This window comes from Lotus japonicus, chromosome 4 (assembly GCF_012489685.1).
Source record: "Lotus japonicus ecotype B-129 chromosome 4, LjGifu_v1.2".
NCBI lineage: Eukaryota > Viridiplantae > Streptophyta > Magnoliopsida > Fabales > Fabaceae > Lotus > Lotus japonicus.
Window position 1 is genome coordinate 17,490,587 of NC_080044.1, and position 288,358 is coordinate 17,778,944.

The 288,358-nt window shown below is 36.7% G+C and overlaps 20 protein-coding genes, 2 long non-coding RNA genes, 1 other non-coding gene and 2 pseudogenes across 80 annotated transcripts; 16 read left to right on the top strand and 9 right to left on the bottom strand.

The window, feature by feature from the left end:
• Positions 1-747: 747 nt before the first annotated feature.
• Positions 748-14,017, bottom strand: LOC130710149 (uncharacterized). 7 transcript variants are annotated; one of them, XR_009010309.1, is made up of 9 exons: positions 13,523-13,961; positions 13,201-13,304; positions 12,843-12,897; positions 11,555-11,673; positions 11,413-11,487; positions 9,895-11,238; positions 9,368-9,477; positions 1,943-1,974; positions 748-1,066 (listed from the first exon to the last, which is right to left on the bottom strand). XR_009010309.1 is itself a non-coding variant. In XM_057559310.1 (7 exons), exon 7 carries the CDS (start codon positions 8,844-8,846, stop codon positions 6,834-6,836), a length of 2,013 nt encoding a protein of 670 aa, XP_057415293.1. In that variant the 5' UTR covers positions 8,847-9,472; positions 9,895-11,238; positions 11,413-11,487; positions 11,555-11,673; positions 12,843-12,897; positions 13,201-13,304; positions 13,523-14,010; the 3' UTR covers positions 2,612-6,833. The 7 variants fall into 7 exon arrangements, 4 of the variants coding, with proteins under 4 accessions (XP_057415293.1, XP_057415291.1, XP_057415294.1 ...); XR_009010310.1 differs by lacking the exon at positions 748-1,066 and having other exon boundaries at positions 1,105-1,974; positions 9,368-9,472; positions 13,523-13,960; XR_009010308.1 differs by lacking the exon at positions 748-1,066 and having other exon boundaries at positions 1,105-1,974; positions 13,523-13,960.
• Positions 14,018-15,481: 1,464 nt separating this feature from the next.
• Positions 15,482-27,367, top strand: LOC130714780 (3beta,22alpha-dihydroxysteroid 3-dehydrogenase-like). Of its 2 annotated transcripts, XM_057564727.1 has the most exons (9): positions 15,482-15,761; positions 16,605-16,929; positions 19,425-19,574; positions 24,994-25,245; positions 25,859-25,945; positions 26,071-26,149; positions 26,425-26,531; positions 26,766-26,884; positions 26,974-27,367. In XM_057564727.1, exons 1-9 carry the CDS (start codon positions 15,541-15,543, stop codon positions 27,086-27,088), a joined length of 1,455 nt encoding a protein of 484 aa, XP_057420710.1. In that variant the 5' UTR covers positions 15,482-15,540; the 3' UTR covers positions 27,089-27,367. The 2 variants fall into 2 exon arrangements, with proteins under 2 accessions (XP_057420710.1, XP_057420711.1); XM_057564728.1 differs by lacking the exon at positions 19,425-19,574.
• Positions 27,368-47,442: 20,075 nt separating this feature from the next.
• Positions 47,443-53,627, top strand: LOC130714747 (uncharacterized). 4 transcript variants are annotated; one of them, XM_057564691.1, is made up of 5 exons: positions 47,443-47,590; positions 50,638-50,704; positions 50,872-50,947; positions 52,549-52,844; positions 53,384-53,627. In XM_057564691.1, the coding sequence occupies exons 2-5, from the start codon at positions 50,645-50,647 to the stop codon at positions 53,468-53,470; spliced, it is 519 nt and encodes a 172-aa protein (XP_057420674.1). In that variant the 5' UTR covers positions 47,443-47,590; positions 50,638-50,644; the 3' UTR covers positions 53,471-53,627. The 4 variants fall into 4 exon arrangements, with proteins under 4 accessions (XP_057420674.1, XP_057420675.1, XP_057420677.1 ...); XM_057564692.1 differs by lacking the exon at positions 47,443-47,590 and adding an exon at positions 47,656-49,111; XM_057564694.1 differs by lacking the exon at positions 47,443-47,590 and adding an exon at positions 47,656-49,088.
• Positions 53,628-54,740: 1,113 nt separating this feature from the next.
• Positions 54,741-58,019, bottom strand: LOC130709917 (cyclin-dependent kinase inhibitor 4-like). Of its 2 annotated transcripts, none has more exons than XM_057559046.1 (3): positions 57,456-58,019; positions 55,237-55,431; positions 54,741-55,098 (listed from the first exon to the last, which is right to left on the bottom strand). In XM_057559046.1, the coding sequence occupies exons 1-3, from the start codon at positions 57,740-57,742 to the stop codon at positions 55,029-55,031; spliced, it is 552 nt and encodes a 183-aa protein (XP_057415029.1). In that variant the 5' UTR covers positions 57,743-58,019; the 3' UTR covers positions 54,741-55,028. The 2 variants fall into 2 exon arrangements, with proteins under 2 accessions (XP_057415029.1, XP_057415030.1); XM_057559047.1 differs by having other exon boundaries at positions 55,237-55,428; positions 57,456-58,001.
• A 1,219-nt stretch (positions 58,020-59,238) lies between these two features.
• LOC130712391 (uncharacterized) lies at positions 59,239-60,222 on the top strand. Its single transcript, XM_057562227.1, has one exon. The coding sequence runs from the start codon at positions 59,239-59,241 to the stop codon at positions 60,220-60,222; it is 984 nt and encodes a 327-aa protein (XP_057418210.1).
• Positions 60,223-65,007: 4,785 nt separating this feature from the next.
• LOC130712088 (phosphatidylinositol/phosphatidylcholine transfer protein SFH12-like) lies at positions 65,008-83,357 on the top strand (annotated as a pseudogene).
• A 2,713-nt stretch (positions 83,358-86,070) lies between these two features.
• On the top strand, positions 86,071-86,142 carry TRNAH-GUG (transfer RNA histidin (anticodon GUG)). The gene has a single exon. It is a non-coding gene; the product is annotated as a tRNA-His (tRNA).
• A 121-nt stretch (positions 86,143-86,263) lies between these two features.
• LOC130714863 (uncharacterized) lies at positions 86,264-90,439 on the top strand. Its single transcript, XM_057564833.1, has 5 exons — positions 86,264-86,706; positions 86,794-86,875; positions 87,865-88,665; positions 89,458-89,715; positions 90,118-90,439. Exons 1-5 carry the CDS (start codon positions 86,343-86,345, stop codon positions 90,275-90,277), a joined length of 1,665 nt encoding a protein of 554 aa, XP_057420816.1. The 5' UTR covers positions 86,264-86,342; the 3' UTR covers positions 90,278-90,439.
• A 1,434-nt stretch (positions 90,440-91,873) lies between these two features.
• Positions 91,874-101,195, top strand: LOC130713883 (uncharacterized). The gene is made up of 17 exons (XM_057563701.1): positions 91,874-92,210; positions 92,305-92,396; positions 92,565-92,606; positions 92,696-92,752; positions 93,632-93,706; positions 94,256-94,321; positions 94,639-94,681; positions 94,963-95,008; positions 96,869-96,962; positions 97,977-98,029; positions 98,111-98,195; positions 98,294-98,396; positions 98,473-98,565; positions 98,738-98,804; positions 99,344-99,410; positions 99,521-99,574; positions 100,786-101,195. Exons 1-17 carry the CDS (start codon positions 92,174-92,176, stop codon positions 100,927-100,929), a joined length of 1,218 nt encoding a protein of 405 aa, XP_057419684.1. The 5' UTR covers positions 91,874-92,173; the 3' UTR covers positions 100,930-101,195.
• Positions 101,196-105,225: 4,030 nt separating this feature from the next.
• LOC130715425 (peroxidase 72-like) lies at positions 105,226-107,433 on the top strand. 2 transcript variants are annotated; one of them, XM_057565522.1, is made up of 4 exons: positions 105,226-105,546; positions 105,702-105,893; positions 106,111-106,293; positions 106,917-107,065. In XM_057565522.1, exons 1-4 carry the CDS (start codon positions 105,322-105,324, stop codon positions 106,929-106,931), a joined length of 615 nt encoding a protein of 204 aa, XP_057421505.1. In that variant the 5' UTR covers positions 105,226-105,321; the 3' UTR covers positions 106,932-107,065. The 2 variants fall into 2 exon arrangements, with proteins under 2 accessions (XP_057421505.1, XP_057421504.1); XM_057565521.1 differs by having other exon boundaries at positions 105,227-105,546; positions 106,111-106,276; positions 106,917-107,433.
• A 1,555-nt stretch (positions 107,434-108,988) lies between these two features.
• LOC130715270 (uncharacterized) lies at positions 108,989-111,009 on the top strand. Its single transcript, XM_057565350.1, has 2 exons — positions 108,989-109,730; positions 110,691-111,009. The coding sequence occupies exon 1, from the start codon at positions 109,127-109,129 to the stop codon at positions 109,718-109,720; it is 594 nt and encodes a 197-aa protein (XP_057421333.1). The 5' UTR covers positions 108,989-109,126; the 3' UTR covers positions 109,721-109,730; positions 110,691-111,009.
• A 2,505-nt stretch (positions 111,010-113,514) lies between these two features.
• On the bottom strand, positions 113,515-117,546 carry LOC130709984 (uncharacterized). The gene is made up of 5 exons (XR_009010249.1): positions 117,169-117,546; positions 116,997-117,074; positions 114,662-114,743; positions 113,725-114,564; positions 113,515-113,647 (listed from the first exon to the last, which is right to left on the bottom strand). It is a non-coding gene; the product is annotated as an uncharacterized LOC130709984 (long non-coding RNA).
• An 873-nt stretch (positions 117,547-118,419) lies between these two features.
• LOC130709983 (probable LRR receptor-like serine/threonine-protein kinase At1g63430) lies at positions 118,420-124,589 on the bottom strand. Of its 18 annotated transcripts, none has more exons than XM_057559125.1 (12): positions 124,137-124,585; positions 123,950-124,043; positions 123,397-123,537; positions 123,173-123,319; positions 122,636-122,746; positions 121,348-121,464; positions 121,207-121,271; positions 120,634-120,885; positions 120,343-120,548; positions 119,994-120,245; positions 119,731-119,915; positions 118,420-118,867 (listed from the first exon to the last, which is right to left on the bottom strand). In XM_057559125.1, the coding sequence occupies exons 5-10, from the start codon at positions 122,668-122,670 to the stop codon at positions 120,081-120,083; spliced, it is 840 nt and encodes a 279-aa protein (XP_057415108.1). In that variant the 5' UTR covers positions 122,671-122,746; positions 123,173-123,319; positions 123,397-123,537; positions 123,950-124,043; positions 124,137-124,585; the 3' UTR covers positions 118,420-118,867; positions 119,731-119,915; positions 119,994-120,080. The 18 variants fall into 18 exon arrangements, with proteins under 18 accessions (XP_057415108.1, XP_057415105.1, XP_057415121.1 ...); XM_057559138.1 differs by having other exon boundaries at positions 118,458-118,660; XM_057559131.1 differs by having other exon boundaries at positions 118,458-118,867; positions 118,960-119,915.
• Positions 124,590-127,420: 2,831 nt separating this feature from the next.
• Positions 127,421-128,192, top strand: LOC130715647 (non-specific lipid transfer protein GPI-anchored 15-like). Its single transcript, XM_057565765.1, has 2 exons — positions 127,421-127,794; positions 127,977-128,192. Exons 1-2 carry the CDS (start codon positions 127,470-127,472, stop codon positions 128,021-128,023), a joined length of 372 nt encoding a protein of 123 aa, XP_057421748.1. The 5' UTR covers positions 127,421-127,469; the 3' UTR covers positions 128,024-128,192.
• Positions 128,193-133,130: 4,938 nt separating this feature from the next.
• Positions 133,131-141,489, top strand: LOC130714898 (folate transporter 1, chloroplastic). Of its 5 annotated transcripts, none has more exons than XM_057564872.1 (10): positions 133,131-133,408; positions 134,010-134,086; positions 134,617-134,710; positions 135,156-135,249; positions 136,434-136,507; positions 137,727-137,840; positions 138,752-138,823; positions 138,986-139,006; positions 139,116-139,183; positions 141,065-141,487. In XM_057564872.1, exons 1-10 carry the CDS (start codon positions 133,205-133,207, stop codon positions 141,192-141,194), a joined length of 948 nt encoding a protein of 315 aa, XP_057420855.1. In that variant the 5' UTR covers positions 133,131-133,204; the 3' UTR covers positions 141,195-141,487. The 5 variants fall into 5 exon arrangements, with proteins under 5 accessions (XP_057420855.1, XP_057420857.1, XP_057420856.1 ...); XM_057564874.1 differs by having other exon boundaries at positions 137,730-137,840; XM_057564873.1 differs by lacking the exon at positions 136,434-136,507 and adding an exon at positions 135,957-136,030 and having other exon boundaries at positions 141,065-141,486.
• A 1,550-nt stretch (positions 141,490-143,039) lies between these two features.
• Positions 143,040-148,521, top strand: LOC130715964 (uncharacterized). The gene is made up of 7 exons (XM_057566130.1): positions 143,040-143,836; positions 144,282-144,356; positions 145,334-145,476; positions 145,553-146,730; positions 146,821-147,131; positions 147,214-147,635; positions 148,144-148,521. Exons 4-6 carry the CDS (start codon positions 145,814-145,816, stop codon positions 147,630-147,632), a joined length of 1,647 nt encoding a protein of 548 aa, XP_057422113.1. The 5' UTR covers positions 143,040-143,836; positions 144,282-144,356; positions 145,334-145,476; positions 145,553-145,813; the 3' UTR covers positions 147,633-147,635; positions 148,144-148,521.
• A 5,925-nt stretch (positions 148,522-154,446) lies between these two features.
• On the bottom strand, positions 154,447-166,783 carry LOC130715414 (uncharacterized). 25 transcript variants are annotated; one of them, XR_009011658.1, is made up of 9 exons: positions 166,654-166,783; positions 165,260-165,320; positions 164,932-164,987; positions 161,707-161,910; positions 157,900-157,974; positions 157,392-157,442; positions 157,105-157,162; positions 156,624-156,740; positions 154,447-155,013 (listed from the first exon to the last, which is right to left on the bottom strand). XR_009011658.1 is itself a non-coding variant. In XM_057565511.1 (5 exons), exons 1-5 carry the CDS (start codon positions 165,590-165,592, stop codon positions 157,422-157,424), a joined length of 360 nt encoding a protein of 119 aa, XP_057421494.1. In that variant the 5' UTR covers positions 165,593-165,712; the 3' UTR covers positions 157,206-157,421. The 25 variants fall into 25 exon arrangements, 2 of the variants coding, with proteins under 2 accessions (XP_057421494.1, XP_057421493.1); XR_009011660.1 differs by having other exon boundaries at positions 164,932-165,003; XR_009011654.1 differs by having other exon boundaries at positions 164,932-165,161.
• LOC130715411 (uncharacterized) lies at positions 161,347-167,872 on the top strand. Its single transcript, XM_057565509.1, has 4 exons — positions 161,347-162,711; positions 162,973-163,549; positions 163,647-164,689; positions 166,547-167,872. The coding sequence occupies exons 1-4, from the start codon at positions 161,355-161,357 to the stop codon at positions 167,851-167,853; spliced, it is 4,284 nt and encodes a 1,427-aa protein (XP_057421492.1). The 5' UTR covers positions 161,347-161,354; the 3' UTR covers positions 167,854-167,872.
• A 3,585-nt stretch (positions 167,873-171,457) lies between these two features.
• On the top strand, positions 171,458-171,967 carry LOC130712392 (uncharacterized). Its single transcript, XM_057562228.1, has one exon. The coding sequence runs from the start codon at positions 171,458-171,460 to the stop codon at positions 171,965-171,967; it is 510 nt and encodes a 169-aa protein (XP_057418211.1).
• Positions 171,968-215,279: 43,312 nt separating this feature from the next.
• On the bottom strand, positions 215,280-216,334 carry LOC130714910 (uncharacterized). Its single transcript, XR_009011480.1, has 3 exons — positions 216,080-216,334; positions 215,895-215,988; positions 215,280-215,570 (listed from the first exon to the last, which is right to left on the bottom strand). It is a non-coding gene; the product is annotated as an uncharacterized LOC130714910 (long non-coding RNA).
• Positions 216,335-216,841: 507 nt separating this feature from the next.
• LOC130715051 (uncharacterized) lies at positions 216,842-220,181 on the bottom strand. The gene is made up of 4 exons (XM_057565044.1): positions 219,677-220,181; positions 218,915-219,097; positions 218,443-218,681; positions 216,842-217,292 (listed from the first exon to the last, which is right to left on the bottom strand). Exons 1-4 carry the CDS (start codon positions 219,965-219,967, stop codon positions 217,043-217,045), a joined length of 963 nt encoding a protein of 320 aa, XP_057421027.1. The 5' UTR covers positions 219,968-220,181; the 3' UTR covers positions 216,842-217,042.
• Positions 220,182-220,915: 734 nt separating this feature from the next.
• Positions 220,916-223,030, top strand: LOC130712393 (protein FAR1-RELATED SEQUENCE 5-like). The gene has a single exon (XM_057562229.1). It carries the CDS (start codon positions 220,916-220,918, stop codon positions 223,028-223,030), a length of 2,115 nt encoding a protein of 704 aa, XP_057418212.1.
• Positions 223,031-252,523: 29,493 nt separating this feature from the next.
• On the top strand, positions 252,524-253,925 carry LOC130712394 (probable GABA transporter 2; annotated as a pseudogene).
• Positions 253,926-260,706: 6,781 nt separating this feature from the next.
• LOC130710956 (probable methyltransferase PMT27) lies at positions 260,707-265,282 on the bottom strand. Its single transcript, XM_057560360.1, has 8 exons — positions 264,195-265,282; positions 263,357-263,506; positions 262,808-263,078; positions 262,461-262,571; positions 262,198-262,372; positions 261,649-261,897; positions 261,227-261,421; positions 260,707-261,138 (listed from the first exon to the last, which is right to left on the bottom strand). Exons 1-8 carry the CDS (start codon positions 265,179-265,181, stop codon positions 260,934-260,936), a joined length of 2,343 nt encoding a protein of 780 aa, XP_057416343.1. The 5' UTR covers positions 265,182-265,282; the 3' UTR covers positions 260,707-260,933.
• A 5,959-nt stretch (positions 265,283-271,241) lies between these two features.
• Positions 271,242-274,200, bottom strand: LOC130716277 (protein SHI RELATED SEQUENCE 1-like). Its single transcript, XM_057566488.1, has 3 exons — positions 273,955-274,200; positions 272,751-273,850; positions 271,242-272,041 (listed from the first exon to the last, which is right to left on the bottom strand). Exons 2-3 carry the CDS (start codon positions 273,322-273,324, stop codon positions 271,647-271,649), a joined length of 969 nt encoding a protein of 322 aa, XP_057422471.1. The 5' UTR covers positions 273,325-273,850; positions 273,955-274,200; the 3' UTR covers positions 271,242-271,646.
• Between the last annotated feature and the right edge of the window lie 14,158 nt (positions 274,201-288,358).

Here is a 288,358-nt window from a genome sequence, read left to right on the forward strand (position 1 = left end):
GTGGAAGGTTGGAAGTCATGATGGTTTTTGGGGAGTGGGTCGCGTGTGATGGGGAGTTACTGCGCATGATGGGACAGTTATGAGGAGTGAGGTGACGGTTGCGGAGAAAGGGGAAAACTGATGTAACTGACGTGTCACATAGGGCAGTTAGAGATTTGAAAGGTTTTCAAAATATGGGAAAGCGCGAAAGGCCCCGCCACCATGAGGACTAAATGCCATCGCCTGACAAATGGTGTCGCCAATGGAGTTTGATCGCCCGCCAAGGGCATCGCCAGCTAACACTTGGACGATCAATACGAGACTAACACCTGTCACCGTGCCCGCCGGTACAAAGCGACCGTTCCCACCGCCAGTGGACTTGTGGACTTGACGGGTTGGTTTGCTCGCCAAGACCAGTGGACTGGGTGACTAAAGATGCTTGTTTCCTTTTGCTTACGCCATGTTGGCGACGTAGTTTTCTTCTTTCTTCTCAGGCCATGTTGGCAGCTTAGATTCCAGTGCACCACGGGATGCATATAAAAACATTTAAAAGACACACTTAGCTCTCATACTTCGAGCTCGGTGTCTTGTGGACTAGTGGACTGGGCGAGCCCCTAGAGGGGCGATGCCCAGGGTTAGCCCGCCCAAGGGCGGGTACCTGGCCTTAAATTGGGCCTCAATCGCGGAGGCCCAATTGGCCCAATGGGTAGTACCCAAGCCCTATAAATAGGAGGTAGATGTCAATTGTAAGGGACTTTGGGGGCTCATTTGATGAAATAACACATGAAATTCAGCATTCTCTCTCTCTCATTCTCATTCCCTCTTTAGTACATTCCACAACTCTCTAGGTACTATCCCTTCTTTCAATGTTCATTCCTAGAACAGTTCTTCCTTTGCAGGCTTCCAGATAACAAAACACCTTAGTAATGCAAAGCAAAAGCCATAATAATAATATCTAGCAGTAAAATACAATTTGAGTAAAAAAACAAAGTATGTTGATGAAGCTCCTCTTGTTCATAGTTGTTCTTACTTCTTACTTATGTAAGCCACTTTGTCCATAGTTCAGTAAATCTTGTTTGCTTGGTTCCTGAAACATTGAGTTCAAAATCATCATGAGAAAAAGCACACAATAACCTGGAAAGGGAACCAGAGAGTCAGAGAAAAAGAAAGAGAAGAACAAACCAAAAAGTCTCAGTTGGCATATTGGGTCCCGATAGTACAAGTCTAAAATGCAAGTTCTGTTACTATTTCCCAATTCCTTATCACTATGGTTTATATGCTCCCTTTGATAAAATGTTTTGTAGTCCATAACATGTTAGTTTCACACCTACCTCTCAATAATAACCTTATGCAGATTATCAATTGAATTTTTTTTCTAGTGCCTAGAGATACTAACCTCTCATATCTCAATGAATTGCTAAATGAGAAGCGAACTTTCAATAGACTAATGCCAATTAGGTATAAAATGAGAATAAGAAGATATATAGAGAATGATTGGAAAAAGGAAATGGGGGAGATACTGGTACCTAATGAGTCAAGGTCCAAATCTATTCTTGCAACAACAAAACTTTGCTAAGAGAGCTATATGATCTGAGGACCATTCAAGAGAATGAAGCGCTGTAAAAAATATGTAGTAAAGAGCGTCCATAAAATCTCTACTGACATTTGTAAATAGAGGTTCATTTGTTGTGTTGTCAAGTCTTTGACTTATGATGCTCAAATAATTTAGAGAATAATGGATAATGTTAGTGATCAAATGATCAATAACAGTTATAGAAACAAATTACTGTTGTACACTCGGGTAGCTATTCTACATATTTTTCAACATACAATACATATACATAGACCATGCTTCCACGAAATTGAAGTCAAGTAGGTTAGGGAGCCAAAACATCAAGTCTAGATTCACCAATCATCAAGTTTAAATTAAAACACTTAATATTACGGCGGAGATGCATCATACCGAGGCACTTGTGGACCTTTGAAGCCCCATACCTGAAGGGAAGAATAAACAAACAATATGAGAAATGGGAAACAAAAGCTCTAATAATTAAATTCAATTATGCTCTTAAAAATCGTGATATAAGTTTGTGCAATTCCTCCCCACCCACCTTAAGGTACTTAAGGGTTCAGACTCATGATCTTTAAAAACCACAGTTGGACTGTACTATGTGCCTAATGAAAGAGGTAGACAAAAACATCATCTAAAAAGCAGTTTAGAGTTCGTAAAACCAATGAATTTTACATAAAGCATGATTCAAGTTCAAGTAATCTGACTGATAGTTCATGTGGTAAAGGTATGAAACATGAATTGCAATGGTAAAATTAAAACCCTATATTTATTAAATCCTCATCTCAAACCCCTCTCACACATAAGAAAAGCTAGCAGTGATCATTGCTCTTGTACTTGCAACATAGCTACTCTACCTTCATTATGCATAAGAGATAGTGCATCCTTATTTGAAAGGAAATATAAATGATTCCAAAATGTGGAGGGCACATTTTGACAGACATAATTAGGCATTAGCACAAGCTTTGTTCAATAATTCAACCAATGTTAGACCATCCAGAATAAGAATTGAATCAACAGTGTTAATAAAATGTCAATTTATAATATAATTTGGTTAATGGATGATACTTCCAAGTTTTTTTTTTGATAAGCCAATGAAATTATATTGAAAGAAGTACAAGGGGTACTTCAACCCAATACAATATAGAGAGGGAAAGGAAAGAGACAAAAAACAAAGACGCTAAATGTAAAAGCTGATACAAAACGATCACCAGAAAAACACCTACTAACAAAGTACCCCACCTCAAGTCCACCCCTTCCTAAGGGACGAGTATAGAAATTGTGCCTCGTTAAAACCTTACCAGGAAAAACCCCCTTGGGAAAACCCGGTTAAGGAAAAAGAGTACAGAATTTCTATACACCTGCAAAATCCCATGGAATACTTTACATTACAAAATTGCAGCTAATAAGTGGCTGCTCTCATTACAGATTACACCCATGGAATAACATCAAAATGGCTCCAGCTTCTTCTGCAAATGTCACCAGCCACGATCCCAAGTGAAAAAGCTAATTCCTCACATCCTTTGCCACTAAATTCCACACTCCCTAATACGTATTGCAAACCTACATGTATCCAATTAATGTCCTTTGATACCAGCAACCAACCAATATCCCCTACATCCAGTGCAGAACAATTATAAAGATAACAGGCATGAGGTTGGGTTCAATTTCCACTCATACCATGAATAGGAGAAATCTGCAACTCTTGCACTCAGCCATTGCCAAGCCCGCGACTGAGCCATTTCGAAAACCTGCTCCCATTCAAATATACCTCCTTGAAAGATCACTTTATTCCTGTACAGCCACACAGACCATATAATTGCCAGCCAGATCACTACCTCACCCTCGTGTTGAGCTTTGCTTCTCCCAATTGATGGGAATTGGATGATATGCAGCCGAGACGAAGGAACCAACGCTGTGGAGATGCCTAGCCAGCCAAAACAAGCATACCAAATTTGCACAGTTGCAGGGCATAAGAAGAACAAGTGAGAGCTTGTCTCAACCTCAAACTCACACAATGGGCACAAAGATGCCACGCCGCCGCCAATTACTCCACGCTTGCGCAAGTTGTCTCTCGTTTGCACCCTATCCCATAGCACTCGCCAGGCCAACGCTTTTGGATTAGAAGGAGCAGGCACAGACCAAAGCAATTGGAACGCTGGATCACCCTCAACATTAGCATGTTCCTGCAAAAAACAGTAAGATGAATTAACAGTGTAAGCTCCCTCGCCTTCATGCCTCCAAATCCACTTATCACCCACATTTTCCACAACCTGCATCTGCTGTACCACCCCCAACAAATCCTCTAGCCAAACCACCTCCCTACCACAAAGTCTCCTTCTCCATTTGAAGTTCCATGACCAAACGTCATTTTCCCAGCTTCCCATATCCTTGACAGTGTTATGTTTCTGATTAGAGAGGTTATAGAGCCGATGGAATTGCAGCTCTAAAGATCCATCCCCACACCAATGTTCAGACCAAAATTTTGTAGCATCCCCAGAGCGAAACTGTTTTTGTAAACTAGAATCGAACCAATTCCACCCTTCCAAACTACAGATTGAATTAATATCACGCCACCAAGAAGAAACACCAAACTTACCTTTACGTGCTCTGACCACCTTACACCATAGACTACTTTGTTCGTGTAAGAATCTCCATTTCCATTTGCCAAGGAGCGCCACATTGAACAGCCGCAAATTCTTCACACCCAATCCACCCTTCTCTTTAGGGGTACAAACCACTGACCATTTTATCCATGAAATTTTTGTCTCCAAGTCCGCTCCTCCCCATAGAAATTTCCGCATAATTTTATTGCAGACCTTGAGCACTCCTTCTGGCAGCTTAAAAAAGGATAGGAAAAATAATGGTAGCGCAGATAGAACGCTTTGGATAAGACATAAACGTCCCCCAAACGAGATGTGCTTTTGTTTCCAAGAAGAAAGCCTCTTCTTCATTTTATTAATTACAGGTTCCCACAAAGCCAGGCTTCTAGCCTTTCCTCCTACAGGGATGCCCAAATATGTGAATGGGAGACTCATAGTTTTACAGTAAAGCACAGCCGCAAACCTTCCAAGGCTATCATTATCAACTGATATCCCTGCTAATCTGCTTTTATGGAAATTTACCTTGAGGCCAGATGCTAACTCAAAGCATCGCAACACACACTTCATGGTTAACACATTCTGGGCTGAGGCCTCTCCCAGGAAAATTGTATCATCTGCAAATTGGAGGATTGACACCTCTACCAGAGTCCTCGCCAAAATTAAATCCCTTGAATTTACCCAATGTCACAGCTCTGTGGAACAATGCACTCAGGCCCTCTGCAACAATTAAAAAGAGGAACGGAGCAAGAGGGTCTCCCTGGCGCAACCCTCTCTTCATTCTGAACTCCTCACAAGGGCTCCCATTAATCAAAACTGATACTGAAGCTGATCTCAAGCAATTCATAATCCAGTCAATCCACTTCCGGCAAAAATTCAATCTAACCATCATGTATTCAAGGAACTCCCAACTCACAGAATCGTAGGCTTTTTCATAGTCTACTTTAAAAGCTATGGTTGGGATCTTAGCCTTTTTTGCTGCTTCTAGCACTTCGTTCAGCACAAGCACACTGTCAAGCATATTTCGTCCCGCAAGAAATGCAGACTGTCATGGATAACCTTGGGCAGCACCCTCTTCAACCTCAATGACAAGAGTTTAGAAACAACTTTATACATACACCCGATCAATGAGATTGGCCGAAAATCATTCAAACCCATCGGAGAATCTACCTTAGGGATTAATGCAATGAATGAAGCATTGCTACCTTTAGGCCATATCCCTCTACTCCATAAATCTTCGAACACTCTCTGGAAATCACTTTTGAGCAAGTGCCAAAATTCTTGAATAAACTTAAAATTATATCCATCCGGTCCCGGGCTTTTATCACTACCACATTCCCATACTGCGTCCTTGATCTCATCCTCCCCAAACCGACCGGTTAGTAAATCATTGTCAGCACGTGAGATGGTATCGAACTGAACCCCCTCCAACCTCAATCTGTCCCCTTGGCTTGCTGCAAATCGTCGCTCAAAATGAACCTTCGCCTCTTCTTTTACCTTTTTCGTATCTTCCTCCCACACATCATCTATTATCAACCCAACTATGGTATTTGCTTTTCTCCTCCAATTAATTAAAGAATGAAAATACCTGGAGTTTTGGTCCCCATCCTTCAACCATTGCGATCTTGATTTCTGGTAGAGAAGGGACTCCTGCAGTTTCAATACAGCCCAAAATTCACCAAACAGCGCCTTGCGAAGATTACACTCCTCCTCCGACAAACCGGATAACTCTTCTTTAGAATCAAGCTCCTTTATTTTCATCACTGCTAGCTCTCTTTTATTCCTTAAGTCGCCAAATTCCTCCTTATTCCACCTTTTCAGCTGTACTTTTAATGATTTCAGTTTTTCTTTCAGCTTGTATGCCCCCCATCCTTGAATATCCAGTCCTCCCCATGTGTTTTTCACGAATCCTCTGAAAGAAGGGTCATTAAACCAACAGTTTAATACCCGGAAGGGCTTTGGGCCCCAATCTTGGTGGATATTCCTAAGCAGTAGTGGGCAATGATCTGACACATCTCTATGAAGACTCAGCTGCTGACAATGAGGCCAACGGTTTACCCACTCAGGAGACAACAGAAACCTATCTATTCTGCTCTGGGCTAGTCCATTTGGTCTGTACCATGTGAATTTTCGCCCTGAAAGAGGTAGATCCAGGACCTCCATCTCTTCAATAAACCGGTTAAATTCTGCAATTTCTCTTCGTTGATAACCAGCATCTGCTGCTATGCCTCTCCGCTCCTCAAGGGACCTAACTGAGTTATAATCACCAGCTAGACACCACAGAGTAACCCTGCTCCTAGACTTCCACTCAATCAACTCACGCCATAAACTCCTCTTATCCTCCAACCTGCAAGGAGAGTATATGTTTACAATGGCGACATTGTCAGGTAAATCTCCCCACTGTCCCACCAGACCCAAAAAACCACTCCCTATTATACAGTCCTGCAAGTGAAACACACCCAATTTCCATAGACAGAGAAGTCCACCACTTGCATTCACAGCTGGTTTGGCTTTCCACTCAAGCTCGGAATCCCCCCACACTTGGCTACATATGCCTGCATTAATGGTCTCCAACTTTGTCTCCTGAATACAAAGCATATCAACCTGCTCCTTGACCATCAACTCCCTAACCACCCTCCTCTTGGCCCTGCTCCCCAATCCTCTTACATTATAAGAGATGATCTTCATGGCAAACCAGCTTGACCCCCATTTGAGACCGCCCCACCTTGCGCCCCGGCCATCTCTGCATCTCTATTTTCCATGTCAATAAGCTGCAAAATTACTTCAGAAGCGTCACCTGTAGCTGTTACCCCAAGCTCTTGACCCATTGCCCAAATTTTCTGTGCCTCTTTTTCTCTCCCCCTTAACCACTTAGCCTTATTATGCTCTCGAGCTTTAGATTTACTATGTGGCCCAGTTGGCGTGCTGTTCGACCTTACCTCAACCTCTGAATCACCTCGCTGCATAATTGAGGGACCGGATCTGACCTGCTTGGACGAAGAAGATGCCAACGAGCTACCAAGGTTTCTCGGCCTACGCAGAAGAGAGAAAGAGTTGCTTAGCGACAAAGGATTGCCACAAGCCATCTCCTTGGATTTTAATTGATGGCTCACATGGACTTGCACCTGACCCTCTTTTCTGTTTCCATCCTGTTGTTTCTGGCTAGGATTTCCGCTTTCCCCCACGTGACCACAACTTCCCAGAATATCCACAGAGGTGTCATGTGTCTTCACTCCAGATTGACCCAAATTTAGTATATTGTTTTCCACTGCTATTGGGCCATGGCCCAAACCACCTTGTGGGCTCATTATAGGGATATCTGGTTCCACTATTGCCTCATCCACACCATCTGCTACATTACTATCCTCCACACCCTCCTCACGTGCACCACCCCCATTGACCACATTATCATTAATTCCATCATCATTGGTAGTGGGGGCCACCGCCGCCACTTCAGATTCTACATCTGCGTCATTGCACGCTTCCCCCATAATTTGGCTCCCCATTTTATCCTCCTCCATAATTAGATTCACGGGGAAGTCCACCCCCATTACGCCATCATTAATGCCCCCCAGAACATTACTCGCTCCTTGGGAGTGGTTACCGACCCCCTGGGACGCCGTTTGGTTATCAGGGTTCACCGGCCATGTCCCTTCATCTTCCTCGCCGGAATCGTCACCACCTAAGTTGTTCAGATCATCGCTTAACGACCATCCAGATGTCACATCCTCTCCGTCCTCCACGCTTGCCATACAGGCACACTGATTTTGCCCCCCTTCTTCAATAATTCTTATTGTGTATGGGGTGCCATTAATCATAATCTTTCTAGCAAATGAAACAGATTCCAGAGAAGTAGTTCTGACTTGAACCCTAGCAAATTCAAGAACAGAAAAGGAACTTGTCCCTTCATCCACCTTCACAATATCACCTACTGGAAGAACAACGCTCCCTAAGCATTCTGGATTCCACATATTCAACGGTAGGCCTGTGCACCGCACCCAAACCACTCGGTTTACAGGAGCGATTGTTGGTGACCAGGGTCGAATGTTAGTCACCACTTCCTCCAACCAACCTTTCGTTTCATGTAGGATCTCCCCCAAGTTTACATCTTCTGAGCTAGAAAGCAGAACTAGGTCGTCCCCCATGTACTTCACCTGTACAGTAGTGTGGCCCTCAATCAGAAAGGCATCTTGAATCAGGGGAAGTGCTTCAAGATTTGATACTGTGCCCACCATGCTCCGCTGCATCCAAGCGTCACCTGGAGGAATTTCTGGGCCAGACCATATCTCAATACCTGCCATTTTCCGGTCGTGCTTCAGGTTTCCATCCTGCATCCCTGCACCTCTCCCTTTTCGGTTACCACCTTTCCTTCCTCCAGCCACCACTTGTGCATACGTCTGATGGCTCCGTCTGCCATACATGGGATCCTTGCTGCCACCTCCTTCATGTCTACCATAATTACGAGTTGGCTTACGAAGGATCACACCCTTGCTTGTTTCAACATCCTTGGAGTATTTCGCCAAGTTCACCTGAACTCTCTCAGCACCTATCACAATTTGTTGTAGTCTCTGTTCCAGTGCACTCTCATTCTGCACATCCAGAAATCTTACAAACCCAAATCTCACCCCCCTTTTATTTCGTTTTCCAGGTATAAACACCTCCCAAACCCTCCCATACCTATGGAAAACTCTCCACATAGCTTCCTCCCTCCATCCTTCCGGAAAGTTGGAAAAGAAGTAGGTTGTGATGTTTCCCTTGTTTCTCCCCCTAACCACAGTCCATCCCTCACCATCCTGTACTTTCTGACCCTTCCTCTCCCAGACTCCTTGCCTACCCTCTCTCACTCTCTCTCTACTCGCTCTCTCTCTCTCATTTGTTCAAACTTCGTGTTGGTACTCACGTAGTTACTACTTAAAAATGGAAACCTGCAAATTGCAACTTTAAGCACCACAACAAACTTCAAAGGCAGAAAAAATAAGAACCAAGAATGATAAAGCACGAACACAACATTCAGTACCAGCTTGCAAATCACAGCCATGTTTTAAACTGTGTTAAAACAACACAATCAACTAATCTTATTCAATTCTCACAATGACAAAATTTCAAAGGTTAAAATGCTATTTTGTCCAATTTTATGACTTAGAAGAGTAAGATCCAAACTTTTATCCAAAGTACTTGGAAGTAATTGGAGAATAAGAAGTAGTAGATTTCATTTCACCTCACATTCAGATTCAAGTTTATTAACTCCAAAGTTCAATGTGGCAATTTCTTCTGCAAATGAACTGCTGCGGAATGAACTCCCTTCCTTGAAAGCATCATGAAACTGATCTATCACATGTAATTAGCAAACATAAGGTTTAGATATTGTTAGTCCTTAGCAAAAGTCACCCATAAAGTTCTGTTCTACATAATAGAAAAAAACCAAGCCAACAACAATATAGATAAACTATGATTTACTTATGTAGGCCGGTGGTTTAGAAATTTTATACTTTACAGAATAACTTGGGAACATGTTGGTTTAAAAAGATATATTGGACTAAAACATTTGTGATGATTTTCAACTTTCAATATCTCATGTTCAATATATAAGAAAATTTTAGTGAGATATCAGTTATATCATTAAAAAATGTTCATATTTTGATAGATGTGTTACTAAATATGCAAGAAGATTATGGAGTGCTATGTTTCTTCTTCCAAAGGAAGAGAAGATATCCACACAAAATTGATGAAGAGATACAGACATACCTCTGGTTGTTATCTGGTTGCAGTTTCTCTTGTGATATGGACCTTTCTAAATGACCAGGTTCAAGTGTTGTGGTGAGGACTTCTCTTAGCTGGAGCCCTGACTTTTGTTTTACCCTTCCCACATAACAACCACCACAAACCAGGTTAAAACCCATGAAACTTTTGCTCCCTTTTACTGAAAAATGAAGATACATGCATTGACCAACTCTTCCTTATGATAGAATTTTACTAAAATTTGAAAAAAATACAGAGATGACAAAGATAAACCCAGAGGAATGTCTAATAGGCTTATAACATTAAGAAATAAAAAGTGGTCATCCAATACATAAGTAAGAGATAAAAATGTTTTCGTAGTTACTAAAATTGTAAGTAAGAATGAAAGGGAAAGAGAAATGAGAGAGAATGAGAATTGTGATTAGAAGAGAAGAGAGAGAAATATAAGGTGTAAATAGTATTGAGGTGTGAGATGTTTAGCCTACAATAAACTTCTCTTACTTTAATAAGGTTTTTCTTGGTTCCTAAGTGGACTACGCAGAGTCATATTCAAACTACTCATGTGAAGAATAGGAAAAAAAAAACATAGGTATATTGAATTATCCTAAAGGAATAAGAATTTTTTAAACTAAAAAGCAATACACCAAACACATACAATGTATTCTTTTTTGAGAAGAAAAGATCATGAATTGATAAAAAGAGATTCCAGGGAACAATCTCTCCCGAGTGAGATTAAAGCCTAGCACAAGAGAAAACAGAGAGGAAAACAGCAAAGAGTAAAAAATACAAACGAAAACAACACTAACAAAATAAGATCAACAAACAGCAGCAGCAAGAAAAAGGTAGTAGCAGAAACGGGACACGACAGCAACATCATCTACCCTTTTCATGAAGATCTGCGGCACCAGCAAACTAAACAAAGACAACAGCAATAGCAGAAAAACAAAGGACCATAGAAAAAACAAACAATCACATACAATGTTAAGTAGGTTTTTTTTTATCAAGGCAAGGGAGGTACAACTTTCATAGCAACAAAATGTAGAGCCACATAAAATTATAATAAAATCCACACATCAATATATTGCTAATCCAACTGGAGCCAACAGTACATATACATTTGTGCTTGTTTCAAAAAAGTGAAACTGTAATCTCAGTAACATCTGACACAACTTGATCATAATCTGACTTTAGTTTCTCTTGTTCCCCTTGTTCCATTTCACCATTTGCAGGCTTGGTCAGCACCAAAACACAGAAAGTATGCCTCTTTGTTGCTCCTGCGCTGGCAAGGTCCTCTTTAGATTGAAACCATTTTCCATTTCATGAACTGAAGTCACAGTAGTTGCAACATACCTGTAGTATAAAAAGGGTAATCAATATAGATTTGTCATAAATAATAAGTTAAGATTTAGTATTCAGAAGTAACAAAAATCCAACACTTCTAAGGCAAATGCCATTTTATATTGATTTTACGCAAGATTAAGCCACAAATTTATGCGTTTATTGGCTATACCAGTACTAATATACCTTCTAGTTGACTCCAATTCAAAATATGTTGCCATAAAATGTTCAGCAGTAGCCATGGTTTCAAGCTCATCAACACTGTAAAATTCCAACATTCCGTTTAAGACATTCAACCAGTGAAAAACAAATAAAAGGAGAAAATTACCTTAGCATCAATCAAGAGAAGTTGCAAATTTATAAGGTTTAGCCGTAGGTGCCATCTCCCACTTCCTAATAAACCTTGGTCTGATCTTCCATGCTTCTCTATCATGGTTCCAAGCTCATCTACAATAAAAGAATTCAAACAGATCAGTGAAATGAGATGAAATAGAGGGGGGGTTTCAAGTAGAAGGATTGGGATATGGGAATGGTGTGAATGAGAGTTCAGAACATGGAGTATTTATAGCCAAGATTTAAAAGTGTACTGACACAAAAAGATCTCAATGAGCTGACAGTATTCATCACATATACATGTGAAATCTCATTTAACAAAAATAAACAACAGGATATCAATTTCACCATCTAGTACGAAATACATTCAAAAAAGGACCAGAATTAATTACGTATTATGCTTAAGGCTGCCATCATAGTAGTCAATAGCGGCAAATAGCGGCGCTATAGCGGCGTAGCGGAGCGGAGCGGCTCCCTGCCGCTATTGAGATGAAATAGCGGCCAACTTCACAATAGCGGTCGTAGCGGCGCGAATAGCGGCCAAAATAGCGGCAGATCGCGGCCAATAGCGGGAAATAGCGGCGCTATATGAACGAAGGAGAAACTGACTTAAGCCCCTTCGTTTTAAATCGTTGGGGAACCTTTTTATGGGCATGTTAGGACTTCTCAGGGCCATTATAGGTCAAAATTGAAAGAATTAAGCTTCATTCTTCATTCAGATTTGCAAATTCGACTTCTTTACCTTGCTTTTGAGAAGTTATTAGTTGTGTGTAATTGTTCAAGACTTATGATTTTTATTTCTATTATGAATGTTATGAATTTTAGGCAATATTTGACATTGTTTGCTATTTATATGTATATAGTATTAAACTATTAATGATATAAAATTACATAAAAAAATTCAGAATAGCGGCCATCCCGCTATGCGCTATCACGCTATCCCACTTTTGGGGCCGGCCGCTACGCGCCGCTATCCGGGATTGACTACTATGGCTGCCATATTGATATTACCATGTAAGTAATTCATGATTAAATCATTTAGAAAAAGAAGTATGCAACCTTTCAATGACAATCACTACCTGAAGTTAGGTATCATGCTTTATGCATATGAAACATAAACTGAATAGATCAATGTGATGGGATGAGGAAAACAATTTCTTTATTAATCTAGTTAAATTCGTTCTTAAATATGATTAACTAAATAACTCAATAATGAATAGATCAATGAAAATATACACTTCTGAGTAGACTTGGATAGCATATCAAAGGTTACTAAAACTTACAGTTCCAGATTAGGTAAAGCTTCCATTATGGGCTCAACTTCATCGACCTCTTGTCCTGAAACGTATGCCAAAATCATGATTTGAGTCTGAAGAGAGACATATTATTGAAAAAGAAATACAATTTTAACACTAAGGGTAAGATATATTATGAAATGACATTCATTGTTCAAAAAGTAATGCAAACTATTTATGTCATCAACAACATGAAAACCTTATGCAAAGAGACTGGATTTCATAAATTCAAAGAAGAAGATTTCATGTAACCAGAAAAAATAACCAAATAAGATTTCAAATATGAAAGGAGAATGATAAACCTGAAATTTAGAATTAGGATTTCAAAACAGAGGGATTCACATACCTTGGCACATATGGTCATCTAGCTTCCATCAATCCTCTACATACAGACCTCCATCCCTCTTTCCCCATGTCTGAGTGCTCTCACCGTGGGTTAAAGTGTTTTCTCTGTAAGCATGGAAGAAGAGGAAAAGAATGAGATACATGAAGACAAATACAAAATTTGAAATGAAAGACCAATTGTGGGAATATGAGCAAGCAGATCACACAATGCCAGTATTTATAGACAAATGCAAATGAAAAATCTGGGAATAAAATAGATTAAATTCAAATTGAATTGAATTGGATGCCAGAAAGAAACTTGCTGGAACACTACCAATACCAACCTCTTGTACTAAACTGACATAAAAACTCAGTTCTTCCCCGACTGCTCCCAAACTTCATAATATCTACAGTGAGGGGAGCCTGCAAATATGACCATGACTGGCGACATCAAATTGAAACCCACAATCTTCCCCTTCTACCAAACCTCCTCCAACGCAGTCCATGACATCAGGGGCAGTACGAATTATGAAGAACAAAAGGGAAGAAATACTATGCTCCTTCATCCCATACTTCATCAACAGACGCGATTAGGTCATCGAAGAGGACAGAATGGACCGCTCCTACCAAACCTTCTCCAAAGCAATCCATGAGATCATCAGCCGTACGAAAATTGCAGAGGGAAACTGAAATAACACTGTTCTCCTTCAACCAAGACCTCATCACGCAGGAAATTAGGTTTTGAAAGGGGAAAGAGGGGCCAAGATTGGTGGGGTCAGCAAAATTTAATATACAAAAATTAGATGGCCAAGATTGAAAAAGAAAATTGGACTCACTTTAAATCAATGGTCAGGATTGCAACCTTTCTTATGAATAGTGATTCCAAGGGATTGTTTTAAGTAGTAGTAGATAAAGTACTGCATTAGATTTACCTCCCGATTGGGTAAATCTATTCTCCTACATAATGTGGACTAAGCCTTCCTATTGAACATGTTGGAAGTGTTATGTGGATTATCAATAAAGCGAGCTCACTTGAGTTAATATTATTATTTTGGTACATTGGAAAGATAATTGCATTTTGCAAGGATTGATTCTGGACTTTTCGCACCCAACTCGTATTTTTTTTTTTTTGATAAGCTAATGAATTGAATAAATAGGAGTAGAAGGGGTACTCCAATCCCAAATACAAAGAAAAAAGAAACCAATCATACATAGTACAGAAGCTATTACAGAAAGATTACTAGATAGGAAACTAATAGCCACACGAATAAGCTACTGCTAAGAGCCACCAAAACAACAAGAGAGCTCCAATTTAGTTTGCCAAACGATGACAGATAGGCCCAAATGCTCAAACCAGAATTCTTGTATTATGGCAAATCTCAAGCAACAAGCAAACAAAAACAGAAACTGCCCCATCACACAATTCAGATCGATTTCAGACAGATTAGGGGGTTTGAGCTCCATTCAAAAAGAGAGTAGCTGAAGTCTTTTACCTTTGCTTTGAGCCACCCCTAACTCTTAATTACCACTTGAGTCATCATTCGGTGAAGCTAATCCATCGCCGGCCACTATCAGTGCTAAGCAGTATGTGGTTGACCAATGAGTTTTTTCCATTCAAATAGTTGGGATCGAATTTCAACCACTTGTTAAAGAGACAAAGTGTTGAACACTTGAACTACTACGTCAATCCATTTATTTTATAAGCCAAAAATATATTCATAGCTAGCACAATGGGTGCTAGAACCCAACATAAATATAAGGCTTAATAGCTATTTTGGTCTCTCACTTATCACGATTTTACACTTTTTGTCCCCAATAAAAAATTAGCACTTTTGGTCCTCCACGTTGCTTATTTGTTTGCAAAAATGATTCATATTTGGACTAAAACGGCAAAAGTGTGTAAATGTGAGGGACTTATTTTGCTAATTTTTTCCTAGAGGGATCAAAAGTGCAACATTGTGATAAATGAGGGACCAAAAGAGCTATTAAGCAAATATAGAATACAGGTATCAAGGAACCACTTGGAATCAGTGTTAAACAACTAAACCAGAGGCAATTCATTGCAAAATACAAATTATTAAGGATCTAAGTAGCATATTCTGGGTTACATGAAAAGAACCGTGCCCACTTGAGATTAAATTGTTCTCTTAATTAACTGGCAATAATTTTAAGATTGTCTTCTAGTAAGATGAATCTTTCCGCAATTGTAATAGCAAACCCTCGATAGATTCTAATTCTAATAATTTTACAAAACAAATGCATGTGGACGGCCCTATATAGTACGGTGCTCTTATTATATAACGTGTTTGTAGTACTTGAATATTCCTTCATATCCATTGTTTTGAGAAAGAGCAACAGCAAGATGTTGAATCTCTCCAGAGAAGAGCTAGTGATCGTGGTCGCATTACTCTGTGTAGGAATAACATACCTGGCTTCAAAAGCTTGTAAAAGAGCTTCTTCAAACGAGAGAGAAGATATCCCTGGACGTCTGGGGTTACCTTTCATCGGGGAAACTTTTTCTTTTCTCTCTGCCTATAATAGCACGAGAGGAAGCTACGATTTTGTTACACCTAGGCGATTAAGGTAAGTGATTAAAGTTGTAAAAAGAAGTGGAAGGGAAAATAATTTGTGAAAATAATATTATTTATTTTTTGAAAATATACATATTTAAAGTCACATCATCGATATACACATTTTAGTTGTGGTTCTTGACCGCCATAAAAAAAAATCACACTTAAATGTGATGAGTTAAAAACAAAAGGAGCATTTAGCAGGTTCTAAACCTTCGCAAAACATTTTCCTTCAAAATTTTCGGACAAAATCTTCCTGCAAATATATATATGGTTAAAAAATTTGCCCTAAAGAGAAATTCGTAAGAAAATTCGCAAGTAATATTTGTAAGTAAATCTGCAGGAATTTATCGAAGCTAAAATTCACATGAAATCATATATGTCCCCCTTATAACACTCATCCTGTATGTCTGAATATCGAGACTGAAATGAAAGCGTTCATTCAATCTATTTATTTGATTCCGTTGAGTATTTTGCCTTGTATATTATACGAATTGAATGTACATTGAGAAAACGTTCCAAAAAATAAAATAAATAGAGTTGTACTTTCATAGTTAGTTACATTTTTAGTCATTCTAATTTCAGCTGCGGTTTTAGTCCAGTATTAATTTTTTGAGCACATTTAATCACTCAGTTTTTATAGGAATAAAGTGGAGTCATTTACAAAATAACCACTAATAGTGAAGAAAGCAAATAATCATAAGCTGAATATTCAGAGCTAAATATTTGTTTAGACCAATTAACATATATAAAGATTATTGTAGAGTTATTTTAAATTCTGTAATTATATATGCCTAAGTAAACTGGAACTATGAGCAAATATAAGTCGTATAACTTGCTTACTTGATGTAAATAGGTTTGGGAGGTGGTTCAAAACAAGGCTATTCGGCAAGATCCATATCTTTGTTCCTAATTCTGAAGGTGCAAGGATAATACTTGCTAATGATTTTGTTCTATTCAACAAGGGATATGTAAAATCATTGGCAGAAGCTGCAGGAAAGAATAGCTTATTTTGTGTACCCGTTGAGAGCCACAAAAGGATGAGGCGCCTTCTATCAGAGCCATTCTCAATGACTTCCCCATCTGCATTTATCACAAAATTTGACAAAAAAATGTGTGCAAGGCTGCAAAAACTTGAAGAGGGTGGCCAAAGTTTCAAGGTGTTGGACTTCTGTATGAAGGTAAAAATGAAGATTTACATCTTTTGTATATACGCAATGTACCAAGTAAGCATACATTACCTCTTTAAAAAAAAAAAGCATACATCCGTACCTCTTATCAATCTCATTTATAAGTTGCTTTTAATTAACAAACTCACATGAATTAAGAAATTTAGTTAAATCATGTTAACTTTTTTTGAATTACCCAATCGGAAAATTGAATTAAAGATCTTAGAGCATCTCCAATGGGAGTATGTAATGTCAAATACATACCCCCACCAATACATCTATTACCATTGGAGCATATTTTTAATTTCAACATGGTTAGTGAGGGTATGTGAGAGTAGATACTCAATTTAGTCATGAAAAGTGTGTTTGTATTTATTATTGCTTAATGTAAAAGGTTTAAATAAAACTTGCAATTAATAAATAAAAAAATTATATAAACTTTTAAGAGTAGTTGGGTTGGAGTAAAAATTAATAAAATGATGTAGATGATGTGACATTATTAAAAGTTGTAAAAAGTAAAATGTAAATACTTTAGTAAATATCATGCTTAAAGATGCTCTTAGAAAACAAATGCAAAAAATAAATTTTCTAACGGTTTTTGGTCTTAAATCTTTGGGCTATCCTCCCACAAACGAAATTAAATTGTGAATTTGACAGAATCCTTTTATAAAAAGTAAAATAAAAATTAGCAAGATTTAAAGTCAAGAGCTTGCTCTCCTATTTTAAAATTCTTAGCCTTCGCAGTAGCTTCATCAATATTATCTACCAAATAAAAGATTTGTTTGGAAATACCATCTAATTGACTAGAAAGAATCAATTTAAACTCTCTGTCGACCAATATATATTTCTCCGGCGAGCCAGTAAATACTTCTGCTACAATTAGAAAAAAATTTAATTTGAAATATTAAGTATAAATTAAAGGCACACTTTGAAGAATATACTTCATAGATATTTTACACTGACTTATATATAGTAACATGAAAAATTCTAAAATATTTGGTTGTGGAAATATCCCATGATTTTTTTTCGATAGAACTTAAGCATTGTATGAGATGAGAAAAAGCTTGAGACCAGCCCTCTCAAGTAGGCAATAAAAAAAAGACAAACAAAGATCAAGAGGAAACCTCCTAAAAAAGGGCACTAAGCGGGTTCACCCTATTACAACCAGTTTTGGCTAAGTAGTCTGCGATGGAGTTAGCCTCTCTATAGATTTGGACAACACCAACACACACCACCTCTTCCATGAGAAGATCAATCAGATTTAGAACGCTCACCAGCTTCCATGGCCTGTTATTTTTATCACCCAACCTACTGTGAGTGTGGAATCGCTCTCAATTGCCACATTGAAGAGTGAGTGTTGTTTGCAGAATTGGGTGTAAACCATGATAAATGTTATATAAGAATACGTAGTAAAATTGCTACACATAGTGTAAAAAAATTAAGGGTTAAATATGCTTATCGTCCTCTAAAATTGTGAATTATTGATTTTTATCCCCCTTTAATTTTTCATTGATTTTAATCTCCTTAAAATAGCGAACTATTGAATTTGGTCTCTCAATTTATTTTTGGGTTATTTTGTGGCGAGTTAAACTATCACTAACACATTTTATGGCAATTTAAAAACCATAATTAATACATAAAAACCGTCATAAAATTTAGTGGTGGTTTAAACCGCCACAAAAATGAATGAGGGACCAAGTTCAATAATTTGCTATTTTAGAGAGACCAAAATTTATGAAAAACTTAAAAGGAGAATAAAATTAAAAACTCACTATTTTAGGGGGAAAAACACATATTTATCCCAAAAATCAGGACCAGTCCAAGGCCAAAACCACCTAAGTAAGGGCTTTAGGCACCCCCAAAAAAATTTACTTAGTAAAAAAGACCCCCAATTTTTTTTTTTTTACTAAGTAAAAGATGACTCAAAAAATGATACTCCAGTTCACATACTTAAATATAGTATTAGAATTGATTCTTTTCCAAATGCTTTTATTGTTTATAGAATAATGTTAAAAATTCTTGTAATCGTTGCTTCGGTAGAAAGAAGTTTTTCAAAATTAAAATTAATAAAATCTTATCTTAGATCAACTATGTCTCAAAAAAGATTAAATGTATTAGCTTTATTATCAATTGAAAAAGACATGTTAAATCAAATTGATTATGACAATTTAATAAATAATTTTGCATCTCAAAAAGCTCGAAAAATATAAATTTTAAATAAAAAATTATTTTTACGTAAAAAGTTTTAATAAAGAAATTTTTTTAGGTAAAAAGGCATCACTTAAAAGTTCGCTATAAGCCTCACTTAGTACGTGTTGGGCCGGTCTTGCCAAAAATTAACAAGTATACTTTGATTTTCTTATGAAAGCGCTCCGATATAACAACATTTAGATAGTATTAATTAATTAAATATATAAACATTGTTCAACTCTACATCTAATATCAACTTCAAGTATAGCACAATGTACTTTGGCTCCTAACTCCCATGAAAATTTTGACATATAAAGATGTCATTTGATGGAATTTGTGAGATGCTGATGAGCATCACGGAGGATTCATTACTAGAAAAGATCTGGAAAGACAGCATTGCCGCTGGTGAAGCCATGATATCTATTCCTGCCATGATTCCGGGCTCCAGATACTATAAGGGCATGAAGGTTAGTGACATTTAGATAAATAAATTCTCTACAGTTCTTTTAAAATGATAAGTACACTACTAGAAAAACTACTTTTCACATTGGGTATTTTTGAGTTTTTACATCGATTTTCGTCCGATGTAAACAAGGGTGATGTGGTATGTATGTTACTTTTCACATCGGGTTTGTAACCGATGTGAAAAATGTACATTTTACATCGGTTTCTGTCTAAATACCGATGTGAAATGTATACCTTTCACATCGGTTTAGACAACCAACCGATGTGAAATGTATTTATACAAACAACCGATGTGAAATGTGTACCTCTCACATCGGTTTAGAAAAACAACCGATGTGAAATGTATACCTTTCACATCGGTTTAGACAACCAACCGATGTGAAATGTACATTTTTCACATCGGTTTAGACAAAAAAACCGATGTAAATGCTCAACTTTTTTTTCATCTTTTTTTACACGAATTTGACCTGAATATACATTTTTTTTTAATGAAAATTTATTAAAATAAAAAGAGATCTTGAGAACACACTCTCTCAAGTGAGTTAAACATGAAAGGTCTATATAACCAGCAAAAAAAAACAGAATAGCCTAAAAGAACTAGAACAATTCAGCAATTCTAGTTCTTTAAATGTAGTTAAACAACAACAGTTCAGAAAATTAGTACATAAAATAGTTAAACAGAATAGCTTAAAAGAACTAGTACATCAAATAGTCAACAACAACAGTTCAGCAAATTAATGCCCCAAGCAGGAAAGCCACCAGCACCATAAGCATAAATTAGGAGAGCACCGGAGACAAGAAACTTTGAACCCTATAAACAGATGCAATAAATACAGAGATGAGCAATCTATGAGATAATGTAGTTGAGAAATATTAGCTAATTTAGAAACCAAGTTGCCCAAACTTTAATTCAGACTGTTTAGGCACAAACTTTAAATACATACCAAATAAATTCTAAGGTTTAAGCAAGTCAAGAAAGCAAGTTCCCCAACTGTTTCGCAAATCATACAACTCTTGTTCTCTTAGTTCCGTTGGATCATTGAATACCTACAATTTGTACAATAGGTTAAAATACCAATTTTGTGACATTTTGATGAAGAACTCAAACAATGAGACAAATAGGGAGACAAACATTTGTAATACCTCCATCCAAGACTTAGTAATAAGCATTCAAATTAAATAAGCCAAAAACGAATCACGAATTCAGAGCCAATTTTAGAAAATAGTTTTAAAGTGAAAACAAACTTACAGCAAGATGGAAGAGTTTTGCAATGGCCGGAAGAGTTTGTCGGAGCTAGAGTGGCTGGAAGAGTTCGCTGAATTCGTGAAGAGGAAGGTGTAAATCTGAGACGTCTGATAAATAACAAAAACATGGAAAGTCAATAAATAAATGGACAGATTAGCATTTTTGAAATGAATGATGGAACATGAAAATGGTAACCAAGTAAACTCACCAATAGAAAAGTCAACTAGGCCAGCAGCAACCGCTAGAGCTGAACCACTTAAAGAACCTCCAGGAATGCAAGACGACAACAGAGGATTGGTTGGTGTCCCATAATGCTTGTTCTCACCAGAAATCATGTCATGCCACCCACAATAAGTGAAATTAAATCACTTCTGAATCAGCAATCTAATTGATTCTTATGTAGAAAGCATCATAATCATTTCTAAGAATCACTTTAAGAAGATGCTTGAATGAAGAGGCAAGGTTCATGAAAATGAGAAGAAAAGGTTAGCACAAGAGCCAACTAATATCTGGAAAACTAACACAGTGACACAATAACCCAACAAAGAAACAAAGATAGAACCTAGCAATTACACAACACACTCTAATTGCATAATCTACTGCCCACCGCTATCAGATAAGAAAATGACCCAACACTAGTCAGCAAGGCTTAAACAAACCTGTGTCATGTTTGTGGCAAAAACCATAGCAACATTGTGTGCTTTACATGTTATATAAAATAGCAAGTACCAATCAGTTTCTTGTATAGGGGCACAAGTACCAATCAGTTTCTTTTGTCAATTATCACTATCACATAAATATCATCTTATGCAGTTATGGTTTATCACTAACATCACTTCGCAGATGGATAGCAAAAGTTGGAACAACTTGGATTTCATATAAATAAGATCGCCATATTAAATAGCAGCTACCATTAGACATTTGCATCCAACAATGCAACATAGCTACATGGGTACCCTCACCATGGGATATATGGGCTATACAACTTACATCATAATTGAGATTGTCATATCAGGAATGTTACAGGCTAAGACAATCTAGAGACACGCAGCATTCACACCAAATTTTAGAGATAAGTGAATACTGAAAACCCCAATCAAGCTAAGAAACACCAAACTACTATTTTCCCGTTTTATTGGGAAGCCACTTAAAACCTCAAATTTTCTTAGATACACACACACATACATGCTGAATCAGGATGAAGGGAGCCTTACCTTGTGCTCATCTAACAATCCACATGCTGAATCAAGATGAAGGAAGAAATTCAGAGAAGCTTCCAAATCTCAATAGCTTCGCCTGCAAGATGAAATGAAGAGGAAAAATTGGATTCATTGCTTTTTCTTTTTCATTAGATCAAGTAAGAATTAACAAAAAAAAAAAAATTGAGGTATCAAACTTTGGGGTTTCTTGTGGTTGTGGGCTTAAGAAAATCTTCAGTTGTTTTGGGATGCTTACAATCTGCAAGTGAAGCCAGTGAATCTCAGAGCTTCTGCTTCTGCTTCAGCTTCTGCAAGGGATGCTTCAGCTTCTGCTTCAGAGCTTCTGCTTCCCCTGAATATGATTATGCACCAATGTGTCAAGTCTTCACTTGACAAAACCCTGCTCAAATAACAAATCAAAAACACTGACACATGTAAAAATTTGACAGTCATGCCAATGAGATTAAAACAGGATATACTTAAATTTTCCAAAGCAAAGAGGTCCGAAAGAAGAACCAGAAACCAAACACCCCAGTCCCCACCACAAACAAGCTAATAACTGATGGAATCAAAATATTTAATTAGTTCACCAATACAAAAAACGTCAAAAAGCTTGACCAAAATCATTTGGTTCACTCAATACACACACACACACACACACAATATGCTCAGTAACGCATAGTAGTTGACCTAAAAACCACTAAACCCACATGGCTATAATCAAAACCCATATCAAACAATATGCTCCAATCCATGAACCTTCAAAGAAACAAAGAACAAGGAAGCAACGCACCTTAACGCAAGGAATCAAAGTGGAGCACAGAGTTGCACGAGCGACGACGGAAGTGGAGCAAGGGAATTGGAGACCGAGAGAGAATGAGAGTGAGGTGAACGGTGAGCGACGGCGAGCAACGGCGAAACAGGAGCTGCACAACGCACGAGCGACGGCGAGAGCGTAGGCGACTTAGGTTTTCAACGGCGAAAGAGGAAGAAAGCTTTCAACGTTTTCTAATCCTTTGTATCCTGTGTAAAAACTAAAGAAAAGAGAGACTTTTCCCAACGGTTATATTATAACCGATGTGAAAACTAAAGAAAAAAGGGACTTTTCCCAACGGTTATATTATAACCGATGTGAAAAGTATTTCATTAAAATTTCAAAAATGCCACCGCATTTAGCTTTCACATCGCTTATTCTAAAAACGTTGTAAAAAATGTTTACTAATTACTTTTCACATCAGACATATTCCCAACCGATGTGAAAACTTTCATAAAAGTTCAATATAATTTCAATATTGCCACCGCGTTATCTTTTACATCAGTTAATTTATCCACCGATGTGAAAACGCTGATGTGAAAAGTCCTTTTTCTAGTAGTGGTAGTTACGTTGTATCTAAATTTAAAAAAAAAATATTTACGGACATACGCATTGTGCAATGTAGACATAAAAAGTAAGAAAGAAATAGAAGTAATTAATGTGATATATAACAGATTAGAGAAATAGAGAAAAAGATATGATATATTTCGTATTTGTAACTTGTAAGTATGAATATTATTAACTCAAATTTCCTCCTAAGATTAAAGTTAAATGATGTCAATTACATGCTTCTTCCAATTATGAGTTAAAAAGAAAACTTTTTTTACTATATATAGTTGTACTTAAGATGGAATGACAATTCGAATTCAAAAAAAAAAAAGATGGAATGACAATTCTAAGGCGGAATATGTTAAAACTTGATTACTCATAAACTATATTTCTAGTGATAATATTTAATTTAATATATATTATTTACAATATACTTCTTATTTGTTAAAATTAGCAAAAAAAATTAATTTAAAAAAAACCATTTAAATTAAGGGAATTGTTATTCAGACCCCCCCACAGCTATTCAGACCCTCATTAATGTATTAAAAGTCCTAAATACCCTTAATGAAAAAAATATAAAAAAATCCTCACTCTCTTCACATTCTTTCTCTCTCATCTCTCCTTACCTCTCTCCTCTTTCTTCCACCCAACACCACCCACCACCACCCACCACCACCCACCGCCACCACTGCCACCATCGCCGCCGCTGCCACCACCACCACAACCACAACCTCCATCTTCTGTCGTTTTTGAAAATATCCAACTTTAGGGAGTTGCTTCTGTCGTTTTTTTTTTCCTGCAAATAAACGCACTTTAGAAGTGCGTTACGCACGCACTTTAAAAGTGCGTAGTTAACGCACTGTTAACGTGCGAAGTAAACGCACTTTTAAAGTGCGTTTTGCTGCAAATTTGCACATAACTAATATTAGATGATTTTTAAAAATCGTGAGACTACTATAAGGTGTAGGAATTTGAAGATTCTAACTGCATATTTGAGCTTAGAATGATCCTATTACCTTAACTAATAAGTGACAGTCCAAAATTCCTTCCGAAAATTAAACAGGAAAAAAAAAAGAAATATCTGTGTTGCGCTCGCACTTTGAAAGTGTGTGATTATCGCACTTTGAAAGTGTGTGACTATCGCATTTTAAAAGTGTGTGACTATCGCACTTTCGAAGTGCTATAGTGACAGACTTTCAAAGTGCGAGCGAAAAAAATTTAAAAATGGCTTTTTTAGATTTTACAAATTTATCAGGGTCTGAATAGTTGTGGAGGGTCTTAATAACAATTCCCTTAAATTAATGGATCATGTTTTTCTTGGTAGATAAATCCGATATGGATTTGCCAAGCCTGTCCTTGAAAGATGGAAGTCTTTAAAATATTAAAATCACAATCAACATGATCCCTAATAGTTTAAATAAAAAAGACGACTAATTAGTTCTTGAAAGACTAAAATGAAATTTACATCTTTAAGAGATAATTTTACTTATTTTTTAACTAACCGTAAAAGAGTAATCGACTGTATGTATATCCTTAAGGGCGAAAATGACTATTTACTATTTTTTCCAATAATTTTATTATGTTTGTACTAAAGAAATTAGCTAATAATACAGGCTCGTAGAAGGCTTGTGGAAACCTTCACAGAGATCATTGCAAGACGGAGAAGGGGAGAAGAGTCTGCAGAGGACTTCTTGCAGTCCATGTTGCAGAGAGATTTATTCCCAGCCAGTGAAAAGCTTGATGATTCTGAGATTATTGATAATATGTTAACATTCATATTTTCCGGACAGAGCACCACAGCAACAGCAATGATGTGGAGTGTAAAGTTCTTACATGAAAACAAAGAAGTACAAGATATACTCAGGGTGAGATACTGCACACATTATAGCAAAGTTTTTTTTTTAAAGCAAAATATAATAATATATAGAAAGTGTTGATAAACAATCCCTCTCAACATGGGTACAGTAACCTAATCAGCAAAAAGTTGGCAAAAATTCAGTCTCTACGGCAATAACCTTCCAAACACCACAAACACACAACACAAGTGTGCTATAAACCCCCAAGAGACTACCCAAAAAAGCTTGATTACCATTTACCAATTTAAATTATTAGTATCATACTAATTGAACAGTAATAGAATCTTCAGAATTAATTATTCAATATTACTATAAAAGTATATTATAAGTATTACTGTGCATGTTTTGATTGACGTTGGAATTAATTCACAGCTAATTTTAGGGGTTGTTTAGCATCCACCACCTGTTAGATTCAGGTGATGACAGATGTAAGCACAGCTACTAAATTATTGTGAATTAATTATGAGAATCGGCTAGTCATTAACTAATTTGCAAACAACCTGCTATTTTATTGTTATTTTTTGGGAAATTTTATTTCACATGGTTGCAAATTCTATATTTACATGTTGCAAATAATGTATCGGTATAGTCATTAGTCAATGGTATTGATCTTGACTTACAGGAAGAACAATTGTCTTTAAGCAAAATGAAGCCAGAAGGAGCTCCACTTACAAAAGAAGACATCAACAACATGCCCTATGGTTGGAAGGTTAGAATTTAGAATTAAAGACATGTTAATATATAACTTATAAATTGATTACTTAATTGTCTCTAAACTTGGAAGTGCATGCATGCGACAAAATTTTTATATGTCAATCTCCTTGTTCTCCTCAGGTACTTAAGGAAACACTGAGAATGTCCAATATCGTGTTATGGTATCCTCGTGTAGCACTTCAAGACTGCACCATTGAAGGTAAATAACCCAACAAATACGGTTAAGGTAGTCTAAATCACTTAAAAGTAAATAAAGATAAAATCATCCTAATTTTAGATGGACCGACAATATTTTGACATGTGTCCTAAGACACTTGTCAAAATGTTATTGAACCACCTAAATTATGGTTATTTGACTCAATAAATCTTGGAGGATTTATAGAACCTAGTATTTTCATAATTGTTTTCATTAAATTTAGTCTTAACCATACGTCACAACACTTTTAATATGCATAGCCACGTTGTTAATAACAGGGCGTGAAATAAAGAAAGGTTGGCACGTTAACATCGATGCAACTTGTGTACATTTCGACCCTGACTTGTACAAGGATCCCTTGAAATTCAATCCGCAAAGATTTGATGTAATTAATTTTCTCTCTCTCTCTTTCATTCTCTCTTTTAATTTTGCTCATTGTTTTTAGTTCATAACAACTAATAGTTATAAGAGCAATTTTCTCGAGATTTTTTTAACAGACTTTTTTTTTATGTATATCATCCTGAAATTAAATCCTAAACTAAATACTTAATTAAAAGCAGCGTAGCTATCTATCAACTGTGATCTTTCTTTTATTTTCTTGATTCTCTTTTATCTGCAGGAAACTCAAAAGCCCTACAGTTTCATACCTTTTGGAGCAGGGCCGAGAACATGCCTTGGGATGTATATGGCAAAACTGAAAATGTTGATCTTTATACATAGACTCGTGGGGGGTTACACGTGAGTTTTATTTTGCCGTACATTCCAATATTTTCATCCTTCTTTTAACTTGTACAGATGGACAAAAATTAAAATATACTCGTATGTAGGTGGACACTTGATGATTTAGATAATAGCTTACAAGCGAAGGAACTCGTTCCTAAACTAAGGAGTGGTTGTCCAATAACGTTGAAGTCCTTAAGCAAAAGCAGGTCGGAGGCATAAATGGCAACAATATGCAAACAACAAGCTGGGTGGTAGAATAAAAGTTATTGCAAAATAAAATATTGTATTGTTATAAAAGATGAAAGGTTGTCGTAATATGCATTAAGGAGCCAATATTTTCTATGTAACCAGTAAGTATTTATCATTTATCATTAGATTTAAGTTTATTAAGCAGATGCCCGTCAAAAAAAAGTTTATGAAGCAGATGAAAAGCTTGGATGATATTTGCAATGTGTAAACTTGTCTTCAAATACAGTTGAGAGTCGTTTTATGTCTTCATCTTTTCTTTAGTGTGATGTTTTATTTGTTCGTAGGTCAGGCAATAGTACCGCTGATTTTCTTATACTCAGAGGGTGTCTTCTTTCACTTCTTATGTTTGGATTGAGGAATGTCTCTCGGGTTTATAAGACTTTGTTTATTCTGATGTATTGGCCTCAGTGCCAGTTTGATTTTCAATAAATTAGACACATTTCAAAAAAATACAGTTGAGAGTGTTGTTCTTGCTTTATTTATCAATAAAATCATTTGTTGTGCATAAAAAAATATGAATCCGCATTATACGCATATGATCGTTGATGTCAATACAAGAATGTGTTGATTTAGCATCTAAAATTAGCGTTGACCATGACACTGCTTTTATATTTGCCTCATTAGTGTTGGAAAAAACAACACATGAGGTAAATATGAAGAAAAAAAAATCTCCCTCTTCCTAATTATAAGACCTTTTAGAAATTTTTTGGTGTCCTGGCCCTTACTATAAGTCCCCCTTCTAATTCCAAGAAGAAGTTATTATCTTTTTCCATATTTACCCATTGCATTTATTAAGAGAGAGTGAAATTAAATTAAGGAGATAGTGAGATATAATTGATAGAATGATGAAAGAGATATAAGGGTAAATATGAAAGATTCTACTCTCTCTGTTTCAATATAAGTGTCTATTTAGAGAAGATGCACAAATAATAAGAAATGCAATTAATTTTGTTAAATTTTTAAAACATAATAGATATTTTCTCATTTAACCATTTAAAGTGTATTATTATCTCTCATCATTTATAAGGGTTTTATATAGAAAAACATCAATTAATGCTTCATTGGAATTCTAAGTGGACAGTTATTCTGAAACAAATATTTTCTCTATAAGTGGACAATTATTTTGAAACTGAGAGGTCCTAATAAAGCCGAAAAACAACGACAAACAACGACAAGTACAGTATAATCCTATCAGTCGCACGACACCTACCAGATAGCCACCTAGGTAGTGCATACCACAAGACCCAAAAACACCTGGAACACCGTAGTGATTAGACCCAATCCTAAAAACCCAGTAGAAAGCAGAAAGTAAAAAACACACTATGAAAAAAACAAGATCACATGTGCACGCAAAACAACAAACTCCAACACTGCCTCTAGGACAACACCAAGCTCAAGCTGCCTGCCTCGAGGAGAACCATAAACCAAACGCGACCCACCAGCCAAAAACCACGAGACATCCACCGCGGCGGCGCGCCAAGAAGACTCACCCAACCACTAATATGAGGAGAACCCTGACATGAATGTCAACAACTCGGTTGGGTGAGGGGTGGGTCACTGAAAGAACGTCAAAAGCCGCCATCACTTACTGAACACATAAACGCAATCACCAGCCACCAAAGGAGGCCCACGATCCACTCCCGTCAGCACACAGATCCCCCTCCGCAACCACCGTATCTGAAAGCAAGCCAAAGATTCATCTTGTCTTCCGCTGGGCACCTCTTAGTGAACAAATTAGGCGAAGCATCGATCAGGAGAACCACATATACTTTGTTCGACTCATTTTCCAGAGAGAATCGAGCAAGAGAGTCATCTTGAACATCTCTGAAGATAACAACAGGGTCTAAAAACCAGGAGACAAAAAACGAATGAAGATCTGTCCTTTCTACTTCATACACCTCGAACTTCTCTTGCACGATTCTTAAATCAAACAGAGAAGAACCCACCAGCCAAACCTAGACACAGATCTAAAGTTATATGGGCAAGGCAAAACGCAAAACTCGAAACGCGAATGACAAAGACGACCAAGGAGCGCGGGATGGCGTGGCCGACGATGGCCGCTACTACAGAAAGGAGAGGACAAAAGGCAACAGAGGAGGCCTTGATTGCAAACCCATATAAAAGATGCACTAGAAAAGAAGGGAAGCATAGGAAAGAGGAAAGATAAAGGGGTGAGATGAGGGGTTGCCGCTGCGCAAGGAGGCGGCGCGGCGGCCACCCAAACAAACCCTAATCAGCGAGAGAGAAGGCGAGAGTTAGAGAGGGAGAGTCTTTAAGAGAAAAAATTTAATCGAGGGTGCGAAGAATTTAACACGTATATAATTAGGAACAGAGGGAGTATTTTATAGTCATCTTATAATATACTAATTTGTGTCGGTAAAGTACAATTTAGAATTGGGCAAGACAAACACTAAATTCTCCGGCCACTGTAGCGTCCAACCGCTGACAAATAGTGGCGGCCTCAAGCCGACGCTAGGTTTATTCTTCACATCGATTATGTTCGACGCTAAGGTCTACACATGTAAAATCAAATTCGTGGGCAGGAAATCTTGTGGTGACCTAGCCAACACTAATAGTCATAAATTTCTCGATCTGCTCACACTTTCATTATAAGCCTCTATCTCTCTCTCTTCACATTAAGCAAAACATCATTTTCAACCTTCATTTGTCGTTATTCCTTGTCCACCACTCCCCGTTAGTAACCTTCATCTTCATCATCCCTCAAAATTTAAAAGTCGGCCTAGAATATTTCATCACCATCACTGAACTCATCTTTTCCCTCCCCCATCAAAATTAAAAAAACTTAAGTACCTATTAAACCAATGCTTTTGAGATAATTGGTTGTTTGACATGGTATTAGAGCCTCAATGACCAAGCGGTCTAGAGTTTGATCATTGCTGCCCCCAATTCTTCTTATAAAAAGTTGAATTTAAGCACATGGTAGGTGGGTCTGTGCATTGTCCACGCTTCAAGCCCAAAGGGCTCGTGCGTGAGAGGGCATGTTAGAAATAATAATATAAAATCATTCATTTGGTCTTACCCAACAGCTTAAGCTTTTGGGATAATTGGTTATTTGACATTAGACAACACAATTTTTTCAACACTAAATAAGTGTTCCTTATTTTATAATAGGGACCGGTTATTACGTAATAATTGTTGCATATTCCACACAATAGGTTAGATTTTGTCAAAGTGTTACAGTAGAGTACGAGAAACTTACCAAAGGGAGTAGGTAACACTAGAACATGAGACCGTCGAAAACTATTGTGTATAGTTTAGGAAACATTTTTCGTCTCTATGGCTACACTTCTGATTTTTTACGAAAAGCAAAAAATGTTGTTGTGTTAGTGTTGCTCAGTGGCAAGGAAGAAGGAAAGATCTCTAATGATGTACATAATAGTCATACTTGTTAGAAAGAATCACTTTTGGTTTGCATGTCGGGGTTTTGGGGATTGGTGTTGTGAGGGCTTTCTTATTTTCGGAAAGAGAGTTCGAGTTTAGGTCAGGAGAAGATGGGAGTAGTGATGGTGATGAAGATTTTTGGTTTTCTTATTATTTTGAGGGATGACGAAGATGAAGAAAAATGAGGGAGATGAAGATGAAGGTGGGAAAGAGGAAGGGGAAGGAGGGAGGTGACAATGTCCACATAGGATTTAATTTGCTACGTAAGATAATGAAACCCATGTGGAAATGATTATAGGGTGAAAAAATTTCACATAAACATTATGATATCAGGAAGAATATTTTAAAACACAAAGATTTGTCAAGGATGAAAAGTTATGAAAAAATTACACGAATCATTTTAGATGCAAGTGTATAACTGTATAAGTATGGGACTAAAAACATATTCAACCTCTCAGATAAATTTAGTTACTTAATGATAAGAGACAAGATAAAATATTAAAAGTTATCATATTTAAAAGACTCAACTTAGTAATAAATATATATCATTTTAACAAGTGCAATAAGAATCACCTAATAACATTTTAAGGCGGTTTTTGTGTAGTAAGTTTGAATCAGTTTAAGATTTGTAGAATATATTCAGAGAAACACTCAATTATTAACTTGGAGAGGCCAAGTTAAATACTAGTTAGTTTGAAGAGGCAGAGTCATATACCTGTAACTTTTAGAAGCAAGTGGAAATATTCTTTAGGAGTAAGGGGACCGGTCGCAGGGACAGACCCATGTAGAGCTCCAAGAGGGCGATCACCTAAGAGAAAAAATATCCTTACTAGAATAGTATTTAAATGTTGTTTTTGCCCCCTTTAAATTTTTCATACTACATCTTTTAACTAGTACTTGTTAATTTTAATTAATGAGTTAAATTTTTACCCTCCTGACCAACTTTTTTAATTCCACCCTTTACTGTAAGTTGCCCAATTTTTTGGGCGAACCAATATAAAAATCTTATGTGTTCATTTTCTTTATTTTAGTCTTAATATTTCCAATTATACTAACATAAAGGGGAAGGTGAAATATATTTGAAAACTCCTTTCTTTTTTGTTTGTTTTGGGGGGATCAAGTTCCTTGCCAACTATCGACCCCGATCTCTTTTCATTTCTTTTGGGTATTACGGGACTAGCCTTCGTCAATCACACTAAAGCAGAGCACCCAACTAGCTGTAGCCGTCTCAGTAGTCTCATTGGATGGGTAGTCTTTCAAGAAAGCTAGGGAACGGCACGAAAGCGGCCAGCATGCATTGAGTGCAAAAACACTCCCAACAGAAAAGACTAGCTCACCCTTGACTAGGGTCGCGGCCCACATATTATTTCCTAAATGTAGGCTCGTTGCTTAGGGGACTTTTCTGTGTGTTCTTGTATCAAGGATAGAGGGATCTAATCTCTTGTTTTTAGTCCCCATGCCATGCTTACCACCCTTGGGAAGGTGTCATGCTCCCTTGATATGGGCTCCAAAGATCCTTCTCTGGCGGGCATTCCTACCCTTTAGGCTAGGATTTCCTTTTCCTCTTCCCATTCTTACTTCTGTAGGTTTCCCGGTAATAGGGATATCTGCGAAAACTCTGACCCATATCTTACCATTTTTTCGGAAGCCCCCTCGGGCATGCTCTTTGTACAACCAAGCAAAGAGCGAGGGAGGGCCGGAATGGCGAAATCCCAAGAGCTAATCCAAAATCACCTACTCGATTGACAGGCATAGCTTTTGTAGCTGCTTTATCTGCTTGAAGTCGTGTAAACCATAAATGAATTAACAAATATGAAGCAAGACCTACTCCCTCCCATCCTAGGAATAATTGAAGAGAGTTATCTCCAGTCACCAACATTGGCATAAAAAAAGTAAGAATGGATAAATAACACATAAATCGAGGGCTATGCGGATCCTCAGACATATATGAAATGGAATAAAGATGGACCAAGCTACTTATGGATGTAACCACAATTAACATCACTACGGTCGGGCTATCGAACACGGAGTCAGAAGTGAATTACGAGTCGGACCAATTTGCGAATCAAGCGAGCTCCCCTTGCATGCAATGAAGCGAGAAGCACCTTGTATAGGTTGGGCAGAGCTTGAAGAAAAGAAGTGGAGAGAAGTAGGCATGGTGGCCAACCGACGGCAGTGAAATCGAGACAATCAATCGGAAGAGGGTTTAGTTAGGAGTCCGGGTTCCATCCTATAAGTTGAAGGAAGGGAGGAAAGGAAGTTATCTTTGCCCTTAGTCTTGGGTTCAGTGAATAGGGAAATTAGGTTAGTCTCGACTCTAGATTATCCTTGGAGGCGGAAGTAACCTTTCTCTTTCCCATTTCCACTCTATCGAGTATAAGTACAAGGATGATTCAATCGATTCCTAAGACCTTGAAGGGCGAAAGCCCAATCGAACATCAATCACTTCACGGACGCTATTGATTGAGTAGCCAACCCCAGCAAGAATCAAGGGGAGCGGAAAGAAGCTTCGGCTTGCGACTTTCAATCAGAAAGGGAAATTGGAGCAAGGCAAGGGAGAAAGAAGTTGTCCCCTCTTCTCTGGTAACCCGCCACCGCATTTCTAGAAAAAGAGGGAGCGGGGAAAGAAGAACAACACGAATATCTCTGGTAGTCAGTCTATTTCCATCAGCCGGCCGGTGGGAGCGAGAAGTTTGGGATATGTTTGGTGTTTCTTCCATCAATCATTCGGATCTACGCCGTATATCAACAGGAGGGGGCACATCAAGTCTGAAGTCGAATCAAGCAAATGTCCTCTGACATTAGCTGCTTTCCTGGGACTTGCACTTGTTTCTTTTAGATTTAGAGAAGGTTTTGCTCTATTTATGCTATTTCCATCCACTTGGCTATGATTGTTCTTCGCGAGTCTCTTTCCTTTCTTCATGGGAATCAAATGCATATGAAAAATATAAATAAGAGTTCAACCATTAGATTATGAGAAGAGTTGCAAGCCTCGTAGGAACTCGGTCTCTCTAATACATCAATATGGTAGATAGATCAGCCGCTAATCCGCTACTATGGACTTCTTTCCATTGGGCTTCTATTGAATGTAATTAGGCTCATCTCTCTGGTTCATCCTTGCCGGTTGGTTATAGTTCAGATTCAGTGACCATAGAGTCAGTCTTCGGTTTCATATCAGTGTCTACATAAAAGGGCAACCAGCTCACATCCTTACAACGAGTTGTTTAGTCGAATAGATATGGCCTCATTTGAAAAGGAGGTCATTCCCAACGATCCTACTTCTGTCAGAGTCCTTACCTCGGACGACCTATTTGAACCTGATCTGCAAATTTCTATCCGGTAGACTTGGTAAGGTAAAAGGGCCCCGACTTATTTTATTTCCAGAATTAGAGTTCGACCGCAGCTGCCCCTTTTTTGTTTGTTTTGGGGGGATCAAGTTCCTTGCCAACTATCGACCCCGTTTTCGCCCTATTCACCAAGGAATATTTTGCTTGCTTTTGGCGGATTGCTTACTACTAGGTTGGATGGGATGTCAACCTGTGGAGGCACCATTTGTTACTATTGGACAAATTCTTCCTTTAGTTTTCTTCTTGTTCTTCGCCATAACGCCCATTCCGGGACGAGTTGGAATCGGAATTCCGAATTCTTACACGACTCGGTCATCTAAAAAAAAATGGGTGGAAGAGAAGAAATTTTTTCGAGTTAGGGGTTTGGATTCAATTCCATCTTCTTTCTCGGTAATGAGTTTAAATTAGATGGTGAGGATGCAACTAATAAACTACGGACCGAGGGGACTTGACTTATTCAAACCAAACGATATCGGCTTAAAGCCAAGCCTATCACGCACAAGCAGTGTCGGCGTCGCTGCTTGATCGGCGGGGAGAAGCATCTCAAATTATGGGGCGCTCGACCGTCGCCATGCGAGTCAACGCGCCTATTTACTGTGCGCCTTTCTGTTCTCTAGGAACCGGCTTTCACATTTATAACTTTCGCTTCTGAGGTAGAAAAATATTCCATCTGGATTCGAAGGATGGAGGCGGATCGGTCGGGGGAGGGGAATTGCACATTTGGTTTGAAACTCTCTATATAAGAGTCTTAGGTTCTATAAAACCCTATAGTAAGATGCAAGCTTAGTTGAGTTCAGTTACACCAAGTAATTTCATATAGAGAAGTGAAGTAAATAAGAAAGCTCATTGGAATGAAACATGGCATCCATCTTCATCAACTTACAGTAAGCGCAGGGGAGAGAGTGGCTCTCGGGGAGCGGGCACTCATGGAACGTAGCGATCTCAAGATACCTCGAAAGTTGCGAATAGCTACTCCGGGCCGAACCATTCAAATGACGATAACTTAACGCTTTTATCCACTTCTAAAACTCTAAAGATTGCACTTTGGTACTATATCTCAATAATTTGTGCTTGCGTTCAAAAACTGCTTGTATTCACTTTTTGTAGGTTTTGGTTGATGGTCCTTCTTGATGGTTGTTGCTTGGGTCTGGTGGTGCTTAGGAGGTAGTGTCAGAGATGTTATATGTGCTCGGTTCATCTACTCTCTTTTTATTTTCCTTTATTTTTTTTAACTTTTTTATGTTTTTGGTTCTTTATGCATTGGGTCTAATTAAGCTCTATGACATTTGTTGGGGGTCTTTGCAGTTGAGTTTTTTAGTTTGCACGCTTGGGTTGACTCTCTGTTTGACAATGCGACTGATAAGATCTCGTTCGGCTGAACATGTCGTTGCTTTCGACTTTAATAAGGATGTCTCCTTGTGGTGTAAATGAAAGCAAACCTGCTAGTGTATAGATTGCTCAAAGTAATAAAAAGATCGAACCACAGAGATTGCGTAGTTTATGCTCTAAGTTAACTAAATTTGGAATGAAAGAAAGCAAAAATAAAATTAAAAGTAAAAGATGATTGGTTGTTGGTACGCTAGGGATCCAGATTTCGTTAACCTCTCCCTATGTATCTTCCAAATCAGTCATAATTATGAATCAAATTAATTATTAAGGTGCTAAGCCTAACTGTCCACTTATCATTTTCTTGCATAAATGTCTCTTCCAATTAATTAGTGATAGCTAATTCCTTAGTACCTAATCCTAATTAATTAGAGATGAAGTTCAATTCAGTTCAGGCAAACATAAGCAATTTTTACCCTTATTCCTAAGGTGCAAATATCCTTGCTCAATTCCTCCCCAAATCGCTAAATTCTACCAATTTTCCAATTGCATAGAAATTAGTATGACAAACTATTGCAATAGAAAGGTTCAATCAAACCAGAGAAGAAGTTCAAGAACTAAAATAGAAATCATAATCATAACTGAAAAATTACAGAGAAGTAGAAGAAAAATCTATTAAAATTATGTGATCTCTAATGTGCACTACTTTTTAAGTGGTGTAATTTTACACCACTTGCATTAACCTGCTATAATAGGTCAATACATCTTTTAAAAAAATTAGGCTTAAATAGACTTTTAGTCCCTGTAAAATACATCACTTTTGTTTTTCGTCCTTGAAAAATATTTTTTTTTTGTATAACATCCTCCTAAAATGACATTTTTTATTTTTAGTCCTTGCCTTCACATTTTTTAGGGATGCACATGGGTTGGGTTTGATGGATTTTTAGGCTAATCAGGACCCGAACCGATCAAAACTGTTTGGATTGGGTTGGGTTGGATTTTGTGAATTTTCACCTAGGAATCCGAACCAACCCAATCCGACAATCTTCGGGTTGGTTTGGATGGATTAACTGGATTGTTATATTAAAATAAAAATAAATCTAAAATATTGAAAAATATTAAAAAGCAAGTGCTTCAAGTCTCTAACATGCGATTACACGATAAGTGCAAAACTACTGTCTACACACATCTATACAACAACACATAACTAAACAAGTACTTCAAGGTTTTAAATATGACAAGTAATTACAAACAAATTAGTCTCCAAGTCTCCATAAATTACATACCCTACTAGTAGGTTAGGTAAAAATTAAAATTATTAAAAATATATATTAAACAATATATTATTATTACATGATTGGATTTCAGGTTGGGTTGGATGTATTATTACGAAATCCGATATCCGATCCAAAGATGATTAGATTGTAATAAAATTCATCCAATGGACTCGTTTGCCCAATCCAACCCGCATTTTTACCATTGGATCGGATTGGGTTGGATGGATTTATTGGGTTGACCCGGCCCATGTGCACCCCTAACATTTTTCATCCAATCTAAGTTGGAATAAATACAATTAATGTAAGAGTATAAATGAATAAACACAATAATCATTTAACACAATAACTTTTTTTTGTTACAACACAATAACTATTTAACTCATACCATTTCTAATTCGATTTAGATTGGATGAAAAATGTGATAGTAAGGACTAAAAACAAAATGTTCAATTTTGGGAGGATGTAAAAAAAAAGATTTTTCAGGGACGAAAAACAAAAATGATATATTTGTGGGGACTAAACGTTTGTTTAAGCCATTTAACATATAACAGATTTTTAATAATATTTTAAAAAAAAATTGTGTTGACCTATTATAACCGGCCAAAGTAAATGGTGTAAAAATTACACCAGTGTAAAAATGATGTGTATTAAGGAGAACCTTAAAATTAATGAAGAACCAAAGTATTTCTACTCCTTTTAACGTCGTTTTTCTCTCCTTCTACGGTTGCTTCTAGGGATGGCAATGGGTCTCGTACCCATAGGGTACCCGTAAAAAATACCCACGATGGGTAGGGTAAAAACCCGCTAGATGGGAATGAGGTTGGGTATGAGTAATTACCCGCAAAAGATAGTGGGTATGGGTGCGGGCATGGGTACTATAGTACCCAACCCGCCCCATACCCGCACACACATATTATTATTATTATTTAGTAATATATGAACAAATTAACTTAAGCTATAACTTTCAAACTTACTTATTTTAAAAAATTGGTGAGTATTTAAGGTATTCATAATCATTGCTAATTTACTCCCACTTATTTTTGAATTAGTAAGTTAATAACCTACAACTTTAGGACTACATTATAATCCAAAATTAAAAATTAAAGCTATATCTTTCTTGCTTATTCGTTCTAAAAAGAAATATTCTTAGTTGAATGATTTTATTTGTTAAGTATTTGCATAATCTTTTGTATTTATATTAGTATTTTTTATTTAAAAAAGTTAGTTGTATTTTTTGTTTTCTATTAAAAAAGATAGTGAAAAATATATTTTGGTTAGCTAAATTGCGGGTAATGGGTACGGGTACGGGTATATAGGTACCCAAAGGGTACGGGGACGGGCATTCAAGTTGCTACCCACGCGGGTATGGGGACGGGTACAGGTAATTTTTAAAAACGCGGGTATGGGGATGGGTACTATAGTACCCTACCCATTGTCATCCCTAGTTGCTTCTCTCCCCCTTTTCAAGCTTTTTAATCACGTGACTAAGTCACACATAAAAACCTATCTATTGCCATGTGTTGTCTTACAATTGGTGCGCACTTTATAACGCTAGAATCTAATATTCCGCGACACACAGTCTTACGGTAGACCGAACTTGAACGCGCCATGTGTCAGAGGGCAAACCCGCAGCCGTCCATCTCTGCATGCGCACTATATTTCCCGTTGACCATCGGGACTCGATCAGCTTCCTTTTTCCTGATTTTCTCTTTTCCTTTATTCCGAAAATCCTAAATAAAATAAAATAAAACTAATAAAAATATGAAAAATTATTAAAAACTACATAAAAATATTAAGATGCATGAGTAATCCTAAAATGACCAAAATATTCTAAATAATATATTAAAATGCATAAAAATAAACTAAAAAAATAGCTTAAACACCCGGGTCATCAGTAAACATTACGAGGTTGCTGGTTTGAATTGACGTTGCTTGTGGGGTTTTTGCTGCAATGTACGAACATCCGATTCTAGTTCCCGGAGGTTTGCCGAAACTAAATCCCTGATAGCTCAAGAAACTTAAAATAAACGGTCGATGAAGACTTTTTCTATTCGGAGCTTCAGACGAAGAATCCGCACGCATACACCTATTTCTTTCGAGTTTTCTAATCTTTCTTCAGAAATAAGTTTTCTCATCCGACATCAACTGCAAAAAGTAGTTTTTCGGGTAAAATAAATTTACACCGACTTTGGATCGTTTGCCTTAATTCCAAGAAACCTATTTTGAGTTCTGGAATTCTGTCGCCAGAACCTATCTTAGAATTCACAGAGGAAGGCACGGGAAAAATCGGAATCGCGAAATTTTCATTTTTCCGCATTTTCCATCAACTATAAATAGCTTGAAAAAAATCAAAAATTCTCCAACACCATCACCACCAAACCCGCGAGTAAGAGGAGAAGGAGAGGAGAAAATATTTTCGCCGTTTCTTTCCTGATCGCTGCACCGACAGTTGCTACTCGAAGACCTCGAGGTATAGATGTTATTCCTTACTTCTGATCGTCAATTCTGTCGTTTTTCTCTATGTCTTTTTGTGCTCAAAGTTTCGAGCTTTTTGTAAAACTGTCCAAATAACTCGATTTCTCTGTCTAAACTTATTCCTTGCATGCCCAAGAGCATGTTTAGCGGATTACGTTTCGCCGAATCTCGCCGAATTGCCGCCGAGTTTCAATTCTGCTCAAAAACTCATTTTCTGACCAAAGCTTCGCCCTTTAGACTTAAAACTCTCGACTGAGCTTAGCGCCAGTAGGATTAGTTTTCATAAACGTCGTTGGTGACGTCCCCATCTAATTTGTTTTTCGAAATTCCAATTTTGAAATTCCGAGCTAAAAACACTGACCAAAATACCCCTGCGTCAGTTTTCGATCCGATAATTTTTCCGAGCTTTAATTCGCCTTAGTTACGACTAATGAAAACCTAGGAACCAAGTTTGGTCGAAGAAAAAGCGCCGGACACATTTAGTGTGTGTGGCCGAGAACACCCTCAATGGGGGGAGGAAAATTTCTCTTTTTCGAAAACTCGTCTTATTGCGTTAGATTATCGTACTTCGGAGTTTATAATGCTTCGTGTAACCTTAGTAATTATTGTTTGCTGAGTTCCTGACTGATTGTGATTGAATTCTGTGATTTCGCTCTAAGGTTCGTTTGAGGAATTCCAAGGAGCGGAAGGAGGAGATTGTGAAGGAACGTTGCAGGATCGCACTGGAGGAGCTACAGGTGAGGGCTACTCACTGAATACTAGATAATGCTTTTGGTGTCGACGACTTCGACTTGATTTATTGTTTATGCACTTGATTGTGATTGACTGGGAAATGTTTTCTGAGGCTTCGGCTGACAATGATGATTATTTATCGCTGGATTTGTTTTTGATATTGATTCACATGCTATGTGCTAAATGGTTAATCTAGGATGTGTTGATATTGATTTACATGCTATGTGATAAATGGTTAATCTAGGATGTGATGATATATGTGTCATGACTGTTGGATTGTGTTACTTTGATTATGCAATTACACATATATCTGTTGTACGTCAGAGTGAGGATAACGGGCAGTTATGCCTCACTCATCATGAGATTTTGGGAAAGTTTGACGGGACGAACGGAGGTTCGGGCCCTTATTAATATTTTAGTGGATCGAGACCTTCTCTGGGAGTTACTTGGGATTATGGGATCTTTTAAACTCATAAGAGTAGAGACAAAATTAAATGGAAACCATTTTACAAGGAAAATTCATAATACACTAAACAACCTTCGAACCCTTTAAATAATGATAACAATCTCAGATGAAAGCTTAGGGTTTGGATATTAGCTTTGGAAAATGAGAAGTGTCGCCGAATCCAAGATTTAGGAAAACTAATAAGTTTCTGAGTATTGATAAGTGTCAAATCTACTTAATTTTCATATCATTCTTGGGCACTTATTTAGGTTAGAAATGTGAAATAGATATCAAATTTACCCTCAATTGTAAAGATATGGTTTACTAGAATTCCATGTATAATTTAAGTGTTAATTATCAAATTTTGGTGTAGGAATGAATTGGGAATGAAGATTTGCTCCAAAGAGGCTTGAACCATATGAAAGCATCAAAGAATTCTGCTTGGCTCAGAAGTTCGCTCAAGCCATCTTGCAACAGAAGTTCTGCTTGGCTTAGAAGTTCGCTCGAGCCATCTTGCAACAGAAGGTTTTGAGTGCTTGGCTCAGAAGTTTGCTCAAGCCATCTAGCAACAGAAGGTTTTAAGTGTTTGGCCCTGAAATTGGCTCAAGCGAACATTTGGTCGCTTGAGCGGTTGAAAGGCGGTTCCCAGTTCTTCCTTCACATTGAAGAAAGAGTTCGCTTGAGCGAACTTTGGACCGCTTGAGCGAACAAATCTGTTATAAAAAGAACATACCATCGTATTTTGCAGAGAGCGGAAAAATTAGGGAAAAAGACTACAGAACTCGTAGAACAAAGGTGAAGAAGATAGTTTGGACCTCTTTGATCATCCATCGACGTGGGAACGCTCGGCGGACATCACGGATCATCATCATCTTCTTGTTTCTCTTTGTAAGCCTTAAAGCATCCATGGAAATGGATTGCTAAACCCTTTTTGTTGGATTTGGATGTAGCCTTTAACTATGATGTGTTTCTCTTGATTTCTATATGAAAATATCGTTTCTATTACATGATTCAATGATTTTCTCTTATTCTTAATGTTATGTTTTAGTTGCGCACCTAGAACATATCGCTTGATTCGGCGTAAGAGCGGAAGCTACGACGTCTAGAGTCTGACATAGAGTTAATCATCTAGTAATCCTAATGTCTAGGAATGGAATTAGGCGTTGCTAGTCACTGAAACACCTAAGCTTAAAGATAACTTAACTTTGCTATGCATGTGAGGAATCGATGTTTAGGAAAGTAAGTTATAGATATCCACTCATGTGAGGAATCAATGAAGTAGGGTAGAATTGGTGTAGATGAATCATAAATAGGAATGAATTTCCATATAGAATCATAGGACACTAGTAGTTAAACGGTGAAGTCCAATTCCAACAGCTTTCTCATCTTGATATCCAATCGTTTTACTCTTGCTTTGTTTAATTTGAATGTGTTTTGGTCACCGAAACAATTATCAACCTTTTGAAAATCTATTGCTTGGGTAATTTTACTAGAGAACGGCATTTGTATTAGCAATTCCCTGCGGATACGACAAAAACCCTATGCTATACTACAATTGAATCTTGAAGGATTCAAAAGTGGTTCGGTGTAAAAAATCTTTCAACAAGTATTTTATACTCTTTGCTCGATGAGCAGTTTATTTATCTGACTATCTAAAGGATAAGTCAGGGAACTATAAGTTCCCAAGTACATTATTACTCTTCGTTTGCTGAGCAGTTTTGACCATCGAATTAGATGAGTCGGATGACTCGAGAAGTTATCATGAGTGATTGCACTCTTTTCATATTTAATTGTCTTTTGTCGCAGAATCGACATTTACCTTAAGGCATTCTTTGTAGGCTTAATAGCACTTTTGGTCCCCCACGTTTAAAAAATGTGCAATAATAATCCCCCACGTTTAAAAATAGCATAATAGTACCTCAACGTTTATCTCCGTTAGCAGTTTTGGTCCCCCGGCTCCTTTCCGTTAAAAACTTAACGTTTTTGTGTGACATGGCTTTTTTTTTCCTGATGTGGCACTCAGACTAGGAGAGAGAAAGGTTTTGGGGGGAAATCACAACACGTGAGAATCACGTGCTCATTATCTGACCTAATTCAAGCCCCAATCCCCAATTAGTAACCCTAGGTCCAAAATTGCCCTAAATCTACAATACCCATCTCGACGCCGGTGAGGGTGTGCGATTGTGGTGTTGAGGAGCTGCGATTGTGGTGCTGAGGACCTACGATTACGAGCGAGGACGACGGTGGTGAGGACCTGCGATTGCGAGCGAGGTCGACGGTGGTGAGGACCTGCGATTGCGATAGAGATGGCGAAGGATTCGAAGAAGAATGGTGTGTCAAAGAAGACAACTGCCTCTCCAAGTCAAAAGAAGACCCCTCCAAGGCAAAAGAAGAACACTCCGACAAAAGAGAAAGAGAGGGTGGTCCCAGAGAAGATGGTCCCAGAGAAAAGGCCTCCAAACTTGGACTATTGGAACCTTGGAGCCGATGTGCCCTCTCACTATGTTGCCAGGTGCCTTTTTTATTGCATATGATGTCTAAGTATTGTGAATCTTGGTTGAATTTTTATTGCCTATTGTATTCATGTCTCAGTGTTGTCGGTTGCATCTTTTATTGCCTATTTTAGTCATGTCTCAGTCCATTCAATGCATTGATGTGTGTTATTTAATTGATAAGTTTGTTTGGTATGTTATTTAATTGAATCCCTGTCTTGTTTGTGCTTGCATGTGGTCCATGAGATTCCCTTTAAAGTTTATTCTATTGTCTTTCTACAGGCCTACTGTTGCCCATGTGATAACCATGAAAGTGCATCATAGGGGTGAAATTACATTTGACCCAAATATGCCCTATGAAAGTGGGCTCTGCCAATCCTTTGAACATTTGGATGTGGATCACATTTCATCCATTGTGGTGGGTAATTTGGTAAAGTACTTGGGATATCCCAGCTTCAAATGCTTGTGGTATAGGCATGTGGCTAGTGATGGGTCTGTCTGCTTTAGTCCACTTTCCAATGATGAAGATGTTAGAGAATTCTTTGAAAATGTTAAAGGTGTAGCTGAAGTTGATATTTATGTTGAACACCTAATGGAAGATCCAAAGTTGTGAATCTGCAAAGGTAAAACTGCAGCTGATAGGACAATCCCAGTAGGAGGCAATGAGGTAATGAATTTACTTGTGCTTACCAATTAAATTTTGTCAAAGTTGTGAATTTACTTTAGTGGATTGTGTTTGATTTCAGGCAAATACTCAAGTTCTTCAACCTGAACAGAGAAGGACTACTAGAAATAGAGGTCAGAAGAGGAATGCTCAATCTGGACCAGGTGAAACTTCAGCTCAAGGTGCTGCAAATAACCAGCCTGCACCCTCTGCTCCAGCAAATTCACAGGCTCAACAAACTGATGCTCAATCTTCTCAGCCTGCACCCACTGCTCCAGCAAATTCTCAGGCTCAACAAACTGATGCTCAATCTTCTCAGCCTGCACCCACTGCTCCAGCAAATTCTCAGGCTCAACAAACTGGTGCTCCATCTTCTCAGCCTCAGTACATAGCTACTGCATATTCTCAGCCTGCACCTACTGCCACTACATCTCAGCCAAATGCACCAAGGAGGAGAGGAAGAAAGAGGAATGCAGAAGCAATTAGTGGCACTCAGTAGTGTTTTTAGATATGTTATTCTATTTTTATGAACCTATTGTCATGTGGATGGTGTTTTTAAGTCTGTGTTTTTTGAGGTCTTGTAATGAACCTAGTCTTGTTGTGTATGTATCTGGTATGGACCAAGTATGTTTTGGATGGTTATGTAGGTTTTTTGGATGGTGGATTTTGCTGATGTAACAACTATGGCTATTCCTTCTTATTTATGAGACTCTGTTGAAGTAACAACTATGTTCTTTCCTATTAGGAATACATGCATATTATGTCAATGCCTATTATGACTCCATTCTTATTGAATTCATGCATTTTATACATTCACTCATTCACAGGATCAATTCATGCATTTTATACATTCACACATTCAAGTGAATTCAATCCAAGCTGCCATGAAAAAAATTGCATCAAATTTAAGATACATATAACCTCAAACAGAATTGCATAAAATTCAACTCAATGGAAACACAATTGGCAAATTTCATTTCTTGCATCAAAGGATCCTAATGGAAGTACATAAGTGCATTCACTTTCTCAAAGGATTTTTTTCCCATCTTAATGGAAGTACATTCCTACTTCCTTACAAAATACATTCCTACTTCCTTACATTCCTACTACCCCAACTAGTATTCCTACTTCCTTACATAAGCTACCAACAACACAAGGATCACAATTATTGACATGAACAAAAAGGCAAGTAGGATCCTCTCTTTCTTCTTCAGGTCTTCATTCTTCTTGGTTAAGACAACAATCAACTTCTTCTCCCTAGCATTACAATTGTCATCAGCATCATGCCATTGGAAGAAGTTGCATACCTTCTTACGATGCACCTGTAATTTTAAGTTAGTTATACAGATCAGGGAAGAAGAAAATAGCCACTGATTCAACAACTCAATAATCTTACAAACCTCAAACAGCCCACAACCATAAAACCTCCTTCCACGATTCACCCCAGTCCATGTTGTCACCAATGGACTTTCAACCCCACATTCACACAGCACTACTCGTCGCCTCATCTCAGAACCAGTCGAAACATCGCGAGAGCCAGACAACCCATGAGAACCATCGTTTCTTCTGTGCGATTCAGGTACCCTGCGACTCGAATCAGCTTCTCAATCCCTCCAATTAGGTGTGGCTGAAGATCCTCCCATGGTTAGAGCTCGCGATATTGGGATTTGGGGGAGAAGAAGAGGAATTAGGGCTCGCGATTTTGGGTTTTGAGGGAGAAGAAGAGGAATTAGGGCTCGCGATTTTGGGTTTTGAGGGAGAAGAAGAGGAATTAGTTTTGGTGATTTTAGGATTTGAGGGAGAAGAAGAGGAATTAGGGTTAGTGATTTTCAGATTTAGGGAAGAAGATGATAAAAGAGAAGGTGATTCTCACGTGAGGGGCATGTGATTTCCCCCCAAAACCTTTCTCTCTCCTAGTCTGAGTGCCACATCAGGAAAAAAAAAGCCATGTCACACAAAAACGTTAAGTTTTTAACGGAAAGGAGCCGGGGGACCAAAACTGCTAACGGAGATAAACGTTGAGGTACTATTATGCTATTTTTAAACATGGGGGATTATTATTGCACATTTTTTAAACGTGGGGGACCAAAAGTGCTATTAAGCCTTCTTTGTAGAGACAATAAGTTAGCTAGAACACATGACGACGTGACGAGTGAGGTCAGAGACGTTGTTTGGCTAATCACGTTGCATTCATTCACACATTTTGAGGTTTATACACGGCGGGAAGTCGGACCTCGATGGATTCCAAAATGGTCCTAAGACCCGGAGTTCCATATAAGAACACTACGGTGATTCTTAGTAGCAGACAGAAATGGCAGGCCTGCGGGTATGCTGCTGATCTGACTACATTTTGTTTGGTGTAAGAGATGCCCGAGCAGAAATGGTCCCACTTTGACCGGCGATAGGACTGACTCGTTGGTGTCCATCCTTCCGGATTGCATCTTGTTCCTCGTCATCTCATTCATGCACCATGCATACTGACTTAGTTGCCGAATGTGATTGATACTTGTTAATCTTACGTGATATATGTTAATTGTAATTATCATTTATATTCAATTGGAAGATATACAATTTATAATGCTATCACAACTTCTAAGCCTAAGTAGCTATTCATTAAACCTTATCTACTGGGTGTATTACTTATGTAATTCTTTGAGTTGACCCTCGCGCCTTCTGTTTGTGTTTTGGTGGACTACGCCCATTGTCAGATGTCCATGGCGGATTGGTTTACGATGGTCCACCCTTCGGGGGGGGACTAGGTTTGAGATGCTTGATCAGGAGATCCCCGGCTCATGGGTGGTCGACCCCGCTGGCCACAGAGCGATTTACTCGGGGAGAATAATGGAAGATCGTGTCGACAGTCTGGGATACTTGACGGAGGGAGTTCTGAGGCATTACACTGTCAGCTTTAACCTGCCACCCGACGTGCACTGTGGACCCGGTGTAGGAGCACCGCCACCACCGTTGTCTTCTGACGACGAGGACCCTCGGAGGAGGAGCCAGTGGGAGGGACTTCATCGGACTCTAACTCACCTATTGTTGTTGTTGCTGATGACTTTGGATCGGGTCCCGGACCCGTGAGACCAGTTCAGGAGCATGTTGCGGTAGCGAGAGGGGGATGGTTGCAGACGTTGACCTAGTCGTCCTGGATTCTGATTCGGACGATGATCACGCTAGCATGTAGTTGTGAGTGCTGGGGTGTACTCCTTTGGACAGGATTAGGGTAGGAGTAGCGTTATAGCTCTGGTCGTCATGTTCGTATTTTGGGGCAGGGTAGGTCCCCGACCGTTAGCTTTTTGTGTGGTTTTCTTTATGGAAATCACAGAGAGTTGGTCGGACTAGGAGGTCTTGTTTAGGCCGTTTTGGACTGACCTACTTTCGTTTTGGAGGACTGTATTACGAACACTTGACCTTTCACTTTGGTTTATACATATTGCCCACGGGGCACTACTTTCGGTTACTTCCCGTCACTGGAGGATACTCGTGACGTGGTTCACTACTTACAGCGGGGGCTGTAAATATATTGTACATTAGTTATGTTTATCTTTCGCGGTAGAGTCTTTACTTCGACAAGTCTTTAATTTTACTATTTAAACAAATCAAAAAAAAATATTCACGTTTTTCCGCTTTATTTCCGCTTTATTTTCTTTTTGGTTACTAAAATGATGTCACCGAAATCGGGGTGTTACACTAGTGGTGGAGGCGTCGCTCTAAAGGCAACTCTTATCTTGATTTAATTTTAGCAGATTGTCACACTTTAGCTTTGACTTTTTTACAGTTGGATGTTTTATTTGTTCGTACGCAGACTTCTTGGCTACGAATGCTTCCTCCTTTATGATTTGGATAGAGAGGGGCCTCATGGTCTTGATGCTTTTGTTCGCTATGATGCTTTGCCTTCCATGCCGACTTAATAATTAATATATTTAAATGACTTTAAAAAAGAAAAAAACTTCAAAACAAAAGTAAATAATTATGTGGCAAATACATGACACAATTACGTATCCACATCATTTAATGAACGACACATCATTCACTTCCGTTAAAATTGGATGTCAACTTAACGGAGGGATCTAATTTTCACAAATTGATACATGAGGGACCAAAATCGCTCGCTTTAAATATAAGGGAGTCAAATCACACATCCATGATCGATCAGGGACTAAACGTGGAATTAAGCCAAAGAAAAGAACCCACATTCCTACCTCTTTCTCTGTTTATGTTTGGAGTGAAGCGCCGTTCACTGCCATGAGAAAAATTTCTTTTTGATTGAACAGCTTTGCAACCGTAGAGGAATTTTCTGCTTTGCCTCCAGGTACCTGCCGCGCTACCCATATTTTTGTCTTGTTATCTTTGTTTTATGCTGAGTGAGTGAGTGAGGAATTTACATGGTCTGCTTGTTCTTGGAGGTGAATGGAATGTAGGTAGGGATTTTTTCTCAAAAAAAATGTCTTATTCAGTTCAAAGTTCAAACCTTTGAAGGGGATTGGAGGCAAAAAGCTTATTCCTTTATCATATGATTTTGCTGGTGATACTCATTGATTTTACAGATTCCTGACTAAAAAGTGTTATTAGGGAGGGTGAAATTTATGTTTCTCTCTCTCTTTGCCCCTAATATGTTATGGGATTAGTTTGATATTTATGGCTTGTCAATGTCCTATTTCATTGCTGTGGCTTCCATACATTCATGCTTCCACTGCAATTTATAAATTGTTGGACCATTGTCCCTGTTTAGATGTATGGTGGTTACTCTTCCATTATAAATCCTTAATTACTCATAATAGGGAAATAGTTTTCCACATCCAACTTATGTTATACCAGGAAACTTGTAAAGTGACTTGCTTTTTCATGATGTGTGTGATATTGTTTTTCTTTTTGCTTCAATAGTGGAGTGCTACCCCTAACAAACTTATATAGTTATGTGGTTAAACCATACTCAAAACGGATATGCATTCACCATATGATCATGTCTGAAAACTTGAAAATTAGGACATCTAGATGCTGACTTAAATAGGGTACATGTTGGATGTGGCTTCATACACATTGTTGAGAAGTCTCACATTGACTAGAGATATGACCAAAATAGTCCTATGAATTCTAAGATAGTATCAGAGCCTATTTATTGGAGACTACCCATATATGGGTCAACCGCATATGTTCATTCCTGCAAATTTCACGCTCCAAATGTCCATATGTCCAGCACTCACCGTGAGGGGTGGGTTGAGAAGTCTCACATTAACTAGAGATATGGCCAAAATAGTCCTTATAAAGGGTTAAGATGGGTATACAATGTGGAGTCCTAGAGGGAGGTTATGAAGGAAGGTTATCAATATTCAAGGGTAAAATAGCATTTTCATGATTTAATTACATGATCAGTTTTTCTTTCCATTCCTTTCCACCCAATTTGGGAGGGAGCAAATTTAAAGGAAAACAATGGAGCATGATGGAACTTGAACCATTACTTACCATGGCTTCCATCATATTTTAAACAAAACAAACAATGGAACCCTATCTCCCTCCACTCCACTCCATCCCCCTCCCTCAATCCAAACAAAGCCTTAGTTGAGTATAATAATGTATTCAGTAAATAACTAAATACACCCTTAGTTTCACCAAGTGTAGACCCTTCACTCTTCAGCCGCGCCACCCCACCGCACAATCTTCAGTAACCAGACTCTAGAGTCCACGAACACTACCGTCGCCGTCTCAGACCACCGTACTTTCGCCGTGCTGAACTCTCGTCGGTTTCGCAACCACCGTCCTCTCTCCGTGCTGGAGCACTGTTGGCGTCGAAGGCTTGCTGCAAGCAAGAGGTCTATTTCTCTCTCATTCAAAGGTTATATTTGTTCCTCTCACATTTTCCTTCAAATTTCTTCTGTTTCTTCATCAGTGTCATGGTGTTTCTCCACTATTACCGTTCAGGAATCTTAATTTTGTTTGTACAGAAAATGGCAGAGAAATAATCCTTTTAGTTGAATTAGGTTTTCTTTTACAACTTTTATTAGTTTTATGTGTTCAATTGTAGATAGGTTTTGGGAAAAATTAATTGGCTTCTTCTCTTGTAGCAATTTAGTTCCTGCTTATATATTTTGATATAAGCTACACTAATTGAAGCAATGTTATTGTACTAACAAGGGGTGGTAGAAAATTTCTACTGGGCGAGGATTTTGGGTTGGTAAAAACAAGGGGTGGGGTGAAGGAATTGGGGGTGAAGGCTACCAGGTGTGATAGGAAGCAATTCATAATGGTATCCTTTTGGAAACCAGTAGTTTGATGAGGTGGATTGAAAGCTCAAATTAGAAGGAATTGTTGTTAATTTGGTGTCAAGATGAGGATTCAAAAATCAGTTGGTCTTACTGTGGGTCTTGTCAGCATTTTAAACTTTACAAGATAGTATTGTCATTGTGAATATTGTGCATCTGAGATGTATTCCTTTTTTTGGGCTGATTTGATTTGCTTCTAAACCGGCTTTCTGTAAATATTATGTATCTGACAAAAAAGGGGGTCTTTATGTTAAATAGGCTTTTAGATAGGCTAGTAGGCCAGGCCGTCTAAAAGACTAGGCCTTTGAATTTGGCCTACTACAGGCTTGGGCCGCAAAATTAGAATGCATGCCAGGCTTGGGCCGCGCAAAGCCTGTCCTAGCCTATTTCCACCCGTAGGTTTGCTTAATAACATGAACTTAGTTATCATGATTTGTTGTCAAAGCAGTTGTCTGACACCATTTCAAGGCAAGTTATAATCATTCATGTCTCTTGCTCAGGTTCAGTTACTTCGGATGATGCAAGAAGCTACCTTTCCCAAAGTCACTCCACCTTTTTTACTAGAATAGAAAAAGCAAGCAAGAGAAAAATAATAAAATAAAACTAGAACTTGTTAGGTTTGGCTCTTGGATATAAAGGAAGATTTTGATAATATCTGTGCATAATTTGTTTCTTTGAACTCTCTACCGAAGACAGTTCACCCACATTTGTATCAGTCATACTTCATACAAATGTTTTCACTTTTGATGAGGATGTGCATATGTGATTGTGTCTGCTGCCTCGAGAGCTCATTTTTGGACATATTCTTATTAAAAAGTGCCCATAATTATTGATGTTTACTATGATCATTAGTGAATGAACTTTTAGCTGAAAAGTCTGTTGTTTAAAGTGGTTATGGATCAGATAATTCCCCACTCTCGGTTGTTAATTTTTTCATATGATGATTTGTCGCCTCCTTTTTTATGGACATGGGCTTGTATTTGTATATGTCTATGCCAACCTTCACGGTGATCAATAATCTGGGTGGCACTTGTCTGTTAAATTGGGTTTCAATTGAATTTAAACTATCCTATGTTTTATGACTTTTGTTTTCTTGCAGTTCTGGAATGATTGATTTGAAAGAATTGTCCTTGGTCAGTGGGAAAGCTGCATGGATGGCTTACTTGGTAAGCATTTATATTGACTGCATTTATCAAATGTCTCTTATCAACCATAGAAAGATGCATAGTACTTGAAGTCTCGAACTTTGGTGCTGGGTACCCTATCTTTGTTTGCTTTGATTGTGTAGTTATCAATCTATTGAATATATAATGCTGTCTTCTTTATTATACAGGATGTCTATTGTTTGGATGCTGATGGTGCTCTTTTTGATGCTGCTTTACTTTCTGCAGCTGCTGCCTTATCTCATCGTAAGTGGTACATCTTTAGTCCTATTATGAATCATTCAGAAGATAGATCATTCTTGCCTAAAGCCACTGTAAAATAATACTTCCCAACTTTATGAATTGTTTCTTTAAATCACATAAAGAAATGTATGGCAATCTTAACAAATACATTCCAATTGGGAGATCTCAATAATAATATTAGGAGTGATACGGTGAGTTGGAGACCTTAAAATGGGCCCTGGTTGGACCCCCCCCCCCTCTCGTTTCATCCATGCTGTTAAACATCTGCACAAGTTGAATGTTTAGACTTTAGAGGGGGGGGGGTGGAGTATTGGTAGGTATAGTTAGTTAATTGAATAGTAGTTAGTTGGTTAAGGTGTGCTACCTATAAATAGGAAGAGGGGTGAGAGGGAGAACTGGCTGTTCATTTCATTGTAACCAGCTCCATCTAGTGGGAAATCGCTTTTGGTAGTTGTTTTTGTTTCAATTTCTTTGATTAGATTGGTGAGATAAAAGAAGGAAAAAATACCAAATCTTTGAGTTGTGTGATCAATGGTATGAATCACACTGATTCATGTATGTATTGCACAATTTAAAGTCATTTGTGATTCATCATGTTAGGACCCCATTGCAAGGTATGGGACTTGAGTCCCACATTGGAAGTATGGGATTCTAATGTGGGGTTTATAATTGGGCTCTCCAACTACAACAGCTAGCTTTTGTGGTGTGGTTCTCCCAAGGTTCTTATCACATCACATGATAAAACTGGCATGGACAATTTTCACAATTCACTGGCTTGCTGACTCATATTAAACTGTGCGATTTGAATCATGAACTGTTCTTGCAATTGCTTGAATTTGCAAAAGGTAACCCTTTCTTTCAATTTTCTCACATTCTGCATTTGATAGCCTTTTAAATCCTATATTCCCAGCATCAGAATAGAATTGGGTTTGGTCTGTAGTTCTGTGAAAGCATTTAGACCACTGCCTTATTCCACTCCTCCACTGATTGGGCCTTGTTCACTAATTAAATTTCAAAGTCAGCCCACACTATGTAATTTCACTTCTGCCTTAATATCTCATTGAGCCCATTCATAAATATTCCCTTCAATATCTTCTTAATGTGATCCAATGGTCGTGTAAGCATTTTGAATTGTTCCCATTGTTCTACTGTTGTATTAGATTGTTACAAATCCAGCAAGAACTCCTGCTTTTGTGCTAGAGATGGCTGACACGGGTGGCAACAATCTTTGCCGTAAACTCTCCCACCCCCACACAATGTCACATTCAGAATATTATGCCATTGTTCAGTCTATGTAAATGTAACCAATCCTTCCTAGTGGGAAAAGACTATTTGTTCTATTATCTTTAGCAATGGTGTATAATGAGTTATCGAGACCACTAAAATTATTGAAAAAAGGCCTTTCTAAAGTTTTTGGATGACTTCAAACCGTTTTTGTTGAGAAGTCCTACATTAACTAAAGATATGAGGATCAATCTTGTAAGCTAGCTTTTCAGGTAAAGTTAAGCCTAACCCAAATTTTAAGAGTTTTATTCTGAAGTTTTGGTCCTTAAATCTTTCTTTCATAATACTGAGTCTAGTTTTATTTTGAATTTTGTTGACAGTGCAAATTCCTCATGTTGCTATAAACGATGACGGCAAAATAGTACTCGTGTCTGATGAAGATGGACAAAAGCAGGCACAAGAGCTGGTTAATAAGGAAAAGAGGAAGCTTACACTAAGAAACATTCCATTCTCATTAACATGCATACTTTACAAAAATTACATCTTGGCAGATCCTACTGCAGAAGAAGAATCCATTATGGAAACCCATATGACTATAGTTTTGAATACATCTGGTCAACTTATATCTCTTTACAAGCCTGGCGGGCCAGTTCTTGCCTATACTTCTGCTCTCCAGGTTAGTTTGCATATGGTATTACAGTTATAGCATTAACATTATTTGCCTCATTTTGGATTAGCATGCTAATGAAATAATGAGCACTTTTGCTCATAGAAACTTCATCAAATTTTGATTTAGCATTAGAAATTGGGTGTTTTTGGGATAGAGTTAGTCCTCTTGGTATCAGAACCTATCGTAGACTACGAAACATTGAAAATAGGGTATCAGGGTATGAGTTTTGTAATTTAAAATTGAAGATTCACATTCTTCTTGAAATGCTTAAATGAAAAAAAGTTCATCAAAATTCAAGATCTAAAAAATTGAATGATTGAAAATATCTCTTAAAATTAACAAATTTGTGACTCTCGAATATCCAACAGATTTATTAATTTTTTATAAAGTATTTTATTTTTCTTGGACAAATAAGAAATGAAAGTAAACCAAATATATAGTATCGTAATGAATCATTTACTAAATTGAATGATAGCGATGGTACCTTTATGTTGGATCGAATTATACAGATGGGAAGTTAACAACCATTGTTATTGTGGTTTCAGGACTGTGTTCCATTGACCAGGCAAAGAGTTAAAGAACTTAAGAGCTTCTTAGACAAAGAAAATTCTGCTGCTATGGAGGTTGAGTAGAATAATAAATTAATCCTCATTGTTTTGAGTTTCAACAATATCTTCATTGTTTTGGGTGATTAACTTAAAACATCTGTACATTCTGAATTATGGTGTTTGGTAACTAATCAACTTCAATTAAGATTTAAATTACACTATCCTCTATGGATTAGCTCAATTGGTAAGAGTGTTATGGGACATATGGGTTGGGGTGGGGAGGTCCATTGATCAATTCCTAGAGGGTGCAATTTATATTTCCGATATACAAAAAAATTACGTTTTCCTTTAAAAAAAAGATTTAAATTACACTATGCTTATTTCCATTTTTCATTGAAATTGCAACATTGAGCGTTTGTTACAAGGGTGAAGGAATAATATTTCTGAAAATGTGATGGCTGGAAATGTCATTTTTCGCATAAGACTTATAAATGTGTTTGGTGAATATTTAGCATTTCTGAAAATATATTTAAATTTTATTTAATTCAAAATGGGAAAAAAATGTGATGGAATTTGGAAGTAGTGGGAAGTTTACCTTCACTTTCTTATGAAAATGTAAGATATCCAAAGAATCAAAAAAGAATTATGAAAATTATTTCATTGAAAGAGATTTACAAGAGCATCAAATTTACAACCCCGTCATGAACACGGAAATATGCCAATAAATATTGACTCATTTAAAATGTGGTTACTCTAGTAAAAATTGATTAATAAATAAATAGTCGAGTTTGTAATACACATGATTGTTTTAAAATTTTAATCTCAGCCCTTTGTTTTTAATAAGATTGAGGGTCGAGACTTGGAGTAAGTTTTTTAATTGTCTCCTGGAGTTAATAGATCCTTCCTTTTCTTTTTTGTTTTAGTCATATTTTATAAAATATTTTCTAAGAAAACATTTTCTAAATATGAACCAAAGATATATTGAAGCTATATTTTCTGTTCTCTTTGAATATGAAAATAGACAAACCAAACAAGTGCTGAAGTCGTGTGTGTATTAATGAAATCTCATCATTTATGATAGAAAGAAAAAAACAAGAGATAAAGAAATGGGTAAAAATGGATGAAAGTGTAGTGAAGATATCAAAGTAGCTTTTCTTATATTTTACCTTCCTACATTGTTTTTCCATTTTCGGTAACGCCATATATTATAGCCATTTAAATTTAACAAATGCTATACAAGTATTTATTTACTTTTTGGTAATTTGATTTTGTACCCCTGTGCAGGTATTGTCTGGTTGCGTCATGTAACTTGAGCTTAAATTCCTTCCCAAGGTTAAAATTTCAATGCCAAATATAGAAGGATAACTAATCTCTACATTGACTATCCAAATCATGATTGATCTCTGCTGAATTATAGACATAAGGTACCGAAATTACAGAAAAAATTACCCATAAACTAGATATTATTATACTCACCCCCAATAAAAGAAAAGTAAACAGAAAGACAGTTAAACTACCAAGTTTTAGAAATCTGTTCTAAACAGATACTTTCCTTATAGCTTTTTGAACAAGAACATCAAACAATCTGAATGGTTAGTGAAAGCTGGTTGAAATCCATATGATATCATGACCAAAGCTTGTTCTAGTGAAGTACTGGGACCCATTCGTACCGTCCTGGCAGAGGTACTTCATACACAACGTCAAAATTGTACCTGAAAAATATATACAATATATACATAATAAGCATATATATTACATACTTATATGAATAAAAATTGGGGAAGAAATCCATATAAAATACAGCATAGGAGGAAAGCAAAAATAACTTGTGGGGATAAAACAACACATACTTGTCCATAAATTTTGTTTGTTGCTGCTTCTCTGCACAAGCGAAGAACTCCTCCATTTCGTAAGCCGTTGGAATATTTCTTTGAATGTGTGGATGAACTATGTGGTGCCTCCTTTGCCTTGTGGTTGAACCTGGGGTGTCAATGGCACTTGAATCCCTTATTAAACTACAAGGTGTGCTCTCCCTTGTGCTTCTGCTAAAGAAAGAAAAGATTGTAATGAAAACTAGCTTAGCAGAAGAGTTTAACAGGAAAAATAAAATTGCACATGATTGTGAAATTAAAATGATTGTTTTTTCCTTTGCACAAAATCTCTCTAGCATGGAAGTAGAGACAAATTGCAATCTAAAACCGTAACTGGCATTTAATGGGACAAGCTCTGACTCACTGGGCTGATGCAACTATAAAATACAAAGAGAGAGAAGACCAAATCTTTCTCATTCAGTGAAAGCCTGCCTAAACAGGGATCTGAAACACATGTGACCGCAACTAGGCCCCATGAATATGACAGATCGTTTCTAACAAGAGTCATGAGAGTTATTGCAAAGTCCAGATTATGAAGCTCAATGCTACAGGCACGTTCTTGCAGATCAAAGGACAATCAAGGTTATATGCATTTCCAGGAGTCATGACAGACATATTATTAGTTCTTCAAAAATTGTCACTATTTGATTTTAGTACTTGATTGAAAAATGCCTCACAATAAAATAGCCTTACTTTTGTCCCTAATTTTAATAAAATGGTGAACCAAACTATACAAAACAAGGTGATATCAATACTAAACAACATTTATGGAATCACAATTGTTTATTACAAGTTGTCCAGCCAGTTTGCACTAAAACTTCAAAAAAAAAATCATAGAAAATCATAGTCAGGGACTAAAACGAGACTATTTCAAAACATAAGGAACCAAAATAGAACTTTTTAAAAATCATGAACCAAAATCAAATATCCAGTGTTTTACATGGATTCAAAACATAGTTTACCTTTTTCTAATGACTCAGTTTTTTAGTTCATCAAAATCTGGAGTGAAAAACAAATGACAATGACAAATGGCCTAAAAATATAACTGCATGAATATTATTAGGTCACAATTACTCAACAATCAGAACAGCAGAGACAGTTCACAGTTGATGTACATTAATACACTCACTCACTCAGCTTCAAGTTAGAAAATTTTCTCTTTCTCAATCAGTTCAGAAAACTTACTTTCTATTTTGTGGGGTCCAAAATATATTTCACTTGAAAAAAGATTGAAAATTTATCAACTGTCAACATTACTGGTACAACCCATCATTAATGTAAGCAGATAGTTATAGCAAAAATAATTACCATAACAATTCATGTACTAGAGGCAGTGCAATTGACACAGATATCAAAACATCAGAAAAATACAACTTGCAGTAAATAACTATAATGATGGGCATACAACTTGCGGAAGCTATCACAAGTCACAGAAAGTTACAATTCTGAGCAATCCTTTGTACTAACACACCCTTACCTCAGAACCAGATTTGATAAAGTAAGAAATCAAACAATTACATAGAAGTTAGAATACATGAACAAACATCAAGGGAAAATAAGACCTTCCAAGGTTCAATAACAACAACATCAACAACAAAAACAGCCCACAAGTCCACAATAACAATAATAACTAAGGAGCAGAAGCAGCTATAGACTTGTGACTTTTGAAACCCTCTTCTTCAAGAAATTCTCATGATTATTTCACACACCATTAAACAATTTAAATAATATAAAAAATCAGATCAGAACAATAACATGAAAATGAAAATGCATAAACAGGTGAAATTCAGGGATTAAATAATATAAAAAAAGGCAAAAGACAGAAAGAGTAGTGACTTTTGAGATAACAATTCTGAAACCCCTTTTCTCTACTCTAACCTTCCATCCTCCTCTAGTAAAAAAGAAAAGCACATAAAAATCGCGAAAATTCTCAAAACTTTAGAAACACTTGCATGCACATTTATATAAGAAAAAGAAACACCAATTGACTCTACATATAAGTATCAAGCAATTCACAAACAGAAAGAGCTACACAATGAACACAAATAATGAACAGACAATTATTTTTTCAATGATTAATGCAGATCAAAGCAAAAGGGGAAAATTTTCAAAAACAATTATTGAAGAAATTGAATAAAAAGACAGAAAGCGCAGTGAAAATTTGAAGAAATAATTCGAGTTGAAAATTGAAATTATACCTATCTCTGTCTTCAACCTCGAAGAAATTTTCTCCAAAAGAATCTTCCGCACCGACATCAGCGTTCTCCTCTTGCACACAGAACCGAGACGACGGCGTTTTGGGCGAACTCTCTCGGAGCCTGGAATTGGCGGCTGCGGGCGGAACCCTGCGGAGGAGGCAGCGGCTCCGGAGCTGAAGGTAGGCGGAGGGATCCGACTGTTGCGGCGAGGAAGGCGGTGGTGGAGCCTCTGTGATCACGGCGGCGAGGTTGCCGGCGATTTTGGATTTCTTCATGGACTTTCCCATCGGGTATTCTTTCTGGTCAATTGAACAGAAGAAGAAGCAGTGTGTATGAATATGATTGATGAGAGTCGAAATCAAATGGAGGTGAGTGATGGTAAGCGCGGGAAAGAGAGAGAGTGAGAGGGAAAGGAGGGAAAGAGACCAATTTGTATTGTATTGTGGGGGCAAAAGTGGGGAGGAAGATTCTCAATTTTAGGGTTTTTCTTTCTTTTTTGTAGGAACTGAAATTTTATAAAAATATGAAAGCATGCTAAAACCTCATGTGAATCCAATTTTTTATTGATACATTATTTATTTATTAATTAGTAGATAAATTCATATAAAATTTATTCTATTATGCGACTCCATTCCACTTTTTTTTTTTGAAAGTCATTCCACATTAAACTTACTTATAATATGGAATAATTTGCTAGTATCTTCTAAATTAAATTTAGCTTAATTATTTGTGAAAACCCTACTAAAAATATTATGGGTTTTTTATAAAAATTATTCACTAAATAAAAAAATACATTTTTACCCTTATGATGTACCACACATCTAATCTAACTTTCAGAGAAGAAATATGAGAAGAAATATGTAAGTTGAAGTGAAATAAGTAAAATAATAAATATAACATTATTGTATTAATAATATTTTCTCGGGTGTGTGAAGTGAGTAAACTGTTGAGTAAGTGAGTGTGTGTTGAGACGTGGGTGGCATTAAAGTTTTTAACCTTAGGTGAACTTGAACATAATTTCAAAATTTAAGTTTTTTTTTAGCTAATTGGTTCGAAGTGTGGAAATCCTACACTTAGTCATCCTAGCTGACTAATTTAATAGCTGCTTATAGTCATTTAGATCGACAAAAATGATGATGGACCTAGTGATCGTTTGGGCTAACTCAAACATGTTTATAAAATTAAAGTATTAAATATTAAATATAGAGAATAAATTAACTCTTCTTTTAATTGGTTCTTTTCAATCATCAATGAGAGAAAAAGGAGAAATCAATGGATATAGGAATTATGAGAGTAAACTTCTGTATTTTTTTAAGATTGGAATGATAAATTGCTTTCTAGACCTCCACACCAATACTTATATATCATATAACTCTTACCACTTGAGCTATTATTTGGGGACAAACGTCTGTATTTAAGTACTTACATAAACCGTATGTGCTTTACAAAATATTGAATATTTATGAATGGAAAAAACTAGTTTATTGTTCCCAAAATAACATTGCTAACATTTTTTTTGCAAAAAAAAAACATTACTGACATTTTAATTATTTACCCTTTTTTCCCTTTCTTTCAATAGGAATACATTTTATTTTAACAATTTATTGATTTAAAGGTACCTTGGGATAGTTTAGAGAGAGAGAGAGAGAGAGAGTGAGAGACAGAGAGAGTGAGTGATTGAGAGTGTTCTTCACATCATGGTTTCACCGGCGAAGCCGCCGGATGGGGGCGTTGTTGGGGTGGATGGGAAGGAGGGTGGGTTGTGAAGCCATCCTTTAGAGACATGGTTCTAGGGAGGGTGAAGGAGAGACCGGTGCTGGTGCGGGATCGAGTTGACCTCATTGCTCACAAACTGGCCCGTGTGGAGTTTGAGGAAGGTAACAAACACTTGCCTAGGGTGTTTGTTGCGGATTCTGTGATCAAGAACCTGAGTAATCCATGGAGGGAGGCGCTGGTAATCAAAGTTCTTGGGAAAAACTTGGGGTACACCCTCATGCGGAAGAAGCTGCAGGGTCTGTGGAAACCCAAGGGTGGTTTTGAAACCATGGATATTGATCATGGTGTATTCATGGTCAAGTTTGATCAGACTGATGATAAGGAGAATGTGCTTAAAGGGGGGCCATGGATGGTCTTTGATAGATGCTTGGCTGTGTCCTTATGGAGTCCAGATCTGGTTACGTCAGAATCACTGGTTCTGAAGACCTTAGTCTGGATCCGGTTCCCAGGCCTTAATCCGGCGTACTACGACGAGAGCCTGCTGTTCGCGCTAGCAACGTCGGTGGGGAAGCCGCTCAAGGTGGATGCTCACACGACTCAGATGAATCGAGGTCGTTATGCACGAGTGTGCATGGAGATCGACCTTAGTCAGCCTGTGGCTAAGAGAATTTGGTTCCGCAATCAATGGATCCGTGTGGAATATGAAGGCATTCACATTATCTGTGATCATTGTGGCTGTTACGGCCACCTTAGCCGCAATTGCATCACTCAAAACCAGTCGGCAACATCGCAGCAGGGTGTGCATGCAGGGAAGGCAGCGTCACAGAAGGGTGTGCATGCAGGGAAGGCGGCGGTTAGTGCTGGCCATGCAAACCCTAGCTCAAAGGTAACACAAGGGGCCCACAAATCACAAGATAATGATGGTTGGACCCAGATCAAAGACCATAAATCACGAGCAAATTTGAATTCAAATTCAAATGCTCCTTCTCGGCAGAAACAGAAACCGCCTGCTACGTCCAAGGCGAAACTCAAGAGCTTAGCATCTACATAAAAAACAAACACGCCAACACCTTCGATCAGATCTCAACGGTAACACCTGTTAGTGCAAAGGCACAATGGTTCAGATGCAAAGAAAGGAAAAAGGTAAAGAAAAGAGAGAATACGAGAGAAAGAGATATTGGAGGAAAGTTAACTTTTGTATTAGATGCACACTAACTACAAAATACACATGTGGCCACTATTTATAGCCAACTGTCTACACCAGTAACACTAATCCACACTTTGGATTACTCTAATACACTTCTAACACCCCCCCCCCCCCTTAATCCAAAGACCTCTAATGAATATACAACAACTCCAAGCAAACAGAAAAAAGCAACAATGCTAAAAAAAACTGTCTGCAAGAACTTCATACACAGTAAACCTTCAAAAGACATTCAGGAACTACTAATACTAGCTACAAGCTAGTTACACCAATCAGCCTTCTTAACTCTCTGAACCTCTCAACCTTGAGAGCCTTGGTCATAATATCAGCGAGTTGCAATTCAGTACTGCAATGCTGAATCTTGATCTTTCCCTTAGTTACTTGGTCTCTAAGGAAATGAAACTTTATTTCAATATGTTTGCTGCGGCCATGGGAAACAGGATTTCTGGACAAATCTATTGCAGATTTGTTATCCACCAACAAATCAACTGCAGTAGAACTCACAATTTGTAGCTCCTGAAGTAGTGAAGACAGCCACAAAGCTTGGCAAGCAGCTGCACATGCAGCAATATACTCTGCCTCACAGGTAGAAAGTGCAACAACAGATTGCTTCTTAGAAGACCAGGAAATTGGAGCACCAGCAAATGTGAAGATATAGCCCATGGTGCTCTTTCTCTCCATCAAATCACCACACCAATCCGAGTCTGAATAGGCTATGAGGTGTAGCCAAACCTTCTCTTCTTGATGTGGAAAAAGGATGCCAAATCCTAGTGTTCCTTGCAAATATCTCAGTATCCTTTTTGCTGCAACCAAGTGTGAGTGCCTTGGATCACTCATGAATCTGCTCACCATACCAACACTATAGGAAATCTCAGGGCGAGTATGACAAATAAACCTCAAACTTCCCACCATTTGTCTATACTCAGTGGCATCAACTGGATCTTCATGCTCACACTTATCCAGTTTGAGATTGGGTTCTGCATGTGTGGTAGAAACATTGCAATTGTGCATCTTGAACTTCTTCAAAACCTCAAGGACATACTTCCTTTGGTGCATGAACATACGCTTAGCTGTTTGCAGAAACTCCAAGCCCAGAAAATAGGACAAAAGCCCCAAATCAGTCATCTCAAACTCCTTTTTCAGATCTTGTTTCAGTTTCTCAATTCCAGAAAGTGAACTCCCAGTGATTAAAAGATCATCTACATACAAACAAAGGAACAAGACCCCTTCAGAACTCAGAAACTTCACATAAATTCCATGCTCAACTGAGCATTTCTGAAAGCCATAGCTAGATAGGAATGAATCAATTCTTCTATTCCAAGCTCTTGGAGCTTGTTTCAAGCCATATAAGGCTTTCTTCAATCTCAGGACCTTATCCTCATTCCCTTTGCTGACAAAACCAGGGGGTTGGGAGACAAAAACCTCCTCATCAAGTGGTCCATTGAGGAATGCAGATTTAACATCTAACTGCCATAATTTCCAATTCTTCCAAGTAGCCAAAGCAACAAGTAATCTAACTGTTTCCAACCTGGCCACTGGTGCAAACACTTCTGAGTAGTCAAGTCCCTCTTTCTGCATAAAACCCTTAGCTACAAGCCTGGCTTTATGCTTTGCTACAGTGCCATCTGGTTTAAGCTTGGTTTTGAAAACCCACTTAACAGCTATAGGAACCTTTCTAGCTGGTAAGACTACCAATTCCCAGGTATCATTCTTCTCTATTGATCTGATCTCTTCAGTAATAGTTGTTCTCCACACCTCACTGGAAATTGCATCTTCAAATAACACCGGTTCAGCATCAGCTAAGAGTGGCATATGCTGTACCAAATCACCTTCTTCTGAAATAGTATCAGCAGAGAACAACTGGTAATCTCTGAGATGTGGGGGCAGATTCTTCAACCTGGAAGGTCTGTTGTTTAATGATGGTGGTGTTCTTGGTGGCGATCTAGTTGAGCTTCTGACAGGATTTTCCTGTAGATTCTGACGCACTGGCTCTTCTGCAGTAGGTTCTTCCCAGTCAAGCAACAATTTGGTCATAGGTGAATATGTAGGCTTGAGATCCTTCCAAGAGCTTGACTCATCAAAGTAGACATCTCTACTGAAAACCACAAGTTTGGACACTGGATTGTACAATTTGTAAGAGCCAGTTGAGTTGTACCCTATGAAGATCATTGCTTCACTTTTGTCATCAAGCTTCTTTCTTTTCTGATCAGGAATATGTCTATAGCAAAGTGACCCAAAAATTCTGAAATGCTTCACTGAAGGTTTCACTCCACACCATGCTTCTTCAGGGACTTTTGAATTCAAGCTTTTTGTAGGGCATCTATTTAAGACATGAGCAGCAGTGATAGCTGCTTCTCCCCATAAACTATGAGGAAGATCTTTGCCTTTCAACATGCTTCTGACCATGTTCAGAATAGTTCTATTCCTTCTTTATGCAATCCCATTGTGTTGGGGTGTGTATGGTGCAGTCACTTCATGCACTATACCCTGATCATTGCAGAAATTATCAAATTCTCCAGAGTTAAATTCACCTCCTCCACCTGTTCTGAGGATTTTGATACACTTCCCAGACTGCTTCTCAACTAGGCTCTTAAAGGATTTGAACACATCAAACACTTCACTCTTCACTTTTAGTAAGTAGAGCCATATTTTTCTGCTCACCTCATCAACAAAGGAAACAAAATATTTGTTTCCACCCAATGATGGAACATCAAATGGACCGCAGACATCAGAGTAAATCACATGTAACAAATTAGTAGCTCTAGAGAGTGAGTAAGAGCCAAAAGCAGTTCTAGGTTGCTTACTAATTAAGCAATTATCACATACTTTGCTGGGAACTTGAATTGTAGGTAAGCCAGAAACCATACCTTTAGATCTAAGTAAACTTAAATCTCTGAAATTTAAATGGCCTAACCTCATATGCCACAACCAAGAATCATCTGACAAAATTGAGGCAGAAAAGCACTGTGATTCAAAGGTTTTGAAATCCACCTGGAAGGTTCTGTTTGGTGCCATAGGGGCCTTTAAGATCAGCTTATCTGCTACATCAAATATCTGCAGAAACACCTTCTTCTTTACTGCATCTTGTTTCATGTTCATTGAGAACCCCTTTTCTATTAATTGACCAAGACTGATCAAATTGTTGTTCATACTTGGTACATATAGCACATCAGACATCATGACCTTCTTGCCATTTCTACTAATGACAAGAACATTTCCAGCACCTTCTGCTTGAAGAAAACGCCCATCTGCAAATTTCACCTTGCTTTTCCTTGTAGCATCAAAATTTACTAGCCAGTCTCGGTGGCCAGTCATGTGGTTTGAGCATCCTGAGTCTATGTACCACTTGTCATTACTGTTAGTCTCACTGTCTATTGTCATCATGAACAGTAATGGTTGTTCTTCAAAAGATTCTGCACCATCTTCTTTGGCAATATGTGCTTCTTCATGATGATTCCCTCTATGCTCATTCTGGCTTGGAGGTGCCTTGCATTCAGAGGAAAAATGACCAATTTTGTTGCAGTTGAAGCACTTGATGCGCTTCCTATCAATCTTCTTCTTGCCACCACGCCATCGATTGTTTCCCCCTTTTCTTGATGAACTCTCTCCTTGATCCTGATCATTCTTTCCTGAATCTTGATTCTGAGTATCTCTGGAATTTCCAGAATTCTTGTAATCCTTCCCCTTGCTGTGACCTTTGAATCCACCTCTGTTGTTGTACCCTCCCTTCCTTGAGGTTTGGGCTTGTAAAGCCTGATCTGTAGGCTTAACTGTGGATCTCTCCATGAGCCTCTGCTCATGTGCTTCGAGGGAACCTTGAAGGTCCTCCACTTTCAGGTCTTTGAGCTTCTTGGATTCTTCAATCGCAACAACGATGTGATTGAAATTGGGGGTCAGTGTGCGAAGGATCTTCTCCACAATAGTTTGATCATTGATTTTCTCTCCAATTGCCTTCATTGAATTCGTATGACTGATAACCCGATTGAAGAACTGGGCAACTTTTTCGTTTGACTCCATCTGCATCAACTCATACTGGCGTCGCATGGTTTGCAATCGGACCTTTTTCAATTGTGCTGCTCCTTCGTTGCATTTTTCCAGAATTTGCCATGCTTCTTGTGAGGTTTTCGATGCTGAAATCTTCTCAAAATGAGCCTCATCCACACATTGATGAAGAAGAACCATTGCCTTGCAATCTTTCTTTTTATTCTCCTTGTGTAAATCTCTCTGTTGCTCTGTAGCACCCTCAGTGAGTGCTGGGTAGCCATTCTCGACAATTTCAGCCACTTCTTGAAAGCCCATGATCGCTTTCATCTTTACACACCATCGATCCCAGTTCTTGCCATCAAGAAGAGGAAGATTGGCTAGAAAATTTCCACCGGGTTGACTCATCGGCGACAATCGGAGAAGACAGTGCGGAAGCGTCGATGGTAGCACAGATCACGCAGTTCGCTAGGCTCTGAATACCAGATGTTAGTGCAAAGGCACAATGGTTCAGATGCAAAGAAAGGAAAAAGGTAAAGAAAAGAGAGAATACGAGAGAAAGAGATATTGGAGGAAAGTTAACTTTTGTATTAGATGCACACTAACTACAAAATACACATGTGGCCACTATTTATAGCCAGCTGTCTACACCAGTAACACTAATCCACACTTTGGATTACTCTAATACACTTCTAACAACACCAACATTTAATTTTTGCATCCTAATTATCATCAATTTCATGTTTTGATTTTGAATTTGAAATTGTTGCAGGTAGAAATGGATCCAAACGAAGTGAAATCCAAATTGACCAATTTGGCCTTCGGAAATGTAATGGCCGCTGCAGCCCGTAATTATCAGAAGGTAATGTCTGTTTGTTCATTTTGTTAATTCTTCACGAACGCAATTTCGCAAAACACACCTCTCTGATGTGATGTGCATGGTTTTCATTTCAATTGGTGGTTCACGCTGTGAGATCCTTGATCAGCTTGCCAATTTTATACAAGGCTTGTTGTAATTTTTTATTACTTGCCGATTTTCGCCTTCAATTTAATTTGCAAACAAAGAAAAATGACACTGCCACTATAGTACAACTGACCGAAAATGCTAGTTCGTAACTGATTTCTGTAACTTACACTGCTAACTGATATAAATGAAACTAGTTAAGAAAAGTTGATTAAGGTGCTGGGATGTATTGTCCTTCTGCAAGTTGGAGAATGGATGTTAATGTGCATTCTAAGCCTGTAGAGAATGGCGGTAAAAGAGCTTTGATGAATAAGAGATCTTCAAGAGGTGAATGAGAAAGCTATGTACTGTCTAATCCGATGTGTTTTTTGTATGCTCGTGGAGGAAGGGTTGTGATGTGAGTGAGCTATGTGTATGGATGGAAGATTGATTGTCTCAGCAGAGAGAGGGAAGAGATAGGACTTGGGCGTGGAAATCGTTGAAGCTAAGAAGTAATCCACTAAGTACTCAGTTTTAGGATGACCCAGAAATTGTGGATTTCTAAGAGAGGAGCAAAAGTAAACACAATATCCAATTGTAGTCTCCTGGTGTCTCAACATCCAGCCCAATCCAAGTCTTTTAAGGCTTTGGGTTTGAAAGTAGAATCGGAGGAGAAAAATAGGCATCGGCAAGGAGAAGACTTGATGTATGTTGGGTCAGATAAGAACCGACTTAATTGTTGGACAGCTAAAGCAATAGCAGGACATGTTGTAGTAAGATATGATAAGGTTTGCACAACCATATATAAGCAATTGCTTGGCCACATCTCTAGCCAATGTAAGACTCTAACAATAAGCAAGAAGAATGCCACTGTCTTGGAACTGTTCATAGGGGTCTTGACGGGTCTGAAGCTCAATAAACCAGAGTCTAATGTAAAAACTAACAAGAGCTCTAAAGCGTATTTTCGTTGACTAAGAAAAATGACTTTGGAAGATCGTGATACTTCCAATCCTAAGAAGTACTTTAGCATACCCAAAACCTTGATTTGAACTTTGTTTTACTGAATCGACTTTTGGTAGGCCGTTGCCGACTTGCGGTGAGGGCAACACAAACAGGGGATTTTTTTAAGGCGATTTGGTGTAGCCTTTTGAATACTCATAATCAGGAGCTTTTTCTTTTCAAGTGATAGATTATCATGTGAGCTTTTGTGATTAACTATTTGTTATTTTGAATGATTTGATAGTCACATTATGTCACACACAGACACTACATAAAATGGGTTGTACTTATGGCCGTGTAATAATCTTTTTTATACTTGAATCTCGCTATACATGTGCATGTCTTTTCATTTGTTGCAGACAAAATAGAACTGGCAGTGCTACCATTTAAGTGAATTTTCCTTATTCAAACATTTTTTTACCTATGATATTGCTCAAGTTTTTTCTATGAACTCTTTTAATTTTCTCTTTCTTATTTTCTTATAAACTGTTCTAAATATAGCACTATGTCTAAGAACCAGAGAATGTGAGTATATGTTTCGGTAAAAAACATGTAACAGTACACAGTCTGAAAGTTTGGCCTGTGTATAAGACATTCATTTGTGAGACCACTGTATTTTTAACTAATTCTCTAAATCTATTACTGTTCACTCAAGCTGCTGACATTATGATATAATTTTCGCTGAAGAATATTGTCATGTATATTTCTTTTGCCTGGAGCTTTGTATTATTTGACACCTCCTGTGATCCATGCAGGAAATTCTTGCTCAAGAGAAAGCCCAACCATCAAGTTCTGTAAATGAAGTTGATCGACCTTGATGAGTTGATGGATGTATGCTTCATTATCTTCTAAAACTCATCATATATGTATATTTGTATATCCCCTCATTCTAATTCAAGTGGTCTATATATAATGGTTTGTCAGGACCCTGAGTTGGAAAAATTGCATGCAGATAGGATTGCAGCTCTTAAGGTAGAAATCGCCATATATACTGGGATGAATGTGTGTGTGTGTGTCTGTTATTTATAAAGTACCTCTCTATTCTTGACTGGACTTGTCTTTGTAGAAAGAAGCAGAGAAACGAGAGTCTTGGAAGAAGAAAGGTCATGGAGAATACAGGGAGATAACTGAAGGGGATTTCTTAAGTGAAGTCACTGGAAGTGCAAAAGCGATATGTCATTTCTACGTCTACCATAGGGAGTTCTATCGATGCAAGTATGTTTTTCACTTAAAGTTTATCCTTGACTCTAACATCTCTATCTGTGTCTATCTTACATGCACTGTTACGTGTGTTTCTTGTTGGTCTACCAATGAATATCTCCAGGATAATGGACAAGCATTTAAAGGACCTTTCATCAAAGCATATTGACACAAAGTTCATCAAACTTGATGCAGAGGTCAGCATGAACAGTTCTATAGAGATGCTTAGTTTTTGCTCAGAGTTGAGCCTATGTAATAGTAACATTGGACATATTATTTAAATGAACTGTTTTCCTTGGTAAAGAGATGGAGTAAAAAAAGTTCACTATTGAAAAGGAAATGCAGAATGCGCCATTCTTTGTTGCAAAACTGCAAGTCAAGACTTTACCCTGCGTCATCCTGTTCAGGTGAGGCCTAAATCTGTTATCCTTCAGGTCTTCAGTTAATTGAGTACTTTCGGTATTCAAGAGCATATTAATGTTTCTCTGTTAAGTCTCTGAAAAGATGACAATGAAGCTTAAATTCCTAAAAATAATCTTTATTCTCATTAAAGAATTCCCCCCTACAAAATAAGATAAAAGAAAAAGGAAAAAATGCTATCTTATCATACCGCACCCTGGATCTAATTGTTGCTTGGTTACAGAGGTTAGCCGGGATAAAATAAAATGCTATTGTCACTACTAAATGAGGATGTCGACTGAGGTGTTTCTTTTTTTCAGACAAGGAGTTGCATTTGATAGATTGGTAGGATTTCAAGATCTGGGAGGGAAAGATGATTTTACTGCAAAAAAGCTCGAGGCTCTGCTGATAAAGAAAGGTAATGCTTCTGCAGTTTTCTATGTCCTTTTCATTTCTTAGTTGCTGGAGACTTTCTTAACTGTCATTTGACGATAAGAAAGATCAGAATGATGAAGAGGTTGAATATGATGAAAGTGCACGTAGAACTGTTAGAACCTCTGTGGCTGCTGATTCCAATTCTGATTAAAATTAATCAGCTTGTGACAAAAAAAAAAGAATGTGCATTTCATCCTGTTCGTATCTTTTTGGATTTTTGGCTTGTATAATCAACTATTACATTTTCTATGAGCGGTTTGAATCTAGTGTAATCCTTTAAGTTGATATGACATAAAACGATACTTAGAGTGCATCAAAATTAAATTCAATGCTATTTAGTTTAGTAGTTATATCAAAATATGTGATCATAATCTACCAAAAAAAGATATATGTGATCATATATTTTCAATGTGAGACGTTATTTAGGCATATTTCTAGTCAATGTGGAACATTAACACCCCTCTTACACCTAGGGCTGAACATTTAAAGTGTGAAATTTGCAGGAATGAACTACGGGTGGCTCATTTATGGTTGGTTTCCAATTAATCGATTTAAGATAGACTCTAATATCATATTAAAATTCAGGTTAGGCCTAGCTTCCCTTGCTTTTGCAAATCTCCTTTAGCGTTTTTTTAGTCAAAATCTACTTCCTTTAGTTCAAAATATAGCAAGTCATCTTTTTATATTGATCAAATTATGCAATATAGTGCATGTTTAGAATTTAATGTGTGTTACAAATAATAGTAAGCAAATTAGACCCGTGTAAGGATGAGAGTACAAGTCAGAATCATGAAAAAAACATTTGTTAAAAGAAATATGTAATCGATTCCTGAACGGGTGACAATGTACATCAAAGACAATAAAAAAACAATTATGCGTGTTTCGAACTGGAATAGAATTTGTACCTGTCAAATCTCTCAGTCACAATGGTTTATATTTAACCACTGTAGACAATTATCTAAAATTGTTCTTGATTTTTTGTGCATGTTTGAAAGAAGGGAGTCATTACATATATACATATAGGCGTTTGTTTAAATGACTTTGCTGGTAAGTATTCAAGTAAATGTTTTCTTAAATTTATGGGTATTTGTGGATTGCATTGGTTATATATTTATAAAATACTGTCAAAAATACATTTATAAAATTTTCTTAATATATATTTATATTAAACATTGTACATTTTTTTCAAACTCATGCTATTATAAAAATTAATACAATTAATACCAGAACTTTATTGTGTTTTAACTCAATTTTTTTGAAGGTGTGTTTTAACTCAAATTAATAGAAGAATAATCTAACAAAAAACAAGTAATTATAAATAGTATGATATATTTATAAATAACGTGTTTGGTTTGAAATCGATTGGTTTGGTTCTACACATGAAATTCAAAACATGGATATATCAATTAAAACAGTATTATTTTTTTGTAATTGACTTATATTGTTAAAGCATAAAAAAATTGTTTGCTGTAATTTTACTAGAAGATGACATTATGTTAGATATATGTTAATTATCTATCATAATATATCAAAACTGAGATATAAGACATGACATTGCCACCTAATCTTAAACCACCTAATCTTAAACTTCAGAACATACGCCTATTTTTTTCTTTCTCAATAATATTTTTTTGTGTCACCTATACCTATCCATTATGATATGTAAAATATCAACTACATTGCATAATACTTCAAAAACATTCATAATAAATATTCCTTTTTTTTTTAAATATAAAGGATTATATATTAATAACCACAAAAAAACCTTAAGGACAAAACCCTTAAGGAGAGAGAACAACCCCAATAAAAACGAGGCAGCTTGACAGAAAATAAAAAAGCAATTCAGACCAAGCCAAGGGATACAAGCCAAAAAGAAGACCCTAAGACTATACAAGCATAACCCTATAGGAACAAAATAAATTAAGACATAAAGTGTTCCTCGTATACCTTTTCCAGACCTCGAATAGCATCAATGCCATTCCCCTCAAACTCTTGCCCCAAGACTTTACCAACAAGCCAGGTCTTTTTCGATCGTGTGAAGTAACGCCCTCCACTAGCTTGATCTGGAGCCTCCGACGCCAAGGGTGTAGAGGCGAGAAGATCCTCCTGAACCTCCTCAAGTACCGAAGGCAGAACAAAAGGTCTTTGGGTAGTTCTAATCAAAGTTAGTTCTACTTCTTAAAGGAGAAAAAGAATAGAAGCTAGAAATTTAGTTGATGATATTAATGTGAACGAAAGATGGAGATAGGAATAATAGTGAGAATGGAAAAGAGATGGCAGAAAAAGTGAATGTTAGTAAAACTTTGGATTGTATTTATTTGATGAATAGTCTAAACATTTATGGTTTGAAGGAACAATCAACAAATATGATTGGAACAACCTTAAAAGTTTCGCCCAAACCCATGCTTACATATCTATGATGTCTCTATGTTCTCCAATTAGAAAACAATTAACGGTCTACTTCTATGACTTTGTTATTGATTGGTGCCTCGTAGAAGCCTCACTGTCTCTGAAAACAACACCTTCTTTTCAGAATTATCCTCTCTTCTTATAACTCTCTCCTTTTCTCTTTCCCCCCGTCCCCTTTGCTTTCTCTAAGGTTTTTCTTTTTACCTTCCCAACTCTCTTCCTTTCTTTTCCTTAACTCTGCAATTTCATTTCCATTCCATTGCATCTTTGCACCTTTTTCACTGATTTTCTTTGGTTTTCTGTTCTGGTTCTTATTTTACATTCACAATATGTAGTTTTTAATTATAAAACATCATGTGAGATCTTTTATTTTTTTAATATTTTTTTAAATACAAAACAGGCTCAACAAAACTTGCAAGCATGGTTTTAAGGCCGCATCTACCGTGTGTCAGTTTCAAACTGACACACGGTGCTTCAGTTTCATTTTTTCAGTGATTAGACAAAAATATCCTTATTTTCTCAATTTTTTCCTCCTTACTCCTTCCACCATCATCATCCTAGATTTCCAGATCTTGTCTGAATCAGAGATGTGGGCATGTGGCATAGATGCACAATTCTTTTAAGTTATGCCTAAAAGATGCAAACTTTGTCCATGAAAATAACATTGACCTTCTTAAAGATGCAAACTTGGGGGAGAAAGAGGCGGCATAGGAGGAGGAAATGGGGGAGGAGGTAGGAGGGGAAGGGGTGGGGGATCTCCGCCGCCGGTGACGTGGGTTTGAGCATGTTGAGGGAGAGAGGGTGAAAAGTACAGTGTGGAGATGAACTACACAGATGCAAGGAGCAAACAACGTGCAGGTTTGGAACGACAGAGTATGTGTGAGTACTGGGGTGGGGTAAGGCTCCGGTAGACGGTGGAGGCCGGTGGCTGTGGCAGATCTGGAAGATTTTGAGGCGGATCTGATCCCGATGGGCGGTGGAGGCCGGAGGGTTTTGGTGTCTGGGGAGATTTGGTGGCAGATCACTCCATTCCCCTCCATCGTTTTTGGCAGCGTGGGGGTGAGGGTCACTGGATGTGGAAGGGAGAAGGAGTGGGCTGCGGAGGAGGGCGGTGGGGGAAGGAAAAGGGGGTGGGGAGGGAGAGGAGTAGGAAAGGTGGTGGGGGTGGGTTGGGGAAGAAGAAGGGTGTTTTTGTAAATTAAGATATAATTAACAAATGAATTGTTTTAATGATAATTAATCTGAACCGTTAAAATTTAAAAATATCAGATCCAACGGTGCATATGAAACTGAAGCAAACTGACACACGGTAGACGAAACCTGATTTTAAATTGATGATTGCATGAGCCGGGCTGAAATGTCCACAAGAGAATGCATCTTCTCATATTAAAATTTTGCATTCATAGTTTGTACTCTATCAACATTTATGGAAATTTTGACAACAATGATAATGTAATATTACTTTAAAGCCCTGTTATAAGTTACAGTGTTACACATTTATAATTCTTGTGTCATTGCATGGTTGAGGTATTTGATGGTTATATGGCGAGGTTGCATAATGTAGGGCATTTGGGAGTTATTTCCTATTCTGCTAGTTTGATGAGTGTATAACCCATTCTCCTGATTACCCAGCAGAAGCAATCAACAGACGACACACCATGTCTAGACCACTATCTCCCAAGACAGGTTAGTTTCATCTCTCTTTTTATCATTTGTTTGATTTATCTTTCCAACATTTTCAAACCACCTTTATTGGTCACATATGTAATTGAAGGAAATGTTTTCCGTGAATGTTATTGATGGGTAAACACCCTATTTATACAAATACACTGTTGACTATTAATAAAAACTAAATCCTAATTATAGGTATAATTACATAAGAATTAATACAAGAATATTATATTCTATCACACCCCCGCAGTCGAAGCGGGAGGTTCACCAACGCTGAGACTGGAACGAAAATCATCAAAGAGGACCCGAGGAAGGCCCTTCGTAAATATGTCCGCAATCTGATGGCGGGAAGGAACATGAAGGACGCGAGCCTGGCCACGCGCGACCTTTTCTCGAAAAAAGTGGATATCCATTTCAATATGTTTAGTACGCTGATGGTGTACTGGATTTCCAGATAGGTAGATGGCTCTAACATTGTCACAGTGGACCAATGTTTCCTGAGAGAGAGGAAAGTGAAGTTCGAGAAGTAAATTGCGGAGCCAACAGGACTCGGAGACAACATTACCAACACCCATGTATTCAACTTCAGCACTAGAGAGAGAGAGGGTGGGTTGCCGCTTGGAGGACCAAGAAATGAGGTTGTCGCCAAGGAAAACACAGTAACCAAAAGTAGAGCGTCTGGTGTCAGGACATCCTCCCCAGTCAGCATCAGTGTACGAAACAAGTTTCTTGATGGGAGAGGGATACAAATGTAGACCATAAGTCAAGGTGCCACGAACATAGCGTAAGACACGCTTGAGGGCAAGCATGTGCTCGGTGCGGGGAGCATGCATATGTAGGCAAACCTGCTGAACTGCATAAGAAGTGTCAGGACGAGTAAATGTGAGGTACTGGAGAGCACCAGCAAGACTCCGATACAAGGTGGCATCCTCACAAGGAGTCCCAGAAGAAGAACTGAGCTTCTGCTTCTTGTCAACCGGAGTAGCAGAAGGGTTGCACGAAGCCATGCCGGCTCGAGCAAGAATCTCACTAGCATAAGTGCTCTGACTGAGAAAGAGGCCACCTGCATGTCGATGGACAGCGATGCCCAAAAAGTAACAGAGAGGACCAAGATCCTTCATAGCAAATTCTGATGCAAGAAGTGCCATAAAGGAGTTGCGGAGATCATGTGACGAAGCAACCAGAATGATGTCATCAACATAGAGAAGTATGTATGCAAGATCAGTACCCCGCCGGAAGATGAAAAGAGAATGATCTGATGTGCTGTGCCGGAAGCCAATAGAGGAAACATAGTCAGCAAACCGCTGATACCAAGCACGAGGCGCCTGTTTCAGACCATAAAGAGACTTCTTCAGGCGGCAGACATAGTCCGGGCGCTGAGAGTCGCGGAAACCCAAAGGCTGATGCATGTAGACAGTCTCATGGAGATCACCATGCAAAAAAGCATTCTGGACATCCAACTGATGAATGAGCCAGGATCTAGAGAGAGCAATGCTGAGAACTGTCCGTATGGTAGCCGGTTTTACCACGGGGCTGAAAGTCTCGTCGCAATCCACACCTGCAATCTGAGACCTGCCATCACCTACAAGACGAGCCTTATAACGCTCAAACAAACAATTAGACTGCTTTTTATGGCGAAAAATCCACATACAACGAATAACATTAACATCACAAGAACGGGGAACCAACTCCCACGTATTATTGCTAATAAGAGCATTAAATTCAGACTGCATAGCGGACTTCCAATTAGGATCGAATAAGGCTTGTTTTGGGTTACGAGGCAAGGGTGAGATAGACGGGTCATCAATAGAGACCGAAAGACTAAAAGGCTTTTTAGGTTTGGAAATATCGTGCATGCTACGGGTGGTCATGGTCCGAATGGGAGGTGCAGGTGGGACCGGAGGCTAGGGTAAAGGTGCAGAAGAAGTAGGCGAGGAGGTGGGGGCCGGTGAGGGCGGCGTAGAGTCAGTGGCACTCGACGGTGGGATCGAAGGGTCAGGAGGGCGTGTGGATGTAGTTTGCCAATGATAGATCAGAGAAGGAGGTAGGTCATCGGTGAAACAATCATAAGAGGACGTAGAGGCCAAGGGCAAATCAGCAAAAGGAAATCTAGTTTCGTCAAAGATAACATGCCGCAAAATTATTAGTTTTCTGTTTGACAAATCATAACATTTATAACCTCTGTGATGCATCGGATACCCCAGGAAAACACATGGAGACGATCGTGGTTGTAGTTTGTTTATCGTAGCGGAAGGGAAAAGAGGAAAACATAGACAACCAAACACACGTAAGTGTGAGTATGAAGGGTCACAATGATACAACAGCTGAGTGGGAGAATCATTTCTAAGAGTCTTGCGGGGCAGAATGTTCAGAAGGTACGTTGTCATTTGAAGGGCATGATGCCAAAAGGAAGGAGGAACAGACGAATGAGCCAAGAGGGTGCGGATCATGTTGTTAATGGTGCGGATTTTTTGTTCTGCTTTGCCGTTTTGAGAAGAAGTGTGAGGGCAAGAGAAGCGAAAAAATAAGGCCATTAGCATCACAATACCGACGAAAGGAATCATTGTCATATTCACGCCCATTATCACATTGAAGACATTTGATATTTGCAGAAAATTGAGTTTTAATAAGTGTAGCAAGAGTAGTAAATATATCATAAACCTGAGATTTCTTGCTAATCGGAAACGTCCATAAAAAATCAGTGTGATCATCCAAAAATAAAACGTAATAACGATGACCAGCAGTGCTTAAAACAGGAGACGTCCATAAATCACTATGCAAAATATCAAATGGTCTCAAAGTAATAGTTTCAGAGGAACTGAAAGGCAATCGAACATGTTTGCCTAAAACACAAGAATCACAAACAGTACTAGAACGCGAAGGTTCACAATAAATAAGTTTATTATTCTTAAGATGATTTAAAGCTGAGGAAGCTGGATGACCAAGACAATTGTGCCAGACACCAAAAGCAAGACCAGTAAAATGAGAGGAACGGGTGACTGGGTAGAGGTCGCCTATGCTGTTACATCTCAGGAGAGGCATCACCGCCTGGAAGTAAGACACCGAGAATCCAAAAGGATCAAAAGAAACAAAAACATTATTGTCAGTAGTGAGTTGTCGCACAAAAATTAAGTTTTTAATAATTCGCGGAGTGTGCAAGACATGATTGAGTGCTAAAGGTTTGTGAGGGGTGGGAATAGAAGTGTGTCCCGAACCCTGAATTGGAATGCGCTGACCACTACCAACTATCAGTTTCTGATTTAAATGACTTAAATTAGAATAAGACGTGAGAGTACCTTGAGATGCCGCAGTATGGGACGAGGCGCCGGTGTCCATGTACCACGTGGTGTCTGGAGGAGTCAAGGACATAGTGTGCATGGCAGCAGCAATATCAGTGGGTGCTGGAGAAGCAGTAGCGGTGTAGGCTTGAGGACACTGACCTAGAACGCCGGGTTGCTGCGGAGGAGCCATGGGACGCGACCACTGAGATGTGGGGTAAGGACAAGGAGGCATTCCCCAAGGGAAGGGGCCCAACCAGGGGAGGAGGCCAACCCCAGGGATTCCAGGATGCCTGTGGTGGCGGGCGCCATGATGGAGGCACTGCAGCAGGGGAACCAGAGGAGCCAGATGATCCAGTATAGCGGGAGCCACCTTTCTTTTTAGGTTTACCAGAACTACCCTGATGGTTACGATTTTGCCCTGACCCAGAACGGTAGTTAGAGTGTCCCTGATTGCTGCGGTTGGTGGTGCGCTGCTGAGAAGAGTCATCAGAGTCCCGTGGATGAGAAGCAGCAGTGTGCAAAGCAGTCTGAAAGGCAGGGCCTGACATCTTGGCGAGACCGGATTCCTCTAGAATCAGCATGGAGCGGACCTTGAGGAAATGAGGCAAAGGCTCACTCTGACGGATCAGGGTGGCAACACCACGGAAAGGCTCAGTGAGACCAGAGACCAACTGAAGAACAAGACGATGGTCATTAACGGGGGCACCAACATTGCGCAACTGATCAGAGATATGTTTCAGACGCTGACAATAGGCCGAAACATTAGGAAAATCTTCCATGCGAGTGGAGATGAAATCCTGGTCAAGAGCGACTGTACGAGAGTTCCGGTTGTCCTCAAACATAGAAGCGATACAGTTCCAAGTAGCCATAGCAGTAGAACCTTTCTCCATGACAGTGGAGAGAAGGTCAAAGGAGATGGTGGAATAAATCCACTGTTTGACAGTTAGAGTCAAGAGTGGCCCACCGGGCATAGGAAGCATCAGTGCGCGCAGGAGGCTCCATGTCAGCTTGAGGAATGATGTGGTGGAGGACCTGAGTGGCGTGAGCATGAGTCTCAAACAATTCAGCCCACATAGCATAATGATCCTTGTCTATCTCGAGTTTGAAAGGAATGTTGTTTTTGATATTGGTGACAGCAAGACCCGGATGAAAATCCGGCTTGGCAGAGGAGGACGACGACTACGTGGGCGTAAGGATCATAGTGGTGTCGCTGGTTGGAGAGCCAGTGGTGGAGTCGGAGGTAGCCATAGAAACTGCAAAAACATAAGAATAAAATAAAAAGAATTAATTTTTTTTTTTTAAGTTTCTGGCTGGAGCGGTTGGACCGGGTTGGGTTGAGTCGGTCCGGTCTGGTCAAACCGGTTGCTGGCGAACCGGAAAGGAATTAAAAAAAATAAAAAAATAAAACAAAAGTGGCAGTTGGAGACACGGGTCGGGTCCTGGGCCGCGGGTTGCAATGGATGTTGCAAACCCTAGGGGCGGCGGCGGCGCTGGCCGTTCTGACCGATGGGTGGCGCGCGCGAGCCAGGCGCGGTCGGTGACGGGGCAGGCGCGGGGAGAGAGGCGGCTCGACAGGGTCGTTTGGGAACGAAACCTGTGGTGCTGCAGTTGTTCGTTGGGGACGAACGGAGGAGCGACGACGCTGTTGGGAGGAGCGCGGTGGCTTGCTAGGACCGGCGACGCGACATAGGAGGCGCGGGTGGACTAGCGGCGGCTGCACTATGAGAGATAGGCTACGGTGGCTTTTGAGTAAGGAGGGAGAAAAGGAAATAAAATAACAGTAAAGTAAATAATTAGGTCAGATAGGGAAGGATCTGAACCTACTCAATGATACCATGAAGGAAATGTTTTCCGTGAATGTTATTGATGGGTAAACACCCTATTTATACAAATACACTGTTGACTATTAATAAAAACTAAACCCTAATTATAGGTATAATTACATAAGAATTAATACAAGAATATTCTATTCTATCACTAATGAAGTACTTGTAGATGTGGTGCTCACCTCAGTACTAGCTTTTGGCTTGTGCAAATTCTAAAATCTTGTGATAAAAATAATAATAATTTTGGTCTGTTGCATGCAATGCATGCAGCTCTGGACAAGAGTGACAAAGCTGGTTCTCTAAAGAAGAAAGCAATGAGTCTAAGGAGTTCCCTCTCTAGGAAGAGCAGGCGAAGCAGCAGCAAGGTGATGTCCGTTGAGATTGAGGATGTGCGCGATGCTGAGGATTTGAAAGTCGTTGATGAGTTCCGTCAAGCTCTTATCTTGGACGAGCTACTCCCTGAGAAGCACGATGATTATCACCAGTTGCTTAGGTCAGTCACTTCGCTCCCTTGTCTATTCTACCTTGCAATTTTATGGATTCAAATCCCTTTATATATGATGACTCTTCACTGAAAGTTAGTTCCTTTTCTTTTTTAAACCCAACATAGCTTAAGGTTAGTGAGTGGATAAATTAAATTTAATTGAAACTATTCATCAATGCACAAGAAAATGGCCCAATTTTGAAATGCAAAATGTATAATCATAATTAATTTTTCCATTCAAAGTTTCATTCATGGTTCCATTCCCACTATTGGTTAATAAGTAAGAGCAGAACTTGAAACTTTTCCCACACTGTGGGTACTGATTTTTGGTCTACAGATTCCTCAAGGCCAGGAAATTTGACACTGAGAAATCAAAGCAAATGTGGTCTGACATGCTTCAGTGGAGGAAGGAATTTGGTGCTGACACCATCGTCGAGGTAAACAAATTTTTTGTGAGACTTATGTTATGAGATTTAGAACATGTTTGGAAGCAGAGTAAATGACAAAGCTTATCTAATGTTTTTTCTGGTCCATAAGCCTAATAAGTTCTCTTTGGTTTGGTCTTTATCCAAACAAACAGCCCCTTTACCTAGTTTTCCAATTTCACTAGTTTCAATTCTTTTTTTCTTCGCTTATTTTGTGCTTTGTTTGGTAGGATTTTGACTTCAAGGAAATCGATGAAGTTGTGAAATATTATCCCCACGGACATCATGGAGTAGATAAAGATGGGCGACCTGTGTACATTGAGAATATAGGCCAAGTGGATGCGACCAAGTTGATGCAAGTCACAACCATGGATCGCTATATCAAGTACCATGTCAAGGAGTTTGAGAGGACTTTTGATTTGAAGTTTGCAGCTTGTTCCATTGCTGCAAAGAAGCACATTGATCAAAGTACCACCATTCTGGATGTGCAAGGAGTGGTAAGCATAAGAAATGCATTGTTCATTTTATATGCCCAGCCAACATCCAAGCATTAGTTCAAACACCACATGACAAATTAAATGTGCAGTCCATATACAATTGACTCTGGACTCTGGAGTCAGAATCAATTCGGAGGAGGATTCTATGTGAGTAGCTTTTGTGTTTCACAATTGATTCTCAGGAAAGATAAGGCGATCCAAACATCTATTCAATATATTTTTAGCATATTTGGATCAGCTTCTCCTTCCTCATAAACAATTATGAAATCCAGAAACTACTCAAAGAATCAATAATTGGTTGTAGAATCAAATTGTAGAAGGGTTTTCAAAAGTGATTCTGGGAGAAGGTGCTCTGAATAGTTTAGTTCAAGTTTGTTTTCATGATTTACTCTGAACCTAAAACATGGTTACTTAAAAGATAACACTTGTAGCTTCTAACTATAAGTGGTTTTTAAGTATTTCACTTTGGAACCAAGCATGCTAGAAGTGATTCTAGAAGGTTTCAACATGAAACCAAAATGTCCAATGATAGATAGTCTTTTGGTGAAAGAAAAAAATGAACCTTCATATCAATAGAAATAGAAAAGAAATGAGGGAAGTTATATCATTTTCATGCTTTAGGGGCTTAAGAACTTCAACAAACATGCCAGGGAGCTCATCACACGCCTTTAGAAGATCGATGGTGACAATTATCCAGAAGTATGTTTTTCATCTTTTTTTGTTAAGATTTATTCAAAAAAAAAGAATTTATAGAAGTTTTCCTTGCAAATAAATATTGTGGATCACTGAGTTGTAATACGATAAAACTGGTTGCTTCACTGCAGACCTTGAATCGCATGTTCATCATCAATGCAGGTTCTGGATTTAGGATGTTGTGGAGCACCGTAAAATCCTTCCTTGATCCAAAGACCACATCCAAGATCCATGTGAGAAAATAGACCCTCGCTTAAATGTTTCTTGTTTAGTCAAAGAAAATTGGAGCTTTTATTTAATTGAACCTATAATCTATCAGGTTCTTGGTAACAAGTATCAAAGCAAATTGCTTGAAGTCATTGATGCAAGGTGAGTATGACAACTGATGTACTTCTTTTAATTCCAGTGTGTGTTTGGATATCAGTTGAGTTCAATGTGAACAAACTTTCATCCCAATTCGTAAGAAGAGTGCAATGTGAACGAACTTTCATCCCAATTCGTAAGAAGAGTTTTACCCCAGCGAATATCCAAATATAATCTCAACATTTTCTACTCCCCAGTTGTCACTCTCTAAATTGCAACACTGACTTGAGATTGTCACAAGCTTCATATAAATTGGTTTTGCTTTGCAGCCAATTGCCCGAGTTTTTAGGAGGTACTTGTACATGTGCTGATCAAGGAGGCTGCATGCGTTCTGATAAAGGCCCATGGAAGGATCCAGAGTTAGTGAGGGTAGGCTTGCAATCTTTTTTTTAACGATCTTCTGTTGTTGATATTTCTTCTTTTATGACTATTTGTGCTCCATGAATGGATTCCCAAGCTTTGTATTTTATATATGGACTTGCAGATGGTTCAGAATGGTGAGCACAAATGTTCAAGGAAGTGTGAGTCTCCTGTTGTGGAAGAAAAGAAAATCCCTGAGGTGAGATCGCCACTTCAAAGTTTCAGAGCCGCATTTCATTTGTAAATTCTACATACATTTATCTCTATAGTCAGTTGTTGATTTTTTTATCAGCCCCTTGTTACTTCTATTATGCCTTAACTTCCAAACTAATAAATACTCATGTTTAGGAGACAACCAAAATGGGAGCAAATTTCACCTCACAATTGTCTTCAGTCTTTGGAGAGGTATGTTAGAATCAATCATCCTTATTACCCATGCTTTATCTGGTTTAGCAATGGAAAATTGATGTCAGTGTTACTTCTTTATCACAACATATAGTTGGGGATCTCTAAATTCAGTTAGTGAGGTAAATTTATATAGAAGAACTACTGAGTATAAATTGTTAGTTGATATATCAGTAAGGATATTTTTTTGTCCTAAATGGTCAAAGAATTTACATGTACTAAAATTAGAATAAAATATTATTCCAACTTATCATATGTATATAAAAACCTCATTGTGAATAATATCATCGCACAAATTGGTTTTTGATCAAGCACAATGACGTCAAGTAATCCACATAGCTGACATCACTTAGTGTGATACGACATTTGTTATTGTTGTACCATGCGAATGCATCTTTCCTTAGATATTGTATGCAGTGCACTTTCAATTATTTTATTTGGAAGTTTCACATTCCCTTGTTTCATTACCTTTAAGTACTAAGATTTGAAAGAATAAAAAACAGGTCCCGGCTACAAAAGCTTGCAATTACGAGGATTTTGTGCCAGCAGCTGATGAAACATTTTGGAAAAAGATCGAAGAAAATGAGCAATTTCAAATGTCAAAAGGTACAAAGTGGACAAAAATGCATTTATGGTAAACTATTTGATAATAAATATATCTTGTATGGATATGAACTAAAGAACATTTATCGGACCTTATCTCTTAGAAAATTTACTGGATAAACTCCAATAAGTGCGATTTGGCGTGCAGCTGCTGTACAAACCTTCAACATGGCTGATTCGTGCAAGATTCACGAAAAGGTGAATTCCCAGATTTTCACCGGCGTGATGGCATTCGTGATGGGCAACGTGACCATGGTGAGGATGACAAGGAACATGCCAAAGAAGCTCACTGACGCGAACTTCTACTCCAACTCTGTTTACTCGGGTGGGCAAAATCCTTCTGACCAGACCAACCCTTCCATTTCCGCTCAAGAGTTCATGACTGTGATGAAGCGCATGGCTAAGTTGGAAGAGAAAATGGGCAACATGAACTACAAAACTTGCATGCCACCTGAGAAGGAGGAAATGCTCAATGCTGCCATAAGCCGTGCAGATGCTTTAGAGCAAGAACTTATGTCAACCAAGAAGGTAAACCAATATACATGTTTGGATAAACAACTGAATTGAACGCCGATGGCAATAAACGTTTATAACATAAGTGTTCACTCATAAGCTGATTAGAGAAACTTACTTAAATAAACTCATAGTAGCTTATAGGTAAAGTATAAGCATTGTTTGTTCATAAACTAATCTAAACAACTTATGAAAATTAGCTCAAAATGACTTATTAGTAGGTCATATAAGCTATATTCATAAGTTTATCCAAACATTTGCATAATCACATATGCTATAAGATAAGCTCAAATTCGATCTTCCAAACACTTCAAAAACCCTTCATGTTTTTACCCTACAACTTAAACTTTTGAGATACTTGATTCATGACATTCACCAAGTTATAGGCAAGCATGAAACAACAACTAAGCTATATAAGCATAATTCTAACTAAGGAACATTAATTTTGTACATTTTTTTCACTATCTTGTATTGATGCACTCATCTGCATAAAAATTCAGACCATAGAAATAATATTAAAACTTGCAGTTCCCATTTTAGTATTCATATTGTGCAAAACTTTAGTTCTTTCCCTTTCTTTACTGATGTTTTTGCCATTTGTTCTGTTAGGCTTTGGAGGATTCACTTGCCAAGCAAGAGGAGCTTTCGGCTTATATTGAGAAAAAGAAGAAGAAGAAGAAGTTGGTACGTACACTACGAGTGTGTTTGATTAATCTTTGAAAGTGAATTGAAAGTGGTTAGCACGGTTCGCATTTCCCAAATCACATTTTTCCAAAGCATCAAAAATTTTCCATGTAAACAAGGACTTTCACTTTTAACATAAATTTAATACAAACATAAGTACATACCCATTTATAACATATGCACTTCAATATTTGACATTGTTGCATTGTTGTTATTTGTTAAAGAATCATGATATTTCAATACCAATAACAAAAAAAAAATCATCTCTTATATCCAACCATTCTTTTTATCTTTTGTTTTAGTTATATTTCACCATATATCATATTTATCACTACTCTATTTTTTCTTTATTCTTTGCTTTTCTTATTTGTAGTGTCTACATTTTAATGGAACGTCTACCAACAAATTTTCTATTTACTCTCTATTTTTAACAAGTTTGCATTAAAGTTTTTTCTTGTTAATTTTTGTCTAATAATATTTTCTTTTTGTTATGCAGTTTGCTTGGGCATGAGCTCACAATATAACTGAGGATTTCAGCTTTCCAAATGCTACTTCCCAAATGCCCTCCTATTTGTCACACTGAATGTTCCAAATGTGAACTGCTACTAGATGTACCAGAAATATGATGGTATAGTACTCTAGGATGGGACTTGCTTTATCCATGTATATTGTATGCAAAAGTTAGTCATGTTCTGATGTACAAAATTTAACTCTAAATATAACTCTAATAGTATAAAATTTAGAGAGGCGTTTGGATATATGAAATTCGAACCCTCACAAAATTGTGTTGGGAATCCATTTTTTATATGCACAAAAGAGCTTTTTAGTTTAGAAGTAAATTTCAGATCAAGAAAAGTTTTGAAGTAAATTTAAATTTAAACAATTGGAAAAATTAACGAATTTCACCTAACATTATAGGTATGGCTTGTGGGAGGATGAAATATAAAATTGGAACTAGAAGTAAGCATGTCCAAAACCATATTAAACTTGTACATACTCAATGTTGTGCCTTGATGTAATTTTTTTTATCTTTATAGGGAAGTCATTAGTCACTCACAGAAGCTCTCACACTTGTAATTGTCTTCTGGTACATATCTCGTTTAACTTGAATATAAGCTAGGTGAACACCTTTTCCATATCTTCAACAACACTTCCCTTGTCTTGTATAACTTGAATATATATATAGGGAACAAAATATATCTCCACACATCTACAAATTGTTAAAATCTCAAAATCTCATAGAACTACCTAGTGAGCCATTTTCAATGATCAATTATGCCTTGATAAAAAAAAAAGTCGTGCATGAAGGCTTTTAATACAAAATGACATATAATAAATATATAAAAGATGAAGTTACAACATATGAGTTAAACAAAACAAACATATATGGGCTACATAGGTCCGCACAACTTTAACTAAGCATTATACTTTTTCCCAGTTAACACATTATTATTGGCTGAAATAAAAAGTGGTGAAATCGAGAAATTCAGTTAATAATGCAGAATATCCTAGTAATTGGACGAATCCAGTCAAATCACTATAATAGTGTTGATTGAAGAGTGAAATTCTGGCAACCGTAGGACAGATGTTTTACCATATGTCTAAGACATCTTGTACAACATTAAGCAAATCACAACAAACAATCAAGCAAGTTAAAAGACATAAAATCTAAAATCACACACAGAATTGTTAACCCAGTTCGGTGCAATATCACCTACGTCTGGAAGGTTTTCACCCGAGAAAGATAATTCACTATTATAGAGAAATTGTACACAAAAGGTCTCACCAGAATTGTCCCAGTTCAACTATATTTTCTACATATCTCTACCCATGGCTTATTACTTAGTCCTCCCCCTAAGTATGAGAGCTTCTCTCACTTTCTCACTCTCAATCACTGCCACAGTGATTGAACTCTAACAAGGGTACAAAGACAGATCTCAAGATCACACAACTAACACAACTCTTAGCTTACAACAACGACATATAGCTGCTAAGAGAACACTCAGTATGAACTCGAAAAACCCTAATACAAAAACACACGGTGAGCACCTAACAACTAGGTCTTGGGTCTTCATAAGTAGTAGTCTTCCAGGCCTTGTCTTCGTTGGGCTTGAAAGAGCACAAAGTCCACACACACGTAATCAGGAAGTTGTTTCAGAAACAAACAAGTAACAAATCTGCACAGAATCTCCAAACCGTGAATTAAGGTGCAGATACAAACTTCAACAAATAACCCCAAATCAAACCCTTGTAACCGGGTTTGACAACACTAAATATCTCCTTTGACGACGCACAGAAGCTTCCAACAATAACCTAACTTGATCACAAAGTAATCAACACAAAGCTTCACAAAAACTGCCAAGTAACAAAACGTCTCCCAGGGACAAATGTCATAGCACGATGTTACAACATCTTGTCCGACAACTTGGCACACACCAACATTAGCTAAAATGCAGACAACTATAACAAAGGAACAACAAAGGGGAACTGTGAACCTCCGGTGCAAAGGTGGTAGGAAGGAGTTGGAAGAAGAAAGAGGGTGTTGAGGTCACCCATCGTCGTCACGCCCAAGATGAGTCCTTGTAAAGACACTCCAATTCTTAAGTTAGAGGTTGAGGATTTTCAAGGATTTCTCTAAGTGGCGGGGTTAAGTGTGGGTATCTGTTTGATCTTTGGTTTGGTCTATTAAACCTAAGAGTCAACTAAGGAGGTCTTGATGATTGTAATGAGGGTCTGGTACAATGGTAAATCTCATCCATTGGGTTCTCTGTCTTTTTCAGAGATCTGAGGGTTGAGGCGGCTTCATGAGTGAGACCTAGAGTCTTTAACTTCACGCCCTACATATGTAGCTAGGTGAAAGGGCTCGTTATGGGGCGTGATGAGGTGACGTAAATGCCTTTGATACTTAGGCCCTTGAGTGGACAACAGTCGCAAGGAGAATGATCATATGAATTTTTTTTGCTGATTGTTGTGATCATAACGGTGCTGGATCAAAAGTAGGTCATGATCTACGAAGGCACAATCGTTGAAGGATCAATCGAATCGACCCCTAGAACAGTCAATGTTCTCACAATATTATTTGAGGCATGCATGAATTTCCTAACTCTATCACTCATGTTTAATGTCTACTACAATTAATGGAAAATAGAAAACAAGAGGATACATACATGAACAGAATTTTGCAGAGCAAATAATACTCCCTCCATTTGAAAAAGATAATAATTTACAGTTGTAGCACAAATAGTAAGATGACAATTATTGATGGTACAATGTTACTAAAATACCATTATTTAGTACCGTGTGCAAAAATTCTACATTTGATAGAGAATAATGTAGTTAATAGAGAAAAATTGTGGTTAGTTAATATGAAAGGTGATAAGTGAGAGAAAATCTATTAAATGATATTATAAGTGGAATTTATTTTAGAAATATGTGCATTAGCTTTCTATTTGAAGAAAACGAGGGAGTAGTTAAAAGTTAAATTTAGAATAAATTATATTTCAGCAACAACATAGCATCAAGATGTGGCTGTAGTTTAGTGGTAAGAATTCCACGTTGTGGCCGTGGAGACCTGGGCTCGAATCCCAGCAGCCACAATTTGAAATCTTTTTGACCTTCTTTTATTTTCAGTGTAATATGTTTTTGTTAGGGACCATTCTAGCACGAAGAGTATTTCTGGATGACCAAAAGTGCAATTAACCTTTTTTAACAACACCTCCTCTAATTCTGGGTTCACCCTTTCTCTCCCAGTTTCTGAATAGTAGCAGCAGCAACTAGCAAGAGACTGAGACTGAAAATGGGGAGTGAGATTGAGAGTCCAGAAATGGATGAATGGCGTTTCACATGGGAATCACAGTCCCAAACCCCAACGCTTCGCTTACTCCTTCTCTTCCCCAAAACCCTCCTTCCTCCTCCCTCTCTCCAAACCGTTCGCCTTCACTCCTCACACTCTTTCCTCCTCATCACCCTCTCCTCCGCCGTTGTCTCCCTTAGGGTTCCGATTCCGGCAAGAGTCTTACTCGACGCCGACGCTCCTCCTACCTTCCGCGCACTCTCCGACCACATCGAGGTCAAGCTCCTCCTCCTCCTCCCCCTCCACCACCCTATCCTCTCCGCCCTCTCTCCTCACCCTTCCTCCCGCCCTCTCCCAATGGATTCCGGTAGGTCTCAATCCTCGATTCCTCTCGATCCTCGTCACGAGAAACAAGGACTGTGTGCTTATTTTCTGCTTCTTTTTTTTCGTGCAGATGTTGAAAATTTGGCTTCTCATGGAGAAGTTGATTTTTACTGTAGAACTTGCGCTTTCAAGTTGACCAAACATCCACTCAGGTAACCAACCTCTCTGTCAATGTTTCTGTACATGAATGCAGTTAGTTTTCTCAAAACTGCGGATATTGAGTGATGAACTCAGATATTGAGAGAAGAAGGGAGAAGTTGAGAAAGAAAGTGATTCTCATATTTCTGAATTAATTAATGTTCAACTGATACAGTTTAGGCTTATTGCTCCGTTTGGAAGAACTTATTTGAGCTTATCTGATAGCATAAGTGCTTGTGTAAGTGTTTGGGAGAGCTTATGCAAACAGCTTATGACCTACCATAAGCTGTTTTGAGCTTATTTTCATAAGCTACTCAGGATAGCTCATGAAAAAGAGCTTATGCTGATATACAGCTTATTTTTAATTTATTTCAATACATTTTGTAAAAGCGCTTATGGTGGTGCTTAATTAAGCTGTTTTTCCAAACGGGGCCTTAGACAGTGAATTGCCCACTTTACCTTCTAACTAACCAACCTTGAACTTACTAACAGAATTCTAACCACCTCTAATAGCTTCATAATATCTAATTCTAGCTTAGTCTAAAAGTGGAGGATCTTGATTTAAAAATAAATAAGTTTCTTCGAGATAAGACGAGACCGAATGATTGAAAATGCTAAACTTGCATTGTTCTGTTAGTAGCAATCTTTATATACGCAGCAGTTAGTTACGAAGTAGAGTAAAAGTTAGTTGGTGAGTTAGAAACTAACCTAGCTGAGTTAGGAACTAATCATGTGACTAACTAAATCAGTTTGAGAACTAACTAATAAACTAGCAGAATTCTGGTTACATATATATAAGTCCAATGCAAAACGGTGTTATTGTTAAAAGGAGTGCACTGCTGGAATTCGTCATTCGTTTATTCTTCATCTTGTATGATTGATAGCTTTTGGTTATATAGGCACTAGATGGCGTATGTATGATGAGGTTGAAATATAAATGCAGATGATAATTCTCATTGATATTGTTTGGTTTGGCCTTCTGGGGTTCACGTTGCTTATTTAGGAATTTTGTTGAAATGCCATCAGCGAATTGGAGGGAGGTGGCTGACAATTGGTTCGGGGCTTGTTGTTGTTCGTTTGGGGGTGTAAGCGAGAAGCTGGTTTTGAGGTATGTGAATTCTCACACGTGCGCGCCGGGGATTTGCCTTTTGAGTCCTGCGTCTGTCATTCTTTGTAAGGATGATCTTGTGGAGTGTAATTTACATGCTGAAGGGTGTGGACAGCGAGAGTGTGGTTCTAAAGCAGATAACCTTGGAGATGATGATGTTGTTGGCGATGGCAAGGCAAGTTTTGGATTGAATGAGGAAAGAACTTCAACCTGCGCTGATGCTGGTGAAGTAGCCTGTGCTTTTGAGGATAAGTTAAGGCTTGTGCATCCTGAGAATGAAAAGCTCTCTATGAATTTTAGAGGTGAAGGCAATGACTTCTCTCATTCATGTACAGATTCTAATGGTGCTGAAGATGTGGCTAACACTCCTAGTTGTTGTGCTCATTCGATGGGCATTATCGGGGATGAAGACGGTGAACATCATTTATCTGGGACTGCTAGAAAGACAGAAACTATTGAAATCAGGGAAAATCAGAAGCCTCTCCTCAATGGTTTTCTTGAAGATGTTTTCATGGCTAGATTATCAAATCTTTCAAAGGATATTGATTGGCATGAATTCACATGCCCTCAATGCATGTCTCTCCTTGGAGCCTACCCATGTTGTGAGGGCTATGCACCTGTAGATGGTGGAGTAAGGTTGTTCAAATGCTATATTTCAACCTGTGTGCCAGTTGGAGGATCAGAGGACATTTTCAGGTTAGCAAAGAATGAATAAATATATTTCTATTTCTTTTTCTTTATAATTCTGTTTCATAAAAAGTGATGACTTGGTTTTGTGCCGCTGTAACTTGATTGCAGCTGACTGTAGTGAAGTAGGTCCAGTTAAACATTTTTGTTTCTGGGACTTGTTTAAGTGAAACTAATGTCTTGGTGGATAATTTGATTAAGCTAGTTGGCTAATTTTGGGAATAACAAGTGAGTATGATAAATAATAATTGGACAGTCGAAATTTTACACAGGAAGAAAAAGTCATGAATTCTTTCATTCATACTGAACTTGGTGGGAAAGAACTCAGACATGGGCCAATGAGTGTGAGTTGTCAATTACGGTATCTGTGTATGGCCCAATAAAAATATGAACCACTGTTTTATGACTTTATCTCTATTTTCTTTTATAATAGGGTGTGCAAAGGTTTTACCAAGTTACCAATCAATTTCAGACTTCTATCAACAAAAAGAACTAATAGTTGAAGACATGGCCTTAGCATCTTGAAAATTCAGGGTTGGTTGATCATCAAATTAAAATATACTATAGGATGAACGTGAGAAAGAAAATTGTCTGTGCCATGCTGTTTCTTCTTGACCGTATGAATGAATGATCATGACTGCATCCACATTGTCTATTCCTGGCTATTACTTTCTTTTTTGCAGTTTTAGTGAAAGATTAACCGTATTATATAATTTTCAATTTTTCTTTAAATTACTTTTGAAGTTTGCTTTTTGAATATGGATGTACTGAATAAATTTTAATGCATTATATTTTCACCAGCGAGTACACAATGGACAAAATGTTTGCAAATCAGTTGATGGGGTGTGCAACCGATGAATCATCATTCCGGTTTGTTGTTAGAGATCTGGCAACCAAATCCCCTGTCCTGCAAATCATTCTTTTAAATCCAGATACTTGGTCCTGTTCTGGTAATTGTTCTGTTGTTGAGGACGAAGACCCAGTTCCTAAATTACAGCTACGGCCCATCATCAAGGTGCTTTTTTCTGATTTTAGAGCTGCAACTGAATCTCAATTAAGGTCAGTCATCAAGTTATATCTTTTATCATGATGAATATGTTCATTGGCAAAATCTCTATATTATGTAAAGGTTTTTCTGTCTTTTTTTTCTTTTTTGTTCTTGAGCTTTAGAATTAGGAGCACCCGTTCTTTTTGCTTTTGTTTCTTTTGGTGTCTTGAAACTTGAGTGGAGTTTGTCTGCTACCTAGCGAATTATCATATAAGCTTGAACAAGAGACAAAAATAAACAAACCAAACATTCTTTCTCATGAATAGGAAAGGTATAGGTAGGAATTATTACTTGTTACTTACCTCTGAATTATCAATGGGTTCATATCATATATATATATATATATATATATATATATATATATCTAATCTCTCATATTACTTGCGGCCCAATAATTTGTACAACTGGTGCAGGATGATAGAAGAATGGGCAACAAAGAATTCAGCTGAAATTTTTTTCATGTTATCTCGTCAAATACAAGATTTGATGGGGTCGTTGATGACAGCAAAAGATATATACCCACCTTCATATGCTTCCTATCAAGGATTAATCTTGTCGTCTGTGCATCAGTAGGAATCTACTCAACAATTTGGTGATCAAACTTCTTCACTAATAGGGCTAAGCAAAGGATGATTTTCTGTTTTGTATGCATTCAACCAAGTTTGATAGCTAAAATTAATTTAACAGAAGCCAGAATGATATTGATTGATCAAATGGATAAATTAATTTTGTTAATTTATGTTTTAAGTTAAAAATGTCCTCACGCTTTTCCCATCTTCAAATGTGTGGCTAAATTTTGTTCTAGTTTTCAGGTTATGTATCACTAGTATTAGGGGATTACTATTGGTACATCCAAAATTGCTATTTGCACGCTCTAGATAATGTCTAAATGACTTTAAAAAACTTGGGTTAAACTTGGGTCCACCTAATTAATCTAAATTTTTTATGATCATTTAGACAACTTTGTAAAATTACACAAGTAGAAACATACTTCTAGATTTCATAAGGGCTCATTTGGTACATCGTATTAGGTATGATAGTATAAGTTTATACAATACACTATGAACTTATTCATTGTTTGGTGCTCACATTGTATATAAGCTTATATATCAATTCTCTCTTATACATCAAAATGATAGATTATTTAATTCACCATATAAATTATGAATAAGGTATAATAAGAGTATGATGTATAAACTGCCACCACCACAACCCTCCAACACCACCGCCGCCACTACCACCACCACTGCCGCCACCACTACCGTCGTCACCACCACCACCATCACCATCATTGATATTGTCATCGTTATCACCACTATTGCCACTACCGCCGCCACCACCACCACCCTCCACCACAGCTGCAACCACCACCATGGTTGTCGCCACCATCACCACGCTCCACCATTGCCACCATTGTTGTTGCCAACGCCTCCACCACCACCACCACCCTTCGATATCCTTTTTTCGCCTCTAACATTCTCATTTGGAAAATAAACAACCTTGAACACATGGGCTGGCAAAGAGTAAGGATGATACATGATCATCCACCAAATTTTCCCACAAGTGGCAGTATTAAAAGCCTTAAAGTTATGGAAACCAAGAACCCTGTCACTCTGGGATAAACAGTTTATCTCATTTGAGCCAATGCATCTCCTCCTCGATACATCACCACCTCAATAGGATCTGCTTATCATCCTTTCAACTTAGGAACACAAGCCATCAGGAAGAATAGAACACGACGTAATATATTAAGGTATGGATCGAGCCACATTTGATTAAAACTTCTCTACTTGCAGAGAGGCCTTTCCTCCCACCATTTCAGTTTCTTCCAAAACTCTTCTCTAAACAAAATTAAATATCCAAGACTTACCAATGATTGTCAGAAGTCTCAAATACTTTTCATAGCTTTCCACTGTCTTAAAAAAACAAAGGTCAAAAATGAAAAAGATGCGCAAAAAGTACATCAAACATGTCCAATTTAAAAAAAAAAACTCAGTTTGATCTAATCATAATCAAAAGAAAAAAATCATAACTAAGAATTCCTAATTAACTTTTAGTTTACAATACCCTTTAAAACTTTAATTTTGTGTGTTAAAATTTAAAGCACTTTTTAGTAAGTAACAAGGTTTTATAAGAGGACTGAGTTTCGAAGCGCAGAAGAAAGAAAGCTGGATTTGCCACCCCAACCATTAGATTTCACACTCCATATTTTCGGATTTTCAAGTTCCGATTCGTGATTTGTAGTGCAAAATACATGTAACACCCCACTTGAGTGAAAAAATGCTTCGAAAACCTTATTTCCGAAATATTTCGGAAACTAAGTTTTCGTAAGTGGGGTGACATTTATAATGAATGGGGTGCCAAATCTAATGATACAGAAGAAACAATAGTTTGGTTCGTAGCTTCACACCCTTCCTGCTGGAGCTCACTGCTGCTATATGTAGATTTTCATTGTCGCTCGCTCTCAAAATGCGTCACGCTACAACGTTAACCGTTTTATTTCTTGGTGGGTCTTTCGTTTCTCCATGTTATTCTCTTTCTCTGGTTTTCCGTCTCAGTTTCTCAAACGATTCATTTTCTATATATATTTTGTGTTTTAGGTGTTCTTTTGCAGACACCATGGATCGCTTCAATTTCGATGCCAACCTCCAATTGCTACGCTTTCGATAACTCAAGTCGCATTGTTGATTTCGTATCCTTCATTAGTTAAGCACTGCAATTTAATGTTACTAATTATAAATGGGTCATTCATGGATTTGGATTTTAATATATTATTGTGGATTGTTGAAAATTATTAATTGGTGATGATGTGGTTAGTTATGTTGTTTCTATACTTGTTTTTATTTAACTTGCTAATTAGAGTAGCTGGATTGGTTACCTTTGGGAGTATGATGATGTCAAGGTAATGTTTTCAGATAGGTGTTGTTGTAATATAAGAATGATTTTGTTCCTGTTGCGTGCGGCTAAGTTATTCACTTTGCTTTGATGCAGGAAGGTTCTGACTTGGTGATACGATTTTGCAAAGATGTGGAGCGTAGATCACAAACGGTACTCCATCTCACCATGCTTTCAAGTTTCAAGCACTTCTTTTAGGCTTGTGGATTGATAGTTTGTGTTATCTGATGAAGAACATACTTAGTTTTGCATTTTTTTTATCATCTCATTTCCTTGGAATAAATCCACCTCAAGCTCCTACGTCATTGTCTTTGTAAAATGTAAACCATGTTTAACTTGGCTTGTATAATATAAATCTTAAAATGATTGCTAAAGCAACCCCTTATCTGATTCATCCGTATATGATATACCAAATGGATAGCTCACAAGATGCAGATATGTACTACTTAATAGACCTATGAGTTCTTCTTACTTATTATTCATTCTCTAATGAAACTGAGGACTGAAAATATGAGCTTTCATCACTTCTGTTTGGGTTTCTCCTCATGGTTATTTGAAGGAGATTTTTTAAACAGATTTGTTGAGGGACAAAGGCACTTAAAAGTTTTGAGATGATGAACTTTAGTTTTTAGTTCCTTCTTTTCCATCCCCTAATTAAGAATAGAAGGTTTTTGCGAAGATTATTAGTTATATGTTTGTGTCTTTCATTATTTGTTTACTGGCTGATGCACATACATAAGTATTCCCCTGTTTTATATTATAACTACTATCTGAATATATAATGACTTTAAGACAGTTAAATTAGGTTAAGCTACACTAATTGTGGATCTTATATCTGACATAGATTTACCTAAAGTTGAAAGTCCAACCAGGTTATTGATGCGTTAGTATGTAGAGTGAATAATCATTGTGAAGAACTTGTGTTTTCTTGTATCTTATTGTTGCGTTTCAAACTTTTTCTAGTAAGGCTTGTCCATTTTCTTTGATGTAATATATTCTTCACTTCATAGGCTGATGCTTAAAACTATTTAGGGATATGTTGATTTCGGCCGTTTTGATAGATTCAACTACTTTGTTGCTGGTTCTGGTCAGTCTGACTTTGTACAAGTAAGTTCCTTGTGTTTATTCTATATTATGGGGAAAAAATAAAAACAATGAATAAGGATACTTATGACACATCAGAAGGAAATTATTACTATCTATATGTTATCTTTTTGTTTTTGTTTTCTTGAGCTTTTGGTCGTAAGAATAGCTAACAGTGTGAAACACATCAGAAAGATTGTAAATTTTTGAAATAATAGTCAACTATTGAAAGAAGAAATGCTACAAAGGTCACACTCATCTTTATTAGCCACACGAGTAGGCAGTAGCATTGTAATTTTAAGAAAAATTCCCAACTTGCAAAATTAGATATTAAAAGAACAGGCTTTCAATGATGTTGCAATCTCCTTAGTGGCCAATGTGAGAATGCATTGGCCTCTTGGAGAGAGTAACAGATTTTGTGTAAGAGCACTGGTAGAGCCTCATGACATGACACCTGGACTCCAAAACTATACCAGATGTTTCAAACTTGATTTTACTCTTTGCTTCAAATTCTCATCTCCTTTCTCGTTTTTATCGCTCTCCTGCTTTCTAAGCCATTTTCTTTACCTGTAGGAGTTTTATAATGGTGACCTGATGGGTTGTGAGCAAACTTTTGACAAAATGGGACGAACAGCACAGGTTGGTGCTACTCTGAAACTTTCATTTTTTATCAACTAGACCATAGACTCCAGAAGAAGGATAGGGGAAATGGGAACAAGGATTATCTCATGAAGGAAGGGGTATGCCCAGGTAGAGTTTTCTGGGTGGGAACTGTATGATGGTGGCAGGAATCTGTTAACTGCCTAGCAAAGAGGCACTATAGGTGTATACTAGGCTAAATATTTGTAGTCTAATACACTATATTTTTATCTGTAAACATTGAGGATTCTTTAGCATAAGACTTGTGTCATTATGTGATCATTACACCTTTCTCATATTACATTCATGTCTTTCAGGTAAATATTATATGTGGGAGTTGTTTGAATGGACAATGTAAAGGTATGACTGTCTATCTTTGAGAGATTGGGCTGCTTGAATAGTGCACAATGGCCCAACCCTGATCCTTCCCACTCATGATTGTCTTTAATTTTGTGGACCACCACTATGATTGTTTAGAAGTACAATTTATTGGAGCGTAAAGGGTAAAAAAAATCTAAAAATAAAGGGAATATTTTTGGTGTTGGCTAATAAAATTTTCCTGAAACGTTCAATGGCTTTGGCTATTTTAAATACTGTTTCAAAGTAGGATATCACATGTCTTAGTTTTTGTCTTATTGCAGGGCGTCCTGGATGCATATGTAATGTGACATATGAATCAAAATGCAGGTATTTGATACGTCACCCTGTTCTCAACTGTCATTTTGTAATTTATAATGCATTTTTCAAAATCTTTCATTTTGTCATTATCAGTTTCGCATTTTGCATTGCTAATTATTTGTGAGTCAAACTGTCAAACCAAAGTGTGTTCTTTCCTTTTAACTTGGAACTTTGAAGGAAATAATACAATAGATTTGAAGGCTCCCCTTCTCACTTTCCCTTTTGAATTTAACAACATTAATGTTTAAATAAAAGTTTAGCCATTTTAGTTTTCCCACATTTGGGTTTTGGTGCATATTTGGGAGGGGGGGGGTGTATCATATGAGGGTCGTTTGTATATGAGAGTGAGATAAATAAAACTTGACTGTAAATCAAACCATGAATGGTTGAGATTTAAACATAAAATCGTGTGATCTTTTCAAAATCAGATGATTCCTTGTGCTGCATTTTGGCTGTCCACCACCACGTCTAACAAGCTGTGCCTATTGGGTCATGGAAACCTCAGAATAAAATTTACTTCCTGGGTTATCAATCGTATTCTATTGTGGCTGGTGGCCTCTATCTATAGAGCTCTGTTCATTGTGTGTTTTACATTACACCTCTTGTGCTGTGATTTGTGCTGAAATCACGTCCATTAACAGATGTTCGCACTTCTATCGCTTAATGGAGGGTACAGCTCCCCTTTGCTCCCATTTTCTAACTTATCCAGAAACAAATATAGTTACTACTTGCTAGATCCATTGCAAAGGCCAAGTATCATGCTATATTATTATGACTGCAACAACTTGTGGACTTGTATGGTTAAAGTAATTGCTTGAACATCTTAAAGTGAGAAATGTCAAGGAAATGAAACTATTATGTCACAACTTGCCTATGGCTTCTATCCCATTTTCCATGAAAGAGCCAACTACATAGATATTAATTGCCATTTTGTTAGAGAAACTGTTCTCTCTGACAAAATCACTACTGGTTTTTGTCAACTCCAACAACCATTTAACGGATATATTGACTGAGTCTTCAAAGGGCCTTGGGTTGTGTTAGGATCTAATAGTAAGGTTTGGGACTTGAGTCCCACATTGGAAGTATATGATTCTGGTGTAGGGTTTATAAGGTCTTGGGTTCTGCAACTACAATGGCTAGCTTATATGGTATGGTTTTCTCAAGGTTATTATCAACTATTATCAGAGCCTTTCACTTCTCTCCGCCACAAACAGGTGGTGGGTGGTGACAGTGTTTGCCCGGGTCAAAGAGCTAGTGCACAGTCAGCCCACATGGGTGCTGGAGCTGTGTAGCGTGGTAGGATGTTAGGATCTAATTTCAAGATATGAGATTTTGGTCCCACATCGGGAGTATGTGATTCTGGTCTGGAGTATATCAGGCCTTGGGCTTTCCAACTATCATGCTATATTTTGTGGTATGGTTCTCTTGAGGTTCTTATAAGATCGGTTTTATTTGTAACAAGCTTGACACTTTTGACATTTATGTTTCATCTCAAGGGGGAGTGTTAGAATTAGTCACATGTTAATAATTAGCCTTTAATAATCACATAGCCATAGCTGGCTCATATAGATTATTAGGAATTAGCATGATAGTATTTATATTATGCTTTGTAAATTGTAATTACTCTCGATTTGTAGTGTCACTGTAACTTCTGTGTAATTGACACAAAATCCTTCAGTTCTTTAAACATGACAAAGGAAAGAACATATAATGTGAATGCATATATTCAATTATTTTTTAGCAGACATTAATTATGATTATTCTCTGGTTCTTGTTTCTTAAAGTACTTATATAATGATTTCCCATATTAGCTGTTGAACTGTTGACCGTTTGATATTTGAAGTTTATGTCAATCTTGATGTTTCTCAGGGTTTTAGTTGAACTTGCAATTCCATGTGAGAAACCGGGCCCACTAGTATTTCAAGGTTTCACTGTTGGTTTTCATCCACGATCATGGGAACTTGTGAGTAGCTCCCATTCTCACCTATGCGCATTTATTTGTTTGCTTGATGAGAGTATGCATAAGTCCTAGAATTAAGTTGCAGGAACACTCGATTTTGTTGTCCTTGGTAGATTATCAAAACATCCACTTGATCCTTAAAAAGTACAACCTCTAATTCTGAATCAATGCAAGAAGAGAAAGAATGATATATAATGGTGTTTTTCCTGGGAGTTTGAGAGCCTAATCTCGATCTCACCAAAAACTAATTGACCAATTAATTGCCTTCCTTTACATCCTCTGTCTTTATTTATGAAATGCTGTTAGGTACCAGTAGGAAGAGAGACAAATAGGAATGAAATGCACTTGAGACAGTATATTATGGATTTGGGTGATGCACGACAATCTGGTAAAGAAGTGTTTACATAATGGAAAAGAAAAAGCAAACACGTAATAGGCAATTTCATAGAGCCCAATTCTCTCCTGATTCCTCACTCAAGTGCTACCCCACCTTCTATTTCAACTCCATACACAGTTATACCCCTCCCACAATCTCTCTCATTCACATCACCCTTCCCTGCCTCACTGTCCCTAATCCACTGCCACATCGGCTGGCAGTTAGTCCCTTCTCTGGAAAGTATCAAGTGGATTGCACCTTTTTCTCCTCCTCTCATAGACTTTAGTGACTTTGGGCCTAGTAATGATTGTACCCGCATCAAAGGCTTATAAATTAAATGCAACAACTTTCCCAATCAGGCTTGCTCTTCAATAACAATTCCTAAAATAGTGACATCAAATTCATCTTCAAATAATAATTTTTTATCATCGAATAATTTCAATTTAGCATCAAACAGTAAATTTTAGACTTTTTTGGTAAGAACTCTTAGATTATTTTGATGTCAAAAAATTATTCAAGGACCAAATTAATGCAATAATCTTTTGAGGACTGAAGTTATGTTCTGAAATTCTTTCAAGGACCATAATTGGGGTTTATTCAGTTAAATTATAATACTAAATTTTATTTTTATGAAATTCTAGGTGAATAATGGCATGACTCAATTTGGTTTTGAGAAAACCCACCATGAATTTAGGTCAGTATGTATCTGCGCTTCAGTTACTCAAGCTTAGCTTCAATTCATACAAAGAATGCGTGTCATGTTTACTTTTTACAGCTTTCAGACAGGACAAACTCATGCAGTCCTGTTTATGACTGCAGTTGCTTCACTTTCATCCTTGGTTCAAAAGCCTATTCTTGAGGTATTTTGTTATTGGTTTTCGTCTTTGGGGAACTGTTTTTGGCTTTCCTCAAGCTCAAGATTATGGTAACATGACCTATGTTGTTTGTCGCTAATTAGGTTATTCCACCTAAGGGCTTAGAAGTTCGATTATCTGGATCGGCTGCCAGTGGGAAGCCTCCTACGACTTTGTCACCAACAATGTTGATTATTGATTGGAGATGTATGGTACCACTTATTTTAGGAGCATCAATGTTTTATAGGATTGTCTTTGTTAAAATTTTATGTTTAAACTCCAGGTGAGGTGGCCCGTGATACCCCATATGAAGTTAATATCACAATCCCAGTTGAAGGTTATGAACCGATTCAATTTGTACTTACTAAAATGTGTGGTGAGTGATAACTGGAAAACTATAAAGTCTGCTACTGTTCCAGCATTCCTTGTGTCCTTTATATCCTTTTAATTGATATGGGGGTTATGCCGATGATATTACATTCTTCTTTTTAACTTTCTTACATTATAGTTGTGAATGAATGGCTACTTCTTTTCATTCGTTGTTGCAGACTATAAACAGAATCCAGGAGGTGGTACCACAAGAGGATGGGCAATATTTGGAGTGCTATCTTGCATGTATAGAAACTTTCTCCTATATTTTATTCAACAACAAGAGTTTCACCACATTAGTTCTCTGAAGATTTTTCACCGAAGTCCTTCACAGATTAAAATGCCATCATATCAATCTTTTAAAGAATTAATCACCAAATTAGTTTCTCAAAGTTATCAAGTTATCACCAAACTAGTTCTTTGGTGCCACCACCTTAGTCCTCTGCATCTTGTGTCACCACTTTAGTCGTCTATATGTGTGAATGTAGTGCAACTGATAAATATGTATCCTTGAGGGGCTAATTTGGTGAAAAATTGTTTAAAAGACTAATACAAGGACACCTTAATCTGAGGGAATAATTTGACAAAAAAATATGTAGAGAACTAATATGACGTGACCATGATCATAGGAGGACCATGTTTAGGGATTATTCTATTTTATTTGTGTTTTGATTATGCCAAAGTAAAAATATAAAACCTAGCATTAGGTGTTCAAATTCTACATGTAGTTCATAAACAGTGATTGTCTGTCTTGTCATACCTTCATGTCATTGTTTATTGGGCAGATTCTTAGTCTCATCAACAATTTTTTGTTGTGGAGGATTCATTTACAAGACAAAGGTGGAACGCCAGGTCAATAATTTTCTCTTTTACCAGCAAATTTTAGGCCTAGGATGGTTGCTAAGTTTCAGTTCTGTCATAGGTTATGCATCTTAATTATCTGTTATGTTAACCTTTTGCAGCGTGGAATTGATGCATTGCCTGGCATGACAATCTTATCTGCCTGCTTAGAGACAGTGAGTTCAGCGCTCATACTAATTTTTATTGTTTTATTGCAATTTTTACATGAACTTCATTGATAATGAGTGAATTCTGAACTCTATGATAGACTAGGTCAATGTTAATCATCAACTAATTAACCTTATTAGGTCTGAGCTTGATTATACTAAATTCTATGACATGGATTTGAGAAATCGTAAGCATATGCTAAATTTGAGAGAATGTTCGTTACAATTATATTTTCCCATTTAATATCCAAGGAGGTGGAGAAAACAATTTGATGGGAAAGAAAACAAATAAGAAAAGTGGAGAGAACATATCGATTTTGTTTTTTTAACTGTTTTAAGTTTTATATTTACATTTATCGCCCTATATATTTCATTGGTCTACTTTTGAAAACATGTGAACCAAATTAGAGCCTTCGCAGCCTTATGATCATTATGTTAATATCAAAATTACTCCCCAAACCTCTTCATTAATAACTAGTTATGTTTAAGTTGAGAGAAAAAATGTGAAACTACAAATGTGAAATTGTTTGTATTGAAAATTTTTATATATGCAGAATGCAGTCATCTTAGAGCCTATTTGGTTTTTTTCATCTCCTGTTTTAGTTTCAAGTTACAAACCTGCACCTTGTTTATAGTTTGATTCCCATTTTCAAAGTTTATACATGAAACAATGAAAACAAAAAAAGTTGTTGTCACTAGTTCCTGTACAAACTTTTGAAAACAGAATAGCAATGAACCGAAAACAAGATGAATTTTGTAATTTAAAACTGAAAATAGGAAATGGAAACAGGAAATTAAAAGATCCTTAAATTTCTTGCCTGTACTGGTACAATTTCAGATGCATCATGGGTTTGCATTCCTAGAAATCTTTGTAAAAACTGTCACGATAATTTCAAGTGAAACACTGTCAAAATAGTCAAAAGAAATGATATCCATGGATTAAGATCCTTTGTTATGACATGATAATGTCAAGTGAAACACTATGTCTATCTCTTCCTTTGTAAATATTCCTAGGGTTCTCACTTACTCAATACCTATGAAGAGAGAGATATGTATTGTCATGTGAAGTTTCCATATGAGAGGAAGCTGATCCAATGCTCCATGGGACTTTTCACAAAAGCAATCTTATTGCAGTTTTTAAAGTTTGTGTAGTAGGATTGCTTGCCACCTCATTTGCATACTAATCTAATTAACATTTGTTGAAATTATCATGAAAATAGATCGGTGGAGCTGCACAAGGGCAAGGGTACTCGCGGCCAGAACCCTTTGGCAGCGAAACCTCTTGGGAGCGCCCTCCTGCTGCAGGTCCTTCTCAATCTCAAGGCGCATGGAAACCAGCAGAAAGAAAATATGGCTCCATTTGATTCTGTACTGCCACTCCGTTTTTTGCTTTGTACAACCATTTTATCTAATTATTTGGTATCTATTCTGCCAAATATGTTATTTGATTGATTGATATCAGGGGATTTTGAAGCCTCATTCTGATGTATTTTTTGTCAACCAAATTCATGGCTACAAAGTAGAGAAAGACGTAGTCTAATGCACATGTTTTTAAGCCATGTACATCAAACTAGTCTTTCAAGTTTTGTACAAGAGATCTTATTTGACTGAAAAGTATACATTTTAAATATCTTAGACGCAATTTTTATCATAAAAAAAGTTTTATAATCCATTTTATATCATTGTGTAATCAATTTGACTCAGTAATTAGAAGTACAGCATATAGAAGATGGAAACTCCACCTGCTATCTGACAGATTCTTTGTAGCTCAAGTTATTATATATGCAGTAAAAGTTAACTTGGGCAAACAATTGAAGGATTCTTATTCTAGCACAATTCTTATTATAACCAAGACTACTTTTAATAGTCAAAAGCCTAAAAATATAGTAATATACAAGCAAATAATGCTAAAACGCCGACAACTTTAGTTGATAGAACTATTATCCTTGAAACGAATAGGTTTACCAAACACACCTATTCCTTCAGCACATTGTATCACAAAATTATCTAATATTCGCTTTAATTACACTTTTGTTTAAATAGTTTGTATATCATAATACATAAAAACAAATGCAAAATGATTAAATTACTATTGAAGGTTTAGAAGTCAAAATTAATTAAATTATTTATTCTTTAAAAGTTAAGAGGTCGAGCTAGGCTGCTACCAAATGCAACGTCTTTGTAAGATGAAGAAAAAGATAATGAAGAAACAAATTTTAACCATTAATTATCTACCTACCATGATCATGTACAGGAGGAAGGAGTCAAAAAGTGATTCTGTCTTTATGTAAAACCGAGTGAACTTTGATTTGATTCTATATATATAAACAATGTAAACATCAAGCAAAGTAAAATTATGGATGATTTGCTTTTGTGGGATTCGAACTCATTCAAGGAATACATTTTACTTGGCTTGTGTTACAGAACCATTTCTTTTTTGGAAAGAAATTATACATAGTCAACTGAGCAGGTGAGTCCACCTTAATTAACTTTTGTAACTCTAATAAGACACAGAACATTATTAACCTGCAGATTGACCAAGCTGTAATTTGATAAAGTCATAGATAGTTTATCTGGAAGCACTATGGAATTAGGGCTCTGCTTAGTGCAAGTGAAGCATCAAAAGATTCAAAAATGTTATTGGCTGGCTGATTGAAATGCAATGTGTCTATGGCTCTAAGGTTGTAAATTTTACTAGAGCAAATTTGAATTCTTGGTTAAATCTCTTTCAGTCATTTTTTTAAAGGCTCTTTAAGTCATTTTATTCCACCTTAAAAGTTACTCATTGTCATTTCTCCTTCATTTTTTTTCGGCTTAATCCAGTTTTTGGTCCCTATCCTTTGTCATAAATATGGGTTTAGTCCCTCGCCGGAGTAAAGGTGGGGATTGGTCCCCAGTTTTTTGTAAAATAGTTGGCTTTGGTCCTTCCGGCCGGTTGGGTCAACGCCGGAGCTCCGCCAGCTGATGTGGCCTTTGCCACGTCAATTAATGAGCTTATGTGGAATTTTTATTTATTTTTTATTTAAAAATTTTTTTAAAAACCCAGATTAATTACCATCATTCAATCTTAATCTTCATCATCCTCAACTTCATCTTTTCTTTCTTTTAGAAACCCAGAAACCCAATCTGAAACTTGCCCTAATTAAATTAAATTGATCTTCATCATCATCATTTCACCATCTTCCTGAGTCAAACCAGTGAAAATTGAAATGCTCCCTCTGAAAAGACTTTCTTACGTTGAAATGAAGGAGACCAAAAATAAAATATTTTCATATCCATTCTTCAAATCAAAATCGAAAAGAACGGTGAAACTACACATCAAAATCAAAACTAGAATCGAAACTAAAAGGGTGCCTCCCATCAAGCAAATACAAGAAAAAATCAAGGTCAGTGACCAAGATTAAAAAACAGGAAGAAAAATAGAAGCATAGTTACAGGGGTAAAACAGAGGAAGCATAACACAAGAAAAAGAAAATGGAGCACAGCGTGAGGGCCTCCACATAAATTTTTTTTTCTTCCACATAATATCCAAGAAGAGGTAGCTTATGTCTTCGTCCAACAAAACCTGCCGCACTCTCACAAGCAACAACCACGCCCAGCTAGGAGAATCACAGCACCAACAGATACTCAAGAACAGAATCCATAGACACCAACCAAAGATCCAGCGCTTCAAAAGCTCAGATCTGTCACCACCAAACTGACGCCTTCATCGCGCGAGGTTCAGATCCGCGCTTCAGGTCCTCGATCTCGTCCACTATCACCACCGTTCTCTGCAAGCCTGATGTTCTTTCAACACAACGTCAAGATGGTGATGGCTGATAGAAGATTCGTGTTCCTTTTGATGTAAATATCCAGCCTTTACCCATACCCGCGTGGAGGAGGTGGAGGGTTTGGAGTTCTGAGTATTGCAAAAGGATTTCATGAAGGAAGGGGAAATAGAAGGTTGGTGGTTCTTGATGAATATCGTGTCTTTGGGTAGTTTATTAGATTTGGGGAGTTCATGGGTTAGAGTTATGATGTTGTGGCATTGGAGTTCTGGGTATTGCAAAAGGATTTTGTTGAATTTCCCCTTTTCAATGATTTTATTTAAATAATATATGAGGTTAATTAGGGACATTAATTACTGGGGTTAATTAATTTTTTTTAATAATTTCAATAAAAAATAAATAAAAATTTCACCTAAGCTCATTAAATGACGTGGTAATGCCACATGAGCTTTCCGGAGCTCTGGTGTTGACCAAACCGGTCGGAAGGACCAAAGCCATCTATTTTACAAAAAATTGGGGACCAATCCCCACCTTTGCTCCGGCGAAGGACTAAACCCATATTTATGACAAAGGATAGGGACCAAAAACTGGATTAAGCCTTTTTTTTCCAATGTGAAAGTCAATCATAAGTTCCTGAAGCTTTAAGAAACTCGATCCAGAATCAATCAAATCAATTTTGGATTACAATATTGATGTTTGAGAGTAATTTTGAAGAATTGATTTTAGACTCAAAATCAATTCTGAAATAAATTAAAGAAAGTAGCTTCTGCGTTGGACATAATCAATCGTGAGATTTTACAATTGAATTTCACAATATTACTTAACAATTTTTTTTCATAAATATGTCCAAACATATACTACTTTATTTGTGCTATAATCACTCTTTCCAAAATTAATTTTATTAAAAATAATTGTGACAACGGCCCTTGAAAAAAAGTATAAATATTGTAAGTGAAAGAATACACGTACAACAAGTGCAGTACTTCTTGTCTAGTGAAAGAAATTACATGTAAAAATGTAATTGGGTTTCACCTTAATTGTCCAATGAAAAGCAAAAGATTTGACTATAAGCAATAGCCGAAAGGAATTGATATACACTAATTGCATATAACCTTCACTGCAAGAATATGATAAGTATGTCTAGCATTTTTGCTTTATGTTGAACTAAAAGTTTACTGTTCCTTTACTATATGAATGGAAGAGATGTGAGTGAAATATGTGATAGGAAATGAAGAAAAAAGAATAGAAAGAAAATTGAATAGAAAATATCAGGATGTACAGAAATAATAGCTGTAGACTTGGGCTTCAAACTACATGCTTTGTTACCTGTTCTCAATTCCTAATTTTCCAAAGGTCTTGCATGTTTATTATTTGAAATTTTCATTTACTTAGAGATGTCACCAAACAAAGATATTCAATCACATAACATGAATGCATAACATTGGATTACATTTATAATATTATATAAATACAATTTGATAACTACAAGGGGTGACACAAGTGATGAATGTGCATTTCCTTAAGGGATTTCACCTAGGCTTCTGGCCCGGGTTCGATCCCCTCTAAGGTAAAAAATAAAAACCTTTGTGGCCAGGGACATCACTACCGTATCATGAGCCAAATTAATCACGTAGGGCCCCTTTCCCTCGTGAAGACTGGTGGTCAAAGGAGAAAAAAAAAAACAATTTGATTATATGTGAACCATTCCGAATTCAGACTATAGGTAATTTATTTTTAATAACAAAGCTATACTAACTCCACTTTTCTCTTCCCCTAATTTAGAAATAGATATCTTACCAACTCCAACTTTCCTTCATTCCTTCTCCCTTTTCTTTCTCTGTCATGCACTAATTTTCCCCTTAGTCCTTCTTCTCTATAAATACAATTCCCCATCACATCACTCATGCAATCACCTTTGAGAACTTCTCTTCAACTTCAACAATTCTTCTACACTTCTTGTCCCTTCAAGTGATACTGAAAGAAACAACAATGGCCAATTCTATGAGCCTTCTCATGCTCCTTTCCTTACTAGCCTTTGCTCCCTTGTGCCTCTGTCACAAGAAAATGGGGGGTTACCTCTACCCTCAATTCTATGACTATTCATGCCCACAAGCTAAGGAGATTGTCAAGTCCATAGTTGCCAATGCTGTTGCAAGGGAAACACGCACTGCTGCTTCGATTCTCAGACTTCATTTCCATGATTGTTTCGTCAAGGTAATTTCTTCCTATGATTCAGTTAACTAAAAGAGAAAATTATTAGTATTATGATCATAACTTTGTGATATTAGTCTTATTGGTAAACTCGGTTATTTAGTTTATGTTAGAGTTGTTTTTTTCAAATTTATGATTCCAAGTTGGTGTTGTTGCAGGGTTGTGATGCTTCATTGCTGTTAGATGGCAGTGGATCCTTTACCAGTGAGAAAGTGTCGAATCCGAACCGCAATTCAGCTAGAGGATTTGAAGTCATTGATGAAATCAAACAAGCACTAGAAAAAGAGTGTCCTCAAGTAGTGTCTTGTGCTGACATTTTGGCTCTAGCTGCCAGAGATTCTACTGTCCTTGTAAGTATTTCTTCCTTTGGCTTTGCATTGCAATTACGTGCATGTTTAGAAATTCTTCTACCATTGATTTTTAAGTCAAAATCAATTCTAGGGATGTAAGTAGCTTGTAGTGTCAGAATTGATTCTGGAAAATGAGAAGTTGATCCAAACATGCTTTAATCTTTCACTACCAAGACTTTCATTGTCAAGTTTAATTTACCACTCTTTTATGTTACAGACTGGTGGACCAAGCTGGGAAGTACCTTTAGGCAGAAGGGACTCAAGAAGTGCAAGCTTAAGTGGCTCCAACAATAACATTCCTGCACCAAACAACACATTCCAAACCATCCTAACTAAATTCAAGCTTCAGGGGCTTAACATTGTTGATCTAGTTGCTCTGTCTGGTCTACTCCTTGAACTTGTCTGCTTCTTGTCTTTACAGTTCAGAAACATTCTTGACTTGTGGATAAATTTTGATTGGCATGATCATCTTTATTCCCTCAATATTTATTTACTTAATAGATTTAGTCAATTGTTGAAGTTCCCTTATCCCTCCATTTAACAAAAAAAAAGAGTTCCCTTATCAATATTATCCTACTTAAAATTCACAGGTTCTCATTTTTTACTAAAAAACTTCACAAACTGATTTATTTAATCATTGTAGACGTTCTTCTTAACAAAACTACTAATCAAAATATTACATTTTAATAAAAATTAAAAAATCTCAATTCAAAATCAAACAAATTTTCATTAATTTTTTTAATTGTATCATATATCAAATTTGTCTAAACCCTAAAATATATGAAAAGAAAATGAACATTTAATGGTTTTATGCATATGAAAATCTAAAGATGGACCAAATTTGTTTAATTTTCAAAGAATGACTTGATTAGTTAAAAAAAACTAGAAGGACCAATGTAAACTCAGGTGGGGCAAAAATCTCAAAATTGTCTCTTCCTTAATTTGATTATGTCTTGCATTTAAATACACTTCCCATGGCTCTGCATGACTGCATCGTAAACAATTTTTGTGTCATTGGTATAGGGAGCCACACCATAGGAAACTCCAGGTGCGCCAGCTTCAGGCAAAGACTCTACAACCAAACTGGTAATGGCAAAGCAGACTTCACTCTTGACCCAAACTATGCTGCTGAATTGCGCACTCAGTGTCCTAAATCAGGAGGTGACCAGAATCTGGTTTTCCTTGACCCTGTCACACCAACAAAATTTGACAACACCTACTTCAAGAACCTTTTAGCTTACAAGGGTCTGTTGAGCTCTGATGAAATTCTCTTAACCGCGAATCAAGAATCAGCACAACTGGTGAAGCTCTATGCTGAGAGAAACGACCTCTTCTTTGAACAATTCGCCAAGTCCATGATCATGATGGGGAACATTTCTCCATTGACTGGTTCAAAGGGAGAGATCAGAAAGAATTGCAGGGTCATTAATTAAGTAATCAACACTTGATAAAGCAATATCATACATCATGAAATTGTACCCATTTTGTTTATGTTTCTTTGGTTTATTCCATAAATAAAAACGATGTTCCTTTTCTTTTCCTTGGTGAGTTGATTGATCATGAGGTCACTTCTTTAGATAACATTCTTGTGTGTATTTCATGAAATTATTTCACATAATTGGTTTATAAAGAAGTGATTGTTTACTCATTACTACTGTTTAGTCGACACTATATTGTGCAGTGAAATTAAACTACCGCATGATGATCAAATTAACCCAGCAAATATATAGTTCTTTTGTTTTAAATTAATCATAACCTACATCAATCATTAGGGATAATATCAGCAAGGTAAGATAAGGTAATGTGATAATCGTCCACTACTCTCACTTTAGAAGTAGTGCATGAACCCGGGTAAATACATGGTTGTAAAAATAGTGTGGGAGAAAAATATGAGACATTTTTTTTATAATATGCTCTGTTTCACACTTAGTTAGTTTTCTTTGTAACCTCTTCCAGCTTATAACCCTTGAAAATGTATAGTTGGGCACGTGACGTATAAGGGGTTGCTAAAATAAAGTCTACCATAAACCACTATGTAAATTTTAAGGTTTTGTGACCATCTTAAGTGTTTCATGTTGTTTTATTTTATAAAATTTAGGACCACTCATGGAGTGTAAAATAATTTTATACCTGAATTACTCTCAACCCCATATCCCATTTCATCTCTATACAGCTCTACCGGCTAGTGCCACTAACACCACTACGACCTCCACCCTTTAGTGTCGCTCCCACCACCACCATCAAAGAAGCCACTATCTCTTGAACCTCAACCACCGCTTCCAAACTCACATTCTTCCAAACTTTGCAACAAATCAACCCAACAACTTCAATTTTTTCAAAAAATATGGAAATCCACTTTTAGATGTTGATAAAACAACATAAAACACCTAAATGGTCCATGGTGGTCCAAAATTTTACAAAACCACAAAATTTACATATCGGTCCATGGTGGACCATTATTTTAGCAAGTCCACCTTTGCCATGACATTTAAAATCAGGAATAAAAACTTTACAACTAAAAAACAAAAGGTTCAATAAGTTTTTGGTCCCTAAACACTATAGTGAGAATTTGGTTTCCGTCCTTAAATTAATTTTTTTGTGATTCTCATCCCTAAACTTGATAAACCGTTTGATTTTAGTCATTTGACCATGTTGACCCTTGATGTACGTTGTTAGCATGTAGGTGACTGCTGACATGTCAGTAAATTAGCAGGTTTAACCGGTTTTTTTTGTTACAAATGCTTAAAGAGAGAAACACAAAGGAAAAAATAGAGAAGAAACGCCTACCCCCTAAGGAAAGAAATCCCTAGACGATCAGCAAGAAGCATAGGAGCAACGCCAACCCGTGGATCATCCCACACCAACATAGAAGACGACGACTCAACACCCAATTTCGCCAAGAACTCCGCAGCTACATTGCCTTCACAAAGCAAAAGGTGACAAAGCACCTCCCAATCCCGCCGAAGCAACTCTTTAACTCGATTAATAAGCGACAAATAGACTGGCCCAATGAAACCAACCCAGCCCACCCAACCCACTAGGCCCATTTACAGTTTCATCAAGAAAAAAAGGGGCAAAAGCGTAAAACCAATCAGCATCTTCTTCGTGTAGGGTTTATGCCCCTGAAATCAAATCACACACACAGTGACTGAAACTCTCAACGCTGTAACCAATTTTCATCATTTCCGATGAGAAATCACGAGTAGTAGCAGCTTCTTCCACCACACATTGCAATGAGGTTCACACACTTCTCACTTCTCCGCAAAACCCTAACACAAAACCCTAAATTCCCTTCTTCTCCTTCGATTCCGCGATTCGCACCAAACAACCAGTCATCGAATTCGAAATCGCAACAATGTCGTTCCCTCTTCGCGCGCAATTGCAGCACCGCCACGCCGGAGAAAGTGTCGGCGATCGTGGACGAGCTCACGGGGTTGACGCTGCTGGAGGTGATGGACCTGGTTGAAGTGATGCGGGAGAAGAAGGGGATCAATGAGCTTCCAATTGCGATGCTGATGGTGCCTGGAATGGGGATTAGGGGTTTGCCGAAGGGTGCGGCGAAGGGTGGTGGTGGTGGAGGAGGAGGGCAAGAAGAGGAGAAGAAGGCTGAGAAAACGGCTTTTGATGTGAAGCTTGATGCGTTTGATGCGGCGTCGAAGATTAAGGTGATTAAGGAAGTGAGGACGTTTACTAGCTTGGGGTTGAAGGAAGCTAAGGATTTGGTGGAGAAGGTGCCTACGGTTTTGAAGAAAGGTGTGACCAAGGAGGAAGCTGAGGCTATTATTGCCAAGCTGAAGGACGTTGGCGCCAAAGCTTCGATGGAATGAATGGAATAAGGTATACAATCTTCCTCATTAATAAGGAGTAACATTGTTTGTTTGAGATGCTATGTTTTCTGTAGAATACAGTGAATTATGTGTGTTTTGCTGTTGCCTATACTGCCCCAGAAGTTTATTTTCTGTGTTTCATGGAATTAAGAATTTTGTTCCGGGACCGGTTTAATGTAAAAGGGATCACAAGATGAAATAAGGAATTAGAAGTCTCTAGCTTATTAAATTAAAGAAGGAATTTAGGTACTAATACACTAAATGGACAATGGACAGTCAGAGCATGGGATAAGAGATCCTACTCAATCAGTCACGTACACCCATTGAACCGGAGTTTAGGGTATTCAATTTGCGCATTAATAGAGATAAATAATTTGGAAGTGGCTCAAACATTTGTGCTCCTTTTTCCTTGGTTGAGGTTTGAGGCTTTTTGATGTAGCGAATTATACACATGGCAATTTGTAGGGAGGAAAGGATAAGATGAAATTGCAGGGGCAACGCTTTCCTAATAACTTTCAAACTTCAAAGCTATTAGGTTTTGTGGGATTAGGGTATCCCTTATTTAGACAAACAAGTCCTAATCATTGTCTATTTTCTTGCGATTTTTTTAATAAATGTGAGTGGATTCCTTCAAATGCTGTGGATTTAACTTTGAAAATAAGGTTGAAGTGTTAGGTGATTGCAGTTCTGTATTCATTAATCCACAGTTATGATTGCCTAGGAATAAGTTCTGTATGGAAAACTGTGACAGCATAAAGTAAGGCGTCAAGTTGGTTCGATGGCATATAAAATAAATGATATTTCTCAATCTGTCATTAGGTAACATAAGCATCTCCGGCTTTATATGTACATATTGTCTTCCTGATAATAGGACATAGAGATATACTATGTACATATAATGTTAACGCCACCAAAGTGTTTTCGACGATCTCAATTTCTAATTAGCATTTTAATATTTGGACTTGCCTAGGGAAAAGACAGGATGAAGAACTTAGTCATGTGTAGCAGCTAGTGCCTCAAACTCTAGTCCTCATCAGCAGGTGATGGAAGGCAATGAAGGTCTTCTCATAATGCAAATCTTTTATACTTTCTTGTTGTTGAAAACACTGGTGAGCACATTATGCTCCTACCTCACTGCCTTTTTCATTGTTATTTCTCCCTTATTTGTTATATCTGGCTCTTTATGCCTTGAATTTTCTTGATCACTTATCAACCAATGTTGTAGAATTGGATTATGACGATGGAATCATTTTTGAACTGACATAATAAACATGCGACTTGCTGATGAAGCTTTATTACCTATTTGTTGTCCACTGAACTACCATGACCTCGCAATCATGTGTGATGGACAACCAGTGTTGGATTACACCCTTAATTGCTGTCTCCTTTTGGCTTCTGTTGTCTGTGTTCAGTGTGTAGTATATTGGTTTTTACCTTTTTATCATTGTTTATCTGATTATATGATGCCTTGAATCCTTGATATATCTCTTCTGCTTGTTTCCTCTTTTCCACATCGCAAGATCGGCTCTCCAGGGATACCTTCTCCTGATATACTGAGAGTTTTCTCGCATGCTGCAATACATTTCCATTTAATACTATTCCTTACTTGATTGCAGTATTGATTGGATCCGTCTCTAGAGTAGAAACTTTATAATTTTGCCCAACTGGTAACTGAAAAGGATTTTCATAGGGGGTACAGCTTTGCTGTTATCTTGATTGATGATTGAAAAGATCTGTCTTAAAGATTGTATTTTTTGATAACTGGTACTAACAAAAACATAAACAAATGTAACACTTACATAATTAAAATAGGTTGTTTTTTAACTATTTAGATAATAATGATTATATCATTTGCATGTTTTTTAACTAGTTTTATTTATGTTTGTTTGAAGAGAGAGAGAAATGAGTGATATGATTTGTGATGTGACAGGAAATGTAGAGAGAAATAAGAAGAAAAATGTGTGGAAATAAGATGAGTGAGAAAGTGAGATGTGTATATATCACTAGTTTTATACCCGTGCCTTGCACGGGGAAATTTATTCTCGATTTTTTTTTTTTTAAATTAGTTGAATGAATTTTTTAATATTTAATTATTAAATACAGTTATGTTCTTTTTTTTAATGTTTTTTTAAAGAATTTTGGGTGTTATTTTGTTAGTTTAGTGTATAGGTTTATTGTGCCAAAAAATGAGCAATTGTTCTGTGGTTGTTTCATATCAATTTATTTTTGGGTGAATAGCACATATATATTACTTTGCACGAAGATTTTCAAACAGACAGTGATTTATTGAAAAATAGACAACCGTGGTAAATATATGAAATATTAAAAATTGTCAAAATGATTCAAATTGACCACCGAGGTCAATATACCCAAAAAAGTAGAAATTCTCAATACGGATAAAGAAATACAAAGCAAAGTTTAGCACAAAGAATATTTATGCATAAGCAACATTAAGGGAATGGTACTACATCTTCTCCACCTTGATCTTCTTCATCATATGTGCACTTATAAATTTGATTTGAATTTTGAAATAACTTGTGGGTCCATGCAAATTTTCAGGACATTAAATGCTAATTTAAACCACTTTCTGAATCTATCTTTCTTTTCGACCTTGAAAAGAAATTCCTTGTGCACCAAATCAACAGTTTCTTTTGGTGGGTGTTTCATGCAGCCGTTCTAGAATTTATTTAAAATAAAATGAAATAAATTAATATATTATGAATTAATTTTTCAATGTAAAAGTGCTTAATTTGAATTGTATCTGTTTACCTTTTCCATTTTATCCAAAATTTCGTTGCTTTTTTTTGTTGATTAGATGACAACTATCGCTATAAAAAATTGTCAAAGTTGCAGATCCAGTATTATCAGCAACATGCATCAACAACTTGTACCTTAGGTAAACATCAATAATTAAACTAAATGTAATGTTTATTGAACAAAATAGGAATCCGCCATGCGTCACCGAATTTGATGGCAGGCATGTCAGATTTATTTATTCAAAATGGAGTTCACCGTATTGTAGGAGTGATGTGCTTGTTACACTTTGGACAAAAATATAGTGATTCATCAAAGTATGCTAATGTGTGACATTTGCAATCATGATAATATCAATCATCTGTGCTCACAATTTTCTCAATCACAGCATACACAATGAATATTGTGCGCTGTAGTAATGAATATTTGATTTAGAATTTTGTTGTAGTAACAACTGTTTGTAATATTAATAATGATAATAACCTATGTATATTTAATACATTTAAATGTACCTACCTAATGACATGCTTTTTCTAAATATGTATGTATTATAGTAGTATTTGTTGCTATTATTTTTCTAAAATTTTATGTGTAGAAAAAACATTAAATATGTTTACTGATAAAAAAAATTTCATAAAAGTAATGGAATTTTGTCCTTAATGTTGTTATCATTTAATAAAAATATCAGGAGTTAAATAAGCAATTAACTCTACCAATTATATATATTTTTTTAAAAAAAGGTAATACAAAAGTAAATGTTTTTATAAAATTATTATTATTAATATGTGTATATAAAAACTGTCAAATAACCGATCTTCAGAATTTTTCCGTTAAATAGGAAAGGAATATAGCATTTTATAATTTATTAAAATTTAATGTATTTAAAAACCAGTAAATATAAAAAAATACGCTTTTTTTTTAAGAATGGCAAAAAAAAATATGTTTTGTTCTATACAAAAGGAAACATGCTCCGGTTTTTTTTATTTATATTTTATAAATACAACTAAAATTATTTAAGGACTTATGTGAGAAAAACATACCGATCTGCACGTAACCAAATTTCCAATGTTTGTGCGTGGAAATAGTTTTAGAAACTCATCTTCTTCAATAACTTTGAAGCTTTCAAGCAGGACATTCATAACTTGAGTAGGGACTGTGTCACACTCAAATAACCTGTAAATAAAGATTATTAGTTGGAATTGTCATTAAAAGTTGTTGAAACGATTATTCAATATTTTGCACGGACAAACCTCTCTGTAGCACTCCGCTTCATGAATGTTAGGATTGAACATGACTTTTGTGCATTTTAACCCAGTAGTTAACAAATATTCCCCTGCAAATTTTTTATTAGTCAGATGTTATTTACATATTAAACCTGTTACTGTTTTATAGAGAAGATTATTTTAGAAATTAGATCAAAGTTATAAAATGTACCTTGATGCCTTGTTACTGCTCCCAGTAATATGATAACAACAACATGTTTGTTATCTTCTCCACTTAGAACTTTATCTAAATTGTTGACAAATTCGTCGTATAACAAACATTTAAATTTTTTCATGCAAAAATAATAATTTAATCGCGCTTAATTTTTTTTATCGGTAGGTAATATTCTTTTTTTTCTCGGTTTTTATGATAAAAGCTAATAACTTACCCTTGAGATTCGATTTCAATGTCTCTAATATCAGTCGCCACTCCGTTCCACTCATATCCTTGATAGTTTCCGACGTGCGTAATTTCCCCCATGACATCTATTTTCATGTTAATGTAAATGCTTGAAAGTGATAACCTACGTGAATTCATTTGAATCAATTGATTTACTTACCAACCAAGTATCTCTCATCGAAGTCATCGTTAAGAACACCATGCACGTTGTCAAATTTCAGCTCACGCAAAGGAACCATACTTTCATCATATTTAAATATCATTGTTCTATTCAGCAAGTGTATCTTATATTGGTGTCTTGATGAACTTAAAGCTTGGAAGTTATGCTATACGAAAAAATATTCAAAGCTGTATACTAATCCTTCATTGATTCTTTTTGCATGACATTCTGAACTGCTTAGCCAACATTCTGCATGTGTTGTTTGATCCTACAAATGGTGAAGGTTCATATCGATGTAAGTTTCTGAAGTAAATTAAACGGTATTAGGATAATTAATAAAAAAGTCGGTGTTTTTTGTTACTAACCTTGTGATCCATCAATAACAGATTATAGGTTGATGGTGGATTTCCTTCCCCTTCCGCTATTGTATTCCACACCCTGATGACTCTGACAACAATATTCCAGTTTTTTGTTGTAGGATTTATTTGGTCAAGATTACTGACGTGAGGATTCATGGTGTAATTTCTTAGAAGAAAATGAAAAAATATTGTGTTGTAATGGAGGAGACTTTGGTGCTATGATATGAGTAAGGAGATACATATATAGATGTTAGCTCAAATGATGCAATCCAATCAGCCTATTTTTTGTGGTTTTCTTTTTCTTTTTTGAATGTTATCACACGAAACTTATTTTTAGTTATTTTTATTTTTTTAAATTATAAGGTGGAAATTAGGGTTTTATCATTAAATTCGAGTATTTACTTTTAAATAATAAATGGCCGTACGTTTTTGCATTAAATTTGGTACCTTTAATTTTAAATAATATGATGAAATATTTGAAAATTTTGACTTAGAATTGATTGGTAATAAATTTATTTTAATTCATTTGACTTAAATGTATGTTGTAAAAGGAAAAAAAACGTGATTGATTTTTTTTATTAGTAATTATTACTGAATTAAATGTTGTAAAACGTTTTTTTTAAATTAAGTCAACGAATTAAATTTTATTAATATTTGAATTTTTTGACTTATAATTAATTGATGATAAATTTATTTTAATTCATTTGACATAAATGTATGCTGTAAAAGGCAGAAAAATGTGATTGATTTTTTTAATAGTAATTAATATTGAATTAAATGTTGTATCACGCTTTTTTCTTAAATTAAGTCAGTGAATTAAATGTATTAGTTTGTGATTTTTTTTGACTTAGAATTAATTGGTAATAAATTTATTTTAATTCATTTGAGTTAAATGTATGCTGTAAAAGGCAAAAAAACGTGTTTGATTTTTTTAAAAGTAATTATTATTGAATTAAATGTTGTACTACGTTTTATTTTTTAAATTAAGTCAACGTATTAAACGTAATAATTTGTGAATGATTAATAATTTAATTAAAATGATGGTAATCATGGCATTTAAAATATTTTGTAAATTTACAATAATTAAAATAAATGATGGTAATTAATGTATTTAAACTATTTATGTAATGGAGAAAATTATGATTATTTATATTAAATGATCAGAATTAAATTTTTTATTCATTAATACTGCTTTAAAACTATTTTATTTGTATTTCAAGAATGGAAGATATTTTATTTCACTATTAATCAATGATCTTAAAAGACGTTTAGTTGACAACAGTATTTTAAAAAACATTAAACGTGTTTTATTATTATTATTTTCCTAAAAGTTATTATTTCAATAAATTTGTTTGTAATTAGTGACTAATTCTGTTTTAAAAAATTGCGTGAGATATGCTATTTAATTTTGTTATTATTTGAGAATCATTTATTTATTTAAAAACCATTTAATAGATGTTTTTAAAGTTTTCCTTTGAGAAGGAAATAGAATATAGAATTCTTAAAACGTAATGTTTTAAAATGTATTTTTTTGAAAAGATTTTATAAGGTATTAAATATAACAGCTAATGTAGTTTAATAATTTTGCACTAAACACCGTATAAATAGGCGCATTTACACATTAATGACGATCAATTAAAAACCCCTTTTTTGAAATAACATTTAATGTGTTTTCAATATTCATATTGTAACTTTACCTAATTGTTTTTGAAATGTACCTAACGTAATTAACGCAGATAATTTAGTATAATTAAATTATGTAATTAAATCATTGTAATTAAGGATATAAAATAAATTGTTTCATGAATTTTTAAACATCAATCAACGGAATTAATGAAATATATTTTTAAGGATTAATTTGGAAAATAATTGAATGTAATTAATGTAGTTAAACTATTTTTTAATGTGAGAAGGTATGATTTTTAATAACATTATATGACAATCAAATAGGAACGTATTTTTTGAAAAGGTGTTGAGAACAACATTTATTGTGTTTTAATAATTTTGCATTAAAAACCGTGTAAATAGGAGTATTAAAATCTCGAGTACATTTTGTTAATTTTTGTCTATTTGTGATGTCTCATAAATATTACTGTCATCCATAATTTCTTTGACCGCAGAATTAGTTAGGTAGTGAAGTGAATTACTTCGGTAAAATCAACATCCGAGAAACATGTAAATTCCTTCAGAGACTTTCCATTAGACTGTAGATGGTTGTCAATTTTTAGAAGAATCGGTTTCTTCAATGCATGATCTTCTATAATTAAATATGTAAAAGATAACAATAGATTAAATTAATTTCAAAATGTGTTAGATGAAAGACTGAAAGTTGGAATCATACCTGGTTGCGTAAGAGTTCCGCGATATTCATGTTGAATGTCGTTAGCCAACAGTTTCCAAGTGATATTCCATACGTGATCTGGGTTGTTCATAATATTTGTAATTAATAATGAAGCAAATAGCCTTCTTAATTCATTTCCAGAATGATGTTCATCTGTAATGATTTCACTAACTTCTTTGATTGCATTAATGTATTCTTGATCTCCAAACGTTGCTGTAGATGGACCAGCACTAACAGGGGAATTCATTAGGGGCTAGACACGAACATTTGCCGTGAGAGAAAGTTTTAAGGCGCAGAGAACTAATTTGTGAAAAGATAGAAACATGGTGTGGCTTTATAAAGCCTTATGAGAAGAGACTTTAAAGAGACTTTGATAAAAAAAAACCTACCATTTTTTTAGAAATTGCAATTATGAGAGTAATTTAAAATGTGCAAAAGTTTTGTTTGACATTAAAATTTCAGTTTTATTTAGAATACTTAAATTATCATTATTGTTTTTCTTTTTTCTAAATTCAAATTTTCATTTAATATGTCATTAAATTGTTTGATTATTCCAAATTTGAAGACTGATCTTAGGCCTTTTTATGAAAATCATATTGAATGTCATTAAATAATTTAATTTTTGTGCATAAATTAATTAATGTATTAAACTTCTTTTATGCCATTAAATTGACTGCACATTATACGCATTAAATTTATGCATTAATGTTTTTTTACAGTATAATTTCAAATTTGATTGGAATACCTAATTTGTCATTATGCATTGATTTCATTTTTTGAAAATTTAAATTATTTCAATTTTTATAACATGAAGACTTTATTAGTATTAATGTTAGGTTAATTTCGTATACACAATTAAAGGCTAATTTATTTTAAAGTTAATCCGTTACCTATTCATTTAATATTAAACGTCTTATTTTAGACATTTTTTGAACAATTATTGTATTAAAGAACAATTATGTGTATGAAAAAACGTTTTTTTATTAAAAAGGACATGGATAGTGTTATTAATGTTTTTATCTTTGAATAAAATTTGATTGTTACACTCTAGTTTATTAAAAAACATTTTTTTAGTTTTCATTGTCTTTGTTTTACGTGAGTTTACCCAAAGAACCATGTCCATTCTTGGAATGAAAATGTCTGAAAATGTCTGAATATGTCTGAAAACATACGTCCATTTATATAAGATATTTAAGCACAAAGAACCATGTTCCAAGAATAACCACTATTAGTCACGTTCCATTGCATAAGTTTTTGAACTTCTGCATAACAGTCAAATCACTGATTAATAGAATGAATTTTTGAAATTGCAGAAGGCATATTTGGAAGCATTAGTAGTATAAAAGCCGTAAACCAAAAATTAAATACTTCTGCTTAATGTTTTTAAACAAACCCATTTAGACTATCGGTTTCGGGATTTGAGAGGGGAAATTAACACGTAAGTTTCATAGAATACCTGGATTTGTCATGTAAACTGATACATTGAATTCCTCAGCTATCTGTATCAATCGAGAATGAATTTGTGCCAGTTTTTGCTGCAATGGTTATTTTACATATCCGCAAAATTGGACATAGAGAAGGGAACAGGTTGTTGTAAATGAATTTAAATGACCGATTCATATACCCGGCGCTCAGCAAGCTCTCCTTTTCCTGAAAAGTCCACCCTAAACAAAGCAATCATTGAATCTACAGTCTGCCATCAGTCAATTTTATTAACTCTCCATATCCCATAATAAACCAATTGAAGATAACTGTGTTCAGTATCGGTAACATCACACCAAAAGTCTGAATGGTTCTTCAAACATTTTAGCGGCCAAAGCATGCAGGAGGTTGTAGTGATGCTCATAAGTGTAGGCACGAGCATAGATAATCTTGTCATAAATAGATAATGGTAAGCAGTCAACGCAGAATTATTTCTTTTAAATTCCACAATTGAATGATCCAGGAAATAGAGGAAACTTACATTATCCAAAAACTATCAAATAATGCGATGAACAATTATATATGTCAGGTAGAAGATCCCAGGCGGAAACATGATTTTCATCTATAATTTGAAAACTAAGAATAATATCAAACAAATCATTGCAATTAATTTTGGAATCAAGAAATGAATCAAGTGTATGAGTAACCATGATCATAACAATGAAGTCGAGCTCATCTTGGTGTTTAGTGTAACTATGATGTATGATATGTAATTTGTGGTTAGGTATAATATTGGGAAACTATTGTGCATCTTTGACAGGGATAACTGGGTCTGCAGAACCATGAACTGCAAGGCAACTGTGATACATCATGTGGTCTGAGATTAGCACTTATTCGTGATGGTAATTTCAGATTCAGAGTTTTATAAAAAAATGTTGAGGTATGTTTGATTTGGATGGAGAAGGATGGGGAAGGGAGAGCTTCAAGCATTCCATGTTCAACTTTATGGAAATTTCAAGCTTCTACTACTTTTGAAAGATTTTAAATTGCCCAATAAAATGGAAGTACAATCATTCTATAACCCCCTAACTCTCTTCCATTCTCTTCCTTATCCCTTTAGTTTCTCTGTTTTCATTCAATACCAAAGCATACCTTTAACAGAAGCAAAAAGGATTGTGCTAGTGTGTATGTGAAACCGAGACAGACTCGTGGAAGTCTTCAGATGCATCACAATATAATGAAGATAAAATGACAGCATGAAAGATGTTCAATAAAAAAAAATTGAAAACATAATCAAGGTAAAGAGAATTACTGTATCTTCATATGGAAACCCTCAGTCCACCTTATTAGATTCCCAGGTGCACTTGCTTTGTTTGCTTCACTGGGAATGAGAACGTAAAATCCAGCCAAGATATGTCTTCCTCGGGGTGGATGAAAACCTTCAGGTTCTGAATCAACAAACTTTGCAAGAGCTGCTACTATAAAATCAAATGGTTCCTGAAATAAACCGAATGAATGTATATCAGAGTGTAGGCAAGCTTAATACTCTGATAGATTTTCCCTCAACAAACTTACCTATGAAGTACCGGTGATGGGGTTCAAGTCAAAACTACAGCAGCAAATGGAGGCTAATCAAGTCAAAACTACAGCAGCAAATGGAGGCTAATCGGTGATGGGTTTTGGGTACTTCGCCATTGACTTTGCTACATTTTGGGTCCCATTTAAAGCATAATCAAAAACCAACATCCTTGTAAACGGAGTGCTCTCTCTACAATACCCCAGTAATTTTCCAGTATTCTCATGATTTAGCCTAGCCAATTCTGCCACCTGAAAGAAATCAATAGCATAATAAATATTTAAAAACTTGGACAACTATTGTCTGTCAACTCTTGTGTGCGGTAGTTATTGGAATGTTTCCATTTACCTCTCTCTGAAAATAGAGTTCAACGTACCCTGTCCATTGCTCCTCCCTAATGCAGAGGGAAATTACACCAATCTCAGGCCCACCTTTCATGGTCCCCTTGTAGACCACACTGTCTGGTGAGGACCCTATTATGTTGCTGAAGTCTTCACATGCCACTTCAAGATCTTGTCTGCTATACCTTCTCACATCCTTTAACATCTCAGGGTCTGCACATTAATAAAGCCAAATATGTTAAAAGCGGCTCAAGAACTATATGATGTAAATAGAAAAGATAATACAAAGAAAATTTACCTATATAAACTGTCATATGATCTTTCTGGCTTGCAGATTTTTTCCAAGGAATAACGATAGCTGATTTTTTGTTACACCTCTGGAAAGCAGCGAGAACAGCAACCAGAAAGAGAGAACCGACCATAGTTCCCATTACTATTTCTATAGCTAAAAGCCAAGAAGGTTTTGATGATCCATGATGCTTGGGCATATGTTCAGTAGGTTGGTGGTTTGGGTTCACCACTGGCTGACTCTTGGCAGGTGAAGCACCAGCTATAAAATAATAGTTCAGTGTTATTTACAAAATTAAGAAGGAGCAATTCAAGGTAGAGAGTGTCATCCAGTGTATACTGGATTTGACATAATTCACATTATTTGCAAATATTACATAGATTCATTTCCAAGTCCCAACACCAGGTTGGGTTTTAGTAAAGGAATACAAAGTGAATCCCAGTGAAAGCCACTTCACAATAAAGTCGAGACTGAGCTCACTTCATTTCTTCAGCATGATTCAAATTTTATGAGATGTCTATGAAGACACACCCTAAAGCATACCTTAAATTTTGAATGCTAAAAAGGTCGCGTCACACATACCGCATTGCATCGAAGGCCGCTGCTTGATGTCCTTGCTCTGCAGGCAGTTCCCTTGATAGCTTAAACTGTTTGACAGAGTACATGTTTTCTAAATATGGTCGAAGAGCAGAATGGCAATTGACCAGGGAATCAGAAAAGTACCTTTGAAGATTCTCCAAGCATTTTGGTATGCTACCAACTAAGAAATTATATGAAAAGTCTGCTACTTTTAATTGAGACGAATTACAGAAGCCAGTTATATTCTCCTCTGATGCATACCTGATGAAATTATCGAGACAGATTAATAAAATTCAAAGTTTGATAGGTGGAACTGGGCATTTTAAAGACTTAGTGCTAAGCCTGACTATATGCTTTTTAGCCATAGCAGTTTTGAATCTCCCTAATGCAACCCCTTTGGATACTGAATGGCTCCTATAAAGAATAGGAATCCTCAAAACCAAACCATAACAATTCAACAATAAAAATTACACTCACCATTCTTATTTGAATCCCATAGGAATCCCATTCTTATTTGAATCATAGTTCCGGAGGCAGCGTACCACTCAACCCGTTGGACTGCAGGTTTCTACCACAATGCTTCATCGGAGCAGGCTGTGAGAGATGTGATTGAAGGGAAGAATGGTTAGAATCTGCCGTGGATAGGAATGAGGCCGGGAGGGGCGATTTGGTTCATGGAACTTTGATGATAGGAACGCACTTCGGGACTAATTCATCCGCTCCCATGCTGCCATCAATTCTATGCCAAACAGTATACCCATAAACATCCCAGAAAGAAAACCCATTTTCACAGACTCAAAAAAGGAACCGAAAATGCACAACCCAAAATCCTACATGAAATAGAAGCAAATTTGAAGAACCCAACTAAAAAAAAATTAAATTCAAGCTAAAAATTGAAACTTTCTTTGAAATTTGAGAAAAAAATACTTACAGATTATAACTTTAGTGGCTGAACAACAACCTGGAATAAGATTATGCAGAGAGACCAAACGTAGCAAGCAGTTTTAAGGTTTTACTCCCTCCCAACGTTTGAGGCTTCAAGATGCGATTGGAAGGGGCCATGAGAGATGCGATCGAAGAACTCATGAATTGGAAGGGGCCATGAGAGATACGATTGAATGAGAGCTGCGATTGTTGATTTCGGATTCTAGGGCTTTTGAATATGAAAATCAAAGACGCTGAGGAAATTCTGGAAGAGATGAACTTGAAGGTTGAAACGCCAGAGGATGTTACGCTTATGAGAGAGGGGATTAAGGAGAAATGAGTGAAGGATTAGGAAAAAGGTGTAGGATAAGAAGAATGAAGGATTGAGTGCCATGTAGGATTTTTCATGATATTAACCAATCAGTAGATGCCACGTATGCGATGACTGTGCTGAGATCTTTTCCTAAATGTATATATTATGGATGGATGGATGTGTAGAAAAAGGTACCTGTTTATCAAAGTTGATGTCATCTTCATCACCATAATCTTCAAATGTTTGAAGCAACTGAGGATTTCTTTTTTATCCGTTTTCCTTTTCACTTCAGAAAATTATTCATACCTTAAAGCAACATAGGAAAAAATTAACTAAGGAAAACATCAAAATCAGTATGAAATTTCAAGGACTTAAGGCATTAAAGAGTGGCATAGAGCCACAAACCCAGCCAGTTGCATATATAACATATAACGGTTTAAACCAAATATACCACACCACCACACAACCAACAAAATAAAAGTTTAAATATAATAAGATATATAAATATTGGGGTAGCATTGAATACTGAAGTCTTGACATATGAGCACATAAGGTAACTCCCCATATCAAAGTGAACCATGATATAAAACCTTCAATTGCAAAGATATAAGAAAAGCAAAAATTAGTGATAAGAAAGAGAAAAATAGTTCATCACCACAATCTTGGATGGATAAAGAAAGGGGAAAATAGAGAAACTGATGAGGGAAGCTAAAAAAGAAGGGAGAAACACACCCATAATGATTTATAGTGTTCCTTTCCCTTTCACCATAAGATGGCTTTAATGTCAAAACTAAAGGAACCACCCCTTTATTGCTGATTTTCTGCCTCATCTTCATTCTCTAAGTAATACTGAGCAACAATATACAACCTCAGTCCAAGCTACAGGAATTGAATGGATTCATATTAATAAGCCATATTATATTTGTTGACCTGTTAATTGTGTAGAAGCAGCTGACCTTAATTTTGCTAGGAGTAGTGCTGACCTGGTTACCATAATCCTGCAATGGCAAGAGCACACACATGCATAAAGGAAATGCTCACACCCTCCACATCCTTGATTCTTTGAATGTTTCTTTGAAATATGAATGTAGCGTGGCCTAAAAAATTGAAATCCAAAAGAGACTTTCAGCTTAAATATATAGCCTAAAATATAATCCTCAACCTGAATTTTCATCTCTATAAAAATTCAATAAATTGAAGCTTGACAGGGGGAGTAATTTAAGGTAAAGGGAAATTTGAATTCAAAATCACTAATTAATAAGGCAAGGAGGTTATTTAGGGTGAGAGTATAATTTTAAGGCTTGATAAGGGGAGTAATTTCAGGTCAAGAAAAAATTCAAATTCAAAAACACTAATTATTGAGAAAAATAATAATTACAGTAAGACAACTAATCACTTAATTGATGCAGATAAGACAACTAATCAACAATTTCAGCATCTAATAAGGAAATGAATCAATCACCTAATTTTTTTGAAAACGAATAAAATAAAAATCATGCTTGAACATACCTGAGATGGTGATGAGGGAATAATGGCAGCCGAGGATTCAGACCTAACCTGCTGTGAAGATGAAATTAGGGAAGATAGGCCGTGGAGACGATATCTGAAAATTAAGAAATAGAAAACCCTAAAGCAATGAAAACAAAAAAACCACAAATCAATTAAGTCCTAAATCAAGAAATCAACATGAAAATACCTGAGTCATCGCCGTGCGCCGTGGAGAGTAGGGAGACCGCGAGAGATGATGCTCGGAGTGGCCATGAGTATGAAGATTCAGATTTCATGGTTTGAGAATGGAAACCTGCGACTGATAACGACACTGCTCGCAAACAACGGTAACAGAGGTGACGAAACGGAGGGAGGAGATTATGATAAGTTACTGAGAAGAACTCGTTGTAGATAGAGGGTTAGAAGAACAGAGTGTGAGTGAAGATGAATTCAGGTGAGAAGTGATATCAGAAAAAAAGAAACCCGTAGCCTTTTATCTTCCAGAGAGGAGGGAGAAAATTTCAAAGGAGGAGGGCGCAGACTGAGAGGAGCTCATTCACGGAACGGAGAAGCGGTGGAGGAGGGCGTGGGTGAAGAAAAACTGGAAGAGATGCTGATGAATGAAACGGTAGAGAAGGAAAAGAGATGAGAGAGGGAAGAAAAAGGCGTTTTAATAATTGGTATTAAAGAGATATGAGTGTAGGTTAAGAAAAAAAGTGTAGGATAATAGGAATGAAGGAATGCATGCCACGTAGGATTTTTTCTTATATTAACCAATCAGGAGTTGCCATGTCAGCGATGACTGGGCTGAGATCTTTTTCTGAATATATATACTATGGATTACTCTATATACCACCCAGGAAAAATCATCAAGTAGTAATCAATCACTATGGCTGATTAACCATATTTGCTGCGCTAGTTGTCAGCTAATTTAAAGTTTTAAATCTTGTAATGTTAAGTTTTGTATTCTTGTCATCACGTTAGCTTTTGTGTATATTGGACTGAGCTTGTTAGAATAAGGGACTCACCTAGGGGCCCGCGTATCCTTGTACACCGCTTATACCGCTCAAGTGGAATAAAGGTGAGGGGCGAGCGATGGTGGATGGAACCCGCTAAGGATAGGCAAAGAGAAAGTAACCGCCCAGAGGCGGGAGTTACACTTGTACAAACTCTTGGTCCGACCGATTATAAGGCCAGAGAACATATTGTCATGCTTGTGTGTCCGTTTCTAACGATGTGGATTTTTTATTCCTTATATATTAATTTTTGTTTCCTACATGGAGCATAAAAGGACAAGAATAAAAAAAAATCATCTCATCTGGCATCTTCATAACTCTTCCCTTGATCATGAAAATGAAGAACCCGGATCAAAACCCAGAATTTTAAAGAAAGAAAATTCAAAAAGGTTTCTTTCTCCATTTTGAAAACCCAGAACCTATCTTCAAAATTTCCAGAACCTACCTCATGCAAAACTAAAAAATTCCTATGACAAAAATAAAAAAAATTCAAAACCATTTAGAAAACCCAGAACCTATCTAAAAATAAATACCTTCTAAAAAATTAGCTTTAGTGAAAGACAAAATGGTAATTAAAATATAAATATTTAAAAATTAAACATTACAACTAGCATTAGAAAGCTCAAATTCATGAGCATGGTATTTATAAATGGATCGGTTGGTTCAACAGTTCCGCCAAGGAACAAGACTGGTGACCGGTCCAAAACGCTTAAAAAATTATTTATTTCATTTCAAAAAATATTATTGTAATTTTGAGTCCAAGTTTACTTAATTTTGATTATTATAGTATGTTGAAATAATTGTTCTTTTTTAAAGAGAATTAATTTTTAGAGTTTCTTAATTATATAATTTCACTTAAACTTTTCTATTTATTAGATAGACGAATAACTTTATATTTTTTAAATTTTAAAGTCAATCATAATAGGTTTAAATGACAAATGAGTGGTTAGTTCAAGTGGTATATACTTGATTCCCCCTAAGTAAAATCTCGGGTTCAAGTCTTATGAATGGAAAAAAAAATACCTCTGTTACGATTAGCTCTACATGATGTGGATGTTTCCGACTCAACAAGGTTGCCTCCCCTAGATGATACTGTATGCACAAAAATATAGAATTGAATGCTTAAATATAGAATTTAATGCTTGTCCAAGTCAACTTTACCTAAAGAATTCAATGCTTCAATTTATTAGAGCATTAAATATGTTTTTTATTTACAATATATAAATATTATTATAATACTAGTATATTTAATACTTATTCAAGTCACTTTCATTTACCAATTTTATGTACGATACTCCCTCCGTTCCAGAAAGTTTGTTGTTTTGCACCATTTTTCAATATCCCAAAATGTTTGTTGTTTTAGAAAACCAATGCATTTTTTGCTAATTTTTTCCACATATACCCTCATTTAATATATTTTCTCTCACTTATCACCTTTCATATTAACCAACCACAATTATTCTCTATTAATTACATTTTTCTCTATCTAAGTATAATTTAATAGTTGCACATCATACTAGTAAGATTAAATAAGGGCAATCTAGTCAAATTATACTATCAATAATTGTTTTCTTACTCTTTGTGTCACAACCTTAAACTACAAACTTTCTGGAACGGAGGGAGTATTTATTTATTAGTGCATTAAATATAGAATTTAATGGTTGTCCAAGTCAATTTTACTTAAATATAGAATTCAATGCTTCGATTTACTAGTGTATTAAATATTAATTTTTATTTAAAATATTTAAATATTATAAAATTAGGTATATATATTTAATACTTATTCAAGTCACTATTTTTTATCAATTTTATTATGCTTTTTTTTTGAGATTTAATTACTTAGTTGACATTTTTCCATATTTATTAAATTGTTTTAATCTTGATCATTCATGATTAAATATAATGGTCATGATTATTTTTATTTTCTCATACAAAAGTATTGTTATCATAAGATACATCCCATTTGGCCAGCCCCTTACCGCTTAGTGCACTGACCGTGTGGCGGGTGATTAGTCTCACGATTGTCGGTTGTGGGGATACCTTAGTCAAGACCAAAAAAGAAAAATAAGATACATCACATATATATATAGAGAGAGATATTATTAACTATTTACAGACAAACCATAAAATTGTGAAATAAATATTGGTAGAAGATATTATGGGAAATTAATTAGTATTTTGAATAGAAACAAAAGTCTTAAATTTTATATTTGACCAAAATCTTAAACAGACATATATAAAGGAAGACTAATATAAATTTGGTCGCGTAAATCTCGCAAGAGTGTAGAATAAGGATTCCTTATTAATTTCTTGACTTAATGCATATGAAAAAATGTCAACTAAAGTAATTAATCACATTAATAAATATATATAACCTTTGATTAATAATCCAACATCATTAATGATTTTTGTCTAAACTAATACCTTACCCCTCTCATCGTTCTTTTATATAATAGTTCCTCAACTCTATATTGCTATCATAACATTTTCCATCATATTTCTTATCAAGAATCATATTGGCCATCATGATGACAATTAGAGATCTAGCCTTTGCAATGTTGGTGCTTGCTTCAACCATCCTAGTTTTAGAAAAGGTTCCAGGCATCTCAGCTCAGCTTGTATGCAAAGGCAACTTAACTGCCATAGTGACTCAATGTGCAAATTTTGTTAAAAAAGAAGGGACGAAAATTCCACCATCAAGCGCTTGTTGTGAGACTTTAAAAGATGTTGATATCCCTTGCCTCTGCAAACATATTACCCCGCCGATTGCGAGTCAGATTAGCATGGAGAAAGCTGTCTATGTTGCCAAGACTTGTGGAGTCGAAGTTCCTTCTGGAACCAAGTGTGGAAGTAAGAATTCAACTCATCTTATTTGGTACCATATATTTATGTGAATATGTTGTTTCTCCTTCTAACAAGGGACTAATAACATATGTGTGTTAGATTGTTGAATTTTTTTCTTATTTTTCTTTGTTGTATATATGTTTTCACTACTGATGCCTTTGATACTAACAATGATCTCGCTTATTTAGGTTATATCGTCCCTCCATCACCTCCACCTTCACCTCCAGTGGCATAAACTACAACATCCAAGGCGCATGAAACTTTTTTGAACTTGATATCCACCTATATTAATAACTATGTCATCACTATGTATACATGACATGCGTCTTTATTTTTTTTTTTCTTCCTATGGTTTATTATGTCTAGTTTGAGTTTTAAATAAATTCAACGCTAATTAAAGACTAGTTTGATTTCAGTGTTTCTTTCTCTTTTATATTATTGGTTTGTTTTATTTGATATATTTTTGTAGCCAAATATCATTCTTCATCTTGATATTTTTAATGAAATCGCCATAAACAATCCAGTAGCTTCGTGTGTGTGTGTTTGGATCTGTTCCTTGATTTCTCAGTTTGTTACAGAAATGAGTATTCTAGTAGTTCTTTCTCAGGGACCACTCGCTTATAAGTTCACATTGAAGCCATTCACAATTTGGTAACCTCTACTTAGTTCAAATTGTGTTAATTTGATTATAGTAGTTTAAGATAAAATATGGTATTCATGCCCTTATTAGAGTCTTAGACTAAAAAAATGAAATAATTGTAATTTAATTATGAGATGGGGTCAATTGACACCAAGGTGTAAAAGTTTAATTAGACATTGAATCATGTTCGTCTATTATATTTTGACTCAAAGGCTATGATTTGTTTTCTTAAAATAATTTACATACTTATAATTACGCTTCTCTCCCACATCAAAATTGAGAAAAATATATGTCTTTTTTTTTAAAGAAAAATATATATGTCGATGACTTGTTTATTTTTTGGTCCTTTGCCCAATAGTCTCAACGGGGGAAATGAGTGCCACGTGACTAATCTGGCTCGGGATACGGTAGTGATGTCCATGAATGTATTATTTTTTACCTCAGAGGGGATCGAACCCGGGCCAGAAGCCTAGGCGAAATCCCTTAAGGAAATTCACATTTGTTTTGAATCTTTAGATTAAAGTTTATATTATTTTCAAAATTTAGAAGAATTAATTTATTTTAAAAATATTTTTATATTGCATAGTATCACATATTTTTTTTTATTATGTCATGTTTTTATTAATTTCTAATTTCTTATTTGTTTAAATTTTTTATACGTTTATATTCTGTAGTAGTTCAAATAGATTTAACTTTTGTTACAAATACTATCATATAAAACAAAGTAGAAAAGGTGAAATTTACAACTATAATTTAAAATTTAAAATAAAAAATTTATATATGATTAAAAAAATCTGTTCGTAAAACATAAAAAAATTGTACAGATTGTAACTATAAAATAAAAAAGATTGGTAAATATTCAAATTCCATATGATTAAAATAGACATCCGCGAAAAAATATTCTTAAAATTTATATCATAATTTAAACTATAAATACAAAAAAAAAATTAAAAATTTCAACAACAAATGATTAAAAATTGATTCTATATTTTATTTTTTACATTTGAAAATAAATTCTACATTCACGTTTTTATGTTTACCTAAAATTTAATGAGGGAGAAATTAAAGAAAGATACTAACTCAAAATTTTTTTGAAGAAAAATATTGATTTTAATTTTTTTTGAAGAAAAATATAAAAGAAATAAATCATAGTCTTTTGTTAAAATATATATAATAGATGAACATGATTTTGTATCATAAACTTCTTCTCATATCATTAATTATAGTAATTTAAGATAAAATCTTTTAAATTGACCATGATTTTTTTTATTTTTTTATTATGATGCTATAAATTGTGTACATATAATTTAATTATAGTAATTTAAGACAAATTTTTTATAGATTGATCACGATATCAATTTTTTTTATAAGAGTGCTATAAATTGTGTCAAGCAAAGAAGTGTGCAATACATAGTGTGAGGAAGAAAAAAACCGGGTCATATACCAAAAGAAGGAGAAGAGATTTAGGTGTTTATCCTATTGAGTAAATTTTTGATAGCTTATTGTTTGTTTTTGCACATTTGTACTTTCTGAGAGCTTGCTGGGTCCTTTGTATGTTTTTGTTTACTGGTGGTATTACATTTTTTTTTGTTATAAACGTGGTGTATGCAACTCTGTGGGGTGTTTAAAAGGTTGGGATAATTGTTTGTGTTCTTTGATGTGGTTGAGTTTTTTGGGTCTCGTTTATTCACATGGGAGAGTTTGTTCTCATGCTTATTCGTATCAAATAAATTAAACCTTTTGCTTTAAAAACAAAAACAAGTATATACAACATGTTTGAATATTATTTTTCATCAAGTCTATTTATAATTTAGTAGTACTATTTGTGTTAAGTTGTACATGTTGCATTACTTGATGGTCTTCTTACTTATGGATAATTAAATTTGTTTATTCATGTAGAATTCAATCATACAAGATGGGAGCAAAATCAAAGATTAAAAAATTCTTCAAATTTGGAAAGAAAAATGGTGCTAGTTCTTCTACTCAAGTTTCATATAGGGATGCTTCTACTCAAGTTTCATCAGAGGAAGAGGATGAGGATGTTGGAACTAGGGATGCTTCTACTCAAGTTTCGTATAGGGATGCTTCTACTCAAGTTACACCACAGGACTTTGGAACTAGAGATGCTTCTACTCAAGTGACTACACGTCGTCGCCATCGTCATAGAGAACACAGAGGAAGAAGATCTGCACCTTCCCATGCTCAAGAAGAAGAACACCCTCAGGGAATGGGCTCTTCGTACAATCCACCAACAAGTTATCCTCAGGAAGGAAATTCTTCACACTATCCTCAAGAAGACCCTCAAGAAGGAAGCTTTTCATACTATCCTCAAGGGGGCTCTTCATACTATCCTCAACCACACTATCCTCAAGAAGGAAACTATTCATACTATCCTCAAGAAGAAACTCATTCATACTATCCTCAAGAAGAAACTCATTCATACTATCCTCAACCACACTATCCTCAAGAAGGAAGTTCTTCCTACTATCCTCAACCATATCCATATCCTCAAGAAGGAAGTTCTTCCTACTATCCTCAACCATATCCATACTATCATCAAGATGGATACTCTTCATACCATTCTCAAGAAGGAACATCTTCACAATATCATCATTCATACTCCCCTCAACCAGGATATCAAGAATATAATCTACAAGGGGTTGCAAATACTTTCAATGAAGAAAACGCAAATGGATGTTCCATTATGTGATTTGCCTATTTTAGGTTTAGGAATAATTGCACTACCTTTAATAATTTTATCTTAGTTTCCTATCTATATATTTTCAATGCTTAAATAAATATGAGATCCCTATAAAATATGGGTTTTTTTTAAGATATAAAATATGGGTAATTTGTTTTGGTAGCAACGTTTATATTTTTTTATTAATTGCAAAGAAATTTAGTGGTTTTTTCCCTGTTAAGACAAAATTAATTCACTCCCTTCCCTCTCCTTTTTTAAACATCATAAACTTAACACCAATTGGAAAAAACGAAACTATTTAGTGATTAGTGAACAATTTGGAAGAGCAACAATTCAACAGTATTTTTATCAACAATTCTTCGTTAGTTATAAAAAAATCTCTCTTTAGAAATTGAATAAAAGTAGCAAGCAAACATGACTAGTAGTTAGTCTTATTTTATTATTCATAGTCGATATCATTGTGAAAATATAAGTATTTTTTTTATACATCGGAAAAGTACAAAACTACCAAACACTTGAAGGACTTGGAGATCAGGATAAGGGGAAGATACCAAAGTGAGATAAAGCACCCGACTCTGATAACTTTGCCTCGCGAGCCAATCTGCCACTGTGTTGTTCTCTCGTGGCACCCAACTAACAATGACGATCAAACAGACCCAGGATGTCTTGAAGGACCAAAGCCTGATCCTGGAGCACCACTCGGTTTGTGTCTGCAAGAGCAATGGTGAGCTCCTTACAATCTGTTTCACACACAGTTTCCTCACGCCCTGGTTCCAAGCAACAACTAATCCATCTCGAAGGGCTTTTGCTTCTGCGAGAAACGAATTACCCCATGTTTAATGTCTCATAAACCCAACACCCAATTTCCTTGCTGTCTCTCAGCAGGCCCCCACCACCCATTTTGTTGTCACCATCCCAATAGCTTCCATCCACATTAAGCTTCAAATAGTCTTGTTGGGGTGACTTCCATCCCATCCTCATCCTAGCGCGGTCTCCATCATGCAAATCAGGGAGGAAAATGCTACTGAACTCATCATGCTCATGACAAAGTTTCACATTTAATATACTTCATAACATAAATGAATTAAAAAATTGCTATACGTTTAAATTATTTTAACAATATTGGTTTTCAAATAAAATAAAATATTAATGAAACTATCAAAACAAAGTTAAAATAGCTTGACATCTTTTTTCTTTTTTTACATTGGTTTATTTTGAGTTAAGAGGAATATTCTCTTAGCATATTTAAGAGTAAGATTAACTATTATAGATAAATTGGAGCGGAGATGCTTGAGTACCTCTTTATGAACGAAGTTCGAAATATATATATATTTTTTCATCATGTGTTAGCTCATTTTTTTTATTCTTTTCAGCGCATTTGTTTTCAACCCTTGAAGGAGAACATGTCCAATAATTCTTCTTGCCATTACCCCACGGTCTTGAAAAGATGTTACCTTCACTTTAGGGAGTGATGTTGAGGCAGTTGAGAGCTGCTCTTAAACAATCCAGTATTATGTTCACTTAAAATCTTGTAAATGCATGTGCATCTATTGAAAGGATCACCATCTTTTTGGTGTTTGACCATCTTCTTCAAATTATTCCCAAGAGTTAATGTATCCACTTCAATTTTTTTAATTAGAATTTTAAATTTAAATTAGTAATATTTTACTATTTATGTAGCAATTTTAAAATAAATGATTGATTTAGAATAATAGTAAATTAAATTAAAATATTAACAACAAAATGTGGTCTAAAGGTATGCAAGCTTAAACCATTTGTTGGGAGATATATCCGTTTTGCGGTAATCTCTCAAACCGTCAGAAGAACTATTTTGATACTTTACATGGAGAGGGAAAGATCCAGGGATATGAAGAGTGTAATTTATCTTTCGATATTCTAAAAATAAAAAAACTCATCTAAATAAATGAATTTAAAATTTTTTTTGGCAATAAATAATATAGTTGTAAATAAATAATTTTCTTTTCCAAAGCTTGAGAGAAACGCAGCCTTTGTTCTGGACTTCTGGGAAGTGTTTTCCCTCTGAAACGCAAATACATACATTCATTCACTCCTCCATGTCGACGACAGAATCGCCTAAGCGCGACAAGTGGCAATGGGAGACCGCCACCGCCGGCGCCGCCGCTGGATTCGCCACCGTCGCCGTCATGCATCCCCTCGATGTTGTCCGAACTAGATTCCAAGTTAACGATGGTCGAGTCTCTCATCTCCCCAGATACAACAACACCGCTCACGCCATTTTCTCCATTGCTCGCTCCGAGGTTTGTGTTTTCCTTCGATTGCTGTAAATTTAGTTACCTTCGATTGCTATGAAACTGTCAGCATAATTTTGAAATTTTCAATTTCCCTTGTGATCTTGAACTTTTTGATTTGTAAAACTAAGACTCAGGGTTGTTAATGACGGATAGCGTAGCGTAGCGGAAAGCCCAAAAAATGCTATTGCGAGCCCTATTGTGGCGCGCAATAGCGGCAAATAACAGGGTGCTACGCTCTAACGCTATTGCGCCGCAATGGCGGGCTATTGACATCACTAACTAACTCGTATCCTTTCAACTTTCATTGTATCTGGTTCCTGATCTTAAGGATCAAACTCTGCTATATGTTGTACATATTGTTACTCTCATCATTCAATGCCCTGTTTTTCCACTCGTATAGCTTGATGTTCCCAGATTTTAGAGCTTATTGGGGTCTCTCAGAGTGAAATCAGTGCATACCATGTTTCCTTTGCTTCCACTTATAATTGATGGGTTTGGTCTTGATCACTTGACATCTGTTGCAAATTGCAATAGGAGAAAAACTTTTTATTTAGGTACTTCATATGTGTCATACCATGCTTCTTATGTATCATGCTTTATCTTTCAGGGATTGAGAGGATTATATGCTGGCTTTCTTCCTGGGGTTCTTGGGTCAACCATTTCATGGGGTTTATATTTCTTTTTGTAAGTACCAACTTACAACAGTGAGAACTTTATTGTATTTAGTCGACTTCTCTCACTCTTTAACAGACACACACACAAACACACATGCACACAGTCACACACACACTCACACAAGCTCAACATATCTAACTTCTTTTTCTTAGTCAGGGCTGAATCAATATGTCAATATCTCCTTGTCTACAGTAGATAATGTTGGAAGAAGAATTATTTTACTCTATGTAAAACATGCTTGGTGACGGTACTCACTCTTCATTAGTAATTAAGAACGGCTTTCAACATCTGTGCTTGTAAGATAGGACCGTTGTACAGAACCTAGTATTGTTGTTTAAAACCAAACAACTGTAGAAAAATCACTTGTTCTTTATGGTATGGCAAAGGATTCTTCCCCCCTCCCACTATACTTGAGTTCTTTATGTTTATTTTTCTCCCAGATTTGAATTATTTGTTATTATTGTTTGATTTTTCACCAGTCCATCTGATTGCTTTCCTAGAAGACCCAACTAATCAACCAAACTATTTTACAATTGTAGCTATGACAAAGCTAAACAAAGATATGCTAGGAATAGAGAGGAAAAGTTGACCCCGGGTCTTCATCTTGCCTCGGCTGCCGAAGCAGGAGCTATTGTGAGTGTGAAATTCCATTATTAAGAGGCCAAATCTATAATTGTTAGTATAACATGTATAATTCTTAGTAAGATATTTGGGTTGTTTTAAAATGTTCAATCCTGCTAGCATTTGTTGTTATGTGTTTATGAAACTTGGAGGTGAGTTTCAGCATCTCCTGAGGCTTTCCATTTTTTAATTTGTTTCTCTCGTGGGCTCAACGAGTGATGAGTGGTGATACATGGAAGTACTTTTGGTAAACTGTATTTGGATGGATTTGCCAACGAAAATTGTTGTGTGTGAGAATGAAGCTAACATAGTTAAGTTTACTATTTTTTTATTTTTGTGCATATCTTCGAGATATTGCTGACCTTTCATAGTTGGATGTTTAGGATTCCAAAACCTACCAAACATATTTTGCCAAAACTGAACCTTCAGTTATTTTAGTTCCATTGCCTTTTGTCAGGTTTCCTTGTGCACAAATCCTGTTTGGCTAGTGAAGACAAGATTGCAGCTTCAGACTCCTCTTCATCAGACACGACCATACTCTGGGCTTTATGGTCTGCTCTCCATCTAACGTTAACTTTATTCTTGGCCATTCACTTTGGGGGTTGACTTTTCATAGTATTCATGTTCATTTGTAGTTCTGCTGTAGATGTTAGATATTATTTATAGCTTAATTTTTATCTTCCACACATAGACTACCTTAATCTAAGTCACCTTGCCCAATGTTGTTATTGAAATTAGTATTTGGAAGTTGAAAGATAGCTCATTTTCATTATTTTGTTTGAGTTATAGTATTTGGTGAAGCATTCATCCTCCTAACCCAAAAATGGTTGCAGAAATTCTATATTCATCATTATGTGTAAAAGTATCAACATTCAGTCATTAATTGATGACCAGCATTAAGCATACATGTTCATCCCATTTGTTTCAGGGAATTGTTTGTATGTCATATGGCATTGATTTTCAGACTGGTTAAATATTAGAAAAAGAAAATTAGTTTTCAACTTTAATCTATGTATTGATTATATCACTTGTTTTGAGAAAGGGTGATCAGTTCAAATGCAAGAGTCAGGTACATCAGTTGACTCTCTTTTTTTTGGGGGGGGGGGGTCGGGGGTCAGGGGTCAGGGTTCTGGGTCGGCATGTTTCTCTCAACTACCTAAAACATGATAATCACTGCATATTTTGTTTATATTTATCTTTCATTATATGAATTGCTGACCAGTTATGAAATTTTATATCTATAAAAATCAAATATCAGATGCATTCAAGACCATAATGAAGGAAGAAGGATTTAGTGCTTTTTACAGAGGAATTGTTCCCAGTCTATTCCTGGTGGGTTGCTAGCTCTTAATAATTTTCTGTCAATCTTGGCAGTTGAAAATTATAATCAAGCATTGAGTATAATGTGTGGACTTATAAAGATAGAGGTCTTATGTTCAAAAAGAAAAAGTAAAATGTCTTTCTATTCCAATCTATAGTTAACATTGCTCCAGTTGCAACTAGCTACTACGAACTGTTGAATCAACTAATTAAATCCATATCCTATCAGAAACTTCATAATAGATCCTTCCAATTAATTGCTGTTAACTTTCAAGTTACTGACAGAAGTTGATTGCCATGTGATTTCCTCACAATCTCTAGCATGTTAGCCTATAGTGTTTATTGTGGTTATACATCATTATACGATTTCCTAACCAGTCATGAAATCTTTTTATCTGTTAAAATTAAATATCAGATGCATTTAGGACCATAATGAGGGAAGAAGGATTTAGTGCACTTTACCGAGGGCTTGTTCCTGGTCTATTTCTGGTATGTTGCTTCTCTTATTTTGTTTGTAAATCTTGACACTTAAAGGTTTAATTAAAAAGATTAAATATAATATGTGGAAATGTTCTTAAATAAAGATAAACTTCTTATTCACCACCCCTAAAAATGTTAAGATAAATAAATCCCTTCCAGTCTTTCTTTTCCAATATACAATGAACATTGCGCCACTGAACTCTTTTTCTATTTTGTTCCATGATTTGAGTTATTCAGACAAAGAATGAAAAATGAGGAATGAATTTGGAATCTTTTTCATTGTGAGATATGGTATTCTGACAATAAGTGCATTGTTCCAGAGGTTGAACTTTGAAACCATCTAGTGGGGTGGGGATCACTAAAGAAGTGCATGTGATTAGTTAATGTTCAAATTTTCATACTGGACCAAAAATATAATATATAATAAAGAATTAAAGATTACAGAGCATTAAAATGATTTCTAGATTTTGTTTTGATTGACCTTGAAGATATGGTTGATATGTTTAAATATGGTGCCATTGTGTTGTAGTGATCATGTTATGTGATGAATGATGATCACACCACAAACATATTCTGTTGTAACTTAATGGCAGTTGCACCGAGGAATCTGTGTGATGCTTTTGATAGTTGTAGTTTAAGGTAGCTAGTTGCAACTGTCCTGTCCCGAATTACAATTCAGGTGCATACATTTTTCTTAATCTTCATATTATATTACTCTGAACATTGGTGAAATTTAGTAAAGCCCAAAAAATTAACTGTTGAGAACATTATCATCATAAGAAAGTTTTGGGAAAATTTTAGTAATCATTGTTCAAAATATTTATAACTTGGGAACATTTAACCAGAGAGTGCTTAACTATATTCAAGGAGAAATTCTTCTGTCAACCATATGTTTACTGAACTAACAATTCCTCTGCTCTATTGTTTTTCAAATTGAAAACATTCTTTGCATAAAATTCCCAAATTACTCAACAAAATCATTTCATTACATTGGACTAAATGGTTACATAAAGCACTTCTAGAAAACTTGGCTGGAATGGTTTTAAACTTAAAACTTGGTTACTTATTAAGCTTATATAGTTTATTTATATCTCCTGATGCTATTATCAGGTTGCTACTTTCTTAGGTATGGAAAGAGCGATTTAAAACTTTGATGGCTATATTAAGTAATTAATATATTATATATTATTGTAATTATAGTGAGCTTACTCAAATTTGTGTCCTTCAGCAGGTCTCTCATGGTGCTATTCAGTTCACAGCATACGAGGAGCTTCGTAATATTTTTGTTGATTTGAAGAGTAGGGGAAGTACAGTACACCGTGAAAACCCTGATCAACTGTTGGTAAGTACATGGACCTTGAACCCATTTAACTTTTCTTATGTATGGGACTATTTACTTTTCTTAAATGATTATTTGATGGTTTGACCTTTTTGACCACTTGTATGGCTCTGAGTTCTTGCTCCTACACGTCATTGCTTCAGATTTTTATAGCAGTGATGCATGACCCGATGGTTGTTGCATGTATGTGGATAGTGGATGCTTATAATTTTGAGTAGATCCTAAATTGTATTGGTCATGGTTGGAACCCTTCCCGGACCCGCGCATGCGGGAGCTTTTTGCACCTGGCTGCCCCTTTTTATGTTAGATTTTAGCTGATATTAGTTGCATGCCTGAATGGTTGCTTGATAAGTTGATATGAGACTGCAGTCCGAACTGTGGTGTTATGTTATTAATTTTTAGGTGGTTTGAGGCTTAAGCATGTGCTGAGAAGACTTATTGAAACCCTGATAAGGAAAGTGCATCAGATGTAGGGTAGTCTAATAGTTAGAGGTAGTTGGTGGTTGAGAAAAACTGAAGTAAAACCTGTAGGAAGTATTTGGATTTAAAGGTTTGTCATCTACGATGTCATCATTTGATCCACGTAGCTTACTCCACCTAGTGGGAAAATGCTTTGTTGTCCTAGAAGAATGTTATTGCATCACATATTGGCTCATTCATCCATGCATCAAAACAATTAGCAAATGCTTAATTATTTCAAACCAATGCACTGCAATATATACCATTTATTACTTCAGATTTTAAGGTTTTGTTCAAATGGCTATCTTGAATTCAAGGACACTTTAATTGAGAGCAACATAGCTTTATGCATATTGCATATTAATTTGCCACAAGCTTTATGACTATGCCAGCACTAAAGGATTTTTTCAGCCAAGACTTATCTTTGTGTTTTGATATTTTATTATTTCCCCCAGAATTCTGTTGATTATGCTGTTCTTGGAGCATCATCGAAGATTGCTGCGATACTTCTAAGCTATCCATTTCAGGTAGAACTGTCTTCCCCCCTATCCTTTGACTAGAGAAGGATCTGGACTCTAGTGTCCTTGAATATGAATATGAATATGAATATGATTTATCAGTCATAGAAGAAGTTGCTTCCTCATGAGTCATATGGGCCTTTTCTTATTCGTTTTTGTTTTTGTTTTCAGGTTATACGGTCTCGATTGCAGGTGCAAAAATCTGATTAGAAGGATAGGGATATCATCATTTCTAAATACTGTTTTTATTTTAACTGTGCATCTTTCTCAGAACTTGACTAACACATCTTTCTCTCTGCAGCAAAGACCTGGTGGTGATGGGGTTCCAAGATATATCGACAGTTGGCATGTTGTGAAAGAAACTGCACGGTACATGTTAAAACCCATCCAGATTTTATTTTTTTTATCTTTAATGGACTAAGAAGGAAAGGGGATAATGGACTAGGAATCATAAATGTAATTGATTATTAACATCATTTCATTGCTTAATCCTTGGAAAAACGAGAGCTAAAATATATATACTGAAGAGTACTAATTACTTGATTCTACCTAATCAATACAATGTGCTTATACTCACTAGCTTCATATATTTCGCTCTGGTCTTGTAAGCTCTCATAGTTATTGAATTTTTCAATAAAAATCTGTTATAGCTTCCAATCAATCATAAATCATAATCCATACAAGAGCTACCTGTGTTTATGTATATGATATATCCTTTGCTCACCGGACGAGCCTTAAGCTAAATAGTTTCACCAACCTTCATTTAGAAATCCACCGAGAACCTACAACAGATTTTTCTCAAGAAAGAGAAACAAGGTCTTTAAATACACACATCTCATCAATCATAGCTTGTTGTAACCACTCAGGATGGATAGGGCATCTCCTGCTATCAGGGACTAAACAAAGGAAACAAGGAATAAAGACAAGCAAAATGCAATCGAGACGACATGATGATAAGCTTAAAATAACGGATTCTGATCCGATGAGTACCTTTTCAGATTGCAATTAGAAGGTTATGACTAGGAGGTGGGGTTGGTGCAGATGTAGGATTTGGATTTATAGGAGAGTCTACACTCTACCAAAGTTGCATTAGTTGTATTAGTCAAAATCAACTGAGGAGAGAGGATAGATACCCTTTTGGTTTGTGTTTAGGAACCATTAGCTAAGGTAAGTTTGAGCAAATAACTAAAGGTAGGAAGTGTACCGAAATAAGATTTATTATCAGAGATATGGTTGGTGACACCAAAACTAGAACCCAAGGACCAACAGAAGAGAGCTAGGAGATACAAGCAAAGGTATTACTAGTATGTGTCTTGAACTTAAGGCCTAATGCTTCTTAAAAAACACTTCAAAGAAATCATTGTAGGCTGCTGGTTTAATAGTGGGATGTGAGGTCTGATGCTCTTCAAAGTTTAAACCAATAGACGGGTAGCTCTTCAAACGACTTCACGAAATCAACACAGGTAGCTAGTGTTGCAACGAGACCAATATATGGGTCATTGGAGTTTCCAAAATCAGCCTTGGGTTAGTGGACAAGAAAGAGAGAGAAAAAGGTTCAAACCATGTCTCGAACATATACACGACTTCGAATTATTAAATGACCTAACAAGGTCAAACTGGAGAAGAGTTGAGGCTGGTGATCAAATGCAACAATCGACAACACGGGAGGTGGCTCCAAGCACTGTCTTGCGCGCTAGGTTATGCAGGCGAGTAGGGACACGTAGCTGGAGAAATTTGGCGCATGGGAGCGCGTGACTAGCAGTTGAGGCTGAAACTCTGTCAGTGGATAGATCAGCTACTGCCAATGAGTTGAACTTTGGTGGTTTGGGCAAGAATAGTTGTCTGGACACATTGCAAGGGATGACACGGGAGGAAAGCAGAAACTGGAAATGATACACATTTTTCCGGCAAAAGGTCCGGGCAAGTATTGATTAGGGTTGCTTCTTTTTAGATTCTTGAGACCATGTTGATGTTCCAATAGGATAGAAAAAGTAAAATGAGAGAGCATATAATTGTTTGATTCTCTCCATACAATGTGGACTAGGAGAATTATAAACACCGAAGAGAAACAATTACATAATTCTACCTAATCAGTACAGTGTATTCAAATTAATGTGTATTTAAATTGATATATATTCCACAAACACACAATTACTTCTGTGTGTATTCAAATTGATATGCTCTTGGTCATTTCAAATTGAGTCAACTTTTTGTCCAATGTCCATTATATATTTTGTTCTATTCTTGCAGATTTGAAGGTGTTCGTGGTTTTTACAAGGGAATTACCCCGAACCTCTTAAAAAATGCTCCTGCTTCTTCGATAACATTTATTGTTTATGAAAATGTTCTAAAATTACTGAAATTAGCTAGAAAGGAATGACCATTTATTTTTCTTTTACCTTATGATTTTTTTTTTTCTCAATTTTGGTAATTACTCTCTGATTTGATATTTGTTGTATTGGGAACTTGTTCATTTATCCTGTCACTTTAATTTTTATTGATGGGATTCTCCTCAAGATGTAATCTAGCTATATGGATGCAATTCCGGGAGATAGAAGAATGCTTGCCTTTGCCATATGGATGCAATCCCTAGGCGGAAAAAATGTAATTTAGAGATAGTTATTTTTATAATTGCTGACTATTTTTTATTGTTATTAAACGTCATTTTTACACCGAAGGACTAAAATCAAACTCGCTTACAAAATCAAGGATTAATTTGACCATTAACTCATTACTATTTTATTATTCACATATATATATATATGTATATATATTTAAGAATAATTTATTTGTTATAATATATTTATTTTATATCAATAACATGTTGGTTAGTCGGACAAACTAAATCTCCAAAGGTTACAAGATTGAACTACAAGAAAACTCTTTGTTGGAAAGAACCGATTATCCCAAACAAATTAAGACTGTAAGGAAAAATATTATTTATTTTATGTATGAATTATTATTTTATCATTAGAGAGTAAAAATAAATAGATATATTATTGAAGTCTATGAAGTGGATATGTGAGGTGAGCAACGGGCGGTTACAGGCGGGTTCGGGTGACAAAAAGGAGAACCGTAATAAACTGAAGACAACCATATACACACCGATCCCGACCGTTTTCCTTTTCGGTTACTTCGGGTGGCGGTTTCATCGGACGGCGGTTTTGTCGGGCGGGTTCAGGCGGTTTGTGTCACTGTTGAATCTGGAGGGAGAAAGAGAATAGAAAGCCCAGGAAGTTAAGGCGAGCAGAGGGAATCAGCGAGCAGAGGGAATCGTAAGTGGAAGACAACGATATTGTAGGGATCGTGACCATATAAGGAGGATCGTGAGCAGCACGATGAAGAGGAACACCACTGTGGACAAGATCATGCGGCGGAAGACCCTTCTCTTCTTTGCGGTGGTCGCACTCCTTCACGGTGTCACCTACATGATGTTGCGGTTGTGAAGTGCGTTAGGCGTTAGCATAAGCTGTAGGTAAGAGGTGACTAAGGCCCCGTTTGGAAAAACAGTTTAATTAAGCATTTATGGTCATAAATGCTTCTAACATAAGCGCTTATTCATAAGCTATTTTTTAAAATTTATTGAAATAAATTAAAAATAAGTTGAAAATAGCTTATGGCAGGCCATAAGCTGTTTGCATAAGCCCTCCCAAACACTGGCGTTAGAGCTTATGCTGTTAGATAAGCTCAAATAAGCTCTTCCAAATTGGACCTAAATGAATAAATTATTGAGGGAGTGTTTATGCTTTGTTTGGTTGTGGAGAGTTAGAGTAGAGAGAGATGAGAGGAAGAGAGATAGAGGGAGGAAAGGAGAACCACCCTTGTTTGGTGTGGGAGAGGAAGGAGGAGGGAGGAGACTTTTGATGTGGGACCCACCAAAAAATGGGGTCTCTCCAAATTGGAGAGAAAAGGAACAGTAACCCAATAAATCCACTCTATCTCTCACCTATTTCTATCTACTCAACTTCTCTTTTTTCTACTCTCTCTTCTCTATCTCTCTTTTCACAACCAAACATAGTGTTAGAGAGAAAGAGAAGGAATGAAGAGCTTATGTGTTGTTGTTGCTTTTTTGTGAAATTGTGTATACGTGTGGATTTTTGGTGTGACTTTATCACATAGTTGTAAATCTTATCCTACATGCTACAGCTTTCAATTCACTTTAAAAGATTCACAAAAAAAGAGAGAAGCACGTGACAAGTGAGACTTTAAACAGGCTATGAGTACAACCTATACCAGTTGAACAGACTGAAGAAGTGACAGCAGCAGGCTAAGACTATGAGCTGGAACCCACTCTCTACCCACTGTATTAGTTACCACTCGGTCGGGTGCGGGTTTCAACGATTTTTTTTTTACACAACCCGCACCCGCCCGAACCAAACTGCTTCAATTCGATTTCTTTCAACTTTTAACCCGAATACCTGTCAAAGTCTGCCCGAATGCTTCATTTCAGTGTTGGGTTCCTCGGATACGGGTCGGTGAAGGTTTGATGCTCACCCCTCATATGTCCCAAAAACAATTTTCGATCCAGAAGCACTAAATATGTGCATCAAAAGCAAGGACATTAATTTCTGAAACCACTCTCTGAGCGTATGGTTTTCCCTTTTATTCAATTTTTATGGGTTAACTTACCAAACACACAAGCACATTAATTTCCAGTCCTTTCCCTGCTGCACTTTTCCTTCCTGCATTGTCATGTCTTTCAAATCTGGTTGATGCATCCATCCATCAACTGTGCGCAGCGAAAGGCAGAGTGGTCAGGGGATTCGGCCAATGTGAGTGGGTGGTGGGATTTCTTCCTTATCCTTTTGCTGTGGAGTGGCAGGCTTATCTCTAGCTCATCCCATTGATTTGATTTATATAAACTTGTTCCATGCACCATTCCGTGTAGATCAAAGTCTCAAACAAGTTAGTTAGTTAGGTGCAATTGGTTCCAACACCAACATGCATCTTTTACTTCAGAACCAACTTCTTCACTCTCTGTGGACTCACTCGGCCACTCCTCTAATCCAGCTTCTTTCCCAGGTCATTTTCTCTGCCTTCTCACAATTTTTGTCATGTCCTTCGCAATAATATTTTTTTTTGTTCCTCTACTCATTCATGCAATTTTACAATTTCAAAATTTCGGCATATATAACTGTTTGTGTGTATAAAGTATGAACCACTATTCTTTTTGTTTTTTTTATAACATGATAGTGATTAATTACTGATTAGTGAGTCTTGTTTCATACTCAAAAGCACTTTGTAGTTAAAGTTACCCAAACAAAATTTTAATAAATATATCTAAACATAAATTATGTCACTTTAATTTACATTTACAAAAACTTAATTTGGGCTAGATTTAATTCTTGTTTGTTTCATTGTCACATGAACAGAAATAATTCTTTTATTATTTTTAATTATTCTGATATAGATCGTGGATATCATTGTAAATTTATCATGGTGAGTCATCTTTGGTACTTTGCTTCAGGGTACAAGAGGAAACAACTAAAAAGGGGGATTATGGAAATTTTCTCACAAGTGTGATTTCCTTGATTAGTATAAGGTAAATTATATTATGTTTAATCTTTCTACTTGAAAGTGTTAGTTAATATTTTACTAATAATTGTGAAATCAAATGAAACTAGACAAATTTTGAGCAAGTACTTGATCTTATTTTAATATAACGTGTGTTCTTAGAAGCATGTTTATAGAAAATAGAAAAGTTCAATAAATTTTTTGTGAAATCAAAAATATATCTCTGGCACAAAGCCTAAGAATACCAACCCAAATTTTTCATAGGATCCTAATTTTCCCGAGGAAAGTGAGGTACCAGAAAAAAACAAGGCTTGATTTCAGGATTTGGGTTTGGCACCCCACCCTTTAGGCTACGCGCCCCAGCATTTTTTTTTTATTCCAAAACTACCCATCGGTAAATGATTTGCCGATGTCAAAATAACAATCGGTAAATGATTTACCATTATTGTTCCTCAGTATGAACACCTTTATCCTATTACCCAGAACACGAAGAACAATATCGGTTAATCATTAACCGATTCTTATATTGATATCGGTATATCATTTACCGATTGGTAATCTGGCAGTTTGATCACCTTTTCACCATTACCAACCCCTCCACCAACCCCTCCACCATTACTCCTCCCTCCAACAACCCCCACCAGCCCCCCATAACTCGCCCAAACTACCTTATTCTACCATTACTCCACTCCTCCCTCACATTTCACCTTCCCACCACCACCACCATCTCCACATTTCCACCACCACCACCACCACCAAGGGAAAGCTTTTAACTTCTGGTAAGTGGTGTTAGCTTTAGTACTTTATTTATAGTTAGTTTAAGTAGTTAGTTGTTAGTTTAAGTAGTTAGTTTAGTTAGTTAAGTTGGTAATTTAGGCTGCTGAATCGTGAATCGAATCGGTAAATGAATTGCCGTTAATGTATCGGATTATGATTTACCGTTATTATACCGGAATTTGATTTACCGTTATAGGGTCGGTTATTGATTTACCGTTTTTGTTCCAGGGATGATAGAGTCCTTTTTCTTTGGTGAATCACAATTGATACATGCTGCTGGATTGGAAAATGATAATCCAGAGGAGCAACCATCACTAGCTGAACCTCCGATTATATCTATAGATGTCTCTCATTTGTATCATACTGATCAGGTACTCATTGCACAAATTTTTGCATGCTTTGTTTATGCCTTGTTTTATGCCTTATGCCTTGTTTATCCTGAAACAGCGTTTCCCTTTGAAAGATGATCTTATGAAATGGGTTCGCGACATTTCTATGGCAAATAATTTTGTTTTGGTGACAACAAAGTCTGATAGTGGTGCGAAGGGAAGAAAAGAATATGTCATTCTGGGGTGTGAGAAGCATGGTGCGTATATTCCCTACAGAGAACCGGATCTTGTTGAAGGAACGTCAACACAAAAGACAGGTTGTCCTTTTAGGCTAAAAGGATGACGTACGAAAGATGATAAAGGTTGATGGTTGAAGGTGATGGACGGTAGACACATCCATCTCGCAGCTGAGTCACTAGTTGGCCACAATTACGCTGGTAGACTGAATAGTGAGGCGAAGGAGGACGTGATAAATCAGGCTAAGACTTGGGTTCCACCTAGAAAGATGTTGGCGTCCTTAAAGGAAAAAGATCCTTCAAACTTGACTACCATCCAACAAATTTATGGTGTTTGCAAGCGGTTCAGACAATCCGTTCGTGGGTCACTGACAGAGATACAATACTTGCTGAAGAAGTTGGACGGTGAGAAGTATGTTCACTTCGAACGAAATGAACCCGGATCGGAAGTGATTAGAGATATATTTTGGGCTCATCCGAATGCCGTCAAACTTTTCAACACATTCCCATATGTAGTGATCATGGATTGCACATACAAGACCAGCAAATACAAACTACCCTTGCTCGAGATTGTTGGCCTGACCTCCACGGATAAAACATACTCAATAGCATTCTGTTACATTGGCAGTGAGACCACAGAGGACTACATTTGGGCATTGAAGTGTATGAAGTCTCTGATTTTCGACCAATCCAGGTTGCCTAGAGTGATTGTGACGGATAGAGATCTTGCTTTATTGAGTGCTGCTTCACAAAGCCTTCCCACCACCACCCATTTACTATGCTTGTGGCACATCAACAAGTGTGTTTTGACAAAGTGCAAAGAGTATGTTGGCACGGATGATTTTGCTCAAGAGGTTATGGACAAGTGGGCCGAATTGGTAGATGCTCCAACAGTTCCAGAATTTGAAGCTCATTGGATTGAATTGTTTAACATGTGCAAGCATAAACACAAGTTGAAATTTGCCACTTATTGTTCTACTACATGGTTGGTCCACAAGCAGAAATTTGCCAAGGCATGGACAAATCATGTGATGCATTTTGGAACAACAACAAGTAACAGGTACAAAAATTATGTTATGACTTGTTATATGTATTTCATTTCATAGATTATTACAATATTAATTCTTACATGTGCGTTGTTGGTTTGCAGGGCTGAAGGTACACATGCCAACTTGAAGTTGATGTTGCGGAACAGTAAGGGTGACCTGGCCACATCATGGAATGCGTCGCATAGTTTGACCACCAATCGCCACACTGAGATAGTAGCATCGTTTGAGCGCAGTATGAATAAAATTGATCACCTTTTCAAGACCCCTTTCTACACAAATATTAGGGGATTTATGTCAATCAAATGCCTGAAACTCATTGATGCTGAACTGACAAGAATGCGAGCCTGCGGCGGCAGATGCGATTGCTTATTGAGAGAGACTCATGGACTACCTTGCGGTTGTCAACTTGCAGGTTACCGGTCAACCACTCTCCTCTCAACTACTTTCAATTATTTATATTTGTGATTTAATGTAACATGTCTGTGAACTTGCAGATTATGAGAGGATTCCGTACGAAGCCATTCATCCATTCTGGAAGAGCCTAAGTTGGGAGCATGTACCTGTTGCAGATACTGGCAGCTCAGATATTTGCGGACTAAACCATGGAGAGATGCACCCAGAAGTTGAGGCACTGACACGTTATTTCCATTCTTTGGATACTGGAGGGCAGAGTATGGTAAGGAGGAAGCTTCAAGCGATATATTGTCCTGAAAGGAGTACACTATGTACTCCTGAGCTTCGGATAAAGTCCAACCGCACTGCTAAGTTGAAAGAGAGCAAACAACCCAAGGGTCGAGCAATAGGATCCTTGACTCGTGATCCTTCAGCGTTTGAACTTACAGACAAGAAGATTAAAGAGGAAATGAAGTCTTCACAACCAGCAAAGAGGAAGAAGCGTGTGAAGAAGTCATAATAAGTAAAGCATTTTCACATATGAGCATATCATTTGAGTCATTTTTTAACTTAATCAGGAAATTTCCAATCAATCGTTTAGCAACTAACCATAGGAAAAGGAAAATATAGAGAATTAGTTGTTAGTTTGCATGTGAATGTGATTAAATTAAATTTCTAGCTGTGTTAAGGTCAAGCAACCATCATCACAAGCAAACAAAAACAATAAACAACTTTCCTAATTACAACACATGAAGCATATGATTTGAGCGCTTAATCTTTTCCAATAAACAATAAACAATAAACAACTTTCCTAATCACAACACATCAAATCTATCTTGATCTTTTCCAATTCTCAACAAATCAGCAAAGTAATCATGGAAGCTAAATACATGCCATGGTTAAATATTGGAAATAAATTTTGGAAGTCTGCACTGTCATACTGTCATACTGCGATAAAGGGTATTTTCTCTTATAATTATAATTCTGATTTGAAGCGTATTTTTTCTAATTTGTTTTGTTTTCTGTTTAAGGGGTGGTGCTGGTTCAAGATGCCCCTTGACAATGTGAAGGCAAAGATTCAAGACAAGACATTGCTGACTACAACATTCAGAAGGAGTCCAGCCTTCACCTTGTGCTGCGTCTTTGTGGTGGATTCTAAGTTGGGGGAATTGTCTCTGTCTGTGCTGTTGGAACTTTTCAAATTTGTGAACTGTGTGTTATTGGGTCTCTGTTGACCCATTTGAACAATTATGGTTTGTTATAGCCTCTTGAACAAGTATCATTTGTTGTGGCCTCTAATGGCCTGTGATTTAATTCAGCAATTTCTGGTTACACGAGGTACATATAGCTAAAAATTTAATGTTTATTTTTGCTTCATGAAAATTGTATTGCAAAAAGGGGGTTCCAAAGATTTCTAGTCATTAGTTAGATGATTTAAGATTAGACAGGAAGAAACAGAGAAAGGAAAAGGGAATAATGGAAGAAAATTGCTTGATGGAATTATGTGAAAAGAAGATGATTATAGTATGAACCACATCATCAAGCACATGATCCTCGGCCAGCTACTCCTGTACAACCTGCGCCCCATCCCGGGGTTGAACCTGAACCTGGGCATCTATGTCCTCCATTAAAAATTTTGGGAAAACCCTTTTTATTTTCTGGTACCTCACTTTCCTTGGAGAAAGTAGGGTCCTTTGAAAAATTTGGGTTTAGGTATTCTTAGTGATTGGGCCGCAAGGGTTTTCCCCAAGTTTAATGATGCACATGCTTGTGCGAACTGTGACATGTATGTGCAAATCGAATGGTGAGGCCGTGAAGGAGGAAATTGAGTCTTTTTCTTCAAAATCTAAAGGAACGAATTCTGAGTAAGATAAGTCACGTTTTTTATCATCAAATGAACAATAAGAGGTTAGAAATGAGCTCAGAAGGTCAAGAACTTACAAAATACAAGTTCTAGAAAATTCAGAAATTTTCCGGCGAAGGACTCGCCGGAGAAGATGTCCGGAGGCGGCGGATGTGCGGCGGAGATCAGAGATGGGAACATGGTTGGATTCTCCTCTCTTTCAGAAAAACGTAAGCTTTGGAATCGTCTCAATCGGAGATCGGACGAGGGAGAAAAACATGTTTTAAGTTGATGATTCTCGCCGGGATCTGGACTGCACGGTGGTGAGGAAGAACATGATGAACATCGAAGAACAAAAACCCAGAAACAGCCCAAACGAGCCCAGAACTTCGCCAGAATTTCCAGATCCCATATTTGGACATCCGGAAACATGAAGATTGAGTTTTTAGAGAGCTTTGGTCGAGTTTTCGGGGAGCTTCTAAGAGGGACAGATTTGAACATGATGAAGATTGAACCCAGATTTGGCCCAAATCAACCCAGAATAATTCCAAACTTTCCAGAATTGATCCTTGGGCTTCCAGAAACGTGATTATCAAGTTTTTAGAGAGATTTGGGCAGGTTTTAGATAGGATTCGAAGAGGACAGATTTGGTGATGTTTAAGGTGATGGTGGCTGCCATAGGAGGAAAGCTTCATGGCTTCTGAGTTTAGGAACATATGAGGGAGATAAAGAGAGAGAGATAGAGGAAGTTAAAGTTTCATAAGTGAGGGAGAGGAAAGAGGCAGAGTAACGGTTTGAACCCTTGTTGATCACGTAAAACAATTCAAAGCTTCCAGAACAAACATGCAACACACAGCAACTCCGCAGGGACAAATGTCACAGGCACGATGTTACAACATCTGCTTCGACATCAGATTGTTTTTGACAAAATGCAAGACAACTACAAGTAACAACAAAAATATTTTATCGTTGGAAAAAAACGTATGTCAACATTTATTGCAAAAACTATAGTAGCTGTTTCGATAGATTTGTACATATGTCATCAACTTCAATAGTCGTTATGAAAAATACATATATATGTTGAAAATGTTGACGATATTTTCTTAGAACAAAGATGTTTCTCCTGAACCATTTGACAATCTACTATTTTTTTTTTTGAAATGGACAATCTACTAACTTGTTCAAAACACATTAAACAACTATCTACTATTTTTTTTTTGAAATGGACAATCTACTAACTTGTTCAAAACACATTAAACAACTAAGTTAGACAATCTACTAACTTGTTTGTTTAACGTGTTTTGAACACACACCATGATTTGAAATTGGCTAGAGTGATGTTGTATATTATGTGTATCATTGCTAAAATGGTAGTGAGTGGGGGCAAAGCAAATCCTACTGTCGTTGACGAGAATGAGGAAAATCAATTCAAAACAAAATGAATGAGAATTTGTTTCTCAATTCATGCTCTATTCATTCAGAGGTTTTATTTCTCTTTTCAGGTTCCAATTTAAAAAACAAAAACTCATTTGTCTTATGCAGAATGTGCAACCCTAATTGGTGTGGTGTATTGGTTCATGAAACTAAATTGAAAATTTAGGAATTTTTGGGGTTAGATAATGACCATGGCAGTTTGTCCTCATCCTATGTTTCAACACCTATATTTTGATTCAATCGTGATAAATTTTGCTTAAAACTTTGTTCTTTCTACAAAGGAACGAAACCAATAAGAATGCAAGAGGAACTAGTTCTCGATGTGAATAATGCTCAATTCACACCTCAAAAATGAGGTGGAGAAGTGGAATGAGGAGAGAGATAAGAAGAAAAGAAAAAGTAAGAAAGAAAAAGTATGAGATGTGATAGATGATAAGAGGAGAGAGATAGTAATAAAAAGAGGTGAAAATGGAGTGTTTAAAAAATGAGGTGTGTATATATATCATTACTCGGGGTTTAAGGGGTCACGTATGGCTTTAACAGATGAGACAAATCCTGACCGTGTATTTTAATCCAACAATCTATAATTATTACTCTCATATCTTAGAATAACTCACTCCTCTCACCTGATATGCCCATACATGGATGGATCCATGTTTAGGCTTGGTTTTAGTCACACCAGCTTTTTTTTTTTTTTTTTTCTTAAAAGAATTTATATGCTTTCATCGCAAGCTACTCAAAAAATTCATTAGAAGAAATTTTGCTGTAACTTGCTATGTGCTGCTGTGGATTTCTCATGCACCTCCTATTTTTCAGCCTCCACTATTAGTGTAGTATAGATTGTTGTCTTCCTATTGTATTTGCCCTGTTTTATTGTTCCTGTTTCTTTACTGCACTATTGATTTTACTTTGTTTCTTTTGTTATATTTCGTTGTAAGCCTAGTTCTTCTTGGACTGTAAACTCTTATATTTCCATGAGAAACTTTCTCTCATGCTTTTTATCTATAATATTTCTCTTTTTCGAAAAAAAAATATTTTCAATATATTTTAGTCTATAATTTCTTTTATATTTAGCCACACTGATATTTAAGGTCTGGATCCGCCCCTGTGCCCATATAACTCACCCCTTCACGAATTCCAACCATCATAAGCACGACGTCTCTTCACCAGTTCACCTCACACCCACTTCACGAATTCCAACCATCACCACCAACCATCATCACCACTCATCAAACAAAATGATTAAACATCGTGAACATAAACACCCAGAACTCACCCTCAAACCATCTTCTTCATGCCTCAATCTCTCTCTGACGCGACGTCACTCACCTTCGCTGCACGCCGACCTCTCGTGCCACTCGCCATCTCTGACGCGGTGTTTCTCTACCTCGTCTTTGGTCTCAGAACTCTCCTCCTGGGTTTACGGTTTACCCTTCCCCTCAGCCCTTGTCTCTCAGGTCAGAATCTAAACATGAACTGCAATTTGAAAACACTTTGCTATGTCAATGAACTACTTAAACTGTGTTCAAGGCCAATTAAGATTTGTTTTCTGGTAACTGTGATTAATTTCTTTTTAGGGTCTGAATTTTGTGACCTTGTGTTCTGGCCATGATTGTCATCAGTTCCATTTTGTTTCCACAATGCGAAATTCTGCTTCTAAATAATTGATTCTCAATCTTCCTTCTTATCCAATTGCATTCAAATGCTGTTATATAATTACTAATTGAAACCTACCTGACATGGGATAAGGAATGGATTCAATTTTCTTTCTTTTCGCTAGTCCTGCCACTGAATTTGTGACACATTGGTGAATTATAGGGGTAGCTAGTAATCCCTCTCCGGTCATTTTTATAAGAAATGCCTTGGAAAAATCACACAAATCAAGGAAACTAATATTTTTTATAAAAAATACTTAATTTCATCGATGTCTTTTCTTTTGACAAGAACAAGAACAATCATAATCATGTTAATTACCATAAATTTTGACAATAGCCATTGGGTGCTTGCAATTTCTCTCCAATTTTTTGCATGGAGAATATGTCTTTATGTATTTGAATGAATTATTTGACTTAATTTAATAAGAGTGTTTCTTATAAAAATGACTGGAGGGAGTATGTTAGAAGTCTCACATTTGCTAGACATATGATCAATCAAGTGCTTATAAATGGTAGAGCAACCCTAAATTCTTGGTTTGTATGTTGGGTTGAGTTAGGTCTCCGTAATTCTGATATAGTGGATGTCTCATATGCTATGCTCCCCATTTAAATAGGGGGATAATTTTTCTTTTTGCTAAATGTTAATTCTGTTGTTGCAAGAAATGAGTGAACTAGGAAGTAGTAATATTTTTACCGATTTCTATCTACTTCGGGGCTAACTCTATCTTTGACTCCAATTTTTGTGTTAGGATTTCAAGTTGCTAAAGGTCTCAATTCTATGTTTATCCTATGACATTATAACTGGTTTCTATCTATTTCTAAATTTTGACAGTACTTTCACATAATAGAGATGCAAGAAATTGTCTGATCTAAGTAGCTTATAACGTAGTTTTTACCTTTTACAATACTAAATTAGTGCATGCTCTGCAAATCTTCTGCAAATTTTGATTTACTAAATTAGTGTCATTTTACATGATGTGTATCAGATTATGGTTTTCAATGAAAGTATTCATACATTTGTTGTTTTTTTAAAGCATACATTTACTATGTTGTTACATTTTATTTGTTGTGACATTGATCTTTTTCTTTGTTTTGTATCTCACCCTATCCTTGAATTTTCTCTTTTTAGGCCATGACACTTCCTCCCATAGACGTAATTCTTGAGGGAGTTGGGGTAGCTCCGGATTTGAATACCAATCCAACTTCGGATTGGAATACTAGTCCCATGGTTGTTTATGCACATATTTTATCCAATATTTTTGGTTGGTACCGACATATGAATGTTGATCCTGGCACGGAATTAACTAATGATATTGTTGCTGCATTAGCTGCAGAGGCACCCCCACCAGCTCCACCTACCTCCCCCCCCTCCAGTTCTCCATGTTGTCCATCCTGAACCTGATCCACCTGTCCCTAGGAGGGGACTCTGCACTAGAGGTCAGGCACGAAGAGGTGCATTTAGCACAGCAAGGGATTATCGTGCGATGTAGACTCGACCTAGGAGATATTTAGACTAGGAGGGATTCAGACTAGACTAGCGGTGAGGTGGGAGAGAATTGGTGGTAGGAAATATACCTATTAGCAAGAAAATTTGCATATATGCCAATACTACTTATGGGAAGACCAATGTGAGAGGTTGAGGGTAGCCATGTAATAACCCACCTATTTTGTTTATATTTTGACTTTTTTAATTCAGATTATTTAATGACTACTTAAATTTGTGTCCCACTACTAATTTATTTACCAATCCTATTTTTTTTTGAAAAACAAATTCAACTATGATTTTACCTATAATAAAAATCACCTCAATCATGTCCAATCAGATTTAAACATCCTTAATTCCCATTTGAAAACCTCTTTAATTCCTTTCAGTTTTCATGGAATTTCTTTATCTTTTGTCACTCTCTGCCTCCTAATTTCGTAATGTGAAAATAAATAAAAAATGGAAGCCTCCCAATCTAACTAGTAACAAATAGAGAATTGGAAATCTGGTCAAGAATATTCAATCACATGCTAAATATTTCCTTTTTTACTTGGGTGTCTAAAGTTCTTCTCTTTAGTTGTTGTTTATATGTTTTTGCTTGAAATGAAAAAAATGATGCAGCAGCTCCGTTTTGAGAAGGGGAACACTCTTTCCTCACGTATGCGCTTTTTATTATATAATTAATTAGTATAGACTAAATATGTTTATTTTTCTCTAATTCCAGTGCGAGCCCTATATTCACAATCAAATTATAATCTATATATATATGTAAAGCTCACTTGAGCTATAGGTATTAAACACTTGAAAAACTGCATTAAACACATTAACAATCTATTTTAATTTCCATTTTCAGTTACTTATGTTAAATGAAATCATTTTTTAGTCAGTATTCACTGTACTGCAGAATTTAAGTTTCCAATGTGGTCAATAGAGATTTCAATACACTTTGCACACGTATGTGTTTCATCAAATCCAACTTCAATTACAAAGATGACAGATGCTTCTCAATGAGGCTGACAAGTAACCAAGGAAAGTTACACAACAACCTGAAACTGACAAATATAAAACTGACTACACAACACTTAATGAAAATGACAAATGTGAAACTGACAACAATACTACATAGTGACATTAAAGAAATTATTCCAACGGAATTTCCTTCAGCTGCTCAAAGAAATCTTCTATATACTATATACATCACGTGTACAATGTTTTTGAGCACACTTTTTCAATAACAATGTTAATTGAAATTAATACTGTCTCTCAATTTCATAAATTCTGCACAAATCCATAACCTCCCATTTCAAAGCAGTGAACCACCCTGCAAAAACTGATAAAACTGATAAAACTTGGCAATACAAAGAGCCTATTCATCTACCTACATTAATTTGAAATAATTGAATTACACTAAATCATGCACTATTGCATATCTCTATATAAACAACTCAAACACACTCAAATCATACATACCTTAGACTTCAACATCCTACAAGAAAAGAATGGCAACTGTCACAAGCTATTTCAACAAGTATGTCATTTTTTCATCACATTAGCAACAAAAAAAAATTGTCCTTATTATATATTACTCATTTCTTATTATTTCTTTGTTTCAGGAGAAAGATCATCAACAACAACAAAGAACATACATTCCTTAGTGATCTATCCTCCACTGCAAGTGATTGGAAAATTAAAGTGAGAGTTTCACAAATATGGGACACTCTCAATATATACAGAAACAAGGACTTAATTAGCACTGATATGGTTCTAATTGATGAAAAGGTTTGATACTTATATTGTCTAATAGCTTTTTATAATCATTAAACAAACTTCTCTTGATTTCTAATTCTTACTCTTGATTTCTTATTGTTACACTTTTTCCAGAGTAACTACATACATGCTACTATAGGGAGAAATTTTGCACCCAGATTCAAGAATATTTTAAAAGAAGGGAAAATATACACAATCACAAATTTTATGGTCACAAAGAATAAAGAAAAATTTCCTGTGGTTGAGAAAAATCCTTTGATGTTACAATTTGATTATACAACTATAGTGAAGGAAATTGAAAATGGTGATAGCATAATTCCCCACCACATTTTTGAATTTGTGAACTTTGAAGATTTGCCAAATCAATATGACAAAGATGTTCTAACAGGTAAGTTTTTGAAATTTTTTTACCAAGTTATTTTATTTAATATTAAGTAAGCATATTTGATTCAAATAAAATAATTGTATCATTCTCCTCATTGGTAGATGTTATTGGAGTTATCACCAATATAAGTTCAATTGAAGAAAAAACAACTCCTCAAGGCCAAGTTGATACTGTGACTCTTCATTTAAAAGATATGAGGTACAAAAAAGCCCCTCTTTAAAAAATCTCTTTTGAGTGTCACAACTACAACTATTATGAACTTAAAAATATACTCAATAGGGGAAAATTATTTTCCAACCTATTTTACTTTTTCTTTTTTCCAGGGGAAAAAATGTCAGAGTCACAATATGGGATGACTATGTTCCACTATTTCAGCAAAAAATGAAAGAGAGTGAATCTAATGCTTCTGAACCCAAAGTTGTCATTTTGACATCAACAAGAGTCAAGGAATTTCGAGGTATATTATATTACCATATTTGGAAATATGTAAATGAATTCAAGTTTAAGATATGTTAAGTTTAAACAAAGTTATGAATTTGCATACAGGGGAAATTTCTATTTCTACATCAAGGTCTACAAAAATTTATGTCAATATAGACATACCAGAAGCAAATGAGCTCATACAATCATTCAAGTAAGAAATTTGTGATATTTAACATGCATTTAACACTAAAATTTATATTTAGTGGCATATATTCAATTATATATTATACAATAAATACAGAGATTCAGATGAATTCCAAAAAGTTGCAACTTCTGGTATTACAAAGTCTCCAATGCTTGATATGGATAAAAAGAAGACTATATCTGAAATTCTGGAAATTGCAACCTCAAAGAGTGATATGGTAGATAAGTTTATTTAAGTATTGTTATTCTTTAATATATTCCTAAAGGAAATGAGTGTATCATTGAAACTTTTAATTATTTAAAATGTAGAATGATACCTATTGTTGTGCTGCAACTATAAATGACATCTTGCTGAAAAACGGGTGGTTTTATGTTTCCTGCCCTCATTGCAAAAGAAAGGTCTCTAACACATCAACAAAGTTCAGTTGTGATTCCTGCCACAAGAATGTTGACTATCCAACAACAAGGTAACCAATACTTCTAATATAATATATTCAATGAAATGAAAATTAAATTATTAATGTTCTATATTATTTATATTAGGTTTCGATTAGAGCTTGATGTCAGAGATGCTACCAATTCAACTATATTTGTTGTATTTGATGACATTGCTGAACAAATAGCACATGTGAAATTACATGATCTTTTATCAGCCTTTGAACAGGTCAGGAACAAACTAATTTTGCCCATTTTTCAATCATAATGAAGACACGTAGCTTATTATGTTAAAATTATGATTCTAATCTTTATCCATCTATGATTGTACAATATAGGGAGATAAGAGGGATTTGGACCTACCTCCACAACTCCTGAAAACCATAGGCTCTTCACATGTTTTTCAAATAAAGATGAGTACCTACTTTGAGAGTCATGAAAGGCAAAGTTTCACAGCAAATAAACTTTTGAAAGCAGTGGTGAAGGTGATTAAAATTACTTTGTATTTAATCTAATAATTAACAATTAAACAATGTCAATTAAATTGTAAAATAATTCCAAAAAATTCTATCAGATTGAGAAGGAAGCTGAGAAGGAAGCAACTGAAGTTGAGAAAGAGGCTGAGAAGGAAGCAACTGAAGTTAACTTACCAGACAAAGTAACAGAGACCATATTGGAAATCAACGACTCCTCAATTGGATCTCCAGATATTAACATGTCAGATTCACCACAAAAGAGAAGAAAATTGAGGTAAAATTAGAGAATTTCCTAATGAATTTTAACAAATATATATTGAATACTAACTTCTTTAACAACATTTAATTCAGGTTGCAGCGGGAAGGGAAAAAACCAAGTTATCCAGAAAAAGAAGAAGAGAGTTTTGAAGATTTAGATTCTTGAAGAAAAAACCAAGTTATCCAGAAAAAGAAGAAGAGAATTTTGAAGATTTAGATTCTTGAAGAAAATAGTTTACCTAATACTTTAAGGTGTTTCTTTTAAAGCATTTCTTCGATAAAATCATTGTACTAGAATTTTATGTTTATGTTTAACGAAATAAACGATTTCTCTTATTACTAATTTTCATGCTTCTTTTATAACACTTAAATCAGAATATAAATGACACACATGCGCAATGAAAATAAGAAAACAAAGTCCAACCTGAAGTGAACGCTGCAAAGTCCAACTTGGAGCATATTCCCAATCGCTTAGAAGATCTGCATTGAATCTCTGCAACTTCACAAATAAAGACCCAATAAGTCCAAATAAAAAACTAATTAATCTCAATCCCCTAATAAATAAAAAACTAACTAATCTCAATCTAGGCTGAAATGAGATGCTCTAAAATTAGATTGAATCCTAAATATGATAATAACAATAAAATGATTTTAAATTGAAAAACCAAATTACAAACCTAAATCTCTTAATGGAAAACTCAAATCTGTATATCTATGAATCATCAACAGGCTATAAACGTATACACTAAAGGCCTACTTATAGACCAAGTGAATCCAAACCTAATAACTAATCCAATTCTAAGCTGAAATGAAATAAACTAAAGTTTGAATGAACTCCCTAAATACCAAAATAACAATTAAGTGACTCCGAATCGAAAACCCTACTTACAAAATTAAATCCTCAATACATAAATAATACAATGTAAAGCATTTGGTTCCTGGATCAAGCACTACCTAAAGTTGATCACACACCTTTAAGATGTAGGTGTGACATAGGAGTCCATCTACGTGAACTACCTCAATGTTGTTACATAATAAATTTTATGAAACTCAGACAAAACAAATTCTTAAACCAAACACACTAAGGAATTCTCATTATCAAGTTTCATGTATTTTATAAAATATTCAAGTGAGTTTTAAATATTGCCACTCTCTTACAATATTTTTCCCACTCAAAGCTACTTATTACTCCTTCAGAACTCATTACTATACATATATTCTCTCTCAAACTTATAAATCCAACATGTAGAATACACAATGTCCAGTTTTAAACTTAATACAAAATCAAAGAATCAAACTTAATAATCCACATTATTCAATCAAAATCACTTGAGCTTAATATTACAGATTGCTTTGATCCATTATTAATCTCAAATTCCCAGAAAACCGCTCACATAAAAGATGATCTATCAGAAAATCAGGAAATAGAAATGAAATATTCAGCTTCGAAACAAAAGCAGCTGTAAAAATTCACCAAACACACATATTAAGTTAACTTAAATCCCCCCAATTCAACATTAAGTTCATTTGTATATCTCACAATAGATCACATAATACTGTTGTTGATTAGAGTAAAAAAACAACATGAGAGATTAAAAAATAAAATTATAAATTGGAAACCAACATAGTTATGCACCAATAATGTGGTTGGGTAATAAATATTAAAAAAAAACTTTCCCTTCTACTAAATTCTGAATAAAATTCTCATATCCAAAGGTTTTTAAACTAAAGTTACTCCAGAAAAATATAGCATTAAAACGCATTCAAATACAATAAGCACTCAATCAATGATATATTAATTAATAACACTAAAACGTTAAAAAAACTTTGACATACTCATTACTAATAAAGTTGTTACTAATTATTGTTTAGCCTAAACATAATAAAAAAAATGAGAATTAAAAATAATGACAAAATGTTCTTTCATTTTCATAACGGTTTCTTCTAATTATTACCAAAATCAATTCACTCATTCATAGTCATAACCTATCAGAATAGATCCCTATAAAAAAAATCTCACAACATATAGTCAAGACAAGAAAGCCTCTAATGTTCTTTCACATTCATAACAGTTTCTTCTAATTATTATCAAAATTAATTCATATAAATTCATATTCATAACCTATCAGAATAGAGCCCCTATAAAATAAAGATCTCACAACGTATACACAAGACAAGAAAGCCTCTAGAAATCATATGAAACTCTTGGCAAAATCTTCTTCCACAGCTATAACATATATGCTACAGGTAAGTCAATTCTTCATATTATTAATATTTATTTTCGTCAAAAATTATCATTAAGACCATTCTACCTTTCAACTCATTTGTTTATTGGTGTCTTTTAAATCATTATTAGTTTCATACACTACTCAAAATCTTGATCCCACATGAAGTTCAAAGCTCAGCAACCAAGTAAGAGTACAGGTCAGCTCTATTGTACAATGGTGAAAAAAAATATCTATTTATTTTGTTGTTTCAAGTTTGTTTAAGTTTCTGTAAATTATGTCTTTCTTTCCAACTATTTACATGTCAATTGACAAAAAAACACAGTCTTATTCATACCAAATTATAAAAAAACGAAAAAATATCATGATACTAACTCCAATACAAATTTAAACATTTCACCAACAAAGTTGCAGAAAGGGGCAAGAGCATACTCCATGATTTTCCAGCCAACATTGAAATGCGATCACAAAGAATATCTTTACCTAATGGGAGAGTGCAAAACTTTTTCGGCCTCACTCTTAATTGTGAAAAGACAACTGCAAACTTAGGTATTATTTTTATTATCATGCTCTGAAAACAAAATTATTTAAATATAAATATTATCATTTGAGATAAGAATTACTAATTATTTTGCTGAATTTTTAAACAGATACAATCAATCTATCAACAACATCAATGCAAAGAGGAATTTACCAAAATACATTCGAAAGGAAAAGAAAGCACCATAGATCGAGCACGTCAACACAGATACAACAAAACGGTTAGTCCAAAAAAAATTGTTTTCAATGTTAAATATATGTTTAAAAATAACATGTCAACAGTTCCACATCCTAAATGTAATTATAAAAAAAAATGAAAATAAAGGAGACAAACGTTCCTCCTAAAGACATTCCTACGGATGACAAGCACTAATGTTTATGTAGCTGTTGGGGATGTTTAGTGGGGTAATTTTGTTGCTTCTTTCTGATCACCTGCTTCTGTCTTTGAATGAATACGTGGTATTTTTCTTTCTTTTACTAAATGTATTCTTCATCAATAGTTGTTGATATAACTCTTGAACGACTCTTATCTTAGATATATTTACCAATGTTATAAAATTTTGGTTATTCCACATTCCCATTTTTAAGTATTTCTGCCCCAGTTGACTACTCTAGATCTAACTGTAATCTTTCTTAGACTTGAAAATGCTCACTTTAGGAGTGCAATTCTATGCCACTATTGTAAGGTGATGCATTACTTGACCTTAAAGGCTTTTAGTTCCTTTCAGAAAAATAATTTTTCTCATCCCTGTATATAAATTGATGCCTTCTGTTTCCTTTCCTCAAAAAAATTTAAATATAATGTAAAGTGAATTGTTTTCCAGGTTCTGCTGCTTGCCCCTTCCTAAGTGCATACAAATGTGGCAAAGAAACCTAACATAACATCTTTCCCACTAATTACTTTAATCTTTGCAGAAGCAAGCACATCCAATGCACGACCTAGATCAAAAAAAGCTCAAAATAAAAGGACAAATAAGAAAAAGGCCCAAACCTCAAATTTAGTCCCAAACCAAAATGGTTAGTACAATACCTTATTTCAATACTAATGAAAGCAACACATTTGAAACCACTATTACTAATATACTTGAAATTTGCAGGTTACGGATCAGTTTATATGGATATAGGATGTCCAAATATCACATGCGAAGATTGTGGAAGCTTTATGTGGTATGAGGAAAGAGTGGATAAACCACATCGACCAAAAAAGCCAAAATTCTCTATTTGTTGCCAACGAGGAAAAGTTCAACTACCACTACTTTTAGAACCACCAGAGATTTTGCAAACACTTCTAAGCTATGAAGGTGGTCGCCGCTCAGCGAAATTCAGGGAAAAAATTCGAGCATTTAATTCTATGTTTGCATTCACATCCATGGGTGCTAAAATAGATCATACGGTCAATATACGACCAGGTCCATATGTATACAAAATTAGTGGGCAAAATTATCATAAAATTGGAGGGCTCATACCTGAAGAAGGAGAAACCCCAAAATTCTGCCAGCTTTATATCCATGATACAGAAAATGAAATCCAAAATAGAATGTGCTCCTTCAAAAAGGGAGCAAAGGCAGAAGAACTTGATGCAACCATAGTTGAAGATCTAAAGGAAATGCTTGACAGAGAAAATCCCATTGCCCAACTTTTCAGGATGGCAAGAGATCGATTATCTGCACCTGGAACAGCAAATGTCCGTATCAAGTTACTTGGTACTAGATCAACAGAATCAAGACAATATAGCAAACCAACTTCATCAGAAATTGCTGCTCTTATAGTTGGAGATTTTGGAAATTCTAATGGAAAAAGAGATGTAATAATAGAACACAAAACTATGGGGTTCCAAAGGATAACTGAATTACATCCTTCTTTCATGGCCATGCAATACCCATTGTTATTTCCCTATGGTGAGGATGGATTTCACTTGGAAATTCCATATTCTCAAACGAATGGAAGAAAGCGAGAGAATGTGACAATAAGAGAATATTATGCATATCGAATACAACAAAGAAGCTTGGAAGGAAAGACCCTCATCTCTGCAGGAAGATTATTTCAACAATATATTGTTGATGCTTTCACAGCTATAGAAGAAGATCGGTTGCGATGGGTAAGAAAAAATCAAACAAAGCTACGCACTGAATTGTACAAGAATGTATGTGATGCAGTTGTTCGTGGAGATACCATAGCGGCTGCTACTGGTAAAAGAATGGTATTGCCCTCATCTTTTACAGGCGGGCCACGATATATGGTCCAAAACTATCAAGATGCTATGGCCATATGCAGACATTTTGGGATTCCAGATATTTTTATGACATTTACTGCTAATCCAAAATGGCCTGAGATACAATATATGCTTGATAAAATTCCGGGACAACTTCCTGAATCCAGACCAGACATCATCACTAGAGTTTTCAAGCTCAAACTTGATCAACTCATGAAACACGTAGTGCAAGGACAACATTTTGGCAAAATAATATCAGGTAAAGATCCTTACTTTAAAACTTAACTTCATCAACTACACTACATATACCTTTTATCCCTATTAAGTATTTAAAATTCTTAGTTAAAACAATATTTTGTAATTTAAATAATATATATATAATATATATATATGAATATCATTGTCATTAAATATACATGTTTAAAAAAAATTACACTTCTTTGTAAATATATATACATATATGTGTGTGTATAACACAAAAAATAGACATTCTATTTTAATCTAATATTTTCTTTTTCAGCATTATACACCGTAGAGTTCCAAAAGAGAGGACTTCCTCATGCTCATATTCTTCTATGGCTTCATCAGAAAAATAAGTACCCAACAGCACAAGACATAGATAAGATAATAACAGCAGAATTACCATCTGAAACACAAGATCCAGAGGGTTTTAATGCTGTCACACAGTTAATGGTGCATGGACCATGTGGAGAAGCAAACAAAAATTCACCTTGCATGGTTGATGGTTTTTGCAGCAAAAATTATCCAAAAAGGTACAGCCCTGAAACAATGATTGATAAGGATGGATTTCCTACCTATAGAAGAAGGGAAGATGGAAGACATGTCCAAAAAGGAGACATCAGGTTAGACAACCGCTATGTCGTTCCTTATAACCGAGATTTGTTACTCAGATTTCAAGCACACATAAATGTGGAATGGTGCAACAAGTCAAGAGCCATAAAGTATCTTTTTAAATATATCCACAAAGGCCCTGATAGAGCAACTGTGCTGATAGAAGATAATGTGTCTCCCCAAAACACACAAACACCACTCAAGATAACAGAAGTTAATGAGATCAAAACATACTTGGATTGCAGGTATATTCATCTGTTTAAGTCTTTAAATTTATACTAATTATCAATGTCAATTTTGATTAAAAAAAATATTTAAAACACTTGAAAATATCATATGCAGGTATGTCTCCGCATGTGAGGCATGCTGGAGAATTTTTGATTTTGATATACACTACAGAACTGTGGGAGTTACCAGATTAAGCTTCCATTTGCCCGGTGAGAACTCGATCACTTTAAGAGATTCAGACCGATTGTCAAATGTCATTACAAGAGAAGGAATTGAAGACACCATGTTCACGGAATGGATGAGAATGAATTCAATCCACCCCGATGCAAGAAAGTTAACATATTTGGAATTCCCCACCAAATTTGTTTGGGATAAACAAAACAAAATATGGAAAATAAGGAAGGTCGGAACAACAATTGGCAGAATTTATTATGCACACCCAACATCAGGTGAAAGATATTACTTGAGAATTCTATTAAATATAGTTCGGGGGCCACAAAACTACGAAGAAATCAAGACGGTAGGTGGCGTGACGCATGCATCTTTCAAACAAGCATGTAATGCTCTAGGTCTCTTGGATGATGATAAGGAATTGAATGAAGCATTGGCTGAATCAGGGCATTGGGCAACAGGTTTCCAACTGCGGGACTTATTTGTCACTCTGCTCCTTTTTGCAGAAGTGACAAATGTCAAAGAATTCTGGGAGAAGAATTGGCAATTGTTGTCTGAGGACATACTCTACAACAAAAGGCGATTATTTCATCACTTCGGTTTGCAGCTAACCGAACAACAAATTCAGACATACTGCTTGATTGAAATTGAGAAACTTTTGATCAAGAATGGAAAGCAGCTAATTGATTATGATGGAATGCCATTACCAGAAAAATCAGCAATAGAAGCCTTGGATAATAGACTTATTCGAGAAGAGCTTAATTACAATATTCAGGAATTAGAAGAGGAGCATGAAAGATGCCACCCATTACTAAATGAGCAGCAAAGAGAAATATACAATCATGTTATAGATGCTGTGACAAGTAATACAGGAGGACTCTACTTTGTTTACGGCCATGGAGGTACCGGAAAAACCTTTCTCTATAGGACAATCATTGCAAGGCTCAGGGCTGCAAAGAAAATTGTGCTTGCTGTTGCTTCATCAGGTAATTAACTACTTAATACCTTATTCTTTTCTAAACATAATATTCATTCAATTGAATCATTCAAATATATCATAAATTCTTAATCTATATAAGACAAATCAGCAACATAAAAAATACCCAACACAAAAAATACTTTATACAAAACAAGATATAATATGCAGAGATAGACTGTAAGAAACTACTCCTTAGAATGCAGAGATAGACCGGAAAAAATACTTAGCAATATTGGTGAGATAAGTTACCTCGGCGGTGTCGTCGAACATGAACTCGCCCAGGTTACTGTTGAAGCCAAGACACACTGTCCCACAGCATCTCTCACCACGCCACCACAAATGTCAGTATGAAACCAGAGAAATCAACAAAAACCCAAAACCATGCAAATTTTATCTGAACCTACAACTGACCCCTTTTCTTCCATTCCCTTAACAGATTATCTTTCATTTTCTTATGTGGTCCGTTCGTTCATCATGTACTATAATTACATTAAAATTAACAGAGTAAAGATTCCCTCTTAGATACAATGTAAAAGTGTGGTGAATTGTGGAAAGCTGAGAGTGGAGAGGGACAAACCTGATTTCGGGATAGACCGGTCTTTCTTGCCAACAGATGCTTATCTGCATCGCTCGGGTACCTGAGAAAGAGACCACAAAATGACATCAGTTTCCTTCCCCTTAACTGTAAACCTTCCCTCACACTCCTGCCATGGTGGGTATCGGTGGCCATGATTAGACGAAGGATTGATTAGGGTTAGGGAGAGACAATACAAATCAAAGTACGCCGCCATGTCTGTTGAGATCGACCACGAATTGGGAGAGAGGAGCTCAATTTTCTTCTTGATTTCCCCCTTTTACAGCCACAAATTTGATAGACCATAAATTTCATGTTTCTCACTTTGAGCCCCATTCACGTGATTTTCCCCTTCTGTTGATCTTTTACTTTTGTGTTTTAAATATAAACAAAATTATGAATTAGATTATTTAAAATATTAAAATATAATCAATTATATGTTTTTTAAATACATACTTTTCTTTAAAGATTTCTAACCGTAAAAAAAGATTTGATAAAAACTAACACATCATGACTATTTCAAATTTCAAAAAAAAAATCTTAAAAAATTATGGCAATTTAAACTTAATATCATTAAAAAATATTTAATTCACTTTATTAACAAGACCCCACCTTGATTACCAGGAAAGTTCACAAATAGAAATTTATATAAAGTGAATTTAAATCATACATAAAAGCCCTTGATATTTTAAATACATAGTTCAAAAGTTACAAGTATAATTACTCAGTGGAAGAATCTGATGATCCAATTTGTTACTTTTTTGACCTAGATGATCCAGTTTTTTTTGATAAATTAAAAGAACAAACGGGAAAATTTTAAAAAAAATTAAAATTAGATGATTTAAAATATTTGAATATAATCTATTATGTATTTTTTAAAGGATTATTATGCATTTTACAAATACTTTCTTTTCTTTAATGATTTGTTAAAAAATAAAACTTCATAACTATTCCAAATTTAAAAAAAAAATCATAGTTAATTATACCAATTTAAAATTAATATTATTAAAAAATAATTACTTCGCTATAAGACGTATTCTTCAAAAGAATTTTAACCTTTAACACACCTGTTTCAAACATGATACTTCAAAGAGAGAATCAGTGGTTGAACCAAAAATTAAATTTATTATCTATAAATTGTTTTCGCATAATGAACTATTGCACTATTAATTTATGTTAATTCTTATAAACATTGAAAAAAATGAACACACATAAAAAACTATTATGCAAAAAATAAATTTAATTCTTATAAAAATATAACTCCCTCACCCCTCTTTATCTTAATTTCAGGGATTGCATCACCATTACTACCAGGAGGTAGAACAGCTCATAGTAGATTTCAAATACCATTGGATCTTTTTGAAGAGAGTACATGCTCAATAAAGCAAAATACTCACCTTGCTCAATTAATAAATCAGACAGATCTGATTATTTGGGATGAAGCACCAATGACTAAGAGATTGGCATTTGAAGCCCTTGATAGAACATTGAAAGACATTGTTGGTTACAAGAACCCTGACAAAGCACTCAAGCCATTTGGAGGAAAGACAACCCTTCTTGGGGGAGATTTCAGACAAATACTACCTGTAATACCAAAAGGCCAAAGACAAGACATAGTCCAATCATGTATTAACAGGTCTTACTTATGGGACCACTGCAAGATCTTTATGCTGTCCAAAAGTATGAGAGTTAGTGATAGTTCATCATCTTCCCGACTTAGTTCATTGGCATATGAATTCAACAAATGGATATTGCAGATTGGTGATGGAAAATTAACAACAATTTGTAGAGAAGGTGAAGATATTCCAACATGGACAAAAATACCAAGCCAGTATCTACTAAAGCCAACAGGTGATTCAATTAAACAAATTGTTGACAGCACATATCCAAATTTGCAGAAACAGTTAAAAAATGAAGACTATCTCAGAGAAAGAGCAATCCTCACTCCTTTGAATGATACAGTTGATGACATCAATAATTATATCATTCACATGATTGAAGGGACAACAAAACAATACAGGAGCTCAGATCAGATAGACAAAGCAACTGATAACATAGTTGAACAAGAGATCATGTACCCGGTGGAGTTCTTGAATACTTTAAGTTTCAACGGATATCCAAACCATTGTTTGGACCTCAAAAAAGGAATGCCAATTATGCTACTCAGGAACATCAATCCAGCCCTAGGATTGTGCAATGGAACAAGACTAATTATTTTACGCCTAGGAGACCGGGTAATAGAGGCAAAAATACTAACGGGAAGCAACATTGGTGCAAAAGTGCTTATACCACGGATAGTTCTGACGAAAAATGATTCCAAGTGGCCTTTTATCTTGAGAAGAAAACAATTTCCAATAAAAGTTTGTTACGCAATGACAATCAACAAAAGTCAAGGCCAGTCATTGAACTATGTGGGATTATATTTGCCAAGACCTGTATTTAGTCACAGTCAACTATACGTTGCGGTGTCAAGAGTAACATCACCAAAGGGATTGAAGATACTTATTGTTGAGCAAGACGACACATATGCACAATATACAAAAAATGTTGTGTACAATGAAGTTTTTAATGAACTTCCTCAATGTAATTACAGTTGATATATCTATATATTCTACATTTTCATCAATTTAACAGCTTTTTAACCTTTTAAAAAAATAATGAACAACAAAACTTAAAAACATACCCGTGCAACGCACGGGTTTAATTTCTAGTGCTTATGTATATCTACCCTTAAATTATTTTAAAAGTATGGAAAGATTACTAAAATTATATTAAAACATATTCTGTTAGTTTCAACTTGAAAGTATTTTCATGCAAACTGTTCTTCATGTAGGAGTTTGGTCATATCGTTTTTCAAGATCTTCAAGTTAAATACAGATACGTGTTTGACCAAATGTTGTATAGTATTACAAATTTATCAGGCCCTCCGGTGTTATACTGCTAGTAGGGGTTATGATACTAGAAGGGGTTATAAGTATAGTTGTCATATATTGTATAAAATTACGTACAAACAGAGCTTGAATTAGAAGTAGATGATTGAATATACATGGCTTGTTTTGTTGGTTTTACTTTAAGTACACAACCATAGGAGTTGTCATATGAGGTTTCACCAATTTTATATTCTATTTTGTTGTATACATAAAACTTAAGTTTCAAGATAGCTGTTGAACCATTAGACCATTAGACCATTCATAAGTTCCAGAACCTTGAGTTACATGCACATCTCCTTGTGCATCTCGAGAATTTCTTGTACAATTGAACTTGAACGAGAATTAAGCCTACTTTGATCTGACAAATTAGTTTATGGTAGAACCAGGTGGATCACGCAGAATTCTAGCTAACCATAAAACAAGGTGGATCACACAGAATTCTAGTTAAACATAGAACCACATATTTCTCAATATTTGTTCTACATATTTTACTAACCATGAGTGCCAAAAAATATAATCTAACATATTTTACAGAATTCTAGTTAAACATAAAACGAAAGCCTACTTTTATCAATTGAACTTGTACTAATTTACTTAATCACCACGCTTCCATTGTGTTACTCTGAGAAAAATAACACAGTTTATTAACTATTTGTTTATGTCTGAAATTTGCTTTTAATCCTGTGTTTGTTTGATTCGGTGTTTATCACTTTCATGATATGTATTTTAGGTTTTCGTTTTCAACACTGCCAATGCTTGATTTGGTGTCTATAACATTTAGGGTTTATACTGTTTATTTACATTTAACTTGATGGAAATTCATTTGATTCAGTGTATGCAAGTTTGTCCATTTTGATTGTTTCTGTAAAATTCATAACAATTAACCGTTGTTGCTCTGTGTATTTGAAATTCTGATTCTCTGCAACTAGATGGCGTCAGAACACTCCTCCTCCTCTTTAATTCCAATAAATGCAAGTAACGCTCTTCAATCACAACAGGCAAGTCTCTCTCTTCAAGAAAATTTTGTTGTTTGTGTTGTGCATTTGTTTAATTTTGCTACCTTTTTATCTTTCTTTTCTAGGATAAAAAACAGAGGCAACCTATTAAGGTTGAAGGCATAAAAAAACTTATGGCTCTTGGATTGATAGAGGAGAAAAAAAGGCTAATGGAAAAATCAATCTTTTCCAATTTAGTACAAGTTCGAAATGTGAGAGAGAGTTCTGGCACTCTCATTGGACTTTTCTGTCGACTTTATCATCCAGAAAATAAAAAGTTTGTCTTGAACAACAGGGGGGTAACCTTCCGCTTTTGTGCCGAAGAGGTGGCACATGTCCTGGGTATTAAAAATACCGGGACTGATTTAGTTAACACTAAGGGGAAAGAATTTCCTCAATTCGTCTTTGACCTCTGCAACAAATATCCTCCTAAGAAAAAAGCACCAAACGTTCTTGTTCTTGAGAAGAGAAGAGAGGGTCATATCAATTGATTTTTTTTTTTGAAATCCAATTGAATTGAAAAAGAGGGAGGTTTTTACTCAAAAAAAAAGAAAAAGAAAAAGAGGGAGGTTAAAAATTTCATTTACCATGCCAAGGACCAGTTTGCAAATATATAAACTTTTTTTTCAAAAACTAAGGCCCGTTTGTGGAGGTTAAAAACTTTTTTTTGCAAATATTACAAGAATGATATTTCGTTTTTTTCAATGTCATTTAGTCTGGTTGGATTCAATTTATGAACCTCAACTTTCAAATGGTAAAATCTTTTTTATTTTGAGTCGTCCATTTTATATTTCTTCTTTTCGTCAAAATGAAATATTTCCTAAAAATAATGTTTTCATGATGTGTTTTTGTTCTGAATTGTGATAATTAAGAAAAAAAAAGTATTTAACACATGGGTTGAAGGAGTGGCCGGTTGGCCTATGAGAGTAAGGAAGATATTCATTTAATTTTCAGATACAATAAGGTAAATCTTTTCCTATAAATAGCACCATCTTCACTTGAAAAATCACACACATCACCCCCTTGCTCTCAAGCTGTTCAGGTGAGTCCTACACTCCTACTTCCCTCTCTATTTCATTTTCATTTTAATATCTTGGGTATTTTGGGTTTAGATCTTTATAGTAAAAAAAATCTGTTGAAAAATCTGTTTTTGTTCAGTTCTTCATAAATTTGTAACCAAATTTTATGAAATAAAGTTTTGATCTTGAAGAAAAGAATGATTTTGGTTCTTCAAGTTTTGAGGAAAGAGAATCTCGAATTTTACTTAGGACATGGTTAGCGCGTTTAATTTAGTTGAAATAACGTTAAAAAAAACTAATTTATATGTGACATGTTTTATTATGGTTCTATGTCATTTGGTTACATAAAAAAAAAAGATGTTACATAGGTAGAGAAAATGTAATACATGTACGTTAAGAAAATAACATTAAGCTTTCCGATGTATAAAAAAAGAAAAGAAAATAAAGTTAAGAATAAAGTTACAAAAACCCATATGTTAAAGAATCTAAAGTTTTCAGTTTAAAAATTAAGAATGTAATAACTGTACCAAATAAAATGCTAAAAAATGTTAACAGTTTTAAGCAAATGAATGTTAACAGATGTAGCTCCTCACTCTTGCTAAGCTTGGCTTGGTTTAAATTAGGGATGGCAATGGGTCGGGTAGGGTGCGGGTTTTGCCAAACCCAAACCCAAACCCAAACCCGAAATCAAAAACCCACACCCGCACCCGCACCCGAACCCGAAATGGGTGGTGAACTTAAACCCACACCCGAACCCATTGGGTTTCGGGTTCACCCGACCCGTACCCACACCCGCACACAACCTCAAACAAACAGTTGAACTCGGAAACCCGACCTGAAAAAGACTGTGAAGAGAGCTATATTATGTAATGTAACATTGTAATTGCCATGTTACTGTTAAATTAATATGCAAGATGCTGCATATATTGTACTGCACAAGCAGAATACTTAGGTTTCACTTATACAGATCCGGGTTCGGGTAGGGTTCGGGTGCGGGTTTGGCCAAACCCAAACCCGAACCCGAAAGTGATCGGGTAAAACCCGAACCCGAACCCGAACCCATTTAACTCGGGTTTTCACCCAAGAAATCGGGTCGGGTCGGGTGCCCATGGGTTCGGGCTTCTCTGCCATCCCTAGTTTAAATATTCACCCTCTCTTCTCTGTGTGATACATACTTACATTGAAAAAGTGATTATTCTACTTTGATACATTTTCCATTGTTTGTATCATAATCTCGGCTTAGGCAATAAGAAGAAGATGGCTATGACTCCTTCAAGTGACGATACCAACGCCAGTGTGATGTTCGACTCATCAACTTCCAAGTACTTGGTGCTATATGACGGATTAACTATTGAAACAACGGTGACAAACAAGGCTAGGGTTGTAGACCAATGGGTTCAGCAAGTTTCATCAACACATGTTGCCGGAAGCCAAATGGTTGTTGGGTTGGACACGGAATGGATGTTTCTCGACGAAAAGAAGAAGATGAAAATTGCGATCCTTCAACTCAGCGTTGAGGACAAGTGCCTAATCTTCCAGCTACATCACATGGATGTGATCCCCGAAGCCCTTAAGAGTTTCATGACACACCCGGAGATCAAGTTTGTCGGGGTCGGGGTGAAGCAAGACATTAAAATGCTCGAGCGCGATTATCGGCTAGAGTGCAACAAGGGCATAAATGTAGACACCCTAGCAAGGATACAATGGCCCGATAGGTTTGGTCCTACACCAGGGCTAAAAATTTTAGCCAAGGAGTTTGAGTCTTGACATGAAGAAGCCACATGATGTGCGCATGAGCAAGTGGGAAACAATGGAGTTAACCCTAGATCAAGTTGAATATGCTTGCATTGATGCATATGCTTCTTACAAGATTGGCAAGAAGCTCCTTATTGATGAAGGGCTTACCTAACAACTAGTTACAATATTATTAGATACAAAATACCCACTTGGTGCTAAGCTAAAAAATAATTGATGTAAGATCACACTCGAATCACTCATACATTTTTGTATTTGTGTTGTTGAAATAAGGGAGAACAGTATGAATTTATGAGGCTTTTTTTTTTTTTTTTTTTGTGAGGTGAAGAAGATGAATGTATGCATGGGCGGAGGCACCGTCCAACAAGGGGATTTAGGGTTAAAAAAGAAAAAAAAAATTCCAGGCATAATTGCTGGCATAAATCAATGCTCACTTTTGATTCACGAGTTATGTTTTTTGTTTGTTGGCTAAAAAGCATTTTTGGCCCCTGATGTTTCAAGTTTGTGCAAATTCTGCCCCTATCTATTTTTGTCGATGTTTCTACCCCTCATGTTTTCAAACAGTGCACTGTCCACCCCTCCGTCAGGGGTAGACGATGCACTGTTTGAAAACATAAGACGTAGACGATGCACTGTTTGAAAACATGAGGGGTAGAAACATCGACAAAAATAGAGTAGGGGCAGAATTTGCACAAACTTGAAACATCAGGGGCCAAAAGTGCTTTTTAGCCTTGTTTGTTTGTTTTGTATTGTAATTTGATTTGATGTGTTATGCTATAGCTAATAGCATTGTTGTGCTCTATAAATTTTTAAAATTTCTGTATTTTGGTCTTTGCCGCGTAGAATCCATGTGTATTTTAATACTGAGTCGGATGAGATAAACGAGGGAGAGGGAATTCGAGAGAAGTAAACTAAGGTGTGTCCATATTATTCAAAGATATGTAAGTGGGATGTGGACTGGGCGAGCCCCTAGAGGGGCAACGCCTAGCATGTAGCCCGCCCCGGGGCAGGGCCCTAACCTTAAGATGGGCCTTGGCTTCGGAGGCCCAATTGGCCCAAGAGATAGTACCCAAACTCTATAAATAGGGGGGAGTTACCAATTGTAGAGGGACTTTTGGCTCATTGGATAAAATCATACATGAAATTCAGCATTCTCTCTCATTCTCATTCTCTCTCTAGCACAATTCTCCACTCTCTAGGTACTATACCTTTCTTCAATGTTCATTGCTAGAACATTTGGTGCTTACCGGCTAAAAACCTTCGCCACTCTGCCCCTTCCCGTCCAAGTAGCCCCCAAACATGAGGCCATAGACCAACCTTCCATCTTCCAAGATAGCAACCTCATTGTGGAATTCGTGGGTTCCTTGGGTGGCTTGTCCAATGATGACGAGTTCAACGCCAAACTCAGGATCTGGATTTGCCTTCCTGAGGACCGCCCCTGGGCTCACAAGCTAGACGGCGACGTAAAGAGATCTCACTTTTTCTTTGCGTACGAATACATGTTTAGCGAGCTTGGAATCAGACTCCCTTTTTCACCTTTTGTCCAAACCATCCTCCGCGACATCAATGCGGCGCCCTGCCAACTTCACCCTAACGCTTGGGCCTTCATTCGATGCTTTGAGATCTTATGCGCCGCGGTTGGCATCACCCCATCCCCCACCAGTTTCTTCTACCTCTACGATGTCGACCCCAAATCCATAAAAAACAAAGGATGGATTTCCTTAAAGGCCCGGGCCGGCCGAAAGTGCCTGAATCCCCATAAAAGTAACGCGAAGACCTCCTTCGCACGGAAGTACTTTCGCGTGGCGGTTCACCCCGCCTATCCGGAGGCCTTCACCCTTAGGGACGGGACCGCCCTTTTCCCTCTTTACTGGACGGAAAAGCCCAATGGGATTACTGATCCTTCCGAGGAATCCTTGTCCGCCAACGACAAAGCTTTTCTGAATCTCCTTGCCCCACTCCCCATCCTTGACTGCTCAACAGTCCTTGAGGGCGCTAGCTCCTCAAGGACTCCCAAATACTTAGGTCTTCCATGGCTTACTTCTATTATCGACATTTTCTATTATCGACATTTATGTTGTTACTGATGTTTTTTCATTGTTGCAGAAGATATGAACTTCACAAACGCCGAACTCTTGAAAGCCCGCGAGAGGAAAATGGCTCGCTTTTCCCCAAAGTTCAACGCTGAGGGCGACGTGAAAAAGCGGGGCGGCGCCGAGAACCAAGGTGAGGGTGCCAAAGCCCCTAAGAGGAGAAAATTGGTCAAAGCCTCCTCCGTCGCCGGCCCTTCCAACCCTGGCGCTCAGCCCACCACTGCCGCTGCGTCTAAAGGCAAAAGTGTTGCTAAAGCCTCCGCCGCCACCGCTACCGAGACAATCACTGTCCCGGCCCCCAAATCTACTACCGCGGACGTGGCCTTCGCTGCCCTTATCACTTAGAAGATCTTGATGGAAGGCGGCTACCTCGGTCGTTCAATGGTTTGAGCTTGCGTTACTATTATAGTTGATCGCAGGCGAGAAAGCGAACAAGGTGGAGTCGCCGGAGCCAGATATCTTTAAAATTTTCTGAAAAGTGTTTTCAAATTCTCCAATGTATCGCAATAACAAAGCGTGCTCTTTTTCTCCGAAAGGAGTTTTTTAATGAGGCGCTCCATCAATAAAATAAAACGAAAATTCACGAAATTCGTGTCCAAAAATTCCAGGGATTCCCTGACGATCGGAATTGCCGATCGATATAAAGAATTACGGCGATCACTAAGTGGGACAGACTTGATCCCCGAAGGGGCCTGCTGGAACCCTGAAGGTGGCGGCGATTCCACAAATGGCCTTTGACGCCTGGGAATCACCCCCCGGAAAGTCTGACGTGATCGCCGGTCCCGTAAACGATGTGCTGGATAAGTCTCGCCAGAATACGACGAGCACCGTTAACTAGGCAAAAGTCTTGGGACTCCCAAATGGCCATTGGGATCCAAGCATTGTAAGCCCCGAGCGGGCAAAGCCCCGGGCGAAGCCCTCGAGAATGGAGGCGGTTTCTTCCTTTGGGGAAAACGTCTAAAGTCTTGGTGGTGGAATACCAAGCAACAAGTCCTAGTTAAAATTAATGCACGAAGTCGTTAGGCGTAATTCAATCATATGACGCGTGAAAAAATAGCGCAAGATATAAGGTCGGCGAATGAATAAGGTGGCAGGTGAGTGCTTGGACATTCAGGATGTTGAGTATTTTATTACTCCGGCGTGGTGGGGCGTTAAGCTATGAAATTCATTCATGGAATTCATTCTTAAATTCTTTAAGCAATAAGAAGGCGGCGGCCAAAAAATGTATGGCGAAAGTATTCCAACATGATTTACAAAGTATCCAACGGCGATATGAAAAGTTGTGGCGAAAGGTTGCTTAAACATAGGTGAATGGCGGAAAAGTACACTACAAAGAGACAGTAAAAGCTAAATGGCTTAAAAATTACATTATTCATTGTTTTCTTCTTCCTCCTCTTCCTCTTCTTCTTCAGTCGCCGTCCAGAGGTGTTGGTCAATCAGGGGAGGATCGTCAGGACCAACCAGTCCTTCAGCGGTTATCTCTTTCATTACTCCCATGGCGCTAAAGTCAAAGTTTGGGTACAAATGTTGGGCCTGATCTTTGGCGAGGTAGAAACCGCGCTTGCGGTTGTCAAGGGCAATGTCAGCAGCTTGTTCCCTCGCCTCAGTGGCTTTGGCTTTCTCCGTCGCCAGCTCGTCCTCGAGCACTTTGATTTTTGCCAGTTGGGAAGCAATCTCGGCATCTTTCGTGGCGAGGGCCTCGGCGTGAGCGCCGATCGTTTTCTTGATTTCCTCAGATGTGGCTTGCATCACCGCTTCCATGTCAGACCTCGCCAGGGCCAGGGACTCGGCAGACTTTTTCTCTTGCTCCGCCAGCGCCTTCTTCACTAACTCCAGCTCAGCACGCAATGTTGCGAGCTCCGACTCCTTAGCAACCAGCGCTTCGCCGCTGGCGATCAGGTCCTTCTCAGTTTGCTCTTTTTCCTTTTTGCAAGCTTGAAGACTTGCATCAAGGTCATCCGCTTCTTCCTTCATCAACGCCAGCTGATCCTCCATTTCGCCGATTTTAATTCCCGCCGAGCCAATCAACTTGTCGGTTAGAACTTTGTCTTTTCCTGCCTGCGTCGCCAGTTTGTCGAAGCGTTTTTCCCAAGCAGCGGCGGCTTCTTGATGTTGAGCGCTCTCGGCCTTCAACCGCTCGGCTTCGACGGTGGCAGCGTTGAACTTCTCAAACGCATGGGCAAAGATGCACCCAGCGCGCAGGAGACAAGCAAGAGTTTCCTCCTTGGTTTCATTAATGCCCCGACTCAAGACTTCTTTCTCTATGACTTCGCGGTTGAGGCCGGTAAGCAAGAATTCGGAAGGTTCAATGGCGTTGGGAAGCATGTTGAAGTAGTTGGAGGAACCGCTCTCTTTACCAGGAGCTCGCTCGATCTGGGTAGCGGCGACATCAGAGGATCCCTCTTCGCGGCGAGGTGGAGAAGACGCGGGGCGCCCATCATCTGTTGGGGGTGGGCTAGGAGGTGCGTCCTGGCGAGGGGGGCGACTGGGGGGTTTTATTTTATTTCATTTGCTCCCCGGCAGGAGCATCAGACGTGCCGCAGCTGTTGTGGCATTAGCGGTGGCAGATTTCTCAACGGCTGAGGGTTGGGAGATGTTGGCGGTTGTGTCAGCAGTTGGCGACTGATCAGCAGAGGTAGTTGTAGCGCCGATGGAGGCAGCTGTAGCGCCAATAGTAGTGGACTTGGCGGCGGCTGCGGAGGCCACGTCCGCGGTAGTAGATTTGGGGGCCGGGACAGTGACTGTCTCGGTAGCGGTGGCGGCGGAGGCTTTAGCAACACTTTTGCCTTTAGACGCAGCGGCAGTGGTGGGCTGAGCGCCAGGGTTGGAAGGGCCGGCGACGGAGGAGGCTTTGACCAATTTTCTCCTCTTAGGGGCTTTGGCACCCTCACCTTGGTTCTCGGCGCCGCCCCGCTTTTTCACGTCGCCCTCAGCGTTGAACTTTGGGGAAAAGCGAGCCATTTTCCTCTCGCGGGCTTTCAAGAGTTCGGCGTTTGTGAAGTTCATATCTTCTGCAACAATGAAAAAACATCAGTAACAACATAAATGTCGATAATAGAAGTAAGCCATGGACGACCTAAGTATTTGGGAGTCCTTGAGGAGCTAGCGCCCTCAAGGACTGTTGAGCAGTCAAGGATGGGGAGTGGGGCAAGGAGATTCAGAAAAGCTTTGTCGTTGGCGGACAAGGATTTCTCGGAAGGATCAGTAATCCCATTGGGCTTTTCCGTCCAGTAAAGAGGGAAAAGGGCGGTCCCGTCCCTAAGGGTGAAGGCCTCCGGATAGGCGGGGTGAACCGCCACGCGAAAGTACTTCCGTGCGAAGGAGGTCTTCGCGTTACTTTTATGGGGATTCAGGCACTTCCGGCCGGCCCGGGCCTTTAAGGAAATCCATCCTTTGTTTTTGATGGATTTGGGGTCGACATCGTAGAGATAGAAGAAACTGGTGGGGGATGGGGTGATGCCAACCGCGGCGCATAAGATCTCAAAGCATCGAATGAAGGCCCAAGCGTTGGGGTGAACTTGGCAGGGCGCCGCATTGATGTCGCGGAGGATGGTTTGGACAAAAGGCGAAAAAGGGAGCCTGATTCCAAGCTCGCTAAACATGTATTCGTACGCAAAGAAAAAGTGAGATCTCTTTACGTCGCCGTCTAGCTTGTGAGCCCAGGGGCGGTCCTCAGGAAGGCAAATCCAGATCCTGAGTTTGGCGTTGAACTCGTCATCATTGGACAAGCCACCCAAGGAACCCACGAATTCCACAATGAGGTTGCTATCTTGGAAGATGGAAGGTTGGTCTATGGCCTCATGTTTGGGGGCTACTTGGACGGGAAGGGGCAGAGTGGCGAAGGTTTTTAGCCGGTAAGCAGGGATCTCCGAGACCTCTAAACGGAGGCCGCCGGTTGCGGTGGAATCAGGGTCGCTTTCGGAGGAGGAAGTGGAGTGATTAGGGGAGGTAGGGTTTGAAGCCATTTTAGAAGCCAGCGAAGTGAAAGACAGGAGAAGATGAGTATGTATATGATGCAAAGATAAGGGCAGTAGGACTCACCGGAGTAAGATGTGAAGAGTGGGTAGCGGTAGGGGTGATAAGCGATGGCTCCGGAACGGAAGTTGGCAGAAGGAGTCTGGTAAGCGATTAGGGAGGTGAAGAGGGGTTTCGGAAAGGGATGATTGTAGGGAAGAAGGGTTTTTATAGGGAAAGGGGGGAGTCTGGAAGGGTGATGCGTGGTGGACGCGTGTGGAAGGTTGGAAGTCATGATGGTTTTTGGGGAAGTGGGTTGCGTGTAATGGGTAGTTATTGCACACGATGGGACGGTTATGAAAAGTGAAGTGACGTTTCCGGAGAAAGAGGGAAATTGATGCAACTGGCGCATCACGTGGGGCAGTTGAGGATTCGAAGGGTTTTTGAAATAGGGGAAAGCGCGAAAGGCCTCGCCACTATAATAGCCAAACATCATCGCCCGATAGGTGATACCAGCAACAAAGTTTAGTCGCTCGCCGGGAATACTGCCAATCAACGTTTGAGTGATCGGCATGTGACCAATGCCTGCCACCTTTCCCGCCGGTAGACGATCATGCACCTGTTCCAGCTGACCGCCAGTACGGAGCGATCGCTCTCGCCGCTTGTGGACTTGCCGGCTCAGGTCGCTCGCCGCTTGTGGACTTGTGGACTTGTCAGCTCAGGTTGCTCGCCAAGTCAGTGGACTGGATGACTAAAGATGCTAGTTTCCTTTTGCCCACGCCATGTTGGCAACGTAGTTTGTTTTTCTTCTCTTAAGCCATGTTGGCAGCTCAAATCCCAGTGTATTATAGGACATATGTAAAGGCATTTAAAAGACACACTTAGCTCTCATACTTCAAGCTCGGTGTCTTGTGGACTAGTGGACTGGGCGAGCCCCTAGAGGGGAAACGCCTAGCATGTAGCCCGCCCCGGGGCAGGGCCCTAACCTTAAGATGGGCCTTGGCTTCGGAGGCCCAATTGGCCCAAGAGATAGTACCCAAACTCTATAAATAGGGGGAGTTACCAATTGTAGAGGGACTTTTGGCTCATTGGATAAAATCATACATGAAATTCAGCATTCTCTCTCATTCTCATTCTCTCTCTAGCACAATTCTCCACTCTCTAGGTACTATACCTTTCTTCAATGTTCATTGCTAGAACAGGATGATACAAGAGTATTTATAGAGATCAATGAAGCTTTGAAGCTTAACCTGGAAGCTTTTAAGCCTAGCCATTTACCAACCTAACTAACTAAACAAAATGCTTACTAACTGAAACCTCCCCTGTCTAGCACACACCATGGCATGACACCCTTAGGTTTTTTATGTTTGGGGGTAAAAACTGTCCCTTTACCGTATGAATCAATATTACATTACATGATTTTCAGGTCCCTGAGGGTTAGCTCAAGTTGTAAGAGCTAGGGGACATAAGGGTTGGGGAGGGGAAGGTCTAGGGTTCGAATCCTGGAAGGGAAATTTGAAGGGATTTTCTAACTTACTAACAACTAACATTTGCCTATCAAAAAAAAAAATTACATGATTTTCGGTGTGCGTTTTATTACTGGGAAGGTTAGTATGATATAGCTAACATCATTGTTGTGCTCTATAAATTTTTAAAATTTCTGTATTTCGGTCTTTTCCGCGTAGAACTCATGTATATTTTAATACTGGGTAGGATGAGATAAACGAGGGAGAGGGAATTCGAGCGAAGTAAACTAAGGTGTGTCCATATTATTCAAAGATATCTAAGTGGAACCTAGAACTTTATGGTGCCGAGTGGTCCAGGCTAAATACTATGGCAGTACTTCAATCAAGGATTCAGGGTGGTGGAGGGATATCCAGAATATTTGTCAAGTTGACGGTGTCAATTGGTTCGATGCGGGGATGAGCAAAACAGTTCGAGCAGGCAATGATACTAGTTTTTGGCACGAGAACTGGACAGGCTCTGGCTGCTTTCAGCAGAAATTTCATCGCCTTTACAATCTCTCCAAATTGCGCTGGTCGATGGTTAGTGAGTGTGGGATGTGGGTGCAGGGAGGGTGGCAATGGAACCTCTCATGGCGGCGTCAATTGGTGGGGAGAGAGCGCGTTTGGGAACAAGCTTTGTTGCAGGACCTTGGAGCAGTGCGATTGACCGAAGGGGAACGAGATAAATGGATGTGGGTGGCGAGTGCAGAGGGCGTGTACACGGTGAGCTCTTCTTACTCGTTTTTGCAGGACAGTGAGCTACCAGATTCAGATCCTGCTTTTGTTGCTGTGTGGAAATCACTAGCTCCCTCGAATGTCAAAGCTTTCGCCTGGAGGTTATTATTAAATCGGATTGCCTGCAAGGAGAATTTAATGAAACGCCAAGTAATTTTATCAGCGGATGATGCTTCCTGTAGCTTCTGCAGGGATCATGTTGAATCCTGCTCTCATCTTTTTTTCTCCTGTCCTTTTTCCTTGGCTGTTTGGCATCGCTGTTTTGGATGGCTTGGTATCACTCCTCCTGTGCTTTGTTCTCCACGGGAGCATTTATTGCAGTTTAAGGTTGGCTGGACCAAAACACAGAAGCGTGTGGCGGTGTCTATCTGGTTAGCTATTTCTTGGTCTCTTTGGCTAATTAGAAACAAGGTGGTCTTCCAGGGTGGGTCGGCAACTTTAGAGGAGGTGTTTCAGCTCATTATTTGGAGGACATGGCAGTGAAACAAATCTAATTTGAAGGACTTCTCTTACTCAATGTTTGAGTGGACGTCTAGTCCTGTATCCTGCATTCGTGGCTTGCCTTAGATGTTGGGGTCGATGCTGTTGTTCAAAGCATGGTTTGGGGTTCACTTTCTTGTTCTTGTTTTTGCTGGGTTCGGTTGGGGTGCTTCTGGCAATTCTTGTTATTTTCTCCTTTTCTTTCTTTTCTTCTTCTTTTTCTTGTATTTTGGGTTGGAGTACCCCTTGTACTCCCATTTAATTCAATTTTGGCTTATCTAAAAAAAAAAAAGTGGGATGATACAAGAGGATTTATAGAGATCAATGAAGCTTTGAAGCTTAACCTGGAATCTTTTAAGCTTAGCCATTTACCAACCTAACTAACTAAACAAAATGCTAACTAACTGAAGCCTCACCTGTCTAGTACACACCATGGCATGGCATCCTTAGGTTGTTGATGATTGGGGGTAAAAACTGTACCTTTACCGTATGAATCAATATTACATTTCATGATTTTCAGTGTGCGTTTACTGGGAAGGTTAGTTTTGGCATTGTATGGTCTTCTATCATTGTATGGTATTCAGCATGTTTTCACTTCTTCATTATTTCGAATGAATATCATTCTAAATCCATTTGTGGTCGGGCTTTCGATGACCATTTCCCCCCTTTTGGTTGAAAATGTTATGCATTAACGTGATATTATCAAACTGCACTTTGGGACACTCTCAGTTGTTTTTATACAATTTTTCTCTACTTTTATTCAAATATATATATATATATATATATATATATATATATATATATATATATATATATATATATATGCCAATAATTAGACAAATGATAGCACTTTAGTATGTCTACAAAGTCTGATGCAAACTTTTTAACTGCCAATGCTCTTTCTCGATTTAAGATTTGTGTTTCTGTTGTAATTTTATTACTATTTGGATGTGTTGTATTAATATTTTGATGACTGATCATGTTTTCTTGTATTGATAGATGAAGGATTTTAAATCATCAGATATGCATATAAATAACATCACAGAATGGAAACTAGATAGAGATGTTGCAACAAAAATTGAAGAAACTTGTTTTGGGTTCTTGGTCAAGCTCCAAGAGAAGGTGAAGAACGTGAAAGGGTATTTGTCGTTACCCTTGAATTTCACAAATGCTCTCGTGAAGAACTATGATGCTGAAGCTGAATGTTTTCGAATTGGAAAGAATACATATGAGGAGTTGGATTTGGATTTCGGGCTACAGGATATCCTCTTCATAACTAGACTTCCCATCAATGGGATGCCAGTGACGGGAATAATACCAAAAGATGCTGTCCAAATCCTGATAAATCATTTAGCCATGAAAAGAAATGATGCGGAAGATTTGCTCAAAGTTACATCAAAAGCAAAGTCGAAAGGTGCAGTTGATCTTGAAAAACTGCGTGCACATTTTCAGAGGCCCGATGTTAGTTCTAAAGTGGGTCCAGAGGTCCTTGCAAAGGCTTTCATATTTTACTGTCTAGGAATTATTTTGTTTCCTACCCGGTCAAGGACCGGTCAGCCACATTATCTGCCTCTACTGGATTTTAAGGTGATCAACAACTATGCTTGGGGAGCAGCCGTGTTGGCAGACATCAAGAGTGATCTGGCTGAAATCGTTAAGAAAGAAGAACAAGAATCAAGTCTTAGTTGTTGTAGTTTGGCATTAAGTGTAAGTTTTAATATCTTTACATTGTCATTTAATTTCTTTTATTTCAAATTTTTTATGGGTTTTATTCCTTTACAGGTTTTTGCATTGGTGCGTTTCCCTACCCTAACGCGAGAAATAGTGCCAGCGCCCAACTTACCAACTGAACTCCCCTTATCTCTCGGGTGGATTGAAGTGCTCGCCAAAAAGTTCAGGCCAGCAAAGAAGAGAAAAATGCTGAACAGTTGGAACAAGAATTTAATAACATGACTGTGGATGACATAACTTGGATGCCATACGATTCTAATAGGCTGGAAGTGCCTAGTAGTTATGAGGTTCAGCTACGTCTTTCAAAATATGCAGTGGCGCCCTGCATTAACTTCTACAGCATACACATGGTCCGCCCGGACTTATGTTATAGACAGTTGGGGCTAGCAGAAGATGATGTGAGACGTATTGATGTTCCAAAGAGGAGTCTTGTCAAACCATCTACTAATAAAGGTATGGATCTTAAATCTTATGCTGGTGGTATTAACAGGAAGAAAAAGAAGAAAGAATATAACTATGCGGAGCTGAATGAAATGTGGGCCAACAAATTATCCTTCCTCGTTTATCAAGCGGAAACAGAATCTGAGGAATCTCAGGTATTAAAATATCTTTTTCTTTTTTAATTTTAGGGACCCTAATTTTCCTGTGGCAAGAATGGCACATAACAATTTTTTACCGTTTTTTTAACTATACTTGTTGCAGCCTGAAGAGACCGTAAACCCAGTTCTTGCATCTGCCAATGTCAACCCGCCACAGTCGGAAACAGAATCTGAGGAATCTCAGGTATTAAAATATCTTTTTATTTTAATTTTAGGGACCCTAATTTCCCTGAGGAAAGTAAGGCACATAACAAGTTTTTTACCAAGTTTTTTTACCTATACTTTTTGCAGGTTGTTTTCAACAAAGTCGCTAGGGGCTTTACGTATCAGAGAAGGCCAAAAAAACAGTTGCTGATTACAAACAATGAAGAAAGAAACAATGAAGGTGGAAACATTGCGGAGGAAGAACACAATAAAAATGGAAACAAAGCAGAAGACATTGAGCACTCCCGATATCTGCTGCGAGAAATTCTTCCATATTTAAAACAGTTGAGTCAGGAAGAAATGACTGAGAAAAATATAGAGGCTAGCATACAAGGTATATTTTCCTTGAAGAATCTCAGTTTAGTTTTTTGATGTATGGATCTATGTTGTTTCATGAATAAATGTGTCAACTGTCAACAACGACCTAAACCACCTAATAAATGGCTTGTGCACAGGCCACCTACCTTGTGCTGAAATTCAATCAAATTTTATTAGAAGTATGGGGGTGACAAATATCAAACTCTAGACCACTTAGTCATAGAGGCTCTGGTACCATGTCTATAACCTTCTATGCTCAAAGCTTAGGTTGTCAGGTGAAGGCAAGTGAAAATGATACTGATATTGAGCTAAATTTGATCAGCGTATATGTGTTTCAGTAGAATTATCTGTTTTATAAGCTTTGATAAACTTTGACTTTTGAAGATTACTTACCTATTTGATATCCTGCTTTTTACTATTTTTATTGTATGTTTTGTTGGATTATAGGTCAAGTTTGTCTCTCATCTTATGCCCTAGTTAATGCTAATTTCTAAGCATTATTAATTTAATCCCATATATGTTCAGTTTTTAATTTGCTTTTGGGATGTACGGTACAAGGCTGCTCTCTGTTTCTATGGAGGTGTGTGAACGCCTTAAGAAGAAAAGGAAAACCAATGAAGATGAGAAGGTTGAGCTTGAACACTCCCTATATCTGCTGAAAGAACTTCTTCCAGATTTTTTTTATTTTATATATAAAATTGATAGTATGCTTACCACGATTCTTGTATGTGCAGTTGGAGAAGAAACTTCTTATTCTTGATATAAATGGGGTGCTTGCAGATGTAGTATATGGCTGTAGATATTGTATTTCTCGAGAACCAGACTTGATATTTGGAAAAAACCATTTAGTGTTCGTGAGACAGCATTGTCATGAGTTTTTGAAGTTCTGTTTTGAAAAGTTTGTAGTGGCTATTTGGTCTTCAAAAATAAGGTACTTCATTCATCTCTAATTTTCATTTTATTAAATTATAGTGTTTGGTTTGTCCCCATTTTTCTTTCAGAGAACATTTTTTCTCTTGTTGGCTCTTTCCACTATTCTTTATTTGCATTTACCTTTTGACATTTATCTGCATTGTAGAAACTTATATCCATTATTTATGTTTTATAGTGACAATGTCGAGAAGTTGGTTGAACTTTATTTCAAGATATGAAAGGGAAGTTACTTTTCTGCTGGGTGAGCACACACACTCTTATATTTGATTATTCCTAGCTTGAACTTTAGTACACACTGATCCATCGTGTCTCTCAGCGTGCGTGGCAGCTCCTCTCCGGTGGTGCTTCCACCCACTGAATCGATTTTCCCTCCTGGTTCCAGATCTGGTCTTAGTGTTTCCAAGAATTCAATTTATCTGCTCCAAGCCTAGAGCATTCAATTGCTCCAGCTGGGGGGGGGGAGCATTGGATTTAGTCTTGTTGGAACTTTAGTCTTGCTGATACAGATTTGTTGGCAGAGGCATGAGTACAGAATGATGAAAGCACCAATTGATAGGAAGATATTTCCTATCAAGGAATAAAAGCTAAGAACCTAAAAGCTAAAGCTAGGAAAACAAAGAGAAAGATAAATTGCTTCAATTTTCTTGTTACCATTAATGAAAGGGAAATACATACTAATACTAGGAGAGTAATTTCTAAAGTAAGGATAGCCTTACAAGTGGCTAAATCCTCTTAACTGGAACATTTTAGACTATTAACTAATACATCAAACATAATACTAATTCCACTAAACTTCATCAACCTATTTTTGGGCTTGTGGGGGTAGAAGAGGCTGGCCCAATAGTGCTATCATAATGTTGCACATTCTAAGAATTTCTTTTTGATAACACATTCTAAGAATTACTTTTGCAGGATCATTCGTACTGTACAAGTAGTAGTGTACATGCACCTATTCAACCATCTAAAGAAATGGTGTTTAAGGATTTGAATAAAGTTTGGGATCAGTTTGATGATTATAATGCTAAAAACACTCTGCTTGTTGATGATTCTCCCTATAAGGCATTACTTAATCCCGTAAGTCAATTATTTGAAGTTAACACATTAGAATGGGATGTTACTATTGTATTTATTTCTAGGCTAACTCAATTTCTGAATGTTTTTTGTAATCGTTTTAGCCACACAGATACGTGTGGTGTCATGTCTTAGTATAAGGTAAACTATATATGTTTAATCCTTCTATTTGAAAGTGTTAGTTAATATTTTACTAATAATTGTGAAATCAAATGAAACTAGACAAATTTTGAGCAAGTAGTTGATCTTATTTTAATATAATAACGTGTGTTCTTAGAAGCATGTTTATAGAAAATAGGAAAGTTCAATAATTTTTTTTTTCGCAAGCTAGGATTTGAAAACATAGTGAACTTCAAGAGATCGTTTTAGCTTTGGTTATTAAGCCCGTAATATTAGCATTGCACAAAAACATATGATGTGTGCAAAAATGCAATTCAAACTGGATGCGGAATAAAATTGAAAACTAAAACCAAACAAATATTTTGTTATCAAAATGATATATTTGACTCACTTTTAAATTAATCAACAGAACAGCTTTGAATGATAAAAGATAGTGATATTTCATGAAAATGGATTATATTTTATTATGGCTAAAAAACAGTTTTGGTCTCATGAATTATTATTGTGCAAACAGAGTCCTTAAACTTTAAAAATAGTACTTTTAGTTCTCGTCGTTACCCTCAATCAACATTCTTGGTCCTTCCGTCAATTTCTAACGTGTTTTTCTGATTCTTTCAAGGAGCCTATTTTTTTAATTTTACAACTTTTTTATCAAAATACCGAATGTTCCCACTAAGTTTTACGTGACAACACTTGAGGGATGGGAATTGAGTTTAACGCCCCACCCTTTAGGCTCCGCGCCCCAGCCTTTTTTTTTTATCCTAAAAGTACCCTGCGGTTAATGATTTACCGTTTTCAATATACGATTCGGTAAATTATTAACCGTTTTTTTCCCCAGTATGAACACCGTTGCACCATTACCCATTACACGAAGAACAAATGCGGTTAATCATTAACCGCATCATATACTGAAAACGGTTAATCATTAACCGTTTTTTTTCCTGATAGTTTGATCAACTTTTCACCATTACTCCTCCCTCCACCAACTCCTCTCAGGCCCCCTGTACTTTATCTGACATGCAGCAGGTCACAGACATCTTCTTCCATCAACATTACCCTCCTCAACTCCCTCACATTCACCACCACCAACATCTGGGGTGTGAGAAGCATAGTGTGTATGTTCCCTACAAAGATCCTGATCTTGTTGAAGGAACGTCAACACAAAAGATAGGTTGTCCTTTTAGGCTAAAAGGATGACGTACGAAAGATGGTAAAGGATGATGGTTGAAGGTGATGGATGGTAGACATATCCATCAACCAGCTAGGTCACTACTTGGCCACAATTACGCTGGTCGACTGACTAGTGAGGAAGAGGAGGACGTGATGAATCAGGCTAAGACTTGGGTTCCACCGAGAAAGATGTTGGCGTCCTTGAAGGAAAAAAATTCTTCAAACTTGTCTACCATCCAACAAATTTATGGTGTTTGCAAGCGGTTTAGACAATCCGCTTGTGGGTCATTGACAGAGATGCAATACTTGCTGAAGAAGTTGGACGGTGACAAGTATGTTCACTTTGAAAGAAATAAACCCGGTTTGGAAGTGATTAGAGATATATTTTGGGCTCATCTGAATGCCGTCAAACTTTTCAACACATTCCCATATGTAGTGATCATGGATTGCACATACAAGACTAGCAAATATAAACTACCCTTGCTCGAGATTGTTTGCCTAACCTCCACGGATAAAATATACTCAATAGCATTCTGCTACATTGGTAGTGAGAGCACAAATGACTACATTTGGGCATTGGAGTGGATGGAGTCTCTTATTTCCGACCAATCTATGTTGCCTACAGTGATTGTGACTGACCAAGATCTGGCCTTATTGAGTGCTGCTAAACAAAGCCTTCTCACCACTACTCATTTATTATGCTTGTGGCACATCAACAAGTGTGTTTTGGCAAAGTGCAAAGAGTATGTTGGCACAGATAATTTTGCTACAGAGGTTATGGAGAAGTGGACCAACTTGGTAGATGCTCCAACAGTTGCAGAATTTGAAGGGCATTGGATGAAATTGTTTAAAATGTGCAAGCCTAAATACAGCAAGTTTAGCACTTATTGTTCTACTACATGGTTGGTCCACAAGGAGAAATTTGCCAAGGCATGGACAAATCATGTGATGCATTTTGGAACAACAACAAGTAACATGTACAAAAAATATGTTATTACTTGTTATATGTTTTTCATTTCATAGATTATTACAGTATTAATTCTTATATATTTTAAAATTCAAAGTAATAAGGCGCGTTGTTGGTTTGCAGGGCTGAAGGTGCACATGCCAGCTTGAAGATGATGTTGTGGAACAGCAAGGGTGACCTAACCACTTCATGGGATGCGTCGCATAGTTTGACCATTAATCGTCACACCGAGATAGTAGCATCGTTTGAGCGAAGTATTAGCAGAATTGATCACATTTTCAAGACCCCATTCTACACAAATATTAGGGGATTTGTGTCAAACAAATGCTTGAAACTCATTGATGCTGAACAGACAAGAATGAAGTCCTACGGCGGCAGATGCGATTGCTTATTGAGAGAGACTCATGGACTACCTTGCGGTTGTCAACTTGCAGGTTACCGGTCAACCACTCTCCTGTCAATTACTTCCAATTATTTATATTTGTGATTGAATGTGACATGTTTGTGCACTTGCAGGTTACAGAAGAATTCCGTTTGAGGCAATTCATCCGTTCTGGAAGAGCCTAAGTTGGGAGCATGTACCTGTTGCAGATACTGGCAGCTCAAATATTTGCGGACTAGACCATGAAGCAATGCACCCAGAAGTTGAGGCACTGACACATTATTTCCATTCTTTGGATACTGGAGGGCAGAGTATGGTAAGGAGGAAGCTTCAGGCGATATATTGTCCTGAAAGCAGTTCACTATGTACTCTTGAGCTTCGGATAAAGTCCAATCGCACTCTTAAGTTGAAGGAGAGCAAACCACCCAAGGGTCGAACAATAGGATCCTTGACTCGTGTTCCTTCAGGGTTTGAACATGTTGACATGGAGATGAAAGAAGCAAAGAAGGCTTTACAACTAGCAATGAGGAAGAAGTATGCGAAGAAGTCTGATACAAGCCATTTCATTAGTCATTTTCCATCCTTTCTCCATCCATATATTCACACAGTTACAAATGTTGAGGATGATGGTAACTGTGGCTAGGGCTGTCCAAATATATTTGCTCCGACCGAACCCGCATCACCCGAAATGATTTTTCACGACCGGTCGAACTTTGACGGGTTAACGGTTTATTTCAGATGTAAATAAACGGATACAAGCGGTTGTCACGGGCGGGCTCGGTTTACAAAAAATATTTTCGTTGTAACCGAACCCGACCGATTACACATGTATATAAATATTTTTATACTCATTTCTTTCACATCAACAGTCATTTTAGTCTGACCAGTGCACAACTTTTATTACTGTTTGCATCCCACAAGCTCACATCTGGCTCTTTTCAAACTTCAACTTTTCACTTTACCAAGATGATGACATTGATGGAAAGATAAGGCAAGGCCATCAAAGGTCATGGCTGATGGAAATCTATTAATTGTTTCGATAAGTAGTATAATGAAGTAAAAATGTATTGTTATGCTAAAAATATATTTTAATTTAAGATGAAATTGTGAAGTTATATTTCGATATTATATTATATGTGTATAAAAATCTCCACTACCACACCAACAGAGTTAAGAACTCCACTTTTCACACAACTAGTCTATTTGGGACTTTGAGTGGCAGGTCTTAAAGTATGTTGGCAAGCAGGAGCTTCTCGGCGGACAGAGCAACGCCCCTTCTTCTTGGCTGGCTGCTTCTTGTTTGTGAGACTCCTTGAGACATTGCAAATTAAAGCGGCCATGGAAGAGTTGCGGTTTCCTTCTCTGTGATCTCCAACTGATTCTTGTTCCTCCAAAGTCTGTTGTCCTCCTGACCTCCTCCAAAGTCATATGATCCTCTTCTAGCTTCATTAATTTAATTTCTTTTATTTTCAGAACCCAGTTGGCCAAACCCGTGATTACCCACCCGTCTCACCTAGTTAACCGTCTAACCCGGAACCGATCTACCCGCAACAGCAAACGGACGGAGACGGATCAAAACTATGTCCATTCGGTTTTGGTCGGATTTGACTTTTTCGGTCCGAATCCGACCGATGGACAGGCCTAACTGTGGCTATAGATCCATTGCTGCATTACTGGGGCATTCCGCCGGTGAGGACGGTTGGCCTTGGGTTAGGGAAGAGTTGATAGGAGAACTTGAAAACAATAGCTTCATGTATACTGACATGTGGTCCAGGCATATTGTTGATGCCTTACATGCTCGACTCACTCTTCCTCATATTGACCCGGCCACCTTTGATAAATGGATGCAACTGCCAGAGATGGGATACCTTTTGGCCACAAGGTTCCGATTGGTTTTCGTAACCTTATCCACTATGGGTTGTAACACATACCTTCCACTGAGAGGAGCCGGTCCACCAGATGTGCATCCTGTTCTAGCTATTGGTCATGTGATAAATCACTTTATACATGTATATTTTGATTAAATACACTAATATTTTAGTTACGTACTAGCTTGTCAATTAATTTTTGTATTTTGAAGTTATCTAATTTTATGGTTATTCTCTAAAATGTAGCTCCATTTAACTCCTGGACATCCTATGCCGCCTATTGCTCCCTAGTGGCGATGGCATGCTGATGCTGCCTTCGAACACTGGCGCGACTCATATGGTCCACGTTTAGACATGTTCGCTGCAGAATTTCAAGCTTGGCTTGGGCATTTTAGTGGTCTTCATGATAGCTATGTGGACATCACCACAGATTGAATGTTCTTCTATTGTGTAATATTCATTAGTAAATTCTTTGTAATATTAATTTGATGACCATTATCCTTAGGTTTTTAAGGATAACTATGTAGACATCATCAAGATTGACAGGTTACTGAGCTTAATGTTCATTTGATGCTTTTGGTAATGTTAATTTGATGTACGTTGAATAGTATAGCTCATTTGTCATTTCATTTCATTATCAAGGTCTTGTCATTTCCATTTCATTATCAAGGTCTTGTCATTTCAATCCACTACACGACGAACTAGAAACCTGACAATACTCTCAACCACCAACCCCAACCACACTTCTACCAGCCACCAATACACCATAAATCTTCTGACCATTCTGCTATAAATCTCTATTGTGTCTTGCCTCTTCTTCTTACTCTTCATCCTCTTCTTCCTGTCTTGTAACCTACAAAAAAAAAAACGCACACACACAATGGAACAAGACCCAAATGCATTCGTCCGCCCTTGCAAACGTCAAAGCAACACTTCTGGCAGCTCTCGTCCTCTCATTCCTTGCCCGGCTGGCGCCATCCAGGCTGCCATGTATGCCCGTAGATCCACCCCTAACACACCACTAATTCCGACCCAGGAAATCGTGAGGCGTGTGCTAGAACACGGATCAACCGAAACCGATCCTGATTTCAATTCAAATGCTTGGCTATCAGCCATGCAAGAGTGGGGATTTGCGACTCCGCTGGGCTCACTGACAGCGAACGTTGAGAGAGTGGAGAATGTTGTTGTTGTTATCAAATCTTGCACTCCCAATGGTTTCGGAGATGCGAAAGTTACCCTCAAGGTATGTCCTTGCTTTTGTCCCCCTTGTTATCAAATCTTGTTCTGTAACCGTTCCTATTTATTTCTCTCCAATTGCAATAATTTAGGACCCTACGGGTACCGTTGATGCTAGCATCCAGCGCAAGGCCTTCACTCAAAGTGAATTTGCGAATGACTTGACTGTTGGATATGTTCTCGTTCTCCAAAAGGTATATCCTCTAGAACCTAAATATTAAGCTTGCTTCATTTGGACAACTATGCATGGTTGGATTAAAGTCTGCAATTTACTTGCAGGTTGCTCTGTTTGCACCTAGAAGATCCGTTTGTTATCTTAATATAACATTGCCCAACGTAGTCAAGGTATTTCCAAAGGATTGCGAACCCCATTACTTCATCGATATCACAGAGGAATAATTTTGTTTTTCGTGTTGCTTCTGGTTAATTTGGTTGTGTAACCTTCGAACTGTTTGTCATGGATTATTTATGTTGTAGTTGTTACTGTTTTTTTCATTATAAGAGTCTTAATATTATGACTAAAAATAGAAAGCATGTAAATAAAAATAGTCATAACATAAAGATTTTCATATGTCCACATAACAATATACATAACATACAAGAGTCATAAAATCACTCTCCCCAACCCCGACCCCTACGACCTCCTCTAGGTCCACGAGCTCTACCTCCACGAGCACCCTCTCCTGGATCACCCTCTCCACGAGCTTTGCCTCCACGGGGTCTGCCTCCACGAGCTCTGCCTCCACGAGTTCTGCCTCCCGCAGCTGCGGCTCCTCGAATAGCAGGAAAGGCAACTCCCTGGGTACCAACGAAGAAACTCGATCTAAAAAGTTCGAGCGCCCTCTTAGTGAGGAGCCGGGACTGTGTGCCTACTGCATGAGCACCTGGCACCTCCAGTGGCTGCTCCAACATCTCCACACCCCTACGCATAACAGACTGCAAAAAATAATATACAAAGAAAATGCCATTAACAAAAATCACAATTGAATGGATAAAATAATATACAAGTTTAGAATCCAAACTTACCACGACACTGAGCTCCTCCCTCCTATCGTCAGGGATGATGAACTGGTGGGACACTCTGCTATACTACCTCATGTAACCCTCCACCGCCTCTCTCGGATATGTCGCAGGGATCCCCTGAGGGCGCAAGTGCGGCTCAAAGTCAGCATAGGCAGCATCTGCGGTCTCAGCAAGGGACCCCGTCGTCTAGATCTCATAGGGGTGTCGAGGGATATCCTGTATGTAGCCAAACTGGCGCATAACCCTCTCTGGTAGATGTCGGCTCACAGACCGGCCGAAAAGTGTCCTGATGTAGCCATAATAGAGGGCCCTCGGATCCCGCGGTCGATGAGCCCGATGATCCTCAAATGGGGTCCATATGATGTCATCCACCGTAAGCTCATCGAGCATGACTCGTCTCTCATCGAGTTCGGCATGCCCGATCCGGGACGTAAACCACCGCTGCGCCCTAGGCTGGTCCTGTGAGTAGTCGGTACCTCCCTCTTGATAATGACGCGGTCAGAAAGGTACTCATATGCCCATGACAGCAAGAGATAGGTGAACCCTCCCATCTGGGTTGTCCTCCTACGGGATGCACGACTAAGCTACTCGTACAACGTAGCCAGCGCAATCGCGCCCCACGCGTACTCCGATACTCGCCCAAGGTCCTCCAGGATCCCAATCCAGTAGACAGTCGTGTGGTATCCCCCGCTCTTGCTGGCAAAGAGCGTCGCGCCAAGCTGGTTCACCAGCCAAATCCCGATAGCATCCTCATACCGGTGCTCTACAATGAAATGAATTAAGTTAACAGTTTATAATAATACGCTAAAAATAAATACAATTTAATAAATTAATAATTAAGACATACTCTCCAAAGCATTATACAGGGCCTTCAACGTAAAGAACGAATAGTCTGGCCACTCGTCGCATCAAACTCCACGAGATCATCAGCGGTGGATCCTCCCATGAGCTGGACGCAGAGCGCTGCACACTCATCTCGCTCCCCCCTGCCAGGCGTGTAGAACCTCGACCCCGTGGGGAGATGGATAAGAGCTGACACGTCGTCCAGGGTGATAGTCTTCTCCCCGAACGACATGTGGAAGCTACTGGTCTCCTCATGCCACCTCTCAACAAGGGCCAATATGAGGCCTGGGTCTGTCTCCGGGTACCCGCACCAAGGTAGGTGATACAAACTCGTCTGCTGCAGCAGCTGTTGAACATGTGTATGGGCATCTGAATCGCCATCACAAGGGAGGTTCCATACCTTCCCCCCAACCGTGGCCAGCCTCAATGCCCGACGGTCCACGTACCGCGGGTCTGTGCGTAGGAGTGCGTGCCACGTCCAGGGAGCCTTGTGATCGGCATAATGCGAGAGAAGCGAAAGGTCCTCAGGCCCCCCCCCCGAAAACGGCGCCACCCTCTGGATAAGGTCATCATCACCGCCCTGTGCCGCCTCCTCTGGCACAACATCAGCAGCATCAAGCTCCTCCTGAAGAATAAGCTCCTCCTCACTACTACCCTTAGCAGAAGACTCCTCGCCAGATGACTCCTCGCTGGAAGGCTGCTGAGGAATGGCATGAGGAGATAACTCAACCATCGGAGACGGCGGAGTGGGATCCAGCACAGCATCAGAAGACTCTCCCCTCGTAGACGCCACAGAAGCAGCCACAACCAGCTGAAGACTCTACTGCCCGAGTGGCTGCACAATGGTCGTCGCGCCGGGTAGAAGCATGCAAGCGCCGGTGTCGATCCTCTGCATCCTCACTAGTAGAAGATCGAGACCTTTTCCCGCCCTTCATTCTCGCTATCTATTCAAAGCAAACAAATTTAATAGCATTAACATCAAATTTTATCAATTATTTCAATATGAACTATTCAATATTCAACTATCTAATAAGCTCCGAATTCCCAAAACAACAAGCAAAACATAAACATAAGTGCCAAATATACAACTTTTCTTTTCCTATTTTGCCACATAAGAGCTGAATACCATCTAAGAACGGATCAATAAATCAATATACTTCCATTAGTTTCTTGGCATTTACATTATGGTACCATATGCAATTCCCAAATATCACCAAATTCATTGCCCCCTTGTCTCCAGGGGCGTAGCCAGGAATTTCATTAGGGGGACTAGGATGTAAAGGAATATAATTTGTATGAAAATTTCAATTCTTATCAAATAAAAAATTTGCCAAAAAAAACACATAGGTATTTTGGTGTGAACAAAAAATTAGTTTAAGTGCAAGACATATTTAATAAAAGCATAAGAAATATAAGATTAGTTTGGGTGAAAAAGATACTAACCGGCTCATAAGTATTTTAGTAAGAGGTGGTTGGACAAGTTGCTCTACGGTTTCACGAATCAAAGCATCAATATTGATTCTTTCTTGTTCAATTCTCAAAGCTTTTGAAGGAGGTGGTTGGACAAGTTGCTCTACGGTTGATTGTGTTGGTTGTCCAACTTCAACGATATTTGAAACATTAATATCTATTGAAGTTGGTGAAACAAGTGAAGGTTGTGCTTCTTCATCATCTCTCTTTTTTCTATTAAAGTAAAAGTCAATCATTTTCTTCTTCTTCATTTTTCAAGCTAATAAAATAAACAATTTGAGTAAAACAATAAAGTTTAAATAAAACAATAGAATGTGCAAATAAAAAATGAATTATATAGTAAACTTATCACTAGTGGAACAAAATTGATTATAATAACACAATACATGACTTTGATTATAACTTCGAAGTTCTTTTTATATTTAATCCTTTTCTTAACATTCAAATAAACAATTAACACTAACAAATTCATCAAAAAACAACAAATTAAAGCAATAACATAACAAGAAGGAAGCAACGAAAGCAAAAACTCTTTATTGAAGGCTAAATCTTAAAGGAGACTTTTTACAAACACTTGGTGTACATATATTTTATCACTTTTTTTTCAAGCAAAACACAAGTATCACAAATCCAATCTCATATAATCAGACCAATTAAGCAACAAAAAAGAGAATTAAACCAATAAATTTGAGTTTGAACACATGAAAATTTGAATATCCATAGAAAGTGATATATGAAAAAGTATTAGCAAGAAAGAAAGTAGATTATAGAGAGGTTCTAAATGTTATACCAGCAAAATCTCTTGTTCTTTCTCTTTGCTTTATTTGAGTTGTTTCTTCAATGTCATAAATCCAATGAGACAATGAAGTTTTATTCTGATGACCCTAGTTTAGTAGTGTTTTTAGGGTCATTTCTTAGTTTGTTTTGAGTCTTTTTGTTGAGTCTCATGTAGTGTTTCATGCATTCTCATGCATTTTTATCTTTCTTTAAGTTTTTACTTTGTTTTGGTAATTTTATAGTTTTATAGGGACCTTTCTTGCATTTTAAGTAAGTTTAGGACGTGCATATCTTTTCTACTTGAATTGAGGGTCTTTTGTGCTAATAAACTCTTGGAAATCCTAGATATTTTCCTTTCTTTGTTCCCAAGCAGCTAGGTCTGAAAACTGATGAAGAAAGAAGGTCAAAAGGCTTGGAAAATTGAAGGGAGGCTTAAAGGGGAGTTAAGAAGAAGGTCAAGAGGCTTTCTAGCATGTAGAGAGCGCTCAGGCGCTCGTGTTGAGCGCTTGAGCGCCAATTGGATCGATGTTTACAAGATGCTAGAAAGGAATTGGCGCCTGAGCGCTCCTGATTGAGCGCCTGAGCGCCAATTACCTCCAGAGAGCTTGTTTTGGCTTGGAATTGGCGCTCAGGCGTGCTTAATTGGCGCCTGAGCGCCCAGACTCGACCTGTTTGCCTATAAATAGGCTTTTTGTCATTTCTTTTGTAACTTTTGTCATTTCTATACATTCCTAAATAAGTGAGAAGTAGGGTTAGGCTCTGGAGCTTGAGGAGAAGCATTCTCCAAGTCCATGTTCCAGGTTTTATCCTTCTTTTCTTGTATGGATTCTATAGCCATGCTTGGCTAAACACCTTTTTGCTTTGGGTTCCTTGTAAGACTCTTGATGTTTTAATCTTATTTCCTTTTTCTTCACATGAATCTTCTGAGTAAACCCTTGAATTCCATATCTATGCTTTATGTTTCAAGTTAGATCATGAACTAGCTTTATGCTTTTCTATAATATAATGGAAATTTGTTATAGATTAGGGACATGATATGGGATTACCTCTTCTATGCTTGCTACTAGGAATAGAGTAGGGGTTGGGGTTTGTTGGCCTGAATTGCATACTTAGTGCCTTTAGCAAATGTTTAGGTTGTCAAGGAATTGAACCTATCTTTTGACTTTAGAGGATTGTCTATACAAGGCATTGATAGATGATTACATAGGCTATAACATCAAGGAGAGACTCAGAATTTTTGTGGGAAGAATAGGTTAATTTAAAACTGATTTAGTTAAGCAAGAACCCAAGGCAAGATCACCATTGTTATCACACACTTACATTTCTTAAGTTTGTCACTCAATCACTTGAACAATCAACCCTTAAAACTGAATTTTATTTGCTTTCCAACCGTGAACTCGAATCTTAAACTGAATTGCCACACCAATTCCCTGTGGTTCGATAATTTAAAACCGGGTGAATTCCGTACACTTGCGGATTAACCAACATATTCTCCTTGCCTTTGGCCTTTTCCCTTGTTTCTTTCCTTTCTCTGTTCTTCCTGTTTCCTTACCACGCTTCTGTTTCTTTTTTAGATGGTAGTGTCTTTGTTTTAAATGAGTAATGATATATACACACCTCATTTTTTAAACACTTCATTTCCACCTCTTTTTATTTCTATCTCTCTCATCTTATCATCTATCACATCTCATATTTTCTCTCTCCTACTTTTTCTTTTCTTCTTATCTCTCTCACCATTCCACCTCTCCACCTCAAAAGAGAGGTGTAGATGAAACATTACTCGTTTTAAATTATATACTAGTGAGTGGGACCCACATACATGTTATTAAAAGAAAAAAAATAGAAGAAGAAGTGCTCAGGTAGTCACGTGCAGCGGTGCAGTAAATGGATATATAAGAAAACAAAGGGTGCCATGTTGCCTTCCCCCTCACTCACGTGTTGTGTCCCATGGGGGTGACTAAATTCAGCCTCAAATTTTTTTTCCTTAGAAATGATTGGAAGCCAAGGGTGACTAAGCACAGGGAAGTCACCCCTGTGCTTCCGCCACTGCTTGTCTCCTAATATCACCAAATTCACTGCCATCACAACACCTCATGGTTCCCATTACTCAGCTTCTTAATTCTTAAATGATCAATTATAGCAACTTGAACAAACATCGCTCATATGTCCCCTCAAATACAAATTGAACAAACATCGCTCATATAGCAACTTGAACAAACAAGCCTAGATTCCAGGCCTAGACTCCAATAAAATCTTGCTTAATGAAAAAGGAAAATCATTTTCCATGTTGAAAACGGAAAATCATTTTCTATGTTCAAAACGGAAAATGATTTTCCGCATTTACAGTGTGAAACCCTGGCAGAAACCCACTTCAATCAACTCGTACCCATACTCATTTCATGCAATTTCAGTCAACAAAACCTACTTCTAATCATCAATCAACTGCCCTAGTGTTCAATCATTCACCTAATTTAAACTTAAAATGTGAGAATCGGTGAAAATCAAAACTTACCTTTTGAATGTAATGGAATGGGAGTTCTGGTACTTTGAGGGAGCTTTGAAGATGATGAGAACGGAGCTTTGAGGGAGATATGGTTGAGGAACGCACGTTTGGGAGCGATTTGGAGAGGGAGCGATTTGGGGAGGGAAATGGGTTTTGAAAATATGGGTTTCAAAACCCCTTTGTTCGCTGTTATAAGTTTAAATACAAAACGGTAAATGATTTTCCATTTTTGAAACGGTTTATCATTTACCGTTTTTTAATAAGGAGGGTCTTTCCGGTAATTTCCCCACTTTAAGTGGGGTGGGAAGCCTAAGGGTTGGGGCGTTAAACCCAATTCCCTTGAGGGATTGAAGAGCCTATTTAGAGCTCAGTGCCCTTTGCATTTTGAATTCACATGTGTCCTCTTGCTAACTGCTTCAACATTTAAAATGAATATGCAAATACTAGGTTAAGATTGGCCACTTCGAAGATGCACCATTGCTCATTGTCCATCAACGAAAACTAGATCTGCGGGGGCCTCCGCTTCTACTGTGATCCTTGTTTCTAAAAAATACCCCTCTCCAAAAGACAAGGAAAAATTTGTTGAAATTGTTCAGAAATTACTCGTAAACCGTTGCATACATTGTTCACAAATTGAAACTCTACCATTTGAGTTGCTGAATAAGGTGTTGATGAGAGGTCTATTTTTTGACATTGAAAATATGATCACCCTCGATCAAAAAGAAAAATATCTCACCTATTTGTTGAAAACTTATGAGGTATTTTTTCTTATAATTCTGATTCTAATTTAATTTGAAGGGTATTTTTTTCTAATTTGTTTTCTGTTTTATTTTCTGTTGTAGATAAATATATAAGAGTGAAGATGGTGGTGGGGCTGTAAGAGGGAAGTTTGGTTAATTTATGCCGGATAATTTCTATTATCGTTTGGTTAATTAATGTTGGATAATTGTTATCACATGTTCAATGCTCTTATATATATTTCGAGAGATTTAGCTTCTGTTGGACCGCGAGTGGCATGTTCAACTTCTTCATATTCTTAGAACAGCTAATGATGTAGCGGATTGTCTAGCGGGTTTGGGTGCAGAGCTCTAGTGCTCGTATACTAGGTCGGAGGAACCTCCTCCACGGCTTCTTCCTGTTTTGGCTAGGGATCTCCTAGCGTTAAGTCTTCGTTTAATTTTTCGATGTACCAAAAAAATTGTTCTTATCTATATTTATGAGTTTATCTTGATGTTAATTTAATAGTAGTTATGTGACTTCTCAGTCTCAATTATCCTGCTATATGCTTTTACTTTTTTGTCGTTGTTTGTTTTATTATGATATATCCCTTCCTCCGGTTTCCTCTTGTGCAAATCTCAAGATTGACTCTCGAGAGATGCCTTCAAATGAAATCTAATAAGAGTTTACTCTGCAGTTTAATACTGTCTCTTGTATGATTGCAGTCTTGCGAGATGGGGTAAGTAGCAGGGGCGGACCCACATAGGGCCCAGGGGGTTCAAGGGTTCAATTGAACCCCCTGAAAAAAAAAAGTTCCTACCTACCCCCCTATAATATTTTTTTCTTGACCCCTCTGAGAATTTAAATTTGCACCCTAGACCCAACTCCTCTCTCTCTCACACACTCATCACGTGATCTCTCTCACGCCCTTCACTCTCATTCTCTGATTTCACGATACACAACTCCACAACCACAAGCACTCTCAGTCTCTCACCTAGGTCTGGTCACCACCACGCCGTCTCACCGGCAACGAGCACGCCGTTCGCCGCACCACCACGCCGTCCGCCACACCACCACTGTCCAGCTGAGCCTCTGGCTCTGCGGTTCTACTTCTACAGGTATGGCTGATTTGAGTGATTTCCCTAACCCTAATTTCCTCAAATGTCATAATTTCTCAAGCATGATACATGAAATCAAAGTAGAAGAAAGAAACCTCTAATCACAGATTCACAGTATTGTAAACTGAAATTCTTTGTTCCTTGTGATTGGGTAATTTGGTACTGCTATTCGTTGTCTATTGTTTGTGAAAGTGATCTCTCTCTGCAATTCCTTTTTCCTTTTTGTAGTTTCATATGTTTCTCAATTTGCAATAAGCCAATAACACTTCCCAGTTCCCAGTGAAACTATTGAGTGCATCTATCAAATGGTAAGTATCTTGAATTTTCCCAAGGTGTCATGGCTCTTGTCTGCTACTTGTTTCTGCTTCAGGTCCCTGTTTTGCTCCAAGTTGAATTCGTGGAAGTTGGCTTTGTGTTTTGATAATTGGGTGTGCGTTGGAATTTTAGATTGAGGATATATATTGATCCAATTGTGTTAAGGTTGTCATGTTGTGTGGATTGAGAACCTTTGCTGTTTTTTTTTTGGGTCCTTTTGTCTGTTGCATAAATAGCAGTTTAGGCACTTTTTTCCTATTCTCTGGTTTGATGACTATGTACAGGGTTGGGATAATTATGATTAAAGACAGTTTTGACAAGTTTATCTTCTTTTGAAATTGACGCTGATTTTGAGATACATGGATGAATGATTGTTTAGTTATTTACATTGAGGGTGATGTATTCAATAACATTGACTCTTAAGTTTATTGTTCAACGATTTCAGAATATGAAATCGCGTAGAGGACAACTATGATTTGTATAATTTGTGATGTATAAACATATTACCGTTGTTTTTTAATTATATTTTTATCGATGTGCTCATTTGGAAAATTTGAACCCCCTGACCCAGGGGTCCTGGATCCGCCACTGGTAAGTAGTAACTGAAAATGACTTTTATATCACCTACATGCGGCTTCCTGAATAGTGTTATATTTCAAAATTCATCTTCCATATTTGAAAAAAAAAATACTTTCGGACATTCAAATTTTGAATTACAAAGATTTTGATTTCAAGATTTTAAGTTCTGAAAGTGCAAACTGTCATATGCTAAACTTTTATGTACCAAAGAGTTAAGTGTACTCGACATTGACTTGCAATATCATAGTAAATAACTTTTTCACTCAAATGATGACTTAAAAAATGAATTAGAAGTGTTAGGTTGTGAAAATAAACCTAAATTATGGTGGACATAGCACTAAAAACTAAAGGCGTACAAGACACGGCCCAACCCATCAACTCGTCTTTGCCATGTTTCCTTTTCTTCTGAATTTATGGTATATAGATGATAAGATTATGAATTATTGAACTAACTATAAGCTCTAGTAGCATTCTAGGATACAATGTGAGACATATTTCCAAAATATATAAACTTGATAATATATATTGTTATATATAAATTAATGTTCGAAGTTATGTCTCAAAGTAGTAAGATGGTCTAGTGGATAGACAACTCCTTATGGTCGTGATTCGAACACGCGACCTTCCGTCCAAAGGATTCCAAACGTGACTGCCAGTTGAACTAAAGCAACGGACGTGTCTTTTGATGAACATTAATAATATATAATGGTTTTCTGTCAGTTGTTTCTCCAAGTAATGTTTCTCTTCACCAAGAGATATTAAGATCTCTATATAAAGAGATATTTGGACAGAAAATAGAGAGAGAACATATGCACGAAATTGGACTTCATTTTGGCCAATTTCTCTTCCATTTACATTTATTCTAAATCATCTTTCACTTCACCAATGCATGAATGAAGTGTGAGAATCATACTTCTGTAAACTATTATCAAAGATACGCTTGGTGTGTTAGTGCAAACCACATCAAGGAATTCAAAGTATCCTGAAGGGAATTCGCCGGTTTTCTCAATTGCATCCAATATATATTAATTGGTGGGGGCGAATTGAACCTAAAGGTTAGTGCTTATGCACGCTTTGAATCTTCAAGTGCTTTCTTCATCGACATCTTCATCAATCCAAGTGTTGCACCATTTCCCCAACACAAATTATTTCCGAACATACAATACTCTTTTTTAAACATTCCTTTCATCAGTTTCACGCAAAGAGGCATTAGTTGCATAAAATAAATGTTTAATCGGGTTGCTTAAGCTTGTTAGTACAATAAACATTCTAATCAAATGAATATTTCAAATTTCAAGACTAAGATTAGATGAAATTTTTTTCCTTAACATTCTAGTGTTTTTACCCGCGCTTTGCAGGGGGAATATGTCTATTGTATTTGATACATCAATCAAGACATTGGTTATTAAAAATATAATAAACAACAAATGAAATAGAAGAGTAGGAAATGATGAGCAAAGTGGACAAAAAATCTTAAATTGAGACTCTTATTGCATAGATTGAAATTGGTTCAATTGAATAACTAATAAAAAGTTAGAGAGTAACAAAGGAAAGAGAAGAAAGAAAAAAAAAACAGGGAAGAGAAAGAAATCAAAGGTTCTAAAATTATACTTGGTTTCTTGGGTCCTTTACCGTAGGTGGAGGTGAATCTTATTATAACTAACTCTTGTATGTATGACATGACTGACTATGATGTGCTTAAGAAAATCAAGGTATGCTTAGGTTTCTATTCATGTATCATCTATCATTTAACCAATTATATTCTCCACTCTTATCAATCTTTGGCTACGTTTGTATTTTCTTTTATCAAAACCATGACCCATGTAAAAGCTTTTGCAGTTTGAAACTATGTATTCATTTCAATGCATCATAAATTATGTTTACACGCCACAATACCAACATGGTTGAAGGAGAAAATTCTTTACATGAGGTAAACCAACTACCAAAAATAGAACAACACATTTGATCTTATAACCTCTTCTCTTTTGTAACTCTAATACTGCCTGCAATGAGGATTTTTCCTATCTATGTAACTTGTTTACCGTGACATTCAAATGGTATAAAAACTTGTTTGCTTCACTCTCTTGTTTCTAATGGGAATATTTCAGGGACTTGCTACATATAAACATAAAAAAGGAAAATTGGCTTGTACAGAGAACAAATAAAAGTGAACACAATATTTAATGGGAATAAAATAAAGGTAAACCTTCAATGGCAACAATGTTAATGTGAATCTTCTCCTCTAGCATGACTTCTTGAATTGTAGAACATAATCCAAAGGTTTTCAAGTCAGAAAATTACAACAAGAAACTAATTCAAAAGGAAAAAGAGATCAGCATGAAAGTACGCCCCCTGGAAGCCATTTTTTTACAGAGATAGGTAAAGCCTAAACATGTAAATGAAGACTTGACAATCTAAAGATAATTAAGAGGTGTGGAAAGATAAAAGCTAAAAATTCTTTCCAAGACCACATGTACCCTAGGATCATATGACTTTTAATATGTAAAGGAGATTTTAACATAAATCATTCATGGATATATCAATATATAGAAAAAAAGACTAAAGAAATATATGCTCTTAGAATTTCATCTATAAGCAACCGGAACTTGATGCCACTGCTGCTCTAATATCAAAGCCAACAATATAAAACTGACTGATAATCACACATAAATAAGAGTAAGAACAGTAACAGCTTGAAATGAAAACCAAAACATAAAATACATAGAAACCCAACAGGTGCACAACACAACTCAAGGAGAAAATCATAACATGATAGCTTAAACATTTCATTAAACGCACTTGTCTTGCATAAATGGAAAAATATAGAAACAACCAAAACTAATGAGAAACTCTGTACACACTAATTCACCAGGAATATAAAACAAAGAACGAAGAAGAATACTAAACAACCATTGAGTCCAACTCACCATTATAATGAGAATTCACACAATAATTGTAGCCATAAGTGAACAAAGGTCTTTTTATGCTTTGATATGTCTTCAAGCTTCACATCTTCTAGGTCCTTCAAGAAATAAAGCCAGCATTTTGGATTCTGGCCTTTGTTCGTTGTCATTTCATATGCTACCTGCAAGCATGATAGTTTAAAGGGTTGATAATAATCATTAATTACATAACAAATATATAAAATAAAAAAGATCAACATCCATTATATGTGCAGTACCTGCAAACAAATTCCTTCATTCAAAGATATCAAAAAGGTATGGTGAAGAAAATTAATGAGAGTATCACACAATTTCACATGACCAAGAAATGACTAAATAGAAGAAATAAATTAACATAGTCTATGATTGACATATGAAAGTTTAAGATGAAGAAGCTCAATAGAACATGACCACCACTTATAACAAAACTACAGTCAAAATGAACCTTACAACCATAGATACCAAAACATGGCCCAAGGAGAATTTAAAGGAATCCAATTCAACATTCTGCTCGTGGAAGCAGACAATGGTTCCACATTTCAGATTAAATGAGAAAGCGCAGTGTTCCCCAGCCCCCTCAAAAATAAAAATAAGAGACAAATAAAATGTTATTTGTCATCCACTTTAAGCGATTTTAGCTTTATGCTCCTCTAGTCAAGCTCCTTCAGGACACCATGTTCCGGTTTCTTCCTTTGCCTTGATATGGTATTGGTTTTCATGGTACCTATCTAACCAAATATCCACCCACAAATTAAAGACAGAAAATATGTTGTCATGTTTCTGCAATGTAACAAATATGTAGATAAAAAAGATATAGATAAAGCTTTAGATGTTTGAAGGAAGCAAAGCTAACAAATATATAGATAAATCATTTCCTTTGTTTCCTAAAATCCCTCAACCATATCAAGAATTGAGACCATTATAAGAAGAAGCATATTTGAGGATACACTTCTGCTAGTATTAGTGATAACAAACTGAAGACATCATTTAATGACTGGGAAACAAAATCCATAGGATTTTCAAAGTCAGTTCATCTCAAAACAAACAACCATACATATAATACAATCAATTTAAAAAGAAAATATAGGAAATTGAAAACCAAGGAAAGGAGATCAAGTTAAACAACATATTAGATCAAAGTTCAACATGAAACCAATCAGAGTAGCTCCCAACATTTTGGCTCCACTTATAGATTGCAGATCAGGAAAATGCTAAGAATTCACATACAGAACAAACAAAACTGAACTGCTAATTCCTCAACAAATATAGAATTGGCTTTACTTCCTATGGTAATGGGCAAGCACTATCATAATTCGATATAAGTGTCAGGATTCATTTTTTATCTTTACCTATTAAAGGGATTGAAAAGAAAACTGCATAAAAAACCTGGAAGTCCAAGGTCATAAAACCAAAAATTTGGAGAAGTAGACTTGTTTGAGAACAACGCAGTCCGAGAAGATGCAGAATTCTGTTTTTGAAACATCCTGAAAATTTTCAAAGCTTGATTATAGGTGTGTTGTTCGTAAACAAAAGATATTCTAATTAATAGGACTTCACCACTTCAGTATAAGTAATAGTATAACATCATATGCAAAAGGGAGAAAGAGATAGCAGAATCCCTAACAAAAAATTTCTATGAAAATCAAAACAGTTTTTTTTTAGATAGAGTGAGAACCCATAAGGTTTAGAAGTTCTAACTTCTTCATGAAATCATGAACATGGAAATAAAGTAAATTGAACACCCTACACTCGTTGAAGGTCATGTTTAATAGAATAAGGAAAATGCAAATAAATTACACAATTATTTATCCCCAACTTCAGCTATAATAGCCTTTACTTCCAAACAAATTACTGAATAAGTATAACAATAGCAAATACCTTTTATCTGATCTTACTTGAATCTTTCTGTGTCACAGACTATGAAAGGCGTAATAGCCACTTTGAAATGGGCAGTAGATTCAGTTTCTTCAAGGGAAAAAAACAAAGTTTTAAAGCTGTGCAAAGCACAATATGTTCCATTAAAAATCAACTTGTTCGAAAGCATTAAAAATGCAATTTCAGTTTCCGTACCAATAGAAAAAAACTGTTACAGAGAGCGTGAATCTTTGCTACCATGACCGCATAAATAATAGAAGAGTTGACGCATTCCATGTCTGAACGTAAACCAAGAGTCTTCGTGAATCTTGGGGTGGAAGCCTTGCGAATGCTTCTTGTGGAAGGATTGACTGTGGTGGATGAGTTTCCTGAAACAGTTAAGGAAAACTAAATGTAGCATATCAAGACATAAGCATATGGAGAAGAAAAGAGGCAAATTAAGGCTTTACTTAGTAGTATATATTAGAACATCTACGGTAAAATTTGACAAACTTGACTACCTAGGGCATCCTGTAATCATGTGAGGAAATTTGCTGAACCTGCAATCATTCAAGAAATAGATATATGTAACAAAGAAACAAATAGAAGCCAACGGAATGAAGAAATCCATAAAACCAACCTTCTCCTCTGAGCATGGGGTGTGCTTCAACGATTCCCACCACAACCAAACTCACTGGAATACATAGAGCCGTCGTAATCTCTGTGGAAGCGTCGGTTGGGAGGCGATGAATAGAAGAGGGAGAGAAGGGAATTGCACGGATGAAGCGTGACTCAGGGCAGTTTTTTATTTAATCTGGGTAATTTTAGATAATTAGGGCAAATCTTTTAAAATTTTATGAAAAAGTTTCTCACATATAAAATTACCTTTAAAAAATCGGTTTCAAGATTTGTTATGGAAATACATTTTAGGTGAAGAAAAAGTTTATTTTTAGAGTATTAATTAAAATTTAAGGTATTTTTATTTAATTTTCGGATTTTTATTTAATTTAGAATTTTATGAGTTTTTTTTTGTGATTTGGTATATTTTGATAGTTTTTATTAATTAATTTTTATGGTATTTTTATTGAATTTTTTTCATGTAAATATGCAGTAAATTAGGGTTGAGACTTTTCCTAATTTAAAGAGATAATGAAAATGGTTTCAAGATTTATTTTGGAAATAAATTTAGTAAGGAGTAATCTAAGTAAATCTTAGATAATTAAGCAAAATCTTTTAAAATTCAGTTTCAAGATAAAATAACACATTTATTTTTAGAATGTTAATTAAAATTTATGGTATTTTTATTGAATTTTCGGATTTTTATTTAACTCAGAATTTTATAATTTTTTTTTTGATTTGGTAGATTTTGATAGTTTTTATTAATTAATTTTTATGGTATTTTTATTGAATTTTTTTCATGTAAATATGTAGTAAATTAGGGTTGAGACTTTTCCTAATTTAAAGAGATAATGAAAACGGTTTCAAGATTTGTTTTGGAAATAAATTTTATAAGGAGTAGTCTAGGTAAATCTTAGATAAAATCAAGAAATAAACAACATAAATCCTAATCAAATTTAAAAATGTATTTTTTTTTATGAGAATTAACCAGAGAATGACATGTGAATTTTTTTTTATGAGATTTAACGTGAGAATGACATATCACTAAGAATTAACGTGAGAATGACACGTCACTAAATCAGTCTGATAGAAGTTCTTCTTTTCTAATATATATATACTAGTTGAATTCCCGTGCACTGCACGGGTTACTTTATCATTAAATTTGTGTAGTATTATCTTTTTTTAAGTTTTGTAATTTTAATTGCACAAATATTTTTTAAAGAACTTTTTAATTGCATAAATCTATAAATGTTTGTTAGAAATATATATTTAATGAATTAAACCGTAAAAAAGAATTTAGTTTGTTTATGAATTTATATATTAATATTTTCTTAAAAATAATATATGTTAATGTTAATTTGGAAATATCTTTAGGATGATAATTTTACGTATGATATTTCAATTTAATATCATAATAAGAAAAGAATCCCTGTTGAATTTCTTTTCCCTGAAATTGGTCACCTCTGCAGCTTCTTTCTGTTGTAGGGATTAGCGAGGTTGGAGAGTTTGGAGAGGGGGTTAATCTTGGGGAAGCAGAGGTTTGTTGAAAATCTTCAACTGAATTTCATTGATTGAAAAGCTAATGAATACATGAGGGATTACAATATTTATACTATAAGATTTGTTAGCTTGCAGAGGAAGCTAACTCTAACTAACCTTGACAGCTAAGCTTTGACAAGCAAGCATGTAACTAACTCTCTAACAAACCTGCCAGCTAGGCACAACTAACTGAACAGAACACAGTCAGCATTTACCTAATGACACTTAACAATAACACTTAATATAGCAGTAACTACATTACTCTAATAGGCCCCCTCAAACTCAAGGTGGGGGGGGGGGGAAAGAGATTTCTCAATCACATTGAGTTTGTCACGAAGAGTTTCAAAACGAAGTGCTGATATAGCCTTGGTAAACAAATCTGCCAGCTGATCAACAGAAGGAATGTGATGCACAAAAAGAGACTTGTTGAGAACTTTTTCTCTCACAAAGAAGATGTCAAGCTCCATATGTTTAGTGCGAGTGTGAAGAACTGGGTTATGAGTCAAAGCCACTGCACCCATGTTATCACAAAACACCCTAGGAGGAGAAAAAGGAATCTACAACTCCTGCAAAAGAGACTGAACCCACAACAGTTCAGCAGAGGTATTAGCTAGGCTTCTGTATTCCGCTTCAGTACTCGATCTAGCAACCAGGGTTTGCTTCATTGAGCTCCAAGAGACAAGGTTTGGACCAAAAAAGACACAAGAGCTTAAGGTGGATCTTCTGTCATCAGGATCTGATCCCCAACCTGCATCACAAAAGGCCACAAGAGGGATTGGATTGTGAAAACTACAAGGCTTGAGGTGCAGGCCATGAAAGATAGTACCCTTAAGGTATCTTAGAATCCTTTTAACAGCCTTCCAATGCTCTTCTAGAGGCTGACTTAGAAACTGACAGACCTTGTTAACTGCAAAGCTGATCTCAGGTCTAGTTAAAGTTGCATATTGGAGAGCACCAACTATTGATCTATAGAGAGTTGGATCAGCAAAGTAATCTGCTCCATATTTGCTGAGTTTTGCTCCACTAACCATGGGAGTAGAGATCCCCTTGGCCTCTCCCATTTCTGCCCTTTAAAGAAGGTCATTTATATATTTTGTTTGAGTCAAAAGTAAGGATCTGTCCTGAAGGTGATGCACTTGAACACCAAGAAAGTAGTCAAGTTGGCCTAATTGCTTCAAGGAAAATTCAGAGTTGAGGTTCTGCACTACTTTCTGAACCAGAGGCAAGGAATTACCTGTAATGATAATATCATCTACATAGACTAGTATGTAGATGCAGCAAGTTGGAGTGTAGAAAGTGAAGAGAGATGGACCACATCTGCTTGGTTTAAAACCATACTTCACAAGGGCTGACTTCAACCTGTCAAACCAAGCTCTTGGGGCCTGTTTAAGGCCATAAAGAGCTTTGTTAAGTCTGCAAACAAGAGACTTGTCTTCATGCTGAAATCCACTTGGTTGTTGCATGTATACCTCCTCTTGAAGGGCTCCATTTAAAAAGGCATTATTCACATCAAGTTGATGAATATGCCACCTCTTAGTAATAGCTAGAGAAAGAATGAGCCTAATAGTTATAGGCTTCACCACAGAGGTAAAGGTTTCTGAATAATCAAACCCCTTGACTTGATGGTAACTTTGGCCACAAGTCTGGCCTTATACCTATTGATGGTGCCACTGCATTTTCCTTTACCCTAAAAACCCACTTAAAACCAATTGGCTTCCTATCCTTGGGAAGTGGGACCAATGTCCATGTATTGTTAGCAAGCAGTGCATCATATTCAGCCTTCATTGCAGCTAACCACTTAGGATCTTTGAGAGCTTGCTTGGTGGTAGCTGGTTCAGCTTGAGTGAGCAGTAAAGTTGGAAACAATCTTGGCATGGCTATGCCAGATTTTGCTCTTGTATGCATAGGGTGAGTATTTCCCACTGGCTGAGGAATAGGAGCAGAAGAGGATGAACCAGTTGAAGCTACTTCAGTGGCAGTATCTGCTGGTGTAGGTTGAGATTGTTGCTGAACATAAGCTTCAGCCGGAGAAAAATTCCCAGAAGAAGAGGCTGCAACTGAGTCTTGGCCTTGAAAAGGCTGCTGGTGCTGAACAGAAACTTGAGGAGCTAAAATAGGAATTTCTGAAGTGATTCCTTGTGCAGATGAATCAGACCTAGCAGAAGAAAACAAGGTAGGAAGACGATTAATAAGAAAAACTGCAGCCAGGAATGCATGATCCCAGTATTGAGAAGGCATTTTAGAAAATGCAAGTAATGATAGACCTGTTTCTATGATATGGCGATGCTTCCTTTCAACACTACCATTTTGATGGTGTGTGTAGGGGCATGTCAATCTATGCACTATGCCAAGCTTAGCAAAATGAGATTGCAAAGGTTTAAATTCAGTGCCATTATCTGTTTGGACAGCCTTTATTTTCAGATTAAATCTTAACTCTACCATAGCTTGAAACTTAAGAAAGATAGAGGAAGTTTCAGATTTGTGCCTAAGTGGATAAATCCATGTGAAACGAGAGTAAGCATCAACACAAGTTAAAAAATAAGAGTAACCACAAGAAGACTCAATGGAGGAAGGGCCCCATAAGTCAGCAAAAACAAGCTCTAAAGGTGTAGCATAAACAGTAGTAGAAGAGGAAGAGGGTAACTTGTGAGACTTTGCTACACAACAAGCTGAATATTTAGAAAATTTTGCTTTATTAGACAATGATATATTACATTTGGACAAAGCAGAATGTAAAGCCTCATGATGAGGATGGCCTAGCCTACAATGCCACAAGTCATAGGCAGTAGGATCTACATTATTAATAGAAGACACAAGAGAAAATGAACTAGCACTAGGTACACTCGAAGGTGAACTAGCACTAGGTACATTTGACAAAGGAACTGAAGCAGAAAAGACAGATGGAGCAGCTACTGGTGAAACAGAAGTAGATGAAACAGATGAAGCTGGAGGAAGGGTTGGAACATGCATCCCTTCAAAATTGTATAAACCATCAGGACCAACAGTTCCTTTGAGCAAAACTCTAGAAGTTTCCTGACATTTGACAACAGAATAGGATGAGTGAAACTCAAAAAAGACATGATTATCACGAGCAAACTTGCTTACACTAACTAAGTTCTTGGTGATGTTAGGAACTAGAAGCAGATTATTCATAGTGAGTGTAGTGTGTTTATGATAAGGAGATGGAAAAGAGGCATGTCCAACAGAAATAATAGGCGAACCTTGTCCATTTCCCTTGTAGATATAATCATTACCATTTAGGGAAACACTGTCAGAAACAACTGAGGCATCATTGGTAACATGATGTGTAGCTCCAGAATCTGGAAACCATGAGCTAAGATTTGCTGCAACAGGAGTGTTAGTACCAGTAGTAGATGAAGTAGGTCCAGTAAGCTTAGCCTGTGGAGCTCTAACTGGAGGATTTCTAGGTCTTGATCCACCAGAAAACTGAGAAGAGTTCCACTGTGAACCTCCAGATGGTTGGAAACCAAACTGCTGAGCAAAATTTCCCATGCCTAAACCTTAAGGAAATTGACCAAACATGTTTGGAAAGCCTCCATACTGTGGTGTACCAAACTGAGAAGGTACACCAAATTGTTGAACACCACAAAATGGGGAGAATCCAAACTGAGGCATCATCTGAGAATACATAGGCAGTGGCATACCAAAACCAGTTGGCTGCAAGCCAAACATGCCAGTAGAACCAGATGATGAACCACGATGGTAGCAAATACTAGCATCATGCCCATACTTCTTGCAAATCTGGCATTGAACACTTCGATTTCCTCCTCGTCCACCGCGAGAGTTGTTACTGCCGTTGCGACCACCGTAACCGCCACGAGAACCGCCATAACTGCCGCGATTATCGTAGGAACGATCATCGTAGGAGTTTTCAGAGGAACCTGAAGCATAGTTAGCCTCATAGGTCTTCGGTGACGACGTTGATGAAGAAGACGACGACGCCGGTGCAGGTTGCATCGCCGGTGGCGCAGCTTGAGAAAGGAGCGCTGACGGAGGATTCGCACTCAACTGACGCGTGCGAGAACGCTCAAGACGCGCTTCATGCGCGATAACCATAGCTTCAGCTTGCGAGATCGTGCAAGGGAACTCGCGACTGTAGATGATAATCATGAGATGACTATACTCGTCGGGAAGACCATCAAAAATCGCTTCAAGGTGCTCGCGAAACGATACAGGATCTCTGATCGAGATCAGAGCATTGACGATGGCCTTGATTCGCTTGAGGAACTCAGAAGCAGTCTTCGATCCTTTGGTTATGGATCTCAATTCTGATCGCAGTTGCGTCGATTGTGAAAGCGATTGTGCTTGAAAGAAATCAAGCACAGCTTCCCAGATCTGCCAGGACTGAGTGCAGTTGACAACGGTTGGAAGCACTGATGAAGACAGAGACGAGAGAAGCCAAGTGAACAAAGCAGAATCTTGTTGATCCCATACCTGATATGCAGGATTCTCTACTGCATTCACGCGATCCTCCTCACTGAGAAAACGAGGAGGAATATCTGGATGAACAATAAAATTCTGCAGTCGATGAGTTCTAACGATGCCTTCAACATGTTGCGTCCATGAGATAAAATTGGAATCATCAAGCTTCAGAACGAGCTTGTGAACCAGAGAAGAAGAGCTCAATTGTGGTTGAAGAACCGCAATTGGAACAGGAACTGGAATTTCAGGAACTGCAGTTTCTTGTGCATGATCTTCATCAGCTATGGTGATGAAGAAGAAAGAAGAAAAACGAAAACCTAGAGAGAGAGATCTTCAAGGATCGTACTCAGCTCTTGATACCATGTTGAAAATCTTCAACTGAATTTCATTGATTGAAAAGCTAATGAATACATGAGGGATTACAGTATTTATACTATAAGATTTGTTAGCTTGCAGAGGAAGCTAACTCTAACTAACCTTGACAGCTAAGCTTTGACAGCTAAGCATGTAACTAACTCTCTAATAAACCTGCCAGCTAGGCACAATTAACTGAACAGAACACAGTCAACATTTACCTAATGACACTTAACAGTAACACTTAATATAGCAGTAACTATATTACTCTAATAAGGTTGAGGCCAGTCATGGGCAGGAAGTGCTCCTGCCTAGGAGACGCGGGCGCCCTAGGAAATTGGGTCGTAGAGCTCGGTTAGCTGGTGGTATTGTCGGTAGAGTCCCCGAAGGGAAGGATGTTCGCCGTCGAGGTCAGCCCAGGAAGAATGAGAGCAAAGTCAAAGAGGTGAGCATTCACAAGGGATCACCTTCCTCTAGCCTGCAAGCAGAGGACCCTTCTAAAGGCCGTCAGTTGATGCTCTTGCCACCGGAGTTTTAAGATCCTCGAGGCATTTTGACTAGAGCAAGGAGTGCTCTTCTGATGGGGAAACGGTTGGGCTCAGAGTACTCTTGTTATGATACCGTTGCCCTAAACCAGATTGCGGCCCAGATTTCAGCGCGTTGAGCTTTGTTGGGTTGGTCTTTCTGGTTGCGGTTGTTGCTCGACCTCACTGTTTGGTTGTTTTCTCCTTGGGGTTTTGTGGGGGGTTTTCTCTTTTAGGTTTGTTTGTTCTGGTGGGCTTTTTGTTGTACAGGGGAGGGTGTACAACAATGAAGAGCACTCCTAAACGGTTGGGCTCTTGCCACCGTAAGTTGTTTTCTTAATTTGATTTTCTAAGATAAAGTTTATTTTCGAAAATAATATATATATATATATATATATATATATATATATATAATGTTGAGAAATAACTCCTCTCAACATGGGTAAAGTAACGAAGTCAACAGAAAGCCGACCAAAAATCCAGCAACTACAACAAAACCCTCCACCACTAAAAAACCCACAAGCATGCAACCATGCTTTAACACCCAAATCAACAACCCCTAATGTCAACGTCTACACCTCTAGGAGAGTCCCCATTTGAAATCGTAAACCGCAACAGGTTCAACCGGATGGGATCCTATCAAGCCACACGACACCTGCAAAATAGATCTAAGCCAGCTATGCATACCAAAGAACCCAAGATTCAAGGTTACTTGACTATTTCTAAAATAAGGTAGAGCTTATTGTATAGGATTACTTTTTGGCAAAGAAAATAATTATAGGACTTCAAATTCAAATTTTTAATAATTTTTTTAATAATAACATTTGTTGTTTTTTTAAAGGTAACATTTGTTGTTAAAAGTGTTAAAAACATTAGAATTTTTATGTTCTTCGTAAGTTTTTTCAATATCATTTTAGATTAATTTTTCTAAATTTTATTTAAAATATAGTATATAAGAGTTTATTTTTTTGAAATGAATAGTATATAAGAGTTTAAATATGCATTTAATCGTAAGACCTTCCATATTTCTTTCTAATTGACATGTTTTTTAGAAATAAATTTTTTTAGGGTATAGTAAGATTTCTTTAATCAGAAAATAAATCGGAGGACCCTCCTCAACCCATGCATGAACATAATTACATAAAGTTAACTTTGATATACAATTTGCCACCATGTTGGCGAACAATTTCACATGAACCAAACTACAGGAGGAAAAAACTCAACTAAGGTCCAAAAAATCCTCCACAATCATCCGCGAGTAGGAGCGTGATGCCCATGGTGACTTCCGCCCATCCTTCAACAAAAGACTACTTGTTTGATAGTATATTTAAATCATTTCATATAATTTTTAAGTATTATTTAATAAATACCAAAAAACTCAAAAACATAGAATTTTTAAAGTGAATGATTATGATGTTTGTATGAGACATAGATCACATTAATCTTGAAATCGTTCATGGTATTGGAATTGAAAAAATTTGTATATGGAGAAATAATAGACCTTGGAGACAAATGTTTAAAAGATTAGTTTAGAAGATAAAACACATTATCTCATGGGCAAGAGAAGAAAATAAATATGTGTTGAGTGTTGTCATTCGCTAAAATGCGAATAAGCAGAAGTGGAGAAAAAAATATGTGTATAGGAGAAAATGATGTGAAAGTCTCTATCTCATCAACTTTTTTTTTTTTTAGAGCAAAGAAATGATATATAAATCAAATTCGAGAAACCATCCCTCTCGAAAATGGGCGATACAACGAAACGGAAAGAAACGAACAAAAACGAAAGACAACACCTAAAGCCAACGACCAAAACTATCTCATCAACTTTTAAAATAGGATATCATGTTAAATATAGTAATTACGATCATATTGATGATGATTGATTTAGTCCATTAATTTAAATTTTGAATTATAGAGAATCTTTGGTTTTAATTAAAATATTTTATAATTTACTAATGAATACTTGTGACGTTCAGAAAAAATAAATGAATACTTGTGTTTTAAACTTGAATATTTTTTTCACCAAAACAAATTTGAATCTTTTTCCAATTCGAATTACATTAAGTTATAACCTTCCTTTTATAGCTTTCATATTTATTAATTATTATATTTTAAGCGTAAATAAAAATAAAAATATAATTATGTTTTAAATATAAATATTCATTAGTTATGGGCATTCATGTAAAAAATTAAGTTAACAAACAAATTAGAATTTACAGTCTAACTATAAAAAATATGAATTTTTTTTATGACTCATGAACCAAGACTCGTTTAAGGAGAGAGTTATAAACCTATCTATTTTATTATCAAGATGAACATTCATAATATAATAAGTACAGAGGTGTCTAACCCTAGATACATGGATTTAGAATTGCTCATACAAACATAATCCGCCCATAAAAGTGGGTGGATCACCTAAGCCTGTAAAAACATATATCGCTATTATGAGATAAATAATACATGAATCGCAAACATGACGTAAGAAATATATAAATAGTGTGAGACCACTCATATATGGAATAGGGTGATTGAGTCATGATTAATAGTTCGCCAAATGTGAGATGGCTCACGTGATAAGGATTTGTTCGCCAAGTAACCGGGGTCACACGCTAGGTAGTAAGACCGCTCGCCTGGTAGTGTTAGAGTCGCCCAATTAAAAAAAATGTAAATATGAATTTCATTGTTCATATAAATTAAAGTAAAATCTAGGAAGTATGAATTAAGAAAGAGATAATTCAGTTATAGTTATTCCGTGAAAATATTGAAAAACATGTTGCACTTTCTATGTGTTAATGAACATCTAAAACAACACAAACCAACAAAAGATCAAAATTTTACAAAGAGAAAGCAACAATACTCATAATAGTGAAATAGGAAGATGAAGATTTCGGATGTGAAATGCGAAAGTAAAATATAAAAAGAACACATAACCTTTTTCCTGCAAAGAAACTCACCTCTCCATCCATCTAACAAATGCATTCTTTCCAACCTTGCCTCTCAATGTATTAAACCTTTCATTGAAAGCGTCAAAACATCCCTCAAACTCTCCTGCCATCAATTTTTGAAATAAGTTGAGAAAACATTAGTCTAAATAAAAAAAAAAGAGTTAAGAAGGGATTAGAACATTTGATAAACTTACTCATGCAATATATAGCACCAGAAGAAAACAAAGATGAAGTGGGATGAGCCTTTCAAACCGACAACATAAAGGAGGTTGAAGAAACAAACTGTGAGAGATTAACGTATTTGTAAAGATAAAAAGAGAGGAAATATTTTATTTTTGGCACGGATATGTTTTTACAAATAAAATATAAATAAAACATTCACATATTACACTTTTTTATATATGATGGACATATTCAAAGTTAAGAAAAAATAAATAATTTACAGATGGATGGGGTGGATATATTTTTTTTTAATGCAGATTTAATATTGAATATGTATTCAAAGCTAAGAGAAAACAAAATCTTGCAAATTTAATATTGAATAACAAAATTTGTATATTTTTTATTGGGATGATATGGGGGTTTCAGATTTAATATTGAATATGTATTCAAAGTTAAGAAAAAAACAAAATCTTGCAGATTTAATATTGAATATGCATTCAAAGTTAAGAAAGAAAACAAAATCTTGCAGATTTAATATTGAATAACAAAATTTGTATATTTTTTATTGGGATGATATGGGGGTTTCAGATTTAATATCTATATGTATTCAAAGTTAAGAAAAAAACAAAATCTTGCAGATTTAATATTGAATAACAAAATTTATATATTTTTTATTGGGATGATATGAGGGTGACACGTGACAAAACCTTCTAGAGAAAAACTTTCCTTCAGTATATTATATAGATATAGATTGATAGATATTGATATTGATTTTGAAATATAAATGACAGAAATTAAAGTGAAAATAATAGGTCGAATATAGAACTGACACATAGTACACAAGTAACACAACTGGTAAAAGTAAGACAAATGAATGAGTTGATGTGTCGGCACAAACAACTCTCCTCTTGCAAATTACTAACAGACTATCAAGGCTATAAGGTCACTGTAAAAAAAAGAGATATAAGGTCTGAAAGTGAGACCATTAAATATTTTTAATCCAGAGATAATTTCCTGATGAAGCAAATGATTTCATCTGAAACTTGTTGGGCTTTCTCTTGATGTATAAAATGGTGTCCATCTAGTATAACTGTTTCAAGGTTGGGAACAATACTCTTAAAAACATCACTTTCCACAAAATCCTTCATACCACCCTTTTCAAAGCCAATGTCTTTGTCTCCGGCTATGTACTTCGTTGGAACTATTATCTTTGATCCTTGCCACGGTGCAAGAAGCTCCCAATTTCTGTTACCATTGGGCATGTATGTAATTGAGTAAAGATTAGTTCATTCAGAAAAAAAAAACACTATGAGATATCACTAATTGGGTCAGATATATATGACCACTATATACAATGAATGTTTTTTTTTCAAGTATGTTACACGACTTCATCTTCTGAACATAGAAACCATCAAACCAAGATCACTAGTGAAGTTAAATCAACCCTTACTACGGATGTTAAATTTGATTCTCAAATCACAAGTTAATACGTGCAAAGTTATTATTTATGTCAAACCTAGCCAAGTTTAATAATTGTAATTGTCCCCTCTCTTTGTCATGAGCACAAAGGTTCCTATCTTGCAAAAATAAAAATAAAAAATCTTTTCCACTTTATTGCAATAAATGACTAATTAGGATTTCATTTGCTGAAATGATAAATCATTGCAAATGGACCTTAACAAGATTTTCATTGTACCAAAAAAACCTTGACAAGATTTTAACAGTTCAATTGAACTCTAAAACATGAACATTTACCGGTGGTAGCCAAGTTAGACCTCCAAAGAATAATAATACGAGTTCAACCCAGAGGAAGATCATCTTTTAGGAGAGGTTGTCATAGTTTTCCAAATGATACTATTCTTACCCTCAAAAGAAGATGGGGATACCCAGGTTAAAGATAAGAAAAAAAACATGACACATTTATTGATCACCTTAATTATATTAAAGCCTATAAAAAAACCTTAATTATATTAAAGAAACCACCAAACTTGGACAATTGGACTTAGTTTTTTTTATAGGCAAATGTTAGTTGTTAGAAATGTTTGTAAATTAGTTCATCCTCATGGTTCGAACCCTGGACCCTTCACCCTTTATCCCACCCAACTCTTATGTCCCCTAACTCTTATCGCTTGAGCTAATGTTTAGGAACACAATTGGTCTTAGTAAAAGATGGAAAAAAGATTGTTTAGCAAGGCTTGAATCAGATTAAAAATTCCTAGACATTTTAGAATGTGTTAACATCTGTGTCAGAAAAAAAAAATTAGTACATGTTTTATAAGTTTGACCGTAGTTGAGAAAATTAGAAGTTGCCATTTTTGACTTGTTGAGTAATTGGATTGTTCTAAAAAACTAAACAGAGGAAACAGAGCAAATAGGTAGTGAAAATGATACTCACAGGTCCATTGCCCGGTAGTGATTGAGTGGACCAGTGAAACCAGACTCCTGAAATTTGTCTGCAAACACCATGAGTTCCTCCTCAGTGATCCATGATGGCAAAACCGAAGGCGTCGGTAAGAAATCAATGATCTCCACGCCAGGAGGAGCTACTAGAAAATCTGTTGTTATCAGCAAAAACTTCTTCATCACTGTCAAGCAATCATATCTTGCAAAAGCTCTCTCTGCACGACCAGCTTCCTGCACAAACACAAACACACTATAAATCAGTGCTTATGTTTATGGAACCTTATCAATTAATCAACCCATTTAATTTAAAGTTAATACTTAATAGCATGTTCAGATCATCTTCTTTTTCATTAGAATCAATTATGAAATTCTAAAGTCATCTTATTCTAAGAATTGACTCTGGCTTCGGAATCAATTTTAGGAAAATTTCCCAACTTGAAATACAGAAGCTGTTAAAAGGGTACCTGAAACTGGCAGACATGACTCTCATCTCCATATATTTCCCTGATTGTTTCAACCGTTTTAGCAGTTGGAGATCTTGGCAAGTAAGGAACACCTAAAGCAACAAACCCCTTCACCCTGTCAGGTCTAAACAGACATAGGTTCCATCCAATGTTTGCTCCCAAGTCAGAACCAACCACAAATGCCTGTATTCATTTTGTTCAAAAAAGAAAATTATTAACATGTTTGAATAAGTTTATTTTTCCTTAAAATAAGGGTGCGCTTGAGTAATCAGTTTAGTTAAGGGCTTATGGCAATAAGTACTTATTGCGTAAATGCTTATAGCAATAAGCACTTCTCATAAGCTTATTATTGAAATAAGCTCAAAATAAGTAAATATAAGTGTTTATTTATAATTAAGCTAACCTGAATCACTTATTAATAGGTCATAACTATTTACATAAGCTATTTCAAATAGTTTCATAAAAGTTTCAATTAAACTCAAATTTCTTCCATGACTACACAGTCCATTGAATTATATGTTCGGCTGAACTTATTTTTTATCAAAACCAATTATGCCACCAAGAAGCTACTAAAATAATTTAATCCTCAAAATGGATTATTTTACAAAATTGTAAAATGATTTCCAAATATGTTAGGAGAATGATTTCCAAAGATTAGTTAAATAAAGAGAAGGAAAGAAACAAACTAACAAAGACATGAAAAGGGAAAACACCACAAAATTCTTTGACTTTGGCAAGCAATAGAGAATTTGTGTGTGATACCTGTTGTTCACCAAAATGATCAAGAAGACCAATAAGATCACCTACTATGTGCTGAACAGTGTAGGAATTGGGGTCAAGAGGAGAATCAGAATCACCGTAGCCTCTGAGATCAGGAGCAACCGCATGATAACCATTTTGGGCTAAGTAGTTGAGCTGGTGGCGCCATGAGTACCATATTTCTGGGAAGCCATGAAGCAGTAGAACTAGTGGTCCTGTTCCTTGCTCTGCTACATGTATCCATATCCCGTTGGTTTTGATTCTTTGGTGATTCACTAATTCACTCATCATCATGCTCACTGGTCTGATTGTTCCAAAATCCAAATCTCAATCAATATTCTGGAGCTAGCAAGGACCAACAGGTGGTTGTTTAAGAAGGACAGAGATGATGACACACACACAAGCTATAATAATGCATTTGTGTTAGTAAATGTTGAAGCTGAGGTCAGAGAACAATTTTGACTTGGAACCTGAAGCATATCATCGTGTTGGTGTTTGGAGCTTCCACTTCACGCTTTGACCAAAAACTGAGATGAATTTTATATATTGTTCTAGACTTCTTAATTAAAAAAATAGAGTAATAAGAAATATAATGGATGATTTGATATGAAAAAAAGGCGTTTTCTGTGGTGCCCGCAACTTTTTTATGGGTAGCGTACAGGAATTTGACTGGCCAATCACATTATTTCATTTGTTTTGATTTATTTAAATCCTGGATAATAGCAATAGCCTTTCGTAAATCATGATTCTACCCCCTAACTTCATTTATTTTTAAGTTGGTCCCTTGGCTAAGGTAAAAGAAAACAAAAGCTGAGTTTAAAAAATCTTGAAGGAAATTTACATACTGGGTTTATGAAAGCTTAGATTAGTGTTTAGGGTTTATGAGATAGGGTTTGTTTCTGAAGTCACCTAGCTTGATTTCCTGATTTCATTTGATCGATTTGAACTGTCGTCATTGGTTAGGCTTTGGGTTGTGTGATTTCGAGGGATTCACAGGTGGATGCTTCTCCGATTGTGCGTTCACTGATGTGTCGCTGTTAGATTTTGAAACGGGTGATTGGATCTATTGAGCAGGGATCGAAGTTGTCTGTGGATATTTGCGACTAATTGAACTGGTATGATTTTTAATAATTTTTATCCTAAATATGGTTTTATTAATATTTTATTTTTCGTCAGTAATTTCGTCGGTTAGGTAGCATTGTGATGAATCATTGGTTCTGTTTTTATTTCAGAGTTGGGAAAATGAATGATTCTGAAGAAGATAATTGGCTTAATCCGTTTGATGACGACCTTTGTATCATCGATGAGGATGAAAGTCTGAATTCTAACCCTGTCAACGATCCTGAGAACGATGGGAATGAGGATGAAAATTGTTTGAAGGAGGATGAAAATTGTTTGAAGGAGGATGAAAATGGTTTGAAGGAGGGTGAGAATCTGATTGATGTGAATGTAGGGGATAATGAAGGTGGAAATTTTGTGGATGTCGATGAGATGATTGAGACTGTACAGGACAGTCAAAAGGACTCTGATATAGATGTTAAAGTCATGAAAAGGATTACTGAATTGTCTGCAAACGACATTAGAGAGTTGGATTTTTGTTCTGAGGAGGAAGCATGTGAATTCTATTCCAAATATGCTCGTTTCCGTGGATTCTCTCCAAGAAAAGATGATGTTTACAAGGATTCTGATGGTAATATTATCTCACGTCAGATAGTGTGCAATAGGGCTGGTCAAAGGCATCAGAAGCATATGCATAATGGTGGTAGAACAAAACAACCTAAGCCTATTACTAGAGTCTGTTGCCTTGCTAGAATTCGATTTCGTTATGTTTCTAGCAGTAAAAGGTGGAAAGTTGTTTTTTTTTGCGATGAGCACAATCACCCATTAACACCATTTAAGCATGTTCATTTGATTCCAAAATTCCGGCAGTTGAGCGAAGGGGACAAAGCTCAAGCAGATGGTATGAACCTAGTTGGTGTGAGGACCCGCAATATTATGGAGGTGATAATGGGCCAAAAAGGGGGGGCTGAGACTGTAGGCTTTACCAGCAAGGACTTGTCCAACCACCTAGACAAGGAAAAAAGGAAGAGAATCAAAGATGGTGATGCAGTTGCGGCGCTATCCTATTTACAAGGAAAACGTGACAGTGACCCACTATTTTTCTTCAAGTACAACAAATCAGAAGAAGGTAATCTCCTTAACTTGCTCTGGTGTGATGGCACTAGTAGACTTGATTATAATGTGTTTGGTGATGTGGTTGCCTTTGATAGCACATACAAGAGGAACAAGTATAATAGGCCTTTGGTGATTTTTTGTGGATACAACCACCACAAGCAAACAACTATCTTTGCTGCTGCACTTGTTCATGATGAGAAAACGGAGACTTACAAATGGGTTTTGGAAACCTTGACTGAAGCAATGTTTAACAGACATCCTAAGGTGGCGATTACAGATGGAGATAAAGCAATGAAGGAAGCTATTAGAGTTGTGTGGCCGAATACCACGCATCGTCAATGTGCATGGCACATTCACCAGAATGCTTTAAAAAAGACTAGAAATACTGATTTTGCAGATGAATTCAAGTTATTTGTGTATGCTAACTTGAACCCTGACAGGTTTGGAGAGAAGTGGGATAAACTGATTGAGAAACATGGTCTAACCAACAACGAATGGATTGAGATGATGTATGAGACAAGAGCTTCTTGGGCAAGCACCTTCATGCAAGACAAATTTTTTGCTGGTATTCGTACAACGTCTTTATGTGAAGGAATTAACTCATTCATAAAGAATTATCTGCATTGTAAGTGTTCTTTGTTGGATTTTCTTTTCAATTTTGAGCGGGCTTTGAAGAAATACCGGCACAATGAGTTGGTTTCTGATTTTAAGTCTTCTTATGGTGAGCCTGTTATCACAACTGCACTTAGTGGCATTGAGTATGGAGCTGCAAAAATATTAACCAGGGATATGTTCTGGGAAGTTAAGAGTCAAATTGAAGATGCTCTGGGGATAAATGTGGAGCGTGAGGAGGTGTCCAATATTGTGATGATGAAAATGAGAAAAATTAGTAATCGCAGAAAAGAATATATTGTGGTTTATGAGAAGAACCAGAAAAAGTTTGTCTGTGATTGTGGTTATTATGAGTATTTTGGCATTCCTTGTTCTCACATAATAGCTGGGATGAGAAGTGAGTATATTGATGAATTTCCAACCAATCTAGTTTCTAAGAGGTGGTTGAAATCAGCCAAGTCTGCTCATGTGTATTCAATTACAGAGCCTAGCATTCAATCACAGAATTTGAAAAGGAGCTATGTCTGCCGCATGCAACTATCTCGCAGAAATGGCATGCGAAAAGGATGATGAATATGCAAGTGTAATGGAAGGCATTTATAAGCTGTTGAGGGATGTTCAGAAGAGTCGCAAACCAGGTTGTACATCAAACAGTGCAGCCTTTGATGTGGGTGATCCAACTGTTGTACCGGCTAGAGGTGCCCCCAAGAAGAATAAAACTGGCACCAAGAGAAGGCAGTGCTCAAATTGCAGGGGTACTGGACACACGATTCGTACGTGTCCGGCTTTGCTTTATTCTGATCAAGTCCCTAATACTGAAGGAGGTGAATCTGCAACTGAAGGAAATGAGGACAGCACACACGACGAGGTGATTGTGATATTCACCATATTTATTGCTTGTGCTTAGCATTATCATGTTGCATGTGCATTTTGGATAGATAGTTGCTTAAATTGAAATGATTTACAGGTCAACGTTGGCAGCTTAGATCGGCAAAATAATGGGGCTTCGGTGGCAAGTAAACTTAAATCTCAGCAGCGGGAGCACGGAAATGTGTCGTCATCCACCCAAGTATCTGTAAATGAAATGCTTGTCATTCATCTTAAATTTTCTTGCATTGTGCTCAAGTTTTCTTTTTAGAGTGATTGGTGCTTACAATCTGTGCAGAATTTGCGTTCAAATCAGAACACGGGGTCGAGAAAACAAAATAAGCGTAAGTCTCAGCAGCGAGAAGTCCCAGTCATGATACATTCAAGCCAAGTATCTGGGAATGAATTGGTGAGTATTTTTCATTATCTTCTTATTTTTTAGTTTACTTAAATGCATCAATGTGTGAGTCTCTGATTCCTGGTCATAACCTGTGCAGACTCAGAGTTCACCGAATAATGCAGGTCGCGGTGATGTGGATAACAACAGAGTTACTTTGTTGCCCCAGCATCCACAGGAAATACCTTTGACCCAAGCATCTGTGAATCAGGTAATTAGAATGCTTGTATAATTTATTTATTTTCCCTTCAGTGGTGTTTACTCAAGTTCCCCATTAAATTGTTTTCTCGTGGACATAATCTGGGTAGGTACAGGTTTATAACATGGAGCCTATTGTACAACAAGTCCACTATCCTGTTGTTCGTGCTTCAGCTGGACTTCCATTTTTGCAACCTACTTATGCCGTGAATATGACAGATGGAGTTCAGGTGTTTCCACAGCACCAAAACGTCCAGGTTCCTTACCAAGGAGTTCAGATGCAAACGCTTTTTCAAGCTGGACCTTCTGGCTTACTCCCGACATTCTCATCGACGTTGGCGGCAGTCGATAGGAGACACAATAGAAATTCAAATTTAGGAAATAATTGAAAGCATTTCATTTTAGGCACCTTCATTTTAAGTCAGTTTGATTTTGATATTGGAACAAAGTATGGTTTTGGATTGTAACAGTTATTAGTGTAACTTGATGTAGCGTTAACATGTATTTGTGTGGAAAAAAAAATTATTAAATTTACAATATGTGAAGCACTTTTTTCATTGCATTTTTTTTTTTGGGTCAAAGAGTGTTGTTCATCTCACAAAAGGGTCAAGCCCAAAAACCAGGAGCCTGTTACAAGTGAGGTTCAAAATAAAATGATCAAACAATAAGATTACAACAACCAAAAAAAAAAAGCTGATCACTGATTGCATTAAAGCTGCCTTTGTTCACATTAAGAATTGGCTGAACCCAAAACTTTTTTTATTTGGCCTTTTGTTGTGAAGACCAGCAATGAAGTTTTTATTTTTGGTCTGTTAGCCCATTGATCAATATAAACTGCGTTTTAGATCCTTTTATAGTCCCCAAAGGTTTTCATTTTGGTCCGGTTAGCACATTTCATCAGTATAAATCAACTTCAATCATGACAAATTATACTAGTAAAACGTAAAATTATCGCTAATAATTAAGGACAGTAACCAAGATTATCAGCAAAAGCTACCGAAATTGTTCCAAACAGTCACCGAACATGTCGGTGAACATAAAAGTACGGTTACCAAACAACATAGCATAGGTTCAAATTATAAATTTCAGCAAAAAAAAAAACACAGCCAGTCCAGTTTCCATCTCCACTCCACCCTAATCAGCAAAGGCAATCATGATGTCCACATTTCTCTGATTCATGTAATCAAACTTGAAAGCACAGACATCCCCTTATGCAAGCTGATACTTTCTAACGAATTCCCTCCAGCCACTACCAAACTTGCTCTTCGCCTGGCCATGAATGAGTTTGCATTCCACCAGTTTATCATTTGGACCCTCATATGGACCTTTCAGAAACACTAGATCAGATCCAAACTTCTTTAAGTGCTTCCCAATTTTCACGGGTAGGTCCTAAGAAATTGCATAAAACATGGGTTATATGCTTGCTTACATGGTACAAGAATTAAAAATGCTGATGAAAAGAAATATAGAGAGAACAGCAAGTTACCAGTTGGCTTCCTTTGGCATGATGGTCTTTGAGGGTAACAGTGAAGGAGGGATTATCAGATTCATGGTTAAATAGCACAAAGGTGGAGTTGGGAATACGCTTGAAAGGGGGTGTTACTGTAGTTGGTGGAACAGACAGGTATTCACGAAGCTTATTAACATCATCTTCCTCTGTCTTGACGGGCCAGCCATGATATTTGATTTGCTTATGCTTAGCATTGAAAATAACAATCTTAAATCTTGACCTGCCCACACATTTGAAGAGGAACCAGCACACACCAGTGAAACAAAAGACATCGCGTAGTCGTGACCATCCTGTTGTCAAGTACCCTTTTCCATGCAATCTTTCATACCTAACTTTGTGTGTTACACCTAGAGGATCAGTCAGATACCAAGTGCAGTCCACCCGATAATTGCCCATCTTGACCAATGTCTCAGGGACTTCTATGTGAGTCTACAAAGAGGAAATCCAAATAAGAAATCATCAGACTAAAATATACATGTATGTGTATGATCAGATAGTATCTAATTAGAATGCAGAAAATTACCATAGCTAGTTCATGACATGCAACGAAATCGTGCTCGGGGATCCTTTTTTGACTGGGTGCCATGGTAGAACACAGTAGTTGCTTCTATAAACATGTTTGCACAAAAAAACATGAAGTAAATCATATGATTTTCACCACAATGAAGAGGAAAAGTAAGAAAAGAGCACATAATAAATCGTTTAAAAGTAGCACATGCATGAAAATCAGGGTAAAGGACAAACACACACAAAGTATTCTATTGGACAGAGATTATTCAATATGATTTTCATCACAATAAAGAGGGAAAGTAAGATAAGAGTACATAATAAATAAATATATTAGATGTATAACATGCATGAAAAATCAGGGGAAAGGGAGAATGGCAAAATATTCAATCTGACAGTAAGTGAAAAAGGCAAAGTATTAAATTTGACAGGAAATGAGTTACAATTGGAACTATGTAATTTAAGTAAAAATTTGTCATAAATAAATGTTTGGTAAAAAACGGAAAAGAGACTATCAGTATTGAAAAAGGTGGAAACTTTGAACATGAATATGGCATATACCATAAAGACATAATCAGATGGTCAAAGGTCGCTGTCAGTCTGAACAAAGATGAAAAATTTGTGATGGACTATGGCATATAACATAGAACATAATTAGTTCTTTTGTACTGCAGGCAAAGGTCACTATCATACCGAAGAAGGGTGGAAAATTCGTAATGACAAGTTTCATAAAGAAATCAATACCCATTAGAAATAGAGCATGCATGAACATCAGGGGGGAAGGGGAAACGGAAAGCGATTCAATCAGACAAAAACTTGTGAACTCAATGTTTTCCATGCACAACTAAATCGGTGACCCAAGTTTCATGAATATCAAAAGGAAATCATGAATATCAAGTATCAAAATGGAGTGAAAATTCTGTAAAATTGAAATAATCTTACCAGAGATGAGTGTCTGCAAGCGTCTCACATGTCCGTGCAAAAAAACCCTAAAATCGCCGTCCACTGCTAGCATGAATGTCTACCCTCTCGATTTCTCCTATGAGTGGGTTTTGATGGTTCCTTTTTGTTGATAATCGAATAAGCATTGAATGATCGTAACCGATCATATGGGAAATATAAAAAGTTGGTGAAAAAGTTTCTTTGTGTTTTTATGAGTTAATTCTTTTTTACTGAATATATAAATTTTGAGTCTCATACAAAACAAAAAACAATCACTGTCTAAGTGGTTAATACTACTCCTATTTAGCAATTGGTCCAAGGTTCAAATCTAAACTTGGACAGTTTTTTATTTTTACTAATATGTTAACATTTTTAAAAAATAATATATTTTATTTTTGGCGAAAAATCTCTTTTTTTTTGTCATAGATTAATTAACCTTAATCATGGTGTTACGCTCATGAATAAATTGGTGTGGCTGGAACCCTAGAGCATCTAACATAACCTAAGAAGCATTGATTCGTCGTTCGGTGGGACTAATGGTCTTAGGCCAATGAACCATAATGCTAACCCTAAATATGTGATACGCATGACTCGTACTATATCGTTGTGTGAGCCATGCACGAGGGTGAGCAAGCGATTTGGATAGCTTGGTGTGAGCCACTATATCGTGGGAACCCTACAGCATCTAACATAACCTAAGAAGCATTGATTCTTGTAACAGTTACTAATGGTCTTAGGCCAATGAACCGTAACGCTAACCCTAATATGTGATACGCATGACTCGTACTATATCGTTGTGTGAGCCATGCACGAGGGTGAGCAAGCGATTTGAATAGCTTGGTGTGAGCCACTATATCGCGGGAACTCTACAGCATCTAACATAACCTAAGAAGCATTGATTCGTCGTTCGGTGGGACTAATGGTGATAGGCCAATGAACCATAACGCTAACCCTAATATGTGATACGCATGACTCGTACTATACTCGTACTATATAGTCTAAATGTCTAATACACTCTAGCACAGGAACCCTAATGCATCAAGTGGCGGAACTTGGGCAACAGAGTTACAGAGTATATACTTAAAGAGTAATGATAAATAAATTGGGTTATATTTAAAATTGTTATACTTAAATGACAATTATAAATAAATAGATGTATATAAAATCTCAAAATTAGTATTTAGAATTGTTATACTTAAATACTAATGATAAATAAATAGATGTAAATAAAATCCCAATAAAAATATTTAAAGATTCTATTTAAAATTGTTATACTTGAAGTTTAATGATAAATAATTAGATGTAAACAAAATCCCAAAGTAAATATTTAAAGAGATGGAGCAAAATAATACGAAAATGTTAAAAAATAAAAAAGGTTGGGTGGGATCGAACCCTACCAAACAAGGTTGAATAGATAGTGTGCGAACCACTGGGACTAGGGAGACGTTATGAATTTATATGGTTTTTATTCTATAAATAGTATGTGTCAAAGAAAGAAATTTAACCTAATCATTAAATGATCGTAACAGACCAGTGGGAAAGACGAAAAGTTGTTTTCTTGGTTTTTTATAAGTTCTGTTTTAATATATGGGACATATAAGTATTGAGTTGACCAGATTACTAAAAACAATCATTGTCAAAGTGGTTAATGCTACACTTATTTAACCATAGGTCCAAGGTTCAAATCTTAACTTGGACAGTTTTTTTTATTTTTACTAATATGTTAACATTTTTAAATTTAGTTATCTAAAAAAATAATATATTTTATTTTTGGCGATAAATATCTTTTTTTTTGTCATAGATTAATTAACCTTAATCATGGTGTTACGCTCATGAATAAATTGGTGTGGCTTGAACCCTAGAGCATCTAACATAACCTAAGAAGCATTGATTCGTCGTTCAGTGGGACTAATGGTCTTAGGCCAATGAACCGTAACGCTAACCCTAATATGTGATACGCATGACTCGTACTATATCGTTGTGTGAGCCATGCACGAGGGTGAGCAAGCGATTTGGATAGCTTGGTGTGAGCCACTATATCGCGGGAACACTACAGCATCTAACATAACCTAAGAAGCATTGATTCGTCGTTCGGTGGGACTAATGGTCTTTGGCCAATGAACCGTAACGCTAACCCTAATATGTGATACGCATGACTCGTACTATATCGTTGTGTGAGCCATGCACGAAGGTGAGCAAGCGATTTGGATAGCTTGGTGTGAGCCACTATATCGCGGGAACACTACAGCATCTAACATAACCTAAGAAGCATTGATTCGTCGTTCGGTGGGACTAATGGTCTTAGGCCAATGAACCGTAACGCTAACCCTAATATGTGATATGCATGACTCGTACTGTATCGTTGTGTGAGCCATGCACGAGGGCGAGCAAGCGATTTGGATAGCTTGGTGTGAGCCACTATATCGCGGGAACTCTACATCATCTAACATAACCTAAGAAGCATTGATTCGTCGTTCGGTGGGACTAATGGTGATAGGCCAATGAACCATAACGCTAACCCTAAGATGTGATACGCATGACTCGTACTATATCGTTGTGTGAGCCATGCACGAGGGTGAGCAAGCGATTTGGATAGCTTGGTGTGAGCCACTATATCGCGGGAACTCTACAGCATCTAACATAACCTAAGAAGCATTGCTTCGTCGTTCGGTGGGACTAATGGTGATAGGCCAATGAACCATAACGCTAACCCTAATATGTGATACGCATGACTCGTACTATATCGTTGTGTGAGCCATGCCCGAGGGTGAGTAAGCGATTTGAATAACTTTTTTTTTTTGAATAACTTGGAACCATGAAAATAGTTTAAAGGCGTCATTCTAAAAAGAATTGAATTTGCAATATATATATATATATATATATATATATATATATATATATATATATATAAGGTCCTAAGAAGGAGTTGAACCCTTAACATGTTATAAATTTTATAAAAATTTGGCCACTTAACCAAGACAATTGTTTGACTAGTAATTGAATTGAAAATAAATATATCTGAGTAAATGGTCTTACTAGCTGTTAAACACAAATTCTCTACCATCTCCATTACGCGCCAGAAGATAGTTTCTTCCTTCCCTAGTTTATCAGCGTTTTCCTACTACAAATCATGACCCAACTAGTCCCACTTTTAATAAATGTTAGGGTCAGACACAATGATTCCGGCATTGGGAAAGAAGAATTTTGCACAGTATTCAAAGGCTGCAGATTGAATCCACACACACGCCTAAAACTCTACTGGCCATTGTGAGGAATTGAAAACGCCATATAAATACCTCAGAGATCATTTTTCTGGGTTTTTCACTCTTTCCTCATCCAACCATCAGGATTTCAAAGGCAGTGATTACGAAATTGAGGTTAGCCCCTTTTCACATTTGTTAGGGTTTCTGCATTTTTTTCTCACGAATTTCTCATCCAACCATCAAGCACTCTTGTTCCTGTTTTGACTCTTGTTTTGGCTTATTTATTTTTTAATTAGGTTTTCAGGTTCAATTTTTCCCCAAATTTTCCTGCATATGCTTGATTTGATTTTTGGTTTATCTGATTTCATCACTAAGTAACCATATTGTGCCTTTGTTTTAGCTTTGCTCATCCTCTATTTTCGGCTTTGATACTTATTTGCCTATTTACAATGTTTTTTTTTGAAATGGCCTATTTGCAATGTTGCTCTCAACTGCCTTTGACACTCATTGCATGCAGTTACTTGAATCAAGTTGCAGTTTATTTTTATGGAATGATGTGGCGCACACACACACACACCGTAACTTGGTTGCAAACCGTTTGGTAACTTCCCCCGTTTTGGCCTATATATAGTGATGTAGTGGTGTATGTTCCCTCACATATTCTATTAACTTTAAAGGTGCAATTTTTAACTTTTAATAACTGAGTGTTCAAACATGCATTATTTGAATTCTGTATCATCTTCGAATTCAACATGCAATCTGTTTCTTTCTAAGATGCGTGTTTCTTGTTGTAGCATAGATATTGCCTTTTTTGTTTAGTGCATGATTGCTGATGCTATTCCCTTAAATTATTTCAAACATACTTTTTTTTTGTGACATACTTTAAGTTTATTGTTAAACTGAACAAACAAACCCCTTTTGTTCAAACCCGATTTTGCTTTCTGATGTATACATTGTCTACATTATGATTTGTTTGCAGAAATTGTTACTGCCATATTTCACAAGATGCCTCCAAGAGATATCTGTCCACACATGTGCTATGATCCAGAGGACTTGTCTCTTTGGAAAGTTCCTGCTACTGATTTGATCATACTTTCATCACTGGATGCAATCAACACTGCTGCCTTTGGCCATATTTACCCAAAACTTGTACAGGAATTTTGGGGGACCGCAAAATTGACTGAACATGATGGACTGTTAGGGGAGTTTTTTGACTATGCCCTTAACTACAACATGAAGACAATCTCAGAAGTGATAGGGGTTTCAAGTCAAGGAGTACAATACAAAAGAGGGTGGAGGTTTGAGTCTGATGATGATGATATCAGAAGCACTGTTTTTGAAGATGGTAACCTCTCTACCTCTGAAGCCACAAAGGCAACCAATCTGACACAGGCTGCAAAAGTGATTCATGTCTTGATCAAAAATGTCTACTGCCCGAGGCTCAACTTCCATGACTACGTATATGACAAGGACGTTTTCATAATGTACCATATGCTGAAGGGTGTCAAAATAGATCCTGATCACTTAGTTTATGATCACCTTATAAGTGTGCATGCCAACACTGCACATGCAATTCCATACGGCTATCTCATCACACGGTCTCTGAATGCAATGATGTCTCACCCCTTTCCAGGTTGGAGCCACTTCAATCCCCTGAGTACTGAGGTTATGAACAAGGATATCTTTCTGTGGAACGGTATCACACTTCCTGATGATGACAATGAAGATGATGAGGATGCTGGTATGGATTCAGAGGATGGGGACGAGTAGGGTTGATGCTGATGGGTTCTGTTGTTGTTTTTAGTATAATTTAAAATTCTGGTCTGTAACTTAACAAGTGTTTGGACAAATTTATGTTTCATTTTCCTCAGGTGAGGCAATAGTCAACCAGATGGAAGCTAGTATTGTATATTTTGACAATGGTTTTATGTTAGGTTTCAATTTATGCAAGTGTTTTGTGTGCTAAATTTCTTAATCATTTTGATTATGGTTTTATGATTTTACTTTCATTATAAGTGGTGGTTGTGGTTGTTATAAATTGATTTTTGCAGATAGTGGTTGTGTACTTGGAAGCAAAGTTACAGTTGGCTAAACTGATTTGATGATTTTTCCCAGTTTGTTTATATGCACTTATTTTTTTTTAAATATAAACTACATACTTAGTTTATTACATTAAAACGGGTCAAAAAGTAACATACTTAAGTACTGGTTCGTTGGTTGTTCCGTTTAGTTAACCCTATCTCCATCCTTGCCTGTGTTCGATTCCATGTTTCTGTTTTTTTTTCGTTTGGCTAAAAAGCATTTTTGGCCCCTGATGTTTCAAGTTTGTGCAAATTCTGCCCCTACTCTATTTTTGTCGATGTTTCTACCCCTCATGTTTTCAAACAGTGCGTCATCTACCCCTTCATCAGTCAAACATTAAAAAACTAACAGAATGAGATGATGTGGCTTTTTTATATATAATTTTTGGAACTGCCACGTGGAAATTACAAGTGAAATTGGAAAAAAGGGGCAAGGGAGATTCAAACTCAAGACCTGTAAGTAGCAAAACATGCATTTAACCTGTTCAATTACATGCATAATTGATATATACATCAAGAAAATTTAATTTATATCATTTCTTTGATCATCATCAACTTCATATACTCTTCTTCATCTCTGCAATCCACTCAGGAACCTCTCCTGAGAAAGCTTGACTGACGGAGGGGTAGACAATGCACTGTTTGAAAACATGAGGGGTAGAAACGTCGACAAAAATAGAGTAGGGGCATAATTTGCACAAACTTGAAACATCAGGGGCAAAAAATGCTTTTTAGCCTTTTCGTTTTTATAACAAAAAAAAAGAAAAAAAGCTTTGGACAGGAGTTGAACCCAAGACTGTATAGATTTGGGTTATAAGAGTTTCCATTGAACCATAATATGAGCATTTATGATATACGTTTTACTATATTTATAAATGATGTCAAAAATACATTTCATTTGATATTTTTTTATAGACTAATGGTGAGCAAGCGATTTGGCTCCGCCCCTGGCTACAAGCTATCTCAAGTAGCTTATAGCTCATTAAATTTATTCTAATTTTTATCCTTATTATTTTATTAAAATTCCACCATTACCTTTATATATTTATAAAAACACTAAACCTATTTTCCCCTCACACTTACGTATGTAGTTCCCGCCACCATTCCCGCCACACCGCTGCGCACCACAAGCAGTCGCGTGCCTGCTGCTTCAACTTCCAATTACTTCTTTTATTGTCTTTAATTTGACGAAATTATTAAAAAAATCAAATAAGATGTGGTTTAGATATAATCGTTGGCCTGCACTATGTCATGATTCTCGACCATTATACTTTATAACCATATTGTCTCTAACATACGTTGTGCGCTCATATGTTTTACCCTTAATAAGTGTGTTTCATGTGTAAATGGACACCCTTGTGTCGTCAGTGATCAAGAGTGTTAGCCATGATCCAATCAAACCCTATCAGACACCCTTGTCCGTCAAATGTCAATACCATGATAGCATCATATTGGGTTTAGGGTTTAAGGTTTAAGTGTCATTCATGATTCAAGTGTAACCTTATGCAAAAAGGATAATGAAATAAAATAACGTATGATTCGGTTTTTTTTTTATAAGCAACGTATAATTCGGTGACAATGGTGAGACATTTTTAATTCATTACAAGGTAGAAAAATAAAATATGATTAATATTATTAAAAAAAGGTTCAGTTAGGATTTGAACCTTCTACCTTAAACCACAAACAAAATCACTTGGCCACTTAGACAACGCATGATCATTGTCTTTTTCCTCAACAGAAGTCAATATAATAAATATTAATTGTTACACAGTGTTGTAACACACAATTCATCAAGCTCCTCCACTTCGCAGCTCACAAACAATGACTGCATCTTCGTTTCCTTCCTTCAATAGAAATCCCACCTAAATAGACCCTAATAAATGTGTCACCATCAAAAAAGGAAAAAGTTGCACTTTGTTCAAAGGCTGCGAATTAAATCCCACACCCACGTCTGTTCTGCAAGCCCTAAGGTTCGATGCCTAAATGACTCTCTTTCTTCTTCCTTCTTTCCAGACGCATGCAATGTAGTGGTGACGATTATTCTCTTCAACACATTCCTAATGGGCATCACATATCCAAAGATGTATAAAATGTTGATTTTTGGGTTTCGTTTGAAACATTTTTTCCCTAAATTTCCCTCATATCATCAAACAACGAACACCAATCTGAAAGAGTCATGGCTCGTAAAGGAAAGACCCCTCGACGAAATCATCTCAGAAAGCGTCCATGGGGAATTGACGACAGTCAATCCGTTTCCGGTCCTTTGTTCAGTCCTAGGGTTGAAAGAGCCCTTCAAGCCAACGCTGACAAACAGAAGAAGCTGTCGTCTTTGATAATACTTTCGTCAAGGTATTTGTTATGTAATCGATTCTGCGTTGCAAATAGGGTTTAGGGTCTGATTCGTTTAATTGTTCACAATTTTACAATTTAAGTTCTGCGCATTGTTTGTTCATTATAACGTTTGAAATCCAACTGTTTACAACAAACCCAACTCACTCAATTAGTCTTGTATTTTCAGTAACCAAGAAACCGAGATTCATTCCAAACAAGCAGATGAATTATGCGATCTGCTGTCTCCTACACAGAAAGACTGTCAACAGAAGGATTTACATGTGAAAGAAGAAGATAAGGTTTAATAACTTGCCTTTTCTGATTATGTTTCTTCTGTTTCTTGAGTACAAACATTAATTTTGTTTTTCTACATGACTTAATTCACAGTTCTCTGCATTAAATTCAAATTTGGAAAAGGTTATCGTAGCAGTAGGTATGCTTAGCCAGGCACTTCATAGCCCTCAACAATATACTAAGTTGGCTTCAACATCCCCGATGCACCTTTGTGTGACTTCAACAAACAACTGCACAATGTCTGAACAAATGGTTGCTACTGAAAAGATCCTACAAAAGTTTTTGCAACCTGATGAAGAAGCTCCAAAAGACAAACAAGATCGTGTAATGGCCAAGGCAAAGGGATTGGTGAAGAAGCTTTTTAACCCACCTGTAATGGATGAAGACAATAACTTTGTCCCTGGACTTGGACCTATAGTATGCACCCCCCCTGCATCACCATTATGGGTTCCAAATGTAAGTATCCATTTTATATATCATTGTCATCATTTGATACACTTAAATCCTTGAAATTAATTTACATTGTCATTCACCATTTTTTAAATAGTGGCTGACTTCAATGTTTGGGAATACAAATGTGATGCATTTGAATCATGTTGAGGCTGCTGTTGCAAATTACATCTTCAGTCCAAAACAGAAAACAGATTCTACACTGTAAGTTTAATACTATGTCGTTTGTGGTTGTATTTGAGACTTACAACAATTGCATACCCTTATTTATAGACTTTATATGTTTTGCAGGGAAGAAGTCATTGTGAAACTTGAATGCAGGGATGCTTATGCCTGTCGGAAGGATATGTTATGTCTTCAACCAAGAAGGAAGCTTCAGGATGAGGTGAATTATAATCTAAAGGTTATTAATGGAGATATAGTAATTTTATCTGATCATATAGTTTCTGCATATATTGACCTTACATGCCAACATGCTTACACTCAAGGAGCGAGAAAAGTCCTTCTTCCCATCAAAATGGTTCATGCCTACTGCATTTGCTGTGAGTTTTATTCATATCTATGAACAAACGATATTAGTTTTGTAAATAGGGAATCATAACTCAAATTTCACCTACTTTTTGCACTGTTATCATGTCAACAATTTATCCAGTCTTGGACCGCAGAATCAGCTGACATGATCAAGTTTTACCAGAAGGATTTCATGGGAAAAATCAACTATGTGACCAAGGTACACTGATGCTTTATTAAGTTTCAAAAATTTCCATTACATGTAGTCTCAATTTGTGTTTTACTCTTGTAGATATACATCCCTATGAATGACAGTGGCTACCACTGGTATTTAGTTGTTGTTGACTTTGTCAACAAGCACTTGGTGCTGCTTGATTCCTGCCCAGATCCACACAGGCATGATTTCAGGGTGTTGGACATAAAGCACATGGTTAGTAAATAACTATAACTATAAACAACATTGTATTAGATTCCGACATATCGTTACTATTTTTATATCCATCAATCCCTCATTCATTGTCTCAGGCTATTTTTGTCGAAAGAATATTAATGGATAAATCATTCTATGCAATGGGAATGGCAAGGCCTAAGGTCTCAGAATTTAAGATTGTTATACCAGAAGGGCTGACCATGCAGAAGGATAAATCGTAAGTTAGATTTCATGTGCTCTATCTATGCTTAAAAATGTTTACTTAGCTCTAAAACTAACTTGTGGTTGGGCATGTAGGAATGATTGTGGCATCTTCGTGGCTAAATGGATGTCACACCATGGTTTCAATGACTACAAGATTGAGGTGAATAAGTTTTTCATACTTATTTATTTTTTAAACTATTTACAACAAATTTTTAAATTTTTATCGGTATTTATGCAGGTTGATGAAGGTTCCGGGTTGAGGCTAGCTCTGGACTTGGCAATGAGTCAATTTAACAACAAACATGATGTCCTAAGCAATAAAGATTTGACCTGCATGGACATATGCAAGGAGGCAACTGTGGCAACAACTTGAGATTTATGATCTGTTATGCCCTTTATCAATTTTGACTTTATCAAAAGCTTTTACCTTCTGATATTTACATGCTTGAAAGCGTGTTGAATCATGAACTGTTATGTCCTTTAAAAAATTTGACTTTATTTATCCCGGTTATTTGTTTGGAGAACTAAATATTCAAATGGTTGAATGACTATAATTTTGCTTTGCTATATAGTCAGTTTATATCTATTATGTCTTGTCAAATGTAGAAATTATCAAATGTTCTAGAATAATAGTGCTATGTTTGGTAAAAAAGTGAGGCAAAGTTACAATCATTAACATGTTTTAGGGGAAAAAACTGTGTATCCAAATGTTTTGAAAGTTGTGATTGATAAATCATAATTGATATGTCTTTTTTATAAATTGTCAATCCCCGTTTTTAGAGAAATTTTGTTCTTAACTTTTATTACTATTTCAGTCACAAAAACCCTGAATCAAATAATTCACCCGAAGCATTCATCATTTAGTTTGCAAAATTATATTTTTCCTCACAATTTTTCCAGATATTTTCCACAATAACAATTTATATATCAAGTATCAAAATAAAATGTTAGTGTTTAATTTTTCTATTGAGTATTTAGTTGAAAAATTTCCATTTATTTTACACATTAATAATTGAGTCATCAAGTATCAAATTAAAATGTTAGCGTTTAATTTTACTATTAATTATTTACTCAAAAAATTTCCATATATTTGCCACAGTAACAATTGACTTACCAATTATGCAATTAAAATTTTAGCGTTTACTTTTCCTATTAAATAAAAAAAAACAATTCTGCTCACTAATAAAACACACACACACGTACACTCACAAATTGTTCATCTGGGATCGCATTCTGGAGCTTTCCTTGAAAACAGCTGTGTAAATGGGCAATCGAAAACTAGCCCCATTCTTCTCCAAACGCATCAGCCACCCTAATCATCACAGCATTGGTAAACATCAAGGCTAATTCAATTTTGTCTTGAGCACGGTGCCAAATGGCTGCGGACACGCGAATTCAAACCATACTCGAGCATCTCAACCGGTGCAATATCAACACACGATGCCTCTACCCTTGAATATATGAAGAGATTTCAACAACTACTGCAAAGGTTTTTCGACACCGACGAACTTTCAAGGTACACACCTTTTTTTTTCTCAAATTAGAAGCTAGGGTTTAAATTTTCCTCGTCTATCACCTTGTTTATTGCTTCCAGTGTGATTTCGATTAGAATCTTTTAAGAGTTTTGTCAACTCAATTTAGAAATTAGGGCTTTAGATTTCGATCTATATCATGAAGTATAATGCCTTTCTGTGTGATTTGGATTAGAATCGATTAAGCGTATTGCCAGTTATTGTTCTACTTCAATCTTCAAAACTGCTTTATCTTCGACTTCAACCTGTTAAATGTTTGATGATTTCGTTTATTTAACATTGATATTATTAACATGTTTGAGGAGTTTGTCATGATAATGTGTGTTAGGTTATCAAAAACAACCATAAAATCATATTTCAATGTTTTCCCCTTTTCTGAGTTTCTTACTCAATTAAATGATAATTGCTACCTCTTTATGCTTTTTTTAAGTTATTTCCCATTTTCTGATCCTTTGTAAATTCTCACATTTCTAATTCCAGACTCAAATGGCAAATAGACTCATCTGCAAGCCATATTTTATTGACAACGATGACTTATTGGAGTGGAACATACCAGGCGCCAAACGTATTCATTCTAGTTCGCTTATGCGCATAAATTATGCTGCCGCTGAGGAAACCATCTTTCCAGAGCTTGTGAGAGAATTCTGGGGTGGTGCCAGGTTCGATGAAACAGGGACATTGAGAGGGCAGGTTCTGGACTATGATTTGTCATTTGACATCGATAGAATCTCATATCTTCTACAAATCCCAACTGGAGGAGAAACATATGACAGGGACTGGAAACGTCAGAAGGACATTGATGATATTAACCAAACTCTGTATGGCGCTCATCAAATCTCCAATGCAAATGCCACTCGCATCATATATCTGACCCCCGATGCCAGCCTTGTTTACCTTATGGCTGTCAACGTATTTTGTCCAAGGGTATCTCATCAGAACTATATCACAGATCTGGATGTGTTCATCATTTATCACATCTTGAAGAAAATTAAGTTAGACCCTGTTAATCTCGTCTACCAACATTTGAGGCGTGTCCAAGCAAACACCGCCATGAGCATTCCTTATGGATTTCTGATAACTGTATTCCTACGGGATATGGAAGCGATGCGCTTTGCTGGGTGGAACCAATTTGATCGACAAGAGGCACGGCGGATGTCATCTACCTTTCTTGAATGCAGAGGTGTTGGCACTGAGGAACCCCCGGAGTCTGAAAGGGATGATGATGATGATGATGATGTTATTGCAGCTGCTGCTGCTGATGTTCATGATGGTGCTGGAGATGCTGGAGATGCTGAAGATGACCATGGTGTTGATCTAAATGATAACAGTTCGGACAATGAAAGCTCATCCAATGTTGTTAATTTATCTGACTGTACTTCAACCTCTGGTAGTATTTTTTCAGGTCTCACTACAAGGAAGAGGAAGAGAATTCTTCCTGGATCACCTTCATCGCCAAATTAAATTTCTTTATGCTGTTATCATTATGTCTATGACAGTGACAATTTAATGGCTACTTATGCCATGGTTTGTAATTTTTGGGCCTTGATGACAATTATTTTGGGCTTCATGACAATTATTTCTGTTTGATTTCAATTTGTTATGATTGGAAATCTTTTAATGACTGATTTTATATCTACTTTTATCTTTAGTACTTGATTTGTGAAATGCTCATCCTTATTGATTTGTATGGAAAAACTGTCATCCAGATACAACCTACCTTTGCAATTGTCCAACATTCTCATGTACACATCTCATATGTTTCATTCCACTACATCTAGGGTTTTTGTTTATAAATCAAGATTCACATTGGAGATCAAATAAATCACTTTCCATGAAGCTTGTGCAAAATTGAAACGTGTTTTCATTCATTGCTGAAGATAAATAAAATTTTCCATGAAGTATGATTTTCATCCTAAAGATTAACAATGAACAAATATAACTTTAGCAGTTAACTTATAACCCCCAAATTTATAAAATTAACCATAATCCACACTTAGTCTAATACAAGAATTCCAAGACAATAAACCCAACAATTACAATTTCAAAATAACAAGCAATAACGTAATTAGGACTACCACAAGAATTCCAATAACTACAGTCAACAACATTTGGTCCCTGGACTTCATTCCATCCACCAGTTTTTGAATTTTAGCATCTTCATTGTCATGGACACTATTCTCTTCACATTCATCTTCTGGTTTAACAAAACATCTAATCGCTTGATTCCTTGGTTGGCTACAAGTACGTTGTTGGAGGCGACGAGGAGGATCAGCCCACACAAAATAGTCACACTTCTGTAAATAAAGTAAAAATATGTCATTCAAACAACTTGAATCAAGAATTTGTGTTACATACTAGAAACGATGATTACCCTTGTAGGACAATTATAGAAACGACGTCCATAGTTCAAATCTGTCCAGGATGTCCTAAACGAAGCTAACAGACCACATTTGCATAACCTTTCATGATCCACATGACTACAAGATCCTGGGGAGCTATGTGATTGAGATGTCATGATCTTCATGTAACACCTACTCAAAATAGGATACCACACATAAGTTCTAGCATGCCAATAATAAGTATGTTCATATTTAAATTTGTGAATTTAAAAATCCAATACATTCCATTCGCGAAATTAGGAACCCTAGATTTCTCATTCCATAAATCTGGGTACAATCAGCCCCAATTCGCAAAATTAGGAACCCTAATTTCCCAATTTCGTAAATCTTGGTACAATCAGCCACAATTCGCAAAATTAGCAACCCTAATTTCCCAATTTCGTAAATATGGGTATAATCAGCCCCAATTCGCAAAATTAGGAACCCTAATTTCCCAATTCCGTATATCTGGGTACAATCAGCCCCAATTCGCGAAATTAGGAACCCTAATTTCCCAATTTCGTATATCTGGGTACAATCATCCCCAATATTTACGCATTAGATAAATCATGACTTATGATTTACCAATAACGATCCAATTAAACTCTACCGCTTCTAATTTATCATCTCAAAAAACTAGGGTTCCATTAGATCCCAACCCAAATGATCACCCAATCGACAAATTAGGGTTTCAAAGAACAGTAAGAATATGGCAGCTACTACTAAACAAATTAATCGTTAATTTAGGGTTTCTAAATAAAAATTCCGAAACGGAAACGAATGAAACATCTCACATATACAAACTGACAACACTTACACTGAAACAAAAGTAATCTTACCTTAACTCAGCAAACAAACGACGATTAAATAAGATGAAGAAGAGAACAGAGGTCGAGGATCGAGTAAGCTACGCTAATGCTTCTAGAACCATGTTCATCCTCTCCGTGCTCACAAGTTGTTTCCAGAAGCAAATGGGGAAAATGATTTTAACTGAGGTAACCTCAATTTTACTAGGGTCATGTATTAAATAATAGAATAAAATTGGGGTCGTTTCATAATTAATGAAAGTATAAGGATATATTAAAACACTGTGTAAGTTCAGATCATGTGCTTAAATACTATTGGTCAGTCAAATTCCTGTACCTACCCATGTTGAAAATTGTGGGCACCAGAGCAAACACCTGAAAAAAATAATAAGATGAGAAATAAGTGAAATCTATATACTTTAGAAAAGAGGAAGATTGTGAGCCCCACCTATATGATTTGGCACTCAAAGAATGACTCTCACCCAACCCCTCTTTACATGACAAGTGTCACACTCCTATTCATTTGGATCAAAACATTACAAGCCCATTTCCATTTGCATTATGTATGGAGACTCATATATTTAAAACTCCATATTTTACTTCCAATTTTAAGCACTGAACTCGAATTTGAAAAATATTAATAAATAAAAAACGTTACACATTAATTTCAATGACTACTCTATTCAATTGTTTCCATCTTTGAGAAACAATTTTCATTTCGAAATTTACACTATAATGCTAATTTCAAGTTCGAAATTGACCCTCACTCATTAATTGGTTTCTCCGTTGGCATTGGTTGATTAATCAGTGATTGATTGTCGTTTTTTTTTTAAAACACTGCAATTTATAATCGGTTTTAAAACTCCCTATTTTCCTTCCAAATTTTAAGCAATCTACTTGATTAGCAAAATTAGTAATAATTAAATAACGTTAAAGATTAAATTAGGAGAAGCATCATTTCATCAAATATTCATCCATTAACGGTTAAAATTATTTAAATCAAAATCTTATGTAGATATTTATTTTTATAATTAAACTTTTTTTAAAAAAAAAATTTTAAAAAATTTGAGTGTACCCATTAATGGTTAAAATTTTTATTTGAGTTTTGTATGGAGGCCCATTATTGAAAGATTTTTTTTGTTACAATTATTGAAAGCATTTTGAATAACCTTTTGAATGCTTAAATGAATTTGAAATTGACCCCCTCATTAATGAATTTCTTCGTTGGCATTGAGCAGCATTGATTCCATTTATTTGTTTGATTTATTTTTATAAAAAATAAAACGGCTATTTTGAATGAAAAAGAAAAATTGAAATGGGTAGCATTTAAAACAAACAACTATGGAATACAAACAGGATTCAAAAAACCGCAAATCAATCAAAAAATTATTGATTTGCATCTATTTATTTGATTTAATTCTCTTAAATAAAAACCGCAAATTTAATTGGAAAAGTCAAATTAGCATTGATTTTATTTACTGCTATCCAAATTTGAGCATATGTTCGAATGTAATCAAACTTGCATTTAGTCATCTTATTCAATTCAAATTCAAATAATTTTGGTTTCTAATAGGAATCATAAAAATAATTATTGTATTATAAAAAGTCTATGGAATATTCTTTACACCTTTTCTCATCATTGTGAGCCCCACCTAGCTGATTAATCACCTAGTGTTATTATTCAACTTCATCAGTGCTTCCATTTTTCACCAACTATTAGCTTTGAAATATACTTTGTTCTAATGGCAATTGACGATCTCGCCACCCTCGATGCCTCGAAGGAGAACTGGACTATTGTTGCAAAGGTGAACCGTTTATGGCTTAGTCCGAGCTTATATGGCTCGAAGCTTCCATTTTCCATGGACATGATTCTTATGGATGACAAGGTGTATTACTTTTTCACATAATCACCATGTTTTAAGTTTTTTTTTTAATGGTTGGTAAATCTCTTATGTTATCTGTTTATTGAATTTCAGGGTTGTAAGATTCACACTTCGGTTAGAAAGACTCTTATATACCGATTTCAGGTATATACTCTTTTCAAAGATTTTTGATTTTAAGTTACTGTTCTAAAAGTTGGCTTAATATTTTTCTGATTTAGCAGATGTGATTGGAATTCTCACCGGTGCAACTGGTGAGCAAGAATGAGAAGGATGGGGAAAAGCAGAAGAGAATTACTATCCAACTTGACCAAGATGGGTACACTCAATGTTCAATGCTTATTCACATTTAATCCATCTTTATTATTATGAAATCGGTTTTATATTTTCCCATTTTTTTGAATAGGGTTCGGGTTGAATGCGCCTTTTTTGGCAAGTATGTTGCTGAAGTCATAGGTTATCTTGCATCGGGAGATGCAACAAATGTTGTTGTGGTTGTGCAGTGTGCAAAGATCAAGCCCTTTAAAGGTATTTAAAAGTTTGATCTGGTGTCGAATAATCAAAATATAGTTGGTGGTGTTTTTTTTTTCCTTAATCCTAATTTCTTTTACAGGTAAGACAAGTCTCTAAAATGTTTATGGGGCTACAAGGGTTCTTTTTAATCCTCTCATACAAGAAGCTGCTCCTCTCCGAACTCGGTGAGTTTTATTCTGATTTTTAAATCTTTTTCAATTTTTTTTATTCATATCAAATTATGAAATCGGCTATCTTCCAGATTCTTGGAATTAAATGATACTGCTGCACATGTGATTAGCCCGCTGCAGGACTCGGCAAAAAAATCTACCCTTGAAGATGATTTCCTAAAACATAGTGATGGAAAAATAATTGAGCAACTCAAAGATCTTGCTGAGGTATACTCTTGACTTTACAATTCAATAATAATTTATATTCCATATTTAGTTACAATATATATTACACGTTTTTATCTTCGAATTTAATTTTGCAGAAGTCCTATTGTGTTGTTCTTGGTACTGGTAAGTATATTGCAGAGGGTATGAATTGGTGTTACCCTGCGTGCAAATGTAGCAAGAAGGTATATCTTGCTGACGGAATGTATTTCTGTGAGCCATGTAATCGGCACGTTGTTTCTCCGACTCACAAGTTAGACTACAACTTCGTGTGATGGATTCAAAAGATACTGCTACCTTTGTCATTTTTTATCAGGAGGCTACTGCGCTTCTAGGCAAATCCTGTGCAGATCTGCTTGAAACTACTGTACGTATATTTTTGGTAGCGTATGATTCAATTTAGAATTTATGTGTATATTATTAACAAGTTTTTAATATTTGTTTTCCACAATTGCAGGGTTCTGATCCTTTAACAATTCCCACGAAAATTTTGAATTTGATTGACAGAACCTTTTTATTCAAGATTGAAGTCGCAAATAGTTTCCATTATAAGTTTGAGAAATCATACCGTGTCAAAAAACTTTGTGTTGATCAAAAAATTATCAATCAATTCAGAGCGGCAATGACCTTCCTGCCTGTAATTAGTTTACCTTAATATGACATTGGTGGGCTAAACAACGTTTTCTATTTCACATTTTTAAGTTGGTCTGTTCACATATATTCTTGAACTTATTCTCTGTTGTACATCTATTATACAAATATATCTACAAAATAAACTAAATCGTCGTGCAACGCACGGGTAAAAAACACTAGTTCAGATAGAAGAAAAAGACAAGAGGGAATAAATCAAAATCATTTTCAACATGTGAGACATTTCATACACCAAAAAATGATACATAGACATTTATGGTTTAGTGATAGTTTTTAATCGCAACAAACATAAACAACAACTAAAATATATGTCGATTGAATGTCTGTGAAAAGTGAATATTCAACAATTCATATCTGTCATGTACTCCCTCCGTTTTAATATACGTGTCAATTTAGATAAGATGCACACATATTAAGAAATGCAATCAATTTTGTTAACTTTTTAAAACATATCATTTGTTTCCTCATTTTACCTTTTACAATGTATTTTTATCACTCCTTATTTATTATTCTCATAAGGGCATTATATGTAAAAACATCAATTAATGCTCCATTGAAATTCTAAGTGAACAATTATTGTTAAATTTTTTCTCTCTATGTGGACAGTTATTATGAAATGGAGGGAGTAGTAATATTCAGCGGCAGCATTGCTTCGATATTTTTTCAAAAGGGGAGTAGTACATATGTTTAAAGTAGAAAAAAGAAAAAAAATGCTCCTATGTATGAGAAAAAATTGTTTATGTGCTCTTGTAGATTTTGTTTGTTTAAGAAAGAAAAGAGAGATGGACTGGGCGAGACCCTAGGGTCCCCCGCCCAGAAGCGCTGGCCTAAGGCGAGGAGCGGACCAGGGACCTGGGCCTTCATCCCAGAGGCCCAACCGGCCCATTAGGATGATTTAGAGGCGCTAAGCCCAACTCCCCCAACTATAAATAGGGGAGGGATACCAAATGTAAAGGACTTTTAGCTCATTTATGAAATAACAAGATTGAAATTCAGTTATTCTCTCTCCAAAGCAGTTACGCTCTCATTCTCTCTAGGAATCTCACATCACGTTCCTTACACCTTAGGTACTATACCTCATCTCGATGTTCATGATGGAACATTTGGCGCCGTCTGTGGGGAACAGTAGATTTTGATTCTCGGACTACGTGGATTGCAATTTGGTTTAGAGAAATTTGATTTTCTGTGAGGTTTTCTACGATTTGAAGATTTTTGGTCGAATTCTTGGTTCATCGACGGAGCCTGATGGAATCGTTTCGCCAACGGTGTAGCGAGGAACCGGAGCGGAGCCGCGTTTCTTCCCCACGCACCGCAAGGTTAGATAGACATCGCCGGGCAAAAGCACGCCGTACACTGAGTGGCGACTTAAGACTGCAAAATGAGTGTCTGCAGGAGCAATTGAAGTACTATCACCTTAGGCGGTGGAATGAAGAGGAGAAGGAGGCTGAGGCTGTTGCGGAGGTCAAACCATTCTGGGCAGCAGTGCGAGAGGTGACCATACCGGACGATATGACAAGCCTCGTGTTGGAGACGTACGACGGACGAACCAATCTGCAAGATCATCTGCTACGTTTCAATGTGAAGATGGCGATAAGCGCGGTTTCTGATGCGGTAAAGTGTAGAATGCTTCCGTCCACATTCCGAGGCGCAACAATGACCTGGTTTATGGCCCTGCCAATGGGATCCATAAAGAAGTTTCGCGACTTCGCGTCGAAATTCCTGGGCCAGTTCTCTGTCGGCGAGGTCGAGGATCTGTTTCAGATTCGGCAGAAGGAGCGAGAGACGTTGAAGCAGTACATGGAACAGTACAGCGCCGCGTCCGCAAGATTTGAAGAGGCGGAACCTCGGACATGCGTATGAGCTTTTAAGAGCGGATTGTCGTCAGGAAAGCTGAGCTGCGAGTTGAGTAGGAAACCAGCGAGCTCGATGACGGAGGTACGCACCCGAGCGAGAGACTACATCATAGAAGAAGAAGACGACGCATGTAAGAGTAAACGGTTGAAGGCGGCAAAGGTGTCGCTGGCGAGGAAACGGATACAGGACAAGGAAGCAAGTAATGTGCGGAAGGTTAAGGAAGTTGGCAAATTAATTAAGGAATTCAAGGGAAAGCCACTCTATTCGAGAAAAAATAGCGTGGAGCGCAAGCGCTCTCGGCGGGCAACTAACTCTCGCCGACGAAAGAGGCCAGAGGGGAACGCGGGCGATGAATTGGCAAAGTCACTCCTGGAGGCGACGGTTGCGGAAACAGGCGAGGATGGCGAGTATGGAATTGACCACTGGCACGACGTCAAGGGTCGGTCCAAGTGGTATAGTGTAAACTCAGTAACATGTTTTTTTCAATTGGAAAGGATTATACTTGTTTTTGTTGTTATTTTTTAGCTAGTAATTAATTTCTAGAAAAATTCATTAAATTGGTATAGTGTAAACTTTATTTTTATAAAAGGAGAGATTATTGTATTTACTGTTTTTATAATTGTCTAAAAAAACACAATATTTAAGATCCATTAAATACGTGTATTAAATACGTCTTATTTTTTTAAAAATGGAATATAAGTGTTTATATTTTTATTAAATGATAATAAATATACGCGTTTAAAAAACTTTAAATAGCTTAACTTTATTATTTCTTTTTTAAATACGTTATTTATTTGTAAAGACAACTTTTTATCATTTTTTTTAATTGATTAAAATTTAATGTATTAAAAAAACATGAAATTAGTGTTCTAGCAAAAAAAAAATTAAAACAATAAAAACGGTTTTTTAGAATTGAATATAGTAGCTGTTTTTTAAACTGTTGACTAAAAATTAATCTTTTAAAAAAAGTTCAAAACGTGTATCAAAATCTCTTTTTTCTTATTATAACATTATGAATTTAAAGCAACTAACAAATAAATGAAAGAGTGTACGAGTTTATGGTATAATTAATTGATATTTTATCCCATTTTTAATGTGTTATTAATTTCCTATAATAGGTGATATTAATTTAATTTAATAATTATTTAATTTTGTAGTTAGTGTTTCAAAATGTATATCCCCATGAATTTTTTTTAAAACGGGTTTTGTGTAGTGTAATCCTAACATTATATGTTTTTTTTTACTAATTTAGTAAATAAATCATTAATACTAATTTAATAATATAATAGGTAATCGTTTATTTAATAAAAAATTTGAATGAAAATCAATGTATACTATTTTTTTAATTAAATATCAATGTCTAATAAATTAAATTAAAAGTGTTGAGATTATACTGATATGCGCGTAACCAAATTTTTAGTCTTTGTGCTTGGGAAAAGCTTCAGGAACTCATCTTCTTCAGTAACTTTTAATCTTTCAATCACAACGTTCATTACTTGAGTATGAACTGCGTCACACTCAAATAATCTGCGTAGAAACAAAAATTATGTTGTTATTTATCATCTAAATTTGTTCAAAGTAATATGAAATCCACAATATGTACATACCTGTCTCTGTAGCACACCGCTTGTTGAATGTCAGGATTGAACACTAATTTAGTGCAGTTTAACCCCGCGGTTAGCTTATATTCCCCTGGGAAAAAAATTAGTGATCGATTGTAAGTTAAAGTTTGAACATGTTGGTTTATTATATAAAAGTTTATGTTTGTTTGTTGCTCAATATAATTAAATGTACCTTGATGCATTGTTACTACTCCCAATAATATGATAATAACAACATGTTTGTTGTCTTCTGAATTTAGAAGTGCATCCAATTCGTTGACAAATTGGCCGTATAAAAAATATTTAATCTTTTTGCTGGAAAAAAATTAAATAATAGTTGTTAATTTTCTTCCCTATGAATTTAGAGAAATTAATAATTTTAATTTTTTACGTATAAAAGCAAACTTACCCTTGAGATTCAATTTCAATGTCTCTGCTCTTCGTATAGACTCCGTTCCGCTCATATCTGTTGTAATTTCCGACGTGCATTACTTTGCCCATAAAATTTGTTTTAATGGTAATGTCAATACATGGAAGTGTTGATGTATTTTAAATTATTTAAATGAAGGTCTTAACTTACCAACTAAGAACCGCTCGTCAAAGTCAGGGTTTAGAACTTCACGCACATTGTCAAATATCATATCACACACAGGAAACACATCTTTATTATAATGAACCATCCTTGTTCTACTTTACAAGTGTATCTTGTAGATATGTGTAGATGCACTAAGACCTCATAAATTATGTCATACCCATAAATATTCAAAACGATATACCAAACCTTTAGTGATTCTGTTGGCAAAACATACGTGAAGGTTACGCCTACACTCTGCATGGATTGTTTGACCCTATAAATGAAGGAGTTTCATATGAATGTATGTCTGTGAATTAAATTAAAATATATTTAGATATTTAATAATAACAAAATTGTTTCTAATGACTCGAAGAATTAAGGTCCGCTCTTTTCCGATGTATCAAAAAAAAAATTAAGGTCCACTTTTCTTTAGAAGGATTGATTTGGGAGACAAAAGAGTTCATGGTATCAGCGGTAGAATTCACGCAAACTAAGTTAGGATTTCAAATTATGAGTTGGAAGTATGGTTGAGCATGATTATTTGACCCGACCCAAACCCGATTTAACCTAGCCAAAAACAGCATGAACGGGCGGGTTGGGTCGGATGCGTCAGAACGGGTTAATCCGCAATGGTTCCAGATGGGTAGATACAGTTGGGTTCGGGTTGAATAATTAAAAACCATCAAAACCCGAACCCGCCCGATGTGTAGCGTATTTCAACGTTGAACAGCTGTACCCAGTTATCTACCATTCAATATCAGCTCAAAAGCTACCACACGTTTGTGCAGTTAGTGTCACTCATGGTACTTTTCAATGGTAGAAAATAAAAAAAAAAGCAAGAAACATCTAGTATTATTTTATTCATGAAAAGTGACAAGTCCCTTTCACTCATGAAAAAGTCTGAGGTCTATCATAGACCAGCTATAGCCTAGCCTTTCACGTGAATTAAGTTATTAAGATGTGGGAAAAAAAACTAAATAATCTTTCGTCACTTTCTCTTCTTCACATCATTTTCCCATATTCCCAGACTTGCTCTCTCTCTCTCTCTCACCACACACCACCGCCAGTCCACCGCAATCCTTCTTTTTCTTCCCCCTTTCTCTTCACGGCCAAAACGCGAGGGGCCTTTTCCTCCTCCTCACAAGCTTGCTCATGGCGACGACCATCAAACCGCGGAGGGAGCACCATAGTTCATCATCTTCAAACATGAGAGCTTCTTCATCTCTAGTGGTGACACTGCGCATCCGCACTTAACCACCTACCTTGCCTCAAACGTGGAACACAACCTCTATAATACCCGTTCGAACCCACCCGCACAACCCGCTCACCGATCAACCCGCACCCGACGTATCCGATTCAACGTTTGGGGGAAATAGGTTGAGATTTGTCTGATCAAAATCCGCCAAAACCCGAAATCTTTCACCCGAGCCCGCCCGAAACCGACCGTTCTCAGGCCTAGTTGGAAGGATCATGATATAGTTGGTTAGGTTAGTCTCTATTTATAATGTGGAGGTGTAATAGGTATCAACATTTTCGGTCGTCATACGCAGTTCTATTAGTGTGAATTTCGAATTATTACTCTTGTCAATAATTTGATTGATATAAATAATTTGTCAATAATTAGGTTAGTCTCTATTTACACATGAATACAACGTTAATTGATTAATAAGCATTTTAGACGTACCGCATTTGTCTCTAAATAAGTCAATAATTTGAAGCATTTTTTAATGAATGAAAAAACTATTTAATAAGGGCACAAATTTTATAAATATTAAAAAGAAACAAAACAGGAAAATGTCATTAATTGCTTTTACCATTGACTAATTATGCATTTAATTACTCATTATGGAAAACTTTTTTTTCAATTTATAAAAGGGGTTTTATGCTTTTGCTTTCTGTTTGTTGTCATGTGCTGATTCGCATCATCTCCAATAGCGAGCGGAGCTATGTTTTTGTTGGGTTATGTGGTGTTTCTTTACCATATCTCCGTCCCCGACAAATGTTCATTCTCTCTGGTGGTATAGTCCTTGGTCTGTTTTGGACCTTGTCAATGTCGCTCGTGGTTTTTCCTGCATTTTTGTGCAGCGTAGGTATTATTTATGTGCTGGATTTCTAAAGTTATATCTTTGGGCGCACCTGAGCAATTTTATTTTTAAATATTTTTGCAATATTGGAGGGGAGTATGCTCACTTTGTTGCGTTTTGTATGTACCATCAACCAATCTATCTAATAAAACTTTTGCTTTCAAAAAAAAAAGAAATTAGGAATTAGTAGTTATTATGTTTACCATTGACTAATTATGAATCTATTTTTTAAACAATTAAAAACGTTTTTTTATTTTGATTTATAAAAGGAAATGATTTCAGCAGTTAATTTGTGGAAATAATTAATTAATTTCGAATATTAATTTCCTTAAATAATTAATGAATTAAATAAGTAATTAATTATTTAAAAAGGTTTTTTTTAAATAGAATATAGCATTTATTGTAATTAGGATTTAATGTCTTTTATGAATTGACTACAAATTAATGTAATTAAAAACGGGGAAATGTCATTAATTGCTTTTACTATTGATTAATTATGCATTTAATTGCTTGTTATAGAAAACATGTTTTTTTCATTTTAAAAACGGAAATTTATTTAGTAGTTAATGTTATTGATAATTTAAAACAGTTTTTAATAAATGAAAAAAGTATTTAATAAATGCACAAATCACGTAAATTTTAAAAAGAAACAAAAACGGGAAAATGTCATTAATTTTTTTATATAAGAAAATTAAAGGAAATAATTAATTAATTTTAATTTTAATTTTTTAAATAAATAATTAGTTGAATTAAATAAGTAAGTAATTGATTTCCTCTTGTAACAAAAAAAAGTAATTAATTAATTCGGCAGTTTTTTTTAAAAAATTTGACTATATCATTTATTGTATATAGCATCTAATGTCTTTTATGATTTGCTTACAAATTATTTCAATAATTTAAAACATTTTTTAATGAATGAAAGAACTATTTAATAAGTGCAGAAATCACGTAACTTTTAAAAAGAAACAAAACGGGAAAATTTCATTAATTGCTTTTACCATTGACTAATTATGCATTTAATCGCTGACTATAAATTTTTTTTTCAATTTATAAAAGGAAATTATTTAGCGCGCAGTACGTTAATGTTATTGCTAATTTAAAGCAATTTTTAATGAATTAAAAAACTATTTAATAAGTGCACAAATCACGTAAATTTTAAAAAGAAACAAAACGGGAAAATGTCATTAATTTTTTATATAAGGAAATTAATGAAAATAATTAATTAATTTCGAATTTTAATTTTTAAATAAATAATTTGATGAATTAAATGAGTAATTAATTGATTTCCTAATATAACAAAAAAAAATAAGTAAGTAATTAATTCGGCAGGTTTTTTTTTTTAATTTGACTATAGCATTTATTGTATATAACATTTAATATCTTTTATAATTTGATTAAAATTACGTCAATAATTTAAAGTATTTTTTAATAAATGAAAAACTTATTTAATAAGTGCACAAATCACGTAATTTTTAAAAAGAAACAAAAAGGTAAAATGTCATTAATTTTTTATATAATGAAATGAATGGAAATAATTAATTAATTTCGAATTAATTTTTTTAATAAATAATTAGATTAATTAAATAAGTAGTTAATTGATTTCCTCTTGTAACAAAAAAAAATAAGTAATTAAGTAATTAATTTGGCAGGGTTTTTTTAAAAAAAATTGACTATATCATTTATTGTATATAGCATTTAATGTCTTTTATGATTTGAATATAAATTACGTCAATAATTTAAAGCATTTTATAATGAAGGAAAAAACTATTTAATAACTGCACAAATCATTAATTGCTTTTACCATTGACTATTATGACAACCTACACACGCTTTCAATCTCCAGATAAACTGCATCCTCCTCCATCATGGCCATGGCGCGTCCACCTAAGGACTTTCCCTTGCCGGAGGAGGACGGCGGAGCAGGCTTCGTCCTCCAATCCAAAGGTCAATGGTGGCACGCAGGTTTTCACTTAACCATGACGATCGTTGGCCCAACCATACTCACGTTGTCGTACGCTTTTAGAGGATTGGGGTGGGTGCTTGGGTTCGTGTGTCTCACCGTGATGGGCGCTGTCACGTTTTACGCTTACTTCCTCATGTCCAAGGTGCTCGAACACTGCGAGAAATCCGGCCGCCGCCACATCCGTTTCCGGGAACTTGCCGCCGATGTCTTAGGTTCGGGATGGATGTACTATTTTGTAATCTTCATCCAAACGGAAATCAACACTGGAGTTGGAACAGGGGCAATCTTGCTCGCTGGGGAATGCCTTCAGATCATGTACTCCAACATTTCACCTCATGGATCCCTGAAATTGTACGAGTTTATAGCAATGGTGACAGTGGTAATGATATTTTTATCCCAGCTTCCCTCTTTCCATTCCCTGCGACACATCAACTTGTGTTCACTCTTCCTTGCATTGGGCTACACCATGCTTGTGGTCGGTGCCTGTATTCATGCAGGAAAATCAGAAAATGCCCCTCCAAGGGACTATTCCTTAGAACCCAAGAAGTCTGCAAGGGCCTTAAGCGCCTTCACCTCTATCTCCATACTCGCAGCAATATTTGGGAATGGCATATTACCCGAGATACAAGCAACTCTAGCACCCCCTGCCACAGGGAAGATGGTAAAAGGCCTTGCTATGTGTTATGCTGTGATTTTTGTGACTTTCTACTCTGCTTCAGTTTCTGGATATTGGGCATTTGGAAACAAGGCTAGCTCAAACATTTTAAATAGTCTGCTGCCAGATAATGAACCTGCCTTGGTTCCAACTTGGGTCCTTGGACTTGCTGTCATCTTTGTTCTTCTTCAGCTCTTAGCAATTGGCCTGGTTTATTCTCAAGTTGCTTATGAGATTATGGAGAAGAAATCAGCAGATGTGAAGCAGGGGATGTTTTCCAAAAGAAATCTTATTCCTCGCCTTGTTCTTCGATCAATTTACATGATATTATGTGGGTTCATGGCAGCCATGTTACCATTTTTGGCGACATCAACGGTGTGATTGGTGCTATTGGTTTCATCCCTCTGGATTTCATCCTGCCTATGCTTCTGTACAACATGACTCACAAGCCATCAAAATCATCCTTAACTTATTGGGTCAATATGTCCATTATGGTGGTGTTCACGGGTATAGGAATCGTGGGTGCATTCTCTTCCATAAGGCAATTGGTTCTTGATGCCAACCAATTTAAGCTATTTAGCAGTGATGTTAAGGATTAAGCATATGTACAAGTACATTGGTGTATGCAATATAAGGTTTTTTCAATTTTTAGAAAAAGGGGAGAAAGCAAACAGACAAAAGCACTGTCCCTGTGGCATCACTGTTTTACTTAGCTAACTTCTTGTGAGCTTGTGCCTTGTAATCTGCAAGTTCCATAAGAGCTCGTTTGAATACCCGTTAAAAAGTATGGAAACGGAAAAATTGCACATTTCAAAAAAACCATTGACTAATTATGCATTTAATTGCTGACTATAAAAAAAGTTTTTTTTCAATTTATAAAAGGAAATTATTTAGCAGTTAATGTTATTGAGATTAGACTAACTTTAAATAGGTAATTAAAAACGGTTTTTATTTTAAAAAAGGTAAGGTAAAAACGTGTTTTTGGTATTTGATTAAAGTTTTTTTAATATAAATTTGAAAAAAAAAATTCCAGAATGAATTACGAAAACAACGAATGACTAATTAAATATATGTATTCGAATATAAATTTTAGATGACGTCTGTTTATATTACTGAAAAAATAAACTTAATGCAACAAAGGAATCTATAATTGCATATAACAATTAATCTTGTACTTTAATGTTGAAATAAAGTAAATCATGACAACAATCTTCTCATGTAGATTGAGAAAAACGAAATAATGAAAAGAGACACAGGACAAAACAACAACTGATTAAATTTTGGAATGAATAACAATGGATTAAATATTTCTCTAAACCACCTTAACTTCAATAATTATATTTGCTATTTTTTCAAACCTAAAACAAACTATGTCACCAGCTCTAATTTCCATTCTCTTGCAGAATTTTCGCCAATCAGATCCTATACGCGCACTAGTACAAAGTTGAGCGGGAGAGGCTTTTGTACCCAAGTAGTATAGTTTTTTTTTGGAAATTACAACTTTATGGTACTTTTTTATTTATTTACCAATCTAGTATAAATCGCCACGGCCAGTGGCGATTCTATTTAATTTTTTTAAAGAATCGCCAATAGCATTGACGTTTTAATTTTTTTCCCATTTTTTATATAAATCTCTAACCATGTTGGCGTTTTCTTATTTTTTATTTTTGTTTTTTCTGACAATCGCCAACTATGTTGGCGTTTTTTACCTTTTTGTTTTTTTAAATCGCCCACACGTTTTTTAATTTTTTTTTAAATTAGTAATTAAAATGGTATTTAATAAATTGATACTCACTCATAATTTTGTGTCATTACTCACTTTTGCAGCACTTTGATCATAAATTGAGAACTTACCGACAGACCAAGTAATTTATGATCAAAGCCAACGGGAGATGTTCCAAAACTTTAAAAAATGGAACGATTTGAGAAGGTAATACCTGGAAAAAAAAAACCACGAAATCAATTATGAAATTTTAAATAACCATAATTAAACACATTGAAGTTAAAAAAAATCAAAGTATACGGAAATTAAACTAACCAATTCGCATTGTGCACAATGACATGCAGTGAGGGCCAGTACCAACTGAGGATGTTTGCGTTCGTAAAAAACAATAACTTGAGATCCAAATTTATTTTTCCAGAAATTTGGACGATCCCTTGATCCATATCCATTAAATTGTTATTTTCAGCGTTTATAGAGGAGAACAGGGTCAGTACTACATGAGTTTTGAAGGAATGATATTTGATTACAATAAAACACACCAAAGACATGAAAAATTGATTTCAGAGGAGAATAATTACATACCTTTGTATAGTCATGAAGAACCACAAAAGGAGATCTTTAAGCCATGTAGAAAGACTCAAAAAATCACAACACGCAGGAGATGGCTGAAAGTTCCTGAGACTAAGAAAGGTTGAGAGTTGTGCAAATAAGATGATGAAGAAATTCAAATAATGGAGAGATGAATGAAGAATAAGAGTTTTATATAAGCTTTTAAAGTGAGATGAGTGTAGATCAAGGAGAAGGGTGTACATTAAGAAGAAAGAATGAATGTCATGTATGATTTTTATTGAATTTAGCCAATCATGAGGTGTCACGCAGGCAATGATTGGACCTAGAAAAACCCTAAATGTATATATTATTATGGATTTAGCCAATTATGAGGTGGCACGCAGACAATGATTGGACCTATAAAAACACCTGGAAGTATATATTATGGATATGAATCTTAGAATCTAATAAAAACAACTTATTTCTCATCCCCTCCTTTTTTTCCAAACATGATATAGTAATATACTACTAGTATGCTTAAACTCATAATTATTATTCTAGATAAAAAATGAAAATTGAGTTTAAAAAGAAATTGAAGAAGTCAATTTTGACACGAAAAAATTCCCAAAACGCGGTTCCCTTGCCTAAAACGGCAGCAAACGATCACAGATTTCAATTGGTCCATAAATGCAAATAATACTAATACCCCTTCACTCATTCATATTGTGTGGTTCTCAAATCTCAATCCAGAGAGAGATAGAAAGGGCTTAGGTTATGGTAGCGGCGGCATTGACCTTCCATGAGAATCGGAGCCGGCGGTTTGACTCAAAAGATCGCCCCCTTCAACCTCATCGCCGCCCACAATAACCGCAAGCGCCCACCATCATCCTTTCTCCCCCAACCGTATCGCATGGCCGACGGCGCAGGCTCCGCTAATATACCCGCGCCACACCCGATCCAACCCAAACCGGAGAAGAAGGAGATTCCTCCGCCGCCGGAGAAGCCAGAGGCTGGTGATTGTTGCGGCAGCGGATGCGTCCGGTGCGTCTGGGATATCTACTACGACGACCTTGAAGAATACAATAAGCTATACAAACAGGATAATCCCAGCACCAAACCCTAGTAATCACTTTTTTCCCTTTTGTTTCTTCAACAATGCTCAATTCCATTGTTTCTTTGTTCTAATATTATGCTGTATGTGTACATCATAATTTTTTGTTGTATGTTTTTATGTATTTTGAATATAGTGTTGATCATGTAGCAATTTTTACTATTGCAGTGGATTGTTATTTTGTTTTTTTGAAAATTAATAAGAAAACATTGTAACATTTTCCTTGGTTGAAGGGGTAAAATTTGAGGAAACTAATTTTTGGGGAATGCATTTGATAGTGTTATTTTATAGATGGGAATGGTGGTGGGTTTGGGGTTCTAAGGCTTGATCATTTTGTTTTAGCATTGCTTACTTTTTTTTTCACTGGCTCAATACATATGGGTTAAGTGGATGCTTCCGTCAATGCTTATATAAATGATGAGGGAGTTTTTAGTTCTTGGCAACTTGTATAGTTGTTCGGGTTCGGGAACTCCTACATTTCTAATTCCCTACAAGATCATTGAATGTGTGGATTAATTAATTAGATGATGCTTAAGACCTCTCAATTCAAGAAACATTGCTTCTATTTGCGTGGTTGGAAACATTGTGTAGTAGTTTTAGCATTGCTTACTTTTTTTCTCTGGCTCAATACATATGGGTTAAGTGGATGCTTCCGTCAATGCTTACATAAATGATGAGGGAGTTTTTAGTTCTTGGCAACTTGTATAGTTGTTCGGGTTCGGGAACTCCTACACCGATTCCATGTTAATAACATATGTTTTTTTTCTAGGACTTGCCAATTTGATTACTATGTATTTTCCGTTATTTTTTACTATGTATTTAATTTATTTTTCTTGAATTGGGTTCTGGAACTCCTGCATTTCTAATTCCCACCAAGATCATTGAATGTGTAGATTAAGTAATTAGATTATGCTTGAGACCTCTCAATTCAAGAAACATTGCTTCTATTTGCGGGGTTGGAAACATTGTGTAGTAGTTTTAGCATTGCTTACTTTTTTTCTCTGGCTCAATACATATGGGTTAAGTGGATGCTTCCGTTAATGCTTATATAAATGATGAGGGAGTTTTTAGTTCTTGGCAACTTGATAGTTGTTCGGGTTCGGGAACTCCTACATTTCTAATTCCCTACAAGATCATTGAATGTGTAGATTAAGTAATTAGATGATGCTTAAGACCTCTCAATTCGAGAAACATTGCTTCTATTTGCGTGGTTGGAAACATTGTGTAGTAGTTTTAGCATTGCTTACTTTTTTTCTCTGGCTCATTACATATGGGTTAAGTGGATGCTTCCGTCAATGCTTATATAAATGATGAGGGAGTTTTTAGTTCTTGGCAACTTGTATAGTTGTTCGGGTTCGGGAACTCCTACACCGATTCCATGTTAATAACATAAGTTTTTTTTTCTAGGACTTGCCAATTTGACCACGGCGATTTGAGTTTTTTTACTATGTATTCATTGCTTCTATTTGCGTGGTTGGAAACATTGGGTAGTAGTTTTAGCATTGCTTACTTTTTTTCTCTGGCTCATTACATATGGGTTAAGTGGATGCTTCCGTCAATGCTTATATAAATGATGAGGGAGTTTTTAGTTCTTGGCAACTTGTATAGTTGTTCGGGTTCGGGAACTCCTACACCGATTCCATGTTAATAACATGTTTTTTTTCTAGGACTTGCCAATTTGACCACGGCGATTTGAGTTTTTTTACTATGTATTCATTGCTTCTATTTGCGTGGTTGGAAACATTGTGTAGTAGTTTTAGCATTGCTTACTTTTTTTCTTTGGCTCATTACATATGGGTTAAGTGGATGCTTCCGTCAATGCTTATATAAATGATGAGGGAGTTTTTAGTTCTTGGCAACTTGTATAGTTGTTCGGGTTCGGGAACTCCTACACCGATTCCATGTTAATAACATATGTTTTTTTTCTAGGACTTGCCAATTTGATTACTATGTATTTTCCGTTATTTTTTACTATGTATTTAATTTATTTTTCTTGAATTGGGTTCTGGAACTCCTGCATTTCTAATTCCCACCAAGATCATTGAATGTGTAGATTAAGTAATTAGATTATGCTTGAGACCTCTCAATTCAAGAAACATTGCTTCTATTTGCGGGGTTGGAAACATTGTGTAGTAGTTTTAGCATTGCTTACTTTTTTTCTCTGGCTCAATACATATGGGTTAAGTGGATGCTTCCGTTAATGCTTATATAAATGATGAGGGAGTTTTTAGTTCTTGGCAACTTGATAGTTGTTCGGGTTCGGGAACTCCTACATTTCTAATTCCCTACAAGATCATTGAATGTGTAGATTAAGTAATTAGATGATGCTTAAGACCTCTCAATTCGAGAAACATTGCTTCTATTTGCGTGGTTGGAAACATTGTGTAGTAGTTTTAGCATTGCTTACTTTTTTTCTCTGGCTCATTACATATGGGTTAAGTGGATGCTTCCGTCAATGCTTATATAAATGATGAGGGAATTTTTAGTTCTTGGCAACTTGAATAGTTGTTCGGGTTCGGGAACTCCTACACCGATTCCATGTTAATAACATAAGTTTTTTTTCTAGGACTTGCCAATTTGACCACGGCGATTTGAGTTTTTTTACTATGTATTTTTCCGTTATTTTTAATTTAGTGCGGTTGATTATTTGTCAATATTTAGTACTGCAATTGATTGAAGTTTTGTGTAAGAAGCAGAAGAAGCATGGCCACTGATTTTTAAAAAATAAAAAGAAAAAGAAACGGTATTATTTTAACTTTTTCCTTGCCTTTGTTTTAAAATATTACTTTTTCCCTGGCTAAAGTTGTTAAGATCAGGGGAAACAGATTTTTGGGAGTGAATATTGTAGTGTGATGTTTTTCACCGAGTGGGAATGGTGGTGGGTTTTTAGCCATGAGCATTTTGTTTTAGCATTACTTATTTATCTCCCTGGCTCAATCCATATGGGTTAAGTGGATGCCCTGTCAATGCTAATAAATACTCCCTCCGGTCCTATTTATAAGCATGAAAGAGAAGAAAAAATTTGGTCCTTTTTATAAGAACCAAATGAATGTTTGAGCTATATTAATTAATTTTTTCCAATGATGCCCTTATTAATTCTAACTTGTAAAATGTGTGTCATTAATTATTCTCTCTCTTTCCCCCTTTCCAACACTAATAACAAAGGGTAATTTTGGAAGTTTATTTTGATTTAAGACAAATTTAATGCATTTTATCTAGTTTAACTACATTTCTTAAACTATGTGAATTTTTTTTTTGTTGCTTATAAATAGGACCGGAGGGAGTACAAAGATGATTAGGGAGCTTGTTAGTCCTTGATAACTTGTATTGTTCTTGGGGTTCGGGAACTCCTACATCGATATCACGGTTTTTTTGATGTAATTATGTTAATGCATGATGTGTTTTTTTAATGTATTACTAATTGCCAATTTGACCATGATGATTTGGAGCTTTTTTATAATTTATTTGTGTTATATTTAATTTAGAATGGTTGGTTAGGGGATGTATCGCATGAGAAATAAGATGTGATTTACTTTTGAAATAACATCACATATTTGTCGATGTCTCCAGGTTAATTGTTAATTGTAAGGTCAGCGCTCAGCCTGCCAGATCTAAGGATGCTTACTTGGTATGGGAAGAGCTTGAAGAATGTAATATAGTAAGCTATACATACAAACATGACTCCATACCCAAATCTTAGAATTCTTTTTATAGATTTCTTATTGTTTCTTCAACAATTGAAGATAAACAGGTTTGTAGCAATGTTATTCTTCATATATTTTGTAATGACTCCATTTTAACAAGAACAAATTGGGTGTTGTAGATTATTTTATTTGAAAATTGAAATGAATCGAAATTTGTGGATATAGTAATTTGGAATACAAAGTTCTCTAGCATCCATCTTAACCTGGGATGCTGCTATCAAAGTCTACCTATTATCTCAAGAGGAACTAATGTCAAATCAAGCGTCTGCTTCTATTAACTGAAATCAATGTCAGGTAAAAGGCTGTTTCATTTAATGAAAAGGTCACTTAATCTAATGAAGTAGAAAGCAGCTAGTTCTGATTTCTGAATGCAAGCATCCACCAGATTAACTAGAGAATGACATTGTATATTAACATCTACTAATTCTAAGGATGCTTGCATCATCATTTTGGGGTTGTATGTGAATGATTATCAGTAAAGCATGTAAAGATTTCACGACGACTGTCATGACGGACAAAACCCCATATCACTGATGATTATATCTTTTGATTGAATAATCAATGTTGTCTCCATGATCAGAACAAATTTACGGAAGAGTTGGGCCTCCATGTTCCTTTCTTGGCACAGAGCAACCCTTCTTGGTTTTTGGTTATTTCCCAGTGTAGAGATTTCAACAAATTCTCCACTTCTTCAACGACACTAGATTCATCACGGACAATCAAATTACCTCCTGGCCTTGTTATTCTATCTACCTCTGCTAATACAGGAACAAGCTTGCACCTGACAAAACGAAACAAGAGAACCAGATTAATATCCTGCAATTTCTCCAGTCAAGGTGAAAAAAAGATGAACTTCAATTAATCAATACCTGTTCTTTAGATTTGAGAAAAGATGATCAGCATGCAGTAGATCATAAGTTCTTGGATAGGTGCTGAAGGATTCACACCAATCATGGTATATTCCAATTAGACCACGTTCAAAGATGATAGGAAGTGTGTCTGGTGCATCCATGTTCACCACATTGAATACCCAAACAGGAAGATCCTTTAGAGCTGCTCCAAATCTGCACACACATGGCACCACTTTTAAAACTACCCCTACCCAATCAATTACTCAGTAAGTAATGTTTAAAATCACGGTGGACAGGAATAATTTCCCTTAATTGTTGTGGTTGCCTATCGTGATTTTAGTTTCACTGTTGAAGATACACTAATTTGTATTTACTAATATATTGCATATAAATAGAAACATGTCACTATTGTAGTCTAAGTTGAATCATTATATACCTACCCTCCATAGACAGCTCGCATGTCCATTATATTTCTTACATTAGACCAAGTAACACCAAGGCTGCTCAGGTCATCTGCAACGTTTTTCCAACGTTCATTGTCTGCTTCAAAATCGTTAGGAGATATGTGCAAGTTGTTCAGCCAATATGGGGCTTTCTGCAGTCTACGTGGCCAAGCTTCCGGCCACCTGGCTCCTCTCTCACCCTTGTTAGCAGCCAATTTGTGTAGGCACGCCTGTAGAGGTACATACCTGTAGTATAATATATTTAGCCAATCAAAATTTCAAGACATGTTACAGTATACTATTCTAAGTGCATGTATAATTGAATTTGATTCTGAAACAAATTATAGAAAGAAGCTTGTATGTTTATACATGGTGAAAAACTACAGTGAGTCAAAATTCGGTGGACATAAGTAACTTTCATGAGTTTTTAGGGCTGTTAGATACAAAGCTATGATAAGTTACTCATCCTTTATGTATAACATGTCATTAATAAAGCCACTTTTTTTTGTCCATGGACCTTAGAAGTTATCAATAGGAGATATTTACCAGGCAGCGTTTGGATCATCATCATCTTTGCACATTGGAGGTTGGTTTTGCTCCCTTTGCTCGTAGCATTCGTTTGAAATGGGTTTGCGGTAGAAGGCAGCACCAACTTGATTCAGTGTATCGTTTTTAATGGTTACAAGATCCCAACACATGGCCTTGGTCAGTTTGGTCATGTCTAGAAACAAATAACAAATTGTCAGCACCTAGAAAAATGGCAAGTTATTTCTTTCTGAATAGTGAAGATAAGTTGTATGTAATCCTACGCTTCCATATCTCGACATCTTCTTCGAGCGTCTGGTACACTGGAGTTGCAGACCATACAAAATAGCCCCCTGGTCTTAGAAGACGATTCAATTCCAAAAGCAACAAGCCACCTACACCAGATTTTTACATATTTCTCAGTAACCATGATGATTGCTAAATTGATAAAAGGTGTTTGTATCAGCATCTCTATATTCCAAATCAATTCTGTCACCCAGAAACTAGCTTCTTTAAAAATCTCCAAGAATTGATTTTGAATTCAGAGAATTCAGAATCGATTGTAGAAGAATTTTCAAATATGCTCTATATGACAAATTTAAAGAAAGCGAAAGTCTTAGTGAGATCAAACCATCTTCATGCCAAGGTACACGACATCGTGCACAATGGATAAGATCGAAGACGTGGCTTGGGAATTGCAGCCTTTGAGTGCCCATGACTGCAGATATGGCTGGAATTCCTCTCTCGAGGGCGAACTGCACTTGTGCTTCATGTTCATCTTTGGGTGCAAAGGACATGGCAATAACATCTCTTTCAAATAGGTAACCTCCAAAACTACCTACTCCACACCCAACGTCCAAAATCACCCTAGTGTGCTTCCCCCATCCAATACCAGGTTCAGCCTGTGTAACAATTAACCATTCTTTTCAACAAATTAGTGGTGAGATTGTATAGTTACCAGCAAGAAATTACAATTAACAGTGTATAATTTATGTTGTGTCTATTTATAAATCTTACTAACTACTATAGGCTATGTTTGCATACCTGTTAGATATCTGAGCAAACAGACATTAGCATTCATTTTGAGAATTTGAGATGAAAGTGTTCACATTGTACTCTGATATCCAAGCACACATTAATGTATACAACTAATAGCTTTGTTAAGTTAAATATTTATTACCTTTTGAAGAAAATCAATGTAGTGGAGAGCACCATGGATGAACTGAGTGCCACCTCCAGGAAATGTCAAAAACTCACCCTTCAACTTCACCCAGTTTTGATGTCCCTTCACCTCTGCCAGCGCTGTGTGCGGTACATTGTGGTACCATACCTGTTCAAAGTTTAAACACAAAGTAGAGTTTTAATTTTGAGAAACTCGTCCTCATAGACCCAAAGCAAAGTGAACAAATGTTAGTAGGAGAGCTCTCTCTAATTTAGAGGGTTGTCCCTTTCTCCTAATTGATTACTAAATTGTAAATTTTAAAATATATTTCTATGTCTCATACTCTCATTACATTACATTCTTTTGGTATAAACCATCCAGAATGTTGTCACTCTTCACATACGTTTATTTTAGATTCGGATTTGATCATAGTTAAAGTTATTCATTCCTCATTCCAGTGTATTATGCGAGGATCAAACCCGATAGTTCTTTTCGCATACTCTGTCTGTATTGACAACTGAGCTACCCCTCGTTGGTATCATGAGATGACATTCTATTAGACCTACTTATTGCTCAATTGTGGGAGGCAACAGTTAGGAAGTTAGGAGGGGGTATGGAAATTTTTTTCGGAGTTTTGATTCATCCACACCCCAATTTTCCCTTGCCTTATTTCCACTCACTTTCTCTTATATATCTTTCTTCTTGTTGTATCATTTCACTCATCATATTTTTCATTTCTCTATACTCCATTCCTATCTTCATGTGTTGGGGAGTCGACCAAACTTTTTCCCCAATTTTCATGATATCAAAAGGTAGAACCAATGTTTTAGATGTCTTTTGTTATGAAGCATGTCACCTTATCTCTGCTGCTTGGCCATTGAATACGCGTTTTGTAACCTTTAGGAAGTGGCACTAGGCAAGTAGGTGCATCCTCAGGGCAATGCCTCTCCCTGTGTTCATAGTGTTTTCTGTGTGAAGTCTTCAGATACTTTTCATTATCCAAACATGGAATAAAATCAGCACCAGCTGTGACATTGCAAAGATTCCAGTTCAAATCTCCCCCTTCCTCATCACCACCACCACCACCACCGCCACCAGATTCATCCTTCTGCCTCTCCTTCTCACCCTGAGACTCATCCGCTTGCGTCGACCACGATTTCGTTTCCTTCGGCTCCTTCTTCACCGGCTTCCTCCTACTCTTACCTGCTCTTGGCTTCTCTAGTTCTTGACTCTCATCTTGCATGTTGTTCTGGTTTTCTTTTTGCTCCTCCTTGGAACTTTGATTCTGGTCTTTTTCTGTTATCTCACCTTTGTCTTCTCTCAATTGTTGTTCATTCAGTGCTTCATCATCATTCACTTTTGACCCTTGATCAAAGGTTTGAACATCTTGTTGGCCACCCGTGCTTTGTTCTTGATTCTCCCCTGCATTTGAATTCTGTGATTCTATGTTTTGTTCATCCTTTTGATTACTTTGCTCATCTTTCTCAGGCTCAATGCTCTTCTGATCATTGGCATTGTCATTTCCATCGTCATTCTTGGTAGAATCATCAGGTAGCTTACCGGAATCGTCTCCGTACGCGGTGGTAGTGGTTTCCTTTAGGTCTTGGCTTTTAGTGGTTGTTTCAGGTGAATCCTCTGTGGTTGTTGTTGTTGTTTCGGTTGAATCATCTGAGTTGTTGATTGTAGTGGTGGTTTCAGGTGATTCCTCTGAGTTGTTGTTGGTTGTTGTGGCGGCGGCCGTGGTGGTTTCAGCTTGGTCTTCAGAGGAGGAAGACAAGTCATTGGTGGCGGTGTTAATTGATGCGCGTGTTTTAGGGGAGACAACAGAGTTTGAGGTTAGCATCCACACTGCGAGAACACATAGTGCAATGAAGACTAGTGTTGTTAAGGTTGAAGTGTAAGAGGTTGATGAGGGTCTTCTATTGTTCCGTGACTTGGTAGACGGTGCCATTGATGGGTGTTTGTGTTTGATTTGTTGTTGATGAAGAAATGAGAGTGAAATTGTTAGAGAGAGTGTGTGTGTGTACGATGCTTGTGGAGGAAGAAACAAGTGAATGTGGTGAGGGAAGAAAGAAATGTTCAAAGTTGGAAGTTGAAAAGTATCAATGATCCAAAAGAGACGGAGTAGGGAGTTTGTTATTAGAGTTTGGTTAGTATTTTAAGGAGTAGACAATAGAAAGAAATAAACACAATAAACACGGGGAAGGTTTTGATCAATTGCTCTTTTATTACCAATGATGTGTATATACATATTTCAACGGATATCCAATGAGCATATTTTTAGCCACCATGATGTAGAGCTAACATTTTCCTTTTATTACATCTTGTAATCAACATTGGCTCAATCGATTTTTTATTTACTCATATCTCACTTTCAGTATATTATCACTGATTCCATAGGAATATCTCTCTTTTCTCTTTTCATATCATTTCTTTCTATTCTTTTCCTATAGCTCTAAGAAATCATCAATAGAAATAATAAAAGTATATAAAAGGATTGCAGTCAATAAAATCAGTTGTGACATTAGAATATGTAGTATCAAATGTTTTTTTATAAGCCATGTGATATAAAATGTTAGTAAATACATATTTATAAACTACATTCTAAGCCTTCATAGCTACTTTTCCTTCTTTATTTGTCCATAAGTAAATACTACTTGTCTTTGCACATATATTCCAACATGAGATAGAAACTTTTTTTCAAAAATTAACATGAGATGGAAATTTACATTGATTGTTGTCATTGCAATGCACAAAGACAATAGAAATTGTCTCCTTTAAAAGGAAAACCTAAGTCAAATGGTATCGTAGTCATCATTGGGATCAATACTTTATTCCCAATACATTTGTTTTTGTATTAATTAATAGTAGCTCTAATAATATTTTTTCCTAAATCATTTAAAATCAATGTGAATCCCATTACACATCATCTATCATATTTCTCATTTCTTTCTCTTTTATTCTTAACACTCTATTGGGTGTGAAGAAATAATTTTCCTAAAACAACATTGCAATTAATCCTTAAGATATAAGAGTTTAAGCAAAAATAATTTTTATGGTTAAAATAATTAAATCAGGCAAAATAATATAAATAGAAATGTTAATATATACTTAAGAGAACAAATCACCTCTTTGTAGTCAAAGCCTTATATCTTAATGTTGAAGAACAATCTTTAAGAGTTGCATAGCTTCAGCTCGAACAACATAAAGTACCTTACAAAACTTGAAAAAACGTAAAAAAGTTGGAAACTTCTTGAACATTAATTGCACATTTTATTAATGAATTTTGATGCATTCTGAGTTCTGACATCCCTTTATGTTTCATCTAATTTGTATTTCTATTCACTTTCTATCTCTATATATCTTCTTTTCTAAGATATCCCTAATCATGTTCTCCTATGTTCATGATCATCAAATAAGTTGTGAAACTTCTTTAAAAAAAAAGGTTGTGAAACTTACGTTCAAAAGAAAGTTGTGAAACTTCAGAACTTTTTTTTCTATCCATTATTATATATATAGTATTATTTTTTTAAAAATTGGGAGGGCCATGGCCCCTGTTCCTTTAAAAATCTTGCCGCCGTTCATCTATATATATATATATGAGCACCCACAACAGGGTTACTTAAACAAAGTCCTAAACTTTGCCTATTCTTAGATTATACATCAAATTTCTTTGCAAAAATAAGATTATATATAGACCAAATTTTTGCTGTCTTACATTAATTAACAACTCATTCTTCATCATGCATTATTGCTTGTGGAGAAAATAATAATTGGAACCACGGTTGAAATAGGATCAGAATGAACAATTGTTAAGTAACTCAAATAAACAAGCATCACCATTGTGTGTACTGTATATGCTCTAAAACACCAACCTTATTCGTTCACGCAATAGAGAGAATTGCACCCTCGCAGATAGACAGACATGGACACTGCTTTTCCAAGTTTCTCTGAGCAAACTAAAGACACACGCCACTGTTGGGACCACCATACATCACAATAAAATTGAAACCATTATGTTTCAGAACTGAAACCACCGTACAATTATAGTGCACTAAGCTCTCCCAGTGTTAGCCGACTACATGTTTAATTTTTTTTCTTCTCTAAATTATATATAAAATTAAAATCAACTTTTAAAAAATAAATATAATTTTGGATGCATATGATGGAATTGTGCACAAGTTATTAAAGAAAAAGAAAAATTGTTGGGCTCAAATGATACTTAGAAAAACTTATATTTACCTCACTCCATAGCATAAATGGGAGTTCGAACCTGCAATCGGTAAGGTATGAGACCCTCAGCTAGACCAATCTTGAGGTTAATTAAAATCAAACATTGAATTTTCGATCAGTATGTATTTATGTGCCTGTACATATGGTTCTCCAAAACCGAGATCAGACAGCAATAGCAAACCATCCCATATGTAAATTACTAAGGTTTGCACCAAGAGGCAAGAGCAGAATCGAACTATACATGCATAACAAACAAAGCTGCTTGAATATCAGAGATACTGATCCCCTCAGAGCGAGCCATATATAGGGGTCCACATATGAAACCAAAGGATATGCATGTTTTCCCTCAAATCTCAGTTTTAATAGTTTTAAATATGGCTTTAGAAATGGTTGAGCATGCTAGTGATGTTCAAATTTCAATCAAAGGCAATCAAAATGTGGAAAATTAAATTAATTTGTGAAGGAGGACCATTTAACGTATTCAAGTTATTTTCATTTTTTTTTTCTGACACAAACTATTTTTTACTGCACAAGCATGAATTAATAAGAATCCAAGAAATTAAAGAGGAAAAGTTTGAAGTGGGGAGAACATGGAGATCGTCAGCATCATCGGCGTCTCTGGTGAACTGGGTAAAGTGCTCTCAATAATTTCACCATTGGGAATAAGGAGAAAACGCAGGAATTATTGTTTCCTGGTGGCTTTAATTTTGTAACCAACATAGAGTATATGTGAGGATCTCTTGGGAAAGAAGTAAAGCACTAGTTCTACCCCTCATGAAAGTACCATTAATTTGCAACAGGGCTTGTGGTTATAACCATTAATTAACTTACCATAAAAAATACATTCGTTTGAAAATAACTGTTCAGAAAAAGAATAAATTATATATATTAAGAAATGTAATTAATATTATTAACTTTTTAATTAATTTTATTATTTTTTTTATTTTATTTTACTCTAAAAGTATATATATGAGAGCATAAAAACCATAAGCAAACACCAACTTTTCTCCTCTCTGATAACAAATCATAGATTCCATTCAACACAAATAAAAGCACCTAATATTGATCAGTTAGCCGAAGACAGATAAAAACTTTTACTTGTGTACTTAATACATACTTGTATTAAAAGGGGTTGTCTAAATGACTCATGATAAAGTTTGGGTTAAATAATCCATCATCCAATCACATTGGAGATAAATGAGTTGGAAATAAATTAATAAATAAAATATAAAAATTCCAAATCACCTATCTCCAATGTGATTGGATGATGGGTTATTTAACCCAAACTTTATCATGGGTCATTTAGACAACCCCGTATTAAAAACATGTAAGAGTAGATAAATAACCAAATTTTATTGACCATTCATTTATTTATATGCCTTTTCATTTGAAAATGAATTCAAATAATGCCTACAATTTTTTGGGGTAATTATATTAATTAAAAAAAATAAAATCAACTTAATTGGGTGCATCTTGTAAATAAGAAAAAAAAGAGAACAAGCTAGAAAAATTTATCTAAATTTATCCTAAGGCACCTATAACTATAGTAAGGAGATTTTATTTAATTTTCAGAAATTGGAAACAAGACTGGAACATGAACAAGCAGGCAATTATATAAGATTTTTATCATTACATCTTTAAGCCAGATGCACAATTTAGCAACTTATAAATGATGACATTTTGAGTGGTTCATGAAAAAAATTGTTGACCCAGGATCACATAACTCAAATTGGATAGGACATCATGAATGACATGATCAAACATGTATGGTAACAAATATATCTTCATGAAATATTCTGCCAATTATTTTTCCAAACATAATAATTATTAAATTCAATGCATATCATGATCTCGGATGAAATGCTCAAAGGCCACCAAATATTGCCTTATTGTATCTATCTATTGACTACACACAAAAAAATACTCAACATGTTCACATCCAAATGAAGTATATATATATTAGGGCTATATTCCTCATAGTTTATCATAAACTTCCATTTTTTTCACAGTTCATTTCTTTACACTCCTACCCCTACAGCTTTTTTTTTATATGGATCAAAAGGGGTTCTCTATCCCTTTATATTCATAAAATAATTGAATGTAAATAAATCAGGTGTGAAAAAAATGTTTTTGTTTAATCATACTCCATGCAGATAATGTCCGAACCGATAGATTCTATTGTTAGATCACCCTTCTGCATACAGACATGGAAGCAATCATTCTACAATATACTATCCTATATAAGTATTTTAAGTTCTGACATCATCATGCGCTCTTTGGAGACTTCAGTATTTATTCAAATCATTTAGGACTAATTAAATCATCAAGGCAAACCTTGGCTCTTTGGAGACTTGAGTAATTATTTTTACCAGTTTATTTTTATGCATGAATTTAGACATTAAACTAATGGATAGAATAAGTAAGAACTCATGTATTGAATACATAGAAGTAACTATCAAATTTTAATTAACTTCATGAGACCTAAACATGAAGTGTCAAATCGACAAAGCATAACTAGTCATATATGATACATAACTAGTCAACTCCAAACAGAAACATCTCATGATCTGGAGTCAAATGTAAAAAGTATACACAATTATTTTTGCCAGCTGGGCTCCTAACTTATAACCATGCCTTTACCCTTCATATGTAGTGAAGAGACAACTACATAGGAATAAACACCTTATTACCAAAAAAACACATATTCCATATCCTAAATAATTTGGATATTTTTATCTCTCACCTTATTTTCCCCCTACAATATTTCATTAACACTCAATTCCATTCACTGCTAGGAAGAAAATAATTAAAGAAAAATGAGAAATATAATAGGTATGTGATATGAAAACCATAGAAAAATAGAAAACAAAAAGTACGCCATGAAAATGGAAAGTAGACTAAAATTAGCGTGTGAATAAATCAAAACTCATTATTCTCTCTTATGTCCCCAAGGTCGATACTCAAAATCTGCAAGATTCTTTTTAAATTGAAATATTCATATACTCAAACAATATGTGGGTGACAATATTTAAAGGCTTTGACTTTGGAGCAAGTATAATAGTAGTATCTATAAATTATGTAAATTGTGTCCTAGAATGTATAGAAAAAGGTACATATTGACACCATGTGTGATTAAACATGTCTCAGTATGCACAGATATCATGAACAAACCGTAGTTAAGGAAAGTTCAGAAATGATAGCCTTTATTATGGTTTTACTTGTTTTAGTCTTCTTTGATCATCAAGCAACTAACTCTCTTCTTGTATATATACCATATGTTATACTCTTAGGTATAAAATGCAGTGTTCCCTATATACGTATATTTTTCCTGCATGTGCATTAAATATGAGCACATTGATAAGCAATATTTCCCGTTTTAATTCAACGTCACATCTATGCAAAGTTAGATGCAATGGAATTACAGTATCATCACATGCGAAGAATAAGAAGAGAGAGGGATCTTTCACCTTTCAATGTTCCGAAATATGGAAGAAAGAATCAAGTTCACTTGGAGGGTTAGCCCAATCCAAATAAGGATCAAAACTTTAGTGTTTCCAGTTCAATTCCAACCCAGCAAGCACACACGGTAAACAGGGAAAAAAAGCAATTAAAAATCCAACAACAAGAACTAAAGTGTGACATGATTCAACAATGAGGGACTCGAAGAGAATGATTAGAATCTCGATAAAGTAATAATTAATGAAACAGTTAAGCTGAGACTCTACACTCTAAGCTACAACATTAGAACCATAATGTCCCATTGTTTCGTACATACAAAGTCACAAATATAGGCTTAGCTAGTTTTCAAGAAGGATAAGAAGAATGATCTATTCTTGAACTAAGCATTTGAAATTTTGCACAAAAATATTTTCTTTCTCTCTCGTTCTTTCCTTTCTTTTCTTTCTCTTTAGCTCATATACTTCACACAAAATATGGGTGTCAAAGTCAAATTTACCACTAGGCCATGACAATAATAATATTTCATCAAATGAACCAAACACCAAGTTCATGATGAAATAAAAGTAGCGGCGAATAAATATACGCCAATTTCCATAACTTTTCTTTTTTCTTTTTTTCAAGATCTTGTGCGAGGGAAGAATTGCGTACCACTACCTGTCATGAAGGCGTTAACCGGAGATGGATACAAGGAGGAAGGATCAACAAGTGCCCCAGAAGACGAAACAACGGTGACAGCGGCGGTGAGATTCAGCGGCTGAGCTCCGGCAAGAGCGGCGGGGGAGGTATCCCCAGCCATGTAATTATGAACATTCATGTTGTTATCATGACTAGTATTATTGTTGTTGTTGTCTGGACCATAGTCATAGAGGATTCCTTTGAAGACATGCCCTCCTATGTTGACAGCCGTTTGATATGCGTACCTGTCATCAGCATCGTCCACGCAGCTAACCCTCACACACCTGAACTCTGCCGGAGAACTCACCAATGCCGGAAAATTTCCATGCTCTAACCCTTTTTTTGTCAACAAGTAGAAGAGAAAACCAAAAGCCATTAGACATTTTCTACATTTAATCATTTGATACTAGAAGAATAATGTCTACTAAATAAAATTAAATAATGTTTAACCAAAGTGGAGTTAGTGAATGTGAATGTGTGGATGTGAAAGAGAAAGAGAAAGAGAATGTGCTAAGAAAGAGGAGATCGATGAGTGCATCTAGAGACACACACAACACACAGTTTCTTCCCTGTGAATCCATTCGTCAGGGCTACTAAATAACAGTGTATTTGGTAAAGGAAAAGAAAAAAGAAAAAAGAAAAGCTGGTAATATACGAAGATGGTTGGATTTTGATTCACACGCAATAGATACGGTTCCCTTGTTTGCAGATATACTTCCAAAACTTTCTCATCTTTCTTTTCAGTGATGAATATAATTCATTCCCCTCACTCACTCACTCATTCACCCAAAAGATTCTCATGTTTTTTGTTTTAAATTATTAATATTCCCGTCCTTTATTATTTCACCCACACTCTACACTCCAAAGAGTCAATCACGGAAACTGCGAGTGCTTCTGATTCTATAGCAGACCAAAACAAAGACAAAACAACACAGACACAAAAAAACAACAAAACAGAAGAAAATAGAAGAATACATGAGAGAAGAGAAGAAGAAGAAGAGCATAATCATATGTGAAAGTAAGTGAGTGAGTGTTGTTATATTACCTGAAGAAGAGTGCAGCTGCTGGTTATTACGAGAAGTGATGATATCTCTGGGGCGTTTGGAAATGTCTGTTCTGTGGAAACCAGGGTTGAGCTGTTGCTGGCGTTCACGGCGTTTGGCGGCGGGGACCCACGTGCTCTTCACGTGCGTCTGGCAATCGAACCCTCGGCTCTTGCAACACGTCCTGCACCGCATGTGAGGACAATCCTTCTTCGCTTGGTTCCCGCAGTCCTGGCAGCTTATCCCTCCTCCCTCCCCCGACGACGACGCCCTCACAAACCCCACCGCCGCCGCCGATGATCTCTGATCATCTGACCCCACCACCACCCTGCTGCTGGATCCCACCCCAACCGCCGAGTAGAGAGGCCTTAACCCTGCTCCTCCAACTACTTCCTGTTGTTGCTGGTGCTGTTGCTGCTGGTGCTGGTTCCATAGCTCGAAGCCGCGATACGACGAAACATCGTCGTTTGGTTTGTACCAGAATAGGGTTTCCGGTGGGGGAATCTCACCGCCGTGATGTTCCCCCTCCTGGTTCCCTCTTCCTCCTCCTCCTCCTAATGAGAACAACCCAGCCATTTTGTTAAACCTGACCCAGCCTTCAATTTTAACTCGAAATCCATATCAGAAAACCTGATCCGTTGTTAGGTTTGAAGATGAAGGAATAGGGTTTTGAGAAGAAGCAAGCAACAACAAGCATGTAAGAAAAAGTGAAAAACCAAATAATTATCTCCTTTGAAAAAGAAGAAAAGAAGAAAAAACCCAAATCTCGTAACTATTGGTTGAATTAATGAAGCAAGTGGTTGAGAATTGGGATTTGTGATGAGTGAGAGAGAGACGATGAAGATCGAGGGAGAGGAGCTAGCTAGGTTACAGTAGTTTATAACTGTTGGGCGTGTGTTTGTGTGTGTCGAGAACAGAGAGAGACAGACACATTTTTTTTTTTGTCTCTGGTTAAGGGTTGTGTTTTAGTTTGTGTTTCGTTGGAGCTGGGGAAAGGGTAATTGAAGGTTCGTTGGTTAGGACAGAAGACAACGTTGAACAGTGTCGTGCAGCTAGGTAGCGTTAATCGCGGTTTCAAGTTTCAATTCTGCTTCTCCGGCTTCTGCATTTGTATGTTGTAGTAGTAATAGTGTGTAGTAGTAGAAATAAAAAATATAATATAATTTTATGATGCATTAATAATTAATAACACAGGACCAACAGTACCACAGTGTTGTTGTTGTTGTAGTTTGTTGTTTTTTACAGCTATCCATCCCTGCAAACGCCGCCATGCCCCTCTCTCTGTAACACGCTCTGATGCAGGCAGCTAGCTTCCTTCAATTTAATAAATAAAAGTCTTACTCTCTTTCTCTTTCTCTTTCTCTTTCTGATTTTTTCAGCAGAGTTTATGAGCTCTTTTTCTACTTCTGACCAGTTTCTCCTTTTGTGTCTGAAGCCTGTGTGATTAACTTCACACCGTGACAAAAAACCACTACACACACTCACAACAGTGTTAACTCCTTCTCTTCTCTCTTTTTCTCTCTTGAATGAATGAATGTCATCTACTCTTCGATCTCATCTCAGCCGTTCGTCAAAATTCCCATGCTCGTCCAACGGTTAGGAGTTTGTCCACGTGTCTCGGAAACAGCTTTCTGCGTCCCTCGTCCTTTGCACCGGAAAACCCGCTGCTTTTCGTGACACTTGCCCCTTTTGTGCTCATTAATTTCTTATTATTTTTACTTTCATTCAATTTTCGTTTATATTTTGATTATTTCAAAAAAATTAAATTGTAGTAGTATCTAATTTTATTGAATTTATTTCTGGGTTGTCTAAATGATTCATGGTAAAGTTTGGGTTATATAACTCATTATGTAATCACATTAGAGATAAGTAAGTTAGAAATAAATTAATAAATAAAATATATAAATTCCAACTCACTTATCTCCAATGTGATTGTATAATGAGTTATTTAACCCAAACTTTATCATGTGTCATTTAGACAACCCTTTTGTTTTTAGTAGTAGTTGTTTTAAGAACATTTATTGATATTTGTCTTGAGAATTAATTTCTCCCATTTCTTAATCATATCATTATTGCATACTTGCACATATATGTATTTATTATCTCTAGTTTTAATTATTATTACCTCTGTTTCTATTTAACTGTCTGAAGAAAGAAGTACACATATTCAGGAGCTCAGCTAATGTTGTTAATTTTCAAATAAATATTATTTGCTTTCCTATTTTACCATCTTAAATGTATTTTATTTTTCCTTATTTACTACAATCACAAGGGTATTATTTGGAAAACATCATTTAATATGCTCTTGAAAAAAGTTAAGTGAATATATATATAAGAACAATTTTTTTTTAAAGTAGACAGTTAATAAAGAACGGAGGTAGTATATTATCACATCGATGTCATTTTCTGCCTCGCTGTCATTTAGTTATGTTTTAAAATAATTGTCATGGAAAAGAATAAACACGTATATTAAGAAATGCAATTAATATATTGTTAATGTTAATTTTAAAACATATTATTTATTTTCCTAATTTATCCTGTGATTTTTTCTGTTATCTCTCTTAATTTATCATTTTCATAGGAGTATTATATGAAAAAATCAAATAATACTTCATTGAAATTCCAAATGGAAAATGTATCTATAATAAACAATCATAGAAACCTAAATGTGAGATGAAAGAAAATAAGAGGAACACAAGAGAATAGAAAGTGAAATGAATTAAGTAATTTTTTTGGTAAAAGGTAGAATGATTAATTTAAGTTATTTAATCAGTAGAAGAGAATGTAGAAGGAAGAGTAAGCAAAGAAAAATAGTGTGATGAATAATTACTACTACTTTGTAAAATTATACAAATAATTTATATACATTTAATCATTTTTCTTCATTTTTATTTAAAATTTAGTGAATGATAAATAGTTTATACTTTTGCTGTAAAAAATAGTTTATACTTTAATGTTTTATTATTGTCATTGTTGTCAAAATTAAAACAAATCATTCTTAAATGTTTACCAATTTTAATAAAATTTAATTTTGTTATAAAGGGGCTAATAAATATGAGTTTAATGGATATGCACTGTCAGTGTAAAATAGTTTTACACGGACATCCAATCAATGTCTGCCACGTAGTGTAAAACTATTTTACACTGACGGTGCATATCCATTAAATTCAATAAATATAAATTTTCAGGATATATGTAACGCATAAAATTTAAAATAAGAGAATAATGTGTTGACTTTAAATCAATATTGAATATTATGTATGTTTGCATTTGCAAATTACAATTGACTATCAGGTAGTGGCCGAGTAATTTGTTATTTTCAGGCAGGGAGATTGGCTGGTGAAAAAGAAGCAACTTCTTTTTGCTGAATGGAAAAAAAAAAAGCAACTAGATCAGATTCCCATGAAAATAATCATGTTATCTCAAAAAGCAGCCATATTGCATGTCATCATACTTTGTTTATTGGTCTCTTTTTTTTCGACCAAAAAGTAAATGTCAACGAATGTTAATGGTGATAGTTAGTTAACTAGTTAAAAATATGAAAAATATCCAACATTTCAATATAGAAATTCATTGAATGCTTTATTTTCCAATAAATAGTTCCATTGTAAAAAATTCAGTCAATATGCCACGAACATTTATTAAGATTATCCTTTAAAAGAAAAAAATTCGCATAGAGTTCTTTCATTTCTATTCCAATTAGTGTTGGGTTTTTTTTTCTTACATATTTAAGATTTTTGAACATAAGGTAAGATATACTGATTAGCTTTATTTATTCTTTCACTATGAGGTTGGAGTTTGATACTAGTTCATGAAATGAATCTTAAATTTTATTCCAATTACTATGATGTTGGAGTTTAATCCTAGTTCATGGGAAAAACTTGGGCTAACCAAAAAAAATATTTATGATTTTCAAACTTGCAATAATTACCCCTTTTAAAGTGTCATTTAATGAACCGTTCAAAAAAAAAATGTGTCATTTAATCTAATACAACAACAAAAAAAAGCCTTACATTTTTTTCTCATTCTCGATAAATATACCCAAATGTATCTAAGCATCACCATTGCATGGATGATGTAAAATATTCAAACTATTTCTATTTTCATCATAGTATATCATTTCACACACATATGTTCTGCTCGACTCAAATGAATATTAAACCTAATAGGGGATCCTGCACTGCCCATAAACGAGATTTCTTTCGTTCAATAGTTAGTCAAGTGAAATGAAGATGTGACACAATCATTAAACACTTAAAGGTTGCACAAATATAGTCATCATATCATAAGTCTTACTCAAAAGCTTCACTAAGGCCAAGTGCCACAATTATAAGTCACATCGTGCTTTATAAATGAATGTTTGATCGTTTAATTAAATAGACATTACTCATTTGGATAATCCATTATTCTACCACGATTTTGAGTTTTACTCTCTTTACTCATACACTGACTTTGGTATTAAAGTGTATTTGTAGGTACCTCCCTCGAAATGTCTTACATTGATCCGTCGTGCTGGAAATTCATTTAGAGTTGTACAACCACCGAAGATTGAAAGAGTCATCTTGCTCGAATACATGAAGAACATTTTGACGACACTGCGGGAAACGAAATCAAATTTGATTGCACTGGAAAAGTCATATTAGCAATTCACACTTGGAGCCTCTATTCCAAGCACTTTCGAAGGTCTTCATCCAACACAAATACGTTCTTTGCGGCTCATGGATAATATTCATGCTCCAAAAGATATTTATGTATCACTACAAGAAAAAAAAAATTACAGGCAGTCAATAGTGAATAATGTTATGTTCACACCTCTAAAATGAGGTGGAGAGAGGTGGAGGAGGAGAGAGATTGGAAGAAAAGAAAAAGTAAGAGAGAAAATATGAGATGTGATAGATGTTAAGAGGAGAGAGGTAAAAATAAAAATAGGTGGAAATGAAGTGTTTAAAACATGAGGTGTGTATATATCATTGTTGGTCAATAGTTGTCGATAAGAACACATAACCGTCGATAATCTTGAATTACCGACAGTTAACCGAAGACCCAAAAGCCTTGGTCATTTCACTCAACAGTAATATATTATCCGTTGTTAATTTTGCGACGGAAATAACAGTCGGTAAATTACCAATCTGAAATTAGACGCAGTTTACCAACAACCATAGCCATTGGTGACCTTTTTAAAAAAACAAAGTTAATTTTATTCCTCATCCTCACTTTTATGATTTTATCAGGAAATACTGTGTTCTGGGAGTGAACATTGAAGAGAGGTATAGTACCTAGAGGTAGAGGGATTGTGCTAAGAGAGAATCAGAATGAGAGAGAGAGTGCTGAATTTCGAGTGTTATTTCATCAAATGAGCCAAAAGTCCCCTACACTTGATAACTACCTCCTATTTATAGAGCTTGGGTACTACCTATTGGGCCAATTGGGCCTCCGAGGTCAAGGCCCATCTGGAGGCCAGGGCCCCGCCTCCGGGCGGGATACATGCTGGGCGTTGCCCCTCTAGGGGCTCGCCCAGTCCACTAGTCCACAAGACACCGAGCTCGAGGTACGAGAGCTAAGGGTGTCTTTTAAATGCTTTTACATATGTCTTACAGTACACCAGAATTTGCACTGCCAACATGGCTTGAGAAAAGAGAAGTAAACTATATCGCCAACATGGCGTGAGCAAAAGGAAACTTGCATTTTCAGTTACCCAGTCCACTGACTTGACGAGCAACCCGAGCTGGCAAGTCCACTAGTCCACAAGCGGCGAGAACGATTACTTCGTATTGGCGATAAGTTGGAGCACGTGTATGATCGTTCGCCGGCGGAAAAGGTGGCAGGCATGGGTTATGTGCTGATCATTCAATCATTGACTGGCGGTAACCCCGGCGAGCGACTGAACTTTGTTGTTGGTGTCACCCGTCAGGCGATGGTGTTTGATCCTTATAGTGGCGAGGCTTTTCGCGCTTTCCCTTATTTTTAAAACCCTTTCAAATCTCTATCCGCCTCACGTGGCTGCCCCACGTGATGTGCCGGTTACATCAATTTCCCTCTTTCTCCGGAACCGTCACTTCACCTTTCATAACCGTCCCATCGTGCGCAGTAACTCCCCATTGCACGCGACCCACCTCCCCAAAACCATCATGACTTCCAACCTTCCACACGCGTCCAACACGCGTCACCCTTCCAGCTTCTCCCCTCCCCCTATAAAAACCCTTCTTCCCCACAGTCATCCCTTTCCGAGACCCCTCTTTACTTCCCTAATCGCTTACCAAACTCCCTCTGCCCACTTCCGCTCCGGAGCCGTCGCAGGTCATTCTAAAGGGGGTTTCCCTTGTAGTAGATTGCTCGGTGGTGTTGTACGACCACAGCACCACCGGAAGTTCATCCAACCAAGCTCCCTTAGCCTCCGCAAGCCGTCGTCTTGGTCCTCGCAGGATTACCCTGTTTGCAGATTCCACCTGCCCGTTCGTCTGCGGATGCTCAACAGAGGCGAACCTCATCTGTATGCCCATTTCCCTGCAGAACTCCCTTGTTTGGCTGCTTGAAAACTGGGTCCCGTTGTCAGATACGATCGCCCTTGGGTGCCCCACGTGATGTGCCGGTTACATCAATTTCCCTCTTTCTCCGGAACCGTCACTTCACCTTTCATAACCGTCCCATCGTGCGCAGTAACTCCCCATTGCACGCGACCCACCTCCCCAAAACCATCATGACTTCCAACCTTCCACACGCGTCCAACACGCGTCACCCTTCCAGCTTCTCCCCTTCCCCTATAAAACCCTTCTTCCCCACAGTCATCCCTTTCCGAGACCCCTCTTTACTTCCCTAATCGCTTACCAAACTCCCTCTGCCCACTTCCGCTCCGGAGCCGTCGCTTATCACCCTTTCCGCTACCCACTCTTCACATCCTACTCCAGTGAGTCCCACTGTCCTTATCTTTGCATCACACACATACTCATCTTTTCCTTTCTTTCACTTCACTGTCTTCTAAAAATGGCTTCAAGCCCTACCTCCCCTAACCACTCCTCTTCTTCCTCCGGAAGCGACCCTGATGCCACCGCCGCCGGCGGCCTCCGTTTAGAGGCCCCGGAGATCCCACCTTACCGACTAAAAACCTACGCCACTCTGCCCCTTCCATTCCAAATAGCCCCCACTCACGAGGCTATAGACCAACCTTCTATTTTCCAGAACAGCGATCTCATCGTGCAGTTCGTGAACTCCCTGGGTGGTTTGTCGAATGACGATGAGTTTAGCGCGAAACTCAGGATCTGGATTTGCAGTCCTGGGGACCGCCCCTAGCTTCATAAGCCAGACGGCGACGTAAAGAGATCCCATTTTTTCTTTGCGTATGAATACATGTTTAGCGAGCTTGGAATCAGGCTTCCTTTCTCGCCCTTTGTCCAAACCGTCCTCCGCGACATCAACGCGGCTCCCTGCCAACTCCACCCTAACGCTTGGGCCTTCATTCGATGTTTTGAAATCTTAAGCGCCGCTGTCGGCATCGCCCCATCCCCCACCAGTTTCTTCTACGACGTCGACCCCAAGTCCATCAAAAACAAAGGATGGATTTCCTTGAAGGCCCGAGCCGGCCGGAAGTGCTTGCATCCCCACAAAAGTAACGCGAAGTCCTCCTTCGCACGGAAGTACTTCCGTGTGGCGGTTCATCCCGCCTACCCAGAGGCATTCACCCTTAGAGACGGGACCGCCCTTTTTCCTCTTTACTGGACGGAGAAGCCCAATGGGATCACCGATCCTTCAGAGGAATCTTTGTCCGCCAACGACAAAGCCTTTCTTAATCTCCTTGCCCCACTTCCCATCCTTGACTGCACAACAGTCCTTGAGGGCGCTGACCTCTCAAGAACTCCCAAATACTTAGGTTGCCCATAGCTCACTTTTATTATTGACATTTCCTTTCTCGTCTCCTATGTTGTCACTGATCGTATTTTTTTATTGTTATAGAAGATATGAATTTCACGAACGCCGAGCTCTTGAAGGCCCGCGAGAGGAGAATGGCTCGCTTTTCCCCAAAATTCAACACTGAGGGCGACGCGAAAAAACGGGGCGGTGCTGAGAACCAAGCCGAGAGCACCAAAGCTCCCAAGAGGAGAAGATTGGTCAAAGCCTCCTCCGGCGCCGGCACATCCAACCCTGGCGCTCAGCCCACCACTGCTGCTGCGCCTAAAGGCAAAAATGTCACTGAAGCCTCCGTCGTCGCGGCTATCGAGCCAACCACCGTACCAGCTTCTACTCCTGCCACCGCCGGTGCGACCGCTGCTGTTGCCGCTGAGTCCTCTGTTGGCGCCACAGCCGCCTCCGCCGGCGTCAACGCCACAAAAGCTGCTGCGTCTTCCGACACTCCTATTGGAGAGAAGGAAAAAGAAAATGAAACCCCGAAGTCTCCCCCTCGCCAAGATGCGCCTCCTAGCCCGCCCTCAACACATGATGCGGGCTCCATGCCTTCCCCGCCTCATCAAGGGGAAAAATCCTGTCCTGGCGCTGCCACTACCTCTGAAGCGGCTCAAATTGAACAAGCCCCTGCTCCCGAGGTCGGTTCTTCAAGCTATTATAATATGCTCCCCAACGCCATTGAACCCTCAGAATTCTTACTTGCTGGTCTTAACCGTGACGTCATAGAAAAAGAAGTTTTGAGTCGGGGCCTTAATGACACCAAGGAGGAGACTCTTGCTTGCCTCCTACGCGCTGGGTGCATCTTTGCTCACGCATTTGAGAAGTTCAATGCCGCCACCGTTGAAGCTGAGCGGTTGAAGGCCGAAAGTGCTAAGCATCAAGAAGCCGCCGCTGCTTGGGAAAAGCGTTTCGACAAACTGGCGACGCAGGCAGGAAAAGACAAAGTCTATGCCGACAAGATGATTGGCACGGCGGGGATTAAAATCGGCGAGCTGGAGGATCAGCTGGCGCTGATGAAGGAAGAAGCAGATGAGCTTGATGCAAGCCTTCAAGCTTGCAAAAAGGAAAAAGAGCAAGCTGAGAAGGACTTGATCGCCCGAGGCGAGGCACTGATTGCTAAGGAGTCAGAGCTTGCCATACTGCGCGCTGAGCTGGAGTTAGTGAAGAAGGCGTTGGCGGAGCAAGAGAAAAAGTCTGCGGAGTCCTTGGCCTTGGCGAAGTCTGACATGGAGGCGGTGATGCAGGCTACGTCCGAGGAGATCAAGAAAGCGACCGAAACTCATGCCGAGGCCCTCGCCACGAAAGATGCTGAGATTGCTTCCCAACTGGCAAAGATCAAGAGACTAGAGGACGAGCTGGCGACGGAGAAGGCCAAAGCCACTGAGGCGAGGGAACAAGCCGCTGACATCGCCCTTGACAACCGCGAGCGCGGTTTCTACCTCGCCAAAGATCAGGCCCAACATTTGTACCCGAACTTTGACTTTAGCGCCATGGGAGTAATGAAAGAAATAACCGCCGAAGGACTGGTTGGTCCCGACGATCCTCCCCTGATTGACCAACACCTCTGGACAGCGACTGAAGAAGAAGAGGAAGAAGAAGAACAGGAGAAAGAAAACAATGAATAATGTAATTTTAACATTACTTTAGCTTTTACTGTCACCTTGTAGTGTACTTTTCCGCCATTCGTCTATGTTTAAGCAACCCTTCGCCATAGCTTTTTATATCGCCGTTGGATATTTTGTAAATCATGTTGGAATGCTTCCGCCGTACATTTTTTAGTCGCCGCCGCATCGTCATCACCATCTTGCTTTAGCCTTATAAGAAATTAGTTTGACTTGCTCGCCACTCTCAGCGTAAGGCCGCCACCATTTTGCGGTAGGTCGCTACCCTCATTTTTGGCGGTAGGTCGCGACCCTCTTGCGGTAGGTCGCGACCCTCTTGCGGTAGGTCGCCACCATTTTGCGGTAGGTCGCTACCCTCATTTTTGGCGGTAGGTCGCGACCCTTTAGCGGTAGGTCGCCATCCTCTTGCGGTAGGTCGCGACCCTCTTGCGGTAGGTCGCCACCCTTAGCGTGAGGTCGCCACCCTTTTGGCGACTTTTGTGTGTCTAAAAACTGAGTCTTACAGGTCGCCACCCATAGCGTTTGGTCGCCACCCTTTGGCATGAGGTCACCACCCTAGCTGTAGGTCGCCACCCTTGGTGTGATCGTCCCTTTTCGGGACTCAAAGTGCTTTGGGTTCCAATGGCCAGTTGGATTACCAAAGCGGTGCTCAGTAGAATGGGCAATTTGTACCCCACACATCGCCAATGAATCCGGTTGTTACGTGGGCTTTTCCGGGGCTAATTTAGTTCATCGTGAAACTTGTTTCACTTTGTAACTAAATCGCGCCATCAGGAGCTTGTCCCACCCAATAACAAACCGCTTATGGAAGAGTCTTCCAAGTTTCACAAAACTTTAATGGTGTGCCTCAATTCACCCACTCTTTCTCTTTGATCCGATTTGCTCCTCTCTGTCTGAATCAAAACTAGTGAAGACAATATAACTTCTAATACCAACTTCAAAATAAGAAAATTAGGAAATACAACAACTGAGAAGGGAATCAAATGAAAGATGGAGGAAAAGTTTGAAGGAATTGGAAAATTTGTTGGCCAGCGATCTTAACCATAGCAACGCTTTACTCGCCAAACTTCCATGGCCAAAACAAAACGTGCCCACCAGAATTCCGCCGCCGGAGTAAAACGTGCTTGATTCCAACGCCAACGACATTCTCTCGCCGTCGAACTCCATCGCCAACAACACTAGCTCGCCGCCTACCTTCAAAACGTGCTCGCCAAAGCCAACACGTGCTCGCCAAAGCAAACGTGCTCGCCAGGATTTGCTCACCGCCTAACTTCAACACGTGCCCGCCAAAGCAAAAACGTGCCCGCCAGAATTCCAACGTCTCGGGATTGGCTCTGCTCCTCATGTATTGTGCTCTGGACAGATTCCTCGCCTTTGTTCTTTTCTTCGTCATTACCGATCTGCTCTCCCTTGCCTACATGCTTCCTCGATCTGAAGCTTCACCTCTGTTGACGTTCTTCATTGTCGGTCTGAACCGTGTTGCTCCGATCTGCCATCGCTGGATGCGCCTTCACGCTGAATCTCGATCTGTCATTCTCTCGTGAACGCACCTTGTTCTTTCCCCTCCGCCTTGCCACCGATCTGAAACTCCTCCTTTTATCGCTGCTTGGGCGACGTGTCGCCCTTTTCCAACTTCGCGCGCTTTCTTTTGAAAGCGTCGTCCTCCTCATCAAGAATATAAGTGTTGGCGCGAGCACGCATCTCCTCCATCGAACGCGCCGGCTTACGTGTCAATTTGCTGTTCAACCCTCCCGGTAGCAAACCGTTTTTAAATGCTAAAGCACAAGCTCGAGGCTCCTCGTCTTCAACCTTGACCGACGCTGCGCTGTACCTTGCCATGTACTCTTTCAGTGATTCTTCTTCTTGCTGGCGAATATTATATAGGTCGTTGATCGTCACCGGCTGATTCTTATTCGCCGAGAATTGCACTAGAAACTTGGATGAGAAGTCTCTGAAATTTGAAATCGATCCGCGCGGCAAAGTTGTGAACCACGCCATCGCCGTCGATTTGAACGTCGATGGAAACATCCTGCACTTCACCGCATCTGACGCCGCAATTATCACCATCTTCGTATTAAAATACAGAAGATGATCCTTCGGATCGGAATCTCCGCTGTAAGAATCCAGAACTAACGTTTTCGTGTTATCCGGAATCGCCACACTCTCGACATCTTCCGAGAACGGACGGAACTCAGCCACGGAATCTGCTTCTCTGCTTCCATCATCTCGCTGCTCGCGACGGTAGAAATCTAACTGAGCCTGTAGACGCTCATTCCGCTGCTGGATGTTGCCAATGCTGCGCATCAAATGGCGCCATTGCTCCTGTGTCACCGCCGATTGTTGTTCCGGAGCAGGTGAATTCTCTGGTGAGCGCTCCAGAGATCCCACCTGTGAAGGCGATGGAGGAGGTGGTGGTACAGGAGGTGATGGAGAAGGAGAAGGCGATTGTACTCCTGTCGTTTGTACCGGAGAATCCAGGACCACACGATGAGGCCGCCGAGGCGGCGAAATCCGCTGTCGCATTGGTGAATGATGTTGCCTCCTGCGTCGAGTCTCCATCCAAACCAGAAACGATGCAAACTCGATCGGAAAACCAATCACTAGTCACAGAATCAAAATCAGAAAACCAGAGAATTGCCTAATCACAATCAGAGGTAACTTCATGCACAATCAATCTACGTGAATGGGAGTAGAAAGTTTACAGTCCCCACAGACGGCGCCAAATGTTCTGGGAGTGAACATTGAAGAGAGGTATAGTACCTAGAGGTAGAGGGATTGTGCTAAGAGAGAATTAGAATGAGAGAGAGAGTGTTGAATTTCGAGTGTTATTTCATCAAATGAGCCAAAAGTCCCCTACACTTGATAACTACCTCCTATTTATAGAGCTTGGGTACTACCTATTGGGCCAATTGGGCCTCCGAGGTCAAGGCCCATCTGGAGGCCAGGGCCCCGCCTCAGGGCGGGATACATGCTGGGCGTTGCCCCTCTAGGGGCTCGCCCAGTCCATACTGGATCTCCGCCCGCACAAGCAAATTGTCGATAAAACTCCAAAATGGCACCTACAAGAGCCGATCGTTTTTTTTTTCTCTGACAGATGGTGCCTTCCAGAACCAGGGGTATTCGAGCCAGCTGTGTACGATTAGCCAGCCTTGCGGCTGCAAAAGGATTAGACATCTTCCATGCTACGGTTCCCTGCGGTTCGAACCGGTCGACAAATTCAAAGGAAGAGCGCTGCCCCCTGGTATGTGATGTTTTCCCGCCGTCACCCCAGAATGAAAGGGGTGATCTCGTAGTTCTTGGTCTGTGAAGATACGTTGTTAGGTGCTCCGTTTTTCTTTTTCCACAAGGACAGGATTTTCTTAATTCTAATCGACTGGGAAAGTTTATTTCTAATCGTAACTAAATCTTACATTTTTATATGCTCCCAACTATGAATTCCCCTGCATTGTTTTCGCTCCGCTCGTGCGTGGCACTCCTTGCTCGCGGAGGATTTGAACCTACGACATCGGGTTTTGGAGACCCGCGTTCTACCGAACTGAACTAAGAGCTAAGGAGAAAAAATGAATTGTCTTCGGATGTAGATGGAAACCCAGCTTCAGTTATTAACTGCGTCTTTTTTAAAGGTGGTTGTTTCCCTAGCTTGCTCCGCTACTATTTATTTTAGATATATATTATCTGCTTGTAACTAGCGCCTAGTTTCACTATCTTTAGGAGTTAATCTTTGAGGAGCATTATTTGTTGGCTCTTGTGTCAAGGATTCGACACACAATTTGTAATGAGCGACCATGTCATATGCACCGTAAATTCGTCCCATATTCTCCTCTCTGGCCGCATCAACCTTGAGCTTTATAGCAGCGATGGAGTCAATATTAGTTGAAGATTGACTAACTTTTTCATCAAATTTAGTCAATAGTAAGAGTTTTTATTATTAAATCATGTTTACAAATCAACTAAAAATCAAATTAATATTTTATTATACTTTCAAATACATCCTCATATCTCTTATCTACCCAACTATTATTTTTCTTCTCCATGTGAGTACGCTTAAAGACTTGGGGTAACGATGGAAGTCTCTCCATTTCTTTCACCTAATTTAAATATTGCATATTTATTAAATATGTGTGTGTGTTTAAGTTGATAGGAATTAGAATTAGAAAAGCTCTAATCAGCCAAACCGTTCTTCCGATCTAAATTTCTACAAGGAGGCCAGATTAACGACAACATCTTATAATTTAAAATTAAGTATGTATTAAAAAATCATAACATAGTGAATAAAAATAGCATGAGAACTCATCAAATTTGAAGTACAAGAATCCAAAGGAAATGTGTGGGACGAAAAATGAAATTTACTTTAGAGACCAAAACTACATAGCATATTCTAAAAAATGAAATTGCAATAATAAAAAAGAAGAGCGTGAATGTATCAATAAATTCATCTCTCACCTTTATTGTAATTGTTAATTAATTTAAAAGAAAACATAGATGGTGGTAAAAAGAGATGGTGCCTGCCGGTCTGCAACGCCGGCGCATGAGGCTTAGGGCAGTGACTCGGAGCCGTACGGCAGAGTCGTGCAGGTAGCAGAACCTGTGACTTGCAGATGCAGACTGCCCCATACACACCTATCCAAAATTAGTTACCTTTACTCATTCCTATAAATAAATATTATACTTTATACATCTCATCTCATAATCATTATCATATTTATAATATAATAATATGTATTATTATCACTATCGTCATCCAACACTAATTTTCATGATCACGTTAACTAAACTTCAGGTATGATCCTCACGTGCGGGGGCACATTGAACAATTCTGCTTATAGAGCTTACTTAATTTGTTTAGATTTAACAGCAATGCTAGTTTTTAGAGGTGAGATCATTACTTAAAAACTAAGAAAGAAGTTTCTAAATATCAAAAATGACTAACGTGAAATTTTTAGTTCTTAAAAATAAGAACTAGTTCTTATATAAGCAACTTTGTTATATAAGTTCTTAATATAAAAAAACATTTTTTTCTCTCATCCTCCAAATTACTTTATTAATTTATAAGTTTTGTTTTATTATTTTATGAAAATAAAAATTATAAATAATGTGATGTGGTAGAACTAGATAAATAGTGCTAAGAATTCAAAATTAAAAACTTGTGGTTGAAGCGAAATATGCAAAAGTTGCTTGAGAGTTGCTTAACACATGTGGTAATACGAACCCACAATAATAGTGCAAAGAACTAAACATTAAGAACTGACATCGGAGATGTTATAAGTGAAAATGAGGGAAAAGTTTATGAAAGAAAAATTTAAAAATAAAATGATGTGATTTTAAGTTTTTTTTTTTAAATAAGAGTCAAATAAAAGTTGAGAGTGATATTTATACGATACTACTCTCTCCGTTCTAGAAAAATTGTTTTTCTAGTAACTATTTTTTATTAAGGTTTTATTGTTTAGGAAACCAATCCATTCTTTTCCGATGTATCAAAAAAGAAAGAAAACTAATGCATTTGTTTCAAAAAAAAAATTACCATCTATAACCTCATTTAATAAAATTTCTCTCACTTATCACATTTCATATATATACTCCCTCCGTTTCAGAAAATTTGTAGTTTAAGGTTGTGACACAAAGAGTAAGAAAACAATGATTGATAGCATAATTTGACTAGATTGCCCTTATTTAATTTTACTAGTATGATGTGCAACTATTAAATTGTACTTAGATTGAGAAGATTGTAATTAATAGAGAAGAGTTGTGGTTGGTTAATATGAAATGTGATAAGTGAGAGAAAATGTATTAAATGAGGGTAGAGGTGGAAAAAATTAGCAAAAAATGCATTGGTTTTCTAAAACAACAAACATTTTGGGATATTGAAAAATGGTGCAAAACAACAAATTTTCTGGAACGAAGAGAGTATTAATTATCCACAACTTTTTTTTGTCAATTACTACTACATTTATCTCTATCCAAGGTATAATTTAATAGTTGTGCATGTTTCTAGTAAAATTAAATAGAGGTGTTTTAGTAACATTAGAGCATCTCCAATGATAGTATCTAATGTTAAATACATACTCATATATGAGTATTTATTACCATTAGAG

Bases quoted from the DNA above. Each gene is read 5' to 3' on its own strand.
- LOC130710149 (XM_057559311.1), bottom strand. From the start codon at position 8,846: ATGTGGAGAGTTTTCCATAGGTATGGGAGGGTTTGGGAGGTGTTTATA.
- LOC130714780 (XM_057564727.1), top strand. From the start codon at position 15,541: ATGTTGAATCTCTCCAGAGAAGAGCTAGTGATCGTGGTCGCATTACTC. The intron at 16,930-19,424 runs GTAAAAATGAAG...TGACATATAAAG, and splicing joins TGTTGGACTTCTGTATGAAG to ATGTCATTTGATGGAATTTG. The intron at 26,150-26,424 runs GTAAATAACCCA...TGTTAATAACAG, and splicing joins TCAAGACTGCACCATTGAAG to GGCGTGAAATAAAGAAAGGT.
- LOC130714747 (XM_057564691.1), top strand. From the start codon at position 50,645: ATGATTGATTTGAAAGAATTGTCCTTGGTCAGTGGGAAAGCTGCATGG. The intron at 50,705-50,871 runs GTAAGCATTTAT...TTTATTATACAG, and splicing joins CTGCATGGATGGCTTACTTG to GATGTCTATTGTTTGGATGC. The intron at 52,845-53,383 runs GTTAGTTTGCAT...TTGTGGTTTCAG, and splicing joins CCTATACTTCTGCTCTCCAG to GACTGTGTTCCATTGACCAG.
- LOC130709917 (XM_057559046.1), bottom strand. From the start codon at position 57,742: ATGGGAAAGTCCATGAAGAAATCCAAAATCGCCGGCAACCTCGCCGCC. The intron at 55,432-57,455 runs GTATAATTTCAA...TTCTTTCTTTAG, and splicing joins GAGGTTGAAGACAGAGATAG to CAGAAGCACAAGGGAGAGCA. The intron at 55,099-55,236 runs GTATGTGTTGTT...TATATTTTTCAG, and splicing joins CAAACAAAATTTATGGACAA to GTACAATTTTGACGTTGTGT.
- LOC130712391 (XM_057562227.1), top strand. From the start codon at position 59,239: ATGGTTCTAGGGAGGGTGAAGGAGAGACCGGTGCTGGTGCGGGATCGA.
- LOC130714863 (XM_057564833.1), top strand. From the start codon at position 86,343: ATGGGGAGTGAGATTGAGAGTCCAGAAATGGATGAATGGCGTTTCACA. The intron at 86,707-86,793 runs GTAGGTCTCAAT...TTTTTCGTGCAG, and splicing joins CCCTCTCCCAATGGATTCCG to ATGTTGAAAATTTGGCTTCT. The intron at 88,666-89,457 runs GTTAGCAAAGAA...TATTTTCACCAG, and splicing joins GGATCAGAGGACATTTTCAG to CGAGTACACAATGGACAAAA.
- LOC130713883 (XM_057563701.1), top strand. From the start codon at position 92,174: ATGCGTCACGCTACAACGTTAACCGTTTTATTTCTTG. The intron at 92,397-92,564 runs GTATCCTTCATT...CTTGCTAATTAG, and splicing joins CAAGTCGCATTGTTGATTTC to AGTAGCTGGATTGGTTACCT. The intron at 94,322-94,638 runs GTTGGTGCTACT...CATGTCTTTCAG, and splicing joins AAATGGGACGAACAGCACAG to GTAAATATTATATGTGGGAG.
- LOC130715425 (XM_057565521.1), top strand. From the start codon at position 105,322: ATGGCCAATTCTATGAGCCTTCTCATGCTCCTTTCCTTACTAGCCTTT. The intron at 105,547-105,701 runs GTAATTTCTTCC...GTGTTGTTGCAG, and splicing joins TCCATGATTGTTTCGTCAAG to GGTTGTGATGCTTCATTGCT. The intron at 106,277-106,916 runs GTCTACTCCTTG...TCATTGGTATAG, and splicing joins TGATCTAGTTGCTCTGTCTG to GGAGCCACACCATAGGAAAC.
- LOC130715270 (XM_057565350.1), top strand. From the start codon at position 109,127: ATGAGGTTCACACACTTCTCACTTCTCCGCAAAACCCTAACACAAAAC.
- LOC130709983 (XM_057559125.1), bottom strand. From the start codon at position 122,670: ATGGTGATGAAGATGACATCAACTTTGATAAACAG. The intron at 121,272-121,347 runs GTACTTTTCTGA...TCTGTCAAACAG, and splicing joins TGCTTGGAGAATCTTCAAAG to TTTAAGCTATCAAGGGAACT. The intron at 120,549-120,633 runs GTAAATTTTCTT...ATTAATGTGCAG, and splicing joins TCATATGACAGTTTATATAG to ACCCTGAGATGTTAAAGGAT.
- LOC130715647 (XM_057565765.1), top strand. From the start codon at position 127,470: ATGATGACAATTAGAGATCTAGCCTTTGCAATGTTGGTGCTTGCTTCA. The intron at 127,795-127,976 runs GTAAGAATTCAA...TCGCTTATTTAG, and splicing joins TTCTGGAACCAAGTGTGGAA to GTTATATCGTCCCTCCATCA.
- LOC130714898 (XM_057564872.1), top strand. From the start codon at position 133,205: ATGTCGACGACAGAATCGCCTAAGCGCGACAAGTGGCAATGGGAGACC. The intron at 134,087-134,616 runs GTAAGTACCAAC...TTACAATTGTAG, and splicing joins TGGGGTTTATATTTCTTTTT to CTATGACAAAGCTAAACAAA. The intron at 139,184-141,064 runs GTACATGTTAAA...CTATTCTTGCAG, and splicing joins GTTGTGAAAGAAACTGCACG to ATTTGAAGGTGTTCGTGGTT.
- LOC130715964 (XM_057566130.1), top strand. From the start codon at position 145,814: ATGGACGGTAGACACATCCATCTCGCAGCTGAGTCACTAGTTGGCCAC. The intron at 146,731-146,820 runs GTACAAAAATTA...GTTGGTTTGCAG, and splicing joins GGAACAACAACAAGTAACAG to GGCTGAAGGTACACATGCCA. The intron at 147,132-147,213 runs GTTACCGGTCAA...GTGAACTTGCAG, and splicing joins TTGCGGTTGTCAACTTGCAG to ATTATGAGAGGATTCCGTAC.
- LOC130715411 (XM_057565509.1), top strand. From the start codon at position 161,355: ATGGATATAGGATGTCCAAATATCACATGCGAAGATTGTGGAAGCTTT. The intron at 162,712-162,972 runs GTAAAGATCCTT...TTTCTTTTTCAG, and splicing joins TTTTGGCAAAATAATATCAG to CATTATACACCGTAGAGTTC. The intron at 164,690-166,546 runs GTAATTAACTAC...TCTTAATTTCAG, and splicing joins GCTTGCTGTTGCTTCATCAG to GGATTGCATCACCATTACTA.
- LOC130715414 (XM_057565510.1), bottom strand. From the start codon at position 165,592: ATGGGGCTCAAAGTGAGAAACATGAAATTTATGGTCTATCAAATTTGT. The intron at 165,002-165,259 runs GTTTGTCCCTCT...GCGTGGTGAGAG, and splicing joins CCGGTCTATCCCGAAATCAG to ATGCTGTGGGACAGTGTGTC. The intron at 157,975-164,931 runs GTAACTTATCTC...TTATTTGTGAAG, and splicing joins TGTTCGACGACACCGCCGAG to TTGCAGAGATTCAATGCAGA.
- LOC130712392 (XM_057562228.1), top strand. From the start codon at position 171,458: ATGGCTATGACTCCTTCAAGTGACGATACCAACGCCAGTGTGATGTTC.
- LOC130715051 (XM_057565044.1), bottom strand. From the start codon at position 219,967: ATGATGATGAGTGAATTAGTGAATCACCAAAGAATCAAAACCAACGGG. The intron at 218,682-218,914 runs GTACCCTTTTAA...GTGTTTGTGCAG, and splicing joins GTCATGTCTGCCAGTTTCAG to GAAGCTGGTCGTGCAGAGAG. The intron at 217,293-218,442 runs GTGAGTATCATT...CAATGGTAACAG, and splicing joins CACTACCGGGCAATGGACCT to AAATTGGGAGCTTCTTGCAC.
- LOC130712393 (XM_057562229.1), top strand. From the start codon at position 220,916: ATGAATGATTCTGAAGAAGATAATTGGCTTAATCCGTTTGATGACGAC.
- LOC130710956 (XM_057560360.1), bottom strand. From the start codon at position 265,181: ATGCTAACCTCAAACTCTGTTGTCTCCCCTAAAACACGCGCATCAATT. The intron at 263,507-264,194 runs GTGACATGCTTC...AACTTTGAACAG, and splicing joins GGCCAAGCAGCAGAGATAAG to GTATGGTACCACAATGTACC. The intron at 261,139-261,226 runs GTATTGATTAAT...TCGTTTTGTCAG, and splicing joins TTCTCAAATCTAAAGAACAG to GTGCAAGCTTGTTCCTGTAT.
- LOC130716277 (XM_057566488.1), bottom strand. From the start codon at position 273,324: ATGGCTGGGTTGTTCTCATTAGGAGGAGGAGGAGGAAGAGGGAACCAG. The intron at 272,042-272,750 runs GTAATATAACAA...TGACAAAAAAAG, and splicing joins GCAGCTGCACTCTTCTTCAG to GGTTAGAGCATGGAAATTTT.